At 37.1% G+C, this 263,195-nt stretch overlaps 12 protein-coding genes and 1 pseudogene across 17 annotated transcripts; 7 read left to right on the top strand and 6 right to left on the bottom strand.

The window, feature by feature from the left end:
- The first annotated feature begins 9,018 nt into the window (after positions 1 to 9,018).
- On the top strand, positions 9,019 to 19,460 carry LOC145765061 (quinone reductase-like). The gene is made up of 5 exons (XM_082576800.1): positions 9,019 to 9,235; positions 10,520 to 10,617; positions 11,232 to 11,370; positions 16,450 to 16,592; positions 17,075 to 19,460. The coding sequence occupies exons 1-5, from the start codon at positions 9,100 to 9,102 to the stop codon at positions 17,168 to 17,170; spliced, it is 612 nt and encodes a 203-aa protein (XP_082432926.1). The 5' UTR covers positions 9,019 to 9,099; the 3' UTR covers positions 17,171 to 19,460.
- Positions 11,933 to 15,621, bottom strand: LOC145765642 (zinc finger MYM-type protein 1-like; annotated as a pseudogene).
- Positions 19,461 to 24,658: 5,198 nt separating the features above from the next.
- Positions 24,659 to 33,994, bottom strand: LOC145765008 (carboxypeptidase B-like). Its single transcript, XM_082576740.1, has 12 exons — positions 33,936 to 33,994; positions 33,476 to 33,554; positions 32,965 to 33,035; positions 31,387 to 31,441; positions 31,116 to 31,229; positions 30,610 to 30,810; positions 30,039 to 30,149; positions 29,437 to 29,640; positions 28,708 to 28,794; positions 27,320 to 27,404; positions 26,488 to 26,600; positions 24,659 to 24,767 (listed from the first exon to the last, which is right to left on the bottom strand). The coding sequence occupies exons 1-12, from the start codon at positions 33,992 to 33,994 to the stop codon at positions 24,696 to 24,698; spliced, it is 1,251 nt and encodes a 416-aa protein (XP_082432866.1). The 3' UTR covers positions 24,659 to 24,695.
- A 2,023-nt stretch (positions 33,995 to 36,017) lies between these two features.
- Positions 36,018 to 37,658, top strand: LOC145788303 (kelch-like protein 25). The gene has a single exon (XM_082600084.1). It carries the CDS (start codon positions 36,018 to 36,020, stop codon positions 37,656 to 37,658), a length of 1,641 nt encoding a protein of 546 aa, XP_082456210.1.
- Positions 37,659 to 44,709: 7,051 nt separating this feature from the next.
- LOC145765467 (furin-like) lies at positions 44,710 to 71,179 on the top strand. The gene is made up of 15 exons (XM_082577292.1): positions 44,710 to 45,093; positions 45,706 to 45,810; positions 53,112 to 53,219; positions 56,280 to 56,408; positions 56,910 to 57,075; positions 59,199 to 59,371; positions 61,152 to 61,364; positions 61,827 to 61,927; positions 63,690 to 63,793; positions 64,432 to 64,598; positions 65,358 to 65,503; positions 66,290 to 66,459; positions 67,472 to 67,660; positions 68,349 to 68,396; positions 70,827 to 71,179. The coding sequence occupies exons 1-15, from the start codon at positions 44,836 to 44,838 to the stop codon at positions 70,967 to 70,969; spliced, it is 2,220 nt and encodes a 739-aa protein (XP_082433418.1). The 5' UTR covers positions 44,710 to 44,835; the 3' UTR covers positions 70,970 to 71,179.
- Positions 71,180 to 84,567: 13,388 nt separating this feature from the next.
- On the top strand, positions 84,568 to 98,637 carry LOC145788265 (eukaryotic elongation factor 2 kinase-like). 2 transcript variants are annotated; one of them, XM_082600047.1, is made up of 17 exons: positions 84,568 to 84,799; positions 85,870 to 85,978; positions 86,674 to 86,706; positions 87,048 to 87,242; positions 87,368 to 87,405; positions 87,684 to 87,855; positions 89,370 to 89,519; positions 90,122 to 90,225; positions 90,893 to 91,049; positions 91,784 to 91,904; positions 92,391 to 92,584; positions 93,439 to 93,477; positions 94,171 to 94,380; positions 95,087 to 95,260; positions 95,611 to 95,735; positions 96,234 to 96,418; positions 97,111 to 98,637. In XM_082600047.1, the coding sequence occupies exons 1-17, from the start codon at positions 84,636 to 84,638 to the stop codon at positions 97,218 to 97,220; spliced, it is 2,280 nt and encodes a 759-aa protein (XP_082456173.1). In that variant the 5' UTR covers positions 84,568 to 84,635; the 3' UTR covers positions 97,221 to 98,637. The 2 variants fall into 2 exon arrangements, with proteins under 2 accessions (XP_082456173.1, XP_082456174.1); XM_082600048.1 differs by lacking the exon at positions 93,439 to 93,477.
- A 7,409-nt stretch (positions 98,638 to 106,046) lies between these two features.
- LOC145764900 (uncharacterized) lies at positions 106,047 to 125,184 on the top strand. Its single transcript, XM_082576595.1, has 11 exons — positions 106,047 to 106,385; positions 109,681 to 109,754; positions 110,005 to 110,069; positions 110,627 to 110,726; positions 114,665 to 114,807; positions 116,666 to 116,808; positions 117,325 to 117,412; positions 118,013 to 118,136; positions 118,250 to 118,401; positions 121,046 to 121,200; positions 122,007 to 125,184. The coding sequence occupies exons 1-11, from the start codon at positions 106,090 to 106,092 to the stop codon at positions 123,577 to 123,579; spliced, it is 2,913 nt and encodes a 970-aa protein (XP_082432721.1). The 5' UTR covers positions 106,047 to 106,089; the 3' UTR covers positions 123,580 to 125,184.
- A 10,817-nt stretch (positions 125,185 to 136,001) lies between these two features.
- LOC145764903 (quinone reductase-like) lies at positions 136,002 to 149,923 on the bottom strand. The gene is made up of 6 exons (XM_082576599.1): positions 149,714 to 149,923; positions 147,704 to 147,870; positions 145,043 to 145,140; positions 142,584 to 142,722; positions 139,541 to 139,683; positions 136,002 to 137,152 (listed from the first exon to the last, which is right to left on the bottom strand). Exons 2-6 carry the CDS (start codon positions 147,834 to 147,836, stop codon positions 137,048 to 137,050), a joined length of 618 nt encoding a protein of 205 aa, XP_082432725.1. The 5' UTR covers positions 147,837 to 147,870; positions 149,714 to 149,923; the 3' UTR covers positions 136,002 to 137,047.
- A 6,751-nt stretch (positions 149,924 to 156,674) lies between these two features.
- On the bottom strand, positions 156,675 to 165,177 carry LOC145764902 (FMN-dependent NADPH-azoreductase-like). Its single transcript, XM_082576598.1, has 6 exons — positions 165,060 to 165,177; positions 163,548 to 163,717; positions 159,441 to 159,538; positions 158,455 to 158,593; positions 157,315 to 157,457; positions 156,675 to 156,996 (listed from the first exon to the last, which is right to left on the bottom strand). Exons 1-6 carry the CDS (start codon positions 165,065 to 165,067, stop codon positions 156,895 to 156,897), a joined length of 660 nt encoding a protein of 219 aa, XP_082432724.1. The 5' UTR covers positions 165,068 to 165,177; the 3' UTR covers positions 156,675 to 156,894.
- Positions 165,178 to 170,280: 5,103 nt separating this feature from the next.
- Positions 170,281 to 174,116, bottom strand: LOC145764901 (baculoviral IAP repeat-containing protein 8-like). Of its 2 annotated transcripts, XM_082576597.1 has the most exons (6): positions 173,975 to 174,116; positions 173,612 to 173,671; positions 173,172 to 173,426; positions 172,617 to 172,946; positions 172,105 to 172,456; positions 170,281 to 170,399 (listed from the first exon to the last, which is right to left on the bottom strand). In XM_082576597.1, the coding sequence occupies exons 1-6, from the start codon at positions 174,016 to 174,018 to the stop codon at positions 170,394 to 170,396; spliced, it is 1,047 nt and encodes a 348-aa protein (XP_082432723.1). In that variant the 5' UTR covers positions 174,019 to 174,116; the 3' UTR covers positions 170,281 to 170,393. The 2 variants fall into 2 exon arrangements, with proteins under 2 accessions (XP_082432723.1, XP_082432722.1); XM_082576596.1 differs by lacking the exon at positions 170,281 to 170,399 and having other exon boundaries at positions 170,993 to 172,456.
- Positions 174,117 to 187,563: 13,447 nt separating this feature from the next.
- Positions 187,564 to 241,529, top strand: LOC145786550 (complement C3-like). The gene is made up of 46 exons (XM_082598228.1): positions 187,564 to 187,670; positions 188,978 to 189,187; positions 189,857 to 189,965; positions 190,873 to 190,965; positions 192,070 to 192,227; positions 192,909 to 192,996; positions 193,927 to 194,058; positions 194,247 to 194,292; positions 194,491 to 194,584; positions 195,013 to 195,127; positions 196,284 to 196,416; positions 196,979 to 197,103; positions 197,792 to 197,852; positions 201,505 to 201,593; positions 202,355 to 202,459; positions 203,906 to 204,001; positions 204,305 to 204,493; positions 205,444 to 205,507; positions 206,157 to 206,317; positions 207,092 to 207,176; positions 208,336 to 208,522; positions 209,338 to 209,454; positions 211,298 to 211,339; positions 211,759 to 212,037; positions 213,128 to 213,219; positions 213,952 to 214,097; positions 215,490 to 215,541; positions 216,609 to 216,784; positions 218,508 to 218,646; positions 219,196 to 219,268; positions 225,841 to 225,977; positions 226,498 to 226,582; positions 227,788 to 227,947; positions 228,602 to 228,843; positions 229,322 to 229,509; positions 230,574 to 230,719; positions 231,160 to 231,331; positions 232,303 to 232,445; positions 232,910 to 233,039; positions 233,616 to 233,770; positions 234,472 to 234,593; positions 235,732 to 235,845; positions 236,775 to 236,875; positions 237,759 to 237,865; positions 238,465 to 238,553; positions 241,298 to 241,529. Exons 1-46 carry the CDS (start codon positions 187,618 to 187,620, stop codon positions 241,515 to 241,517), a joined length of 5,820 nt encoding a protein of 1,939 aa, XP_082454354.1. The 5' UTR covers positions 187,564 to 187,617; the 3' UTR covers positions 241,518 to 241,529.
- Positions 223,458 to 225,112, top strand: LOC145786582 (uncharacterized). Of its 2 annotated transcripts, XM_082598275.1 has the most exons (4): positions 223,458 to 223,577; positions 223,837 to 223,898; positions 224,043 to 224,208; positions 224,648 to 225,112. In XM_082598275.1, exons 3-4 carry the CDS (start codon positions 224,099 to 224,101, stop codon positions 224,757 to 224,759), a joined length of 222 nt encoding a protein of 73 aa, XP_082454401.1. In that variant the 5' UTR covers positions 223,458 to 223,577; positions 223,837 to 223,898; positions 224,043 to 224,098; the 3' UTR covers positions 224,760 to 225,112. The 2 variants fall into 2 exon arrangements, with proteins under 2 accessions (XP_082454401.1, XP_082454394.1); XM_082598268.1 differs by lacking the exon at positions 223,458 to 223,577 and having other exon boundaries at positions 223,709 to 223,898; positions 224,124 to 224,208.
- LOC145786560 (bcl-2-related ovarian killer protein homolog A-like) lies at positions 237,993 to 251,593 on the bottom strand. Of its 3 annotated transcripts, XM_082598256.1 has the most exons (8): positions 249,353 to 249,403; positions 248,390 to 248,503; positions 246,160 to 246,274; positions 245,433 to 245,519; positions 244,843 to 244,966; positions 244,328 to 244,539; positions 243,757 to 243,942; positions 237,993 to 238,074 (listed from the first exon to the last, which is right to left on the bottom strand). In XM_082598256.1, exons 1-8 carry the CDS (start codon positions 249,385 to 249,387, stop codon positions 238,033 to 238,035), a joined length of 915 nt encoding a protein of 304 aa, XP_082454382.1. In that variant the 5' UTR covers positions 249,388 to 249,403; the 3' UTR covers positions 237,993 to 238,032. The 3 variants fall into 3 exon arrangements, with proteins under 3 accessions (XP_082454382.1, XP_082454374.1, XP_082454366.1); XM_082598248.1 differs by lacking the exons at positions 237,993 to 238,074; positions 249,353 to 249,403 and adding an exon at positions 251,503 to 251,593 and having other exon boundaries at positions 241,675 to 243,942; XM_082598240.1 differs by lacking the exon at positions 237,993 to 238,074 and having other exon boundaries at positions 241,675 to 243,942.
- Between the last annotated feature and the right edge of the window lie 11,602 nt (positions 251,594 to 263,195).

Raw genomic sequence — 263,195 nt, 5'->3', positions numbered from 1 at the left:
TTTGGTATTTCTTAAGGTTTCAGTCTACTTTTTTAGGCTTTAAGTTACAGTTTAGATATGTGCCCCCCCTATGTAATGCTAATTTTCAATGGAAATTGTTAACTTCTTAGCAAAAATTTTGGATTTATCACAAAATTGCCCACTTTTTTTGGATTTTTCACGTTTTTACTTCTGTAATTCCCTTGTGATTTTTCACAGGCAAATACTGCAGTGCTAAACTGACTTTTATTTAACACTGTGCAGCTTTAGCTACATTTTAATGTTGAAATGACACTGGCTTTACAATTTTGGCCTTGTATTTTTCTCAATTTTACAAATCTGCAATTTTGGCTCCACTATGTTGTAGTCTCCAGAACGACCCATGGTACTACTCTACCAATGCCTACTCTGTGCTCCTGTTTGGGTGTAAAATGATGCAAATTTATATATAAACAAACCTACAAAACAAGAAAACAGATTTACTAAAAAGTGTGATAATAGTTCACTCTTCTATGGAAGCTATTTAGCCTGGCTCCAAAATTGTGTAGTCTCCAGAACAAACTTTAACAAAAAATGTATGCTTCCCTGTTTAAAATGGCAAACATTCTTCCAGTATGTGATGGACTAGTATGCTCACTTAGCAGGATTTCATAGAGAGGACTCGGAATAAATAAAAGATTAGGAATTTCTTTCTTATTGAATTTGTCTGTAGTCTCCAGAACACTGTAGTCTCCAGAACTTTTTTTTTTTCTTTTTTTTTGTAAAACCAGTAAGCACTCCTTTGTACAGTTATTTTTACATGTAATGTTACTATAAAAGTTGCTCATAGGAAATGATACCTGTTGAAGCATTCTGTAACCTATTTTTGATCTTAGAGAACATAGATACAGTTAAAGTTGTTAAATTTTAATTTAGCTGTGATTGTGAGGTGCTTTTTACGCATATTTGATTGGCAATGGCTCCATATGAAAAAAGTATTGCTATTACTATTGCTGGCATATGATTTATTACCACCTTGAGGTCAAACAATACATGACTTTGGCTGAAGTATCAGAATATTTAGGTACATTATCGCACAACTGCAGTAAACCTGCTAGAAACTGATAAAATAGGTATATATACTCACACTGATATTTAATTTTCAGTATAAAAACATGATATTTTTTGGGGGCAGTCTTTTGATTTAGTTGGTAGAGAAGTATCTCAAGACTTTTAAATCAAAATTTTATGGCACCAAGCATTCTGAATTTTTTCTCCGTTCTGGAAACTACAGGTACAAAATTGATGCATCTGACCCATATCCATTAACAATACAAAACTCAATGTTCAAACATAAATAAAACAAAAAAGGGGTGTGGAGGGCTTGCCCTTCGAAAAATTTTGACAAATGTAATCTTGTTTTATGGTCACTGTTTAGACATTTTTAGAAGCAATATTTTTTTATCAATCTGCACATTTTGTAGCCTATGTAACCAAATTCATTAAATTGATTGATTGATTGAATCAATCAATTTGATTGGGTAAAAGTTTTTTTTTTAATTTAAGTTAGCCTACCAGTATTGAAAAAAAAATTATTCACAATCACAGAAGGATTTCAATAATTTATTTCTTGAAATTTTGTATAGTGATTTTCCTAACCATGAATATTTAGTAAAATAACCCAAAACACGAATTTCAAAATTAATTGGCTAAGGTTTGTTTCAACTCAAAAACTGAAATGGCACAGGTAAGAAGATTGCTATCCCTATTTCTGCTCTAAAAATTAGACCGCTTTTCAGATTGCAGCAAACAGCAAATGTTTGACCTAGGGCAGGGGTTCCCAAACTTTCTGTTCATCGGTGCCGTACCCTTTGGTCAATTACTCAATTTATAGATTCGCTCGTGTACCCCCAAACTTTTGTCATATTTTTGGCTTTAGAAAGTTTAGATATTGCAACAAATTAACAGTAGAGCTGCATTAGAAGACTGCATACATGATATTTGTACCAATCAAAGCACACAAAGTTATTCATAACAATGTAATCCAAGGTTAAACAAACACTGCAATCAATCAAACAATATATCGGCTGAATAAGCCCAGCAATCCCAGCTAATGTGATGGATGAGCCTGCTTTTTAGCAACAAGCTCAATAATAGGAGGTGAAACATTAGCAACAGCAGTCTAGTACTAGGCCCAAAAACAGCAGCAGCAAAAAAAAAACAGCAGCAACAACATTAGCAGTCTAGTCCTAGGCCCAAAAAGCTTTCCCAAATCACATTGAAAACTTTCTGACCGTCTGCACTAACTTTGCTGTAAATTTTCTTCTGGTGAGCCTAGAATGACCAATGAAACATCAATGGAATCGGGAAGTAATACTCTAGCGCCATGAGACAAAGAAAAGTTTAAAATAGCAACCGCTAGATAGAGATAGTAAGTTTTGCGATTAGGGAAGTTTTAAGATTGCGCAAGTCGCAAGACAACAATGCCTTTGGCATATCGGGTTTGATCTGGTCATGGAAAAGGTGAGGAAGTGTAATCAATATCAAACAAGAGAATACATATCAAAGAAGTTCCTGAAAACCACACAAGGTGTTGCGACCGTGTCATTTTTTTAACTGATTGTCCTGTTTAGGTATCATGTAGGGCGTAGGCTATGTTATAACGTCCGCATTTTGCCGCTTCTACCTTTTTCTAGACTTCTGCTATTAGTCAGGTTCACTATGTCAAAAAAAAGAGTTTCGTTTAAATTTTTTGGAGATTAGCAAACCTATACATTTTCGGAAAGCTTAGATCATGAGGAATCCGAAAAACGTTGATTACATTTGCAGAGATGTCTGCTTGGCCGCCATTTTGAACTTTCAAAATGGCCGCCGCAAAATATATATTTTGATATATCTCGGCTCCTAATAAACTTAGAAACTTTATCAAACATGCTAATTCTATGTTTTAAGGGTCAAGAAATCCATTAGAAGCATACCTAGATACCAAGCGTTAACCACTTTGCCATTATCCGTCATATTGGTTTTCAAAATGGCCGCAGAAATTATATTTCGTTGCATTACTAATTACTAGTTGAGATATAAACTACATTCAACAATAACATGCTAGTACTAAGTTATGTTGACTAAGAAAATCATTAGAAGCAAGCCTGCACGCCACTGTCATATTTTGGACAAACATTTTCCAACAGCTGCTGTCCTGAGTCTTATTTCCAGCATTACAGTCAACGTCATTTTCGCAGTCTATCCCGCACAGGCACAAGTCGGTGGAGGTCAAGTTGTTCCTTCGACACGAACATCTCTGGGTTGAGCAGTTGGTTTTGCATTGGCATCGGTCTAGCTGAATAATGGCTTGTGGTGCAGGTAGAATCTTTGTGGTGATAGGTGAAATCCCACTTCCATGCTGATGGTAGCCATGCCGAAGTGGATGAAGGAGCTGTTGCCACATGACAGTTAGTGTGGCACCAGACACGACTCTGAACTCGCACGCATTCAATGTGCTCCTCTAATGCACCAATTGTTGGAGGAAAGTTTTGATTTGCCTCCAAGTTCTTGCAAAACAGGTGCCACCTCAGTTATGGATTGTTGTTTATGTGGACACCCTTCAGGCAGCATATCGTGCAGACAAAGCTGCCAGCATTTCTTTAACATTCGGAGATAGTGTGCTGTCCTCAGGTAAGTGTATTAGTGCACTGATTGTTTCCATTCCTGCCTTCAAGTAGCCTACTGTTGGAACCACTTGGTTTTATCCAATCCTGAGAATCTGCCAACATTATCAGCTCCACTGAAAGTATGGAATACGGGTAATGCTTTTGCCTTCTCTTGTCCTACAGCTCTCCATATTGGTGCGATCACCAGTGTACCTGATAGCATGGAAATGGACGAGTGTTTGCAGAGTTGGTCGTAGTTTGCAACAGCAAGGACAAGAACGTCTGTGTCCAGACTGAAGAATATTAACTGCGCACCAAGACTCCGCTGTGATGCTGGGGGGCAGATCATCAAGGTGTCAGCTTCGTGATTGTTCACTTCAAACGTGATGTTTGAAGATTGCTTCTGGTGTGGCCTGACGCTGAAGTATCACCAGCTTTGGAGAATGCTTGTTGTATCCGATTACTTCTTCAGCAAGATACTATGTCAAATCTGCTTTCGTTTGGTCATGGGACAGGAACCTACTCAGTGGTATATGTGCTTGGTTCTGGTGTCATCCATGATTTGGTATTAGACGGGATCTTTGTCTTTTCGTCGTCTTGCTCTAGTTATCTTCTGGACGACCACCATGCTATTGACAATGGCAATTTTCTGACTCATGTGCGATGCCGATGGTAACAGTTCTGCATTAGCAGTGTGAACTCTCTGTCCACCCGATGCTGGTTCATGCGCATCATGCTCTGTTCCATCAGTTTCAACCAGATGCTGCAGGCAATGGATGAGCTTTGATTTATCAGTGCACGGTAGAACTGATCCATCTGGAGCGAATAGTGCTCTCGGTGTGAGGGTGAACTCATAGTTACTGATAGCATTCTTCTGGTCAATGTCCCGGCTTGATCTGGATAGGACCATGAAGCGCCCGTAGGGATCTTTTGTTTCTTTCAGATCGACCGACTGGTCACGAACCTTGACTGTTTCCTACTTGTTTTTTGACATGTACATGGGGTTGTTCTGCTTCTTAACTGGTGCCCATAAGCTGACATCGCCATTAATGCGTTCTGCAGCATACTCTTTGTAGAGCTGTTGTCCCTGCTCATCGACGGTCAGGATCTGTTTGACATTTTCTTGTGGAACACATGCGTGTGTGATGAAGTTATACAACTCATCACCTTCAACTGCGAATGGATTTCCGTGACTCAGTATGGTAGCTTTTATCTTGTCAACAGCTTCATGCTCCTTCCTGACAATGGCTGGTTGTACTTCAGGGTGACTTTTTTTTGGAAGAAGTGTCTCCAAACTGCTCTTTGAACTTTTCTCAGAGGCGCGACATCTTTGGTGCAGCCAGGAAAACGTTGCCGGGCATTCGTGTTTAGGGTCGGTAGATTACGGGACGCGCAACTCCGTTGTTCCGCCAACATTAGAAGGGTCAATTGCCAATTTGACATTTTTTTCACGCTTTGTTGCTCGCTTGTTTTTAACTAAAAACCTTAAATTACTTTAAAACCAACTTCATTTTTCTTATATAACCTATAAAATGTACATTATTTTGTAAATCAGAAAAAATCGTAACCCTTCTAGTGTTGCGGATAAGCCAAAAGCGGATGTAGTTGCGCTTTCCGATATTCTACTGTCCCTAATTCGTGTTGTTAGAATGCCAATTAGTCCAGAGCGGACTTTCATCATCTTGTTGAACTTCTCTCATGCACGATCTGCACCAATGGACACAAATGGAATCTCACCCTTGGTAACAGACACATTGCCTTCTTGAAGTTCACACCAAGTCTCTGGGTGGTTGATTTTCAGGTCATGCATATCTGCAATATACCGTGGCCAAAGGCGCTTGTACTTTATCCGATCTAGGGCTTATTCAGTTCTTCACCAACTTGCAAATGGAGATTGAGATCTGCATTCCGGGACGCCTCGACAAATAATAAGATTGTTTCCTCACAGTGAACATAGTTCATCATTGACTTGAACATCGCATTAGAGGACTTTTCCGTTTTCCATGCTTTCGATTGCTGCATCACATCTTCATCTATGAGGATTCGTTCCAGATGGTCATGAGCGGTCGAGATGGATTCAAGAGTAATGTTTCTGTTATCAGATAACGATGTACATGCCTTCTGGACGTTATCTGCTGATTTTGAGCAGATAATCTTCAGATGTGGCTTCTCTGTGAAAAACTGATCCAAGGCCAGTTTTACAAAGCTATTTAAGTGTGGATGTGTGCACGAAGAGTTCTCTTGTAGTGCGCACACTTGAGAATTTGTCTTGTGATCGCAGATCTATACACATCGGCTTCGATCCAGGCATCATCAACCCCAGAGTTCTCTATGGAAGTTCCAAGAGCTCTTAGTGCAGCCATCACAGCATGCAGCTCACCCAATCTGGAAACAATTTCTCTTTTCAGGTCGACCCTTGCGTCTAGCAACTATACTGCCTTTTCGTAGAGGGCCATGTCGAAGGTTATCACAGTTGAGTACCCCTGACCAACGACTAACGTCTTCTGCTGGGATAGTCTACTTGTAGAATCACAGTCAGCATAGTAGGCCACTCGTGGCAACTTCAGGTAGCAGTGGCAGTGCACCAACGTGAGTGAGTGGTTGGCAAGATGAGATGAGTGACTTGTATTCTGCCCATCCGGGAATCTTGCTCTGTTTATCATTTTCTCTTGCTCTGGACAAAGTACATGCTGTGACCCACCCTAACTGGGTCAGTTCATTTGACTGAGCAACGCCTGTTGTGTTGGCCTCAAACCTCCGTGCTCTGTTGTCAAGTTCTGGTTTTGGCTTGGCACATGGCTTAATGTGCACATGATATGGAAGGATTGATAAGTTCTTACCTGCAGTAAGTTCGAGCTTTGGTGCGACTAGTTATCCTGGAACATTTGCTTTCTGATACACTACAGTGATTGTTCCATTGTGTGGTGCCTTTCCAGTACGCGGACAACAAATACGAATAAATACTTTTTCATTTCATTATTTTCATTTTTTATACTTAATTACGGACAGACACGACGTAACACTGTATATAAGTAGTAATGTAACGAAATATAATTTCTGCGGCCATTTTGAAAACCAATATGGCGGATAATTGCAAAGCACTTAACGCTTGGTATCTAGGTATGCTTCTAATGGATTTCTTGACCCTTAAAATATAGAATTAGCATGTTTGATAAAGTTTCTAAGTTTATTAGGAGCCGAGATATATCAAAATATATATTCTGCGGCGGCCATTTTGAAAATTCAAAATGGCGGCCATGGGGACATTTCTGCAAATGTAATCAACGTTTTTCGGATTCCTCATGGTCTAAGCTTTCCGAAAATGTATAGGTTTGCTAATCTCCAAAAAATTTGAACGAAATTACATAACGAACCTGACTATATGTTGCTATGTATTTTGTTCAGAGATGTACATATACGCCGCAAATTCTACGCTGCATACTTGCAACGTAGACTTTTTGTTTACGCTAACGCTTGCGGCCCCATTTGTTTCGAGTGGTTTATACTTGTTTGTTTCGAGTGGTTTATACCGTGTAAATGTTTGGCACCTAGCAAACAAAATCAGTTTACTCTAGTGTATGCGCTGACGCCGCCAACTTTTTTTACAAGTTGCGTTGACGCATACGGCGTATAGTTTTTCGAACGTTTGCGTGAACGCTGACGGCGTCAATATTTTTTGTATGCGCGTACATCACTGATTATGTTGCTACTTCTGCTATGTATTGTTTCTTGTTGTGAGGGTCAGAAATATAAACAAATTGAACTGATAGTAGGCTCAACAGTCAGGGTTTGAATGTTTGTGACATTTGTGGCTTTCTTTTCCATTTCAGTGACGTTAAAATAAATATACAACGTAAATGCTCAAACATTTAGTTGTTTCTTTGTACTGAAGTATGTTGCTTTATTTGAGGCTTCGACAAATGATTGCAAAAGGAGCGAATGAAAGAATTCTATGTTGAAAGAAACTTGGTTAACATCTGGCAACATTGAACAGTACCTTTTTTGATTTTTTTCATTGTTGTTGTCTTGGTTGGTTTTGAATCCTACGAGATCGGCTGAGTGAAGTGAAGGTGAATGGCCGGTTGAGTTAACCACCGGTTACCGAAATTGACCAAGTGAAGTTTTCCGATTTGTTGAAATGTTGTTGCCTGGGAATTATTCCATTTACTAGGTGCCGCTGAATAGAGAGTAATCCTAAAACGCGTTGCTCAAGCGCACACCCCGAGAGCCGAATCAGCGTCCCGTGATCTTGAGCCCGGCGGCGCATAACCACTGAGCTAATGGGACGGAGTTGATTTTATGAGTATGACTTGCTGCCTTCTGTTTTTGTGATGGAACTTGACAACTATTTACTGCTGGTTGTTTTGTACCTTGAATTCTTTTCACTTGATTCCATGACTGGATAATTAATGGATAATAATTGGATATGTCTATTTTTTTGAGGTATAATATGCTTCACATGAACTTGTAAGTGTAGAAAAAGTAGCACAGGAAAACCACTAGATTTGGAATAAGTTGACAAAAAGTTTATTGTCCAATGTCCATGTTGTTCATTCTCACTCTTCTTCATGACAAGCTAGAATTGTGTTTTGCACATTGATTATCATCAATACGTGTAATAACACAGCATAACTGATCAACAGACAGTTGTACATTTTCAAAATAACCTAGTTTTGTAACATTTATTTTCCCTTCAATTTTTTCTTTCATTTTAAAGTGTTGCGCAAAAAAATAAAATAAAAAAAAATTTAAGTGTTGTAACCATGCTAAATATACCTACCGGTACTACTGGTAGTTGTAATTATAGTTTCATATTGGTCTTGTGCAAGTTTTAAGCATTTGTATTAATTTTGTTGCTTCTACTTTTTTAGATGGAAGTGGGCCGTAGCTATTTTTCCACACCTAATGCCATGGTTACAATCAGGTGTTGCCAGAGTTAGGATTAAAGTCAGGAAGGGTTAAGGTAAGGGTTAGAGTAAGAAATAAGGTTAGGGTTTTGATCTTCTCCAGGACTAAAAAAAGTTCCAAAATAGAAGTTTTTATTTTCAACAGCTTTAAACTTTTCTCATATTAGGGCAGAATTCCATATCTGGCAACACTATTGAGCCTATTATTACACTATATAGTGTAAATATAGCCACAGCCTTTTCAGATCTGCTTTGTTATTGAAAGCATTGTTTTTGTTTTGATGTTTAGAACTATAATCAACCTATCTTACCTGAATGCAACTTTTTGCTTTCAAAACCATTGTAATTACAATCTATAAAGCATCAGTCAAGACAACTTGGCATGCATAATGATGATTGTTAGGTCAGGTTACTTTTTGCTATCAAGCAGTGGTCTACAGAACAGGTGCTGTCGGAGTCAAGATAATGATTGAATGTGATTTGCTTTACAGAAAACTATACACACATAATTTGCCTGTTGGTTAAGAACCGGTACGGTACCGTGTTAAATTTGCTGTATTGCAATCCTAAAATTTGATTTAAAAATGTCCCAGTCTAAAACCTTATGGAGCAAAGTAGTTGTGTTTTTGGGATCAACGAGAGAAAATCGTCTAGGAGATCGTGTTGCTAAATTTGTTGTTTCAAAACTCAAGCAGAAAAATGTTGAAGTTGTATTGATCGGTAAGTGATAATACATTTTGGGAGCCTACACATTAGTATTGTTGCAGGCTATTGAATTGTTTATATTAAATTAACGTATCTAATATTTATATTTTTAATCATACCTTGAGATTATCTTACACACCAAATAATATAGCCCAGGTGTATAGGCTATATAAAGTCTAATTTGCTAATTGTTACAATAACCTGTTAAGACTGTTTTTAAACAAAGTCAAAAGTACTCAAAACTAGATGATTTTATGTAGTCTGTCAAAATAAGTTTTGGTTTAATTTTTTTAAGTTTGTTGTGTAATGTGTAAGGGGTGTTATTCGGTTTAATCATCTATTTTCACTACAAAAGCATAATATACGAACTTTCATTGTTGTAACTTTTATGTCGTATTCAGGTTTAAGCCTAGTGGTTGCAAATTTACATTAAGATAGTCGATCTTAATGTAAATTTGCAACCACTAGGCTTAAACCATTAAGATAGTCGATAGGAAGGCAAGGAAGCCAATCTTTGTGTCCACCTTCAGGCATGCCTTTGAGTGTCTTACCAAAGACACGGTCACATGCTCTTGAACACTGTTGAACCGGCACCCTTTGGAGTGTCAAGCCAGGGTTCTCACCACTCGGCCATGTAGCCGGTAACATTACTGGCTACATTGTTGTTAATATTAGTAATTATGGTTGATATATTGTTAAAGATGACAAAAGATCATTAAGTTTGATTTTAATTGCTTATAAAAGACAATTATAAAGTGGCAAACATTGTTAAGACAAATAGCAGGAAAGAGAAGTGTTAAATGTACAATTGTTAAAGAACTTTTACCAGAAAGATTTTGTTGTTTGGGCTGCAATGCTTCAACTATCAAAAAGTGGTGGCATTTTTCTAGTCTGAAACTTACCAATGCTAAAATGTTTTCTGGTGTTGGAGTGATGCAAAATGGAAACTTTGTAACCTAAGACAATGTTCTCTGCCAAACAATGACTCGGCTATTTTTGCCAAACGATATGTAACACCAGAAAGGTGATTGTCATACTTACTGTATTGCTGAGTCATGCTTAGTCCACAATTTTCAAACAATTTGTTTTATTTGCTTTCTCACGCTGATTGTTGATATGGGAGTTTCAAATGTTATGGCACTTCAAATCAGTCTCTCTTGTTTTGCTTCTTAATAAGCACTTAATTTATATATCTGCCACATTGCAATCATTGCATGTATAATCTTATCATTTATGAAGGGCATATAAAGATAATGCAGGTGTGTATACTTCATTAATGAAACTGTTGTTGTATTACAGACCCTCTTGAATTTACTTTGCCTATTCTGACAAAACCTGCACACTTTTATCGAGCTTCTGAGAAAGCTCCACAAAACCTATTAGATGTAAACGCTCAGGTATGTCTTGGTTTTTTTCTTGATGTTACAAGAGAACATAATTTCTTGGATTGCAAAACGAAAAATACCAGGATCAAAGAAACAAGATAAAATTCTCTTGTAAAAACCTGTCTAAGATTATTCATTGACAAAGCAACAACAATTATTATATGCGGTAATATGTATTTCATACAAACAAAGCCTGGAATAAATATGTATTTTAGACTGTAGATGTCTGGTTTAGGCAAAGCAATCGAAAAAGAAAATCAACAATTTGTGAAATCAGTATTTTTTCATTTTACAGGTGTAAATATAAAATTCAAAAATAATAGAAAATTCTATTGCACATTGTGACTTTTAATTATATACAGACCAAGTAAACTTTTAAAATTGTACCATATATACCGGTTTAAACATTTAGCTGACCTAGAAATTAATAATCATAAAAAATTGTGCTGTTACACCACTTGTTACAACATGTTAAGTGAAATATTTTGTAACGCAGTGTAGTTTGTACGAATGTACGTGCCAATACAGATTACTGTTTTGTTATATTAAATTAAGTCCAGTTCTCTGCACTCAAACCACAGTTCTTTTCTGTTCTAAAAAATTGATTAAGAATTAATGTTTGGCAGATTGATGAAGCAGACGCCATCGTGGTCGTGTCAGCCGAGTACAATCATTCCATGCCTCCAGGTCTCATTAACACCATGGATTATTTTGGACCCAAATCGTATTCGTACAAACCGTCAGGAATTGTCACGTACTCTCCAAGTAAATTGATGTGGAATATCAATTTTATATTAATACTGTATACATAGGCGCCGACTTTTATTTTTGCACGGGGTGGCGGATAGCACAATATGGCAACCTAAAAACTTTCAAACTGCATGTTTTTGTTTGATTTTTATTAAGCGTGTTTGGTAGATGCAATTGTCTTTTCACACCTGATTTTTAGCTCGATAATTTACAAAGCAACTTTAAAACAAAGTCTAAACTATCTCGGACGAACTCTCATAAACAAACGGATAGCTTTATTTGAATCTCAACATGCACTCAGATTTCAACATAAACTAGCAAGGTAAACGTCCACATAGCTGCGGCACTAAACGTTTGAACTTATTGTTGGAACTCGAGTTTTGAAGTGACGCAACGCTATCAGGAAAGCGTATTTAACAGCAGCCAATCAATAGATCATGGAAAACGCATAAGGCAAAATGCGAAACACAAGGTACAAACTTAAAAGGCAAGTTCTCAAAAGAATTAAAAGTTTAAAGACACGTTTCCAATGTTACAGTATGTCGTGAATTTTATTGTTACGTTGCTGCTCTGACACTTAACATTTGGCAAAAGTATTTTTGCGCACAGCAGCTCTGTCAATCCAACTGTTAATCAACTGGTCAAGTTGTAACTGTGAAGCTTCAGCTTGATAAACATTTAAAATTAGGACGTGGTTCAATCGCTGTTGCGTCATGGTAGATCGCAAGTAGGTTTTTATGCGCCTGAGTGCACTAAACGATCGCTCCGCCTCGCAGGTGGTGGAAGGCAACGATAAATATATTTTCACAATGCAGACCACGTTTGGAAGCATTAATGAAATTGTTTCATTGCTTGCAAATAGATCAAGCAGTTGCGACATAGTTGAAACAAAAATCTGTTTTTGCTGTTGAAAACTTTCCAGCTGTTGCAATTCCAGACGCAGAAGCGTTGGGTTTATGTCATCTTTATATGTGGCAGTGACATTTTCAAAAGCAGCTCTGTTCTCTTCCGATGCTTGATCCTTGGCAAGCAGAACTGTTTCCATGTCATTGATCGTTTTCATGTCCTGCTGTGAATAACGTGACAAAAGTGAAGAGGAACATTGTTTAAATACGTCTAAATAAATGCTTTGGTAGTAAGCATCTACGGTAGAAAAAACCGGTTGCTGTTGCTGGTCATCGAAAGATCTTGCAGTACGTCTACCACGGCCACGCGGCAAAGATGGCAACTGCAAACCCATATCAACAGCTGATTTTTTACATGCGTCGAACAACGCAGATGCCTCACTTTCTGTTGCTGCATTCCAAGAAACTGTTGATGATACGGCTTCCAATAATTCACGTACCTTTCCGACATTGATCCCGCGTTTCTGAACAGCGATATGTACAGGGCTTAAGATAAGCAAAAGCTTTTGCAAGACACGCAAGGAAAAGTAAACGTCAAAATTCTCCATGGATAAAACATGGCTAATGGCATTGTTTCGAGTGACAGCATCCATGCCATCTTCTTTCGATGCTGTGTCAAGCCAATCTAGTATGACCTCATACTGACCAAGAAAAGCATTTACGGCTGGGAGCTGCATTACCCAGCGTGTGGTACAGAGAGGGCGCAATGAAGGCGAGGAAGAAGATTCATTTATCTTCATGAAATCATTAAATTTCGCCAGTCTTTTCGGAGATGCTTTTATAAAATTAACAACAGCACCTAACACTGATATTGCATGCAGTCCTTGTTTAGTGGATTTGAAGCAATCTTGTGCGATCAGATTTACTTGATGACCTGCGCAATGCAAATAAAGCATAGTTGGGCGAGTTTCTAGCGAGCTTGCACACCTGAAAGTCTTCCTGCCATGGCAGCAGCTCCATCATACCCTTGACCTCGACAGAGGGAAAGGTCAAGGCCAAGAGAAGTCAATCCATCAGATATTAGCTTATGAAGAGTCGCCGCATCAGTGCACGGACACTCGATTAAACCGAGAAGTGATTCATGAACTTTCCATTTTTCATCTGTATACCGAACACATAAACAAAGTTGTTCTTTAGTAGTAACATCTGTTGTTTCATCGGCCATGATACAATAATACTTTGCTTGTTTGACATTAGCAGTTTCATTACGAAGCACGTTGTGAGCAAGCATTTCCAAAATTTCGTTGCATATTTCATGGCTTAACCATTTGTACCGTTGACGGTTGAGCCACTCCGCTACGTTTGAATTGTATTCTCCCAGGAGTTTCATTAATTCGCAAAAATTTGAGCGATCGTCAGTGTGACCACGAACAGCAATGCCTTGCCGACCAAGAAACAAAAGACAATTGAATACTGCTTTGATAGCATCACGATTTTGTTGCATTTTTTTACATGTCTTTTCGGATAAAGCAATTGTAGCTTGGAGACCTTGCTCAGAGACTAATTTCGCTTGTGTGCTATCCTTGTGAATACCACTATCCCCATGTTTTTTGATACCTTGTTTTCCTTTCTTCCAGTTACCATACCCAGTTTCTGTCCAAACTTTTACAGAGTTCTGAATTAATGGAGTTAACGACGCCACATTTACTTTGTTGTGCGAAATTGCCCATTTGCAAATCGGACAGAATGCTCTATCTTTGCATCTATCGTATTCTAGCCACGGGAATTCGCTCTCCCACGATTTTTGATAGCTTCTCCCTTCAACAGCGATTATCCTGCTCGTGCTCGGTTCTTCTACCTCCCTGATCGTGCTAACGCCTTCTGGCAGTGGCACACTTTCGTTTCGTTCAGGCGTTTGGTCACTTTCATGCTGGCTGAAATCCTGACTAGACGCAACAAAAAATGACTCAATGGAGGGCTGCAATTTTGAACGCTTTTTCGGTGGCATCTTTAAGCTGAATAAAACTGGAATGTCGGCGAAAACTTTTACAGGACGACTTTTCGTAATTTTTTCTATGATGTAACAAGCAACTCCTATGTTAGGCCAATAAATTCCCGCATCAGACTTTTACAAGACGACTTTTTCGTAATTTTTTCTATGATGTAACAAGCAACTCCTATGTCAGGCCAATAAACTCCCGCATCAGACTTTTACAAGACGAGTTTTCGTAATTTTTTCTATGATGTAACAAGCAACTCCTATGTCAGACCAATAAATTCCCGCCTCACAGTTTGTCACGTATTGACACGCAATATTACTGCATTAAGTAGATAACAAAGTAGAAATTAAAGCATGAAGTAGATGACAGTACACTCCAATTGAAATCGGAAAATAATTCAAAATCTTGAGTATATAATTGAAAAAGGTTGCTTTCATTATTGGAAATTGGCAGGGGGTGTAGCTTTCCTCGAATAGAATTATGTAAATGTCTAAATTTGCAGAACGTTAAAACTGCTACTTTACTAAGTGCACTTTTCAAACAAAACGCAAAAAGTTTCGAAAATTGCATTTTTTTAATGAAACTTGAAAATAGACATTCATTTACGAGGTGGAGCTATCAATCATCGAGATAATTTTATTTCCAAGTATTTTATAGCTGTCATAATTTATAGCGATATTATGAGCAGTTTAAAATTTTTCAAAAAAATTTTTGAGGGAGGCAATGGAAAGATCGTATGTTATTGATTAATAAATCCCATTGTAAACCTAACAAATGTAACAATGACTAATGACAAGTAACAAATAAAACAATCGCAACAACAACAAGGAAAAAACTCGTAGCCACGTGTTGCGTAATCTTCACGTAGCTTGCTTGATGTTACGCGAGTATCATGCTTGTGACAAAAACAATCATTTTCTTCCCAATACTGTATTGGTTCACCTCTTGCTTTACGTTGACTTGAAGCGAAAACCAATGATCAAAAAAAACGTCCGTTCAAATTACATTTATTTGCAGTAAGTAATGTAATCTAAACGGGGTGGCTGCCACCCCGCCACAACGGTTACGGGGTGGCGTGGCCACCCCGTAACCCCGTAAGTCGGCGCCAGTGACTGTATATATATATTTTTTTTTAATACCATCATTTTTTGTATTGATTGGGTGTGGAAATTTTTATCCTCAGATTGAAAAAGGCTCTTCAGAAACTTTATCCTGACAGTTACGCATTCGTGTACTGTAGACTGTAGAGGCTTTAAATCGTTGTCGCAGGCTCAGTCACCGAAATTGACGGAATGTAGTTTGTGTTTTGTCTTAAAATTACGAGCCTTTAGAATAGGTACCGCTGAATAGAGCGATATTCTTGAAGTGCTTTGCTCAAACGCATACCTCTTCACTAGTGCCAGAGTTTTTGCATACGCCATGACATCTGAACTATATGATAAGGATGGAATTAAAATCTTTCAAGCTAAAGTTTAATGCAAATTGTTATAGCTCTGGTTTTGGATGTGTGAAGCCTTTTTTTCTCAAAGGCAGTGCAAAGCTTTGATGCGACAATGATTAAAACTAAATCAAGGTTGCGATTAATTCCCTTCTCCGAAAAAAAGGTTTGAAAACTTAAGTTGATGGTCACCTTCTCATTGTACGTTTTTTTAAGTCTTTAGTTGTTTGTGCAAAGTATGCTAATTATAAATATTTCTTGCTATCATATAGTTTGTTATCCAAGTGGAAATTCTGCCAAAAATAGGCTTCAAACAGTTTTGCCTCGATAAAGTTTGCGATAAAAATTAAACGTTTGCAGAAAACGTGTAATCATTGGTGTAAAGCAATTACGCATGAGGTCACAAAGTGTTTTATAATTTGCAAGACAATGTGCCTGTCTTTGCAGTTTCCATGGACATATCACACAGACGACAGAACTTATCAAAACGAATGACAGCTTTTGAAGTGTTTTGATTTGATATCATGTGGTATTTTTTGTTGAGCTTTTACATCTTAGATTCTTCGCATTTTATTCGTCAATTCAGGACTTTATATCACGTTTGGTTGCGCATTGCTGACATGCTGCAGTTTACCGAATTGTTTCATATATTTCACTCTATGACTCACTTTGCAGTGCTGCAATTGTAACTGGGATTTCTCGGTTGTGGAAACTGCGTTTTGATGGCTTGTGCCACCACTCACCAGTATAGTCCTAGTTTGTACACTTAGATCGTAACAAACACCAATTTCTGTTGAATTTCATTACAAAGGTCTTGTTGGTGGTGCACGTGCTGGTGTTCAGTTGCGATCATTTTTGGGCGAGTTAGGCTGCATAAGTGTTTCCAACATGTTCGCTATTCCCCGTGTTCATAAAGCACTGGACGAAAATGGAATTCCGCAGGAAACTGAAGAGGTGTGTTTTCTGAACGTTTTCTTGTTTACCTGCAACGAAGCATTTGTTGCTTTAGGCTTAAACTGTGGTTTAACTTTAATCTCTTTTTGATGTCGAAAATGTAGCAATAAAAGTTTGAAATTTTTTTTTAAAAGTCTTCATGAGCATAGAAAGCTTCACCAACAAGAAAAACATGCTATGTTTTTTTTAAACTTTATTTTCTCCACAACTTTTGTTGACATAATACTCACCGCAAAGCTCCCTATTCAATACTGTAATTACCTTTTTTGGACAAAGGTTTGAAGAAAATGTGGCAGCTCAATATTTTCGTTAAAGGGTGTGATGTACACCCTCTTTTTGCAAACTTACGAGTATTGTAGAGCGTAGGCTACTCTATAATGTCTTGTGTTTTGGCACGAATTGCTTGATCTGACCCCAATAAGTTTGCTTTTTCATAAAAGGCTAGTATTTTATGTGTTTTCATGTTTAATATTGTACTTCAGGGTTCACACATGGACAGTGGATGTGATAAGCTTCTGACCCAGCTAGAATGGTGGGCTAATGCGGCTAAAGTCAAAAGGAATGATTCCAAGAGTTGAAAGATTTCAAAGATTAACGTGTGTTCAGTTCTGGATATAACTTGCCTTTAAGTACCGTAGTAGACTATTGCACCGTTTAACTCAGCTTAACCGTTTGTTTTCACTTCTTTCTTAGATGATATACATAATTGTTCACTACTACATACGTTTTAAAGAGGAGTTCCATAAGCTATGCAACTTCACAAAAATATCACCTATTACTCAAGAGAGGATTTTATTTTTTTTAGATGTGTGTCTGTTACCATTGCTGTATTACAAACAATTTGATCATGTTTGCTGCTGTACTACCTATCAGAACCCCCAGTTATTTGTACATTTTATGTGCCTATGGATTTCTTTTTCATATCAATTTGTTGCCGACGTTTAGCTCTATACCTAGATACTTGATATTTCTTTCCAGCTAGTTAAATTGCCGTTTCTACATCGCTGAAACGTTACTAGATGTTGAAGTGATATGAAAAGGCAACTTTATAAACTGGAGCTATATCCGGTTGCAAACAATGATTCAGCAAATTTTGCAAAAATATGTTGTGACGTCAAAAAGGTGATATTATTTCTTCGACATTGCTGAGTCGTAACTTGATACATTTTCAGACATTTTTGCTTGGTCATGCTTACATGGCAATTTATGTTTTATTTTGTCATGTTATTTGAATTTAAACGATGGATCGCTTTTTGCAAAGTTGTTTGATGACAATTCTACAACAACAACAAAAAACGGTAGCAAGAGGGCAAGAAGCCATTAATTTTACGAGGCAATAATATTTAGCAAAGCAACTATATTTTTACATGACGCAGAACTATTTCTCTATACCGCTACAAGTTATTATTATCAACAGCCAGATTTCACAGCGGCCCGCGAATACGGTCCGGAGAGAGACAAACTGCTTCTTCGTTTATCGAGTCTTCTAAATTTGGTTGATACACTACAGTCAGACACACCACTGACTATATTATTTTCGAGTGCCTGATTGTTACGGTGGGGATACATTGCATAGCAGCACTGGACGAACTTTCACTGTACTTTGAAAGTCTGTCTCATGTAAAAGAAAAAGTTCACTCCACAATATAGCATATTAGAGCGAAGGACTGAAGGTACAACCAACTTATTCACACTCTTAAAACTATCTTATGGACACAATTTCATATGAGAACAGGGATATATTCGCTATTGTCATTCTATGAACAGATGTGGTAAGCAATCTCAGACAGTAAATCAGTTCTTTTTTTTCGTTGATTCAATGTCTACAGTGTTCTATAGCAGTTCAAACATCAGCTTTAATTTTATCAACCTTTCATGGGCTTTTTACACTTTTCACGGGCTTTATGAACCGGTTACATCATGTTATTCAGCCATGTTGGCTGCATAGCCGAGTGGTGAGAGCCTTGGAACGGCAATCGAAAGTGCGCTGGTTCGACACCGCTCAAGAGCATGCGGCTGTGTTTTTGGCAGGACACTTAAATGCATGCCTGAAGGTGGACATGAAGCAGGGTTGTTGGTATTTTACCCGACCCAAAAAAACCCGGGTGGGTTTTTTTAATAAAACCCACTTAAAAAAAACCCAAAAAACCCATAAAAAAACCCAGAGCATCATATTTGTCCAGTTTTTATTGGAAAATTAAAAAAATTTACAAAAACACTACAAGGCACTTACAACAAACTTTAAATTAGGACTTAAGGATGTGATTGTGAAGTAATTTCCAAGAATAAACTGAAAACGCAGTGGATATTGCACAGTACACAAAAATCAAGTAATGTCACTTTGTGTATACTACACTAAAACTCATTTATGCAAGAAGGCCTTATAGTTAAATTGGTGAAAGTACTACTCTACTGTAGTCTGTATATATGATGTGAAATGCAATTTAGGAGGCTATTTACCAATTACAGACTCTGGATTCTAACGCATGGCTGTTTCAGAGCATTTGCCTAATTGGCCACGCAATCGCTCAATTGCTCATCCATTACTATATATAATATATATATAAATGATAAAAAATATTTAAACATGATGGCATAAATGCTCCTTGCCTTCAAATCTAAACAAATGATGCAATAATGTGATTTCTACCACAGTAGCATCAACTTGGTATAGAAATCAGTGGATGATGCAACATCCAACTTGATCTTGAAACTAATGGATGATGCAACATTCAAGCAACAACAGCCCTAGTGCATTATTTTATTGAGTTATGCAAGCGTGTACTGTGAGTGAAAGGCACTTCACTCGTAAAAAGTAGTTTTGAGGTGAAATAAGCATGAATCTACCTTTTTTTGCATCTTTTTTAAAAAAACCCAATAAAACCCAAAAAAACCCGGGTTTTTTTAAAAAAAACTCGGGCGGGTTGGGCTTTTTTAAAAAAACCCGGGTTTTTCTCAACCCTGACATGAAGACTGACTTCCTTGCCTTCCCGTCCACTTAATCTAAATCTTCACCCACCAGGTGTAAGCCTGGATACGCCAAACAAACATTCATCCAGCATTATCACACGGAATGGCCCGATTCGGTGAGTCCGATTCGGTGAGTCCGATTCGGTGAGTCCGATCCCTTAACGGGGATTTTTTCAATTTTTTTTTTTAATTATCGGGTACCGTGGCCTAATTATCATTGCCGTTTTAGGGTTAGGGTTTAGAGGTTAGGAACTCACCGAATCAGACTCACCGAATCGGACTCACCGAATAGTAGCAGACCCATTATCACAATGTGTCGATATATATGATACTTCTTATTTGAAGAAGCAATTTTACCAACATGCAGTTTTCAAATTGAATCACTTGTAAATAGTTGTTTCTGTGCGAAGATGTCGATTTGTGGCAACAAATTAAGGCCTTATCACTTTTGTGACGCTGTGGATATCTTGTCAAGTATGAGCAAATATTATCATCGATGAAGGAAAATATCCCAGTGTGTTAATCACTTTTTGAAGCAAGTTTCTTTCACATCACTTTCATGTAAGTTAACACTATAAAAATTGCTGAGCAAGCCGTCAGAAAATACATACCGTCGTTTGCCTGGTGTGGCTTCTTGGTCACAAAGGAATGTTTTGGCTTTGCAAACATAAAGCAAGCTTGACTATTTACTCATATTTCCAGCGACAAAAAAACTTTTGTTGCAGTAGATGCCATTTAAAGCTAGATAGTACATTTGAATTACATTAAAAATTGAATTACAACTTTCAAGACCCACTGGCGTTATTTATTAAAAAAGGGTTTTTATGTGAAATAGTTTCATACCTGTAGTTTTTTACAGTCGCACTGACCAGTGATGACTTTTTGTAATTATATACTTTGTATTTCAAACACGTTTTTAGTGTACAAAAGCTGATGTATGTATAACTGTGTAATGTATATAGCATGTTAATATCTTTAACAACATCAAGTGTACATTTTAGTTAAGTCCAAGCTACATTTTGATTGCACTATTTTGTGGTATGGCATGCACTGGCCTTGTTCATTTTTGATGCTTGTGGGGTGTTCTTGTCGATATAAGAACCAAATTGGAGTGCGCGTTTTGTTAAAAGAATTAGTTATTTTTGCGTTTCTTCAACGTAAATACTAGTGGTAGTAGTCTGCCAATTTGTCAAATTTTGATTGCTTGGTATAGCAGCATTAGACGAATCTACCTTAATCTGTCTTGGTGTAACAGAAAAACAACTTTACAATATGCTCCACTACAATGATACATTTCTGCAACCAACACATTTGTTTTCTTATTGACTGGAGATCGTAACATGATTTTAATTAGTTATTATTGTCATGCAATGAAAAGATGAGGCTATTCAGCATTTTAAGTACTAATTTTGATACTTTTAGGTAATCTTAACATATACTATTTGGCCAATTAACCCGCCTCACACCCTGACATACATTTATGTAGCACCATCAGTCCATCACAATACGTAGCACCGAGATGAAGTTTCAAATAGAATTCTTTTAAATACTGTTTCAGCCATGGCTTAGTAAGCCTTGGTTTCAGCAAATTTTGGTTTTTTACTTTTGGAGTGGTGTTTAAGACGGCAACATGAGCAAATGTCATGGCAGAACGGAAATATACATTTTTTTAAATTTGTTTTGTGCCATTGTCACGTGTTTGAGCAAATTTCCTCTTCATAAATTTCGTGTGAACTAACATCAAAAAGTCGCTAAACTAACTATCAGAAAAATCGATAGCGTCGTACATCGGGCGTGGTTCGCTGATCACAAAGAAACGTGACAGAGGCATAGCTGTATTAAAATCTGCATTAACTGACAGAAAATCGTATTTTCGACAACAAATTTTTGCCACGATAGATGTCAGCTAGCATTGGATTGTACAGTGAAAAAATGAAATCACTTTATTGAAGCTTCACCGGCGTCAATTGAACAGATTGTTTAATTTATCAAGAATTTTCGTGTGAGACATTTTATGAATATGTTTTCTTACAGTCACACAGATTGGTGAAGCTTTTTTGCAAAATCATGTACATTTGAAAATATGTTTTTTTGTGTAAATACTAAATAGACTGATGTGTGTATAACTGTACATAGCATGTTGGTAACTTCAACAGCATAGCAACTATAATGTATTTTAGTATGCCCAAGCTACAGTTTGATTGCACTATTTTGTGGTATGGCATGCACTGACCTTGTGTATTTTTGGTGCTTGTGTTCTTGTTGATCGGACTGCACGTTTTGCCAAAAGATTTAGTTATTTTTACGTTTCTTTAACGCGTTGGTCAGGTAATAGTAATCTGCCAATTTTGTCTGATCAATGCTGTTATTATTATTTGGTAGCTTCAGGCGTACTTAATCTAACTAAGCCTTCTTAAAAGTACGAGTCGCCCATCTTGAAATAGCATGTTGGTAGAGATTCTTAAGTTTTATTCCCGGGGATTTGAATGATAAAACGTTTTGAACACCACACGTTTTCCGTTCTGGCGAATGCGCGTTGAACAGTAAATATGAGTTCGACTAAGCATTTAAAGAAACTCTAAAAATTTCAACTTTTTCAGACTATTGATTCAAATAGTTTTCTCTTTTCCGTTGTCGAGTTATCTCTTGCTTTGACAATAAAGTTAACTATTTAGGATTTGAAGAAAACGACACAAGAGAAAGAGCGTTTTTATGTATATATTTTGTATATCGTGTAAAAACCTTGTGAAGTAACTCGTTATCAGTCAGGATTGCGAAATCCTGATCAACTCTTCAAAAAAAGTTCAGTTTTGCAGGTAGATTGTGGTGTTTTGTGCGTTGTTGTGTTTTCATGATCATCTGTATATTGACATCAGGTAGGATTGTCCCACATTTCACAGATTAATTCAGCTTATTTTGTAAAGAGTTTGTTTGCCTTGTTTATATATTGCTATTATTGTTGTACATTGATGGTTGGATGAACTAACAGCCGAATATTCACGGATGAAGCAAATCGGCCGATTAAGAAGTTCAATTCGCGGGCGTTTTGTTCCTTTCAACCAATCGCAATCCGATAATTAGAATCGCCGATTATAGTTTTTCCAATAAAATTTGCACAAACTGATTCTCGATTAACTAATCAGAGAGTTAGCTTATTCCGCCGCCTAAATTCTCTGTGGGTGCATCCAACTCTAAGTGCCCTGTTTCGTCAAATTCAAGCCTCTTCTGAATCTGTTTTTGAAGATCGTTTAGTTTTAAACGACGCCGGGACTAAAAATAAACTACGTATTTCGCTTTTTAAGAAGTTTTTAATAACTGCGGTTACGTAATGCATAATAATATTATGCATTACGTAACGTCATATTATGACGTCATGGTTAGGCTCAAGCACAATTGTTGGTTAGCTGTATTAACCTCTATTCCAAGATTTGTGAGCGTTTTGTTCCTGGTTTAGTAATAATTTGATAGATTTATCATCAGAGCAGAAAATTGAATGCTTGAGTTTATGATGAAATTTTCTGAGAAGTATTCCAGTTCCAACTCGTTTTTCCCAATCTTTAAAGGTTTCTTTATGACATGCGGAAGCTTTTGTTGATGACAAGATGCAAATATAATCTTACAAAGAAACGCCGAATGCCTTTTCACTTGACCCCATTTTATGTTCCATTGCCTCCAATGTATTTTCTATTAGCCTTGTTTTCGAAAAAAAAGAAACATCGACTTAGTTTAACTGCTTTTAATTGTTTTGTGTATAATGTAGTTTGCTTTGGTGAAGAGGACAATTTGATTTGAAAAGCTTTTTTGTCGAACTTGATTTCTTGAACCTCAACCACGAGTTGCTTTAGAATAAAAATGTAAGCTATGTTTGAATACTGTATTGACTGGTTACTTTTTTCTGCTTTCTACGGTTGAGGTTTGTGCATTATCCTTTGAAACTGGACACTCCAACTCACCTTTAGCATTTCAGTTCGTTCCGATAGCTCAGTTTATCAAGCGCCTGACTTTACGAAAGAAGACCGTGAACCCCGTTAGCTCAGATCACGCGGCGCTGGTTCGGCTCTCGGGGTGTGCGCTTGAGCAACGCATTTCAGGACTGCTCTCCATCCAGCGGCACCTAGTGAATGGAATAATTTCCCGGCAACAACACTTCAACATCGGAAAAACTTCACTCTGCCAATCTCGGTAACCAGCCCTGTGTCAAGAGCCTTTACAAGTATGCGAAACTACCACGAATAACCTATCTGAGGCTTTGTCAGTCCGAGGATAAAGATTCAAAATCAAGCGGGGCTGGTTCGACTTTCGGAGTGTGCCCTTGAGCAACCTACTTCATGAGCAGCTCACCATTCAACGACACCTAATGAATGAAATAATTCACAGACAACGACTCTTCAGCGATCGGAAACTCCCTTCTGTTCTGAGAAATCGGTGACCTGACCTGCGTCAGCTGTTCAAAACCTCTACGAGTATGCGAAACTACCAGGATTAAGCTCTGTTAGCTTTCTCAGTCCGAAGATATCCCCACAATCAAACATTATTAAATACAAACCAAGTGGTTTTATTACCTTATTAGAGATTACATTGACATGAAAAAAAATTTAGGTTGCGATCACATGAAAACAAACCGCTTGTGTATTGTAGACGTGATGAGGTTGTGGTAACCTACTTTAATAAATAGTATTTTAAGTGAAACTGTTGTAACCTACAAAAACAGTTGTTAATCAATGGAAACAACAGTTCTGTCCTCAGCCTGAATCAGCGATTTTAGGTAATTGGTGATGCTCAAAGCCGTTGATATTTAGACTATAACTTGAACCCGGTAGTAGCCTACCAATGAGATTTTAAGGCCTCAAATCAAGACAATTTTAAAGAAAAAAGCACTATATTATTCAAAGCCTACTTAGTGTTCTTTTCTAGTCTAATTCTGTTCCTTTGTGAAAGTTGCCGGCCTCTAAATTCATGTAGGGTCCAAAAGTGCCCCCTGACAACCCTAGGCTGTGCTACAGGTAGGTCAAGTAAAGCCACCTAATAAAAATTTAAAAAGACTTTCTACTTCTCAAAACAAACAAATTGATCATGGAATAAACAGGAATTAGTTTTGTTGGTTTATTTGTCGTTTTTAACACGCTTCTCACATCACGTGTTAGTGATTGCTTCTTCGGTCAGCACAATCATTGCTTGGAACATCTCTTGGAATGTTCCATCAATCTGAAAAAATAATAGTTATCCTCAATGAAAAAATTACTGCATGCAACATAACAAAACAACTGTCCTGTTAATCTCACTGTAGACTAGCCACCACGGTAGCCTATAGCTTGTGTTTGGTGTTCCGAATCATGTTGTTTGAATTCGCCCACTAGTATTTGGGCACAATCAGAATAGCACGAAACACATATTTGTTGCAACCTAATTTTGTGTAACACTCCAAACTCTTATAGTAGGCTATGGTAGCCTACGAACTTTGGGCAAAAAAATTAGCCGGTTATTGCTGTAAAGAAAATTAGTTAAAACAGTGTGGGATACATTTTGCTGCAACCTAGTTTTTTGTATGATAAGTTGATAGGCTAACCCTCGAACGTCATATAGTATAAACTTTTGGCAAAAAAATGTAAGCCGAAATTGGTGTTGAAAAGATAGCCTGTAACCATCCTAGTCTATAAACTATAATTATGGAAATTCTGCATATATTTGAGCTTCAAATACTAATTTCTGGTAGTAGAATAGAGTAAGACTGTGTAGGTTACCACAGCAAGATAAATAGATCCAGGATTGAAGCTGTAGCCTAACAAAGAAGTCACTGGTTTGATGTTTTTGTATGTGAGTTTGTTACTGGGTTTCAATTAAAAACTGAGATATGAAATAAGTGGGCTTTCTCTCTTTTTATTCTGGATTGTTGCTTATAGTCCTGCCAAACATTGTGACTTTCTTAGGTCACATCCTGGTGTTTAATCCCCTTTATTTTTCAGAATCAACAGTCAAGATCAATTGTACAATAGGCTACGTGCAAAAAAAAATGGTGACATGTTTTGAGGTGGAGGATATTTTATTGCAAATTCTTTTTTTGGCAGAATTTTTTTCGCAACCCCAAAAATAACCTTCTCCTACACCCCTATGCCTTAAAGGGACAGTGCCGGTCTTAGGGTATTTCGGGCCCTGTGCGGAAAATGCTTTGCGGGCCCCAATGACAATAATCCAATTCAGTAGCGTAGCTAGGTACTTTGAAAGGGGAGGGGCGGTGGTGGCGGCGTGATCGCCGAAGACGACAACCAGCGACGGGGAGTCTGGGGAGCCTCCCCCACAAAATTTTGAAAAATTACTTTGAATTTGGGGCATTCTGAGAGCATGTTCAACAAAAATTTAGGTATGAATATTACTGTAAAATGGTGCTGTCAGGTGGCATAGCAAAAGGATAAGATCATGCTTTCTTTGGCATTTTTCGGAAATAAAGCTATGTTTTTATGTTGAGTCTGGATGCAACCTATTTCGTCCCCTGAAAAATTCGTACCCTGAAATCGTGTAACAAAATTAAATTTCGACCTATTTCGTCCCCTGAAAAGATCGAGAAATTTTGAAATGTTTGCGGCAACTCTGATCAGCAACTTCGGCTATGTCGTTTTTTTTCTCGATCTTTCCAGGGTACGAAATGTTCAGGTGACGAAATAGGTTGAATTCGTTGAGTCTCTATGTTTTCTTGTTGCTAATTTTCCTTTGTTGAATTCACTTGTTGAATTTTTCCATTGAAAATGACAAAATTACTGCATTTTCTGAGTAAATTACGGGCCCCCTAATTTGCGGGCCCTGTGCGATCGCACGGTTTGCACATCCCAAAGACCGGCACTGAAAGGGACCACCTTTACGTGTAGCTTCAGTATAAAATTAATTTAGACTTGAACTACAAAATTTCTAAATCAACAACATATCTCTTTACCTGCGATTCTGGTAGGAGAAAGCCATATCTTCCAGTATCTCTTAGCTCGATGGTCCAAGACAAAGGAATGCCGGCATCCAAAGCCATGTCTTTCGACCCTCCCGATACCAAGTCTAAACGCGCAATAAAAGCCTTGTTTCAAACCTTGCTTCACCATTTCGTTCAAATATAGGCTGTCTACATTTGTTTGACAGCAATAACAAAACACAAAAAGAAACACTTAACATTTTTAATTAGCCTACCACTTTATTAGGTTTATGGTTCATTGGGCGTAGTGTAGGCTAGTTTATTTTTGTAAGGAAGCATATTGGTTTGGTTGGTTTTGAATCTTTATCCTCGGACTGACAAAGCCTTGGTTGGTTATTCCTGGTAGTTTCGCATACTAGTAGAGGCTCTTGACACAGGGCTGGTTACCGAGATTGGCAGAGTGAAGTTTTCCGATTCTTGAAGTGTTGTTGGCAAGGAATTATTCCATTCACTAGGTGCCACTGAATGGAGACTAGAAATCCATCCTGAAATGCGTTGCTCAAGCGCACACCCGAGAGTCGAACTTGCGCCGCGTGATTATGAGCCGGGCGCGTAACCACTGAGCTAACGGAGCATACAGGAAGAAGAGTGAAGATTTTTGTGTGAAAAAGGGGCGTTCTTCCTGGCTATCAGCACAAGGCTTAAGTAGCCTACTCACTAGTAGGCTACAGCGAGCAATTGGGATTCGCTAACCACAACAGTGTAGCTTCTTGTTAGACCTGTATAGAGACATTATATTTAAAATGAAACAAAGTAGGCTAATAATAAACAATAGCCTAAGCAGGCGTCTGTCTACTATATTTACATAGCGAGGAGTAGCCCGGTCCAAAGGTGTAATCCATTCCTGTAGTGCTTTTGATTGCATCGACGGCCCGTGATGACACGTCATACTAAACAACAATTTCAGAATTCAAACATTTTTTACTAGTGCAGAAATTCCCAAAGCGTGTCTCACGAAACCATAGAAACTGTTGTGAAGGTGCGATCTTCCTGGCGTCAGCATTACCTGACTACCGGTAGGCTACTCACTATGGAACAGCGAGCATTGTGTTTCGCTAACCACACCGGTGTTGCCTCCACACTAGCCATCACGACTTTTCTCAAAAACATGTGTTTCTCGGCAGTCGAGTGTAGCATGAATTCTGAATTTATGCTACACTGTCAGGTTCACAGTCGCCTAAGTTTATTGCTAGCTTGAGTCTTCACTGCTGGGGTACCAACATTTGTGTTCACGACCTGTACGATAGCCTACAGTAAGAAACTATAGTGCAATAGCCTATCACCTTCCCACCCCCCGTTAGATATTCTTTCCACTCCTGGAAAGCTTGTGGATAAAAACTTCAGCTGCATGGAAACATGGGCCCAAGAATGGAATGAGCTGCCACATATCCCTCCCCAGTTTTCAGTTATGCCAGCACTCTCCATCCCTCCTGGAGCAGACCTCTCAAGAAAGGCATGGGTCACATTGAACAGGATCAGATGTGACGTTGGCTGTACTGGAGCTAATTTGTTTAGGTGGGGGTTGCATAATTCGCCGATATGTGTCTGCGGAGCGGTAGAACAAACAATGCAACACATACTTCACGAATGCCCCATCTTACGACCCCCAAGTGGAATCACTGGTATTCGACAACTGGACCCAACTACCGTATCTTGGCTGCACGAGGAGGCATTGCCAATCTAAGCTACTACAAGTCAAACGAGAGAAGAAGAAGAAGAGAAGAAGAAGTCCACTCCTGGAGGCGCGCCATCCGGTTTAAGAGCCCCTGTTCTGAGGTGTCTGTGAACTCTTGGAAGAAGCCGTATTTTGTTTGAGATTTTATGAATACCGGTAATTGTTACTGCCGGCTTAACTCTTCTTACAATTACAACTGTAGGGTAAGTGTAAATATGTGAAAGGCTAAAAGTACTACGCTGTTCTCCTTCATGTAACAGTGCGCTTAATTTTAAGTAATAGATATGTTTTCACAAAGTAAGCTACTTATCGTGCCACCACCACAGTAAATACAATCTCTGCGTCATTTCATTGCGGCATAAAAAAATGGGCTAGAAGCGACAAAGAGCCAGTCCGATAAAAATCACTGAAAGATCTATTTAATAACCACTACCGGTACGCAAAATACTATGGTGACAGTTGACAACAACTTTAAATAGCAAGATAACCCAAAAAATCACGCAAACTCTTGAACATACCAATTGATCAGCGTTGCTTGCATCTTTGTAGTCATACGAATAAGGGTAAACGAAGATCTGGCTGTAGCTGTGAAAGGCAATATAACCCTGGGAAACAAAGCATATGGTAAACTGTATTTGTCGTTGCCTACGTTTGCTACATCAAAAACAACAAAGTTAGCAAATACAAACCCTTCTCCGCAGCGTTAATTTGAAATTAGTAGGCTACATTTGACTTTAAAGACTTCTTGAAAATGCGATATCTTACTCAAGATATAAGCCTAGGTAAAATATCTACTGCAGGAATTTCTAACCAAGTCTGGTAGGCTATCCTTGATTTACTGTTAAAGAAAGTTCAAAAAAGTTTTTTGTGCTTTTATTGCAAAATGCACTGATAGTTTTTTTTTTATTTTTTATCTAGCTTAAAAACATTGACAAAATATTTTTAAGTCACTTAGCCTACTAAAGCAGTGCTTTATTTTTTTATTATCAATAATGTGATGTATCAATTGATAATAGATGAAGTGATGATGATGATGATTGATAACGTATCTGATGTTGATGATCAGACTCTGTCAAACTATATTTCTACATGTAGGAAGTGATTGTATTTTGTAATAGACCTAGAGTTTCATAAAACGAAATAGCTAAGTCCCGTTTATCATAATGATGCTGTATATTCTGGTTCTGACTGAACTTTTGTTCTAATTAACTTAGATATTCGATATACTGTAGGCTACAACAATTTACCTTGATTTTACCCTGGTTGTTTCTAATGGTATCGGACAATGCTTTGACAATCGGCTCCGACTCGATCGACGGGCCGCAGTAGGTGCTACTGCAAGGATTAGTAGACGCTCCTTCTCCACTCCAGTTAATGTCAAAGTTCCTATTTGCGTCTACTCCTGTGCAAGCAGTTCCGTAGTTCGAACGTGTCTTGCGCCACATCCGATCCTGGCTTGTCATATCAAATGCGTATCAGTTTCTATTTTATGTTAAGATTTTCCTTAGTTCGATGTTTACGGTAAATTTTGAAGCAGTTGGAATTTCAGGATGACATCATTTTCTATGTAATTTTACAACTTCATTTGCTTTATTTGTTTCAGGAAAGCTAACAAAAGTAATGTTGTATATAGCCTACTTACTTACCGTACCCCACGTTACCCAAGAAGATGCTGTTGCCAACATAATGCTAACCAAAAGTTAAAGTTTTATTTTTTTATTTTTTACAAAAGACTTATTATGTGTAACTTAGTAGCCTACAATGAGAACCTTATGTCTTCTCATACCCGACACTTGAGTCAAGTATGGGACCACCTTTACCTTTTTTATGACAATGATAAATGACTTACATTAGTCCATGTGTAATCATAACCATCAACATTCAAGACAGGTATGATTAGCCAAGTCATTTCGTCCATCATCCGAGTCACTTCTTGATCGGATCCATATTGAGTCAGCATCTGGTAATGAATATAATTTAGAAAAAAGCAAACCTAATTACCAGGATGTCAATACAAACAAGAACCGTCTGCATTGTATGTTAACTAATATTAAAATAAAAACGAAATAGTCTGCTATTGAATTCGTTATGAGCGAAAATATTTATTTTGTGTTTGTGCATCTCTAACAATTCTCGTAACTTTGACAAAATAATTATTTGGCCTATATTGTATCGCATTTTTCGTGTCAACCGTTATGAATTTATTAACTTTTTTTGTGAGCGAAACGCAGCCTCGTACTTTTACTGGGTGTCGAACTGACGTCCTTTCAATTGTTACACAGACACAGTCACCAAGTGGCCAAACCACAACAACAGTCAAGAAAATATGGCATGACAATATAAAAAATTGATCAGGATGTTATAATATGAATATTGAATAGCCTATAAAGTTTCTTTTAACTTTGTTATATTTTACTGACCCTGTTGATGAAGAGTTGGCAGAAGGCTGGAGAAATCCATTCTCTTGCATGTACTCCGCAATCGATCAGGAAGATTGGTTTCTCTGTAGAAGATCCAATTGTTAACATATTTACTTCTCGGCCTTCGGTGGATGTTGTAAATAAGCTCTTCCTGGCCAATTCCGGATACGCCATTTCCGTATCAGTGATCCATTGTTGAATCTGTTGAAAGTAAAATAAAATTACAAAATTAAACTTGCTTACAAAGAACGATCAACTGGTGTAAGCACAAAGGTGATTACTCACTGTAGAACAGCAAGCATTAGGTGTTGAATCTGCACAGTTGCAATGCATTTGTTATTGCAATTCTATTGTGATTATAAGATGGTTTACAAGAGAAATTGACAATTGTTGGCTTACAATTAGCTTATAAGACAGCTCAACCTCAAAAAGCCTACAACAGTCTGTTAGCTGTTTTACCTTTATTGGGTTCTAATTACGAATTTCTACAAGTAAATTCTTGTTACCTCATCATAGGTGTGATATACGTTGTAATCATACTCTTGGTAATTCTTCGCATTTGTTGTCTTTCGAACGTCAAATTGCCCGAAAATGAATTCTTGAACGTTGTTCATTTTTATCTAGAAAGTAACAAAATATTTTTATGCATATAGCCTACGTACGTAAATCAGCAGTTTATGCGTGGGTATCTTTATGATTGGTCAAACGTAGCCTACAATAGTTGCAGGTTATTGCAATTTTCTTTCATTATTGAAAAAACATTATGTGTTGACTTACCTCATATTCCATTTTGGCTTCGACTAGTTTTGACTTCACCACTTTCAAATATGATCTGTGAAGTGTTGCAATATTGTAACAAAATTATCTCTGCGTGAACTGTTAGTGTAGTATTAGTTACATCCCAAGTTTGTCCGCCCCGTAAGCTCAATGGTTACACGTCAGGCTCAAGATCACGCGGCGCAAGTTCGACTCTCGGGGTGTGCGCTTGAGCAACGCATTTCAGGACTGCTCTCCATTCAGCGGCACCTAGTGAATGGAATAGTTCCCCTGCAACAACACTTCAACAATCGGAAAACTTCACTCTGCCAATCTCGGTAACCGCCATGCGTCAAAAGCCTCTACATTCTACGAGTATGCGAAACTACCAGGAATAACCAATCAAGGCTTTGTCAGTCCGAGGATAAATATTCAAAAACCAAACCAAACCTTACAGACCGTACGTTTGAAGTTCTGTATTAGATGCAAACCTTAAGCGATAAGCAAAAGGATATTTAGTCCCACAAAGGTTTGACAAGGAGGTCAGGAGGTACTTTTTCACCTTCTCAAGAAGCCATAGAACTTAAAAATATCACCGCATATGCTTTCGATTTTGTGCGTTTCTATCCAATCTATTTGTTTTTTAAAACGGCAGTTTTTTAAAAAATCTACTAAAGCCATCTCTTTCTTAGATGGTTGCACCAAATACTGTAGTTTCCTTTTGGTTTTTCTTTTTTGAGTAGAAACTTTTTTTTTACAAACTTCCTGGTCGTGAGGCCCAAGGGTCTCATTTGTAGCGGGCCCAAACTTTTCTCCTCAGAGTCTTGTACAACCCTTCTGATTCAAATTACGACTTACAGAAAAAAATAAACTAGGACTTAATTATGACAAATAACAAACATCTCATTACGATAAGGTATTCTTTGAGAGTTAGTTCATCCAATGATAATTATAGAGCTTCGGTAGAGAGTTTGTCTTGTTGAACCATAGGCATACGAAGCCGAGCAACGTGATCAAGTTTAACATCTTTAAGTTTATTACATTTACATAAACATAAAACTACGTAACAAATTAAGTATCGAACGTTTTCGACATCACAAGATGTCCTCTTCAGGAATAATATACATACAAATTAACTACATCTGAAAAAAATACAATGGTTAACTAAATCTATAAACAGAAAAAGACAAAAACTGCACAGTACTTCTGACTAGCTCAAACTCAACGATATAGGCTCCACGAAAATCAAAGGTAACTGCATCAAAAGGTTTTAAACAGATCACATGATATGGTAGAAAGGCAAGGTGCGAAAAAACTAATTTTAAAATACAGAGAGCAAGAAAGACGAGCCGCAAGCATACAATTGTCTGTTCACTTTTGAACCATTGTATTTTTTTCAGATGTAGTTAATTTGTATGTATATTATTCCTGAAGAGGACATCTTGTGATGTCGAAAACGTTCGATACTTAATTTGTTACGTAGTTTTATGTTTATGTAAATGTAATAAACTTAAAGATGTTAAACTTGATCACGTTGCTCGGCTTCGTATGCCTATGGTTCAACAATGATAATTAATTTAAGCCTCTAATTGTTCTTGCCTTGGAAATCGAATGTCAACTTTTGCTCCGATTCGAAGGCCTGCTGCGCTGTCGGGACTCCAAAAATCAGCCTTAAAATAAGTTGGTTACACAACATCTGGTAAGTAACTTAGTTGTGACGAATATTGAAGACAGTTACATGTCAAATTTCAGAAACATAAAGAATCTATAAGACTTAGACCTAATTTTATTTATGTCACTATATTGCGCATTTGTGTTGGTGTTGCAGAGTATAAGCTTACAAACAAAGATGTAGAAAAATTAATTGAAGCAAGAAGCGGGAAAGAGTTAACATAGATTGTTTAATGTTTGTTTTTAATAGCTATTGCTGTTTTGATGGAATCATTTGGTAAGAGGTGTCGACCTTCGATCAATTTTTGACGTAGGTTATGATGATTTTTGGTGCTGAAGCGAATGTATTGAAACAGCCAAACACCTCCACAGTCCACATTCTTCTATTTACTCATTAACAAATTAAGTACGATTCTGTACATAGAAAGTATTTGCTTACAACATCAGTATTTTCTTCAAATTCTTTGATCAAACGCAGGTGATGAGGAGTTTTTGGAAATAGGGTCAATACTTGATCCCTGGAACATTAATAACTTGATAAAAAATTATCAAAATTTATTTATTAAATAAAAAGATAAAAAATCGTCATTTAGTAACAATATTTTGTATCATTAAATTGTCATTTAACCAAATGTGAATAAATGAAATAGGTAAAGTAGCCTATTTAAAAAAGTGGAAACATCAAACACCTGGCGATCAGTTCTCAACATGAGCTCTGTGCGTTTTTGGATAGCTTTTCATTGAATGGAACAGTCTACAATTAAAAGTCTAAGAAAAAATTTAACTGGGCTTAAAGCGGTGATTCAAAGCCTTTGGAAATATGCAAATTGCTTGGAATAAACTTCGTAAAAATTTTACTGGTCCAACGAATACATATTCAATTAATCAAATAATCTTACCCATCAAATCGCTTGGCAAGAGTAAGACCAGCAAAAAGCAAAAATATTAAGCACTTCATCTTGTATCCGTTAGTAGCAGAAAGTGATAAAACGGTTTATTTGAGAATTCTTATAACTAGTCGTTATTATTGTAAATAAACTAACTCTATCGTGGGAAAAAAGCCAGACATCAAAGTGGTGTTTGCAAAAGACTTGCAGATGCAGCTTACTTGCAAATGTGAATTGCTGTTGACGTTTGCTTAATGCTTAATGACGATTTGGACGAACTTTATAATTACAGTGTAGGTCTATTGCAGACGCAAGGCTGCAGGAAAACAATGAAACCAAGAGAAAGAATTTTGCATTGAAGAAATCGAACACTTTCTATCTCGTTTGGAAAAAAATTTAGAATAAAATCATCTAAATTTAATTATCCTTAGCTGTAGTTGTAATGTTAGCATTGGTTATATTCAAGTTTATTTTAAGGATGAAGAGTAATGTGAAGAAGAAGCGTTCTAGAAGAAGAAGAGTAATGTTAGCGTATTAGCAAAATGTTTCTTATTTGCTGTCCCATCTCGAAAACTGACCAATCAAAAGCCGAGTCGATTTACCCCAGGAACGATGACGCAAGATTGCTTGGACATGGACACCCTCGTTTTGTGACGTTTTTGTGACGTTTTGTGACATTGATTGTTTTGTGACATTGATTGTTTTGTGACGTTGATTGTTTTGTGACATTGATTGTTTTGTGACATTGATTGTTTTGTGACATTGATTGTTTTGTGACATTGATTGTTTTGTGACATTGATTGTTTTGTGATATTGATTGTTTTGTGACATTGATTGTTTTGTGACATTGATTGTTTTGTAACATTGATTGTTTTGTGACATTGATTGTTTTGTGACATTGATTGTTTTGTGACATCACTACTACATAGAATAATAGTTTTTACTCCCAGCCGTAGCTCCCTTGACCTTGAAAAAGTATTATTGTTTGAAGAAATGACTTGCAAAAAGTGAATAATTTATTTCGAAACACAATAAACGAATATAACTATCTCGTTCAATCTGCTGACTTAATTAAAAAGTTTTGTGCTACCATAAAGTGTTGCTAGGTTTTCGAGTTTTGCGTTATCTCTGAGTTTTAGCGTTAATGAGGTAGAGAAAAAAACGTCTTTTGTCGTTGAAAAGCTCTTTTACAAGTTTAATGATGTGGTAAAATCATTTTTTTTAACTTGAGACTTTATTGTGCACACAGAAATACGCCCATTGAGCTTGATAAAAGATTTTTTTTATTGCTCCTCAATCATTGTGACTTTCTTATATGCGTAGTTGTCTATTTTTTATCAGCCCAACTTGCAGTCACTATAGCTCAAAAATTATCTGTGACTAAATAAAAAACTGTAAATTGAGTAGCTGGTATCAAAATTGCTAAATTATTTGCCCGCTTTTAAAGTATGGTTTTGTTGTTTATAAGTTATAAGTTTAGCAGTAGCCTAATTAGTCAGTCTGTTAAAACAAAAACTAAGCTAGGTTGCTATAGACACAAGCAAATCACCCGCTTGAATAACCGATCAGTTTTTACTGTAACTGATGCCTTGCATCATTTGTAGTAGGTCACAGTTTCTACCGTTGGTTAGCGGCCAGTTAGCTTTAATTCTGACATGACCAAGTTTAATTTTAAAAGGCTCTTGTTCAAACAGAATCAAATAAAATTCTGTTCTAAAATAAAGTCAGAATAGAATTCTATTTGAATAAGAACATTTTGATGATCCCAATAAGGATGAAACAACCCGTTAAGGATTTTAATGAAAAGCTAATGACTGTATTTGATGTAACTAAATATCTATACATATGTTACAAAAACTAAACAATGAATACTATTATTACTACAAAAAGTGCTCAATGCCAAGCAAAAAAACAAGCAGAGCGAGTTATCGGCTCTTTTCAGGTATTGCCGATTTATTGTCTTTGCATATTTTTCAGGACCTTCTGATGACCCCCCTTTTAGGGTTACAGAGACTATGTGTATACTTGTATAGCCTATAACCAAGCACGATACTTTCTACGAAAGCATAGTTTAACTCCATTGAATTAGTTACAATGAAGTATAAAAGCTACAAAAGCAATCATGCTTTAGAAGTTTTGACAATGTTAAACAATGACAGAATCAAGATGAAAAGTTATTGTGATATCACTTTAACTGCTGGGTCTAATGAGTTTACTGGACACAAATGCATCCTTGGTGTGTTCTCGACATATTTCTCCAAAATGTTTTCTGTTTCAATGAAGGAAATGTATGAAAATATAGGACATATCCAAGGAATGACAGAAGAGACACTTGAAGCTGTGTTAAACTTTATTTACACTTGTGACATCACAATCACAAGTGAAAATGTATACAATTTGATAGAAGCAGCTAATTACATGGCTATTCCTTATTTGAAAGAATTTTGTGTAGAGTTTTTATTTGAGGAAATGGATGTGACAAACTGTCTACATGCTCGATTGTTTTCAAAGTTGTATAACCTTGAAACAATCGTAAAACAAGCAAATCATGTAATCTCAAACAACTTTAAAATGTTGACCAAGCAAAAAAAGTTCAATGAATTGCAATTCGAAGACATTACAGAAATAGTTAAAATTCAAAATAAAAATACGTCGGAAGAAATTGTATTCCAGGGAATCATTCAATGGATCAAGCATGACATCGACCCACGAAAGCAATACTTACCTGAGCTTTTCCGTTTATTGAAACTAGACAATTTGTCTAGGGATTTCTTGCAAGACGTTGTTTGTCAAGAAAAGATGGTTATTAATGCCAATGAATGTCTCCAAATGTGTCTCCAATCAACATTTTCTCGATTTCGTTTTCAACAAAACAATGAAGCTGTTGTTCAACAACAAAAAGAAACTCAATTTGTAGCTTTTGTAAAAAATCAGTTTTGGAAATATGACATCACGAAGAAAGATATATCTGCTTTGCCGGACACAAAGTTTTGCCACAACAAAGGATCAATTGTAAGTCACGAAAGAAAAGTTTATGTTTTAAGTGAAGGGAATAGTAATGCAATGGAAAGATTAGACATGGACAACCAGAAGGCAGGTTGGATACAATTGGCTTCGGCAAATGATCGAAGGCAAGGTGGTGCTTCTGCAGTTTTCGATGATTGCATTTATAGTTGTGGTGGATGGAGAGGTCTTCAATCTAATGTCTCTGCACAATGCTACAACATTAAACTGAACAAATGGACCGGAATTGATGACATGGGGATAGAGCGTTGCGAGTTTTCCTTGGTTTCCAACGGCAAAAGATTATATGCAATTGGGGGTTTGCCTGTATCGTTACTTAGACAAAGGTTTATGTTTATAACCTACTTAAATTCTATTGAATATTACGATCCTCTCCAAGGTAGCTGGAATATTGCTCCTTCAATGAAAATTCCTAGAAAAGGTTTAGTTGGTGTTGTTCTTAGTGATCAACTTTACGCAATCGGAGGGGAAAATCGTGACGGGAAATTAAAATCTGTTGAATCGTTTAATTCGCAGAACCAAACCTGGCGCAACGTTGCGGAGATGAATTGTGCAAGATCTTATTTTGGAGCTTGTGTTTTGAATGGGAAGATATACGTAGCTGGAGGAGGATCGAATGTAGTAGAGGCTTATGATCCAAAGAGGAATTCGTGGACAATCGAATCAAGTATTCCTGAGTTTGCGAACGCTCAGATGATTGTTTCTCTTTAATCCTCGTTTGTTGTATTGTTTCTGATTTTATGCAAAATTACTAGAAATTACCCTAATAAAAAATGGTGTTGAGATGGCACCCCCATCCAAGATCAAGCACATAAAACATAAATTTAACTTCAGTTCTTTTTTGCTGCCATGAGGTAGAAATGTTTTGATAGAAATAAATAACCTCATTGGTCAGCTTACGCTAGGCCTACTATTTTTTTTTAAATGGACACAATTTTAAAACACTGACAGTAGGCTACTGTAATCTTACTGAAATCACCTTTTTAAACGGTTTGGTGTAATTTTATGTGCGCCATATCCGATTCATTCGCTATTTATCCCAACCATGGCTACCTAAAGATACGGCCTGATTTGTCACATTTTGCAAAAATTTCCAGATTATGCTAACTTTGGGCGGCTGTTTAAAAGATTTTTTCGCCCTCTTTACTGTTTTCCCCAGACGACACAATTGGTTTCAACGTCATCAGATGTTGAAAAACAAGGACAATTTGATTGCAAAGATTTCAGTCAGACTGTTTATTTTTACAGTCTGATTAAGCGTTTTTCAACTTATTTTTTCTCATTTGCTACTGCTTCCCCAAGCCAACAAAAAGCTTTTGTATCATTAAGAGACAGCAAAAAAAAATGACCATTTCAGAAAATGCCAGTCAGACATTAGCAGTAGCGGTAATCAAAATCTGAAAAATTTGGCAAACCAGGTCGCATCTCCTGGTGGTCATGTCCCAACAATAGACCGACAAGATTTAATATTGATAAGATTTGACCGTCACACGTTATTGTGTTGCGCCTCGTCTTCTGTTTAATTTTACACTGCGCTTTTTTCAAATTTAATTGCTGTAGCCTACCTGTATGCTATAGTGTATAGATAGTTGGCTGGTACTTTTGGTAGCTTGGCTTGCTCTAGTTGCTTCGACACTAGTGGACTACTTTTAAAGGGTCCAACTTACCGAGCAATGGGGCAAGATAAAAGCTGTTTACACATTTTGTATTGTTATTTTTTCGTACTATATCTTCACATAATTGTCGTTATATCCTATAAGTAGCCTATTTTTTATCATTTTGAATAATACAGTATAAATAAATTAATTTTCACGCCAGTCAGTTCAATATAATGCTTGCCGTCGTCGCCGTATGAGCATGTGGGGCCGAGGGTCTATCCTTTTACCACCCCAGATTCAGGATGTTCCTGGACTACACTGGAAGGCTGCTAGAGAGCAATCAGTCCTTGGTTTTATCATCCAAGACGTGCAGACCTTCCACTCCATTAAATATAATGCTGTTAAATCGATTGTCTAAATGAAACATATAATTATTGTAAATAATAAGTTATAGGCTATTGTTTTGAAATCGACTTTTAGCTGTAGGCTACCAAATTGAACTGACGTGCTTGAAAAGAGATTCATTAGTATTACAAGACAGGTAACCGAGTCGTATATGACACTTGAGCTCGGAGTGGAAGAAGAACTCCTCAAGACTCCAAAGTTTCATCTCCGACACAGGCCTCCATCCAACCGGAATGCTTTAGCCAAGGAAGGTTTTGGTGCTGCTCAACCGCCTGCGCACTGGCGTCAGACTATTCCGCTCCAACATGCACAAATGGAAGATGGCTCCATCCGCGATCTGTGAGTGTGGCAAGGAGGAACAAATCGCAGACCACACCATCTGCAACTGCGCCATTTGCCATGCGCTAAAAGATGTGCATGAACTGGATGACGAATCTATTCAGTGGCTGCGCGACACCTGCTCAAACATCTAGAGTCTCTAGGGCTAGACCAAGTCGCCGCCACTGCCCAACAGCCCAAGGGTGGTAAAGGCAGAGCCCCTCGACCCCTGGAGTGGCGAAGAAAGTTCACACGAAGAAGAAGATAGAAGCTATTTTTTTTGCTTTTTTTGATTGTTTTGAATGATGTTCAGTGTTGCGTCAATGTTGCATGCTGCATGGCAGAAAAGCAAGAGCGCTAGCACGACATTCGAAAAGACGTTGTTGGACTCCTACCAGGAGCACTACCAGTGGCTTGGCAAGACGCATCATGGCTACGGTTGTTATATTGTTCTGGCAATATGCTAGAAGCAAGGTTTTCTAAATGTTCTATTGCCGTTAAAATATGTTATTGCGTTTCTATTGTATGCCTTTATATGCTTATTGTCAACTATGGTGCAACTATGTTTTATCTAGCAGTAATCGCCTACGTGATGGATACAATAATTGTTACAGAATGTTGTTTCATCTGCTGAGACGATGCAGCATCTCCTCTGCTTTCGGTAATAACAATACCACAACTTTTCAAGTTCTAATTCATAAAAAAATTATATCAGTTTACAACATGTTGTCAGTTATCTTCCAATGAATTTATGAACTAATGCGAACGGACTGTTAGCTGTTACTATTTATCTTTGTAGCCTATATGGTAGGCTACATCATGACTCAGCTCTACGGAGTTAAGTATTTGCTTCGTTTTTATTTTTTATGTGTGATTGTAATATGGACCAACTTGAGTCTAGTTTAAATAGAAATAAATAAATAAAAAAATAAAAATCTTCACCCACCCAGCATTAAGTTGAGTATACGACAAACGGTCGATCCGGGACTGGTCGATGAAACACTTTGGTTTTAAAAAAGTATTGTTTAAATTTTTTTTTAAATGTTTAGTAATTAATTAACTTTATTTAGCTTTTTTTATAACTTATCCACTAGTGTAATAACGCACTTTATTATGATTGTTCTATTATTCTACTAAATAAACACTAACTCAAAACTGCCTTGGAAGTTGAACCATCGTTTCGTCATCTTGCTCCTCACAACCGGTCGCTTAACGTAATAAGCCATCCGCTATCATATAGCCATAAAGAATTACAGTTGTATGGAGAGTAATCAGAACGATAAAAATAATGAGAGACTTTATTAAATTGGAGAGCAATATCGAGACAGACGAGTTGCCGTTTCTAAGAAGGATAGGGGAAGGCGAGGAAAACCGGACATTTGTTTTTTTGAAAAAACTACAAACACAAATAGCCTAACAGCTTTTTTCCTCGATCTTCTAAGATTACTTAAATGAATATTCCACACAAAAAAAATTGAAGCTTTCGTGCGACACTCGATGACAAAGATAATAGGTCGAAATAGCTTTCTCAGAACTTTGTTATAAAAAATTGTTTGCTAAAATGTGATGATTAGGGCCCAAAAAAGTCAATAAAATCAAAATTTTTTAAGGACCTCGTCTGTCCCTGAATCAAAGAATAAAGTTGTTTTCAGCACCTCGGGGGCTGTTTCTAAGAAGTTTATACCGGTAGGTCAAAATAAAGTCAAAATTGACAATAAAGTCAAACATCACTTGCAACACAGCAGTCTAAAAGAATTAGTAGCCTAGTTTGTTGGCTTGAAAATTATTTTCAAACAGATAGCTAGTTTGTTTTGGAGATCTGAAGCGGCAAGGATGCATTTGTCAAGCAGTTAGTTTCATTCTATTTGAATAAGACTATTGAAGAAGTTGGCTTTATTGCGGCAAAAGCTTTTTTTAAATAACTTTATTGGTCATCAAGCCTGACTGTTTTTATTCATAGATTCATTCTAACAAGTTTACAAAAAAATCGCTTGATCTTGACAAAAATTAACAAAATAAACTTCCAGCCAAAGCTGTCAGCCTATACTAACTTACGTCCGTTTTACCCTCTGCCCGAGGAAAAACGAACACTCAGAATAAAATTCATTTTTGAAAATAAACTAAACTTCAAAAAACGCAATAGGTCCAGGATATCTGATTTGTTTGCTTAAATAGAGCACTTTGAAGTTAACATGTTCGTTTTGCCCCACCTTCTCCTACTCAAAGGTTTTGCGCTCAGAAGGATTGGAATGTCCGCAGAATTTCTGCGAGACGTTCGAAAGTGTTCGTGACATATGGTACACGTTGCAATCAGTGTTGTACGTTGACGCCGTCAATTTGACGGCGTCATTTGACGGCGTCAACTTTTTGTTGACGCTGAGGCTAGCGCCGTCAATTTATTTTTCAGTTGACGGAAGTGATAGCGCCGTCAACTATTTTGCCGATTTTAAGCGTCAAGCGCTAAGCGTCATTTTTTGTTTTCATGGAAGATCTCGTTTCACAATAAGAGTTTCACAATGTATTCTGGCCAGCGCGACTCATCCGAATTACCAGTTTTTGCGTTGGTTGGAATGGCTCTCTGGAATACACGCGGAAGAAGTTCGCCAAATGGTGATCACCCATGTATTGAGAACGAGGGATCAGAGACTGAAAGCAAAAAATCCATAAATGGCATCGCGGACGTTGAATATACTTCATTTCAAGAGCTCTATGCCCCTGAAAAGAGCGATGTTGGTGCAGTGGACCTCGTTAAAAGATTTATACATGCTAAACTATCACAGCACGCTTGGAACAGTGATACCTTTCCGACTAAACGTTTTCAACTTGTTTTTGAAATACAACACACCAATACCAACCAGCGCTGCTGTGGAACGCATGTTTTCACTTGGAAAGGACAATATGCGCAGGGGCGCCGGAAGCGGGGGGGGAGCAGGGAGAGCGGATGCCCCCCTGCCCTCAAATTTCTGTGGATGGGGAGGGAAGAGGGGGCAATGGTGCCAGTTTAAGGTCATGTAAGCTACTGCACACTTTGCAATATAACAATTTATGCTATTCGCTTTTAGCCTAATTATAATGTTCTATTTTTGCCTCAAAATAATATTCACGACACAAAATTCTCCATCACAGTAAGTTATATTACATCATTATAAAATAGCATGATGCCCTTCCGTGCCATTGTTCTTTGTATAGCGGACGCTTGTATCATTACTCGATAATGAGCTGATAGATGAGCATTATCGCTATATCTTATCTTAAAACTTAAAAAAATTGGCCTTTCAGCAACAAAAGTGCCCTTTTTTCATACTCCTGTCCCTCCAGTCAAAAATCTCTCCGGCGCCCCTGAATATGCGTCCCAAACGCAGCAGATTGTCAGACAAACGTTTTGAAATGCTTGTTTTTTTGCAAGGAAATAACTAATTATAGCCTATAGGCTGAGCAGCTAATTATAATAGGCCTACAGTCTCAAAGCATAATACCTGCTCTTTATTTATAGCTATTGTTAGCCTGAACTTGGTTGAAATATTTCCGTTTTATGAGACGCTGGCAAAAAATAGCGCTAGAAATTAGCGCTGACGCTGACGCCGTCAATTTCTTTAAGAGCTTACGCAGTCCTTTACGCCGTAAAGTTTTTAGGCAATTCGCGCTGACGCTGACGCCGTCAAATTATTTCAATGACGCGTACAACACTGGTTGCAATGTAGGCTACATCCACTAATTCTGGCAAGTTAATTTGGCCAGCAGTGGCCGAGTGGTTAGCGCGTTGGGCTCGCAGTCGAGAGCCTGCATGTTCGACTCCAGCCCACCCGCACTTGCTGTTGTTTCTCTGGGCAAAAAACTTTACGATAATTGCCTCTACCCAGTGATCGATTTCGAGTAATGGGTAGTACCAAATTTAAGTCATAAGTAAAGTAGACAACCGGAAACAGACATTGTCGTCGGCTGTAGCGTGGGTCAGGTGTACGTCGGAAGGCGTACACCGATGCATAGCGCTCAAGTCCGCTTTCCCGCAATGCAGGATAAAGATAATAAAACAAAACAAGTTGAGTTTTTATCGCGATATAGAACAGAAGAATTTTAAAGGTTTCAAAGGAAGAATTTCAAAGGTCCTGGCTTAACAGCCACTACCAATCATTTTCTGTTTCTGTTTAAATTAACATGTACTCTAAAAGGTCGTCGTTAATATTACAGTGTTCACATTTTTCTCTAATTTAAGTTGAATGCGTTTCGTGGTTAACACATAGTGCATATTTGCCGCATGGTTTGGTTTGGAGTAGCCATTGGTTGGTGTTTCTGTATTCAGGACAACTTATCTGTATTTACTAAGTAAATTTCCCAGCATGTCTGCATCTGTCATATAAAGTTATCAGTTTGGGAGGTTATGATTTCTCTGAAAGTAAGTTCCAAGTCTTGATTTTGAACTGCTGTAATTAAGCTGTGTTTTACCAACGCAATGAGCACAAAAAAAAAACGACTAGCATCTCCATTCTCCAGTCACAAATCATGTGGTCATAGATTAATTGTCAGAATATTCTGGCAACTCTAATGTGGTGCAACTCTGAACTCGGTTTGAGATTCTATTTCTTGAATTGATTTGACAAGTCTGTTAGTGTTTTCTGTGCGGTGGTGCTCGGTTCGGCAGTTTGATGCATAGGCGCATTTGGAATTGGCCGTTGAAAGATTTAAAGTGGAGACTAGTGTTGACTAGCGTACATTGATTTGGCTGCCTGGATATCTTATTGTTTGGCACCAGCTTAGTGGTTTTGCCTTTGGCTCTAGTGCTGGTAGATCTGAGATCGATTCCAGGTCGGCTGATACCGTACTAAATTATAGAGGGAAAAAGTTACTGATACTAAATTCTACAAATTGAATGTATTTAATTTTCATCACTCCAAGCGCTACTAGGTTAGTCTACACCTATATCAGTTGAGTAAAACAATAAACGTCGGTACTATTAAAAACTACAAAAAGTGCTCAATGCCAAGCAAATAGCCAATTAGAGCAATTAATTGACTACGGTGAAATATAATAAAAAAATTATTATAATCATAAACAAGAAACAATGACAATGTTTGCATTTTTTTCTTTTAGCAGACAACTGAATTTGAACACAAACAGTCTGATACAACTATGCTAAGTAGGCTACTTGTAATGTAACAATGCTACTTCAGTACAGCTAAGTGAAATCATAATTACTGTTTTACTAAATTATTATGGTTAATTGTCAATTTGGAACAACAAAGGGTCACTAGAATATCTACTTGTCCAGTGAGGCTTTATGTGTGGACTGTTGATTGTGAGAGTCTTCATCTTAAAACTTAAGAAAGCCTCACTTGAAGTTTTATCCTGGCAGTTTCACAAATCAATTTATTATAATAATAATAATGAATTATATCCAAGTACAGTACTTACGATTTTTTATGTTTTTTTTTCAGCAAAGTTTTTTGTGTTGTGTTGTGATACTCATGTAGTTGTTATCTACTGTTGTTATTTTGATGTCATTTCACCAATGCAACTAATTTCTGAATTTGAAATTAGTCAACCCTGACCTACCATTTGATGTTTGCATCATGAAGATATTTTTCATGGACAAGTCGTCATTGTGGAAGTGTAAAAGTGCCAACGCATTATTTTTTTCAACAAACGCAAGAACATGTAATGTTTGTCTGAAGTTATTGGTTTTAATAGCATGGATGTTTAACTTTGTTCAAATGCAAGAAACGAACTCTCTAGGACATTATTCCAACACATGGGTAGTTGAGATCCCAGGAGGTGAAAGCGTGGCTCGCCAATTAGCACTTAATCATAAATATTTATATCATCGAAGAGTAAGTTTACTTGAATATTTTGCAAACATTTTTTGTTTAAACTTTAATATATATGTAGTTGCATTTTTGAACAGTAAGCTTTCGGCTAGGCTATGCATGTTGCTAAGTGTTGAAAAACCAGCACCAATCTAAGGAGTTTATTTTTGCCAATTGCATATTAAGTTTTGTGTGTATGATAAAATAGATTCTTGCCTTGCCAGGCAAAACTGTTAACCTCTGTCTTAAACTGCAATCAGTGATCTATTGAACTAAGCTACCAGTATTGTACCTGTTACACTTGAAGATCAACTCTACAATACAACAATTAGTGTTTCTGTTCAATTTCAACTTTTAAATCAATTCAATTAAGTTTTTTTTATCTATTTGTCTATTCTAACATATTTTTAATTTCTGACTTCAGATTATTTTGAAAATAGATTGTTGAATAAGCTACTTGAAACATTGACAATAAATTTTGGTTATTTTACTTTTATAATGTGGCTTGCATTAACAAAACAAGCTCAGCTGCATTGGCTTCATAGCCAAATAACACGGTCAGCCAATCATGGTATAAATTTGTTTTAGAAGGTAAATTTAATTTACTTTCTATTGACAACTAATTTTGTTTTGCAGATTTTTACCAATGAAGACTTTTATGAAATTTCTATTCCAACAATAAGTAAAAGATCAATTCGTTGTAATGATGAACATCATGAAAACCTTTTAAGTCATTCTGAGGTATGTACAACAGTATGATACAACATAAAAACTTGTTTTAAGACAGGTTGAAATCTACTGCTGCTAATTATAGATCACATAATTTTAGAGATTAGAGTGTTTGTGTCTCTTGTTGAAATAAGCTAAGATGCTGTCAAGTACTCTATCACAACCCTTTTGAAAGAGGAATAACTTACATTGTTTCTGTTTTATCTATTTTTTTCTTTAATGGCTAGGTATTGTATCAGATTTATAACATTTAGAACATTTCATTAACGTTGACATTGTTGCTTTTCATTTTGTGCAGTGTTTAATTGCTCATTGTTTAAATAGAATATTTGTCACTATTGTGAGCTTTGCTGCAAGGTTCAAAGTTAAAGATGTACCTTAAAGATGTGCTGCCTGGTGTTGTCATCCAGACAGCAAAATACGTTATTTTTGCATTGATTTAATGTCTGTAGAGGTTGAATCAATGTAAAAATGACGGATTTGGTTGAGTGGGATAGTTATGTTCAATTGTTCAATGTTCATCCCTACCGCATTGGTGAGGCCTTAAGGTCAAAATGGTGTGGCTGTGCCACTGTCTGCAGTTGTTTAAATGTTTGTGTATAAATTGCAGTCGTAATTGCAGAATGGTTGTGATGAGAAATATTTGTTACTGCGCTGTGTTAATATTTACTGGTGTTAAAGTTCGCATGTGTCAATATAATTCAGAGATGTATTGATAAAACTGTCTGTCTTGTTATGCGCTATAGAGCAACACAATAGATACAGAGCTATTTTTGAACAAATATTACTAGACCTATTATTTTAACCATTATATGTAATGTTTTTAAAGTTGACACTACAAAAAAGTACTCAGTGCTCACTGCTCAGTAAAAAGCCAAGCACAGTGAATTGTGAAAAAGTTTTTAAGAAATTAGTATCTATACTCTATAGCCTGTTTGATATAGCTAACTGCTCTTGGCTGCTGCTGAGTCGGAGTCTGCCTCGCTTTCTGACCTAGTCTTGTTTTGAAACGACCCCTGTTCCATATCTAGAAAGCTAAAACCTCTATTGCTAAGGTAACAGGGATCAGTAGTCAGTAGATGTAACAGAAAATATATTTTGCACTATGTTGGTGCATCGTCAGTTCTGATAAGGGGTAATAGGGGTAAGATAATTTTATATTGTAATAGCCCTTATCAGAACTGACGATGCACCAACATAGTGCAAAATATATTTTTATTTAGTGCAAAATATAAAGCCTCACCTAAATACCGATTTATGCGACAATCCGACTATTTTGTGTGAAAATCGACCCACCCTAATGTACAGTATGTAAGCATGTGAGTCTGCTACTATTCGGTGAGTCCGATTCGGTGAGTTCCTAACCCTAAAACGGCAATGATAATTAGGCTACGGTACCCGATAATTTAAAAAAAAAAATTGAAAAAATCCCACGTTATGGGATCGGACTGACCGAATCAGACTCACCGAATCAGACTCACCGAATCGGACTCACCGAAACGGGCCATTCCGAAGCATGTAGGTGAGATGTGAGTCATTGACATTATACATATCTGATTTCCTATTGTTTTTCCTTAATATTTTCATGCAAATTGCCCTTTGATGATAGCCATCATTGTTTGGGGAAATGTCATCTAGGAAACCATTTGATGTTTTGATTCTTATCGCTGGATGTTGTCATTAATTTTAATGTAACAAATAAAACTAGAATAAAGGATGTCAATTGCCATCTTTGACAGCATGTGTTATGTAAGTGACGTCATTATATTCCTGTGATTTTCACCGTAAAAACGCTTTCTGTTGTAAGTGTTGTTACTTACGGTACCCTATTAGGCACAGACTTTTATTTTTTTTTATATTGTAATAGCAGTATAATATGTTACAAAAGAGAGAGAATTTTCTTTACTTTCCTAATTTGTTCTTTTCTAATGTTTGACTACCACAATACAAAATTAATAATACGCTTCACATATAGTAAATAGAGCTTTGTGCAATTTCTTGCTCCGGAGCTCTTCACCGTTCAGTAATGAAACAGTAGACTTTCCGGAGAAAACAACAAGAAAATGTGGTTTAAAACCATGGCTAGTTGAGCGTGAAACAAACTGTGCCTATCAATGTTAGGAAACTAAGAGTTTTTAGTTTAACATAAAAATGTCAGAGACATTAATAATACATTGCTTCTAAGTTTATACAATATTATTACTTCTTGACCGCATGTAATGTTCTGTAGAGAAAACACATTCAAACTAGTCATGCTTGACTAAAAGCGTGCTCACAAACTGGTGTTTGGTCGCTTTGGTTTGCAACCGAATTTCCCTACTCTACGATCTGTTAATTAGTTAAACTGATTACAGAGAAAGCCTGCAAGCGCCCACAAGGTATGCGTCGTAATCACCTGTTTTATGAGGTAATAATAAGTCGTTGTGTGGCTACTCTTGTTGAACCACGATGGAGATCTCGGTTTTCGAATTTCTCAACGAAGCAGGGGAAAACTTTGTCAGCTTGTTTTTAAATGCTTCATTGGATATTCATGTTATCTACTAAGGATGCCATATCTTTTAGTGTATTTGTACCAGTAATATGCTTGTTCTTCTTTGCCAACAATCCAACATGCACTTGAAAGCTGCAAGCTCACAAAGCACAGGAGTATTCATTGTAAATTTACGGTTTAATTAATAAAACAATTGTTTTTTGGGTGTTAAAAAGATGGAAGAATTTTAAGTTTGTGTCCCAGAGGTAATCACCATAATATTTTTAGAAGACCTCCTTTACCTTAACCTTAACCTTTATTGAACCCAAGCTCCTTAACCTTTCATGAACCCAGGCTAAGGTAAATGAGAGATTGGAAGATTAATATTTGTTTAAGAGATTAAAATTGTTTCGTTTGGCGTTCAGCAATGGAGCTTGATGTTAAGTTTGTGTTTCGGACGTTTATGAGAGCAAATAGTTTTATTGATTTCTTTGCTTCAATTTCATTATTTCTGAGCGAAGCATTTCTACCAAGCAACCCGAGATAGCAAATTAACGGTTTTTTACATTGATCCAACGTATGCAGACAACGTAAAAATGTTGATTTGCTGTCTGGAACTTCTTCCTATCCAATTTTTGTTGTTTACCAAGAGCGAGATTAGAAACATATTGTTTGTCAATTCATCTGTCAAGTTTCAAAAGCAATTTGTTAATCATCATATTTCCTGTTACAGTTTCGTTTCCTTCATGATCCACTAAAAAAATTCATTTCAGTTTTTTCAACATTTCTCAACTTTGAAAACGTTTCGTTTGAAATTTCTTCTTATATCAAAAACTTCCATTGCAAAACGTTTCTTTTTTAAAACGATTTTTTTTTCATTTCAAAAGGTTTGTTCTACTCAGCAAACTGACATTTGAGTTACATTCCAAATGTGATAAACCAAGATTGGCAAAGAGACTGTTTATTTGCCTTTCAATGTTAGAAGTCAAATACATGCAAACTTATATATAGGCAAGAATCACTAACGAACCTTGCGGTTTTTTAGCACAAGGGTATTGTTTGCTTCAGAATGGGTCCACGTCTTTTAGGCGCTGACAGTTAGGCGCTGGTCTAATAGGCGCGCACACTGTGGCGTCTGGATATTTAGGTGCGGAGCACTGTGGCGCCCGTTCATTTAGGTGCTATTCCTAGTAAAGTCTGTAGATTGTATCAGCTTGGCAGGTAGGGGCGTAGGGCAATGCTTTTCACACAAAATATTATATTGAACAGGAAAATATATTGTTTTGTTAATGCGTGTGCGTTGTTGGTCATGGCTTCAGTGAGTGAAGTTGCCTAAACTGGCAATGCTTTTTCACGCAAAATGTTATATTACACAGAAAAATATATGGGTGAAGCTGCTTGAACCGGAAATGCTTTTCACACAAAATGTTATATTGAACAGAAAAATATGTTATGGCTTCCGTAAGCGAAGCTGCTTAAACCGGCAATGATTTTCACATAAAATGTTATATTGAACAGAAAAATATGTTGTTTTTTTTAATGCGCGTGTTCAGCATTTATTTGTAGTTAGTCCAGGTTTGCGCCGGCGAAAGCTTTATCAATAAATTATTCAAGTTTCCGAAAATGTATGAGATTGAGTTCACTTTTAGTTAAGTCAAATAATAACTAAACATCAGTAAAAAATGTACCGTAGGCTGTACTCAAGCGGGCGGTAGGCTTGAGTGAAGAGTAACTTAGTTTTCCGTCAAAACCCGGACTAGGTTTAATAACGAGCGAAGTCTCACCATTATGCTTGCAACTTGTAGCCAAGGTGTAGCCTATATGCCCTGTAGAAATGTATTCATGTAAACAGTAGTAGAGCGTCTTACGCGTTCTCGTCACATGGCCAATCCATCCCGAACAGAAGTAATTTATATTTAATCTAAATTACCAGACATTTTTCACACAAAACTGTTGTATTTACGCGGTAAAAACATGTCATGTGATCGACGTAGACGCACAATCTTGACATCAAATGAAAGCACACATCTTCAGCTATCCGAAGATGCAAAGCTTTGCAACAAAATTTAAAACATTCTATGTACAACTAGCAACTCCAAACGGTATTTTTTCTAATTTCTAAAAAAATTAAAAATTGGCAGAAAAGTGTACTTCATTATAATTTAACTGCACCGCCAAAACTGCACCGCCATAAACTGCAAACCCATAACTGCCAAAACTGCAAAGCCAAAACTGCACCGCCATAATTGCACCGCCAAAATATTTTTTTTAATTAGCCAAAAAAGGACAGGCAAAGACTATGGATCTGCCATCATTTACATTATTTTTTTGCTTGAAATAGGCTACCTTTTAACCTTGGACGTAGGGATACTTCCTTGGTCATCATGGCAAAAATCCCAAGACGTGTGTATACGTCCGTGGTCGCGAAAGAGTTAACTAAAAATGAACTCAATAATGTTCGGAAGCTTCAATAATTTATTGATAAAGCTTTCACCAACGCAAACCTGGACTAACAACAAATAAAACAATAATAAATCAATAAAACAACAATATATTTTTCTGTTCAATGTAACATTTTGTGTGAAAAGCATTGCCGGTTTTAGCAGCTTCACTCACTGAAGCGATGATATAATTTTCTGGCAAGCTGCCAAGCTGATACAATCTACAGACTTTACTAGGAATAGCACCTAAATGAACGGGCGCCACAGTGCTTCGCACCTAAATATCCAGACGCCACAGTGTGCGCGCCTATTAGACCAGCGCCTAAAAGACTTGCTCCCTTCAGAATTCCCGTTTCCTTTTTCGAAAGTTTATTTGCTCTTTCCAGTCGAGGTAACGTCGGAAGAAATGCGAATTATCACCTGAAACAATTTGTAATTGAAAACACTTTAGAGAAACACTTTAGCTTAGTTTGCACCAGAGGAGCATGTTATTATAGAACTAAACACCTGATTCTAAACAACCTCATTTAAATTTTAGCTTCAATACATTATGCTAGATATCCTCGCCACTTAGCAACGTTGATGAAGTATTCATTTTTATTGGATAAACTAAAAGTCTACACACTACATCACCTTACTGGCGTAGTTGAGTGATGCGTTTGTGAGTGCAGTGTCAGTGATTTTTTGAAAGGTTGGTCGTAGGACTCGCTTTGTCCGTGATGTGTCTTACCTGTATCAGGTTCAGATCGTTTTCTAGAAAAGGTTAACGTGTTACGTTTCAAAGCGAAAAGCGGTATTTAAAGAGCACTCATAGGCAGTATGAATACTCATAGGCAGTATGACAGTATATAAGTGCATTTTGTTAAAAATTTTATCAAATATTAATAGGTATTTTGAGTGACCTTCCTTAGTCTGTTGATAGTATTTCTTGCAAAACAGCCCCTTAATTTGTCAATCAAAATACATAATCACGGCACACGAAGTTAGTAAAATCTCTCTGTATGGAAATTTAAAAAGCAAACCTATTCCAGTCAGCAAAAAATAATTGGTTCCTTTTTTGCATTGGTTTATTAGATTACATTAGGAGAACACTGATTTTCTGGAAATGTTCTTTGAGCTTTACTGTATTTAAGCTTTATGTAAGTTGTAAACTTTATGTACGGTACATTCTTGGTGATGGACAATTGTGTACATCCATGCCGGAGATAAAATGATAAACGATCTGATCACAAGAGAATTGCTTGCACTCTCTTGTGTAGGTGTGCCGATTTGAGCTGGTTTTGATATGTAATTTTTGCTGATATTTATTCAGATCGAAGGAACATGGCGATCTGCATCATATTTTTACCCTGTTGCAGACGCGGCGGTGCCATTTAGTTCAGGATGTTACGTCACCTGTTAGTTTGTAAGAACAATCCATGCGTTCCAACGTTGTTTCGATATTCAATCACGTAAATTTAGGTCAATAATCAGTTTTATTTCGAAGAATCATTCGATTATATGACTTATAGCATCTCAAAAAGCGTTAAAATATATTCTGTTTGTCTATTTGCGCTCATTGCATAAAACATGGTTTTGCAACAGATGCTTTGACTGAATTTAGTTAGGCACTTTGTCATACTGTATATATATAAAACTTGGAAACATAAAATGTTAGTTGTAACAATTCTTAGCTCTGCCTGAATTAGTGATTTTTTTTCCTTTTTTCATGACGCTTTGCCGATATCTGTCAATGGTGTCAAAATTCAATGGTAAAATTGTTTTAATTCTGCAAGCGATGCTCTTAATGTGAGAGAATGATAAATATTAATATTTGATGTCAAATCAAGCATAAAACATAGCTGTTAAATTTTCACTGTTTCTCCCGCCTTGACTTTTATGTCTTGTGAAAAATCGTTATGTTTCAGCCCGATCTAATATACATTTACACATAACTCACTGCCAACATAAGACAAGCAACACAGCAGATGAAAAGCAGAAAAAATACTTCAATAGTTATCGAGTTAATTGATCTTGACAGTGAATTGGAAAAGCAGGTGAAACGAATCCAATTTATATGTCCACTTTGAAGCATGATATGGTTTTGTTTTGCCATAGTGCAGTAATACGCTGTGGACGGGAATCGAACTGTTAACCATCAGATGACTTCACCACTCGCTCGTACTTCAGTTTGTGTCAACACTTGTGTAAATACTAGTGTTGTGTGTTTTATATAGCGCTGTGTCCATCCCAGGCATGCGTTATTCTCGGCCCTTTACAAAGCATTGTTTCGCGGAATTTATCAGCACCGTCAGCCTCCATGTTGTTGTTCATTGTTCCGCTTTCGTCTTCAAATTGTACTTAACTTGTCTCACCAAGTTATTTCATTACTGCACATCAGCTTTGCGAAATTTGATTGACAGGTAAAGTGGGCGGAGCAACAAATCGTAAAAAGGAGAGTGAAAAGAGATTTGACCTATGACCCTACGAACTCACCGAATGACATACGCTGGAGTGAGATGTGGTACCTGGTGAGTGTGCACTGTGTAGTGATAGTGGGGATCCTGGTCAAGCTTTACAGGTTGATTTGGCATTTATTTGCGTAATGCTTTAGCCTGCAAATCAACCTTTTTGCATCGGTTTAGCGCCGTTTTTTTTTCGCTGAGACTTCGGTCATTTGTCCGAAATGATTTTTAAAAAATTCGGTCATTTTTAATTTAATTCGGACTAGAGATGTACCGATATATCGGTATCGGTGATATCGGCCATTTTTTGAGTATCGGTATCGGCAAAATTTGGCCGATACTGTGGCCGATACTAAACACGTAAAAAAAGGCGTTTGCTGCGGATTTTCTACAGGAGCAAAGATATAATTTTTTTAAAGTAGTAACTAACGTCACATTGATGTAGAAAAATAACAACCTGTTCAAATTTTTGCTACGTCACACTCCCATGACTTCTTGCGCGCAAGTTTTAACATTGGTTGCTTAGAGTGATTCTTTCACTTAAACAAAACATTTTGTTTCAGCGGTTTTGCGTTGTTCGATTCTTAAGTTGTGTAAGGAGACTCAATTTCTCCATATTTATCATTTGTGTTTCTTTTTTACTCTCAGCAGAGTATAAAACTTGTAAAAGTTTTTCATCCATACAACGTCATGAATTAAATTATTATATCTCAAATCGGCATAATAACGTGACATCATCTAAACGTAACAGAAATAGCGAAGAGCAAGTATCACTATAAAAAAAAACACAAAAATGCAACGCAAATAGGCAACATCAAAAGACATAGATGTTCTTTGACTTGTCAGCAGCAAGTGGTGATAAGTGTGGCTGTGGGTGTGGGAGTTTGTTGCGCAGCCTACTTAGCCTACTCTGACATTGTTTAAGCTTGATGAGTTTATTACAACGAAAGGTGGAAATTAAATCACAAACTGATAGAACCAGCTTACTAAAAACAACCAAGTTACATGTTTTTTTTAAACGTTTAGCAACGTAAAAACGATGCAAAGTTATACATTTTTGCTACCTTAGTAGTCTTGGCCTGGCAAAAGCTTCTCAACCAAACGACAAGCGCCCTTAGGGGTAGAACCTTGGACATACTGATATCCAATTGAACGAACCCGAACCATCAGATGTTTGGTTGTCCGTCCAATTGTGGCCATTTCAGCATTCAGCCAGAGAGTTGATTATTACTTTAAACTTTTTTTGGTAATTACACAACAAACAAGAGCAATAGCAGTGGTGGGAAGTTGCATTTTTTCTTTGTTCCGAGAAACGCAACCTTGATGACGTCATGAACAGCGTAGCTTCTGATTGGTAAATGGTTCGTGGTTCAATGGGATATCAGTATGTTAAAGTGCCTACCGCCCTTAGGTTGCATATTACTTGTCGAATAGTTTTTGTACGACTACACAAATGACTTGGTTTACATTTTACATCTTATTATCAATTATGATTGCCTATTTGGAGAGTTTACGCAAACCCTGTATTAATTTTTCAGAAACCCCAATTATGATATCATGTTTCTTTCCTTATACCCCAGTTCTCAATCACGGTGGCCTTTCATTACTAAAACCTACTATTACGACACAACATTGAGTTGGGATTGGATTCTTGAATCTTCAAGTGCCAAGGACTTCCAAATCCGTTCATTGTCACTCATAATGACGTAATAATGCCCCCTTTGGCACCTAATGTTGCCCATTTGAAGTTCCCCTTGCTGCTCTATAAATTTCCAAATTTGGTTGGTTTTGTGGCGTATTTTGGAATTTATTTATTGTAAGCGCCAAACTTGAACACAACTAATTTTGAATTTAGGGGATTTTTTGGTTTTAGACTAATTTGTCACTGTGTCAGTCGCGGTGGTGCGACGGCTTGTGTTTTAGCACAAGATCTTGTGGGTTTTACTTTTGATCTTGTGCTTTAAGTTTTACCTTATTTGCATAAAACAGTAAATGTAAATAAACATGTAAATTAGGTAAAACTTAACATTTGATATAATTACTTGCAAATACCAAAATTGCTTCTTTTTGTAACATTAAAGTATCGGCCAAAATATCGGTATCGGCCTAAAAAAGTGATATCGGTATCGGCCAAAATATTGGTATCGGTACATCTCTAATTCGGGCATTTTTTGTGATGAAATCGAAAAGATTTTCTTTTTGCGCTAGTTTTGTATTTGCATGTAGCCTATCCCACGCAGTAAGCGTAAGACATTAAATCAACGTTTGAACACTGTTTACATCTTGTATTTTCGATTGACAAAAAAAGTGTTTCTTTGGTATAATAATTATTAAAATCGGCACGTATACATTTTTTTCTTGACACTTTGACCAAGTTCACTTCAATTTTTTACGACATTCTGCTAAAAATGTTGCCAATGACCAAAAAAAACTGGGTTCAGTGCCTGCAGACGATGAATCAATGTAAAAAATGACTGGTTTGCTCTCTAAGAGTTGGCAGCTTAACTTTTATCTTTAGTTTGGTCCCTACCGCATTTTGACCACCATACAACCAGCTTTACCATCTATCAGCTGTATTTCATATGTACACCGTCAATTTCCGGGAAGCAAACGTCTCAGACAACAAATCAGTCGTTTTTTACGTTGATTCAACGTCTGCAGATATTGAATCAATGTAGAAAAACGACTGGTTTGCTGTCTGGGGTTAGCTGTGCACTGAAATCGCTTACAAAATAGAATACAATAAAGTTTCGATACATGCGTTTTCTATTCATCAGTTGGCAACGGAAGTTTTCTCATTTTCATTGTTTTTTCATTTGCGAGATGTTAACGAAGTGAAAATTTCAGCTGTGGTTGAGTTGTTTAGTTCCGCATTTCTAGTGTTCAAATTTGTTCCCCGGACAGCAAATCAGTCGTTTTTTACATTGTTTCAACATCTGCAGGCGTTGATTTGCTAAACAGTCTGATAATAAAACGTCTGATTTTCTATCTGAGTTGATGATGGACCCATCTTTTTTACCACTGGAACTGCAGATTTTTTATCACTATCTTAAGCGCTTTGTATTTTGTTCCACGAACGTCAGATAGACGTGGTATTGTGCAATGTCAACTTATTTAACCGCTTAGCTTCCAAAAACTACACCAAGCATGAACGTCCAAAAGGCTTGGCAGGCCGGCTACACCGGGAAGAATATATCGGTTACGATTCTTGATGACGGAATCGAACGCACACATCCAGATTTACTTCAAAATTACGTAAGTTTTAAGTAGCTGCGATTTATTTTGATTATTATATGTGATTTTTTTATTTTGGCCTTTTTTTCACATGAAAGCTCTTTTCTTATCCTTTTTTATTTCGAAGTCATGATGCATCGTTGGCTTTGAAGGAAAAGAGATTTTATTTTAAATCTAACCAGCAAATCTTGTTTACAATGGTTCAATGTCTAAGTTTTCAGTCGGCTGCATTGCCAAGTGGTGAGAGCCCTGGTGGCTGTTGTTTCTTTTTGCTTGACATTGGCAAGTTGTGTTAACAGATGAACTGCTGCGATATGCCATTTTGCAGTTACAGGCCTCGCTACATGCCGAGTCTGTTTTTGTTCTCATTTAAAATATTTTTTATATTACATAGAGATCCGGTCTTACAATGCTGTTTGTATTTCAAGCTGCTGTTAATTTGAAAAAAAACACTTGCACTGAAAAATCATCACTCGGAACAAGTGATTCCATATTTTTTTTTAGCAATTAATTCTTTCACAGGACCCCCTTGCTTCCGGGGACATAAACGGCCATGACAACGACCCATCACCTCGTCTGAACCCAAGCAACGAAAACAGGCACGGCACCCGCTGCGCAGGAGAGGTCGCAGCTGTGGCTAATAACAACATCTGCGCTATAGGAATTGCTTATAACAGTAAAATTGGAGGTTTGTAGCCGCTCTAGCCAGCTAACTTACTCTTTTTTTTTTTACTTAGATTCAAGGTCTGCAGACTGAATTATCTGGCTGGGCTACTTTGGGTGGTTAGGTTACAATAAAGTTATTGTCTAAACATTTAGCCAACAGAATTTTTTTTACAAAGGTTGCTAATTCAGAAGGTCCATGACTTGTTAGTAAATGTATTACGGTGTATCCAGACAGCAAATCAGTCGTTTTCTACATTGATTCAACGTCTGCAGACGTTGAATAGGTCAATGCACTGGGTATGCACTTACGCTCGTACGTTTCGGCGCGAGTCAATTTGAATGCGGACTTTGTTGCGTTCACAAAGCCTGTTCATTTTTTTGAAGTCATTGTTGTGGTACCAGCGTTGTTCACAATCACATCATTCTGTTCCAAGAAAAACGTTGAAAAGGCGTTTCTAATTCCCTGGGGCGTTTGCGTCATCTTATTCCACAGAACAACGTTTTTTTACGTTGTTCTTCTTAAACCTTAACGTGTTTGGATTGATTTCATCAAGCGAAAACCATAATAAAATGCAGTACATATGCGTATACCGTTTTAACGGATTCCAGTTTTGGTTTTTGTTTTATCTTTTGGAACTAGATGTTATTTTCATTTTGTTTATCTTGTGATGTTGCAGTGTAACACTCATTAATCTGCTACATCACAACATCAGCCTATTTTAGCTGTTTCAAAACTGTCACGGAGGAATAACATAAAAAGCCACGATATTACTGACACAAACGCCCATCCAGTCCGAAAATCCGTCGACTTTACGTCTGCAGACGTTAAATCAATATAAAAGCGATCGATTTTGCTTTCTTGCCTGTTTAACAAGTTACGTTTTTTTACCCATGATCAGAATCATTGGTGTAACAAGGATTACAGAACTTGCATATTAAAACCGGTTTGATTCTGCCTTAAATGAAGACTTTGTACAACGTCGTCTTCTCTAATAGTCGTTCAGTGATACCAATGGAGTTTGTTTTGTAATTAAAGCAAGACTTTAATCGTTGAATTTTGAAACACTTCCATAATGTTCATAAATATTTGAGTTATAATTAGGCTCATAACAAGATGATCTTAACTTGTCCTTATGATCTCGATAATCAGAGCTGATATATAACCTCGCCGATACGTATAAACATTCGTTGACTAAACCATGTAGTTATTAGGTGTTATGTTAGCGCTGTATATTATTTAAACAGCATGCCTCGCATTAAATGAAATTTAGAGCCAAAAAGCCCATCAATTGGTAATCAATTGTGTAACATTTATACATAATAATTTATACTTAAATATAATAAATAACATAATAATTTATTATAACATTTATACATGTAACTTTTAAACATAAAACTACGTGATGAAATTGATATTTTTCACTTTTATGTTTGTAATTTGACGTTAAATCAATGGGAGAGATATATTTTGTTACCTGGGGAATATTATTGAACTGTTTTCAAACATTGAGGTTTGAGAGTCGCTTTTGGACAAAGCAAAGTGACAAACGACTGTATTGGCCGCGTCATTTCCATCTCATGGTGCCCTTCGTCACTTACCTTAATGGCATGCCTTGAAGTGGACACGACGGTCGATGTCTTTGCTCTCCCATTCACTTAATTAAAATTTGCTTTCATGTAATCTCAATTTTGGCCACCCTGCATTAGGCTGGACCCTGCAGGCCTGCATACGAAAAACACCCCTGGAATTGAGCAATCAAGCTTTTTGTACGTTTAACATGCAGTTATACTGGTTAATTAAACCAGTTAATTGGTAATATCTGTAGACCGCATTCTTCATAATTTGCAATATCGGTAGCTTGTACTCTGTAGTTTTTACAAAATGGACTACGAGGTTACACGCTACGCCGATGTCGTCGTGTGAGCCTCTGGGGCCGAGAGTCTATCCTTTTACCACCCCAGATTCACGATGTTCCCGGACTACACTGGAAGGCTACTAGAGAGCAGCCAGTAGCAGCTACGCCAATAATCGTGTATAATAAATATTTTGACTCTGAGGCTATTTCATTGTGTGGTGGGGTTTATAACACCACATCCTCCAACAACACTTTCTCCTCCAAATAACTTTTTCCTCCAACAACATAGGAGTTCGGATGTTGGATGGACAAGTTACGGATGCTGTAGAAGCAGCATCCATTGGATTCCATCCAGAGCATGTAGACATTTACAGCGCATCTTGGGGCCCTGATGACGACGGTAGGACAGTGGACGGCCCAGCTAAAATGGCACGGAAGGCGTTTCATAAAGGGATTACTGAGGTACGTTTCATGTGCACTGAACTGCTGTGGTTGGTTTTCTTGCATTTGCTAATTTTTAAAAGATATCAATAAAAGTAAAACAGTACGTTTTTATCAGTACGTTTTTGTGTTGTGCCATCGTTGCTGAACAGGTTGTGTTAACCTGTTTTAGCCACCTTGATAAAGTCAGTCGTGCTGACTGACGAAACGTCGGAAATACAAAAGCTAGTTATCATCTTTAACATCAGGAGGTAACCTAGTAAATAGTCACCAGAAGAACGCAAATTACTTTTATTAGATATCAATAACTTAGCAAATTGCTAAATATTGCTAAATTGTTTCGACTTTGAAGTTGCTGTAAACATTAGAAACACTTTTTTTCTTGCATTAGCTGCTAAAATTCAGTGTTGTATGATCTGACACATTACTGAAGTGCAATTATTGCGGTTTAGGAGAAAAAAAGTTACAAAAAATGTGTAAAAAAACAAAGTATTGATATTGCCAGCGTTTTACTTTCAAGACATTACTTTCTGTTTTCATTCAAAATTTCATTCAATTTTCAAAACTTTCTGTTTTCATTCCGATTCCACTCATGGTTTTACTTGTCATCCCAGATTTTTATAATTTATTTTATGTTTTTGTATGTTTGAACACTCTTTGCTCGTTGCGAGAAGGGGCTCTGATTTTACCACTTTTGAGCCACTGTGAGTGGTCCAGGTTAAATTTCAAAGCCGATATCAGGCAGCCAGTCTGTAAGTTTGTTCATCCAAGACACGCAGGCTAAGTTTGAAATTATAGTGTTCAATTAACGTTATATTTTTGATAGCTCGGGTCGTATTACTAATTCGCATTCACGCTCAACAACTTGTTTTTTCGCAATGCGCATGTAATTATGGAAATTTTCTATTTCGATCACTTTAATCTAGCAGAAGCAGCTGTTACTTGTAAGATTACAGGTTTAATTGAAGCTCTCGTCACTAGGTTATTATCTAAGGTTTGCATAATGAATGCTCCTTTTTCAATGAATTATTGATTTCTGGTAATTTCCAAACTTGAAAAACATTGGTTCAAGTTCTCCAACTTTTGTATCGCTAACCAAGCAAAAGAAACTGTTGTTTGTTACTTTTATACTTTCAAACACTGTAATTAAAACAACGTGTCAAGTGGAAAAACATATGACGATCTGTCAAAGTTATTGACAGTGATCTTCCATGTGTGGGTGTAAGTTTCACAGCACACCTCATTCGAAGGTAGTTCAACTTGACATCTGAGGGTTATAGGCTTGATAGACCCACTTTTCCATGAATTTTTAAACAATGACACCAAGTACCAGATCATGACAAGTATCACGTTTCTCATGTCACGTAATGAACAAAATGCATTTGAGCTTTCACTTTCCGTGAACAATTTATACAAACGCAAGCAGTAAAATTTGAAACAACAGCAATCAACCTTAGTAGACCCGGCGCAAGAATATGAAAATAAAGCGTTTGTGAGAGGTGGGCATTGGAAGATCTTTGACAAATTGCGATTCAATTGTTTTTCATTTTAATGCATAAAATAAACAAACGTTTCATAAAATAAACAAACTATGGATCTTGAAGTAGCAAAACAAAAAAGGAAGAGTTTGATTTCACATCTGCACTCTGCAGACTTTGGAAAAAGGAAAAATTCCTGTTTAACAGTGCCCTAGCTAATATGTTTTACCGGAATTAAGCAGTTTATGACTTTCGTTTCAAACCTTCTCATACATTTTAAACTTTGCCAATACCAATTCAACAAATCCCGTTCAATTGTTCAGGGTCGCAACGGTAAGGGTTCAATATTCGTGTGGGCATCTGGCAACGGGGGCCGCAGGCAGGACAATTGCAATTGTGACGGGTACACTGACAGCATCTACACCCTCTCGATCAGCAGCACGACCCAACGAGGTACCAGACCATGGTATTCTGAGTCGTGTTCCTCTACTCTCGCCGCGACTTACAGCAGTGGTTCCCAAATGGACAAGCAAATTGTAAGTTTTAAAAGTGTTCAGCTTAATTTGCATCAGTAGGGCGCATCATGTTATTTAATTTGAAAGTGCTTGTTGCTGTTTGGGATGATTGCCATCTTAACAACTTATCGTACGCAACATACTTCTTTACTTATACAACATCAACAACAACATAACATCAACCTGAGAAAACTACGATGCTTCGGACTCATTGCAAGAAGCAACTCATTGGAAAATTTACTGTTAGCTGAGAAGGTACAAGGCAAACGAATAAAAGGACGACATGTTATGAAATATTTTGACAATAGCAAGCAAATTACATGAGTGAAAAGCATGTCTCATGTGAAATCGATTACATTTCGTTGGCTAGGTTACTTCTTTTGTAAATAGTATTTAACAAAAATTAAGGGAGTGTCTGTTGCAAATTCAGCTTTCCTTTTTTGCTTGTTCGTTACCACAAAGGAAATGATTATGATGTCACAGGTGACTACCGATCTGCGTCATGGATGCACGGTCAAGCACACTGGAACATCAGCGTCTGCACCACTGGCTGCTGCCATATGCGCGTTGGCCCTGGAAGCGAAGTAAGTGATGCATGTATGTTTTTACAGTGTACTTTATTGGAACGGAAAAAATAGCCTGGAATTCCAGCTGATGCACTTATACGCGTTTTTTCAGCCAGAAAGCCGATTATGTGTTACATTGAATTATCGTCTGCAGACGTTAATTCAATATCAAAAAGACTGAATGCTGACTGAGTTGACATGCTTCTCTCATTGGTTTTAACGCATTGAGTTACTTGACAGCTTAAGCCGCTTTTGGATAAGGACAGTTCAAAGTTTATGCCAGAGCTTTTCGAACAGGACCAACAGGAGTCGTGGCTAGTGTGAAATCTGTTTCACAGCTTAAAATGTTTTAAAATCCTAACAAAGTCTATCTAGATATAATTAAAGCCATTATTTTTCGTACCCTCATTGTCTGAAAATTTTCTTGTAAATTTACAACCGATACAATGCTAATTTGTTATTGTTACATGTCATTTTACAACATTTTTTTTGGCATTCATCGAGACATCTAGGAAGATACTAAAGTTGGAGGCTCTCCACCGCTCGTAACAAATCTTAAAAATTCTATGCTTAAGTTTGATCATGAATCTTAAACTCTTGATGTTTGTCATTGCTTGAGTCGATTGGAATACTCGCATTTACTCAACGCCGCAATAGATCAATGTATATTAAAAGTTTTGAATACCTTTGGTGAAATATCCTCAAGAGGTTTTCATCAAAGCCATTCTACTGACATGGAAGTGATTTGTTGTAAAAAAAAAACATTCGGAAAATCAGTATTATACCACTACAACAGTCTATCATGGGCTTCAAAGTCGTGTCCCAAGACGACCGTTCACGTAGTAAAGTCTTTATTTAAGGTCACGTCCTTATTGGATCTGTCTTTTTAACTTAAAGCGCTGTTATGCCGTGAACGGATAATGATTAATTTAATCATAAGGGGTCTGCGAATGGAATTTCTTTGAAAAACATGTAGCATTATTGCCAGATACTCACCAGTGACCTTTAGTACCCCTTCAAATTCTGCAGAATTTTTCTAACTTTAACTGCACCAAAATGTGCTTTCGACCTTTATCTGTTTTACTTTTTTTTGCTGAGAAAAAAGCTTCCAAATTTTTCCCAATTGCAATTTCGTTTCCTCAACAACCTTCAAATTATGGAATAATTTTCCCATCTGGCAACAGTGCTCTTAGTTTCTTTTGCTGTTACAGTCTATGCAATAAACTGTAGTGCGACAAATCATCTTTGTTCTACAATTTGCAAACTGGCTGCTGTAAGGGCTGTGATAACAATCGTCATTTAACATTTTTATGTCATAAATTAGGACTGTAGTGTAGGGTCGGAAGGATTTGGAGTCGTTAAAAAAATCCTGATCAAAAAAAAAGATCCTGAGTCGGAGTCGTTAAAAAAAAGCTCACTCCGGTTTCATACAAAACGATAAACAGTAAAATTTTGTTAGCAGTCTTCTTTCAAAGTATTATTTTTTTTCCATATTGAGCTCTTTAAATTCGCCAGGAAATAGAAGTGTTTGTTCTTGTTAGTTTTTACAAAAGTCGCCATTTCAATTTAACGTAAAAGTAAATTTTAAAAAAGGAAAAAAATTAAAAAAAAATCTGGCAACACTGATTCGAGTCGGTCAGTTGTAAACCGACAAGTCGGAATCGTATAGACTCCACAGCTCTGTTATTAACTGTAGTTCGATGAAGTGTCGTAGTATAGCGTTAAACGAATTTTGCATGTAATTCTTCAATAAGTAACTTCTCCACATAACTCATCACAGTCCCAACTTGACATGGCGAGACATGCAGCACTTGGTTGTACAAACTGCCAAATCAGATGGTTTGGATGCTGGAGACTGGATTACAAACGGGGCGGGCAGAAAAGGTGAATTTCAAGACCTCACTACGGTTTTGTTATGTTTCTGTTGAATAAAAAATGTAAATAATGAACTTGATTTTTCATTTTTATATTGCTTACGTGATCTAAGAAGCATGGCTGTAGAAATGAGTTAATCTTTTTAGTTTTTGATCATTTTATATGATAGTGAGTTTTGTATGCAAGTTGACACATTTTTGTATGATTTATTAATATGATTATGATTATTTTTTCTGGTTCATACGTCATAGATAGGTGCACGTTATACTGCCATACTGATGTAATAATACAAATCATATAGTACTGAAGAATTTTTGTTGATTTTACAAGAAACCAATTAAAATAATTTTGTACCATGCAATATATTATAAATTTGAAAGTATTCAAGACGCTGTCAATTGTGATCCATCTAAATGAAAATGTGATTTCCTAAGGTAGCCTTATAACTTAGACCCTAAATAGAGCAGGAAGTTAAATTTTATGAAGAGATTAAATTGTCAAAGGCAAACGAGCCTATACAACATCATGTGTCAACACATGTCTCCAATGACCTGTTATTAAAATTTCATCTCTTTTTTATCGTTTTTTCTTTTTTGCCTTTTTCTTTAAAAAAAAGAGAACTATTTTTTTCATTTTTTCTCTTTTAGTCAGCCACGCTTTTGGTTACGGATTGATGGATGCCTACGGCATGGTGACGAACGCTCGCAACTGGACTACTGTTCCATCACAACGTCGGTGCACAAAGTCGGTTATATCGGATGGACAGACCCCAAGGGTCCTTTCTTCAACATCTCCTATTGTTGTCCCTGTCCAAGTAAGAACAAATGACTAAATCAAGGGGTATGGTTTGTAAGGCGATTGACTTCACACATAACAAAAATCAACTTCAAATAAATCTGCCTTCACGCATAGAATATGGAAGATGGCATGAATTGCTCTCATTTGCACATGGTGGTCTTATTTGATAATGAAATACTTATACCATTTATTAAAATATTGTAAGTCTGTTCGAAATTATTTTTATCTGCCCTTTTTTATTTGAAACTGCCTGTTCTTTAAATGAGAAACTGGAGATTATTTGTGTCATGGTTTATTTCAAATGGTATGATGGTAAAATGATTACATGTACAGTGGAGTTGGACCTACTTGAACAATAAACGTACGTCAAACTAAATAGCTACTGTAAGTTATTTTGTATATCGACCTCATATGCTAAAACGTTTACCGTTGGTTTTGTGAGGAAAAAGAAATAATGTTAAATTTTATAAGTTGATAACCGTTAGACTTGCACAAATGTACAACCCATAATTCCGTTCACTTTCACTTCTTTACTTTTATACCTTGGTGGTGTTACGGGAACAAACCAAAGGTCCGCTTTTGTTCAGTAGCACTCCAGTGCTATTGAACAAACAGCGGATAAACACCTGGATATCTGGATAAACACCAACAAGGGTTGTAAAAGCACACAAAGACGACGGCGATTTTAAGTTTGTATAATCCTTAGAAGAATAAGAAATTTCAAGAGCCATGAATGACGACATGCATATCAAATGATGCATTCCTCCTCTTCCAGGTCGCGTCCTGCGATAATAATGAGGGCATGGTGGAGAGGTTGGAGCATGTCCAAGCGGAGCTGACTATACGCAACGAGCGAAGAGGAGACTTGGTCATTCACTTGACCTCCCCTGCTGGTACCAAATCCGAACTGCTTGGCCAGAGGTTATAGCTTCCAATCTATTTAGAGCTTAAAAATAATGGCATCATAGATTACGTCTATAGTAACGTATGACCTGCCATCTTTGAATAGTCACAAATAAAAGTATTGCGATTTAGTGTACAAAGAAAAATGTAGTTTGAAGATGAAGCAGCATAATCTGCCGATTTACTAATCGTTGCATGATACATTGTTGGCTCATGTAATCCTATGATACCGTTAGAGGTTGATGCGAAGATTGTTGCTTGCCTTTGCGTCCACTTCATCATATTCTTCAACTGCATGAGCCTAAGTGCGATAAAAAAAAGTAAATATGCCCCAAGATAATCGTGCAATAACCACAAGTTAATCATAACAGATTTGTTTATTTATATCGATAACATAATGTTAATATAAATGATATTACGGGGTATTAATGTATTGGTGTAATTAGTGGTTTAATTAAAATACTTTAATTAAAACAAAAATAGTCAAAAACCAGGCACGAAAACGTGACTCTTGTATTGACAGAATGCACCCATTGGTCACCTCTTTCATAAAACTTCGCATTAAAACAACGTACGCTATATTCATACCAATGACGTTGAATATTATAGCACCTATGCTTTCTTTGCGAGCAGTTTTACATTCGTCATTTTTTGCATCATGGATTTTATAGTAGGATTCGCCAGTACAAACACCTGAAGAGTCCTTCGAAAAAGTGTCGCTTTTAGCCGAATTCTATAGTATTCTTTTTTTCATTATTTTTTTTGCTGTATTTTCATCTTCACCTTTTATTTTACTTCCTCCAGGAGACAAGATCTTACTTCCCAGGGATTCACAAAGTGGGCTTTCATGTCGACTCACTTTTGGGATGAAGACCCACGAGGAAGATGGTCTCTAGAGATACGTGATTTGAATCAAAGATCTGTGTCTGGTGGGTATCATGGCATATATAGACCTGGTATGGAGCCTGTGAAAAGTACGTAGCAGTCTTGAAACACCGGTGAGAAGGTTTCAGTTTCGTGGATTTTCTGGAGTGTTAATCGAACTTCAAATCGCTGGATTCTAATTTTAAAAGTAATATTGTGGATTGAAAAGCTTAGTGGATTTTCTAAAATTTTAATCGAGCGTCAAATTACGGATTCTAATTTTAAAACAAACTCGGTGGTTTGATAAGTAATTTATGTTTTCCTTTGCTTTTTATTTGTTTTTTTGAGATAAAGAAACTTTTACTAATGCATGATTTTTCTTAATCACAGTGTTCGATCAGATATTAAGTTTTACGTCTGTTTTAGGAAAAATACATTCATGTATTTATCATACAATACATATCTGTGTATAAGTCGAATCATTCCTTTTGTGTTGGCATAGCGTATAAATTTTAGTCCCAACCGGAAAAAACATCTGTTCTTTCTCGGTATAAATTCGCCTTCCATGCTTCATGCTGGAAAACAAACTACTCGCCACAATGATGTACTTGGTCACCTTCGCTGCTCTCAATAAAATCCGATCGTCTTCCTTTGAGTTGAAGATTCTATCTTTTTACCACCCCAATAATTGACTTTGTTTTCTTTGACTGCACAGTTGCGCGACAGGAGAACGTGTATAGTTTCAGCGCAGGCCGGTTCCATTTGTTAGAAGGGGGATGCTGTAGTCTTTGATAATGTAGTCTGCTACTTAAGACTATACTCGCAGCCGCAGGAAGACGCCAATTCCTGGTAGACCTATCAAATTTAACCTATCCGAAAAAACATAATGATGATGAGTGGCGGTATAAGTATCGATAGAAGCCATAAGACGCAACACGTCCTTTCCGCTTCTGTTTCACCCAGAAGACAAAAGTTAAAATTTTGTACATGTATTTGTATCTAAGACATGTAGATGCACATTGAAGTTGCTTTTGAATATTCTACGCTTTAATACTTAGGATTTCATGCCGCATCACTGAATTTCACTAAAGATCACTGCTTAATTTATTTTGTACACTGCAGGCACTTTGTCCCTCTACAACCTCGTATTGTACGGGACGAAACACACAGACTGGCCGGAGAAGGCCAGCTTAACAAAGCAAACGACGAAAACTAAAGGGCCACCTAAACTGCAAACTCCAAAACCACTTAAACCCATCACGAACAAACCGCCATTCAAATCTACGACCAAGAAGACAACAGCGATAAAAAGTATGACTTTAATTTTAGTTTATACAAGCTACGTTTGAGGTTGTTGTTGAATCAATTACCTGACACTGGATAATCTTATTTGATTTTTACTTGAAAAATTTATATTGTTTTCTAAAAACACCGAAATTCTGCCTGTAATGTCACGTGATAATTAAAATAGCACCAAAAGGTAGATTGAGAAATATGACAAATTTAGCAATCTCGAGATTTGCTTCGAAGAGTCTTATTTTCTGCAACTGTTGGAGAACATTAAAAAGAACAACCGCACAGTTACTCTTAACAAACACTTCTAATCTCTTCTGTGAAGATGCTTGGATTATACTACTCCTTGGACATTCTTCCTTTTGCTTTTTGCATTTTCCAGCATCAATTTTTGGTTCCTCTTCCTCTGCTGCGTTAATCTTCCTCATCTCTTCGGATTCTCTTGTTCCGCTTCTCAATTTTTCCGATCCCATTTCTGAAATCTTTCTTCATAGTTTTTGAATATTCCTTTCCCGTATCTCAAACCATCTAGGATTTATTTCCAGACCCTCTTCTTTGACCCTTCTGACCTTCTTGGATCATCTTACTCTGGTTGCTCTCCTGTCGTAAAACGTTGATAATTCTGTCCCATTTCATAAACTCTCTTGCATTTCAGACCTTTTTGCTAGCTTCGAATGTAATATTCAAATCTTAATGCTTCTTGCAGGTGCTGATCCAAACTGTCAAAGACCTGCTGACGCTAAAAGCTGCTTGGGTAAGCAATTTTATATTTAGTTGTGAGAGCACAACATTCTACTTTCTGCATCTTTAACATGTAAAAAAAATGGTCAAGCAATGTGCAAGTTATGGGTTTTTAATGCTTAAAAAGTTAAACTGTCGCAATCTTTGTTTGTCATTGCATCCATCGATACATGTCGTTTGCATAGCGCTTCCTTGTATAATGTATGGCCACTAACCTCAGATATCATAAAACCACGAAAATTTTTTTTTATTTTAAACTGCCATAAACTTTATAAGCCTGTAAAGTTTATTAAACAGCATTCTTTATTGATGTCAGAGATACTGTGAAGTGATACACAGATTTCTTAAATCTTCGCATTGTTTTATAATATATAACATTTTACATCAGTTCCGATGACTGTCTTTGTAAAGCTTTATGTGCTCCTACAGTGTTTCATTGACTTTTACTGCAGTGGAACTTCATAAATTTATATCGCTGTGTACGTAATTGTATCCCGTTTAATGATAGTTCTTCTCCAATAATGAAACTCCTGGATAGCGATATTTCTACAGTAGGCCATATGCTGGATTTCTAATGTGAAGCCATAACTTTTAACCACAACATACATTTGGTTTACAGTTTAATAAGCTCCAAGAATGTAATCATAGGCTGCTGTTTAACTAACGTTTTAATGATTCAAAAAATACTAAGATATTTAATACTAAGATTTAACAATACCATATCTTCTAGTTATACTTGGCCAAAACTTTCATGTTTTGAAGAAATTTTGGTAATGCTGTTGTTGTTGTGCCACCACACGTCATCGGATAGCGAAATGATGTCATCATTGCGTCATCGAAAGCAAGGGTCGCATAGAAACTGGTTAAGCCATTTCCACATCGTTTTGCATGACAGCAGGATTTGCTAATGAGTGATTTCACTTTGGGTGGTGATTTTGAAAGTCATAGCCAGAAGCTTTTTCCGTTTCCTCAGAATCAACAAAAAGCTCTTTTGATTTGTTTCGGTGATAAACTTGCGTTATTTATAAACCTAATGAAAACGATAACAATTCTGCAATTTTTTTCAATGCCTGTTCGGGCATAAGTGGCATCGTATGCCTGATACTCTCAAAGCTAATAGGCACCTCACAGTTTTCATCCTTATTAAATTTGCACGCACCTATTTCAATAGCAGCACGATTCTTGCATGAGCCTGTTCACTAACACGCACTTTCACTTGCATGGAGTTAGTTGTCCGCAAACCTATCAAACTTAGTTCTTGACTTAACTTTCGTTGATGACTTTTCAAAAGAATCATATTTGCTGTGCCCAGACAACAAAATTCGTCATTTTTACATTGATTCAACATCTTTGGCATACGTCAAACAATGTCAGACAATGTTGAAGTCATGTGAAAACGCAACTTTTTCCGTCTGGATTGCATAACTTTATGGTAATATACAGTAACAATATGTTTTGATGTAGATCTGTTTGCGTTGCTCTCAACGCTTTACAAAGCAGACAGTGTTAGTGTAGCCATATAGAGGCACAACCCAGACAGCAAATCCGTCATTTTTACATTGATTCAACGTCTGCAGACGCCAGATTTGCTGCCTGGGAACGAAGTACATTATTATCCTGAATCCATTCGTTTGCTTAGTTCAAAGCAAGAATTATACTCAGTTCCACTTTAAAAGTCTTTGGTATGACCGGACAGGATATCGAACCCATGTATACCGATTCAGAAGTGGACACTCACTCAGCTTTTCTCAACAATCATTCTTTATATCTGATACATTAAATACTCTTCTACCAGCACAAAAATCCACTGGGCGAAAGACTTATTGCAGTAAGGTGGCTAGCTTCTTTCCATTTTGCCTACATATGTATTTTTTTTTGGAAAAAAGGATTTCCCTGAACAACGTAGGAACCGAACTTAAGTTTGAAGCTTAGAAAGAGGGGGTGGTGTTAACCACTACGCACTTTATTCAAACTATTTGAGATTATCACTTCACATTTAAACAGCGACGTTAAAATACACGATTACGTAGATTTAACGAACCTTTATAAAACAAAGTCAAATTATTTCTTTTACGGATTGCTGTGCTTTTGGTGCTTCGGTGCTTTTGGTGCTGCGGTGCTTTTGGTGCTGCTGTGCTTGCAGGTTCTTAAAACTTATATTAATTTCATTTGTTTTGGTGTTTAGGCAACTTAAGGTCAACTTTTTTTCTTGAGCCTTTTTTTGTGAAGCGGCATGTTCTAATACACTTTTTCCTGGTCAATTAAAATTATATCATTTTATTTTAAAATTTAGATAATCTGGTGTAATTTAATTGCGATTCTGCACTAATCACTGAATGCGGCCAAACCAGGTTTCAGAGCAATAAATATTTCGTCATTTTATGTCAATTCCACGTCTTGTAGATGAAGAATTGGTTTTGAAATGGTGAAATTTTTACTGTAGGACGTTCAAATATCATCGACGATGACAGTGGTGGCTCAAAAGCAACGCAGTCCAATACCCTTCAAGTAATCTGTTTGTTTTTCCTTTTTCTTCTGCTATGGATGGAATCTATCGACTTGGACAACTTCGTTCTGCCGTGCTGACCTTCTCAATTCCCCGTCGAATGAAATTTGTTCTCGATGCCAAATTGTCGTCCATGTTGCCGTTTTCATTGTACATCAATCGCAATCTATTGTATGGTGCAATGGTTGGTATTAAATATACCTTGCTGCTGTTTTTAACGTTATTTACTCGTGGCTTCGGTTATGTCACTGTGCTGGTTCTATTTTATGGCTACTTTTTGCATTTTTTAACGCTGCAAAATTGATGTCAATACATTCAATTACTTTCTATTGTTGCTTAAAAATAGTGTGCCGCTTACCGTTCATTTTGGACCCTGTAACTGGCCATTGCGTCGGGTCTTGCGGCCCTGGCCGTTACCAGGCTTATGAACGAGTGAACGATGCTGGAGAAAGGAAAAGAACGGAATCGTCTCCCTTTGAGGAGGAATCGCAGTTTGAGATCACGGAAGAAGAAGTTTACGAAGATCGGGAGCGTTTTTATAAAGGGTTCGTGTGTCGGGATTGCCCGCTTTATTGTCACAGCTGTTCAGGTCCACTCAACACTGACTGTGTACAGTGTGTCACCGGTGCTACATTCCGCAAAAGCGACTCTTTCTGTGTCCCGGTTAACCCCGACATCCTCCCCGGGCCCAGCGGGAAACAAGACACTCATAAATTCTTCTTGCTCGCTTTGATTGTTCTTGCATTGGCAACTGCTCTATTCGCGATGCTTTTCTACTTCTGTCATACCAGAAAAACACAATCGTCATGCTACGGTTCTTCCAAGATCTCGTACAGGTATCTTCCCACTGGTGATGGAGCTTTAACCCGTTTGTATCCAGAGGATGACGGTTTGGAGTATCACGACGAGCCCACAATGTCAGACCTTGCCAGGGAAAAGGTTGAAACCGATCAAATGCAAAATGGATTTGTGCGGAAAAACGGATCGATATCTAACGGAAATAATATTGTCCGGGTATCAACAATGCACGACAAACCGTGTGATGATCCTGCTGCCACTTTATTAGTGTCGACAGACGGCTAGGAGAAGTTAAAATTCAAAGCTATCTGCCTGTTTTCTAGTTTTCTTGTGTCTTTTTTTAACAATCACAAAATAGTAACATGACAATGATAAAGAACTCAAGCCTTTTTCAGTTTGAGGGAGTATACTTTATGTTTTAGTTCAAGAATTTGGCGTTAAATATTTTGCTGAAGTTCGATATCACACCCTACACATTACAGAAATAACCTTTGTTTACGTTAAAAAATACACAATTCAATCTTTAATTTAACAAATGCAAATGAAGCACTTCTGACTTCCATTGAACCTCTTTCAGCAATTAAAACACTAAATCCAAGTCGCAATATTGATTTATTGATTGCAGTTTTGACAATCATGAGTTGGTGCGTTTACTTGCTTAAAGGTGGCACAGAGTCGTAGGCTTTCCATCCTATTTTTCCGAAATCACCTTATTTGTGTTTTTTTTATTTTTTATTATTGTGTATGAATTTGTAGGCAAACGTTTTGTCTATTTGCTTTCAAAGTACTGCAAGATCCGACCGTGCTCGGCGTTGTCGGACTGGAAAGTTTGGGTTAAGTTAATAAAAATTTATGTCCTAATTTAAACTCTTTAAAATTCTGTTTATCCGGTAGCCTGTCTTTTTCGTTTTGATTTGTTTCAAAACTTTTAAAATTTCAATATCTTTTTTGTTTTTGGCACCGCTGGAAACAAGTTGAACTGTGGCTCGTTACTGCATAAACCCAACATCTATAACTCGTATTTAGGGGTTAGAGGGGGTCGAATAATCGTCTAAAAACGTGGAATTTGCACAATAGTGTTTATTAGGTGGTTTCGCCTAATAGTTGAATTTTTTGGTCACAAAACTTTCTCACTGTTTTTTGGTGCAGTGTGCAAGAAAGTTTGGATTTGTGGATGGGCTTTTGTGAGTTCTTTCTGTGCTTTAGAATGAAAGATTGATTGTTTACTTTAAAGGCAGAGGAATGCAAGGATAACATGACGACGTGCACTTGCAGTGGTCCCCAATTGCCTTCAATTGCTATGTTCTGCATTAAAGCAGCCGCAGAGCAAGTTGTGGGATAGGAAACTCATAAACAATGCGTTGTACCATGGCTGCACTTGGAAATAAGTCGCACACCACGTTTTATACAAACATCAACAATAAAACTAATGGAATTAAAAGCTTGAGTTGCTCTCCATCACTTGTTGAGCTTGTTTCGTGTCGTTTTTCGTGCAATAGTTTGATTTATTTTGAATCAATCGCATTGCAATCCAGTGTTCTTTTTGATGTGAATGTTGGTATCACATTTTAAAGTAGCATTTTGTCTCTTTCTTTTCTCTTAAGTTTCAATTGACGTTTCACAGTTTCCTCAATATTGCTTGCTGAAAAAACTTGGAAGTAACTTTCGCAAAGGAACAGTTTGCTATTATCTGTGAGTCTGAAAGTTTTTCAACGCAAATCTTGTATTCGACTGAAGTTGTTTATATCGGTTGGTTTTTCTAGCAACAAGTAGTGCAAGCGTGGCTATTTCAGGATAGGAAACGATTTCTGCGGGTAATTTCATTAAGTAAATTATGTCTTCTACTTTTTGCGGCTTAATGAAAAATTGTTTCTTTGATTACTTTTTTCGCAAACAAACATGTCGCCAATATTTGAAGTCAAAAGCTTTGAAGCTGCATTAAACGTAGCTAAAGTATTATAAAATACGAAGAAGTGTTATGCTATTAATGTGAACGTCTATAGTTAATCTCACGCTACAGATGAATAGCCTACTGTATCTTTTGACTTGTTGAACCTTAAAAATAGAAAGGGCTTTGCGAGCTAGGATTTAATCACAAAGCCACATCTACTTGTCAAAATATTGTCAAGATGTTTCCCTTTATTGAGTGGAGTGGTATGGAGTGAACAATGATACCCGTTGGGTAATGTCGTCTTATTTTAGCGATACTTCATTTCAGCGGGTAGATAGTGTTCTGTTATGGATTTATGAAGGTTACAGTATTAATGGCTCTCGTGTACGTTAAAATGAATATTTTTATCTTGTTGGTATAATATAATTGTGTTTTACTAATTACAACCTTTAGTCGTTTAAAAATGTCTCATGCAACTTCGAATTTCAAAACTTTTGCCTGTTATCGAGTTTTCCCCGATACTTGGCACTCTGTGTTTTCAAATATAACTGCGCTAGCGCTCATTAGCTTTTAGTTAAGTTATACAGACAGCTGCTTTCATCTTAAGCAGTCTTTCTACCTTCCTGCTTCTGACGTTGACTTAACTTTCTGACGTTGGACCCCCGAGTGTTTACGTATTGTTTGCGATCTGTACATTAACCATGCGTTGAGTTTTTGCTAAAGTTACTCTCTCAGTAACTGCTAATTGAATCCTTGGGTGTGAAGTAACACTCATTGAAGGTGCAAAGTTGGCAACGGTTGAGGAACATGAATTTCTTCGTTGAGCTTTCCCTGTGCCGTAAGGCCTAAATTACAAACTATAAAGATTATGCGCCTTTGCCCATCTAGAACAGTGGTTCCTAATCTGGGGTCTACAAACTCCTTGGAGTCCGTGAAAAGTCGATACATGCATTTAAGAACACTTTGCAAACTTTTACTCCGAATCAGGCTTGGTAGTCATTTGAAAGAGCTCCGTGACTAGAAAAAGATTACTGATCACTGATCTAAGCTAAGCTTTTGATCTTTTATAAGTTCTTTGTGCTGAAGCCAATGTACCATGCTTTGGTGTATTATTGCGTCCATTAACTATATATTTTCCCAGTTATTTATATGGACTTTCCGTGATCATTTTTTATATTTATTTACAAAATACGCTTTGTCTTTGTTGGGGCACGACCCCTGAAACTGCTTACATGTCATAAAATTTTTCCGACTTTCTTTAGAGCGTGGGTATCTCTGTAAATTTACCACTTTTGGTAAGTTTTTTACGTTTTCCCACGCTTAAACAGTGGCCATGTATCCCAACCAGTAAACCGATCTTGTTAACGTTGATTCAACGTGTGTAGTGATTCAACTTCGCATTGCAATTCAATATTTCCTTACTTTGATACAGTATCACATTTTAACATAACATTTTGTCTCGATCGACAGACGTTGAATCAATGAAGAATATGACTTATTTGCTGGCTGGATAACGAACTAATTTTGTGTTGGTTTAATACATGTTAACTTGACATTGAGTCGACGTATTTTGTTTTGATAAGTGACAAACAAGCTGGCAGTTCTCATGTCAAGCTTTACACATTAATTATAATCTGCTTAATGTGGTCTGCTGTAAAAACGCATTATGCAGTAGATTACATTTGTGCTTGCAGAACCTCAATTGCATTTTCAATTGCGATGGCAATTTTTAGTGAAAATTGTGTATTGTGTAAATGTGTGTATTGCTTTACAGAAAGGATATTTTATACTTGTGATGTATTTCTACTAACAAAACTTTGCTGACTGTGTGAAATTTGACCAGTCCCGCCACAAACCAGCCTACTTTTTCACGTTTGCTCCTGGATCATTTTGCGCGCTTCATACTTTGAGGTGCTGCAGATGTATGCAATTATGTAGCGGACAGTATATAATTTAGCATTAAACAATCATCTGCAACTGCGTGGCCGCCAATTTAACACTAGGATAAGATATCACAAGTAGGTCTTTGCGCCGTAGATATAGATACAATAAATCTTTAACCTCCATATTGTGCAATGGCGTTGAAGGGGTTCCAAGGGGGTAGGCTACTTTAGGACCCGACATGATTTTAGGGGGTTCTGGAACTTGAAGAAATCACCGCGTATTCTTTGGAAAAGTACGCTTTTCTGTGTCTTGATTTGGGGACCGTGGATTTCATTGGTACCGGGCCCAAATTATCCTCAACGGCCCTGGTATTGTGGTTGTGACAGCGTGACTAACATGAGGCTTATCTTTCTTACGAAGTTAAATGTAAATACTATCTTTGCCTGAAACTAGCATAAAAATGACCATTTTAACTGTCTTGGCACCTGGTACAAATTTCTCTTTATGCCTTTAAGTTTGAGACCTCAGAATTTTTTATTTTAGTTAATATTAACAGACATAACTGAACACAACATTTTACATTATAAAAACAAAATAGCAAACACTTTTCGTCTTTCAATACTTTTCTGTTTATTGTTAAAAAAAGTAACCTCTCTGCTCAAATTGTATTATGTTGATATAGTATGGTGCATTGGAGATACGGTGGAGTGTTCTGCATAAGTTTTAGGTTCAGCCAAAAACGCGCCAGTCACTTTCGGACTATGGGGCTACGCATTTTATGGCTTCTATCACTGCAAAAACAATACATTATATTTTTAAGATTTTAATTACAAGAAGTTATTACCGCTACTGAGTTTGTTTTTTAATTTAATTATTTGTTCTAATTGTGTAAATGCTGTTAAAAGTTATCAGAAAGTGAGTTGTAACTTATTCACAACAGCCACCCCCACAATCAGCCAAACATTTTCACGATTAAAAGAAGTAGGCTACCGTAGCCTACAGTACTTGAAATGTTTTGGAGTAGAGATTGTCACAATTCTGTCTGATTGTGGGCCGCGGTAGATCAGTTATGGGTCTGTTCATCATAAAGCCTTTCACTCGTTAATGTTTAGCCGAATCATCACATGGGTTACATACCCGAGAATGGGCTGCATAGCCGGGTTTTGAGAGCCCTGGTGCGGTACTGGAAAGGGCGTCGATGGAGAGCATGCCAGCTGTGTATTTGGCAAACACTTAAAGGCATGCCTGAATGTAGACACGAAGATTGGCTTCCTTGCCTTCCCGTCCATTTAACCTAACTCTGCAACAACCGGGCGTAAGCTTGGATGCGACAAAACATCACATTGGTTTGTGTGAGAAACAGGGGCTCTATCCACTTTTAGAATTAGGGATGGGGGGGCGGTGATTTTTGGACAGTGGGCTAAAATCGTCATAGTCATTTCAACAACAACTTTCAAATCGTCTTAGTCATTCCAACCACTCCAATGAGTGTGGGGGGGAGGTGATAACACCCTTGGATAGAGCCTATGGTGAGAAACCACTTTTGAAAGTGGTTATAGCCTAGTGACACTTATAGCCTAAGCAAATTTTTGTAAGCACCGTAACGGAATTGATTGTTCCAAGCCACGCGCTCTCGCATACAGTTAGTCGCTATCAAATGAGATTTACTTTTTGCAAAAAAACCTGGTTAAATAAGTTACTTTATGATGCCTTTGGGTGATTCATAACTATTATGTTGCGTAATAGCTTATGCAGTAGGGTGGAGTGAAAAAAAACTTTTTATAAAATTTGTATTAGCTTGGGGTTAGAAAACTTGCCAATTACTACTAGCCTACAGTAAAACTAATCGTGCAAAATTAGAATGTAATCTGACGAGAGCTTGATCTGCCACCAGCCACTTGAAAATTTACCATTGGGCCATTCCGTGTCAATTCACACAGTCAAGAAATTCAACCTCTTAAATTTTACACACCTTTTCATTATCTTATCCCAGCCAGCTAGCATACTATTTTAATGGGCTTGTGGGTTTTTGTGTTTTTGCCATAGGCTATGTGCCCAATATGGGCTTTCTTGCAGAAAGTGTTCGCTAAATGACAAGATGGAATATAAAACGTCCAATCTTCAAATGCGTGATCATATAAATGCATTTTAATAAATTTAACCACATAAAATTATTGATCGTGGGCTAAGCATGAATGGCCCAATGGTAAATTTTCAAGTGGCTGGTGGCAGATCAAGCTCTCGTCAGATTACATTCTAATTTTGCACAACTAGTTTTAGTAGTAGGCTAATTGGCAAGTTTTCCAACCCCAAGCTAATAAAAATTTTATAAAAAGTTTTTTTCACTCCACCCTATTATGCAGGTTGACAACAATTTAAGCGTACGTCAAATTTCGCGTCATATGATGTTTGGACAGCTGTAGGCTATAGCAATTATATTTTTTGCTTGTAGGAAATTAAGTTACCGTACTCATTTTTTCGTGTTTTCGAAGATATGCACTTGTGCTAATGAACGGGTGACAAATCATTTGTTTTGTTGTCCTGCTTTTGTTGAAAGTTGTGACCACTCATCTGTTGTTTATGATTGTTTTAAATGCTTTTTTTCGCGTTATGAAAGCACAATACAACGTTGAATTTCATGTTTCGCCTCTTTCTATAAGATAATTTTGCTAGCGAATGAGGACACACATTCCCTATTGAGCTTGCAGCCCATGTTCATATAGGCTACTAACTACTAAACATCTTGCTTTTAGAAAATACGTAATGTCGCCTACACAGAATTTGATGACGATTGCTAAGCCAAATAGATGTCTTAAACAATACTTCGAATTTGGCAAGGTGTTGATTCAACACTGCGTTGTCTGGTCTCGTGCGCTGTAATGTGGCTGAGTGGGAAAGAATGTGTAGGACTGTATACGCCTACATTTTTCTGAAGCGTGTCTGCCAGCTTTCAGCACACATGACTTAATGTACTGTCAGTTTAGGGAACGATTAATTTTGATCTGTGGAAAATGACGTAGCCGTCTCACATTCACGTTAGCGCCACCCAACGGCAGGGTGAAACATGCCTATCATATCATCAAATGCGATTGAAGAAACCAAAATAAGCTAGGCAGCGTACTTGCTAATTGAAGTAAACTTTATTATTCAATCGATCGGTTCAACCGGGTACGTTGCAAGCTTCAATAGCCTTCGTTTCAAAGAAACGGTGCTTATTTTAGCCCATGACTAGTAGCAGGCTACAGCATATCGACGCGAATAAAAAAGGAATCCTGAAAAACAGGTCATTAAAAAGACAACGAGGCTACCTCAAAGGAAGGAAAATTACTGGTAAGTTAGTCGGAGGACGAAGATTTCCACAATTAACTGAGAAAACTCGTTAGAAAGCGTAGCCCAATCTTGACAGAGCAAAAAAGAAAGTCATAAAATTTTTCCGACTTTCTTTAGAGCGTGGGTATCTGTAAATTTACCACTTTTGGTAAATTTTTTAAGTTTTCCCACGCTTAAACAGTGGCCATGTATCCCAACCAGTAAACCGATCTTTTTAACGTTGATTCAACGTGTGTAGTGATTCAAATTCAACTTACACCAATCGCATTGCAATCCAATGCTCTCTTACTTTGATACAGTATCACATTTTAACATAACATTTTGTCTCGATCGACAGACGTTGAATCAATGAAAATCATGACTGATTTGCTGGCTGGATAACGAACTAATGTTGTGTTGGTTTAATACATGTTAACTTGACATTGAGTCGTATTGTGTTTTGATAAGTGACAACAAGCATGTCAAGCTTTACACAATAATTATAAACTGCTTAATGTGGTCTGCTGTAAAAACGCATTATGCAGTAGATTACATTTGTGCTTGCAGAACCTCACTTGCATTTTCAATTGCGATGGCAATTTTTAGTGAATTGTGTGTATTGCTTTACACAAAGGATATTTTATACTTGTGATGTTTATTTACTAACAAAACTTTGCTGACTGTGAAATTTGACCAGTCCCGCCACAAACCAGCCTACTTTTTCACGTTTGCTCCTGGATATATTTGCCGCGCTTCATACTTTGAGGTGCTGCAGACGTATGCAATTATGTAGCGGACAGTATATAATTTAGCATTAAACAATCATCTGCAACTGCGTGGCCGCCAATTTAACATTAGGATAAGATGTCACAAGTAGGTCTTTGTGTCGTAGATATGGATAACTTACGATAAATCTTTAACCTCCGTATTGTGCAATGGCGTTGAAGGGGTTCCAAGGGGCAGAGGTGTACGTATACGCCGCAAATTCTACGCCGCATACTTGCGGCAGTGCCGGTCTTTGAGATGTGCAAACCGTGCGATCGCACAGGGCCCGCAAATTAGGGGGCCCGCAATTTACTCAGAAAATGCAGTAATTTTGTCATTTTCAAAGGAAAAATTCAACAAAGGAATTCGCAACAAGAAAACATAGAGACTCAACGAATTCAACCTATTTCGTCGCCTGAATATTTCGTACCCTGAAAAGATCAAGAAAAAAAAACGACATGGCCGAAATCGCTGATCGGAATTGCCGCAAACATTTCAAAATTTCTCGATCTTTTCAGGGGACGAAATAAGTCGAAATTTAATTTTGTTACACGATTTCAGGGGACGAAATAGGTTGCATCCAGACTCAACATACTGTAGAGACATAGCTTTATTTCCGAAAAATGCCAAAGAAAGCATGATCTTATCCTTTTGCTATGCCACCGGACAGCACCATTTCACAGTAATATTCATACTTAAATTTTTGTTGAACATGCTCTCAGAATGTCCCAAATTCAAAGTAATTTTTCAAAATTTTCTGGGGGAGGTCCCCCAGACCCCCCGCCGCTGGTTGTCGTCTTTGGCGATCACGCCGCCGCCCCTCCCCTTTCAAAGTACCTAGCTACGCCACTGAATTGGATTATTGTCATTAGGGCCCGCAAAAGCATATTCCGCACAGGGCCCGAAAAACCCTAAGACCGGCACTGCTTGCGGCGTAGACTTTTTGTTTGCGCTAACGCTTGTGGCCACATTTTTTTGGATAGTTTGCGCTTGAGGCTACGCCGTAAACTTTTCGCGTTTTTTTGGCGCATAGCGTCAACGCATACTTTTTAATGTCTTTTTTTCTCTACAACATGCCAATACCTTCCAGCGCTGCAGTTGAAAGAATGTTTTCAATGGGCAAAGGCATATTGGAACCAAAACACAGCAAAATGTCAGATGAACACTTTCAGATGCTTGTGTTTCTTCGTAGAAATTCAAAATAATACTTGTTTGTTTCGAGTGGTTTATACCGTGTAAATGTTTGGCACCTAGCAAACAAAATTAGTTTACGCTAGTGTATGCGCTGACGTTGACGCCGCCAACTTTTTTTACAAGTTGCGTTGACGCATACGGCGTATGTTTTTTCGAACGTTTGCGTTTACGCTGACGGCGTCAATATTTTTTGTATGCGCGTACATCACTGCCAAGGGGGTAGGCTACTTTAGGACCCGACATGATTTTAGGGGGTTCTGGAACTTGAAGAAACGAAGTAGCCTAAGTGATAGCTTAAAACAACGAAATAGCCTATTTCAGATATTTCCAGCTCGAACAATTACAATTCTCTTTCTATTTACGAGAACGCGGATGAGGCCAAACGTCAATTACTCAACGTCGTTACGTCACTAATTCCGGCCGATATATTTCGATCAACAACTGCTGAAGTTTGAAAGTGCGGTGTACGTCATTCGCTTTATGGTATTCGGTATGTAATTGCTTTCGTTGTTGTTTAGACCTATTGTCAGTAGCACTGAAAGAGGGGTCCAGGGGTGCATAACCGTAATAGATGGAGCAGGTAGAGCGCGGTCGCTCTCCGCTGAAAAAAAACATCACGAATTTTGGCAAAAATGTCCAGTTATTTGGGCAAATCAATCTTGTTATCTTACCATGATGTTTCGACATCTTACCAGTTTACAAACGTTAGCCTATGTTGTAATTTATGAGACACATTGATAGCCTATTTTCCAATGAATGTAAAAAGTGTTATCATCGATTTTGAAAACTATTTGCATCTGGTACTGCAATTAGGACAGAATGATAAGTTTCGATTCTACATTTGCAAAAAAGCAGCCTAAGTGCAAACGAGTACATTGGCAAGCAGAGGTAAGCTTATTCACTAGCATGTACAGTAGGCTACATTTCTTTGCCGGTAGGATTCAATTATGAGGTTTTTTTTTGCTTTTTTCTCTATGTCCTATACTTGACAACATAAGCAGGCTAGGTAGAAGAGCCTTAGTTGTTTTTTCAACTAGTGTAGGCCTATAGTCTGTTCATTAGAAACGATAACTTACAAGTCACGGAAAACGTAGCTTATGATGGGTTGAGGTTTCAGTGGCTGTGGCAAAGTTTTGTCATGTTAAAGGGGCTACCTTCTTGAGTAGCCCTGTGGTTAAACATTTCTGACAGAGTGATAAAAGTAGGCTATTGCGATTTGCGAGTAACCAATCGGCAATGATCTTTTGTGATCAAAAGTCCAATTTCATAGCCTAATACAGAGTGACAATCATGTATTTTTCCAACGCGATCACAGGCTACGTGACAGATCACACGCAACGCCGATGACGTCAAGTCAAGAGACAGATCAGCGGTCTGCTTAGCGGCCCCAAAGAAATGTTAATGTTACCTACCAAACAAAAGCTTTTTTTAGAACTAATTGTTGTGTGAATATCGGCCTCGTGCAAAAAATGCTGAAAATGTAACTTTTTGTTTGTTTAAAAATATAAATTTTTTAGATTAAAGTCATAACGGAATAGGCTAAATGAAAACTGTGTGAGTAATCCAGGGATATCTAAAAAGGGGGTTACGAAGGCTCACAGCGATTGCCTTATTCTCATGACACTAGAATTGGACGGTAGTTGGTACCGCGTTAAACATGCGGATCTTTTTAAAATTGCAGAAAGTTTTGTAATGCAGCTGGTACAGTCAGCTACACAAGATAGTTAACAAATTTTATGTAGAGCATATTTAAAAAATACTTGAAAGACAGTTGAAAGGTTACTAGTAAGCTGTTTTTCTTTACAATTCTTTTGTAGTAGGTTAGGTGTAAAGCAAGTATACGAGTGGTGGAATTAACAAGTAACAATGAACATTCAGTGAATATCCATGCCTGATGGTAATAGCACAGTGCCGGTTATCATAGTCAAGTCTAGTCAAGTCAATTTATTTTGTTTTAACAGCGCCATATATTAACAAATAATCAGAGTAAAATATAATTGTCAAAACAATGCATTGTACAACTGTTGGTTAGATTATGGCGCAATCAGGATGGTAGCGAAAGACCATAAGCAGTCATCTAGTCAGCCACCACCCCATCACAGTAAATCTAACTACACATTCATACACACTAGTGTGCAGAGGCAGGCACACTACTTCATTGAATAAAAAGGGTTCGCCACTGAGATTGAAAAACAACTACTGTTGGTTTGAATCTGCATTCTCAGACTGAGTAAGAAGATTTATATTCAAGATTTATATTGTAAGAAGATTCATAACAAGATTTATAAAATTACTATTCGTGCCAAGTGTCATTTTGCAATAAACAAAGCTTTTTTATTGTCAGACGTAATAAAAGCGTTTGTACCCCCTTTTTTAGATATCCCTGGAGTAATCGAGCCCAAAGCAAGACAAGAAATTTTTCATCGAAATTAAATATTTTTGCATAACTTTTTAACAAGTAATCAGCGACAGCATTGCTTGCCCTGTCTGTTGCAAAAAACACACGTCAATAAACATCGTTAGTGCAGTAGCAAGCTACTGTAGCCTACTAATTTCCAAAACAACCTGTATGTTGTGCTTTAGAGTTCATAGGATTAACCTAGTTGAGGCAGGTAAATAAACCGCTCAACTTAAACAGCGAATCAATCATTTTTTTACACATTGATTAAACGTCTCCTGGACGTTGAATCAATGTAAAAACGACTGATTTACTATCTGGGAACTTGTGTATTTTTCGCTCTGGACAATAGCGAGAGAAGAGCAAAAAAGGTTTGCTCCAAAACAAGCTCGTTGGCAAATGGCAATGTTTGCTCGGAAAGATGGAAAGGCAGGCTGAGGATCAGGTAAAAAAAGAAACACGAAGAGCAAAATACTCTCTGAGGTACAAGAAGAAGGTATTGACTGAAGTGACAAGGCTGGAGCCACAAAATGAGAATAACAAAGCGACCAATATTCTGCATCGACCATGCGCAGCAGTGAGGACTGACTGAGGCAATGTCTGAGTTTTGGGTTTGAGGGCTATTTGTTATGTTGTTTTGCATATGTTTCATTTCTTAAAAATTTTGGTCAGTGCAGGCTACGCAACTGTTCCAATAGCCAAAGCTTACAAGGCAGGGCACTAGACAGACTTATCAGTGCAAACGTTTAGAACTCTCCATTTTCATAGGTATCAGCTGTTGCACCTTTTGAGTATCCAGGTTAATGCGGTCGTCGGACCAGAACCATTCAGCATGCGACAACTCAGCAAGTACATTTCAGCCACTGCCAAGTCAGCAAATGAGATTTACATGCTCAGTTGAACTTGCTTGGTCATCACTTGCTAAGCTGAATTTGCCCACTTGTGACATGTCAAGCTTCCCCTTGCTCAGTTATTACCTTCTCAGCTTCATCATTCACCAACTTCAGCTACTTGCTCAAATGTTGCTAGCTCAGTTCACAACTGCTGACTTCTAGGAGACTTGGTTAATGCGCAATAGGAAGGTTAATTTATTGTGCATATTTATTGTTTTATACTTCTTATGGTCAGTGTTTTTTAACCAAGAGTACTGGAATCGACCAGTGGGTGCCGTAAAGTGCTAACATGGAAATTTTGCTAAATGCCCACCATGAATTAACTTCATTAAAATGCAGGCATGAACTGTAGTAGTGGCCTGCATGTTAACAACAGTGAGGGGGTGCTGGGTTGTCTAATTCTAGACCGATTTAAAGGGGTGCTAGGGTCAGAAAAGTTTGAGCCCTACTTGTATAGCCTATTGTTTTATGGTACCGTAGTTTTTGTTGAGCTCTTTAAGCATGTTTTTATGTATTCAAAGAAGCAATGTTTGTTTATTTATTAGTGTGGGGGTGCTGTGGATGTAGCTTTGGTAGCTTTATTTAAATTTAAGTAAGCAAACCGGTGCTACATAATGTCAGCAGTTGTTGCATCAGCTCCGGAACCGTTTTCAGATTCAGAGTCTGATGATGATATGAGCATGGGAGAAGATGGAGAAGATATTTGTCTGTTTGATTATGGTGATGACAATGATGATGGAATTGAATGTGGAAGTTCTTCAGAAGATGATAAATCGAGGTATTGGGTCTAAGTTATTGTTGTGATATTGCTACTGAGATCAATTTATTCACAAGATGTTCAATTGTTCATCCTCAATATTTACTTTCAGCTGATGCTTTTTGAGTTTGTAACAGGCTGGGCTACTGACACATACTTGGTTGCTGATGTTAATAGGTATAATCTTCTAATTATATCATAATTCATAACTGATGTCTTTTTATTCGAAAAATTAAATGCATTTTTCAAAGTGCTCATCCAAGTTAGTTGTGTGTTTTTCAATTGCTAATTTTCAGGCAAGGATGTCCATTAATGGAGATTATTATTTATATATGTAAAATGGAATCTTTACAAACAAAATCGTTTATTATGATTCTGTATACAGCTGAACTAGTCTGCTCTCAAGGCTGTTATGAGAAATGCTTTTTTACATTGTTTTTATGTAATTAGTTAATGTAGTTGTTGCCTCTACTTTAGTACTTTAAATGTAGCATTAAAATCAATACTTTTAAAGCTCAAGTGCTTTTGTCTACGTGTTTTGTAAGGATTTCATTTTCAAGCTCTTTGTAGTTACCACAATAGCTGTGGCATACAGCTCTGTGATTATCGTTTAAATCTAGCACTTGTCTTTAATTTTAGCATTGAATGTTAAAAACAAAAGGTAAAGTCGTTTATATAACTTAAACACTGGCCAGCTCATGCATCTAGTTAAGGCAGAGATGATGTGTTGCTTTTGAAGTTGACTTTGTTGATAATATTATATCCTATGGTAGGCTACTGTTGCAGAGATCAACTAGTTTTCTGTTACCACCAAGGTTTTAAACTTTAGTTGTTGTTGTTTTGTAGGATGCTTTTTTGTTACACGTCCAAGCAGTTTTTATTTAGCCTCCAAGACTTAGTAAAATAACTAATGTTCAAAGGTTTATGTTTCCATGACACAGTTTTTTGGAGAGGATTGTGCTGAGAGTTCAAAACACCTCTTCATGCTCCAATAGACATTAGACATTTAGCGGTCCGAAACTGTGGCATGTAAAGCATAGGATTAAATATTATACCCACCTATATCCATTTGTTTTATTTTTATGAACAAGAGTGTTACAAATCAGCGCTGTGGAGATTGTGGAGAAAAACGAATTTGATGACTGCGACAAGCACAGTGAAGACCCTCATCATTTAAAATTTCATCATATCTCAAATCAGGTACAAAGATGTTGTAAAAATGTAAAAATATGATCAATGAAATATTTATAGAGCTTCACTGCAAAGTTAATTATTTTGATCACTTTTTTTGTAAGAATGTTATATAGGATTGTAGAGTGTACACTGTACACGGTACAGTCGTATGTGAAAATAAAAAATGGCCATGTGGCAGTGCATTGAAATCTTTTAAAAGGGGTTCTTTGATGGGCGAAAGCTTTTATTGGTTGTTGAGGAACTACTGTAGAGGAAACTTTAGTTATTTTCTGATTTTACTTTTTTTTGTGTTAGTGTAGTGTCATGACAATTAATAATGTCATTTCTATATTAATGGGTACTGGACTGGTGCTACAGTATTATTTTTTACTTGTTACAGAAAATGTCACAAAAAAAAACTAAGTGAACATCATGAATTTCACGTTTTCGTTTATTTTAATTGCGCTGTGATTCAATTTATTTTTTTGTAAATATGTTTTCAAAATATATTTTCTTGTGTCATCTCTTTAAAACTTCTGTGGACTTACCACTGAATATCATGAGGTAGTATGGTCTAATGTAGAGTCATAATGCTGAAAAATTTAAGATTTTGATACCTTTGATTTAATGTTTAATTGCATTATTTTGACATCAAATATAAATTTATGGTACTGCGAGTAACATCTTTAACACACAGCTTGTTTTTATTTTACCTTTCGCAGACTCGCCTGGATCACGAAAGAGAATTAAACGAGGTATCTTAATTAATGCTGCTTTGGTTTTTAAATTTCATAGTTTTTTTTATTATTTTGTAATTCAAACTTTCCAATTGCTAAACGGAAAATCCATGATTGCCTTTGAGGATTACTTTATATTAAAGTAGGCCATATACTTAGTGTCACGAATATCGATTTTTTGTTGATTGTGTTTTGAAAAGATCAAAAAACCTTGATGCTGTTGAAGTTGTACGAATCTTAGGCTGTATTAACTCCAATGCAAAGTTGTTATGTTTTTGGTTATTTTGACATAAAATTAAGTAAATATTAACATCAAAACATTGTAGCTACCAATCAGTTTAAATTTCGAGTCTTTCTAGATTCGCAGAATAGCGGACAAATCCCTAAGACCGAGGAGAATGTGGAAGCTGTCTGCTTCTCGCATACGCGCCTCAAAGCATGACTGTTGGAGTGTCGTTAATGACCGACCTACAGAGCGTGCCAAGAGATACAGATACAGCCCTAGAAAAGGCACATGGACAGAGGACGAAATCCAGATTAAAGTCGAGAAAAAGGTTTAGAAATGAATACTCGTATTCAATAACGATAAATGTTCAATAAAGAAGATTTCCATAACTTTTACTTGAAGTTTATTTTGACCAACCGTCTGAGGTTTACATGACTTTCCTTTATATTTCAGCCCTTTAACAAAGGCGCCATGCGAGAATGCTTCCGTGCGTAAGTGGAAATTTGATTATAATAGTATGCTAAAGTATTTTAATGAAGTTTATTTTTGAGTAAGTCTGTTTGAGTCTAAATTCTGCGTCTAAATAGACTTACGGTACTACTACGTCACCTTAAATTCATCCACAAACTGAGAAAACAATGATAAGTGTATTGAATGCCCAAACTTGTAAAGCTTATGAATTCTGGTTAACATTAACTCAATTCTTATTTGATGAGGTACGTTCCATGCTATCACTTGTGCGTGCATAACATGCCTATTTTTATGGCAGTAAAAAACTTTCGAATTTTGGAAATTGCCACGACTGGACAGCAGCTACCAATTGTGTTGCAAAGCGATACATGGATTCCGTACCAAACAAAACATTGTATGAAGATGTCAGATTACAGATGGACGCCAAGCTCTGGGGCGAAGAATACAACAAGCACCACCCACCTAAAAAGGTAGCCACCAATACACAACAACGTGCATGTTTTATCTTTAGGACTGAAAGATTTTTCAAGCTATATATAGGTTAGCTACTCGTAGTGTACCCTGGACCCTGGTACGTTATGGCACAGCTTTTTTGAGTTTTTCTTAATGAGCAAGTTTGTAAAGTTTGGATATTACAACATGACAGGTCATAAAAGTTTGATCATAAGTGCACACTGAAAATGGTCAGTTTTTAATCCGACCAATTTTTTAAACTTCATTACAACTAGAAACGTTACAATATTTCGATTTCCTAAATTCTCCAGTCAGACATGGACTATGAAGAGCACATTTGACAACTCAGTCAAAACATAACTTTTCTAATGTGCCGAATTAGTCAAAAGCGGATCCTGGTTGGATCCTGTACAGTTCAGTTTACAGCCTGGGTTTTTTTTTTCGGTCATTTATCGGTCATTGACCGATTTTTTAGCAAAATATCCGAAAAAAAATATAGTCAATTCGGTCAAAATGTCCAAAAAAAAAACAACGTTTCTCAGCGGAACTTAATGTTGTAGCTGGTCAAGAAGTGCAAATTTTGGTTTGTATCAGCTACTTGAAAGGAAATATTTTCATCAGAAAAAAATGACCGAATTTTTTCAAGTCATTTCGGACAAATGACCGAAAAGTCTCAGCGAAAAAAAAACCAGGTTTACAGTGTTGCACAGCACACCTGATCAAAAACGCTCTAGATCCACACAAGGTACAATCGGTACAACTTGTATTGAAATAGAACGTTCGAAAAAGTTCTAGATATTTAAATTGCTTTGTGATGAAGTGGCCGTCTTTTCTGGCGCGTTGTTTACCATGTGCTGGTGTAGATCATGTTGCAAACTTTTGAATTTTGTTTGCCGATGATATAGATGATGTTTGCTCAGTGGTCACTGCTCACTTGTAGCTTGCCTCCACACTGTTGCTAACTGGAAGCCTTAAGTTTCTACGTTTTCAGAATCACATTGTTATTTATTGTTTTTATGCCAGGCCACAGTTGGGTAAAGCATTTAAAACACATACGTCGTACACTTGCTTCGCAACATTTTACATGCGTCCATTTCTGGTTTTACCAGAGAGATGTGGTTGAACAAGTTTGAAAATTGTTTTGTATTGTTATCGGTCACTTTATACGTTGATTTAACGTCTAGAAAAAGACAGCAGTGCCTTGTGGTTACAACGCAGTGCACCAATGCGGAAATCCTTTCAGAAAGAGCATAAAAATCACGGGCTAAGCCGCTAAACGCATGAAACTGCCATATGAAACTACCACTAGCCTAAACGCAATAACTCAAAGAGCAAAATCCGTCATTTTTACATTGATTCAACGTCTGCAGACGTTGTTTAAATGTAAAAATGACAGATTTTAATGTCAGGGAAAAAGTCGTCATGTAGTGGTGATATTTTTTTGTTTCTGTTTGTGCAACCTCTGAAGGATATTTGTTTAATGCTATGTCCGTTGCTGCTCTTGATTGATGCGTTAACTTTATCACGCAAGGTTGACATCATGCAAATGTGCGTCATCGAAATGCTGGACAGGCCGGGGAAGCCCCATTTTCATCTTGAAAATTTCATTGAAGGAGATTACGTCAAATACAATTCTAACTCTGGGTACGTTCTGGACGACGACGCAAGGTGCACTCCGCAGGTAATGTTTTCTGTCTTTGCGTAACGTCTCATTACGTTAAGCCAACGCTAATTTGAAAACATAATCATTGGCTGTACTATAATTTTACTTTTGATATCAGCTTGATTGCGAGAATCTTTATCCTCGGACTGATAAAGCCTCTGATAGATTATCCCTGGCAGGTTTGCATGCTTGCAGAGGCTTTGAACAACTGACCCACTCCCGGTCATCGAGATTGCCAGAGCGAAGTTTTAGCTTGTTATTGAAGTGTTGTCTGTAAACTATTCCATCACTGGCAGTCGGGGAATGGAGAGCAGTCCATGAAATGTGTTGGTCAAGCGCACACCCCGAGAGTCGAACCAGCGCTGCTTGATCTTGGGATTTTTTCGTTTACAAAGTCAGGCTCTTAACAAACTGAGCTATTGGGGCGGTAGAAATTTTCCTTATGCTTCTCAGCCAGCAAATCAATCTTTTTAATTTAACCTACCACAGCGTAGGTTAAATTGCTGTCTGAGATGTAGCAGGTATTGGGATTGCCAAGATAATTTAGCGGTTAAGGTACTTTGATTAAATCATATAAAAAATGTCGGGTTTAATCAATAAATAGATGTATTTCTTTTTAGGCTTTTAGCCATTTTACTTTCGAATCATCACAACACAGACTGATCGTTGTCGACATACAAGGTGTTGGTGATCTATGGACCGATCCGCAAATACACACATACAAGTACGTCCCTAGTTAATATCCTCCTAGGTCAAGGTCGTTCTCTAAGAAGAACTTTTTGTGATCCGAATTTCTATTTCTATTGTATTCCGGTTTCCATCATAGCAATTCTGTCGGCATCCATCGGATTTGTCTTCACTGATGGTCAGCCGCGGTTTTTTATGGTTTTATGTTTATTGGATTCGTTTATCATTTATTTAGCATGTAGCAAACTTTCATGTTACTGAATTCTTTACGGTGGTTCATGAGTGTACTCGAGCTTAGACAGGGGGGCGCGAAACTGAGCTCTTTATTTTGCCAATCTTTTAATCTACATCTTACCCGGGTAGGACAAAAAATTATGTTTTTTATGCTTTAACGCTTTTGGCAATATTGGTTTTACTATGATTGTAAGTTTTGTGTTAATGTTGTGCCCTGAAAGTTGTCACTTATTAGTCAGCTAGCAAAATTGGTCGTTTTTACAATGTCGTCGTCATCAATAATTAAAAAAAGAGCGAAGTTAAAAAAAAACAAGACCAAGCAGAATGTGAAAACCATTTCTTCTAGCTGGGTAAGATTAGTAATCGTGTGTTTTAATCAAACTTTGACCGTGCATATGATCAATTTATTCTGTCGTTACATTGCCTTGCTTTAATAATAACAGGCCGTCACTAATTGAACTCTTCAACAGGGGTACCGAATATGGGGACGGCAACTTGGGGACGAGAGGGATGGCGCTGTTCTTTGTCTCCCATACATGCAACAAAATCTGCCAAAGTTTGAACCTGTCGGCGTTCGACTTATCCCACCATGAGATGTCAACATCCAGACGGTCCTCCACGTTTTCCGTAAGCTCAATTTTGAAAATGTTTATTTTAGGAAGTTGTCGTATTGTGTGTGTTACGAGAAGTGAAGTTATCACCTATCCATGTGTTTAAGACAGTTGTCGGACCACTCGGAATACTACAACTCAGCAAGTACATTTCAGCTACTGCCAAGTCGGTAAATGGGATTTACGTGCTCACGTCGGACTTGCTTGGTTACTGCTTGCCAAATTAAATTTACTGACTTGTAACATGTCAAGTTTCGGCTTGCTCAGTTGTCACTTGCTGAGTTTCATCATTTACCAACTTCAGCCTCTTGTTCAAATGTTGCTGGCTCAGTTGTCACTTGCTCAGTTTACAACTGCTGAGTTTTAGGAGATTCGTTTATGACATAGTAATATCCTTGGACACCCATTGCATAACCTTTTATAAAACATACTTTAAAACATGGCGACCTCTTGGTGGGTATTGTGTTGCATACATTTATGTCGTAGATGTATGAGCGGATATTCTCTACGAAGATGTCTTTCTAATATCAGAAAAAGAAGATATAACATGATGTTAGTGAACTTTTTTAAGCCCTTCAAAACTATCAATCTCTTTACTTAAGTCTTAGTTTCTTTAAAATACCGATATAATCAACGCAAGATGCACTCCTCTTGTAATTTTTCTGTCATTGCGTAACGTCTCATTACGTTGAATCAACGCAATTTTGCAAACATAATCACAGGTTGTAAATTTCATATCAAATACTTCAGAGACGCGGTACTCTTCCTACCGGGTACGAAGAACCTCTTTCACCAATGATCAAAGACTCCTCGGATTTATTTAAAATCTTGGAAGAGTCCTCAGGTTATCTCCCTCCAAGATATAGCGAAGGTGAGGGGCAATGGTTGTTTTGTATTTTTACAGACAAATGGAATGAAACTAAGCAATACTGATATCAGGACTGTCTGTCAACAAACAAACAGCAGTAGACGAACTGTAAGTTTACATCCATCAAGATTCGACTTAATGCACTGTACTAAACTCATTGTTTTGTTTAACTATTAAGTATTCAATGAAAAAAGAGCTGTGGTGGTCGTATTAATTCCTTTGCCATATCTATTTTGCATTTCATATTTCGTGTTCAGATTAAGGATTAACATCATGTGTAGTCGAAAACGTTTGGAATATGTCGCACAAGACAATGATAGTGATGTACGTAGCTTGACGTCAAATTTGCGAACATTAACGTAAATTTATATAACTTTCAGCTCAACGACCATTAGTCAAACTGTACTCTTAAAAAGTTCGGTTTCACTCATTATTTTGCGTTATTTCAATGTCATAAGATGTTAAATTGTTGCTGAAACCGTTCCTCAGGAAACGACGATCTTTACATTTTGCAAGAAGAAGAGGAAGAGAGTCGAGCGAGCTCCGTCTTTGAGAGCAACAACAGCGCATCCCGGAAGAGACTCTCCAGCAAGCTCACCTCCGAGGACGACTATGACGGCGCATCCAGCGGTTATGGATCTGTCAGACGGGCCAGAACGATCAGCGAGCTGTCTGACCATGCTGTAAGTTGAGTTAAACATTTCGCCGTTTTTGCGTTATTTTGATGTCTGGTTATACAAAACCTACCAGAATTCTAAAAAAAAAATAGTCGAGATTTTCTGCTTTTTTGATACAAGGTTTCAACGTCTTTTTTTGCTTATTTATTCTAATATTTGGGTAATCGTGCTAAACCGATTTGGTCGAATTGACCAGTTTTAACTGTAGTTGGAAATATCACTTCGAATCCACCAAGTCATGCAATCCGTTGAAATTGTTCGTTGCTTGTGGTTTTAGTAAACAATTTTTGAGCAGGGAGAAGACTTGTTTTTGACTTGTGTTTGAAAGCATTCCTATGTTGCTTGTAATGTTCATCTGCAACAGGACGTGCATCTTTGTGTTTCAACTTAACCCAATAGTTACCAGTTAGTGCATACCAAACTAATTGCTTGTTTTTGTGATGTGACGAATGTGTTTTTGGTTCTGCTACATGAGAGGTGATGTCGATCGTGAAGGAATGTAGCAAAGGTTAAATTGCTTTCGGAATGGTCAACCGATGGGTTCAAAGTGGTTTCCTCGTTTTGACTGTTTCTTGTTTGGTTCGTGCTTCATCTGGTGGCCATATACATTTTAATTTTTAAATTGAAATCAATCCATATAATTACACCATTTCGTCATCTGGGACAGCGTCGTTCTTAGAAACTGAGTGTAAATCTGTTGCTGAATTCTGTACACCCTTTGACGCAATGCTTATCCCAGTCAGAAAAACATTACCTTATCAACTATTTTCATTCTAATTTACACAGTAAGTTGTTATGAATTACTTCACGCCTTTGCATGGCATTACAGCATTCTCTTACGAAAAAGATGCTTATCACAGGTTTTTCCATCTATATCTTCGTTTCCATCAGACACTGGGGTAAGCTTGTTTGGTTGTCATCGAAAGCCATTGAATGACCGAGAAAACATTTCTTTTATATAGCATGCCCAATGCCCATTCCTGCGTGCCTTAACTTGATCGACCGGTTGCCATATCTTCAGCACCCTTTTTGTTTTTCTTGTTTTCTGACATCCAAAATGACGTTATTTGTCATGTTGCAGCTTTGATGGAGAATTTGCTTCATTGCACCAAGTGACTGTGTTTCTTGCAGCTGTTTTTTTTTTTGCTACTACTTGAACCGGCTTGACAAAGGTTCACACCGTTGTTTTATTTTTTATTTGTCGTATCCAGGCTTACACCGGTGGTTGAAGATTTAGATTAAGTGGGCGGGAAGGCAAGGAAGCCAATCTTCGTGTCTACCTTCAAGCATACCTTATATTGTTTTATTGTTTTATTTTACTCCGTTTTATTGATTTTAAATCATTAATTACTGGCGATACCCTCTCGTCACCATGGAATATTTTCTGTACCACGCCTTTGTGCATGATTTGAAAGTCCACTTTAACACATGGCAACCAGCCGCAATTATCGAGCATGGTAGACCAACATGTCTGTTTTATGATGACGTTTGCTGTTGCCTAAAACAAAAAATCGACGTGAAATTAGGTATTTTTTAAGTTCAGAATAAAAGTTTTTCTGTCGCAGAATAAAATTGTATGCTAATCTTTACAGGAATACCGCGAGGTGATAGAAGCACTAAATGGAGGTTGCAACCATCTCCTCTCTTCCGGTACTCCTCAATCAACTCCTCCTGAAGTCCTTTCCAACTTGATGAGCAACTTCCAATTGATTCGAAGAGCTTCATGTGTCTCTTGTGAAGTGTCACGCATGATGTGTCAAGTCTCCAAGAAGATCACTGTTGGAAAATCGATCCTTGGAAAGGTGGAGGAATTTTGACAATAAATCCATTTAGTAAAACCCGTCGTTTTTACATTCATTCAACGTTTGCAGACTCAATTTTGTAACAAAACGGCGTGAAGACGAAATTAAACTGTTTAATGTTTATGCTCAAGTGCCTCTTTACTCATCTCTACAAAATTTCGTGCAATCTGATTAACATTGCTAATGAATAGATTGAGAAAATGAAGTTAGTACAGTATCTGTTGTTCATGTGTTTCTGGTTAGGCTTATGATGGTACTATTCTATACGATACTCTTTCGTACCATTTTTCTTTTGTTTCGCCTTTGATTGTTAATTTTTTACATCAATTCTTTAACGCAGCTAGACTAAAACGTTTTTTCATTCCTTTGCACTTTCATCGTTTGATTTTTGTGCTGTTTGCTTTCAGCTTAACTGAAGATGATCTAGCTTCTAGCTGATCGAAATCGATTTTTAACTATTTATGATTGAACTGACTCGTGTGAGAATAAATTCCTTTGCATTGAATAGATTGAGTTTCGCTTTTAGCAGCATAATTGTTGCTTACTTCACAATGTAGATATTAACGATCTGTTTTAGCCTGATGCTGCGAGTTCGGTTAAAACAGTTTGTTAGTATCTACATTGCAAAGTTGCTAATAAAATAGGTATTCTTTTATTTTTTTCTCAGTCATACTGCGATGTCTTTCTGAAGTACTTTCCTGTGTAGATCCATTACGCGATAGCGGTGTACTATGATCTCGGGAGGCTCCCATATGATGAGGATTCCGTTCTCTTTCATCTGGAGATTGCGAGCGAATGTGGCTCTCTGGAAGCGATATTGCTGATGGCCCACATCTACTTGGGGATGCCCCATGACGTTCTCCCAGATCTGACGTTAGAAGTAAGATTGTAACTTTGGAACCTAGGCGCTCACCATTGAAAGAATGGGTTTCTGGCGATGATATGGGCTACTTTATTGAGTCACCATACAGCTGCGCTTAAAATGTCTGTATTGCAAAATGCTGAGACCAATTTGTATGCAATGCTATCCCAGCTAGCAAAAATGGGAGGTCTGCCGACATTCAATCAGTGTAAAAAGAGACAATTTTGCTAGCTGAGATATAAAAGCACATTTTCTTATTAGTTTACTTCATATTTGTTTTCTTCTCTCGATATAGCTGGGCGGTTGATTTAACATTCTGTGATGTCGAATTACATGTACAATCTGTATTGATCACGCAATGTTTTCAGCAAAACGAAGAAAATACCACGAAAGGGTTTGAACTTCTAGAACTTGCTGCCGACGCCGGTGACAAAAACTCGATGTTTGTCATAGCAAAAGCTTACCACAATGGAGTGGGCCTACCAACCAACAAGTAAGCTTTACCAGTCGATGGCTCATGGTATTGGCCAAAATTACTTGAGGCTGTGTTTTCTGAGACTATTTCAACCCAGAGAGCAAATCGTCGTTTTAACGTTGAATCAACGTAAAAAACGACTGATTTGTTGATTCAGCGTTTAGCACTCATTTAAAATTTATCTTGCAAACTAGTTTTGACTGGACGCTATGGAATTTTGCAAGATTCTTGACTAAGAAAGCCTAATTTTCAGATACCGTCTGCCTGAAAATTATGAGCTTATGACGTTTGTCATTCAATTTAACTGTCACTCATCGCTTAATTTTTTGTGCTGGCCTCTGTTTGCAGGAAAAACTGACCTATGAACGGTTTAGTTTTTCAGTTTATGATTTGCTTAACTTAAAGTATGAATATAAGTATTTTCAATTTTCAGTGTTTCATTGTTTACAAATTATTAATCATTCTTTAAACAAACTGTTCAGTTGCATTGAAAACCTTCACAGTCTTTTCTTGCAGAAAAATTGACTTTAGAAAGTCGTTGGATTGGTTCAATAAGTTGCTTAACGACGACAATAACGATGCAGAGGGTGGGTATGATTCTGTGCTTTCCCGTCTTGCTCCTGCTTACGAGGTCCTGGCGCAACAAGCGGAAATCTACATGGAGGGTGGAGAGAGCGTGGAAAAAGACATCAATAAAGCAGGTGAGAATAAAGAGTTTTTTCTCGTATCCAGGCTAACTCCCGGTGGTAGAAGATGCAGATTAATTAGACGTAAAGAAGTCAATTTTTGAGTCCACTTTTAGGCGTGCCATGCTTGTGTCTTGCCAAGACACAAGCACAGCCTCATCCTCTTAAGCGGTGTCGCTTAAGCTTTCACTACTCGGTTATGTAGCCGACAAGTGCAGTCTATTTTCTAGCTTTAGTTTGTTAAAGCAAGGATGAAAAACGTAAATATTGTGTTGTGTCAACTCTCGGTTTTGGCATTATGCTATTTAACTAAAAAAATTACTTTATTTTTTAAAGTATTACTGTTTAAAAATGTGTGTACCGCCGAAAGTCTGTACCATTTCTCCAGAAACGCAGTCTTCGTGCCGTGTGTACGTAGGCCACTTACCACTTTGTAAGAATCGTTCTTGACTAAGCGCGATTTTAAGCATATTGAAAACATAAAGTAAAATGCGCCAGCATCATTTGTTTGACATTGCGAAGACATGCAAGGCAGTGGTAGCATGGATCACAACTCTAGGCTAGTTATTTGTCGAAAGCTATCCCGATTTCTCACAGACAGCAAAGCAACCTTTTTACATTGATTCTATGTCAGCAGACGTTGAATCAATGTAAAAAAATGGTCGATTTGTTGTTTAGGTCCCTCGTAATCCCATTGTTGTTCGCAGGAGAATTGTACAATGAAGCCGCAGAAGCAGCTACGGTTGCCATGAAAGGACGCTTAGCAAGCAAATATTTTGCTTTAGCCGAGGAGGCCTGGGCACTTGTGGAAGAATGATCCCTCTTCTCTTGTTAAGTTATTTTCACTTTTCCGCGTGACTTTAGACGCCGACATGCATGCAGACTTCCATTGGTGATGTGCTGCAATCTAGGGTCGATTTAAAGCTGTTCAATGCGTGCTTCAGATTGCAGATTTGTTCATAGGTTAGTGTTGTGTTAGATGAATGTAGCCTAAATGGAGAAAAACAAATTCTTGTAAACTTTGAACTCGGGCAATATTTTCTTGGGCTTATCTTTTATTTTGTGCCAGCAAACGCACCATCCTTCATTGGCTAATCTTTGAGTTTACTCCGTGGGTGTGGTTGATTTCAGTAGTTTCAAGTTTTGTAAAATGGTTCTTTCTATCAATAAAGGCTGCTAATTTTATCACTGTTGTACAATAATGGGCTTTGTAGTATTATGTCGGCAACTGTTCTTTTCTATATCCTGGATCCTTTTGTGTCAATAACAAAAGTTTTTATTTTGCAAGTTCGTCTACTCAACTGTGTTTTCGTGTGAGCAATGCACAGGGCAAAAGATAAAAACCAGCAAAACTCGTAAGCGTGTGTTGTACAGTAGTTATTCTAAGTGACATTAATCAACAAGTGAAAGAGCTCTAGTTGCATGAGAAAATTGGACGTGTCTGACTGACGAAGTGTAAACATTTTAATTCCATTCATTTTCTTCACAATGCGATGCTCCGGTTGGCCCACAGTTGTAGCCTATATTAGATTTTGAGAAACATTGTTGTAATGCCGAAAGGCCTATTGTATGGGGATTTTGTGGTTTCGTACCTCTACGTTCGTGTCGACATATCCTGCGTCTCAAAGCGACGAGAATGCTTCAAATTTGTAAAAAGTAATCTTTGGGCCTGATTTCTTCACTTGTTTGGTTGCATAAACCCATTGCTTTTGCTTTAATAAAGCGCATGAAGACGGCGAGTTGTATAGCTGCTATATCACGAAAACTTAAAAAAATGTCAGCGATTATGCATTTGCATGCTTAAATAATATTGGATGCTGGCGTATTGTCGCATCCTTATTTTACTGCACTCTTGTTTTGCGTAGTGAAATACCCTTGCTGGAAACAACTTTTTCCTGCTGAAAGTTGTTTCTGAATTTTTTCCAATGATTGAACTTTTTGTTCATTCCGAGCCAGCAAATTGTTTTTTTTTTCTACATTGATTCAACGTCTGCACATCTTGAATCAATATGAAAAAGAGCTGATTTGCTGACTGTTTCAATGAATCTTTCATCTATTCGTCGTTTATTTGATGCATTTTCAGGGGGTTTCTTCAATTCGTAAATATCTTTTGTCTCGATGGTGAGCAGGACTGTTAAAAGTTTTATTATTCAGTGCCTTGTCTGACGTACGTATTTCTTCGTCAAATGTCGCTTGTATCAATGACGAAAAGAATACAATTATTGTTCTTGAAACCAGCGCTCACAACAGCAGATACCACAGATGATGACGTCGTCAAAATCGATCTTTAATTTTGTGTTCACATAATGTTAAGGCAGTCATCAGGCTGAAAGAGACTTAATTTTTTGCGCTGGTGTCTGTTTACTTTACGCTATGCGTACGGTAGAAGTTTGAAAACAGGTTTTTACTGCTTTCATCGGCATAGCCCCGTTTGGTTGACTGTGGATTAGGGAGGGCCGTCAATGCACTTTTTTTGTCAAATCACTTAGCAACTCGGCTCAGATAGGAGGCTTAGGTCACAAACAAATAATCTGTAAATATTTTTTAGATCGGGGCGTGGGAAGACGCCGCACAAAAAAGTCAATATTACCCAAAAAAGTAAAAAAAACATTTTTTTTCCAAAAAAAAATTAAATAATTACAAAATAGAAAAAACGAAAAACGACGAAAACAATCACAGAACGTAATCTTTTTTTGACTCAAAACGTGAACGATGTGAGCGAGCAGCAGTTCGCGTCAGCAAGTTCATGTCTGTTGTCATGGCCGATGGCTTCATTGCTTACTTCGGTGACGAGTTTGATTTCGCGCTCAACTGCTTGTGTGCCGGACGGAAAACTGTCAATCATCGATGTAGGAACATCGGTCTCGACGAAAAGCTTTGTGAGCTGTTCCATGCTGAAATCGTGTAGAATTAGTGGCTCAATGAGTTTCCGCTCGTTCCACCGGAGCAACGAGTTTGTTGTCAAATCTGTGTACTCAAAGTTTAGTTTAGGAATTTCGTAGCGACGTATTCCACCTGTGTACTCGTTCCTTGCTTTCTGGATCCGATTTAGGCTACGCATTGGTTTAGAATCGTCATGCAGAAGGGCCAACGCTACATTCTCCGAATGCGCAGCGAAGGCGTTTGATTGTAGGCCACTGTCGACGACTTTTTTAATTGGCCTGTCTGATAGCGAGTCAGCTTAACCAACCGAAGGAAGGACCGAGCAGCGAAGTGACCTTCTTGTTTTGCTTGGTAGTAAACCACATCGGAGCGTAAACTTTAACGATGTACGTCGTCATTTCTATCAGCGCCTCTGTTGGTTCTGGCTCCGAGATATAAAGTCGGCATATCCTTGAAGCGAGATTAAGCCATCGTGCATGACCATGTTTTCCTGGATCACGGAATCAAATGCTTTCTGGAGGCAGACTTCCTTCGATGACCAACACATCGAGCAGATACTTTTGATTGCCACTAATTCCATCACATCGACTTCCGTCAGATTGGATTTTATTTTCTCGAACTCGACGACTGCAAATTCTCCCATTTTGCACTTATCATTAACGACGACACGATTGATAAATCCTATGAAGGTTTGCGGTCCTGATGATTTCCCTTCCAGCTCGCCGAAGAGATGCCGAAGCAGGAGTTCATTGAGGTGAAACTGGCAAATCGATCATTGCACCGTACTTCCAATATGTTGCTCAATGGTGGTGATGGCTCCTGTGTGCATACCTGCATTGAGGGCAGTTCCGTCGCATCCAACGACCCGAATGCCTTTCACGTTAGTCCCTTGACGCAGCCAAGAGCAGCCAACATCGTTTTGGCAATGGTCTTCCCAGTTGAACACCCTTGAATGGAAACGTGGTCGATATATTCAGATCCTGGGTATTTCAGCATCTCGTTGCCTAGTGGGCTTCGATTTATTTTTGACGATAGCTAGTTATGCCATTCAGTTGAAGGGTTTTATCCTTTCTGTCCTCAAAGTAAAGGCTTTCAACTATTGTGTCGAGCGAACTGGAAGCGAAGTGACTCGTCTCAAAACGGAGCAGTTTTCATGCACGAACGAGCTTGTTTTTGTCGACTATCATCGTCGGATTGAAATCATCTTTTGTGTCCAGTAATGTTGCGGTTGCGAGGGCAGCTGCTGCTCGACTTAGAATTTCATACCTTTCCACCTCACGCGCAACTGTACGAAGATCGAAAGTACATCACTCTTGCTCTTCTTCGAGTTCTTCTCTGCCGATCGAGCACTCTAAAAGGGAAGCGCCTTCTGGGAGTTTCTTCTGTATTGTAGTCATCCGAGTCGTGAGTGCATTCTTCGCGTTCTTTCACACGTTTTCTCGCAAAAGCAGTTGCTCCTTCCCTCGTCCCTCTTCTTTTCATATTTTGCGCCTCCCAATCGACGTTTCTAATGAAACCAATGCGTGCTCCATGTTGGTCGATAACGAAATCAACTTCGGGTGATTACAGCAATTTGTCGTCAACGACGTCGAAAAGCGTGTGGAGGCAAAGACTGGCATTCAATGAAGTTTTCCATTCAGCCTTCTTTCTCGCCGTGGGGATTTTTTTCTTCATCTTAACCATGGCCCATTCCTTCAAGATCTTCTTGATCACTCCCTCATACGTAACAATCGCCTCTGTGGCGAAATCGTAGATACTTTTTTAGTCAACACTGCTTCGCCAATTCGTGCAGCTCCATTTCCTTCTCCGGTGTCCTTATTCTTCATGATTTTATTTTATTTCACTAGGGCGCTTTTGCGGAGAACGTCACCACTGGTTGGGGGTAATATCCATGAAATGGGGTGATTTACTGATTATTTGGACCGTGTTCTACACAAGCCCGGATTTAAGGGGGGCAGAGGGTGCATTTGCCCTGGGACAACCTTTTGAAGGGCCTCTCGACGTGGAAAATGTGATTTTGTGTTATTATCATTATTTTCTCTCAGCCTTTGAAGTTTCTGCAAAATGCCTTCTTTTTCAAGGTTAATTTTAGTCACAGGGTGGCGACTGAGCTTGGCGTAAAGGCATTAGCAACCGTGTGGGTGACTTTCAAGTTATTTTGTAAAGTTTTTCGCGCCCTAGGCGCAAAAAATTTTTTGCACGGACCTCCGGTCTAAGGGTGTCCCGAGCCCCTATCAGCTAAACTCGCCCCTGGTTGTGCGCCGTCTTCCTGGCGTTCAATTAAAAAATTGTTTTCGATTTCGCCATTTACTCGACGAACCTCCTAAGAAACTCGAGTTGCTAAGCAATCTGTTTCCGACGGCCCTCCCTACTGTGGATATCTTTGTTTTCAGATTGAAAAGGCCTTAATCTTGGCAGTTTCACGTGGGCACTTGTAGAAGCTTTGAACTATTTACGCAGGACAGGTTACCGAGATCAACAAGCAAGAAGTTTCCACTTGTTCAAATGTTGTTGCATGTAACTTTTCCAGTGAGTGCCGCTGAATGGAGAGCTGGCTTTGAGGTGCGTTTTTCAAGCGCATTCCCAGGAGGTAGACCAATCGTGGGTATATTTTGCCGCTTTCCGCACGTAAAGTCAGTCGCTGAACCAACTGAGCTTACTCAAAATACAAGTAGAGCTGATGCGTAGACGATCATCATCGTGTTTTTTTTATTTCCGACCACCAAAGCAAAAAAAACATCACATAGCAGGACAGTAAAGCGCGCTCGAGAAAGAAATTATTCACTAAATAGACTAACAGTCAGACTAAATACAAGGATTTTGTCAAGGTCGCAATACCTTGAAAAGTGGAAGAAACAAAATTGAAGATATATGAAACAAAATCATAAATTGGAGTCTATTATGTCTGAAAAACAAAACTTGATAAACATGTTGTGACGTTGGTCGGCCGTGGTTCGTTATCAGGCACAGTGGTAGATTTGTGATGCTGCTCAATACGTCACGATTGGCATACAAACTTGACGTGGAAAATGTCCAAGAAAATTACCTTGAATGCGTGTAGATTGCTGCCAAAGCAGAGCAGAAACGTTAATTAAGTCTAACTTTAGCACAAGGTACTCGAAGCTTATGTTTCCTTTCTAACCATAACGACAGAAAATAAGCAAAATTGCTCTCGTCCATGTAACTTACTTTGATTTCAGGAAAGGGTTGTCAACCGCGAATAAAAACGAGATCACAAAATAGGCTTTACTATGGGCAGTCCTTAGAATGCATTGCTCAAGCGCACACTCCGAGAGGCGAACCAGCGCAGCTTGATCTTGAAGCTTCCTCGTTCACGAAACCACGCACTCACCAACTAAAGCAGGGTTATGCCTACTCAACTAATGTTAACAAAGGTCCGGTTTGACAAATTGAATATTTTTAGCGGTCCAGTAAATAAGTTATTTCACACGCAACCACAAAAGTTAAATTATCTGTACCAAACCACTTTTTTAGGTAAAATGTAACTCGATTTGGATTTTGAGAAAGTGTTTGGGAGCCCGGGGGTCGAAGGTCGAAGCCCCCCAGCAACTAGGATAATCACAATAAAAATTGCTTCCTCCCAGTAGAAATCTGTTTAAAGAAGCCCTGAAACGTGGCAATGAGGTTATTCTTCCAAAAGCTCAAGGTCCACCATCAACACCCAGAAGGTCCGAATTCGGACCGCGGTCCGCCAGTTGAGCAGCTCTGAAGTATCAATCAATCAATGGTTAATTTGTCAGGAACATAGTAGGCTACATGTTTGAAATATGCAAGTAATATACACAATTCAAAGGTTACACAAGTTCCCATTCCGACAGGGAGACAACAAGACGACCATACGGTCTACTAGTCAATTGCCACCAAATTTCAGACTCCATATCCGGTAGGCACTTTAACAAGCAGATTTCAAATAATCCACGAACGTATCCAATCCAACCACGAACCAATGAGATGCTACGTTATCTGTACGTTATCTACGTTATCTGTTATTGTGACCATTCCAGCATTCAGCCAGAGAATTAATTATTACTTTGAACTTTGTTTGGTAATTACAGAAGAAAATAGAGTTATAGCAGAGGTGGGAATCAAACCCACGTCAATGTAATGACTACTACCGCCCTAACCCAATGCGCCAAGTCAACCGATGGCATAGCGATGATTTAATTTAACTAGAATTTGCGTTTTTCCTTTATTCTTCATTTGTTAAATTAGACGACATACATCAACATGATACAAGACATAAGGCTAAAACCAGATTTTTTCTTCCCAGGTTTGAAACAAATTTTGGCAAAAAAACACTCCATTTCTTGTGTGTGCAAGTGTGGAGTGAAATTTCACACGATATAAAAGATTTACCGTTCCATTGCTTTAAAAAAAATCTCAAAAACCAACTGTTACATGAATATACATGCGTACCTTAAGTGCTCAATACAAAGGATAACTTACCTTTACAGTAGGCCTATATCATCATATCGTACTTATTAATATTTGTTCTCTACAGTTATTAGTATCAAATTGCCCTGTTTTTGTATGCTTCACATAAAAATTGTTGCAATTCGGTGGTGGTATCCACGTTTTTCCTCGTTATTTCAAGAAAACTTTCGCAAGTGCTGTAGCCTATTATAGCACACAATCACTAATTATTGGTTGTTGGTCAATTCTTGGTCGTTGGTTTGAATCTTCATCCTCGGCTTACTCAGTCTGAGAATGCAGATTCAAACCAACAGTAGTTGTTTTTCAATCTCAGTGGCGAACCCTTTTTATTTAATGAAGTAGTGTGCCTGCCTCTGCACACTAGTGTGTATGAATGTGTAGTTAGATTTACTGTGATGGGGTGATGGCTGACTAGATGACTGCTTATGGTCTTTCGCTACCATCCTGATTGCGCCATAATCTAACCAACAGTTGTACAATGCATTGTTTTGACAATTACATTTTACTCTGATTATATGTTAATATATGGCGCTGTTAAAACAAAATAAATTGACTTGACTTGACTCTTCCCAAACGCAATCTTGATGACGTCATGAACAGCGTAGCTTCTGATTGGTTCGTGCTGGATTGGATATCTGCATGTTAAATTGCCTACCTCCATATCCACTTTGAATCCGGCCAAGACTCCGGCTCCAAAATACTTCAAAACTCCGGCTCCTGTTCACCTCTGGTGTCGATGAAACAGACCGCAGATCACATCATCAATGACTGTACCATCTTCAAGCCACCTAATGAAGTGGGAGGTCTGCGCATCTTGGATGATGAGACCAAAAACTGGCTTAGTGGCATTCAAGCGTAGTATGGGAACATTGTGAATAGTGGGTGGTAACTGGTAAAAGATAGACTCTCGGCTCTTGAGGTCCACACGACGAAGAAGAAGACTATTAACTGGCAACTCTGTATTTTGCCAACAAACCAGCCAAGCGTAAAAATATTGTCTACTTCAGTGGTGCCATAGAAAACGTTTGTCACAAATTAGAATAGAATTTCAACTACATGTGTTTCTCGGCAGTCGAGTGTAGCAAGAATTGACAGCAATGGACAACTGCTTTGCCCATGAGGCTTTGTTTTGTTTGTTTTTCATATCTTTATCCTGCATTGCGGGAAAGCGGACTTGAGCGCTATGCATCGGTGTACGCCTTCCGACGTGCACCTGACCCACGCTGCAGCCAACGGCAATGTTTGTTTCCGGTTATCTACTCTATTTATGACTTAAATTTGGTACTACCCATTACTCGCAATCGATCACTGGGTAGAGGCAATTATCGTAAAGTTCCTTGCCCAGAGAAACAACAGCAAGTGCGGGTGGCTGGAGTCGAACATGCAGGCTCTCGACTGCGAGCCCAACGCGCTAACCACTCGGCCACTGCATTACCATCGCACCACTAATTCATGCCACATAAGTTCTCAACCGCTGCTTTTGTCAGTCAATTGAATCCTTGTCTTTGTGGAAAGAAATCAACTAAACCAACTGTCGCCAAGGATATGCACTGTTGAGAGTGTTAAGGGGCGTAATGCTGGCGCAAGGAAGATTGCTCCTTCTCAACAATTTCAAGAAAGTTGGAGAAAAAATTGAATATTGTACGGAAAAATGGAATAGGCTTCGAGAGCTACAATTTGAAGTAGACAAAGCTTTGAGAATCGTGAAGCTCTGTTCTTCTCTTTTGGGAGAACCGAAAATTGGTTGAAAATTGTTGGTGACAAGATGTTGCGTTTTGAAAGTTTTGCTATACTGTAAGGAAATTATTTTGTTGGGATCTGGCAACACTAACACATTTTTCTTGGAAAGAAGATTCTCTGAACAGACACATTATAATACAGATTATATTAAAGAAATAGAGTGATTCAAGTTCAACCCTATAGCAGTGATGTAGTTTTCTGTTCTTTTCAGCTTGTTTTTATTTCTGACCATCACAGCAAAAAAACAGATTATGCCATCATAGCAATGATAAAAGGTTGAGGTGACAAAACGCGAACATCAATACGGGCTTGAGACAAAAACAGCCTCATCAATTTCAAGTTTAGAACTGTTCTGTCACACTGTCACAGCACTTTAGAACATTTTAATATGTATGGTGCAACAATAAAATGTGGAGAAATGATATGCTTATTTGGGATATTGCTATTTTAGGCTAATAGTGATTTCCATTTGTGGTGAATAAACCGTAGCAGAAGATGACAATTAGTATAAATTAAAAAGTTTAAGAAGCACTGCATTAGTCAATTAAAATCTTTATTAAAGGACGTTGTGTGGTTAATTAATGTAAAAAAAAATTATATGTACTGTTATGGACGACGAAGTGGTTTGTTCAGCTAGCAGCAAGCTTACTAAAAATGAAAAAGTTGTCAATGGAAATAATCTTCTGAAGAAAAAATCTCACACATTTACCTCAAGTGTTGGACCTAGTTCAGAGGTGTTGAAGATGCCAGTACCGGATTCATCACCAGTTTCTGATAATTTGATGGTCAACCAGCTTGCAAGACCTCAGTCTGGAGGAGATGTTTTAATGAACGGAATCGACTCCTTTGGTATTCCTACTCCTCGTCATCATCGTCGTAGAAGCTCCCAATCTAATATTTCGATGTACGTATCAATTTCTACTGATTAAAGCCAGTGCTTTAGCTGAGGTTTTCAAATTTTATCTGTTCCTGTCCTGTGTTGGGTACCCTTTTGCAAATTTTAGCAACTATTTGCTTTGGCTTGAAATCAAGTAGAGTAATACTGATAAAACTGGTAAGCTTCTATTTACAAGCTAACTTTTATATTGGTACAATGCAAACTACTGAGCTATTGAGTCTTACTGTGGCTAATGCTGCAAAACTTGTGTAATATAGCCTTTTTCGATGATAGAAGCAACTTATATTAGGTATTCAAAATTTAAAGCTCTGGAGTCAAATCGATTAGATGAATATAGTCAGGGTTGAGTAAAACCCGTTTTTTTTAAAAAAAAGCCCAACCCGCATGTTTTTTTTTAAAAAAACTCAGGTTTTTTGGGTTTTACTGGGTTTTATTTAAAAAAGATGCAAAAAAGGTAGATTCATGCTTATTTCACCTCAAATACTACTTTTTACCAATGAAGTGCTTCTCACTCCCAGTACATGCTGGCATAACTCAATAAAATAAGGCAGTGGCTATTTGACCGGCGCCGGTCTTTGAATCTGAAACACTATTTGACCGGTCATGACGTCACTATACACTCACTTTTTTCTTTTTCTCTTTCAAAGCAAAAGACGAGAAGCGCATATAACTTCTAAATCCAACCATCTCACTCAACTCGTAACGTGGCGCATGCGATACGTCGCCGCCTCCGACTCCAGAGGGACTGAGTTCGATACTACCCGGAAGCGTTCTTTTTTTTTATTTATTTTTTTTAACTAAATTTTGACACGAAGTGCATTTTTTAGTCAGTTTTTAATTATTTTTTATGTCTTTTCAAATGTGAGTAATAAAGTTAGAGTTTTTTTAATTTGCTGGAATTTGAGAATTTTTCTGGGTAATTTTCCGATTGTGGCCGTGCTAACTACTGATACGGTATATACTTAGCCTACATAATTTTTCAATTCAGGCACGATTTAAACTTTTCAAGATTTTGCCACGTCTTCCTGTTCATTAACGTGCTGGGAGGTCTGTATGTATCGATTTTTGTAGTTAGTATCTTTTTCGTCCCGGACGCGTTAATGACGAAAAATAAAATGATTGATTGATGTGACCGTGTTTGCCGAACGAAGCAATACATTTTTGCTCTCAACAAAATGCACTTTGGGTTAAAATTTAGTTAAAAAAAAAGAACGCTTCTGGGTAGTATCGAACTCAGTCCCTCTAGAATAGGAAGCGGCGACGTATCGCATGCGCCACATAACGAGTTGAATAAAATGGTTGGATTCAGAACTTATATGCGCGCTTCTCATCTTTTGCTTTGAAAGAGAAAAAGAAAAAAAGTGACTGGGCAATGACGTAATGACGGTCAAATAGTGTTTCAGATTCAAAGACCGGCGCCGGTCAAATAGCCACTGCCATAAAATAATGCACTAGGGCTGTTTAACGGATGCAACCTAGTTCGTACCATGAACAGTTCGTACCGTCAGTTTGTACCTTGAAAAGATCGAGAAAAAAACAAAAAAAGCCGAAGTCGCTGATCGCAGTTTTCGCAATCGCTTTAAAATTTTCCCCCTGAAAAGATCGAGAGAAAAAATAGCTCAAAACCGAAGTCCGCTGATCGCAGTTTCCGCAAACATTTTTCCGCAGTTTCCGCTAACCCTAACCATAGAGTAATCTATGCTCTAACCCTAACCCTCGCTGATCGCAGTTTCCACAAATTTTTTTCCGCAGTTTCCGTTACCCCTTACCCTAATTCTAATTTCTAACCATAGAGTAATCTATGCTCTAACCCTAACCCTCGCTGATCGCAGTTTCCACAAACATTTTTTCGCAGTTTCCGCTTTTACCCTAACCATAGAGTAATCTTTGCTCTAACCCTCGCTGATCGCAGTTTCCGCAAACATTTTTCCGCAGTTTCCGCTAACCGCAGTTTCCGCTTACCCTAACTCTAACCATAGAGTAATCTATGCTCTAACCCTAACCCTCGCTGATTGCAGTTTCCGCAAACATTTTTTCGCAGTTTCCGCTTACCCTAACTCTAATCATAGAGTAATCTATGCTCTAACCCTAACCCTCGCTGATCGCAGTTTCCACAAACATTTTCCCGCAGTTTTGCAATTTCCGCTAACCACAGTTTCCGCTAACCCTCGAGTTTGTTTCAAATTGTTTGGGGAAACTCCGATCAGCGACTTCGGCTTTGTGCTATTAAACTGCGGTCAGCGACTTCGGCTTTTTTTAATTTTTTCTCTCGATCTTTTCAGGGTACGAACTGACTGTACGAATGGTTCAAGGTACGAACTAGGTTGCACCCCTGTTTAACTATGAGGCCTTCTTGCATAAATGAGTTTTAGTGTAGTGCAAAGTGGCAGTACTTGATTTTTGTGTACAGAAATATCCACTGTGTTTTCAATTTATCCTTGGAAATTTACTTCACAATCACATCCTTAAGTCCTAATTTGAACTTTGTTTTAAGTAGGCTACCTTGTAGTACATTGGTTCATTTTTTCAATTTTCTTATAAAAATTGGACAAATATGATGCTCTGGTTTTTTTTTGGTTTTTTTAAGTGGGGTTTGTAAAAAAAAAAACACCTTGTTTTTTTTTGGGTTAGGTAAAATACCGACAACCCTGTAAATAGTTGATGGCTCTGCTTTACAGTAGCTTTCTAGCTCTGGTTTTTAACATTCTGGGACAATGGCGCTATTTATACCTCTTGATGACAATGTGTAAGATTTTACTGCTTATTTTAAATTCTGAAAACAATCTCTGACATTGTATACAGAAACAAGTGGCCCATCTTGACCCTTAGATGTGTCACTGATCACAAAATAACTTGAACTTAGTGTTAACGTTTAATGGTTTTAAATTGCAAATGTAGATTGTAGAATTTACATGGATAAGTTTGTTGATAATTGTGTTTTTATAAATACAGATGAAATCAGTTAGTATGAGCCTTTTGTAAGATGTTTTGATTTAAACAGCATTTTGTGAAACTAAACTTTGTTTTTGTCGTAGCTTTTGTTGAATTACAAATTACTGTGTTTCTGAATTTTTCATCAATTTTAAATTATTTTCTTTTGACGGTGGTTACCAATTTTATTTGTTTGTGAAACTGCAAAGTTTTTCATTCCCAGAGATATATGAACAGATGTATTCAATTGTGTAAATGTTATTAAACTTTTATACATACACGTCTGTTAAAATGGTGAGCTAACAGTATTTGTGGTAGCCTAACTAAAGGCAATAATGTTTGAACTTCTTTATTTTTTGTTTATCTTTAGTCAAGAGACTCCTGATGTCACAGATTCTGTACCAACAAGGATAGGAAAAACAAAATCTTTGTTTGATACAAGTAGTAAGTACTATTATACTAAAACTAACTGTAAATATTGTATGTTTTATGCAAGTTAGGCTTAGTTGAATTGAGTTAAACTTCCAATTATTGCCTACGACCTACGTATTGTGAATTCTTGTAAAACGCTGTAAATTGTTATGTGTTGTACAATGTATAATACAGTAACTTTTTGTAGAACTGGAGATAAGCTAACATTTTTTCACTTTTCACAGTAGCCTATAGTATGGTGACAAACATTGTGTTTTTTTAGTTACAAGCATCCCAGATGCAGTTTCACTTGCAAGTGAATGCCCATCTGGAAATGGTCATAAAAAGGTAACTAACGCAACTATCAAAATTGGCTCTTTTTCCATTAATTTCCATATCCACAAATGTTGAATCAATACAAAAGGCCAATTTTGCTAGGTTCTGGGAACATTATAACTTTTCAAGAGTACAGTAGTCCCTGCTTAGTGCTTATTAAGCCCACTTCAGGACAAGACGGTTTTTGGCGTATTAAGTGGGGGACTATTCTCTGCCACTCCTGTACATTCAGTGATTCCGGATCGGACCAATTTGGGCTTAATAAGCGGGGACTACTGTACTACGGTATTACATATAATATATACTTGTCAAGTTGTGTAAATAAAAAATTAAAACGGTTTTAAGTTTGGATTAATATGCATTAATCAAGGACAACTGGATTTGAAAAATGTATATACCTGTTTAGTTATCAAAAAACTTTCCATGAAGTAAACAAATTTGTTGTATTTTTTCTGAATAGATAGCATTTTAGATACTAATATTACAAAAATACGTGAGTTCTTGTATGCATTTTGAAAGGTTAGTAAATTTGTATCTTCAATCAGTTTCTAACATTTATTTTATTTCAGAAACATCCTCCTGTATCATGCTGCGCTATTTTCTGTGCGTTATTTAAACCGAAATATTTTTTTTCTCGTTACACAATCTTGGATCTTTCCTTGAACCTAGGTAAGTTATGCAGCTCATACACTATGCAGGCCAGTACTGTGTTCTTTCAATGGCACTGAGTTAGACAAGACATTGTTTGAAATGCCTTTATTGAGTTTATGATAATTTTTATCACACCACCTAGTTGTGTACACATAGTATACTGTACGGTACGGTACTGTTTTAGTTTTATGTTTAAAATTGATATTGTTTTCGAAGACAAATGATAATAACTTTTAATAAGCATTACCATAACGTCGTTGTTGCAAAAGGAAAGAGGTTATTTTGCTGTAAGAGCTTCCTTTCAAATCAGTTTTTTCTTGTTTTGTGTTTCATTCGACAACTCGCACAATTTTTTTGCTGCAAGTTGTTACTGTAACTTTTAGCAAAAGGTTTATTATGTTAGATTAAAAAAATACATTTTTGAAATACTTTTTTGTGTTACACACCTTTTACTTGCTTCATGTTACTCTCAGTTTTTCTTTTCTCTCATAATCCTTTTTTACATTGTTTTTGTTTTGTTTAGTAGAATGTATCAATATAACAACAATGACTAACTGAAGGTTGTAAACAAACAAAGAAGCTTCTTAAATGTTAAATGGGTGTTGGTATGATGTCTGCCATGTTTTTTGTGTGCCTCTTAATGTTTCACGATATGATTATGCCTTTGAAAATGCAGTTGTGTAATGTTGTAGTAAATGCACGTGGTTTCCGTTTGTTGTTGAAACTTCGTGTGAAAGCACGATACAACTTAATCAAAATTCAATCACATATTATGTAACATCGTTTGTGGAAGCATTTTCACAAGCTATATTAGCAAACGTGTCATCTTTGATGAATGAAAAAATCTAATCTATTAAAAAATCACTTTGGCTCATGTTTTTATCTGCGTATATCTGGGTTGCGGTATCGCTCTGATTGATACTTGCATAATATTATTGCATGTGCAGTAAATTAAGTTAGTTAGATATAATAGTTAATATAAGTTTCAAGTTAGTTGCAGTGAGTTAAAATTAAGTTGGGTATCAGGGAGAACACTGATAGCAGCTTGATAGCAGCTCGCTTACAGCAGCTTGAACTTTCAAGAAGGCGTAATTCTACACACCGTCCCTGACAACAAATCAGTCGTTTTTTGTTTGTCTGCAGACGTTAAATCAAGGTAAAAAAAACAAGATCACTAACCGCACGGGTTGGTTTCCGGACAATGTTCGGGTCATCAACTTAAAAATTTAACAACAGATCTATCAGACACCAAAAACCAAAACGGCAATATCATGTGGAAGAAAAATTATCGAAAACATTTTTTGAAAAGTTGCGTTTAAAGGTTCAGATACATGACTGCTGAGTGCTGACTGGGTCCAGCTGCATAAATAAATAAACATGTTCGTTTGGTATTTTAGCATATATTAGTGAATCACGAGAATATATCTCTATGCGTGAATAGAACACAAACAATGCATATATATTTGTATCATTGATATGCAATGCAGTAAATGGAACCAGCAACTCAAGGCTAGCTAAGAAGAACAAAAGTGTTGTAAGACAAATTAGAAATATCATAAAGTGGTACAATATTTCAAACGTGTCCCATCACAAGACCGCGCTGGTTAAAAAAGGCTTTGTCATTATTCGGCTTCTATTATTATCTGCGTCTATTGTTCACAATATAGACATGGCTTAAAAAATACTAAACGAACATTGTCCTCTTTGCAACCACATGATTAAAGCGTGAAGGCTGACGCATGATTTTCATTATTTTTGCCGAGTTGTTGACCACGTGTACACAGGAAACCACGTTTCAATGTACATCCATTGTATCAACACCATTTATTGAATTGATTTCGCCTAATAGCATCTTGTTTGTCATGCAATCATTGATGGAAACGGGTAGATTACGTCAATCTTAAACCCATAATCGACCGTTTACTCCCGGAAATTATGCCTCATTTCTATTAAGATCTGTAACAACTGGTTCAATAACAAACTAATATTTTTGGTTTAAATTTGTCTTGGTACTTATGATATACGTACACATACTTTAATGATATCAATAATGCATCATTAAATATATTACTTTGGAAAGCATCATCAAGTAATACTTGGAATGTTTGTAATCTTGACGCAACCTGTTAATGAATTGTGTCATATGTCATTAAGTAACTGAAATACCGTAGTATTACAAATTTGTATATACTTATTGCACTTATTACTTACTTATTACTTAGTATTACTTTGGAAAGCATCATCAAGTAATACTTGGAATGTTTGTAATCTTGACGCAACCTGTTAATGAATTGTGTCATATGTCATTAAATAACTGAAATAGTATTGCAAATTTGTATATACTTATTGCACTTATTACTTACTTATTACTTAGTATTACTTTGGAAAGCATCATCAAGTAATACTTGGAATGTTTGTAATCTTGACGCAACCTGTTAATGAATTGTGTCATATGTCATTAAGTAACTGAAATAGTATTGCAAATTTGTAAAAAAAAATGTTTTCTATTTTCTTTTGGCTGAATACCATTTTCCCTGTGAAATGTGTGCTACCTTACTGTCGCTCTATGGTGCAATGAAATAGTTTTAGTATTTTCCAAACCTTTGTTATCTTTTTCATCCGTTTGTCGGTCGATTTCGACTCTCGGCTACTCCATAAAACATCCCTCACTGTGGCTCTCGGTCTGATATAAACTCCTTCAACTCGTCCTTGCTCATCTCGTCGTTTTCGGACTGCTTCTTCCTCCGCTAACCAAACTAAATATCAAATCTTCTTTCGTGGTTTGCTTTTCATTATGTGGCCAAACTATGAACGCTTCTGTGGCTTTTTAGTCCGTTTATCCCATTCTTAGGTTGCATACTCAACATAGCCTTGTCACTTTCCTAATCCTTCAATACCTTGTGATACCCAGCCTGATGATTTCGCTATTTTGTTGGTAGAATTGTCGATGATACAAAACGTACCGGTGCTTCAATAGTTTTGTAGCACTCAATTGAACTTTGGTTAATCCAATTTTTGAATGAGGTTCAGCACGACTTTTCAACGTAACCAGACATTGAAACGACAAAAACGGACAGGAGCTAACTGGCAATTTGATTATATGTACTGTATAAAACTTTAAAGAACCCGAAGCGTGCCTGATGAATGTATTATTATCAAATATCAACACAAGCGGCAATAATAATTATTTTCACTCAGTTAGCAAAGTCCATCATTTTGAAATTGATGAAACATAGCAAGCCAAGCAACTAGCAAATCACTCATTTATTGCATTGATTCAACGTCTGATTTTCTGGCTGGGTACATTGTGGGGTTGTTTGATTCCTTTACATTAGTTCATATCACTCTCAGTTACTATTTTCGTTCAGTATTTCTGATTAAAGCGGCATTGATCTACTCTTTCAAGATATTCTGTTAAAGAATTATGCGGTAGTTTTCATGAAAAATGTTTTGTTTTTAATCGAAAAATCGTTCAGGCAGAAAACCATGCCAATTTATGGATAGCTATAATTATGTTGTAAGTTATAGAAAGTTGACTTCAAATTTCGTTATGTTGAATCATAAACAGACAATTGCCGTAACCTTAGTATTATCAACACTGTATCGATTCTTTTCTTGCTAAAAACGAGAAATTTCATAAACCAACGCTGCACTTGTGATGCAAAATTGGTATTAATGCGAAGTTTGCCTGTCTTGCGGTTGCAACCCACATTTTGGATTGTAGTTGATTTTTGAGCCATTTTTGAATAGAGCGTCAGAACTGCTTGGTGATTTCAAAGTGACTGCCAATAAAAAAGAGCTTAGAACCACTGGATTAAAGCAATTCGCCTTATTTTGTTCCAGACGTATATAAGCTTCAGCTGGCTCAGTGCATACGCTGCTTAATTGGCAGTAGCTGCTTCCGTTTATTTTTCTGTTTAATGACTTCACAATGTTAAAAGTCTATGTCATTTCAGGTTCGATCGGCTTGTACGTCTTTGACTTTGTGACGGATTGGCTAAACGCATTTTATTATTACTTCCGCGAAGAAGGAAGTGACAATCTGTTTTATTTTTGGTTAACCGTGATTTTTATTGCCGTTCCCTCTGTAGTCATGCACGTAAGTTTTATAAGCCATTTTCTAATCAAGTATATAACTTTAGTTTAACGTCGAAACTATGTGTTTATTACGTAACATGCTGTTGATCAGAAACCGATGACATGATCTTTCAAGAGCTACATCTTTAGTATTCTGTGAAGTCCCAAAGCTGCATAAATAATTAATGCACCTTAAATACTGTTTCCATGCAACATGGTATCAGTTTCTGTGATCATCTCAACTCGGTTCTGTGTAAGAAACTTGCTTTCCACAAAGCGCACCCTTAATCCATTATTTTGTCAATACCACTTCATTAACTGATTTTGACTACAGTACAGGGTTACTACAAGGTCAGCGTTGTCCTGTAGAGTTGGTTGCATTGGGCAAAGTTAAATATTTAGTAAATCTTTATTTCTAGCTTGTAAATCTGCTTTTTTACACTGATTCAACATATGCAGAAATTAATTCACTGACTGGATGTAAATGTATCCACACTGTATCACCGCTATCTTTGCGGCCAAGTTATGAGAGCTCTAGTACGGTGTTCGAAAGGTCACCGGTTCGACACCGCACAAGAGCACGTTGCTGTGTCTTGGCAGGTCACATAATGACTTGCTTGCTTTCAGTCCACTTAGTTCAAATGATCAACCACAGGCCATAAGCCTGGATGCGATAAAAAAACGTCATTCAACGTTAGTACTTCGCTTTGAGGGAGGGTTGCCATAGTGTTGTATGTACATTGACCTTCATATTTTGTAGCATACGAGTACATTATTTTATGAATGTTACGGCATGCCCTTAGGCAGGACTCTGAAATTATGGGTCTGCTACTATTCGGTGAGTCCGATTCGGTGAGTCCGATTCGGTGAGTCTGATTCGGTGAGTTCCTAACCTCTAACCCCTAACTCCTAACCCCTAACCCTAAAACGGCAATGATAATTAGGCCACGGTACCCAATAATTAAAAAGAAAAATTGAAAAAATCCCCCGTTAAGGGATCGGACTCACCGAATCGGACTCACCGAATCGGGCCATTCCGGAAATTATTTATCAGTTTGTAAGTTCATGCAAAGAAAAACAAAAGGAAATAAAAATCTTTAAGTAACGTGGTTGTAGCTATCTCTTTTGCCTTATGAGTTTTGCGTAAAAACAGTTTTTTATTGTACTGTTGTACGTAATGCGACAATTAACAGAGCTAATCAATGTTGCTTATCATGTCATTTCTTTCCCTTGCTCGTTTATAGGCTCAGAATGGCTATCACATCGTCAGTGTCGGCACCCTTGTGCTACCATTTCATCTAGGAGGTTCTTCATAAATAATTCAAGACATTCATCTCCGCATTTCAAGGCTTTTTAAGTCCATTTTATAACCAATGCAACCACTTTAACGCCGACCTGTTTAATTTCTTCAAAAGCGTTACGGTTGTCGAATGCATGATTATCAAAGAATTGATTTTGAATACTGTAAATACGAAGATAAACGTTAAAGTTTCAATCAGCTTGGTTTATATTTGATCATCCAGATGTCAAGTGTTTTTAAAACCAGTTGCATTCCATCACGAGAAAAAGATTATTGCTATGCTGTAGTGAAATTTATGTGTGACCACTTTCCACTTGCTCTCAGTTAATGCAGCTGTTTTGTTCATTGCCAACAACAACCAGAGAAATCACTGTTAGCAGATGGCCTTCATAAATTCTTTCTCGCCACTGGACGTTTCGATATAATCAAGTCCCAGTTAAGATCGCCTAAAAGGAATTTAGCATTCCATTAAGATAAAGTAGATTAATGGAGATGGTATTTTGTCTCGTAATTGTGTTGCGATTCCATTTGTGAATTTGTAGACTACGTTTTCGCTCATGTAATCGTGCAATGGTCGCAGGCGTTCTCTATTTGGTGGGAGGTGGAAGACAACCAACACATCAGACGAGAGAGGAAGAAAAGAAACTTGAAGTTAAAATCTAACTTTTGTTATCACATTTGCGTCACACTATTCCATGTATTCCAAATTGCTCCCATTTACAGGTAAGCGCAGTTGTTACTACCCACCCACAAACATGTTTATTTTTGCATCGTTTCAACGTCGCTGGACTGTGTCTGGAGATTAACAGAGTGTATTTAATGGTAAGGAGGTCTAAAGAAGACTCCGCAAAAACGCATACGTTAAAAATTTCATCGTCCTTATTTCAACAATAAAACCAACAATTTTTTGATAGAATTAGTTTACAATCGTTTCTTATAAAAGACTATTGTACTGCTAATTTACCATCATTGAATATTGGCGTTTGTACAGCAATATGATCTCTTATCATTATTTATCAAACAATTTCACTGTCCAGTGTTTCGACCTGCAGAACATGTGGATCTCATAGACCCTGATATGAAGACATTACTCTGGTTGCAACAATTGGGAGATGTTGCCTGAATTGCTGCCTCATAAGCAAGAAGAAGAAGATCAAACAATTGATTTTATCATGGTAGCTGCATTTTCACCTTATTGAAATACAAGACGTATAATACTTTCTCATTCGCTTATCGCAGATATCTTCGCACGATTTATTATGGTCTGAAGTCTCGGAAGATGGACGTTGTTGGTGACAAAGTGAAATGGAGATTTTATGACAGCAAGGTATGATTTTCCATTCCTCGTAACAGCTTTATTTTTACACTTACCCAAGCAAACTCCAATAGTTGGAGCGTTCCAACTAACAAAAGCTGCCAAATTCACGTTTGTAAACGCTCCGCTTGATCTCATGAAGTGGTTATTTATCCAGCAGTTGCCGAGCTGAAGCCATTGAAATCTTTAACTAGTTAATTAAACGTTGGCAGCACGGTGAAATAATGTAGCATCGGTCAAGAGTCAACCTTCGAAATTTTCTAACTTAGGCACACAATACAACGTGGTTAGAATCAACCTAAGCTTTGCTAGCAAAACCTGTTTTTGCATTGCTTTCACACTCGTTAAATAAATGTAAAAATACGAACTTTTCTAGATGGGAGATAACTAATTTAACTATTAACCCTGTGTTAAATATTTAATCAAAGAAATTTTACTGAGATGCAGTCTGACGAAGTCTTGGCCTGATTTTAGCATGCTTCAATTCAGCACCGCTTCACGATGTTGGAAAATTACGAATAAGCTTTAAAGAGTTACATTGACAGTATTATATAAGCATTTGACAAAGCTAGCATCTCGAAACCGTGCAACCCATATCAACAATGCTTGCAGGCTAAAGGCGAATTAAGCGATGTTAACTTCATTCGTCTCATGGAGTCCTTTTTGGAATCAGCTCCCCAGTTAGTTTTGCAAATCTTGATCATGATTCGCACTGCCTTAGTTCCAACAATTACAGGTAAGCCCCTGTTTGCTGCTGCTGGATAACTTTTAAGAGGACTGGTTTTGTGTGAATGGTTTTACAATCCTGTATCCACTGATTCCACATTGACCTTATGGATCAATTTTCAGCGATATCCGTATGTGTCTCTTTATTTGGAATGTCAATCTCATTTGTGGCTTATCAGCGGGCATTAAGAAGCACATTGGACGACAAGCAGCAACTGTCCCTCCCAGCGAGCATCGTCTTATTCCTCTATCGTTCTTTCACCAATCTTTCTAGGGTGAGTGTTGCCAATTTTTGGCCTGATCTTCTGTGATATTGTTTCTGTACAACTCCACAACCACAATTGATCTGAAAGAGTAAAATGTTATTTGTTTTTTCTTTAATTTTTTTGTTTTGTTTGCCATAAACACGACTGAATTTAAAGTGTTTAGAATTAGATTAGACATTCCAGCAACGAGAAATTCGTTGCATTTTTGTATCGATAACGATGTTTGTGGCTTAATAACTAAGTATACAGGGTGGTCCACAAAAATGTGACATATTTTGTTTATCTGTCATTTCCATAAAAATTAATTCTACCTCTTGATTTTCAGGTTAGTTATAGAGTACAGCTATAAGTTTTATGTGTAGCAGTATGGAGCCGGGATATCAATTTTCAGTGCCTGAGCGGACAAAAATCATTGAACTTTACTTTTCGACAAAATCTGTAATCTTGACCCAGAGACATTTTTGTCATGACTTTCCTGGAAGGAAAACATCGTCTCGGAATACTATCAAACGCTTGTTGGGGAAGTTCAGAGACACTGGCAGTGTGACTAACAACAATAAGAACCATAGTGGTCCACCTTCCACCGCAAGAACCCCCGAAAAAGTTCACGATGTTCTAACTCGTGTGGAGAAGTCTCCACGGAAATCCACCAGAAGACTTTCTCAGGAAGTGGGGATTTCAAGATCTTCTGTCAATAGAATTATTCATGCTGACTTGCAACTTTTCCCATACAAAATTCAGCTTCTTCAGACTCAAAGTCAAGCCAACAAGGATGAACGATTTGAATTTGGTCAGCAAATCAGTGAACGGATTGAGAACAATCCCGGTCTTTTGGATGTGCTTCTCTTTAGCGACTAGGCCAACTTCCATTTGAGTGGCCATGTGAACAAACAAAATATGAGATTTTGGGCAGAAGCACAGCCTCATGCGCATGTGCAAGCACCCTTGAGTGTAACAAAAGTCACAGTTTGGTGTGCAATAGGATGTAATGGCATTTTTGGTCCCTACTTTTTTGAGGAGGACTACGAGGGATGCCAGGTGACTGTTAACACTGAACGTTACATCAAATTGCTCAGACGACAATTCATTCCTGCAGTAAGGAGGAGAAGGAGGACCGACTTGAATACAGCTGTATTCCAGCAAGACGGTGCCCCACCGCATTGTTCCAATCGTACCCTTGAGTATCTGCATCAGTACTTTCCTGGGATCGATTGATTTCAAGGAGGATCAACAACCCCTGGCCGCCATATTCACCTGATCTTAACCCTCCTGACTACTTCCTCTGGGGATATCTGAAGGATAGAGTCTACCAAGACAATCCTGGTACCATTGACAGACTGAAGGAAAACATTAGAAGAAAAATTAGAAGAATTCCAAGGGACATGTTAGGGAGAGTAATGGACAATTTCAATGTGAGAGTGGCAGCGATGATTCAGCAGCGAGGAGCATGGATCGAACATATTATCAAATATTGAAATAACTCAGAAACCGGTTCGTTTTTTCAAAAGTGCTTTTGAGGGCAAAAACTTATAGCTATGACCCATCTCCGGCTGAAAGGATTTTGAAAAATCTTCAGATTTGTAGAAATTATGAACAAACGAAATGTGTCACATTTTTGTGGACCACCCTGTATTTTGAACATTTGTGTTTTCATCTTGTTTTCTCTTCGAAATCTACAAAAAGTTGGATGATTTCAGGTGGCTAAAGTTTGTCTTTTTGCTTGGAATACCATGTATTCCAACTGTTAGGTTGAAGTCTTACCGTAGTCTTAAAAAGTACGGCTGGTGATTTCTTCATATTTTTTTTGAATTTTTTCCTGCTTAATGATGTCATCTGAATCCATAAAGACAAACTTTTGTGGGTCATAGCAAAAAATATTTCAACATTGATTTGGTAAAAAAAATTACTTTCCGTTAAAATGTGCCACATTGTGTCACGGTATGCATTAAAACTATTACCTTTTAATAAATACTGGCATTGCCACCAAGGTTTTGTATCATATTTTATTTTGTCTAGAGTTTCAATGCTTGAATATTGATTTTAATATTTTTTTACTTCATTTCTATTTCTTAAAACTCGAATCCTTCTAGCGTTGCAGAGGCTTTTTGCATAACACCAACTTCCTGTTTATCAAGTTAGCTACTGCTTTGTTTCATTGTATTTCAATGCACAACCGCAGTCATCCGAAGTTTATTGTAATTTTTGAAGCGTTGTGCATGGTGTTGAGGCGTTGGGTTAATTTAATGAATTATTTATAGCAATTCTGTCAAAACTATTTTACTTATGCAATTGTTGGCAAACTTCTTGTGTGATCATTCGTCGTTCACTTATTCATTGTGACTTGTTCCACATTAACAACATGCCATGACTTGCGTTTTGTTTACCGCCAAAGTTATTTCATTGACATAGAAACGACGCAAACAGTTTAAATGGATGCTTGTCTGTTTGTTTTGTACATCTCTTGAGGCCTGTGATGAAAGCTGTCGTTTTTACAACTCTTGCTTTGTGCGGGCATGCCATACAGTACAGTCATATGTATTATCACATCCTTCTAAAGAATTTTGTATGTAACGCAATAGGCGTGTACAACTGTACATACGTTTTTACATCAACATCACCATCTCCCTTCCTATCACTGATATATCTTTTTCAGGTTCTTGCGCTGGCTTTGCTCCTTAATACGAACGTGTGGGCTTGGATAGGGTTCTTTCTTGTTCATTGGTCCATTATGACGTTTGCTATCGCAGTGCAAAAGACCGAATTTTGTCCCTCAAGACCCAAAGAATACATCTACGACGTTGTTATTGGGTAAGTGGTTGTCATATTGTTGGTTTGTTAATATTTTACTTATTTCCGTTTTTTTGTTTTGCTTCTTCACTTTCCAGAATGGTGATAATATCAATGCAGGGAAATAAATTTGTCTAACATGCTTGTTGCCATTTTGTATTGTTAATTGTTACAATTTTATTCCATTGTCGCCCAGTCGCCATTGATTTTCTGTCTTCTCCACGTACGTTACACGGCTTTCCCAAATAATTAATCGATGACATCTGTCTGCATAATTGATTCCGCAATTCAATTCAGGCCTCATTATCCTTTAAACTTTCCAAACAGGATGACTTTACTAGCTGCCAGATTAGAGTTGGTTCCTCTAAAAAACCCTCGCGGTACTTGTTCCTGGGGTGCTGTCGCGATCTTCATTATTCGTAGCACGAAGGCATCTAACTAATCAGCAGCATACCCAAGACGTTTCACTTTTTCAGTTGCATAGCCGAGTGGTAAGAGACCAAGAACGACACTGGAAAGGTCGCTGTTTCGACATCGCTTAAGAGCATGCCGCTATGTCTTTGGCAAGACACTTTAAAGGCATGCCTTAATAAGGTGGACACCAAAATTGGCTTCCTTGCCTTCCCATCCACTTAATCTAAATTTTCCACCACTGGGTATAAAAATGTAAGAAAAAGGGGGTTGTACGTACAAATGTACCAACAGCCTGAAAGGTTGCTAATCTTTTTGTTTTATCTGGGTGTAACCGTACATATTACAACAACAACAATAAAAAAATTTGGTAATGTCCATGTTCAATGGTTTAATCTTCATTATGTCAATTGCAGGTTTTGCTACAACTTTGCTTATATCAACGTGCATTTCGATTCGAACAACAAATACAGGATGGCTTTCTATTACGGTCTTACATTCCTTACCAATATTGCCATCGCTATCTGCTGGTTTTATTTACGAAGAGGTGGGGGAAGCTTAATAAATGCCCTCTTTGGCTATTCGGACTTCATGTCAGGCTTAACGCAAGAGACTGTTCTTTCCACTGAAGTAGCACTTGCTCTCGTGTTGGTCGTTGTCTGTTGCTTTCTTTTGGGCATGTTTTTCTTTTTGATTTATTACATAGCTTTGCACCCGATGTCTACAGGGACCGTTTGCTGCCCCATCGACACCAGCAATGCCAACAGTTCTTACCTGAACAATCATTTACCCGAAGACACAGGTCGGCCGTCTGCAGAAGTCCTGCACTGTGGAGACAATTACCGGATCAATCGCGGAGCTCCCAGATTTCGGTCCTGGCACAGCGCTAGCTTGCAGTATGCCCCCGGTGATGACAACTCAAGTCAAAAGCGAAAACGACCTGTGTCTGATGTGGTTAAGCCATCACCTTCTATGTTGAACGAAAAATCTCCGCAGAGGTATAGAGACACATCCCCTGTAGACTCAGAGACCAATAACAATATTCAATTCAACAAAGCTACTAAAAATAACATCACTGGATATAACACAATGGCCAGCACCTCTCGCGGCCATGGCTCTCTTACCAAGGAACAACACGCTGTTGCAAAATCAAGCCCAAGTTGCACTATAGTTGATGCATCACCACGAAGAGAAAATGTGAATGCCCTGAAAGAAGCCGAAAGAAAAAGGCTACAAGTGACGCGGCTTATTGAAGAAAAGCAGAAAAGAAAGCAACAGTTAGAACACCAGCAAGCTCTGCTGCGTTTGGATTTAGAAAAAGCACAACAGATGGCGTCATCTTCAGTTAAAAAATCTTCTCAGCAAGACAAAGATTGTCTTCTAGGATTCGAAATACACGATTTCTTTGACCGGAAGCAACGCGCGAGGCATCTTTACGCGAAAAGCCGATCATTTTCAGCTCAAACATTTGTATTATCACAACCAACTAACACAGCCACGCAACATCATTTATCAATGAGGAACACGTCTCTTCTCATCCCTAATGTGGTTGTGGAAAAACCTACAGTGTTAATGGAAATACTGTCGCCAAACACCCCGGCGCCTGCACTAACGAGCAATCAACCTTGTCCCCAGGAGCACAACTTCACGCATCCAGCTGTCCCACTACGTAAAAGACTCTACAGTGCTGAAGAAGAAAAAGAATCAAGTCGGACCCTTGTCGTCCGTAACGGAACGTTTCCGCGCTGTGCAAGGTCAGGGTATCGCCTCTCCCAACAGCCAATCCTACTTCGAAACCCAGCCAACCTCAAACCTATAACTGAAAACAAGCTACTCTCCCACGCGGCTTCAACCAGGGAACATAGTGCGTCCTTGATGGATCTTGCTTTATCTCAACATCGCTCTTCCACGTCAAGAACTGTTCCACGCGCCATGAGCTTCACAATATCGAAAAATGAAGTGGTAGAAAGCATGGAAAGCTCACTGTGACGTTGCGATCACGCCATTAATTCGTCATCAATAATTAAATCGTCGTAACGTCATCAACGGTTGAGTTTTATGAGAGAAGAACTCTAATTCTTCAGTAATCTTAGAAATATTTCGTAGTGTTTCTCTTAGTCTTTGTGTTCTTAGTTATTTTCTCCCATAATTATTGCTACCAGTAGTGTTACATGCCGATGTCTGCCAATTTGTTATTATCGTACCTACTGATGCTAAACGTTTGTGGAAAATTACTTGTGCAATTAGATTTCCGCTTACCAGTTTATTACTAAACAAAGAGATTTTATTAATTGAAGGGGGTGCACAAATTTGTTCACCATCAATATATGTTGTTCACAAAGCACCAAACATTGCAACTCAGCAATTTGGTCGCGCAGCACAACCGTGTTATTGGCACCTCTGGAGTAGTGTGAGATTTCAATGTCTTTGTGTTTAAGTAGCCTACGTCTCTCTTAAGGTGTTTGTTATTGCAGTGAGGTTGAATTTGTTAACACTTTATATTATTTCAAGTCATTTGTGCAGGTAGGATTAAGTTTGCTTACTCACATTACAACTTTAACAAACCTAACTACTGTTCTCGCCAGAGTTGCTATTTGACTTTGTAAAATATAAAAGGGCCTGGTGTAAAGATTCCTGATCCATTCCCTGCTGGAAATTTGGCTGATGGTTTTCACGACAACCGTACAGTTCAACCCTTTCTGTCACACTCGTTTGTTTGTTTAACTTTTGAATCAACATGCCGGAAAGCGGTTCTTCATTTTCATTTTACATCCTTAGAAGCATTCCATTTTATCGATATTTTTGGAAACAAGCAATATTATCCTGTCAAAATGTTACGAGAACGTCGCTTCATTCCGCTTTTCTACACTCATTTTGAGACAAAATCTGTATTTGCCGTTAGGTTATTATTTTTTCTATTTTTACTTTTCTTGTCACATGATTTGTAATATCAATTGAATTGAAGCCAGTCATCGATCCGTACTTTGCCGTGAACAAACTTAACTTTATGTTTTGTAGTGCAGTTATTCACTGTATTGCTGCTTTTCAATCAGTGTGCGTAATACCGTTGATTTCATAGGTAGTTTGGCGCAAGAAGCTTTTCAAACATCATATGACGCTGCTTTCTTTACGCCCTCATGCAACGCCACGTCTGACGCTCTCCGTCAGCGGTACTGTACGTGGTGGCAGTCCTAACAATCACACTCCCAGCTCCGGCGATATCATAAGATATTTGAACAGCTTCTAAACATGTTTTGTGTCATGTGGTTGGTTTTTGTTTTCTTTATCACTGACAAAAGGTACATTGCAAGTTTGCAACACACCATTTCACTATTATTGGACGCCATTCACCACTTCAATTTTCAATGCCTGTGTTTATTTTTCAAAATCTAATTTTTAAACATTATTTTTAAGAATCAACGATGCAGTGGCATCTTTATTTTTTCTTACGGATATAAATCATTGATTTCATACAGAAACTGCGTGTCTTTGTTTTTCTGATCGGGTAGCACACAACACAGTGCAAAGTTCAAGTTGCAGCTGACCAAGGCAGAATACTTCGGAGAAATATGTAGCTGCTCCCTTGTTACAATCTTTTTTAAATTATATTGAAAAAAGCAGATAACCTAATTGTTAGTTCAGTGACATTCTATAAAACACGTCGATTTCATAAACTCAAAATATACTATCAAAACGAATTAACAATAATTGAAAGAATGTTTATATCTTGGCGGCAAAGAGCCCCTCTTCACGGTAAGTGTCAAACCGGTCTTTCCACTCGGCTGGGCAGAGAGACTCGTAACATTTCTTGAACCACTGACAGGGATAAGTGTCTTTGCCTTTCTCTGTCATCACCTTCTCACAACGATGGAAGTCGAGATAATCCTGAAAGCAATGGCGAGCTTGATTGCATTGAGGAAACCGTGGGTCGAACGGGGTAGTCCGAAAGTACTTGATTCTCTCTTCCATTGAAGCCATGCTTGATTTAGAAATTGATTTAAAAGCAAATGTGTTAGCTGAAAAAACATAGAAACGACATTATAAAAATGGAAACTAGAAATAGTTAGCTTACCTCAAGATACACTAAGAATTTCCCAACTCATCAAAACCATGTACGGTGCTATGAAGAGTTTGTGGCTCTTGGAAGTGCAAGTTGCAATTTTTTTAACATAATGTGCTTCAAAGAATTGGTATGTTAGCTAAAAGCAAACCTGGCAAGTTGTTGGAAATTGATTAAATCCTTGTCTATAGATCAGCAAGCTGCTTCGAAAAGTCACCCTGGCAGATAGGCAATAAGTTTTAGTTGGTGCTTAATATACTGCTCATTATTTAACATAAAGTACCGTACTTTAAAAATGTTAAAACAAGTATCCGAAAGCAGTGAATATGCACTATAGTGTATTATGGGTGTTATTTTACTCAAAATCGACAAGGGATAAAATGTCTCTTGAATTTTTGCTCCAGACTTCGTAAAAAGTGATGACTTGAAAAACAAGTCACTAAGGAAATATCTTGGCAAAAGTTGCAAATTTAGGGAGCAAGTCTTTTAGGCGCCGGTCAAATAGGCGCGCACACTGTGGCGCCCGTTCACATAGGTGCTATTCCTAGTAAAGTCTGCAGATTGTATCAGCTTGGCAGGTAGGGCAATGCTTTTCACACAAAATGTTATATTGAACAGAAAAACATGTTTTGTCAATGCGCGACTACGCTAGTCCAGTCGCTGAACTTAAAAAAATGGTCAAACCCGGAAAAAAATAATAGGCTACCAAGCTGAAACTTTGCCAGGTGGTTCTATTGATGATGTGGAGTCACCAAAAAAATCCCCATAATTCCCCCTTGGGAATAGTGAGTTTTGACCATTTTCTATAATGGCCGCAGCCCCCATAGGCCAAAAATTCGAAATCGTCTAAAATTGATGTTTTATACCTCATTTGAAAGATAATTTCATACTGAATCACTTTCACAAAAGAACTATGGTCAAAAAACACACACATTTGAAGTTATTAGCCATTAAATGCGGACTATAAGGCAGAATCCACCATTAGGCTTTAGCCTGGTGCTTTCCGCACTAGATATAAAGTCAAAAGAACAGCACATAGATATGGGCGACTCCAGACGCAAGCGCGACTATGATGATTATGTAATATTTAGAGATTGGCTTGAACAACGCAATTCGTTCACTTTTTGACATCCCGCTGGGTTTCTATATCTGGAGAAGGTTTGGTTAATTGTGAGAGAGGAGATAGGAGCAATCATTCAAAAAACATTGGATGGTCAAAATTTAGCAACTGCAACTATTCAACGCAAAACCTGCATTAAACCACTTGAGGTACTTGGAAATTTTGTAAAGATAGACAAGGAACACATAAATGTCAATCCAATCATTCTTTTTACAAGACTGACCGCTATTGCAGAACGTGAAGACGATGTTGAGAAGTACTTTTCATTCGAAATGACACCATATCCTCCTTCACTGTTCAAGGATGGACTTATGAGGAAAGCTGCTTTGAGAACAGCACTAATGAATGATACAGAAGCTGTTGGTAAGAACCAGATTGATAAAAATTCATTGTATGTTGTTGATGGAGGTGCCCTTCTTCACAGAGTTAGATGGTTGAAAGACCAACATTGGCTCAACTCTATGTATCTTATGTTAGAAGACACTATGGTTCTGCTCATGTTATCTTTGATGGATATAAATACGCTTCTACAAAGTCAAATGAGCATATTCGACGAACTGCTAGTAAAAAGTGCCCAAATGTTAAAGTGGCGTCTATCAATTCTGTACCAGCTACACAAGATCGTTTTCTTTTGAATGAACACAACAAAGCTCAATTTACTGATCTGATTTCTGAGAGTTTAAAGTAAGATGGACAGCAAGTAACTACGGTAACTGTGATGGTGATGCTGACACTGAAATTGTGGAAACATCAATCAATCTTTCTGCAAACAGACGAAATCCTATTGTTGTTGTAGCCGACGACAGAGACATTATTGTTATGTTACTTTATCATTGGAAAGAAGATTTTCAAGATGTTGTATTTTTCCAAGAAAGGGCTCAGAAGGGATGGAGCATGAAAACTGTTTCACCACCACTGGAGACAATCAGAGAACATGTTCTGTTTATTCATGCATGGTCCGGCTGTGATACTGTTTCGGTTCCATTTGGAAAAGGCAAAGTAAGCTTTCTCAAGCTTGTGAATAAAATCAGACGAATTGAAAGATTTATCCATAAAAATGAGCGATGTTTGGGAAGACCAAGCTCAAACTGCATTGTTAGCAGAACCAATAGGGGAGGAAGACAAGCACCTTCACGTGGTCCCCCCCGTCAGTAACATACGAAATTATACAAATACGTATGCGAAACGAAGCTTGTCAAACAAGAGCTAATGAGACTGTTCAGCGCAGGGTGGGTAGGGAAATGCCCTTTTCAGGGCACGGCAGTGCTCGTACTGTCGAAAAGTACCGACGACCCACCGTACTGCAGCTGAACACCGAGGGCATCACGGCCAGCAAGCTCAACATCATCGAGCACCTGGCCACCAAGCATCAAGCCCTCATCATCCTCCTCCAGGAGACTCACTGTACGTCTGTGGAAAAGTTGGTAATAACCAACTTCACACTCGCAGGCGCAACCTGCAGCAGGAAACACGGCCTCGCCACGTTTGTCCATGACCGGCTGAGCTGGTCCTTGGTTGACCAATCCCAAGCTCAATCGGAGATCGAGTGGCTTTGTGTAGATGTAGCAGGCTACAACATCGTCAATGTCTACAAGCCCCCACCTTCGCGGATAACATCAACAGCCATCCCAGTATTCCCCCACCCCAGCCTCTACGCTGGCGATTTTAACTGCCACCACACTGACTGGGGCTACAACTCCATCCACAACGACGGAGAAAGTCTGGCCGCTTGGGCAACCAACAACAACCTCGCCCTCTTATACGATCCTAAGGGCGCACCGAGCTTCCACTCCGGTCGTTGGAACACTGGCACGAACCCAGACCTTGCTTTCGCAAGCGATGACCCCGATGATCGCCAGCCGGACAGACGTGTGCTAGAGAAGTTCCCAAGGTCTCAACACCGACCCTCGCTAATCACGGCCCCCTTGCTTGCCACACCTATTCCGAGCAAGCCTGTCAAGCGATGGAACTTCAGAAAGGCCGATTGGGAATACTACAGCTTCCTCACAAACGAAGCTACGCAGTACCTCCCATCCCCACACACCATCAAAGTGGATGAAGCCTACCAGGACTTCTGTGATGCAATCATATCTGCGGCAAAAGACTCCATCCCGCGAGGTCGACGGAAAAACTACATACCTTGCTGGGATGTGGAGTGCGACAGCCTCTACCGCGACTTCCTCCGTTCCCCCCAGGGCACCGCCACCACCAACTCAGCAACAGCCCTGCTGGCAAGATTGGATTCAAAGAGGAAGAAGCGCTGGACAGAAGCCATAGACTCAATCGACTTCACGCACTCCAGCCGCACAGCATGGAGTACACTCAACAACCTCACTGGCAGATCACGTGCCTCTCGTCGCCAATGCCCCATTTCGGCAAATGCAATCGCCTCACAACTTGTGAAAAATGGAGTGCACAGAACGAGAGACCGTGAATCAGACAAGTCCGTCCTCAAGGAAATGACGGACCTCTGGAAGGTCCCAACACCTGTCGAGGGCAACATCTCTGGTGTGTTTACCCCAGAAGAATTTGCCTCCGCCCTCCAGCACCTAAAGCCAGGCAAATCCCCGGGCCTTGACCACCTATGCCCGGAACTAATACTCCATGCTGCCCCCTCTATGAGGTCCTGGTTAAAAGACTTCCTTTCCTGCTGCCTGCGTCACCTGCGCATCCCAAGAATCTGGAGAAGAGCCCTAGTGGTTGCAGTCCCAAAGCCGAAGAAGCCCCCAGGGGATCCGAAGAGCTACCGTCCCATCTCTCTGCTCTGTATCCCCTTCAAGATACTCGAGAGACTTATCTACGCCCGTGTCGAACCGATAATAGACCCTCAGCTCCCTCGGGAACAAGCCGGCTTTCGCCACGGAAGATCAACCGTAGACCAGGTCACTCTGATGACCCAAGACATCGAGGACAGCTTCTCGGCAAAAAAGAAGGCTGGCGCCGTGTTTGTCGATCTCACGGCTGCCTACGACACTGTATGGCACAGCGGCCTTACCTGCAAACTACTTCGTCTCCTTCCTGACAGGCACATGGTCCATATGATTATGGAACTTGTGCAAAACCGCAGCTTTACCCTTTCCACCGGTAGCGGCCGACGAAGTAGACTACGTCGACTCAGGAACGGCGTCCCACAGGGCTCTGTCCTGGCTCCCCTCCTCTTTAACACTTACATCTATGACCTGCCTGACACCATCTCCAGGAAGTATGCTTACGCAGACGATCTGGCTCTCCTGCATCCAGCCGGAGATTGGCAGTCAATGGAGAGGAACCTAAGCCAGGACATGTCAACTATATCAACATATCTCCAGAAATGGAAGCTACAGCTCAGCAAGGCAAAGACAGTGTCGGCGGCCTTCCATCTAAACAACAAGGAAGCAAAACGTGAGATCAACATTACCACCGATGACGAACCCCTCCCCTACTGCGCCGAACCCACCTACCTCGGCGTAACCCTGGACAGGTCACTCACGTACCGACGACACCTAGAGTCACTGCGCAAAAAACTATCTGCGCGCGTTGCACTTTTGAGGCGGCTGGCGGGTTCCGGCTGGGGAGCTGATGCGAAAACCCTTCGCACAGCTACCTTGGCCCTCGTTCATTCTACCGCTGAGTACTGCGCACCAGTGTGGTGCCGCAGCTCTCACACCCGCCACATTGACACCGCCATCAATGACGCACTACGCACTGTGACTGGATGCCTGCGTCCCACTCCAACGGACTGCCTTCCCATCCTTGCAGGCATCCAACCTGCTGAGCTTCGCCGTAAAGGAGCCATAATTTCTCTTGCACGTCGCGCACTGGACCCCGACCACCTCCTCCACAGTACACTCCAGCGCCTACCTGGAGGACAGCAGCGACTGAAATCAAGACGCCCATTTGTGCCCGCCGCACGACAGCTTCTGAACAACGTTGAAGATCTTGGAATAAGTGCGGCACACTGGACGAACTACACATGGAACATGGAGTGGCAAAACAACACCTCCCGACTCCGTGATTTCCTACCCGACGTCGATCCCCACCCTCCGGGAATGTCCCTCGCAAGACTCGCGTGGGTCCGGCTTAACCGCCTACGAACCGGCGTCGGTCGCTTTCGTTCAGACATGTGCAGATGGGGCCTGGCTCCCTCACCGGGATGCGAGTGTGGCGCCACAGACCAGACAGTAGATCATGTCGTCCATGACTGCCCAATCCATCAACCACCACATGGAACGCTTGGACTGAAGGCCCTGGATGACGAGACTGTGGAGTGGCTGATGACATCATGCCCAAACATATAGTCCGAAGAACAGCTCATACGACGAAGAAGAAGCAGAACCAATCTTAGTAGCAATGTATGGTGGAAAGAAATTTGAAACCTTAACGAAACTCAGGTTAGTTTTAAAAATATTGGCTAAGTCAGAGTGTAGGCTATACATGTGTCTTTCTTACTGAAGATCACTTTATATTACCCTAGTAGGCTACAGAAAATTAACGAACCACATAACAAATCAGCATGGTTCCAAGTAACCATATGAAAATTGTTAAGCAATAGAGAAATAGAGTCAAAGGAAGAGGAGTGGGACTGGAAACTTGAAAACAACTATTCTCTAATAATCACAGACAATGAAATTGCTCCAGCGTGTGTCCTGCAGGTTATAAGATGCAAATGCCAATCAACGAAGAATCAGTGTGGTACAAAAGATTTTCATGTAAGAAGCATGGCCTCATTTGGGTAACAGCATGCAGTGGTTGTCATGGTGAAGGATGTGAAAATAAAGAGGTTAACAGTTCTTCAGTTCAATGTTTTCTAATTTTTTGGACAATCAAGCTTTTAGTCAATTAAGATGAAAATAAGTATATAACGTCATAATTCATTAGCGTACAACAGAAGCAAGTCATGTGACCATCATTTTAGCTGTATGGAGTAACTTTAACTATTTATATGTCAGGTGACATGCAGTCAGATCAGATATTTCATATCTAAAGATCGATGTTATTAATTTTAGATAGGCCACTCGAAGTTTACGAATCAAGTGATGATGATAACGACGATGACAATGGACAGAATATCTTTGATTTATTGTAATATAAAATATGGAAATGCCAGTGGCAGTAGGCTACTTGAACATTGGTTACAAGATTTTTGAAAAATTTATGAACTGAAATTTGTTATAAGTAAAAAGTGATCCTTTACTATTTAGGTCGGTGTTTTTTTTCGTAGTGTCCCAAAATGTAAAATCTTGAATTTCACATTTTTGACGTAATTTCTACAATATGGCTATTTATGTCATTAGGGGAATAAACATTTTAAATCTCAATAAAAAACGAGAACCCCTGCACCTTCCTTGTCAAAACAAACATAAAAGCAATTTATCCCAAAATTTACACAACATCAATAAGAACATTTTAAACTATCAAAATTTGCTAAATTTTGAATCATTAAAGCAATAATACTCAAGAATTAAGAAAACTTTCATAAAATCACCACGCTGAAGTACCGTACTTATATATGCTACTGTAGTAATAAGGCGTTCAAGTCTGCCATTTGTTTACTGCACTGATGAGATCTTAAGGTCGAAACAGTGCGTCTTGTCTGCAGTTATATACTGTCAGTGTTGTACGCATCAATGAAATAAATTGACGGCGTCAGCGTCAGCGCAAATTGCCTAAAAACTTCACGGCGTAAAGTACTGCGTAAGCTCTTAAAGAAATTGACGGCGTCAGCGCTAATTTCTAGCGCTATTTTAGCCAGTGCCTCACAAAACGGAAGTATTTCAACCAAGTTTAGGCTAACAATAGCTATAAATAAAGAGCAGGTAGGCTACTATGTTTTGAAACTGTATATATATAGGCTACATACAGGGTTGGAAGCCGTTAGTCAAAAAGCAATGACTATTTCGCTATTCGATAGTGCCCAAAAAAGCAATGACTTTCCGCTATCGATACTTAAAAAAAGCAATGAATAGCAATTACTAAAAATTGACTGACCAAAAAACAAGTCCAAAAACAAGCAATCCGCAAACTAAAAAACATACGAAAACTCGAAAAAAACAGAACTGTGTTGCCGCAAAATATTTTTTAATCCTTTAAAGTTTGAAAACCGGAAGGGGACTAGGTCAAATAGTTATCCAAAAACTAAATCTCGTGAATTTGTTTTGACGACGAGGTAAGTGAACAACAAAAATGATTCAGCAGTTCTCCTAAAATATGGATTAGTGAATAACGAATAGTGATTTCGTTGCTTACATAAAAAAGCAGTGAATAACGCGCATTCGATATTTATTTTTATTTATTTGGATTTTGTTTCAGACACAAGTAGAATTGGTCCATAGGATCATCATCAACAGTATCATAGCCGATGCGGCCTTTGATGAACTAGATGCTCAGTTCGTAAATTTTTCCAGTGTTCTCTTTGTCGCGCAGTGTCCCAAAGTGTTCTTGGTTGGCTGATTGATGTATTGAAATTGGATATAAATGTTGTTCGTTGTCTGCCACGAGCACGTTTCCCGAGAAGGCGGCCGCTTAGACAGAGATTTTTGAAATCTTCTTTTCTGATAATGTGACCGAGAAATTTGAGTTGCCTTTGAGTTATGTTGTTGAATAGTTCCTTGTCTTGATGTACCTGGTTTAAAACTTCTGCATTTGTGATGTGATCAGTATATGAAATCCTGAGCATTCTCCTGTAAAACCACATTTCAGCTGCTTCAATGTTACGCCTAGTTTCTGTGTTGAAGGTCCATGTTTCACAACCATACTGGAGAACAGACCACACTAACACTTTGAGAAGTCGCACCTTCAGAAGAATAGAAAGCTTGCGATCCAAAAAAGCGTCTTTATCTAGGCCTATTCTTCTTCGTATCTCTCTCTTACATCGTGCGTCCGCTGTCAAGAGAGAACCAAGATAGTTGAAAGAAGACACTTGTTCAATTGTGTTGCCTCCTTGGTGAAGTACAAAGTGGGGTTCAGGACTTTGTTTGGAGATAGTCATGCATTTTGTTTTTTTGTCATTAATTTCAATTCCATATTTTGCACTGATGTCTGAAGTTTTGTTAATTAGTGTTTGTAAACCGTGTTTCTTTTAATTTGTTGCATCATAGTTAACTAGGCCGAATACTGAGGTGGGTGGCCTATGTATCCTTCCCCCCTATTGTATCCTAGGTCCATAGGATACAAACACACAAAGGAATGGGTGTAAGCATTCGATATTCAGAAAGCAACGAATAACGCTATCGAATAGTGACAACTTGTCGTTACTTCCAACCCTGTATACATATTGTAAGTAGCTGCTTAGCCTATTAGTTATTTCCTTGTAGAAACACAAGCATTTTAAAACGTTTGTCTGACAATCTGCTGCGTTTGGGACGCATAATATCCTTTCCAAGTGAAAACATGCGTTCCACAGTCGCGCTGGATGGTATTGGTAGGCTATGTTGTATTTCAAAAATAAGCTTTGAAAACATTTACTCGGAAAGGTATCACTGTTCTAAGCGTGCTGTGATGGTTTAGCATATATAAATCTTTTAGCGAGGTCCACTGCACCAACATCGCTCTTTTCAGGGGCATAGAGCTCTTGAAATAAAGTAGCCTATCTTCAACCTCCGCGATGACCTTCATTGATTTTTCGCTTTCTCTCTCTGATCCCTCGTTCTCGATACTGCTCAGTGCTCACGATATGAGTAATCACCATTTGACGAACTTCTTCCGCTTGTATTCCAGGTAGCCATTCCAACCAATGCGAAAACCGGTAATTCGGATGTCGCTCTGGCCAGAATACATTGTGAAACGAAATTTTCCATGAAAACAAAAAATGACGCATAGCGCTTGACGCTTAAAATCGGCAAAGTAATTGACGGCACTATCACTTCCGTAAACTAAAAAATAAACTGACGGCGTTAGCCTCAGCGTCAACAAAAAGTTGACGCCGTCAACTTGGACGGTTCTCACTGGCAGCATTTAGGTTCTCCACGGTCCCATACTTCTCGAAGTGGTCCACCCAGTTCTGAATTCTGCTTTTGGATGGAACCTTTTCACATTCGAACTGATGCATGAAACTGTGCTGGGTTTTCACGAGCTTGTCTTGTAGTAAAATTTAACACAGTGTATTCTTTGTCCCAGCTCCCATTGGAGTCTTAGTGTAGCCTACTCACGGTCGTTGATTCTGACATGTCCTATAAAATAAGGGCAATCGGCGAATAAATAAAGGAGATATGACATGAAGTGTACGCAGGGCCCGTTTTTTTTGGGGGGTCACCCTTTTAATATCACATCGTCCTTGGTGATTTCATCAAGCACAATTTGCAAAATGCGTCGGCTTCAAGTTACTCTGATGCAGTGTTGTACGTTGACGCTGAGGCTAGCGCCGTCAGTTTATTTTTTAGTTGAGGGAAGTGGTAGCGCCGTCAACTATTTTGCCGATTTTAAGCGTCATTTTTCGTTTTCATGGAAAATCTCGTTTCACTATGAGAGTTAAATTTTGTTTGACGTTTTGACTTTCAGACTGATAGCAATGAACAATCTTTTTTGTGGCAGCTGTTCGTCTATCCAATTATGCAATTTCAAATTTGTTTATCGTGTCCTGGGCTAATCTGAAAAACCAAACTCGTTAGAAGTCGAATTCTTCCGTTTTGTGAGACCCTGGCTAAAATAGTGCTACAAATTAGCGCTGACGCCGTCAATTTCTTTAAGAGCTTACGCAGTAGCCTACTTTACGCCGTAAAGTTTTTAGGTAATTCGCGCTGACGCCGTCAATTTATTTCATTGACGCGTAGGCTACAACACTGCTCTGATGTAACAACTAGTTAGTTTATCGCATGACTAAAATGTTCCAATGATTTCTTCATAGCTGATATTGCTAAATTGCTGATTGTTGTTAGAAGTTAAAAATTTTAAAATAGGCTACGTGAATATCTGCCTTTCTTCTAATATGGAAGTGCTTAATTGAAGAGGCCACTTTCACACAAACAAGTTTTAAGCATTCTCATTATTATTTTTGCATTCTCAGGTTCATGTAAACAAACAAACTCAAAATCTTTGAGACACATTTGCTACCTCTGCGCTCTGCATCAACAAAGGAATGCAGCTACGCCCAGCAGTGGTTCTGCTGCCACTAAGGTCAAACCTCGAAACCCCGCGCTAGCCTAATGTAGAGAGCAGAGATGTACGTATACGGCGCAAATTATAGGCCGTATACTTGCGGCGTAGACTTTTTGTTTACGCTAACGCTTACGGCCACATTTTTTTGGATAGTTGTCGCTTGAGGCTACGCCGTAAAGTTTTCACAGTTTTTTAGCGCATAGCGTTAGCGCATACTTTTTAATGTCTTTCTTTCGCTACAACACGCCAATATCTTCCAGCGCTGCAGATGAAAGAATGTTTTCAATGGGCAAATACATATTGAAACCAAAACGCAGCAAAATGTCAGATGAACACTTTCAGATGCTTGTGTTTCTTCGTAGAAATTCAGAATAAAACTTGTTTGTTTCGAGTGGTTTATACCTTGTGAATGTTTGGCACCTAGCAAACCAAATGAGTTCACGCTAGTGTATGCGCTGACGCTGACGCCGCCAACTTTTTTTACAAGTTACGTTGACGCATACGGCGTATGGTTTTTTGAACGTTTGCGTTTACGCTGACGGCGTCAATATTTTTTGTATGCTCGTACGCGGCGTACATCACTGGTAGAGAGCAACTGGTCTTTGGTTTCATAATTCAAGACATGCATACCTTCCGTTTAGTTGGGTGGGTTGAAGATGGTGCAATCGTTGACGATGTGGTCTGCGGTCTGTTTACTGTTTTCCAACAACACATTTTCAAGATGAGGAAAATGCCATTCCTCAATCCTCATTAATGCATGGCTGAATGGAAAAGCCCGACTCCCGTGCAAAGACGGTTTACAGTATAAGAAATCGACTAAGCATTCTAAGCAAAGATTTTTCATTTGGTGAGTTATAGCCTACTGCTTGATATCATTTCGGTCTTCTTTTTAGACGTTATTGTAGTGAAAACGAAAGTCACGCCTAGCCTACAGTAGGCTATGCTAGTAAAGCGATAGCATAAAACAACAGGCCAAATTGCCAATGAATGGGGAAGAAGTGACAAAACCTTCAAATTGGTATCATTATGTTGATCCTTTGATCACCAAAACCAGTAGCCTAAATCTACGTTATTTTATTTAAGTTTAGGAATATTGTCTCAATGTCTTAGACCAAAGCAGTAAAATATTTCCGATACAATCCAAACATATATTTTTCAATAAATGCAGTCCTCGGGAGATTCGAAGACTAAATTCCCACAACGGCTCAAAAACTTGTTGCATGTGATAAGTTTCGTTGATGTTTTGCTGCGTTGGCCCACCACTCCAATCCACCGATTAACTTTTCACACGAACTGTCCAAATGTGAACCCTACAAGATAGAAAATATGCATAAGTTTTTGTTGTTCCAGCCTACCCACAACAAACCTGTAATGAAATTGGAAATGAAATGCTGCAATTACTACTCTACAGCAATTTAAATTTGTCTGAAGTTTTGCAAAATTTGTTATTTTTTAAAAAAGAAACGTTAAAGAAACTTATTAAAACAATCAACAGAATTGTGTTCAACGGATATGTCCGCCACGTTAGCTCAGTGATTAAGCGCCTCCATTCAAGATCACGCGGCACTGGTTCGGCTCTGGGAGTGTGCGCTTGATCAATGCATTTTAGGACTGCTCTCTAAGTAGTGATACCTAGTGGATAGTATAATTTCCCGATGGTTTAACTCCATTCTGTCAATCTCGTTTACCAGCCCTCAGTCAAAAACCTCTACAAGTATGCGAAAATACCAAGAATAACCTATCAAAGTCATTGTCATTCCAAAGATAAAGATTCGAAACCAAACCAATTTAATAATGTCATGGCAGGACTAAAGGGGAAGCGAAGGCTCACAGCGATTGCCTTATTGTCAAGACTCCAGAAAGACGGTAGTTGGTTTCGCGTTAAACATGCGGTTCTTTCTAAAATCGCAGAAAGCTTTGTGATGCAGCTGGTGCAGTCAGCTACAGAAGACAGTTAACAAATGTTATGTAGAGTGTAGCGCTTGCGGCTTTTCTTACAATACGTTTCCTTGTGTCTTGATGCCGTTGTGAAATCTGTGTTTGTTAGGAGTTTGAAAAGCTGGCTAGCATTTGGGCGTTTCCTTAGAATTTGCAACACTTATTAGGGTTTGATATACGTTATAGCCTAGCCTACGTAGTTTTAGCGTTGTGCATCTGCCGCATGCACCAGCTCAGTGGCCGATTGGTTTCGCCTTCGGCTCTGGTGCTGGTAGATCTGAGATCGATTCCAGGTCGGGTCAAACCGAAGACTTTAAAAACGGTACCGATTGTGTTCTATCCTGCATAGCGCAGTGAGAATGAGTCGGGTGATAATGTGATAATGTGATAACATCGTAAACCTGATACAAATTAAAAATGAGCCCTGTCGCTAAAAGACCTTAGCTGTTGTAGAGCGACAATAAATAAAACCATAACATTATTATTATTATCTGCCGCATGCTGCATTGCTTGGAGCATTATAATCACACTGAGCCTCCCTTAAAATCAACCTCTTGGTGTTAAAACAAAAAAGTTAGTATCAGTATGGTTTTTGTCATTCAATTGGGTGGTGCGTTATTTTAGTAGTTCACCACGGAGTTTTTTTTTTTGGAAGTCACGGTACCAGTTTAGTAATGGTAATAGTTTAGTTTTTATGTTCTGAATCAGTTCAATTAGTTCTATTTGTAATCAAGACATTATTTGGCTGCAACGTTTTCGACCTGGAAGCTCATTCTTTTCCTTGCACTAAAATCATACTCGCAGAAAAACAAGCCATCATTCTGATCATTCCCACTACCAAACTGGTACGGGAATCGGGATGTTGCTGTAGCATTTACAGCTAGATATAGGCGGATGTTCAGACAATTCAACGTCCGCTACATAGAGCATATTTAAAAAATACTTGTTTAGAAAGACAGTTGAAAAGTTACCAATAAGCTGCCTTTGTTCACAAAGCCTTTGCAGTAAGCTAGGTGTAAAGCAAGTATACAGGTAGTTGAATTAACAAGTAATTCTGAGCAATGAGCATGCAGTGAATATCCACGTCTGGTGCTAATAGCGCAACACAGGTTATCTTAACAAAGTTTATTAAACTACAGGTAGGCCTACTGTCGATGCCAATTGTAATTTTACGATAAACAGAGATTAGGCTATTTACGATAAACAAAAGCCTTTCTATTGCCAGACGTAATAAAAGCCTTCGTATCCCCTTCTTTAGATTTCCCTTTGTCATTGGTTTCCAATGTAAGTTAAACCTAAAATAGACTGTCTAGTCCAGTGGTTCTCAACCTTTTTTCTTTCGTGGCCCATTTTTGTTTGCATAAAAGTTCTGTGGCCCATTCAATTTTCATTTAAGAAAAAAATTACAAAAAGGTTTATAAACAAAAAGCAGCAGGAAATTGCTGAAAAACAAAAAAAACAGCAGCATCATTCATTGTAACTGAACAAACACATAAGTGTAAAATTGACGATAATGACAAAAATGAAACGAAATGTGGCCCACCTCAAATGCCTCTATGGCCCACCAGTGAGCCATGGCCCACTGGTTGAGAACCGCTGGTCTAGTCAAAGATAATATGTAGGCTACTGCTGAGTTACCAATCTGCATGAAATCTCTGCTAAAGAACTATGAGGCAGAAATGTATAAAAAAAGTATTTATGTAGCCTATAAAACACAATTTAACTTCATATCTATCTTTATTCTTTTTTAGATTACCTACCTCTTCTGTTTTCTGAGGATTTCCATCAACATCTAAAGATGTGTGTGCCTTTCCAACAGTCATTACGTGAGGAACGGGAACGCAACCAAGAACTGATAAGAAACAACACAATTGCATGGAAGCCCTTGCCCCTCCGACCACGCCTGTAACAATTTAAGTCTCTGTGTATCAAATACTGTACAGCTACTACTATTTTGCATTCATCAAATGCTGGCATTTGCACAACAATCTAACCTCTTAGTGTTATTTATTAAATAAGAATCGATTTCGCTATAGTAATAGCATCTTCAGCTAGCACATGTAAAAAAGAAAATTTGAAAATACGTAAAACGAACAAATAAAGCAAACTCCGATATTATTAACGCGCATAAAATTCTATTTTAAATAGATGGTTACATAAAATTAAAATCAAAACCTGCAAGCCTAAATCTTAAACTGGTGTTCTTTCTGCCACGATTTTCAACACTATCTACAAAATTCAAAAACACATGAACATTATCATCCATCAAGTAAATTACAATCGTTCAACAAGACGAATACAAAGAAAAACGCAATTTAGATTACAGTCCACTGCCATTAGTTTACATTGATATAACGCCAAAAAGAATAAAGTGTGAATGTGCATGGTTGAATAATCTACACTACAGGGGTCGGAGGTTGCTGATGACATGGGAGTAACAAAACAGACTTAAGTGGTTGGTCGAATCAATTTTTGTATGTTAATGGTGGCTTTAATTTTATGTAGCCAGCTACTATTCATTAAAAGCTTTGACAGGCTGTTTCACCCTTATTGGGATCATCAGAAGGTTCTTATTCAAACAGAGTTTGTTTAATGTTCTTATTCAAATAAAATAAATTCTATTAGAAAAATAACCTTCTGATAATCCCAAAAAGGGTTAAGCAACCTGTTACGGTTTTTAGTGCATAGTAGCTGTATTTGATAAAATTCGCTCTTCAAAGTTTTTTTGCTTGGCATTGATCGCTTTTTTGTAGTATTAATATTATTATTGCTTAAATCTCTATATAAGCTAGATAGTTCTTTAGAAATTATTCATGATATGAAGATGAAATAGCGGACTCAAGAAGACACTTAGTTTTGTAGGCCTACCTCTATCGCTAAAACCGAAAAATATCTTGGTTTTGGCGAAATGTGTTGCTCGCTCAACCACATTTTGTTAACGTAACTGGAGACGTAGTTCAACATTGGACACAAGAAGTAAAATTATTTTCATATGCCTTAACTTAAAAACTTCGAAAATAGTACAATGTTCCAAAGTAGGTTACACAATGCTAAATTAACTAGTTAACAATTGGGTTGATCTATTCCACTGCTGATCAAGGTAGGCTACGTTGTGAAATGTGCCTTAATTGTAGCCCATTCCATAAGTAAAGGTGGGGACACCCTAAGAGGGCCTAGACCAGGGGTTCTTAAACTTTTTTAACGCGAACCCCTTAGAAACAATTTTGGTTTGAGTGGACCCCCTTTGTGGCCTAGTCCGAAACTTTTTTGATCAGCATGAATTGGACATATCGCAATAAAATTAAAATGAATTGGTAAAAAAATTTATGCGAGCCATGGCTCTCTTTACCAAAAGAGGATATGCTTGCGTCAAGGAACTCCAATAATCGCCAATACTTTTCGAATTGAAGGACATTCTTAATGATTCCATTGCCCTTAGTTCAATGAACTCATCTTTTGCAAGGTCCTCATCACTGATAGATTCCAGTTCTACGAGGAAAGGGTAACATATCCATGCTGTATTTTTAATATCCTTTGCGGCTCAGCAGTAACCTCTGAAAGAGTTTTACAATGCTTTCAAATGTCTGCACATGTCTGTGTGCAGAGTAGATGGTAGAGCATTACAAACTGCAATTCCATTTTAAAGCATCAATTCTTACAACGTTGAGATATTAGAATAGTTGTTAGTCTCCAATCTCCTTTTCCACAGAGATAACTTGTCCTGAAAAGCTTTAAGTTTTTCAGAAGCGTCCTTACTTGTAACGGCAGGGCCTTGAATAGAACGATGTACCGGTACCTCATTCATATGAGTAAAAACATCCGCCAAGTAGGCTAAGCTAACCCTTGAATAAACCTTGAATATACTCTTCACTGTTAAACTGCTTTGAGAGTTCAATATTTTTGTCTCTTAGAAAAAAAGAAAAAGCGCTTCAAAACTTTGTCCCCTTGACAGCCAGCGAACTTCTGTACCAGTGTTATAGAAGAGAACTTTATGTTCCGCTCTAACTTCTTGACATAACCTCTTGAATATTCGATGGTTCAAAGCACAAGCTCTGATAAAATGAACGACTTTCACATTACCAGACAAAATTTGTTGGGAGAGTTTTCAATGTTAATGCATGGCGATGTAAAAAGCAATGAGTAACGATGACCTGAGAAAAATCATCAGCGTTGTTTGAACTTGAATCTCTTTTATTTTGAAAAATTTATTCCATTTTTGGAATTATACACTAAGATTTCCATTGGGCCTTCATGGACCCCCTAAAACTAGTCCGTGGACCCCTTGGGGGTCCACAGACCCCAGTTTAAGAACTCCTGGCCTATATGGACTTTCAAACGTTCACTGAAAAATTATGCAAACTATTTTCAGCAAAGCTACTTTGGCAGCACTATACAAAATTTCGGCAAAAAATAAATTGTTGAAATCTTTCTGTAGTCATGTAAAATGATTAGTAAATTAAATTTCCAACCAAGTCTTGTAACTCCCAATTTTATACAAATGAAGTTTTAATTTGATAGATATAGACAAATGCAATGCGTGCGTCATACACACAAAAATATACAGTACCGGTACATATAAAACTTACAAAAGACGCAAAAAACATCAAAAAAAGTAAAATTTGTCCGGAGACTTTTCGATCGAAGCGTCACATAGGCTAAAACATAACCTACTACTTTTTTGTCTGATTAATTCTCTTAATTTCCTCAACGCAATCACACGATTTCACATAAATTTTCATTATTATCATCCAATAAATGATGTGACAGACTGGTTTAAACTATTATGATCTCTTGTCGGCTTACTCATAGAATATGTTACAATTCCAGAAGGCTTCTTGGCAAAAGAAGATGGAGGGAAGTAATCCATGGTATTAGATAGAGCAGGAGGAATCGAATAATTATACTCCGCAGAAACAACCACTATCGCATCAGCTTCCTTGATCTGGCAACACAGTTTTAATAACTTTTATTATGAGGACGAGGTGATGCAATTATATTGTGTTTGGCTGCAGCCTAAGTAGGAAGCTATAGTTATGAAGATGGCCATTAGATTGAAAAAGCTAAGGACTAACCCAAAAAGCATTGTAGCCATGGATTGTAGCCTTTACTGTATTCGTAAGACCGTACCTGGTCTGCATCAATGCAATACAACTTATGTCTCACGAAAACTCTTTTAAATCACCAAGAAAATAGTAGCCTATTTAACTTTATTCAATTAGACCAGTGATTCTCAAACTGCGTGCCGCGGCACACTAGTGTGCCGCCACAGATTCTCAAGTGTGCCGCGAATCTTTTTGAAATTTTGGAAAAGAACTGTATAAATATTTAAAATAAGCCATTCAGACCAGCATGCGGCTGAAAAGCGCTTTAACTCCTTCAATAGATGATAAATAAGCACATGTGGCGATGAAACCAATTATGGCATTGCCGATACAGCAGGGTAATTGCCATGTCACTATTGGGCTGCTTTGTTAGCTATTCCTAACATTACTTCCCACCATTTGGAAGCAATGAATCAAGCAATCTTTCTGCAGAAGAAGAACAGCTCATTGATTTACAAAACGACCCATTTTTTCAAACGCTGTTTCCACAAAAAAACTTGGATGAGTTTTGGCTGTCTGCTTCCAAATTCTATTTCATGATCCGTGCAAAAGCAATCAAAATTATATTGCCATCTTCATGGCTAGGCCTATGTGAACATTGCTTTTCTGTTTTGACTGAAATTAAAAGCTGTAAACGAGAGAGACTGCTTGGAATTGAAGATGAAATTCGGGTACATGTTTGTCAACAATGTAACCTCGTTTCAGTCGAAGCTTATATTGGTATAAACAAGCACATCCATCGCATTGACATGTGAAAATAATTTTTTTAAAGCAACTTTTCTTTTTTTGTAAGTGTGCCGCGTGCGTTTTATATTTTTTCTAATGTGCCACAAGCTGAAAAAGTTTGAGAACCACTGAATTAGACTAATACTGCATAGTCTTCCTAAACGGTAATTGGTAAAAATCTTTTCGGAAAATATTCTCACAAAAAAATCCACTGAAAAACACCTTCCCGAAATAGTCCACTTTGAAAAATATCTCTCCGAAAAAAACCCACTCTGGCTATGTCCATTCGAAGAAATTTGATCGGAAAGATATATTTACTAGGGTTGATTTTTTTCTGGAGATATTTGCTGTAGTCTACTTGGGTGGATTTTTTCAAGAGGATAAGGTGTTGCAACGTCTACATTAGTGGGAAAAAGCTAATTTAACTGGCTGGGAAGGGGATCTGCTGTTTATTTCAACTCTGCAAATTTCACGCACAAGCGTAATTTCGTAGCCTAATTCAAAGTAGGCTATCTTACAAAATAATTCTAAAAAAAAGGTTTTAGTTTCAACAATAAGCCTACCGGTACTTAACTAATTAATTATTTTACACCTTCATTACACTCATAGCCATAAGAAAATAAAACATTTTACAGGTGCGAACAAAATTTTATCAAATTTTGTTTTCGAAAATATAGGCCTAGGCAGGGTTGGAAGTCGTTAGTCAAAAAGCAATGACTATTTCACTATTCGATAGTGCCCAAAAAAGCAACGACTTTCCGCTATCGATAGGCTACTTAAAAAAAGCAATGAATAGCAATTACTAAAAATAATTAAAAAAAATAACGAGCAGCCCGCAAACTTGAAAAAAAAACAAGCCCAGACTTGCGAGAAAACCGCAAGGTTGGCAACACTGTTAACCACTCTCACTGGCATGGTTTTTCTGAACTGTGTTGCCGCAAAATTTTCCTTAATCCTTTAAAGTTCGTAAACTGGAAGGGGGCTAGGTCGAATAGTAATCCGAAAACTAAATCTCGTAAATTCGTTTTGACGACGAAGTTAGTGAACAACAAAAAATGATTCAGCAGTTCTCCTAAATATCGATTAGTGAATAACGAATAATGATTTCGTTGCTTGCATAAAAAAGCAGTGAATAACGCGCATTCGATATTTATTTTTAAAAGGAATGGGTATAAGCATTCGATGTTCAGAAAGCAACGAATAACGCTATCGAATAGTGACAACTAGTCGTTACTTCCAACCCTGGGCTTAGGCTACTTCAAAACGCATTAATTTACAATTTGCCGAAATAAGTGGACATTTTTATAGCGGGTTGTGACTGCCCCCTTGCATCACCATCTCTTACGGCTATGATACGCTATGTCAATTTGTAACATTCTTTAAAACATTACAAATTAAATCTTAGAAAAAAAATCAACATAAACCAGTCCTTGCCTTCTCGTTCATATCTAAAAGTTTTTGTGGAGGTCGATTAGGTGGTTTGTAAAAATGAATTGGCTGAGTCAGGAGAGGCAAATCAAACTTCAGCGGATCTGGAAATAATAAATGCTTGTTTTTGCTTGACTTTTCTTCAACAAGTGCACAATTTGCTTACAGTGAATATATGTTGACACAAAAAATGTATCGGCCCATACGACTATAGACCAAGACCAACGCTATAGGCCCTAGGAGAAGGTCGGGTTATAGTTGAGCCACTGGGTTAGTTGATCCACTAGTTCTAATTCTAAAATTCGGTGAGGTAACTTTAAAGGCTACAATTCTTTATCACGTGATCTAAAAGTTTCGCATGACATAGTCTCGCTTCTAGTTTAAGTTGACAATTGATATCACGTGTGGTGCTGAAGTTTTAAAAAACTGTGTTTTGACCTTGCGAGATAATTTTTGGAAAAAGAGACAAATCCAGTTATGTTTTTTTTTTTTTTATACTTGGTCACTAATATTTTACCAAATAAGCTACATTTTGAATAAATAGCGACAGTTTGTGTCATGAAGTTTTGACAAAGTTTTAACATTTTCATAGTGGTATGGCTGAGGTGTTAGTTGAGCCACTGCCTCTGGCCCAACTAACCCTTTCATTCATGTATTATAATAGAAATCCAGGCCGAGGGTCTAGGCCTATAAACGTATAACGAATCATAGAAACACTCCATTGAATATTTTAGAGCGTGCTGCTGTTGTTGTAGCCTACATAGGAGAGTAGCTTTCCGGTCTCTGTTAAAGCCTTTTTAACTGCGACAGGAAGGCTCTCAAAATAAACAGTAGGCTATTATACAGACATGCCAAAAAATGCACGAAATTTTATGGCTATGTAGGCTATCTGTTTTAACCTGTTAAATGCGTATGACGACAATTGTCGTCCGAGACAGTCGCTCTTGCTGTGTGTAAGACGACAATTGTCATTTTCGTGATCGCAGCTATTCATGGCACTTTTAATTTCGCTTTCCTCTATTCGCTTTGTCTGGAATGCGCAATTATGACGTGTGAAGAAACATAGATGCATTGTTTACACCAGGGTGTGCAACCTTTATTACAGGAGGGCCAGATATAAATAACTGGGTGAAACCGCGGGCCGCACGTTTCTTTAACATATGATTTCTAGTAGTTGCAAGCACAAAAAGTAGTTTTTTTGTTATTCGTGTTATTCTTGTGGCATTATTAGAGGTTATCTCCTTGCAGAAATAATAAGTTAAGACGCATAAATTTCTGAAGAAAACTGCTATTCAAATTTATTGTCACGCCGTCTTTAAACGAGTTCAGTGAGAAGTTTGCAGCTGGCTTTTTTTCCCGACAGCTTTTTCCAAATTTACTTTAATGGAAGTGCTCGCAATGCGAAATCCATTTTCCAAGTGTTTGTCTGTCGGAACCGATCGATAGGGAGATTTCATGACGCCCAATTTAGAAAAAAAATTGTTTGGACAAATACGTTGAGCCAAAAAGAGCCATTTTTGAAGCAATGGATTTTTTCAAATGTGGAAAGTCATCTTGGTTGAGATGTTTTCGGTAAAAATCGCCAAGATGCACTTCTAAATAAGACTTTGCTTTCAAATCCGTTTTCTCTTGAAGATCAATCAGTTCAAGTTGGATATCAGCTGGTGCTTTGTCAATATCTGTATCGAATGGCGAAGAGAATATACCAAACAAATGTTCATGAGATTTGAAGTCTTTGAAACGAGACAAACTTCATAAAACAATTTTTCAAATTTAGTTTTCTTCTCAGGATGCATTCCATAGTCTCTCAAAGTTGGAAAGTAGAAAAGATTTCCTGTCTGTACGTGAGCTTTCCGAAGTCGTAATTTGTTCATAATGCCTTTTATGTGACCATTACATTTTACGTTCCAAATAATTAAACACAATGAATTAGCAGTGGCCAGTGGGAGATTTCTAAAATGGTTAATAGAAGATGTGAAATCTACAATAATCCATTCTACAATGAATTGTTCACACGTACCAGGCTAAACTAAATTATAAACAGGTTTCGAGGGCCGCAGACAATTCAAAATTGGAACATCTTTGCGGGCCGCACAATTTTTCTTCGCGGGCCGCATTTGGCCCGTGGGCCGCACGTTGCACACCCCTGGTTTACACTACAATAACGATTGCAGCCTGACGGAAATCATTAATCCCTAAATCACTCTATTACAATATTAGGTAGCTTCTGCACTCACCTACAATATAATCACAATTGCAAGAATAAAAAGATTTCATCCTAAATGTGGTTTTTTTCTTTTGAAATGGCTTCCTTCCGGTGTATAAAATTCGAAGCACATCATGCGCGATCAGTCAGTGTGAAGTCGTTTTGATGTAATGTTGCAAGCAGTTTCAGAAATATTTTGTTGTGTTCGAAAACATATTTTGTAACATATAGTCAACAAAACAGAGGGTTTTGTGTTGCTGCTAACCTTCCCTTAGAAATAACTTGTTATTAAAATAAGCTTATTTACCGGACCTGGAAAAGTCATTTTAATTTGGAACCATATTTTATATCGTTTGAAATAACAATTTAAGCTACTTGCATCAACTGATTTTTTTAACTTAATAACATGTGGTAAAAAATAATAATCAAAGGAATGTGGGCCCCAAACCCACTAGACTTACCAACCAGAAGAACTTCTTTGTTCTTTTCTTCTAACTTTTTAACGACAAACTTAGCCACTCTTTCCCCAAGACGGTTTTCCCTTGTTGATCCTAGAAAGACCACAACTTTCGACCAGGTTTCCGCGGCTGCCATTTTTCGTGATTTTTAAGTTTCTATAGCCTACAACCTGTTAGAAAACAAAAAAGTTGCCAGGGTTTAAGAACAACAATATTAGCCAACCGATAACTTCTGCAGTGGTCTAGGGAGATATTTGTATGCCAAACATCGGTCATTTTTTGTGTTCTCAGGTCAGTTCGCCATAGCCCTAAGCAAGACCGTAGGCATTACTCTCCAGAGCAGCTTTTTTCGCTAAGTTGGTTAGCACGTGACTTCGTGAACGAAGAAGCGTCAAGATCAAGCGGAGCTGGTTCGACTCTCGGGGTGTGCGCTTGAGAAACGCACGTTAAGTACTGCTCTCCATACAGCGTAATCTATAATGGGTGGAATAATTCCTCAGCAACAAGTCACTATTTCATAAACAGATGACTCCAATGACAAGAGAAGCCAGATGAGTGGTTAACCGTTGGCGTGACTGCATATTGCACATTCTACTTTCCAACTCATACGCAGTCGTCTTTGTTTAAGTCGCTAATGCTGATGTTCTACCTTTCTATCTCCTTAAACTGTGGAGGTTTACCAGAACTTCTCTAAGGAGCTATAAAGAACAATGAGTCTTTGACGTCGTCATGTGGGCTCCTCATACTGTTTGCTTCATTTGAAGGGTGACATGAGGTTGAAGCTATTGCTTTTCTTTCTCAGCGCAATACTTACGCAAATAAAAAGATGCCACTCGCAGTTGGTGCTTGATTGAGCTAAAAACTCGGTTGTAAACGATTGATGACCTACTAACTCGCCCTGGCTTGACTCAGCGTCGTCCCATGCAGGGCTGTATATTTCAACTTAGTCGTTTTATTTGCTAAATTTATTTACTCAAAATACTGCATGTGACCCCCGAAGCAATCGACCGAAATCAATTTTAACAACTGAAGGAATTTCCTAAGAGAATAAAATCAATTGACTGACCAAAACTAACTTGGTTGCGATGGACAGCGACAGCCTTCTTTGAGAAATTTCAACGCTTTTGTTGTGGCAGAAACGCACACAGATTTGTCACACAGCAGCGGAAATGTGGCTACACAGCAGCGGAAATGTGGTTTTACAAAAAAATGCTTCAGATTTTATACGCAGACCTTTACAAATTCAGAAGTTTTAAATTAGCCTACATAGCCTACAACATGACAAGAAACTAATGAACAGCATAACCTATCTAAAAGGCGACTCAAACTTCTTGAACATATATTTAGGAAAAAAGAAAATGAAGATCTTTGTATATTATTGATTTTTGTGTATCAGTTACTTTCTTAGGAGGTGTGTTGTTGGCCGACAGCCAGAGCCGTTGAGGGGATAATTTGGGTCCTGTACTAATGAGTTAATCGGGCCCCAAATCGAGACTTTTCTGAAAAAAGCACTACGGTATAGGCTATATCCAAAAATACTTGGTGGTTTCTTTAAATACCCTGGCTCCTTGGAAAAGCTACGGGCATCTAGAATCATCCCGTTATTCAGTTTTATTTTAACATATTTCAGTTCACAACTAAAGTAGGTAGCCTACACTCATAGCCGTAGGAGAGTAAAACATTTTGGGGGGGCGAACAAAATTTGCCCAAATTTTTCAAAGTTTGCCCAAATTTTATCTTTGCGTATGTATTTCAAAAGCACAAAATTACTCACAATCTCTGAGGTATTATAGTGCATTTAATAACTCTACAGGCATCAACTTGGCCGTGTACGAAAACACAGGCAACATAACATAGGCTACAACAGCAAAACAAGGCTAACTTAACTTTAACGTGCATTCATAGACTTGTCTGTGTCCCAATTAAATAAACGATCAAATTGAAGCACTCTTATGTGGCACACAAATATATATTAAGCCTAGCTGGATTCTACAACAATTTAAACTGACTTACAGCAATAACCGGGTAACAATTGATGAATATCCTTGTCGTCAGATTATTTGAAAATCTCCAGCCTAACTTCACTAAAAGGCCAGACAAAAAGTAGCTCAATCTCTTCAATATAAAGATAGTCCAAAGACTCAGTATTTGTAAATTTGCATTGAAAAAAATCTAGAATGACAACCTATTTACTTATCAAACCAGTAACATTCCTTAATCCATGCTACTTCAAACACTATAGCTTAAAAAGAATTTGACAGTTTATGATGCTATGCACAATTGCACATCAAACTTGCACCTTTGAACAAAACTACTTTTAATAACACATTACACAAATATTGATATCATATTACAGTGAAATCATACTCAATGGTCTTACAGAACATCATTAGAATGATATTCTGATATTCTTACTTCATAATGAAGCAGCTACTCAAATTGCAAGCACTGAAGAAAAGCAACTCCCAGGTAGTAACTTCAAACTTAATCCTTGCCACAAAATATTACAGACCTCATTACCAACAGCACTATTTACATTGCCTGATGCACCAACTGCATGAATTGGATGACAAAACATGAACAACATAACATGTGTTTATATATTTGATTGTTGTTGCTCTAATACTGATCATAGATAGTAGGCTAAATAGCTGAGCGTATCAACCCCAGGACTAGCAAAGACAAACAGCAGTTTAAACAAAAAAGTTCTTTACACAATAGAAAACAGGTAAACCGTAGCCAACAAATTACATGAAACTAAATGCTGGAAAATTTACAAATTATATTCATTTAATATACTTTTTCACTTTGTGCAGGCCTATGCGGTAGTTAGTTGCCGAGATCAAATGCCCACAAAAGTGGTGTATACTGTATATGTGGCCTCACAACTGTTGATTTTTAGAGTTTATAACAAATGCTTAACTTGTTTCGCCATATCTAAAAATGATGAGCTATCTTTGTAGTATTTAAGTTAAGTTTTGTGAGCATAGCATAACTCATGATAAGATTAATTTATCCAATAACTAGATAATTTTGCTCATACAACTACATTAGTACAAGAATCCAGTAGGGTTTCAAAATTCTACCAATGAAGAAATGTAAGCTAGTGTGTATACAATATACATACTGTATATATCCTAATGAATATCTGTAATAAGCTTACCTCGGCTCGCCAAATGCATTATTTTACATTTACTTTCTTTAGATAGTGAATCGAAAGTTACATTCTGCCCAAATTTCTATACCATATACAAAAGTTTTCAAAATTGTCGATGCTACATTTACATTCAAAGAAAAATGTTAATGTATTTCATACAAAATGATACACTATAAAGTTACTAAACTGGTAAAATGTTGAAAACTCATGGTAAGAATTAACGAAGTGGCTATTTTTACACACTTGTTGCCATGCTTGCTTGTGAAAGGTGTTGCCAGAGTTAGGATTAACTTTTCTCAAATTAGGGCAGAATTCCTTATCTGGCAATGCTATTACGGCTATATTTACACTATTATAGTGTAAATATAACCACAGCCATGAATTAATTGATTCAATTAACTAGATATTTTTTCCCAAATGATTTTTACAAACAACTACATCACAGTAGTAGAATATTAAGGAAAAAACCCAAAAAACTCTCAAAAAGTTACCAGTACCCAGCAAGCCTTTAAATCTTATATATCTAATGCAGCCTATGTTTTAGTGAAAATCAGTGATAAACTTACATTTGTTTGCCAACTGTGCTCTTTTACAGTTACTTTTTGTAGTTTTAGAATCGAAACTTATCATTTAAATGCCGAGATTGCAATTGTTTCCAAAATTGATGATAATGCATTTTACATTCATTGAAAAATATCAATGCATCTCATAAATTATAATAATTATATAAGGCTGTGGCTATATTTACACTATATAGTGTAATAATAGCCTCAATAGTGTTGCCAGGTAAGGAATTCTGCCCTAATTGGAGAAAGGTTTAAAGCTGTTGAAAACAAAAACTTGTATTTTGGAATTTTTTTTTAGTCCTGGAAAGGTCAAAACCCTAATCTTATTCCTAACTCTAAACCTCACCTCAACCCTTCCTAACTTTAATCCTAACTGGCAACATCTGATTGTGGAAAAATAGCCACTTCCATTATATAAAGTCTATAAACTGGTGAGACTTCGAAACATCATGGTAAGATTGATTTGCCCAAAAAACTTGACATTTTTGCCCAAATTCGCGACATTTTTTTTTTCAACGGGGGAGCGACCGCCCCCCCTGCCCCCCCATCTCCTACGGCTATGCCTACACTTGTTATTTAATCTTCACTTATAATCTTTTCGTGCTGCATTTTTGTTTATTACTTGATGTTTTGTCCTAGCTTGTCCTTGCTTTACAGAATTAAACAGCATTTGTATTTTTTGCAATTGTTACTTTCTGTCGAAATAAGAACAATCACATCACAAGTTTGCAACACACACTTTCATTTTAAGTTTGACTACAGCCCAGCCTCAGGTGGAACCACTCAATACCATATTTTTTGGTTAAGCTACTACAATTTAATTAATTTATCAGCCTAATAACTGTTGTCCAAAATTTCAGTAAACTTTTAACATTATAAAACTTTTAACTACAATATAATAGTAATGTGGGGGCTGCATGGTTGAGTGGTCAGAACGTTTACGCGACGTTCGTAAAGGACGTCTGTTCTACATCGCTCCACAGTTTGCGGCTGTGTCTCGGCAAAGACACTTAATGGTATGCTAAAAAAGGGTAGCAGCTGACTAGAAGACTATAGACTATACATCTCTTCGCTGCTTCTTGTGTTGCATTTGTGATCGCATTGCAGTGTAGACTACATAGTAGGCCTACGTGGGCTACTCTACACGTTGTCGCAATGGGAGCAAAAAAACATTATTAGGCTAGCCTATTACTGGACCTCCATGCAGGCCCGAAGATTTGGAAGGGCCCCCCGACGTGGAAAAATGTGATTTTGTGTTGTTGTTATTAATTTCTCTCAGCCTTTAAACTTTCTGCAAGATGCCTCCTTTTTCTCTCAAGGTTAATGTTAATTTTTAGTCACAAGTGGCGACTGAGGTTGGTGTAAAGGCATTAGCAACGGTGTGAGTGACTTTCAAGTTACCTTGTAAAGTTTTTCGCGTTCTTGGCGCAAAAATTTTTTTTCATGGGGGGCCCCCTGATTTAAAAGTGCCCCGGGCCCCCATCAGTTAAACTCGCCCCTGCCTCCATGTCAACGTTACTGGGGAGCCGATACAACAAAAGCAAAAAATGACCTTGCGTACGCCACTGTGACACCAAGCTATTTTTTCTATGCATAGCCTACTTTTTTATTCTTTTCTTTTTACTTTCCAACAACAAACTTTGCCACTCGCTCCCCAAGACTGTTTTGTCTTGTTGATCTCTAGAAAAACCACAGCTTTTGACCATGTTTCTGCCGTTGCCAGGCAAAATGCTTACTGAATTGTCGCTCAGATAACTCAAGTGTAAGGTAGGCTATTTGCTGCAAGGTTGTGCAACCAATGCTGAATCGCGTTGTTTAAATGTTAATAGTTTGCAACTAATTGCCTATTTCTCCTGCTAAAGAGATCTATCTGGTGCAAATTGAGGTCATTTTCAGAGTTTAGTAACACTTTCACTTTACTACGCTGAAGAGATCGGAAGATCGAAACACTGGCCTTTGTCCGTAGTTACTTTTCGTAATGTCTTTTTAGACATTCTTTTTGAGTCAATAATACTTTTAAAGAAATAAAAAAGAGTCAAAAGGCATGTAAATTTCACTCTGTGTGGAGCTACATGTACTTGAGAGGTTAACTGTTATTTTTTTATTCATTTAGTAACACAGTTTTAAACATTTTGTATTATTGCTTCATCAACTGCTGAGCGTATGTCGTGAACGTCGATCGACTAACCTAAACGAAGGCAAAGTTTACAGATTCAAACCGATTCAATTTTAAGTTAATGATTAATATGCTGCGCACTGCTCATAATGATCTAAAACATTTTTGGTAGTTGAATTTCATCTTTTGCTTGTGAGAAGAATTCAGATTTTGAAGCAGTAAAAGAATGGTTTTTGAAACGTTTGCATGTAACTAACCGAAGCTCTGTCAACAACCCTTGGTTGACTCTCTACAAGTACAGTATGGTCATGGATGATGTTGGATACGGAATTCTAAATTGTTTAACTGGAATTGTTTGTTTTGTAATCAAAATCCGATAATACGCCACATCAACGATTGACTAACATTCCGAAAGATATATTAAAATAAGTTTCTTCCCTGGTTTCTCCGCATCCTCCTTGAAAATTTAATTCCCAGCAACCATATCGATCTTTTTTTATTGATTAGATTTTTATGCGTTTGGTTTCATTAATCAATCCAAGTGCAGTATATTTTATAACTTGTAACATTCCGAACACCGATAAACCGAAGCAGACATTACAGCCTAAGTACATTACTTGTATTTCTGCATGTTGACATATACCTTCAGAGTTTAGAAAGTAATGTTGCAACTTGTAAGTTAGTTTTAGTCTTCGATAGATAATACTTTTTACACCACACATCTTTCAATCACTTGATGCCATCCGTGTAAATATTTGTTTTAATTGCTGAATGACACAGCAAAAATACAGCAAATCTTTAAATCAGGGGTACCCAACCGTTTTTACACCGTGGCCTCCTTTGAAAATTTTGAAAAATCAATGCCCCCCTTATTATTTTTTTCAACCTTTTGAAAAAATTAGGAAACGTCATTTTAATTAAAAAACTTGTTGATACAGTAACGGGTAAAGACCATTTCATGATGATTTTGGCAAAATGTACTAGTATTTTTATTAAATTTTAATTTATTTCTTTTGTTGTATAGTGTTGGAGTAGACTTAGAGATGACAAATTAAACAAATTATTATTTTTCAAATGTTTCCATGGCCCCCTTGAAAAAGTCTCATGGCCCACTAGGGGCCATGGCCCCCAGGAAACCAAACCCCTGCTTTAAATTATAGTATTTTGAATTCACTAATAAGACAATGAAGTGAGAATTAATTTTAAAATTTTGTAGCGGCAAAAGTTTAAATTGACAATGACACCAGGCAGCAGAATTGGACAACTAGAATTTTTGCAGTCTTTCGAAATTAGATTAGAATTATAATTACAGTAATTTAAGCTTTTACAAATTAAACTAGGATTAGAATTAGAGCTAGCCAAGATTTCACAAATCAGAGTACAATTTAAACTAGATTAGAATTAGTTGGACACAGTTGTCACATATCTTTTTTGTTGGATAAAAACGCCAATGTGGCAACTCGGGATCAAAGTGTCATTCCACTACAGCGCCAAAACCACTTGTAAACGTCTTAATATACTGTACCCAGAGATGGGCAAGATCACCAGTATTGGTGATCTTGAAGATCAAGATCAAGATCACCAAGAATAGGTGATCTTGAAGATCAAGATCAAGATCACCAAACTATGTGATCTTGAAGATCAAGATCGTGATCTTGAAGATCAAGATCACTTTCAAGATCACTTTTTGTGTACTTGAAAAAAAATGAAGTTTTTGATCAATGATGTTGCAAAAAATAATTGCTATAGGCTACCTGGGTAAAGGCATATAGTTGGTATTGCTAACTTTTACTTTTAACTACTCGATCGCTGGCCTAAGAATTGTAATAAGTTAGTGACTGTTGCTATTGGGCCTATCAATTGTTGACGTAGTTTGCGTAGAATCGCAACGTCACACCCAAGGCCGAGGTTAATTACAGTAGTTCTGAAAATGTCGCAAAATTTGCAATTAGTTTTATACTTTTTATTTATAAGCAAATCAAGCAGCAAATCAACCAGACCAAATTAAGTCTTGGTCTGGTTGATTTGCTGCAATAAACCACTTTACATGACCAAAGTCGGCTAGAGTCCAGATTTTTTAACACTGCCATTCTAGACTTTTGAAGCATCTAAAATTGGGTCAAAGAAAGCAAACATTTCTTTAAAATTCACACATGGAAATTGTGAACAGAGTTAAATAATTTTTTATTATACGTCAACATAAAGTACACGGAAGTTGACTTCTTTATTATGACCAACACAGAAAACTTTTTCAATTTTGAAATGGGAACACTGACTAGATTAGATGGAGACTTTAAATCGTCTTTTGTTGGACACATATCATACTAACAGTGGCTTAATGTTAGTAGTTGCCACTAACTACTTTGTACAGTACGAGTTCTAAAAAAATGTCTCTATCTAGGAAGTAAAATTCAATTTTAAGGTGATCTTGATCTTATTGTTCTTCAAGATCAAGATCACACAAAAAAAAGTGATCTTAGATCAAGATCAAGATCACCAAAAAAAAAGTGATCTTGAAGATCAAGATCAAGATCACGATCTTGATCTTCAAGATCACTTGTGATCTTCAAGATCAAGATCATGCCCATCTCTGACTGTACCTTGTAACGTTAGTGAATTGATGAATTAATCGATTTTTTCATGACTTTGTTGCTCAAGGGATGGAATGACCCTTTGATCTTGATTGCTTTATTGCATTTTCTTTGTATAACGTTGAGAAGAGCGCAGTAGGCTATCCTTTCATTTGCTAAAAATACTGTTGGACAAACTAAAATTTTTAGAAAAACTGGAGATTGGATAAGAACTAGAATTAGAGCAAACAAGTTTTTACCGAATTAGATTAGAATTACCGACATTTCGCTCAAATTTATCGAATTAAACAACTAGAATTATCTAGTTGTCCAAGTCTGCCAGGCAGCCGGTGACTGGCTGGATGTGTAGCGACAATTAGTTGGGGATCCATGGAGGTCGTTTGGGATGATTCGCCCTCGCCCAAAAGTTACTTGTTGGATCCGCTTCATGCGACAATACAGGAGAAGTTCAAGTAATATACTGGCATTTTTTAAGCTTTGTGAAATGACCTAATTTGTTTTTAAAGATAAACAACTGTAGCAGCCACAGGTTCTTCCAAAGTATATTTAATTATGGAACTTATTTAATTAGCTTATTAAAGGTTTTTACCTTTAATAAACTAAACTGAAAACCACGTCGAAGATAAAGCAGTTCTTTCGCTGTACTTTTTACGCTGTACTTGCATCGGTTCAGAGGTTATTTATTTTGGCTTTTTTGTGATAAAATTTTTTTGAAAAACTTTGTCAAAAGAAGTGCGTCGGCTTGACTCCATAAAGGAGTCTATTCAGAGTTTTATGCCACATTTTTTTCTTTGTACTTTGGCGGCGTTTGCCCACCATTGAAGTTCTTCAAGAAGGTTTTCGCAGCCGGTTTCAACTCTGGACCCCTAAGTAAAAAAATATAAAATACTGACTGTGGTATTAACACTAATAAATTTACAGTTAGCAAACAGTAACTTTAATGCTTTTCTGTGCTTATAACGTGATGAACACGTGTAAAGATAGTGCGTAAAAAAAAACTTTGATTCATTCAAACTTGAAAAACCTCTAAAGAGGTATAGAGCTTCTCTCTTGCCCAGTGTCCGCCAAATAAACAGAAAACTTTTATTCGGTTACAATTCTTGGTGACATTTTGCCTACTCACAATTTACAAATGCGAAATTTATTAACTTATTTACAGTGTAGGCTAAGTCTAGCACTGTTACCTGTTCATTCTTTGCTGGAATTCCATCCTCGTTTAGAGCTAGATGAGCTGTGGGGATGCTGAACATTTCGGAAACACTGATGCAGCCTAAAGCACCGAGAAACGCTCTCAATTGCACTCCCGCTCTTGTGCCTCCAAACACGCCTGATTGTTGATAATAATACATTAGATTGTTGATAATAATACATTAGATTGTTGATAATAATACATTAGAGCAGTGTTTCTCCATAGTATATAGTTTATACTGTAATGTATAATGGCATCCGCCCCGATAACTCAGTTGGTTAGCGCGTGACTTAGTAAACGATGAAGTTTCAAGATCAAGTAACACTGGTTCGACTCTCGGCGTGTGCTCTTCAGCAACACATTCTAAGGACTGCTCTTCATTCAGCGCCACCTAACGGATGGAATAATTCTTCGGTAACGACACTTCAACAATTAGAAATATCATTCTGTCAATCTCGGTAACCGACCCTGCGTCAAGAGCCTCTACAAGTATGCGAAACTACCAGGAATAACCTATCAAGGCTTTGTCAGTCCTAGGATAAAGATTTAAAACCAACCAAGCAAACCAGTAGTTATACAGTAATGGATATAGTAGGCTACATATCTTATAATAGTACTGTATTATACAGTGTAACTTTTGTTTACAACTTGGCGACTGTGGATAAATATTTCCAAGATAAATAATTGTTTTGTATCTATTAGGGCTGTTCGAATCAGAAATATTTCGAAAACGTTTCAAAGTTTCAAAATATTTCGTTTTGTTTTGAAGCGAAATTACCTGTCTTAGTTTAATATCTGCTTGCGCAGTGTATGTACTGTCGAAGTTTGTGCGAAACAAAACTTTATCATTATTTTTTTTGCATAATTTCCACCGTTTGAACTTTTACTCGATGGGGTATAAATATAATCGATTGGGTCCATCCAACACGTTTTGTATTGTGAACTCAAAATGCAAGTCAAAAACTTGACATGTTTTTCTTTTAAGCTTACGAAGAGGTTTGCTCTCTTTGGAGGTCGGCTACTCTTCAGCTTATTGAACGCATGTGGTTAGATCTCCATTACGGTAACTACAAATTCAAATTTTACTCCAATTGGATTACTTGATCGCTTTATTTCCATAAATAACTTAACTTACTCGGGGAATATGTAACAATCGCAGAGGGTTTATATGAAAACGCTTCTGGACTAAAGTATTCCATTGTGTTTGTGAGAGCGGGAGGTATAGAGTGATTGTATTCCGAAGACACGACTACTACCGCGTCAGCTTCTTTGATCTAAATTAAAACAGGTTTTCAGTTTTCAATGTCTTTACACAAAAAATAAGAATTAAGACTAAGAGAAATAATTGCTGTTTTCGGCACTCACTATCTGCTTTATTTCACTTACTACAAATATTTGACTTTTTACATATAGTGCTTCTTTCATCAAATACAGTTGGTATTTAATGAAAAACTAATAAAAAAATAAATGGCCCAAAATGTAAATACTAAACTGATGTTCATCAAACGTTTTGCGTTTATAGCATTGAAGATGAAGACAGTATAGTTTTCGAAACGTATTCTGAACATAAATTTAGCATCTATATTTTGGGTTTATTATTTTTTGATTAGATTAATCAGACGTTTTAACCATTTTGCTCATAACAGGCTGTTTTACCCTTATTTAGATCATTAGAAAATTCATATTCAAGTAGATTCTATTTGGATGAAACAACCCTTTAAGATTTTAGTATTTAATGTTTAGTATTTCATGTAATTTGCTCTGCTTGTTTTTTGCTTGGCATTAAGCTCTCTTTGAAGTACCGTATTAATAGTATTAATATAATTAACATTAACAAGTACAACCAGTAATATACAGTTAGTATTGTTAATACAATGGCAATTAGTAACCTACAACACTGTGTTTGTATTTAGCACACATATTGTATAGCTTTCATTGTATTTGTACTAAATATCCCACTAAAGTGAACAACTTCGATTATCAAAATTCAAAATACGACTGAAGAACAAACGAAACTATGGTCTTCGTTAATATCACAGTCACAAGGGCCTTTGTTATCATATACGACTTGCTATGTAAAAAGTAGCTTTTTGCTTTTTTCAGTTACGTCCATTTCTGTACCTGAGTGTTCATGTCAACGAGCCTTTGTGGTGGTTTGTCTGGAAGGCGGTAAAAATGCACTGGTTTGGTGAGAAGTGGCAAGTTAAACTGTAACGGATCTAAAAAAAAGTTACGGTAGGCTATATCTTTAACAAATTTACATACACATTAGCCTATCACTTTGCAAAGCATTAAGTTTTTGTTCTAATAGATACTTTTATACTACTCGTTTTAGGTATGATAATTATGTAATTATCAATTCTGAACTAATAGTCTACTTAACAGAACTGGTAGCCTATAGTCCTAAAATTGTGGTGTTTGGTGAAAACAGAACAAAAAACAATTTCCTTCTTATCTTAAAAATGATCAAAGACAATGTTCTTATTAAAAAAGAAATGTATGTATAGGTTATACTAGGGTTATGACTTAAAAAAAAAATCAAAATTTTGTGTGTCCTGTATTCACAAATGATGAACTTTTATGTCCTGATTTGAAAACTCACAAAAGGTAAGACTGTTTAAACAAAAATCTCCCGCACCAAATTTTTTCAGTTTTCAATGTATGAAGGATGGGCTTTCTTTTGTAGATATAGAGTTATAGACTATATAATACATATATCGACTAATTTGAATTTGCATGACACAATTTCAATTGCGAAGATTTGGAATTTTATTTTGGTAAATTGTGATTGCACAGATTAAATTATTCATATCATGGCTTACCACAAGTCAAGTGAAATTGTTGAGAAGAATGTGGTATCCTGGACGAAAAATCTTGCTGTAAAGTCAACGAGAAGAAGAAACATGCCAATGATTGAAACCCTGAGTAATTAGGCTATGTTCGCATTTTCAAAAAGAAAGACATTATCGGGCGATACCACTCACTTTTGGACCAAGCTAAGGACAAGACTACGAGAACGATTCTAATAGCTGATGAATTAATTATTCTCTGGGCAAAATTGAACTTTCCAGCGGTGACAAAGCAAACAATAATCTCAAAGCTACTGAAATTGATGGAGAAACAGAAAAAAAATAGAAAAACAAAAATGAATTCATTTGAAGATGAAACAGAAAACCTGTTTGACATTACCAAGATAAAAGGAGAGTGGCTGTGCCAAGAAGACAAAAAAACTATATAACCTACAAATTGAATCTAAAGGAAAAATTGGCTATACAACCAACAAAACTGCTCCAAAATCGTCAATCCACCCTTCCAAGAGAGTGCGAACATCAAGTGCTTCACATACCAGTGCCAATGTGGCTTCACATCATGTCACACCAAATGAAGAAGATGAGACGACATTAAGTGATGTCGAGAGTTGTACAAGTGATGCAGACAGTGGGCCTACTATGGCAGAATACAGTGACAATATTACCCAGTCAAAACCAGTGTTGCATTTTTCTACATCACATGCATCAAAATTGGTTATAGTACGCAATTCTCTTTCAACCACCAAAACAGCAGTTGTCTGTGCTAGCCTGGTTGATGATGGAATCAGTGTTCTCACACCATCACAATTTGGTGTTTGGAGAGCAGTTATAAGAGATGGCAACAATGCAAAGCTAAAACTAAAATCAATTATGAAAGAGGAGAATAATTTCTGTTTACCCTTTGATAGAAAAAAGATTGGCAAATATGAATATCAAGTAGTATGCTTAAAAAGTCCATCAAGAGAAATCAAACTGGTGTTCTAAAATGCGAAAATGGAACAGCTCTAGATATTTTCAGCAGTCTAGAAAACCTATTAAATAAATATGATGCATGGAAAAATTTGAAAATGATTATATGTGACACAACATCTGTTAATACTTAATAATTACAACATCTTGTAACATCCTGGCTTGATTATTCAAATTCATTGTTAAATAACATTCCACATTGTACTATTTGCCGCTCAGCTAATTACTTTAACACGTAAACATGATCATATCACTCCTATACTAAAATCCCTGCATTGGCTTCCAGTATTGCATCGTATTCGCTTCAAAATATGTCTATTAATTCATAAAGTTTTCCATGGTTTTGCTCTGAACTATCTGGACACTTTGCTTGTTCATTATAAACCTGCCAGAAGTTTGCATTCTCAGCATCAATTGCTCTTGTGCAACCCTTCATGTAAGACACAACAATGGAAATCGCACCTTCCCAGTTGTTGCTGCCAGTTGTTGGAATTATTTGCCAATTTGTGTGAAAGAAGCTGAAAATTTAAATGAATTCAAAGCTCGCTTGAAAACGTTCTATTTCACTGAACATTATGACTGAAAGTACCGTATTAATTATCACCATTGTCATGTAGGCTATAGCGCCCAGGAGCATAGTTTGACTGTGGATGTGGCGCTATATAAATATTGTTATTATTTATTATTATTAATACTGGACGGCTGAATGGCGTTGTTGTGAACCTGCAAATGCAATGATCAGCAAGGGTTTTGATAAACCACAGTATATTGGTTGCCAACATCATATTCTTGATAGAGTCTTAAAGCATGTATTAGAGCTCTTCAATCCAACGTCTTCAACAAAACCAACTCTCAACTACAAATTTGTAGATGATGTGGTGAAACACTACGAAAGCTTGCAGCAATTTTACAAGCCAGAAATTGAGATGGAAATAGTTGAAAACCCAGGATGGAGGGATGATTTAAGTTTCTCTTTGAGTTGTGCAGAGCATTTCGCTTCTTCAAAGAAATGGTAGATTTTCACTAATCAAGTGGCATAAACTTTCATCTCTACAAAATTCTAGATGAAATTCAAGAGACATTTATGCTATGATTGCCTACTTCCTCATCCCTAGATGGAGAGTAACTCTGAAGATATCATGTTCATTCATCGCAAATGCGTGACAGGAAGCCTGGTTTTCAAACCAAAGGTTTAAAGATGGAATATACCAAAGATTATTTGATGCTATCTTTGAGCTCGAATGTCCTGGAGCCTTAAAGTGCCTTAAAACCCATTGGAATTTGGATAAGTCCGTTGTAGATGTCCCACGCACTAACATAATTGCAGAAAGGGGAGTCAAATTGATGGAAGAACTTTACCAGAAGTGCAAAAGGAAAAATATTTGAACATTAAGTTTGTAGCAAAGGATAAGTTTTGAATTGTAAAGTTTTTTTTACAATTGGATCAATGTCAACAATCAAAGCCAGTTTGTGCGGGACATTTTTTACGATTTGAACAAAATAATTATAATTTTCCAAATTTATACTAAAATGTTCATTGATTCCTGCTACAGGCAAAAAAAAATTTCCTAGTCATAACCCTAATGTATACCAGTATCGTTTTTATTATGCTGTTGTTGTTAAAACAAACATTTACGCTAATATTGCCAGACACACCAACGCATGAGTAGGCTATCTTCTGATAGGCCACATTCTTTCGAAATATTGTAACGAATATTTGTATCCGCTAGTTGGCAGCCAAGATTTGATAGCATGAAGGCAAAGTGCAGTTCAGACTTCGAATAGAAGGAAGGAAAAGAAGAAAATTACAGTATACAACAAACATATGTGACAATTTTGTCTGTAAAGTTACAATAAATATATCCATGTAAAGTGGAAGTAGGTTAAAAGATTTTTCGTCACAACTGTGCAACAGCAACGCTAGTTCGACTCTCGGGGTGAGCGCATGAGCAACGCATTTGAGGAGCGCTCTCCATTCAGCGGCAAAATGAATGGAATAATTCAACAGCAAGCGGGAACTTTACTATCTCAATCTCGGTGACTGAGATTGCGTGAGTGGTTTAAATCTTTACAAGTATGCAAAACTTCCAGGATTAAACGCTCAAAGAAGCTTTCTCCAAGTCCAAAGATAGAAATTTCCACAATCAAACAATCATTGCTTAATCCAAAGTAAACGTTTTTATTCCCAAGATCATATTCACATAAAAAAATCTTATTCAGCCGGCTCTGATAGCTGTTGCGCTGAATCAGCGCTTGGCTGTAAAACAACAAAATGACAACAAGAAACCCTGGTTCGATTCTCGAGGTGTACACTTGAGCAATGACTATCAGGAGAAGCAATTTATCGGTTTGGTAAAGCAATTTTTGAATAGATTTTCTGCTTTTTTATTTTTTTATTTTTTGTAAGTTTTCATTGACATGAATTCACTAGTTTAGTGTAATTGCTTACCTACTAATACCACTTCCACAGCCTTTTGTTCCAACTTTCTGATCACAAACTTTGCGACTCGCTCTCCTAAGCGAACATCTCTGGTGGTGCCCAGAAAGACAATTACCTTCTTCCATATCCTGGCTACAGCATCTCCAATCACCTGTTCTACTACCTTTTCGTTTAAATTGCTGAAATTGTAAAGTAATGATTTTTATGACTTTAAATAATAATTTATGTTGTGGTTACAAGGATCGATTTTGGCCTATAGTTTTTTGACACAAATAGAAATAAAACAGCTCTTATTTCTACATTTTGTAAATCAAAAAGGCAACTTCTGGCTACACTAGCTTACTCAACACAGGCTATTTAAAAAATATTAACTTGGCTATCAGCATGAGGTTATTGCAAGAACTGAGGTTTGAGCCTATTCTTTAGGATTTTTTAAAAAAAACTGATTATTTTTAATACCGTACTAAAAAAAATTAACTTCTAAAAACAGTGTAAAAACATTTTAAAACGTAGCATTGTTTTTTTTTTTTGAAATTTTGTGTCAAGTACAGTATAAGGTAAATGCTAAAATCCTCTGTGTGCAGCAACAATGCAAAAACAGGTGATTTTTAAAGATTGTCGCGAGAAGTAGCAATTTGTTAAACATTAAATCAAAAGCTATTTCTAACACTTAAAAATTAAAAAAATTCAGAATCGTTTTGTACGCTTAACTACACGGCTATTGAGCAGATAATTTGGGCCCAGTCAGGCCCGGATTTAGGGGGGGCAGAGGGTGCAGGTTCCCCGGACCCCCCCCCCCGACTTTTGAGGGGCTCCTTACGTGAGAAAAATGTGATTTTGCGTTATTTTTTTCTTTCAGCCTTTGAAGTTTCTGCAAAATACTGTGCAGTGCTGGATTAATGCTACTGTAGACGTAGAGAAGGTTTTTTGCGCCGTATTTGCGAAAAATTTTTTTGCACGGGCGCCTTCGATCTAAAAGTGCCCCGGGCCCCCATCAGCTAAATCCGGCCCTGGGCTCAGTATCAATGAGGTATCCGCGCTACTAAAATCAGACACCTCTATAAAATAACATGACATCTCTTCAGAAAAGTTTAAACTTAGCTCAGGAAGGAAAATGTTGGTAAAATTATCGTGGACAAAAGTAATATTTACTTAAAATGTAAGAGATGCATTCAAAACAAAAAGGACTAGATGCAAATAATGCAGTATAAAAAAAGTATATGCAATGTTGGATTCAAGATTCTGGATGTCCAAAATCACCCGGAGTCCAAACTTATTCTTTTGACTTTTTTTGTCTACGCTTTGGCACAAGCATTTTGATTTAAAGCAAAACTTTATTATAAGAAAACTAAGTTACTTCTTTCCAGTTTGAAGGCCGAGTCACTTTTGCAAACTTCTAGATGTTTATGCTGTTGCATTTGAAGAAAATTAATTATCACATGTGTAATGTTTGCAGAAAAGGTCACCATGCCGATGCATCTCTTGTTACCTTATGAATGAAATAAGCAAACGTCTACTTACCTAGTCATTATGCTTTCATTTCTTTATAACATTACGAATAGTTTTTCTTCTTTTTTTTATTAATATTTTAGTTATATTTTGTCCTACTTGGTAAACAAGCTTAATTATTTAGTTCCGCAGAACATTTGCCATAAAGTTACAGCCTTACTTTGTTTTAATGATATGACGTCACAATGCATCTAATGATTTGCTCACAATACAAATTATTGCTTTTGAAATGATATTATGTATAAAGAACATCAGTAACAGAGTTCTTGTGATGTCTCACCTTCGTTCTGGCTTCTGAATGTTAGAATCGCAGATCATAAAATTTAATAGAATGCATGTATAATGATGCAACCAAACGAATAAAATAAGTAAATAAGACAAGCAGATTTGGCATCTAAAAAATAATTATTTGTAGAGCTTTCGCCGCCGTGAAGGCGGCGTCATCACGCTAAAAAAGCACAAATAAAAAGCCTTAAAAAGAATTTAGAAAGTTATTACAACACAAGGTATTACGGTACATCAAAAAGGCAAAATTAGAACTATATAATTCATAATCTAAATTAAATGTAAACATGATATGTTAAACATTTTATCAATCATTTATGGTTCTAATTTTGCCATTTTAATGTGATACTCTGTGGTAGTCTATAATCAATGCCGGATTTACCACTAGACAGGTAAGGTTGAAGCCTAGGGAATCACAATTAAATGGCCTCAAAATTTAAGATGTACCACCTATGTTTAAAATGTTCAAACGTACATTTGTAAAAACGTTCACCTGGTAATAATGTGAACTTTTGTAGCTACCAGTTCAAACAAAACATGTATTCAAAAATAGGTCGCAATGCAAATGAAATTTCTGGCATGTTTATTTTTTACGGACCGGAAATAAGCTACAACACAGCTTGAAAGTTACATTTTAACTGTTAATTTGCGAATGACTTAACTATAATAGTGATTTCGAAAATTGTCTGCTAATTTTCAGCAAACTGTTATTTTCGCACACTTTTAGTCCTATGCAAGTTGTGGAAAAATCGCGCGTTGTAGGTTACATGAGAAAAACTATTGGCCTAGCCACAGAAGAGCACGCTTTGTTTCATAGGCTGCCGACCTTTATCAAGTTAGGTATAAACAAGAAATACAACTCAGACGGCCTTTTCAAATGTAAAATCAATCATATGGCTATTTCTTATAGCTTAATGGTTATCAGCTGCCCAGGAAAGAGGTCTTTTTCAAGATTTGAAAAATTAAAAATGGATTAAATTCCACTTATTTTATCAGCTCTGGCAAAAGCAATGTCGGAGAGGAAGCTTTGAAATCTTGTGGAATCCACAATGTCTCAAGATAGGTTATCTGCTCTAAGTAGTCTGTGTATCAAAGTGATTAACTGAGGCAAATAAATTGTGATGAGATTTTGCTACGAGGAAGGCTAGAAAAAAACCTCTTAGTTAATCTACATCAGAATTAGTTACTAGTTTACTAAAAACCTTAACAACCTGTTTCACCTTCAATGGGATCAGCAGAAGGAACTAAAAAAATAGAAAATAAAAGTCGGTGATACTTGAAAAGGTATATAACATTATAACGTTAAAGCTGTCTGCATAAAAACCCTCAGAGTCAGAATTATTAAAGGTTGCCACCAGCGGATGCTGCATAAGCCTCAACTAACACGTCTTCCAAAAAAAAAACTAAATAAACTATATTTATGACGTCATAGAGAAGCAAATGCACATCACTGAAGGATCCAATCAAATATAGTTATTACTCTCTATCCAGGGCTTCCCGATTCGTTTATCATCCCACACTCTATGGGATTGATGAAGCCAATCTCGCACTCTCTGTTTTGAAGCGGAGTGGTTCTGAGAAAAAAATTCAAAATACGTACAAAAACAACGCAGAAAAGCAGCTCACCGGCCTTTATATGGCTAACGAATAGGAAAAAGGGCAGCCTTCAACAACGCAATCGCACAAAATGCAAAAGCGAATAAATAAAGAAATAACACAAACTGAGAACATAATGGCGTTAATCAAGATCTTTGACTTTTCGCCTGCCTCTTCTTTGCAATTATATGTTCGAAACGTGGAACCTTGTGGGACAATGCAATGCGCAGATCATTTTTGGGGCCCAGGGCGTTGCGGTAATTATTCTTCATGTAAAGTAGAGATGAAAATCCCGATTCACACAGCCAAGTGGTAGCAAATGGAACCGAAACTTGCAATGCTTTCTTAGCCAGAGTTGGATACCCAGTTTAAACGCTGCACCAGAAAGTTTCGAGTGAGCTAGACTCATAAAGCAGCTCTGTCGATTGGCATACTTGCATATCTATCAGATGTCCCTTACTCTCATCCTCATCTCCCATCTTCTCTAATTTGAAGGCAAAGGGGTTGATGATCGAGTTTCCGGTTCTTCTAGATTTCCTGGGGAGAAGTATCCGTCTAATGACTCTCTCAGGTTTTCCAAGTGCTGACTGATTTCTGCCTTGACATATTATCGCACTATCCCACCACCAATCACGTGACGTTCGGACCACAGCCTTTTTGTTATCAGCAACTTGTCGGATGGTATTTTCTTGTTGTTGTTGTTGTGCATTGTGCTGTATAGGCCAACATGAAATACTCTGAGAGACAGTCACCACCTCCCTCGTTAAACAAAATCCATCTCTATATTCGGTATAGCTCTTCTTCCTCGGTGGATTCTCGCACCCCCAGAGGGTGCGAGCACCCCCAATCGGAAAGCCCTGCTCTAAACCCTTGACAGCCTGTTTCACCTAAAAGGAGGGTCATCAGAAGGTCCTTATTCAAATAGAATCACTAAAGGATCCTGTTTTTTAATAATTTATTGTTTACGTGTTTTACAGCAGACTATTTGGTGAGAACATGTATGGTAGAATCAAATGTAGTTACTATATTCTCTACACCTCTACTACAGCCTCTTTCACCCTAAACCGGGGATCATCAGAAGGTCCTTATTCAAACAGAATTTTAGAAATTTTAGAAATAGAATAAATCACAATTTTAAATATATACTTTCTACATTGGAGTATACATAAGCTTATACTGTCTTGCAGGTGATTAAATTTTTGGTACACAGCATAAGCAAGCTCTTGGATTGAATGGCAAGCGACTGCAAATATTAATAGAACAAGTTTCATCGTTTGAAATGTTAGGCTATATTCAGAATTAAACAAATAAATGTTCTATTAAATTGAATTCATCTCGAAGCCGAAAATTCTTTTCTGATTTAAAAATGTTATTTGCAAAATTTACAACAATATGGTCCAACTTAACATTTATTGCACCTAAAATAATTTTTTGTTGCACAGTGTGATCTGTTTAAATTTTCAGGGAATTATCTGATTGGTTATTCCCCCAAAAAAAGGTTTTTTCCCCTATGAAACTTTGGTGCTTTTGATTGCGAGTGGTGGTTTTTTAAGGCTATTTTTCACCTGTTCCTTGTATTCTCTTTTTAGCTCAATTGAAGGGTAACTTTTCTCACGAACTTTTTAACATTGAATAGTTCCCTATTTAGTAACACATAGTATGCCTATTATAGTTTCTGCAGCATTGATTCATAAAACAATTACCAACTTTCCTGGCTGTCGCCGCCTTTGAATAACCGGGATGGGACTACTACTCAATGGAATAATACTCAAATTTGAAACTGAGTTTTAACATATAATATTATAAGAATTAGCTAAAGATGCTATTGTTATGACAAAATCAATTCTTTAATAAATTACATTAAGAGATTAGGTTGTTGTGCAAATGACAGCATTTAATGAATGCAAATCAGCAGCAGCTTTATGTGTTATAAAATATAAACAATAAAAACTGTATTTTTATTATTTACAGTGATAGGAATTCTAAACTTTACTTTGGCGCTAAGTGACCTTTCATACCTAAAAAGCAGCAGTAGTAGCCTACTAGCCTATACCGGCGCACAAAGTAACATAAACCTATAGGTTTAGCTGCACCTTCGGCAGGTTAACTCATGGCAAAAGCGTGAAACGTTTTATAAAGGTAGGATATAGACAAAAAGTCTGTAGTCTACAGTTAAATTTTCAACAATGAAAAGTTAACATGATCAACATTACCACACGGCAAAGGCTGCGTAAGATCTTGACCAAATCTAACCAAACTAAAACAGTATTTTACTGTTGTGCGTTTAAAACTCAGTGTAAGTTTACAAACCTGTTGTCGGGGTTAACTTTTTGTCACATATTCTTCAAAGTTTTTTGGAGTTTTTATACCTGACTTGAGCATGGAAACAATTTAGCACACCAAGAAGCATCACTTTTCTTTGCTTGAGCCAAACCTGAAATACAGTATAGATTATATCTTAACAAATGCATAACACTTAAACGTACTTAATACGTTCAAATGTACTTAAACGTTCAAACAAATATTTTTGTAACAGCTTTAGATTATAGAGAAATAAAACAAAGTAACTTCAGCGGGTTTAACATGATGTATTACATACACAAATATGACATAATTAAAAATAAACTCTCAACGTTTTCGACACGTGTATGTAATATGTAATACATCATGTTAAACCCGCTGAAGTTACTTTGTTTTATTTCTCTATGGTTCAACAAAGCAAACTCTTTATCAAAGGTTTAGATTAAGTGGATATTTTGGATGTGACTATAAGTAGCCTACTGTAGGCCTACTACTATGGGCGAAGTCAACCCAGAGCCAATAACTTAACTCCCTAACCCCAGAATTTTCTCACCTTTGCCACTCTGATTTCACAGCTTTCAGAACTTTACTTTATCACTGAAGTCGGCCTATAATGTAAATAAAAAAAACAAACTTGTTTTAGTTTTAAAGCAAAACCCACGCAAATAAATATTAATATCAATTGAACAATTGTATCTGGGCATTAAGGTGTCAATGGTAATGTTAAGAGCAAGATTAACGGTAAGGCGAAGGGCCTAATGAATTCGAAATGGACTCTTTACTTTTGGTTTTAGCAAAAAATAGGTTGATGCTTCATGTTTCCTGCAGCTTTGTCACAACGCTAGAGCTAACCGAAATTTCAAACGTCTAAATAACTGCAATTACAGTAAGTAAACGCAATCTTAATTTACATTTGTTTCACCTTTGTACAGCGCCAAGCAAGGTCATTCAGACACAGAGATAAATGTAAACAAAGAAAGGAAGCTGACTCAGCAAGCGCCACTCACGCGAATGAACGATCTATGTTTGAACAGTCATTCACCGGGTGATTCCCCGCAGGGAAACGAACGCTTGATTTGGCATGGTGCTTTTTGTAAAGATTTCTTCAGGGAAAGAAATTAGTCGGACTTTCGTACCAGAAATACCCATTCAGGGTCACGCAGTTTACGCCTGATTAAAACATAGCGTGTGAATCATCAGAAACTTTCCTAACTCCCACTGTATGTTTTCTTTTTTTGGTTTATTTCGACATTTAGGCTATCTTTACCATAGAACAAGTCAATTGTTAAAAATTATGTTACGCGAACAATAAAATTGGTTCTTTTTTCGGTTCATTTTTTAAAATTACGGGAAAACCTTTATTCTTGCCTTGATTTTGCGTTTTGACTTGGAAAGCAACTATACATCTTCAGAGACTTCAGTGCACGTGATATTCCACGTGTTGTCACGCGCGAATGATTTTCCGTATAGAATTAAGTGGAAGACCTCTTACAAACGCAAAAATGCCCAAATATGATTGCATTGACCTTTCAAATGAAGTGATAAAACAATTTGGATTTAGTTTAAGAGCCAAATATAGTTTATAAGTCAATTTGGTCCAGTTATTCAAAGAAAAAGAAACTGATTTGACGTAACAATAAACGATCGCTACAAGACTACGTTGTAATGGACAAAGTTTAAGAGATTACGGCAATTAATTCATTGACTGACTATGTCCTCGACTTACCTAGAAGTAAAAATTTTGGAAAAGAGTCGTTTAAAAGTATTATAAAAAAAGAAAAAACAATTTTATTCAGCTTTCTAATGTGAATACATCAAAGAAGTACTGCAGTTTAAAGCGTTTCCTGAGTTTTTCAATACCTTACGTATGTGATTATAGTATAAATACACGATAAAAACCACTATAACGTATCTTATGAGTTCAAATTGACCACCACAAATTAAAAAAAGATATATAAAGGAAAGATTTCTCCCTTTTTGTTGGTTGTTTGAAGTTTATTGTGATGTCATAACCGGTGTCAACAAAAAGTAGGAAGATTTAATTTAAAACGTTTCAAACATATGTTTAAACATTTTTTTACATTTTAAACATAAAGTTTTTACGTTTTGTTTACACCTGTTTTGTCGGTTGGTTAGATGTTGTGATAGCAAAACTATTTTTTCACTCAACAGTACGTTCTATAGTGGTTTTAAAAATCAAAGAAAAACACAGTGATTTGGATGATACACTTGACAATCAAAATCAAACTATTTGTTCTACGCAAAAAGAAAAATTTTCCTAACACGTATCAAAATACGTAAATTGAACAGACGATATGTGTATGATTGAAAACAAAATCAATAACCTGAGAAGCGAAGCTATCCACACAAAGTGGTATCGACATTGCCTAAATAATGAAAAAATGAAATAATAAAATTCTAAAACAATACAAACATTGCATTCAAAATTTCAGTCACGTTGTGAACAAATTTCAGCCCACTGAAATTTGCAAATCCAAATCTTCAAAAGTTCTTTTTATCAGTGTGTTGGGAGTTTGAGCTTCTAGAAGAACTTCAAATTAATTTAGTTTTTTTTTTCAATTTTTATGACTTGAAAAAGAATTTGGGAATACTATATGGGCTATCAGTTTTGAGCTTTTAATGAATTATCTATATGTAAACGTGCGATATGTTCTATTCAATTCTACGTAAATAATTTCGTTATAAAAAATTATTGTCTATAAATCTTAACTATCTTATTAAGCCCAGAACGGCAAATTGGACACTTATTGATTGCAGCAGCGCAATCCACACAGCAACACATGTGATTGCATGGGCTAAGAAGGCAATCAATTTCTCTATCTAAACATATTTTACAAGTTCTTTCTTTCATTACATTTAGTATTCTTTGGTCCACTTCTTCTGGGTTGACGCGTATGGCCGAACTTGATACACTAGAAGAGTGAGGTGTGTTCATCAGAACTTCTGTTTTTGATGAGTCTTCCAGGGAAATGGAATCCATTTTTGAACTTAGTGTAGCAATATTTTTTGGCTTTGTGTGAAAGCTAAGAGTGCTGCCAAAGGAACAATTTGTTTCTGTGAATCCAGTTTCCATGGGAGTTACTTCCTCTACTGAGGACATTAAACTTTCTTCTTCTTCTTTTTCCTCTTCATCTTTTTCTTCTTTTATTAAATCGTCAATCAAACTTCCAACAGTTTCATATTCCGCCTTGCAATTTTTTAATTTTCTGTAAAAGAATTTTTTATTAGAACATGTGTTAAAGCATCACTTTTGTATAAACTGTTAATACGTTTTGATATGCTCTACTAGTTTACCAACTCTGAGAGTTTGAATTTTATACAAAGTGTGAAAACAGTGAGGTAAGTCAACGGCAAATTGCTTTTTACCTTTCCACGACTTTTTGAATCAGATTTTCCTTAAAACCGAACATCATTGCTTCTTTAACGACTTCTTTGGCCATTGCTTCTTTCAGGAGTGCTTTTTCATCTAAAGCTAGTTGTAATCTTTGGGAAGAACTGTACTTCCAATCTGATGTCACTGTCGGGAGTGAGTTGACTGGAAAAGAGTTTAAAGATGAGGAAGAAGTACTTGGTCCGGGATTGTAAGATCTGTTGTTGGAAGGAATATCTTCAATCATTGGACGCTGTAAATTTGGGAAAAGGCTTGCTACTTCTTGAACGTATTCCATGCCTTGGCACTTCAGCAAGTATTCACAGCTGCAAAGAATAATTAAATATAATTTACAAATTTGAAAGTTGAAACAAGAAAAATCATTCTTTCTCCATATTGCACCAGTCGCTTAAAACAAATAAACCTTTTTTTATCATCCAGTCATACATTAATGTTTTCATGAGAAAGGGTTGAACCTTTAGTATACAATTTTGCTTTTAAGAATTATTACGCCATGGGTAGCCTAAAAATCATCATGAAATAGTACATACTTGGGGTACCACTTGGCGTGTTCGAACCAGGGTTGTTCCTCGTACTTCCAATTCTGTAACCCTCCGTTGCAGTAAAAACATTTCACTTTATCAGATTGATTTAAATAAATAAAACCAGCTTGAGCCATTTCTGTTGTGGTCGCTTTAATGTGATGGGGCCAATTTTGGTATGTCTGGAAACGGTCGTTGAATTTGCACATCTGTGGAATTCTTGGGTTGCGACATGGGAAAGTTTCTAAACGGGAGGCTTGTGTCCTGAAAGATAAAATAAATCAGTTAACCTTCTATTGGTTCCGCTGCTTATCTCCAGCCGAAGAAAAGTCCAAAGTTCTAAGTTCCAATATCATAATTTGAATGCTTCGTTTTAGTCAGCTTTACAACCCGATGACGTATTATCGTTTGAGCCAAGTAGGTTGAAATTCCATTGTCCACATACTTACATCTTGGAAAGTGGATAGCGCCTGCAGAGGTTGACGTCCATTTTGGGATCTTGGTTGTTTCTGTAATAACAAAAATATTATGATACATGTTCACTAACTACCGAAAAGCTTATCACAGTGAGTTAGTTTTCAGCATTGACTGCAAAGTTTACCATGTTAATTGAACATAATACATTTCAAAGGCTTTTTGTGTAAAACAACGACACGCTATGTTTTTTAGACGTTGAATGCATATTAATTATTACTTTTCGCTTCGTAAGTATTTGGTTAGCCAATCAATAGGTCTCACACACTAATGTATGTGTGAGAAATGCTGGCGAGAAACAACATAATGCAATGAGGTATCGATGGATGCTTGCTTACCTAATACCAGAGGGGTATTGTTCAAGAGCGTTCATTTTTCTCATAGTTTTGTTAGTTGCCCAAATTATCAACTTTTGCAGGCGCTATAGCACTTTACTTTGCTATTTTATTAAACCGTTTTAGCAAACACTCTTTTTAAAGTTTGTTCTTCATGTGAAGTAAAGTCTGCACAGCAGCTGCGCTTTTTATATTTAAGAAAACGGGAAATCCCCCTGCGGTGTTTTTATGCAGCAAAAAGACTGAGCTGGTAAATGTAGATGACGTGGCGCTTTATTTATTCTGATAACTTTTTTCTTTTTTTTATTCAATCAATCATTCACTCATTTTATTTTCTGCAACGCGTCCGATACGAAAAAGATACTAACTACAAAAATCGATATAGACCTACCAGCACGTTAATAAACGGGAAAAGGTGGCAAAACCTTGTAATTGCAAATGTTGCGTATTTTGGCACATGGCTATAAAGATTTTTTTTTTTGAAATCAAACCTCGGGGGTTCAACACTGCTAATGCCTGGTTTCTTAATCAAAACTGCTTCAGGCAGCTACAGACAAAACTTCTTTCCCTAGTTTTTTGAAAGTTTACTGGTTACCAAAAAATAGTCATTAAAAGTGCAAGCTGAGCTTTGAAACTAAGAAATAAACTAGGAAAGCGAAAGCATTTCAAAATAATTGTTTTCAAAGGAAAAGTTTTGTGTTGGGTTAATTTTGAAAAATCATTTCGTTTTGTCGTGAAGTCGGAATGAAACTGTTTTCCAATTATTCAACCTCGTTAGCGTAGTTTGCAGCACAACAACGCTTTAAAAATTCAGTTTAGCCTATTTCACTACCCCAATTTCACTTCATACAAAAGCTTTTTTCATATGTGTCTTTTCGAATTAAATTTTGTGTGAAGAATTTTTTGCTACAAAAAAACTATTTTGAAAAACTCTAAGACAAAATTGCCATAGCATCTACCATACAGTGACGTAGGCAGAGTTCCCAGTGATTGGGAAACAAGCAAGTTTTGCACCTCTTGAAGACAATATGTGATCCACTGAGGCATAACGTTTTATAGAAAAAATTAACTTTTTTCATTTTTGTTTTTGCGTGTGGTGACAGATGTCTGCAGTAGCTCTCTCTAGCTAAGTCCCTGCTGCCACTAAATGATTTTGTCTTGTATGATACAAGCAAGTGGTAGTCAGGCTTGGGTGTGAAACTAATCAATGCGAAAGGAATGGTGGTAAGTAGACAAGAGGCAAAATATGTCACTTCATGCAGAAATGGTGCAAATGATAATAAATGAATGTAGCCTCCTCTAGCCCAGGGATGGAGGAACCACGTGGGCCTCGTTTGGGTGGCAGCTGACTTTGGTGACCTTTTGGTCTTTCGCTGCCATCCTTGTTGTGCGAATTATTTGTGTTTATTGTGTTTTTGTATATTTTTGTTTTTTTCTTTCTTTTTCACCAACAAAACAAAAATAAACTGAACTGAACTCGTGGACCTGGGCCCACCTACTTTATTTTCTGGGTGGGCCTGGCCCACTTACTTTTGACATTCAAATTTCTTTGAAAAGGTAGCGAAAACGGCAAATCAGAGAGGGAGTTTCAAAAAAAGGTTTTCACTCATTGATACACAGTAGTTTGATTATCTTTGATAGCTCAGTGATGAAATCCAATCTTCAAACTTTTCTGTTGAGTCCATTATTGATGTGCAGCACGTGTATGTGTGGTTGCGTGTGATTGGTGGAGCAATCTATCAATCAATATAATTATTCTCTATGCTCTCTATGGTTCGAACAGTGATATCATTACATATGCACGTACTGTATAATGCTGCATATTATTACTCCCAGGTGGTATTATAACTGCGTGTGTATTGTTGCCTTTTCTATTTGTGTGTACATCGCAACATTTTGTACTGCGCTATAGAGCAATTCAACAATATTGTAACGACCAAATCCGGCCCAAAAATGGAAAATTTTGCCTGTTGGCACGAAAGGCAATCATGAAAACGCAATGTGTAACTGTAAACGATTTCAAGTATTAGGAATGCAAGAATGTCATGGGGGGCTTGGGAAGCGAAGCCCCCCAGAAGTTGGATTGACTTTGACTGCTGCGCCTCTGGGCCCACCTACTTTTAAAATAGTTGCTCCATCCCTGCTCTAGCCTACAGTTTAATCTGAGAATATTGCAAGAAAGTTGCTTATGTCCGAGTTTCTTAAAACAGACGCAATATATTTTGCAACCTACGCATATTGACAAAGCAAAGTTGTAATAAGTTTTTTAATCCATAAATCACTCTGATGTAATACGAACCAGCTTCCTCATTGTCACAAGATCTGTACAACAACCCAACAGTATAACTTTCACATTCCAATACCATGTGCTGTTATGTGAGGTGCAATCAAGCAAAGGAAACAACCAAACAACATAACTTTTGGTCTTATGTTGTTCGTCAATCAAGTTTCTAGTACTTTTCATTTTATTGCACTGTGCAGTAAGCTACTTCTCAATATTTCAAATGCTTAATGAAGAATAGGTATATCAGGTGTATTGTTTTTAACTTGATAAAATTTGGAACAGTTATTATTAATAATAAATATTGTTCTTTCCCGACACAACATTGGACCGATAGTGATGCATCATGTGCTATGAACCACCAAGGACTTGAACCAGCAAGCGGCTCATGGCTTCCCTCTATTTGACATTTCTACGCAATTTCAAACTCAATTTTTGTCGTTTCCAGGCTTACTCGCAGTGGTTAAAGATTAAGATCAAACAGATGGGAAAGCAAAGGATCAAATCTTCTTGTTCATGCTGTTTCATATGAAAAGAAGGTTGAAAGGAAGTTCACCAGAACATATTTGGATGAAGTGACCATTTTTATTGCAATCAATAAGCTACCGACAAGAATTTCACCACCTCGTCTACTCTAGAAACAGAAACCCGATGTTTTAATTACATAAGGGAGTTTTATTTCTTTGCAAAGTAGAAAGAGGTTTTTTTAGGTATCTTCCCTTTTTTAAAAACGAAATTCCGTTTTTCAGAAATTTATAAATAACATTTTCGGTTTTGTTTATGTACTTTTGCTTTTCTGCGTTGTCCTTTTTTAAAAGTTTAAAGTTTTTAATTTTATTTTTGACTTATAACAATAAAATAGAACGTGAAAACAACATTGTGTTAAAACGACTTTTGCATTGCTTCTTCTTCAGTCAAATTCCTTAATAAATTCCTTAAAATTCCTGTATTTTGTTTTAAGTTACGATTCTTGATAAAGGACTTCATTTCACACAAAAAAAAACTTTATTCCAAAAAACTGTAGTGGGCAAAAAAAATTCTGAAAAAATTTAAATATTTCGACAAACAGTAAAATCTAGACAAATAAATTTGTGTCAAAACAAATTCATTATTTCGAAACGTTTTTATGCTAAGCAGAATTGGACCAATTACATAATTTTCCGTTCAATGACATTACAATTCACCATCGAAATTCTTAATTACATTACGATTATAATTGCATTGTTCTGAAATTTTTAAATAATAATTACAGTTACTTCCAAATGTAATTAAGTACACGTTTCAACCACAAAATTTAAATCTTTCAATAATTATGATCCATAATTTTATTAAAAACAATAGAATTACATTTGATAAAAATTAGGTGAAAATTATCTGAGGATTAACAAGCCTGAATAAATTAATTGACCAATCTTTAATTTTGTTGTGTTTTTACAGAAAATAAAACGTTTGTTTATCGAAAGCTAACAAAATAAAGGCTAAGATTTGAATAAAAACTAAACGCAAACAAAACTTCGATTTTTGAGCAACTCTTTCCCATTCAGCAAATCAGTTCTTTTAACATTGATCAAACGTCTGGAAACGTTTAAACGATGCACAAAAGAACTGATTTGCTGAATGGCACATGGCAATGATAATGATACAATTTTGAGCATGCCACAAAATTTCCTTAAATCAATAAAACGATTTTGTAAACACAATTTATAAAACGGTTAATTGCACTGCGTTTCACTGACGTCATTCAAAATATTGATTCCAATCTATAATGTGATGATATCATTTTTCTCACTGTCGTACTGTACATCATTTACCATTACGTAGAAACTATAAGTTTGGGAATCCCGGGGGAATAACTTAGATTAAATTAACTATCAAACAATTGATATGTCCATTTCTGTTGACGGCTTTGAAAGGTTTTCATTCATCAGAAAGGGTTTCCCCTAAAGGTAGTTACTCAAAAGAGATTGGTGGAGTTTCATTTCTACGACGCGTTCACCATTGTTACCTTTTAGAATTAGATCAACACAAAAAAGAATTGTTTGGTTTGGTGAAAATAAATGTTAAAGCAAACGTGAATGAGTGGAGCAAGAAAAGTCAGCATTTCACTTTTTCAAGTAGTGATCGCGATTCAAATGTCATTCTAAAGAGCACTGTTCTATTCTACTGTGTTTATTCAAATCACATTTTCTAATTTCTAAGTTTGAATTTAATTTTAATCAAATCCTAAATATTTTTTTATTAAACGTTGCAACTAAATTTTCAAATTTGGAATTTCATAGCACTATGTTGTAATGCGCAGTTTTTAATACGTAGATATGATGCAAAATAAATGTTAATTTTAAGAAACGTTACCAACGATCACACGGTAACACAATATGGCTTCTAGCCCGAATAAGATTTTTTATTTTTCGTTTTTAAACACTGTTTCAAATACATTAAATTTACAACTTATTATGTTAATCTGTTACTAATGTTTTACCATGATTCATTGTTTCTCTGTGATTCAACAAAGCAAAGTCTCTATCAAAGCTTTACTAATGTTTTGTTTATTATTACCGTGGCTATTATCAACATTGCAATTTTTATTATTATTTTGATCGTTGTTCTTTCACTTTTATTTAAGTCGGAAAATGACAATTTAAAACGTCAATTAAATTAAGGTTGCCAGATGTACAACAGAGATAACCTTTATTTATGTTTTACAATCCAAAACAGAACAAATTAGAATCGCTATCTTTTTAATTAGCTTGCTATTGTTTGTGAAAACTTGAATGACGTGTGTGATGTCATAATTTTTTTATAATACCATGCATGTACCATGATTACTATGATAATATGGATATATAATTATATATACCATGATAATAATATTTTATAATTACCATGCACACCGTGTAACCTACATGATTTGAGAATGTGCTGTCTTTTAAATTTATTTAAACTAAAATGTTTTTGTTTCAGATCATCAGTTTATAGTTTTTTATATTAAAATTTGGCAAAGACAACATTTCAGTTTATTAGTTAACAAGTTCCAACACTTTATAGTCTATACTTTATATAGTTAATTCTATTGATAAAAGTTGAATAAAAAGTTTTTTCAGTCACAAAACATACAAGTTTTGCAAAAATGTTTGCGCAATCGCTTGAACGTGTGCTGGCAACAGAAGAACATATAATTAGGTTTCTGACTTATTATTTTATTTATATTTTACATGTCAAAAACTGATATGAAGTGAGTACATTGCCTTTGACTAGGATTTCATGGAGTACTGTTTGGCTCTGACCGAAAATGATTTTAGAAACCCGGAAACTGGAAAAAACGCGTATTATTTAGAGCCTTATTGAGATACAATACATTTGCATCCAATCTTGATTCTTTCATTCTTTTTTAGAGACAACTTTTTTGGGGGAAAAACTATCTTTTTCTTTGATAAACTGACCAGACTAGTAATTTTCCTTTCATTGAGATATTTGCTTGGAGGATTATTGTTTGAAGGGCCCGGACCTCTCATTGGTATCGGACACATATTGTCCAGTCAATGGTCCTAGTTGTTTAATTGGGGAAAGGCAATGTGGTCTAAAATAGATTACAATCGTGTTTATTTTTAAGTAAAACTTTAACATTGTTAGGCTAAAAAGCAAAATTGGATGAAGTTAACCAGGGGGCTGTTTAGGGAACATTTTGCTACAAGGCACCGACAAGTAATTCAACGCAGGATCTATTGTGAGAACAGAAACCAAACGTTCTGTTTGCACAAGTGTAGTTTCGTTTCAATGAAAAGAAGTTTGCTGAGTTCAAGCTTTTCCTCAAAAAGAGGAATTGCGTGTTTTCAATCAATCTAAGCAGCATTGTCGTTTGTCTGTAGTCTATACTTTGTTAGTTTGCACCATTTGTAACAAAACAGAGTCGTATTGTCTTTCAGTTCTCCATTCACTTGCAACAGTATAACACAATTATTCCACTGTGAAACACTTGGCTATGGGATTTTTTTGTATGAATTATCACTGTCATTATACAGTATGTATTCTCTTACTTCTTCTTCTTTTATTGTCGCACTTGATTCCAAGCATTGACTGCCTCTTGTATGAAACGTTTCCAAGATTCTCTGTTGTTTGCTGTGTGTATTAGGTGTATGTTGGTGTTGGTCGGTTTGTTGGTTTAAGTAGGTTAATCTTTGTCTGCCTTGGGCACGCTTCCCTTCAATTTTGCCTGTGAGAGAGAGATGTTCTAACTTTCCTTTTCGCAGCACGTGTCCTAAAAATTGAAGTTGTTTTTCTTTGATATTTTTTAGTAGATTGTTTGTTTGTTTGACTTGATTTAAAACAGTTTGGTTGCTTTTTCTGTCAGTCCAGGAAATCCTCTGCATTTTTTGGAATGCCCACATTTCAAACCCATTTATTCTTTTATTAATTGATTTGGTAATTGTCAAGGTTTCTGAATTATATTTAAAAATTGGATAAATGTAACACTTCAATACTAAGTGACTCAAGCATTTTAAACATTAAATCAACTGCACACTGGCGACGTTAGCCACGTAATATCAGTTGCAAGGTCGACTAATGAACACACTTAAAAGTATGCATAGTAAATTTAATGTGATGATATTAATAATAACATGATAAATATTAATCTTCCAGTCAATGTCTTTTTCGTTTGATTGCTGGTGGAACGAACATCAGTTCGATATTTACCGGAGCGGGTAGTTGAGTAGTCTTTGTCCGCCCCACGAGCTGTACGCCCCATTAGCTGTCTTCCCGGTTAGCTCAGTGGTTAAGCGCCCGACTCAAGATCAAGCGCCGCTGGTTTGCACTTGAGTAACGCATTTCAGGAATGCTCTTTATACAATGGCATCTAATGGATGGATGAATTCCCAGACAACTCTTCATCAACAATCGGAAACTTCGCTCTGTCCATTTGGCAACCGGCCCTTCACCAATGGTTTAAAACCTCCTGAAATATGCGAAACTGCCAGGAATAACGTATCAGAGGCTTTGTCTGTTGGAGGATAAAGGTTAAAAACCAGCTTGAAAATTGAAGACGAAAATTGTCTTTTTCGTCTTTTCAATCACCTCATTAAGCTTTAAATCTTAGGCTACTCTCGAACTGGTGCAAGCCTGGACTCCACAGAAATAGCAAGATTTAGAGTTCAAGTAGGTAAAATATTCTTTATTGTAACTTCAGATTTTGTTTTTCGACGTCTAAAGACCATTTTGCACTACACAGCGCAATTCTCATAACGAGGCTTAGGTGCTCCTCAGCCGCCTTCACACAAGCGCCGACTGTTCGGCTCAAGCATGCACCAATAGGGAGGTGGCATCCCTTTCCTGTGTAAGTATTGTGGTGAATAGGTCATCAACAACTGTAACCACTTGCCATCATATAAGCCAGAAGGTCTACGTGTCTTAAAATGCCGATGCCATAACTTGGATGCTCTCAGTGCGTCATGAAAAACATTCCCAACATAAAGAGAATTAAAAAAATGAATATTGACCCAAAGGTTGGTGATACGACGATGACACAATTAGATCAACTAATATTGGGACAAATAAAAAGTGTTTTATAACTGAAGCTGCACTACAGCACGTAGCCTGCGCATAAACGTATTGCGCAATGTTTATGTTAATTTGCGCAACAAGAATTTGAGAAACGTTTTTCGATAAATCTTATTCAGCATGTGATGTAAGTTTGGTGTTTGAAAAGCTGATGTAATACAATCGTAACATTTCCTGAAAAAGCAATCAATAAAAACATGATTCATTGACATTTAGCAGAACTTTTTGCAACACCGCGTGATATCAATACGTAGGCGATTTGTAGCCTACTCAGTTACAAAACCACCGATTCAAATTTCTGTGCAAAAACAGCCAAACAAAAGACACAAGGGGATTTCACAAAAAAATCTTGAAGCACTCAGGCGCTCTTAAAGAAAGGTGTGATTGCGACTTAGCCTAACAATTTATTCAAGGACAACGCCCTAGCGATTCGAGCGATATACCTGATATTAATACGTAGTCTGTGAATTGCTTTACAACATATCATGGACGTTATGATTCAAATATATGCGCAAATAAAGTCATTCAAAAACTGTTAAGTATGAAATGAATAACTGCGGTGCCTTTGAAAAGTTACAAGGGCACATATCAGCGTTACTTGACCTTTGCCCTTGTTTGTTCGAAGCCACGGCGTTTCAGTTGGACAAAAAAAATCTCAGTAATTCTGGTGGCAGTGTGTATTCTATTTGACCTTGATTACAAATTCCTACTAACAAATTGTTTACTTTTAAACTCATTTGTTGACAGATAAACCCATCTCGCTAGTATTTCAGATATTTTTCCACGCTATTTCCACAACATCAAATGCAGTAATGATTTGTTGTGACAGCAAACAAACACCGCAAAGTGGTTTTGTCCAGACTAGTTCCAACATGGGTCAATTTGTTGTAATTTATCAAAAATAAACCTCTTGCCATATCGTTCAAAGGTTCACTTGTAAATCAAACATAGTTTGGATCTGCTTTTTTTATTACAATGCTATCAACTTGGTGGGTTGTTGGCTTGCTTATGAGTTTTATTTCTATCGTTATTATTACATTGTTTGATGTTTTATTTACATCTTCATTAATTGAGTGATTAAGGGAGTTGATTTATTCGGGCTGAAAAATTCTTTTGAAAAGTTTTGTCCTGTCAGGGGTAGTGAAAGGATAGACTCTCGGCTTTAGAGGTTCATACGAAGAATCGTGGTGTTTTGTCCAAATCCTTGGTGATCTGCCCCTGTTTCGGTTTCCATTAATTTGTCATTGTAGTAGTTGTCTTTAAATAGAATTATTGCAAATCATTTAGCCAAAATATTTCAATTCTCTGTCATAATTATTTGTAGAATTTTCGTGTTGGCTTGCATTTGTATATTACATCTTTGTTTGTGATTTCAGCCTTCCATGAAATTTTAAGCATTTTTCTATAAATCCACATTTCAAATGCCTCGTCGTTTTAAGGTTAATGCCCCCTAAGTCCCAAAATTAATGGAAGCGTTTTGATCAGACTACACTGTTATATATCTCTATTTTATTACTAAAATTGTAATAATAGGAATCGTAATGTCACCCCGATAGCTGTTGGATACGCCATAGACTGTGCAAAAATAAAAAAAAAGACAATCAGATGACAGTCAAATATTAATTTAGTTTTTCTGTTTTGATGTTTCGTTTCTTCTGAGCCTTTTTTTCCTGTCTTTTTTTCGTAAAGTTTCATGTCATCTTTAGTTCTCTTCCTCCTGATTGACCTGTTACTGGCAAGTTTTCCCACGATCCCAGATCTACTGTATATGTTAGCTTGGTTTAAAGAGAGAATCTTAGGTGATCTTTATATCATATTTTTGATCTTCCAGGGGGTCTTTTCCCTGTTTCCGTTGATCATCATTCGAGAAAGCCTTGTTAAGCCCATCCGCACGACTTTTCCTGTCCAGCGGAGACGTTGTTGCAGTCTTGTGGCTTCTAGGGTTGATAGCTCTTTATTGACACCCAGTGGATGACATAACGCACATACCAGAACCCTTTCAACAACAAACGGAAACTTTACTCTGTCATACGGTTATTCTCACTCAAAGCTTCGTGAAACACTAGAATTCCATACAAATTTTAAAGGCCTACAAGAAAATACTAGCAATGGTAGGCAACAATTTGTTCATTGTCGCCGAACGAGAAGTATCTTCTATTGACAGTAATTTTCTGTTTGTATCATCGTTAAGATGTGAATATGTTAATATTTGACTTACGTTTACTGCTTTTAACAAGAAAGAACACAATCGGTATCGCTTTTAACGTCTTTAGTATAACCCGACCTGGAATCGAACCCAGAATTACCAACACTAGAACCAAATGAGCAATAACTCGGCTACTGGGCTAGTTGACGTATTCTTGCATGTTGGTTTTTTGGAGAGAATATTTTAAAATTGTTGTTTGCGCCTTTGGCAAAATAATTTTTCTGCTTAACAGTAACGCAAATTTTTGAGGTTCATTTTGTCGTTTTCTCATTTTCTTCATAGTTGTGCATCAACTTTCCAACAAAACTAATTAAACTTTTTATAGAACGAACGTGATAACTTTCCTGTTTACCGTGGAATGTTGCTTTAAAGATGCTTTTTTAAAGAGAACGCCGGGTTTACGTTTTTAAAAATGAGTTTCTGCTAAACTACCGTTCTAAATCACAATCTAAATTTTACAACTTACACATTTCTCATACATCATAGTACTCTAAAATTATTACAACACACTAAAACAAGATTGAAATTAAAATCAAAATGTAAAATTGAACATAGATTATTACACAATCAATTGCCTGACTAAAATAGCTTTGAAATCGTGTAGAAAATTGCGCATTGACTTAATTTATTTTTCTTTAATGAGTCAACTAATCTAACTCGGAAAGAAAGCACGCTCTGCTAATTATTATGAGTTCGATATTTACGTTAGTTTAACCTTCAAAGATGGTAACTTTGCCAGCATAATAGCAAAAGCAATTTGAAGCAGTTTTACGTCTTTTTTACGTTGATAAAACATTTCATGTGCTTTGCAACAAATTAGATGCAATAAGTGGCTTTTTCGTGCAGTGGTATAACAAACTATTAAGAATCATGAAATAACTCTTTAAAACGACAAAACAAAAGCACACGTAGCAAAACTTTGTAAAGCGGATATCCTGATGTGACTCCACAATTAAAACTGTAGTTATATTGTGACCCCACAGTCGTGATATTAATCATTCACCCAGAATATCAACGTTGTGTGAGATACATAGAGTTTGATAAGATAAAATTTGCTGCACTAGCTCAGAAGGTACGTGCAATTATTTACCTAGATCTGTTTTTAAAAATGGTTAAGTCAAAACCAATGCTGCATCCTGCTTAGTGATTCAAATTCGAAAGGTGTTTATTACACAGATAGAGGCTTGGACAAAAAGAACAATAAATATTATTGTAAATTATTACTTACCGTACATCACATCGGATTTGCAAAAAAATTTTCATATGCACACGTATTTTGTGAACAATAAAGATTCATGTGGTTTATGACGTAAAGTTGACATTTGAATAATGGAAAGTTATAAAAAGTTTTCTTGTCAAAAGCCATCAACATTGTGCGTCACAGCATTACTCAATGAAATAGTGATGTAATATTACCATAATTTTACATTGCTGCACCTTTAACCACTTTTTAACAGCACGTAGTTTTTTGACCAAACAATATGAAAATTAATACCGATGTGTTATTACTGGCGCTTGAGATATTTGTCAGAAATTGTTCAAAAAGTTTGTGTCACAAACCTCTATTTTTTCGGGTTTTTCCACAAAAAATCCTGCGGTGCAAAAAAAACGTTTTAAATCAAAGAAATTCTTTTTCGTGACCTCAATCAAGCCTGCCTTGCAGCTATGCCAGCTGACTGATTACTGCCAGCTAATGATTGCGAAAAATGTCAACCACTTAATTCGGAAAGTAAAGTGATCAAGTTTTCGTTTTACAGCTGAAAATTTATGACAGCAGATACAAAAACTTATGCAACAGCTATGAAAGTTACGATTTGGACGATATTTTGTTTTTCATGATTAGGTTGAACAGATTAAACATACGTCACACGTCACATTGACAGGATATTCAGGTTTGACTAAAAAGTTGGTATACTGTAGTTCGTTAAAAAGCAGGTTTGTTGCAAAAAAGAGTCGATTGATTGAAAACATCTTTTTTCTCGGACTGAGATAATATTTTTGAAAGCTTAATCCTGGCAGTTTTGCATTCTAGCTAAGACTTTAAACCAGTTAAAATGATTACGTAGCTCCATTTCTCGGCTTAATATATTATTAGCGCCTAGAAATTGACTGCGAATAAAATAGTTTTTAATCAATCTGACGCAAAAACGACCAAGACTGAGGGCGTATTTGTAACCTGCAGGTCGCTGCAGCAGATGAGATTTATTAACCAATCAAAAGGCAAGATCTAGATTAGCTGATTGCAGTTACTCATGCACAATAGAAAGTAAATAAGTGAACGTTTCGCCATCGCCAGCGTGGCCTAGGAGGCTAGGGCCAGGGAATAGAAATTTCGATGATGTGGATTCGATTCTCACCCCTGTCATTAGAGCACACCTTTTGTTATATAAATACCAAACAAAGTTCAAAGCAAGAATCACTTTTCTGGTTGAGTGCTAGAAGGCTCACTATGCTACAGTCAGCTGGTTCAGAGAGAAAATTGTCATCGACTAACAAATTACAATACGCAGACCGGAGTTATTGCAAGAAATACATAAAGGCTGCTCTATTATAAAGAGAAAAAATGCTAAAAACCACTTGCCTTTGCAAAGCTGGCAGTAACTTATTTTCAGATTCGAATAAGAGTTTTGATGCAAATTTTACTCACATTTCTATAGCCTATGTATAATTCCCATTATACAGTAGATAGTCAGTGCATCAGAGCTTTATTACTAATTAAGAGTACTTCAAACATGCTAGATTTGGAACCCATTTTAATCTCATTTTATCAAGCACTCAAGCATACTATTAAAACACCAATGGCAAAACTGGCTCAATGGCTCTCGGTGTCGGGGAAAGCCCGATCCTCTTCAAGTTAAAACTAAATGCGTTTGCCTTACGAGGAAGACCATTTCAAACCTTCAAACCTTCTGCAGTTAATCGCTAGTCGTGAGAAAGAGCCCATATTGCTAACAATATGGTCGGCAGCAGTGGCAGCAGTGGCAGCAGTGGTCGGCAGCAGTGGCCGAGTGGTTAGCGCGTTGGGCTCGCAGTCGAAAGCCTGCATGTTCGACTCCAGCCACCCGCACTTGCTGTTGTTTCTCTGGCAAGAAACTTTACGATAATTGCCTCTACCCAGTGATCGATTTCGAGTAATGGGTAATACCAAATTTAAGTCATAAGTAGAGTAGACAACCGGAAACAGACATTGCCGTCGGCTGCAGCGTGGGTCAGGTGTATGTCAGAAGGCGTACACCGATGCATACCACTCAAGTCCGCTTTCCCGCAATGCAGGATAAAGATAAACAAACAAACAAACAAGACTTGTGACAAATTCAGGCCAAATCTCCGGTCAAAAAACTAGATCGAGCCTTAGTTTGTCTCGATTTTTTCGACTACTTAAACTATGATGAAATTAGGTCACTGAAAAGTTAAACTATCAAACACTCACCCCCATGAGAAGCATGGTCTAGTTGAGTTTTTAGCAAAATTACTGTTTGGAACTACACTCTTGTTATGCATCAAATAAATAAAACTTTCAAAATCAGGTCTTAAACGTTATATTTACTTTTAGGCTAGGATACTGTTAGCCGAAAGTAGGCTACTTGTTTAAGTCTTGCAAATAAAATGATTGCTAAAGAATGCGTTTTTCTTCTGGCTGCTATACCATATGTGTACGGGTAAGAATTTATGTTGTTGAAAAAAAAAATGTTTAGTTTGGGTTTGAGAAAGCAGTGTAGAGGTTTGACAGTGGCAATTTTGCATAGGGAAAGTGGAGCACAATTGGACAAAAATTAGATAAGAAACCCCGTCTTTGTTAAACAAAGTCCAACTTTTGCACAACCACAACGCATCACACTGTTAACAAAATGAGGCAGTTAAACAACACTGAGGTGACGCATACAAAATAACACAGTTAATCGAAAAAGTGTTGTTTGTGTCCAACTGTGCCTCAAAAATTTTGTCAATGCTTTCGAAACAACTATTTAAACCAACACGCAAGTCATCAAGGAAAAGAGAATGACTTTAATAAATACTATAAATCTTATGTTGTTTCTTCAAAAAACTCGTTTTTTGATGAATTACATTACAACATTTAAATGACATTGTATTACACGTTGAATGACATTTCATAAGACTACCATGCAATATTAAAAGAACCATTCATCATTACCAAGTGTGTTACTGTCCAACTGTAGCCAATTCAAAAGACTGTGTTCAATTGTGCCCAACACACCTACATCGACTCAAAGTTGGACACTGTCCAATGGACAGTGACAGCCTCCTCTAAAAGCCAGATCAAATTAAAGGTAATGAAGACGCTTCACTGCATATGGCTTGAACAGAAAGAAAAATAAACTAAAATTCTTAGTTCATAAAAAAAAACAAAAAAAAACAACAATTGAAACAAAAACCACAAAAAATACTTTATAGTTGCTAAATGACTTCCCACCGCCCACACAACTGACGCAAACACTTAGAACTTTTATATTACAAGGACTGATGTGTGACTATTTTTTGTCAAGACAAGGATTTCCAGAGTTTTTTTTTTTCTATAAAATGCGATGTCCAATTTACCCCGTGTACAATTGTGCCCCACTCTCTCTACATGTAATCGTGTAAAATCTTTACATCACGGACGCACACTCAGTCACAGAGGTAAATTAGTTTGTATAAATTCAGGCGACAGTATACCTATAGACCGATAAAACCAAGCAACCACACGGTATTTAACATCATACATTAGAGTGAACATAAACTATAATAGAAATAAAAACTACCAAAATTGTAATGTACTTATAGACAGCAAAAACCGAAAACAAGAACGTCTGCAGAGGTTGGATCAATGCAAAAATGGCGGATTTTGTTCTTCGCGTATTTTCTCATATCCAATCGACGTATGAAGTCAGAACCGCTAAACAAAACTCTTTGTTTGAAAAAAGTTAAATTGCTGAACTATTCCTTTTTAGCGTTTTTTCTTTTACAGATTGAGCATAGCTGCGCCACAGTTTTTTCGAGAGATTGATCCCGATATCCGTATTCCTTTTCCAACCTTTCGTCCACCTCCCCGATTTACTATTCATCCACCTCCTCGATTTACAATTCCACGACTACCACCACCGCGAAGAATCACATTGCCACGACGTCCAAGTCCAAGGCCTAGGCCTAGCCGAAGACCTACTTCCCCGCCGATCAGGTTACGTATATGTAGTGTTCACTTTGGAAAGACCTTGCATTTGTTTACCTTCTTTAATGGATAATATTTGCAAGAGGATAAATCGTTATCATTCATCCTTAATATTTATGCAGTAAATTATCTCTTTCCAATTGTCTCGTTATGTTACCATAGTCAATATTATCTATATATTATTATCTATATTATCTGTATAATAATTATCTATAATATTATATTATATATAATATTCTATACTATCTATATAATATAATATTAATAATAATATATATTGTTATCATAGTCAAGTTATAATTTATACACTATACTTTTATTCAACTATTATACTACGTAACAATTCTATTTCTATTTTTTTTTTGCAATTTTGAGACAGAAAACTTCTCCAAAACTTTCACCAAGTGCATTTGTTCTTCAGAGTTGGAGTATTTTTGTATGTCACATCAAAGTGCTGATAGGAGATCTAGCTACTTTTGGACTTAGGCTCGGAACCTTTCAAAGGCCTGAAATTTTTTAAGGGGCCCAAGATCTACTGAAACGTTGCTTTCTTGCTTTTTTTTTGACATTCTAACGTAAAGATCTTTAACCCTCATAGTTATCTCACCCCAAGCAGCCAGCTACACTCTAACTACAATACAGTAGCATTTGTCAACATTTTGAGTCATGTTTTTGAAGGTACGAACACAACGTCATTGTACCTAAGTCTTTCCGTGTCGGTGCGGTTGAAACTGTGATTCTGAACTTGTATTTGTATCCTACTGCAAGAGTAACAGCATATTTAAGAGTAAGTTGGTACATTGTTACTGATTTCTTACAAGAGACCTTTTCTTTAAATAGATTTTAACTATTGCATAGCACAACAGATTTCGTAAGTGTTGCATCTTTATGGTGATAAATCAATTGTTTATAAAGCAATCTAAAAACTTTAAAAATTAGTCTAAACTTTTTCATCCGTTAGTGTGGAGAAATGCAGCAGCCACGACGCTGCCCTTAGCCTATTATACTGAAAAAGGGAGCCAGAGTTTTTGTGGAAAATAATATACTCTATGGAGATTGGAGACACATATATGCCAATGCATAAATTTCAAATTTGACTGGAGGCCGATCTGCTGCGCTTCATAACAACTAGAATCGTCGCTACCACTATAAGTTAATGGTCTGAATAGCAGTTAAAAAATGTAGTCCTTGCGTACACTTTGAGCTACACTTTTGTGCTATTATCACCATCCAAATAATCCATCCAAATAATGACTAGATTTTAGCGTGCATGCTGAAAATCGAAAAATATCTGGAAATACTTGTATCACGAAAAAATTGTATTTTTTTTAACCTGAAACAAGAAGTTTTTGCAGTGATTTGATATTTAGTGATTATACTTTTGCAATTTGGATTCTCAAACTATCATTCCAAAGACATATATATAGTAGGCTACCTTTAGTCTATCTAGAGTTTAAAACCAAAATTCTATCAACCTCCAGTCATTATTATAGGTTTGCATATTGGCAGGTATATGTATACTATAGGTCTTCATTGTATAAATATTTAGTTGTAGTTAGCCTTTTGCTGATTAAAAAAATACATTTTTCCAAGATCTATTATTTCTTTGTTGTCAGCAAACGTTACAAGGCCCTCCACAGTATTGTTTAAAACACCGAGTTAATAGAAAAGTTTTTAGTGCCATACCTTTACAGGAACTGCCCAGACGAGATAGTCTCTTCAATCAGATTCCTGCAAAAGCTTTAAACGGTGCTTCAGTTAACCAACCAGTCAAGCTGGAGTTTGTTGTAAGTTGATGCTTTTTTATATGAACATTGTTATGCAATTAACTACTTTTTGTCATATCCAGGCTTACGCGTCTGGTTGAAAATATTAAGTGGACGGGGAAGCAAGACAGCCAATTTTCGTGTCTTCCTTCGTTTCCTTGACTGGTGCCGAACTGATGTCCTTTGGAGTGTCGTAGCCTACTGTAGGGACTTCAGGACCGGTCTGCTCAGAAGCCGAAATAGCATAATTTATTACATATCATATATTACTTACAAGCACAGTATACAGATTCAGTGCGTCACAGACATGCAGAACCCAAATTTGAGGACTTGATTATTTACTCAGCTTGTTATGTTTACTTTTCAAAACTACAGCGACAAATCAACCAGGTTTTTATTTTATCTGACTCTCATGAAAGTGCAGTAAGTCTAAAATGTTAAGAAAATTACACGAAGATGCTTAACAAGATGTAACTTGGAAGAAATGACGCCGCTCGGAATTTCTTACCTGAGCATTGAGCAATAATCATGCGCATCCTTGTTCAAAAGGTCGTCGGAGCACTCAGGATTTGACAACTCAGCAAGTGCTTCAACTTAGCAATTACAGTAAATTTCAGCTACTGCCAAGTCACAAATAAAATTTGCGTGCTCACGTCGGACTTGCTTGGTCATCGTTTGCTAAACTGAATTTGCTGACTTGTGACATGCCAAGTTATGACTTGCTCAGTTGTTACTTACTCAGTTGCATTATTTACCAACTTCAGTCACTTGCTGAAATGATCTTGCTAGCTCAGTTGTCGCTTGCTCAGTTCACAACTGCTCACTTGTAGGAGACTCTGATCAAATAGAATCTGCACGACTTATTCAAATAAAACCTACATTCTTCATTCAAATTGAATCCACATTTCATATTCAAATAGAACCCACATTGCTTATTTAAATAGATGCTCACTTCTTATTCGAATAGAATCTATGTTCCTTATTTAAATAAATTTTACAATGCTTATTTAAATAAAATCTAAAAGCAACTCTCCTAAATACTCAAACTAAGAAAATATAACAGAGATAGTAGCCTCCATATGTGAACAAAGATAAATTTTTTAGCATCTTATTTCATTTTTACAGGTGAACGAAAATGATATTCCAGATTTTAGGAAGAATCAAAGAGTGGAGATGGTTATTGAAGTTCGGAATAGTCCAGCGGATTTCACCGAAACAATCACAGTTGACGTCAACAAAGAAAGTGGCTACCTGTTCATACAAACAGATAGACCAATATACAGGTCTATACGGTTTATTGGCCTTTGTTGTCGTGTTTTAATACATAACCAGTGACGGATCCAACTGAAGGGAGAATTTGATGTAATCGCCCCTCCTAAAACATAAAAAAGTAAATTTATTTGCGGTGTATTTGCAAGGTCCGATTAATCTGGACTTAAACACTTGTGTGTTGTTGAAATCACACACCCTAAGGCTATTTGTTGGATCCGCTTGTGTAACTGACATTATCAGTAGAGTAGCAAATAGGGCAGTTTAGGGGCATAACACTTTTTGAGAGATACGCAACATTAAGATAACAGAAACTAGTGTCCGAAAACAACAATTTAAGTTAAGCTGAACGACTGTCGTCATATCTGGGCTGCACTGACAAACATTTACAATAATTTTACTGCTTTTAATATTAGGCCTTATTATAATTATCCTGGCGTGAGGAAGGTGTTTTAACGTACACGTCTTGGACGTATTCCTGTGGCATTAAATGACAATTCAATGAAGACCGAGCTATAGTAGCTTCGAGAAGATTTTTGAAGAGTAGTTTATGTCTGTTGTGCCGGTTGTGGACTTGATTATAAGCATTAAGGAACATAAATACCATGTCTACATCTTCGAAATATAAAGTTACTTTCAAGACTGATGGTATCAGTTCTTTTGACTATTTTTCATTCTTTTTTCCTTAATTTTAGGCCAAGCGAATATGTGGAAATACGAGTTTTTCCTTTGGAACAAGACATGTCACCAGAAAGAGATAATTTGGTTGAAATTACTGTGAAGGTAAAAGAAAACTACAAAATACGAGAGTAATTAAACAATAAAGGAAAAGTAGTGTAATTTGGACCCTCTAAGTAAGAGAAAAACGGCCATAACTTCACATGGTTAATGTTTTTTCTGTCTTTAATGTAGGTATCACATACGGCACTACATACAGTATTTACTAAGTGTCGTATAAAAATTATCAACAACCAATGAAGTAGTTTCGAACATGCACCAATAAACTCTCAACTTAGCAGACAATCTTCCATTAGCTTAACAAATAAAGCAATTATTCTCCATAAACCTCGCGACTTAAATCAAGACATCTCTTCTACAAAACCGACGCATTCCCTGGTAATATTACAAATGAGTGGCAGAACTTCTGAAATAACAAAATCCTTCCAGGTGGAGAATTACTCCCAAACCCAACAGAAGCTTTTCCAGGCTTGACGCGGTAACCAGAAAATTATGGTCGACTGCAAACCGCATAAAAACAAAACAAACTAAAACAAATGACATCCTTTACCGATGGGAGATGACAACTCAACCAAACTGCCCAAAATGCAACGCCCCAAATCAGTCCACAGATCATCTCGTATTGGAGTGCCCAGTAACCAACCTTCAAGGAGGATACCTCACAGGCTATGAGGTATCCTCCCACCAATGCAACAGTCACAGCCCACCAATGCAACAACGTCCTCATGGATTGGCTAAATGAAAACTGCGTGGGCTGATAGCGTCATACAAAACAACAACCACAATTATAAAGAACATAAAACCAAACAATAAAATAAATCCGTTACTATAACAGGGTATAATTAATTTATTAACTACAACAAAGTACTTAACCACCTTTTATTAATATGATTTGTGTTTTAGTTAATTATGTTGATTAGTTACGTATTCGGTTCAAATAAATTTTAAGCCGATTTAATGAGAAAATGCTTTCAGACTCCAGATGGGATTGGAGCTTACAGAGAAATACAAAGACTACCTCCCTTTGGATTTGTGGAAACCATATTTAACGTCGCTGAATATCCTATGTTTGGGACTTGGTCAGTTGAAGCGAAGTTTGTTTCAGAGGTATCAGCTTCATTCCATTGTTCTTGGTCAAACATCATGCTTGTTAGCCTTACATAAAAATACTTCTACGAGTTTTTAATGCGTGAAAACTTTTATTTTTTGGTTTAGTTTTTAATTTAAACTATTTAAAATCTTTTTGAATGTTAGCTTTACATGTCATTTTTCAAAATTCTTATAACAAATTTCAGGCATATGAAACAACCACCGAAGCAGAATTTGTCATCAGAAGATATGGTAAACATTGTTTATTAAAAATATACTGTAGTATTTGAGGTATTCTAGTTCATCCCGTATTATACCTTGGTTATTTTACGATAAATTTATTTAACAATAAAAAGTTAACCGTGTAAGTACGGTACATAGACTAATATAAAAGCAAATAAACCCCACAGCATGTCAATAATGACCTTAAACTGCAAATGTTTTTCTCAGTGTTGCCAACATTCAACGTAAAAATTGATATGGATAAAAACTTTTTCTTGGTTACTGACAATGCCATCTCGGGATACATTCGCTCCAATTACAGGTATTGTGTCACTAATGATATATTGTTACATTGTGCAGTAGCATTCGGCTACCGTGTTTTGGCTATACTGCTATAGTGATAAGAGTGACACTTTTTCAAAGGTCCCTTCTGGTGTTATCGCTTAGTTTCACTATTAAATGTTGTTATTATTATTTTGTGGTATTTTGAAATCTGTATCAGTAACTACAGCAAGTCTTAATACAGAGATTTACTTTTTTGTATGCAGGAGTATAGGCTATTGAGAGTCGTTCGATACTTCATACAAATGAGACAATATATAGGCTTACCAATTGCCACAACCCTAAGAATACTTCTTGAAATCTTCTTGAAATTTATGCTTTACACATAAAGCAAAATTTTAAAATTTACCCATCTAATAAGTACAAAGACTAGCAGAAAAGCAGATTAAAATCAATATTATTTTATAGCTACGGCGAGCCAGTAAATGGCAACTATTTTCTAACCATGAAGCTGAAGAAAACTCCAACAAGTGAACCTATCGTATTTTTCAAGATGCCTAGTGCTGGTTCATATTTGTTCAAGGTTAGCAACATTTTTCTTTTATCTTTAATGTAGAAAAGTAATCTATTTGTTTATGTTTAATATAGACAAAAGTATGCATTTAAACCGGGGTGTTCAAAGTCCGGCCGCTGGCCAAATCCGACGCGCGATAGCCTACTTTTTTGTACAATGTGTCATTTTTGGCCAGCAGACACGCAGAAATCAAACCAATTCAACATGTATTTTTTTTAAATTATTAATGAAGACAACATTTTCTCGCAGAAAAAGCCTGGCGAGAAAAGTTTAGAATCATTGTTGCGTTATAATTGCAGAATCAACAATTATTGCCAGCAGAGAATACAGTCGAGCATTCATTCATTTTCTTGCTAGCACATTCAACTACCACTTTCGAGATTTTGCCGCAACTGTAAAAGATTATTGCTATTCGCTTCTTTTTGTTTGAAGCTCACTTGCAACAAATTGAGCTTCTCCTCGAAGACGACAGTAACATCTTTTTGTCGTGCCTTTTTCCAGCAGCTGGATAAAAACAAATTTCCAGAAATGAGAAAGTTTGAAAAAAAGATGTTGAGCTTGTTGGGTTCAAAATATTTGCGTGATCAGACGTGATCGGTTGTGCACTTGAACAAGAACCGCTTGAGATCAAAGCTGAGCGACTCTCACGTGTTATCTTACGCTTGTCTGTCACTAACCTGAGTATAGCAATCAAGACGTCAGTTTCATCCTTTACATTAACGCAACTATGATTTAAAGTTAGACTATGATTTCCAATCAACAAGTTCTACGCACATCAATAATTCAAAATAAATACTTGCTGCAGTTCAAAACTGCCTTGCTGCAGTTCAAAATTAGCTAACTGGTTGCCTTCCAAAGAAACCCGTGAATACGATTCATTCTACGTTTGTGAAATTAACTTACAGCAGGGGTGTGCAACCTTTATTACAGGAGAGCCAGAATCTAGAGATTCTAGATTCTAGAAGACTGACTTTAGCTGGCAGTAAAGAACTTATTTAATCAATCTTGGCTGTCAAAGCATGAAATTCATGTAAACTTCTTATGGTTTACAGTACCGTAGGCTAGAAGGCCCTTTGTAAAAAACATGGTGTAGGCTGCATTATAAGCTTGTAAGCGATCTTTAGCTTAATAGTGAACAGAAAAACCTTCTTTTTATTATATGCAGGCTGACTTTGAAAATGGGGAACATCCGTTTTCCATTCCTTTGGCGGACGTTCTTGATAAATTGGGTCCTGGAGAAAATTTAGAAACATTAGCAGACAACTCAGGTTCAATATCAGTTGAAGCCACAGTTAACGGTGAATATTGATAGTTATACTGTGTTGTAATGATATGCTGAAATTTTGCAGCAACTGGATTAGACACATTTTCTACACGTGTAACTTTACGTTTTACTTGCTTTTTCTTTACCATGGTAATTTTGATGAAAAAATGGCAAGAAATGACAAATATATTAATGATCACACGATTCCTTTTCACAATTTTTCACTTTTCAGAAACAAACATGCCAAAACGTGTTTCCCTATCCTATGTTAGTTTTATATTTGTCATCAGTGGCGGATCAAGGGAGGACAAATGGGCGGTCACCCCTTTTCTCCTAAAACACAAAACAGTAACTTTATTCATGGTGTATTTATAAGATTGGATTAATGTAGACCTTCACATCATTGTTTTTTGTTGAAATCGACTCCCTCCCAAGGCTAGTTGCTGATCAGCCCTGTTTATCATATCCGTTAGGTTTAATGAGATAAACTTGAATCCTTAGCTAGTAACGCAATTGTTTTTGTAAGCATACGTTGTGCCCACACATCACCAATCATAAGTGTAGTTGTCAAAATTGACGCTTTTTTTGTATTGCAGCCAGAGCAGATGGCGTCATGGAATCTGATATCACTCCAGATTTGCCATTTTTAAAAACTCCCTACCTCATAGATACATCACGGACAGTAAAGTTTTTCATTCCAGGATTGACATACCATTTGGAGGTAGATTGCTGTTTCTGACAAATAAACCAATGGCTGATTGATTGATTGATTGGGTAATTGATTAGTTAATAGATTGATTGATTTTTGAATTAGACTTAAATCAATAATAAAACATATTGGATAAAAATATATCACCGACAAATGTAAAAATTATTTGATGTTATTGTCAGCTCGTTTAGTTGAATAAAAAAGCAAAAAGAAAATTAAAAGTGGAGGGTCTAGGCCCTACAAAAAAAGAAAGTAAACTTTTTAGACCAAGCTTGGGCAGTAAGCATGTATTCAAATATTGTAGCATGATTTATATGCCGGATATACCTGTTAGGGGGCAGCTAACGCTTGAAGTTTAAATAGAGGTTTTTGTTGAACCACTTTATTTTGAAAAGTAAACGTGATCCAAGTATATGCAACCAGTTTATTTTGGGTTGATAATACGTAAATATACATTATATTTTGCGCTTGTATTGAAGGTTTAGAACATGAACAATAGAATTGATTTCCCTGATAACAGTTTTCTGATTTTCTTTCTTATTTTTAGTTACTTTACACTTATGGTTGGGAAAGAAATAGCAAAATCAATTATTAATTAAAAATAAAAATAAAAACTCTAACCTGTAGTGTTATAGCCAGCCTTATTAAACTTACTAACTAATCCCTCACATTATCACTTTATTAAGTCATTGCTGTTAAGGCTGATGTTCGAGATGTGGCCACTGGAGAAACAGCGTCCGGAATCCCAATTAAAGTTCAAGGTAGGAATTTAAAAAAAGCTTTAGCATTCTCGAAGCTGTAACACCTAAAGCAGCGTTTAAGCGATCATCTATTTACCGTTTCTTTTATACGTTGTACTAAAATGTTAACTTTAAACAATTTTGAAGTAGTTTAAAATAACTGCAATTAAATATTTGGGCATTGATGCTGCGTTGATTTTAACCACTGTGGATTTTTAAATAAAACTTACAAAACACTTTGAGAAAAAAATGCTTTGATTGATGGAAGAGAACATTCTTTGAAGTGAATCTTAAAAACTTGGACTCTCGGCCCTAGCTTGCCAAGGTTTGCATAGATTGAGTAGACTATAAGTTTGCTTGAAAATTTAACAATTGACAGCTGGTGCAGACATACATTCAAGTTTATAGTTTGAAGTTTTAGATCTTATAGCTGAAATGTTGCTTACATTAACTATTCTATATTCTATCCATCTTGTTTACCGAAAGTTTCACCTGGAGTATTTTTGCCAAGTTTTATTTGACATTTAAAGAAAATGAAGGGGTGTACCAGCTAACATCTATAGGATTGGCCCATGATACTAGAGAAGGATCCACAGAGGATACAAACTGATATGAATGAATCAACAAGTGAATAAAAAAATAACAGTTAACCTCTCAAGTACATGTAGCTCCACACAAAGTGAAATTTCCATGCCTTTTAACTCTTTTTTATTTCTTTAAAAGTAATGTCTAAAAAGACATTATTGATCCAAAAAGAATGTCTAAAAAGACATTATGAAAAGTAACTACGGACAAAGGCTATAGTGTTTCGATCTTTCGATCTCTTCAGCGTAGTAAATTGAAAGTGGAAAGTTGTCTTGAAGGTGTTGGTTGAGATGATGATTTGAAACTTGAGTGATTGTTGTGAGACAATGGGACTGGATTTAATTTTTAATTTCGGACTTAAAAATTCCGAAAGAAGTCCGAAATTAAAAATTAAATCCAGTCTCATTGTCTCACAACAATCACTCAAGTTTCAAATCATCATCTCAACCAACACCTTTAAGACAACTTTCCACTTTCAATTTACTACGCTGAAGAGATCGAAAGATCGAAACACTATAGCCTTTGTCCGTAGTTACTTTTCATAATGTCTTTTTAGACATTCTTTTTGGATCAATAATGTCTTTTTAGACATTACTTTTAAAGAAATAAAAAAGAGTTAAAAGGCATGGAAATTTCACTTTGTGTGGAGCTACGTGTACTTGAGAGGTTAACTGTTATTTTTTTATTCACTTTTTTATTTGACAGTTGTACAATACTTTCAGTCAAAATTGCATTAACATGTATAGCTGTCCTTGGCACTGAAGTGATAACAGCTGTGATTAACACCAGATTATTATACTAAGTCTAACAGTCTTTAACGTCTTACATTTTAGTCCACCCCAATAGCTCAGTTGCGCGCTTGACTTTCCAAAAAAAGAAACTTTTGCAAGATCAGTGACGCTGGTTCGACTCTCCGGGTGTGCGCTTGACAACGCATTTCAGGACTGTTCTCCATTCAGGGTCATCTAGCGCAGGGCTTCCCAAACTTTTTTGCTCGCGACCCCTTTTAATCTCCTAAAATTTTCCGCGACCCTCCGCGGTTCAAATAATGAACAGTGCGAAATATAAATTACATTTGTGATATACGGTACTCAAAGACTGCTACAGTACTCAAAGACTGCTACTTTACAGTTGACACGTAGCCTACTGGAAACAAAACAAAGAACCAAACACATTTATTCAGATGGATGTGAATGTGATGAATGCGACCGCTTTTTGCTACAGAGCAAGTCTTACAGAGCCAGCCGTGGCTTAATGTTGATTTCAAGGCGGTTTCAAAGTTGCTTAGTTTTGATGGTGTCGGTTCATCAACGTTGAAAAAGCTGACTCGCACAAATTGTCGTCGTAGGCTCCAGCTCGTGTCCGAGCATTGGTTTTATTTTCCAGTCGGATGTGACTTTGGAGGCCTAGTCTATTATAGTGGAAAAAACGTGGGCAGAAATCACATTGTACGGAGAGATGGGAATGTGGTTGTATTAGCTTTTTTTCTAATGTTTTATTTTTTCTGAGTCTTTTGTATCCTGTTTTTTTTTTTTTTTAAAGTTTTGTGCCTTCCCTCGTTCTCTTCCTCCAGATTGACCTATCACTGGCAAGTTGTTCCCACGATTTTAGATCAATGTTTGCTGGGTTGAGGAAAACTTTAACTGACATTTGAATTGCGTCGTTGGTGAAACGATCCTTTCAACAAGTACCCAGTATTTCCCTCAGTTTCCTCTGCTAGAAATTTTCAAGACAAATACGTCAAAACAAACGACAGGAGTGCGGTTAGGCCTACTTCTGAATCACGTAATGGTATATATTCCGCTTTAATGTTAAGCCAAAGAGTGTGAAGGCTGCTTTGTTTTTGCGTTATAGTCCAATTCTTGAAGAAAATACTTCTGGAACTGTTTCAACAGATTCGGGTTGGGCTCGCAGTCGAGAGCCTGCATGTTCGACTCCAGCTACCCGCACTTGCTGTTGTTTCTCTGGGCAAGAAACTTTACGATAATTGCCTCTACCTAGTGATCGATTTCGAGTAATAGGTAGTACCAAATTTAAGTCATAAGTAGAGTAGACAACCGGAAACAGTCATTGCCGTCGGCTGCAGCGTGGGTCAGGTGTACGTCGGAAGGCGTACACCGATGCATAGCGCTCAAGTCCGCTTTCCCGCAATGCAGGATAAAGATAAACAAACAAACAAACAAACAAAGGCTTAATAACATTTGATTTCACATCTTTGTTAACCAAAAACTTTTCAGTAGCCTAAAGGAGAACATTTCAAATGAATCATTTTCAACTTTTTGTTTCCAGACGTTTAATTTGTAGATGAACGCTTTAATTTTAGACTTCAATAAAAACAAAAATGTTTTCTCTATGGAGGGACAACTTAAGCTCGTTCAGTTTTTTAAGCAAATCTGATAAATAGTATAATTTCAAGAACCAGATGTCATTGCAAAAATGATGGGCAAAGTCTGGATTTTTTTCGTTAGAAAAATCACGACTTCAGTTTTCAACACTAATAATCTTTTTAGCTTCAGCTTTTTAAAGCCATCTTACTTCACATTGCAATAAATGGGTTTTAAATTCCCATTCCGTTTTACCACATCAATTTGCAAAAATAGGCGTACTGAATGTTCGACTCTCAATACAGTTAATAACTTGCACAGAAGTGTTAATATTCAGTACTTTGAGTAAAATTGGTACACTCTTTGCGACCCATGAAGCTCTATACGCGACCCCTTGCGGGGTCGCGACCCCCAGTTTGGGAAGCCCTGATCTAGCGCATACAATGATTTAAAAATAAAACACTTCAACAATCGGAAACTTCACTCTGTCAAACTCGGTAACCTGCCCTACGTCAAGGGTTCAAAAACTCTACAGGTATGTGAAACTGCCAGGATTAAGCTCTCAAAAAAGCTTTGTCAGTCCAAGGATACAGATTCAATCAAATCAATCAATCAACTTTTTCCAAAGCATGAGACATGTGAGCTCACGCCTGCTTCAGCTGAAGTCAAGTTTTAATAAGAGTTTTTCGTATTATGTATTTTCTTTATTTTTTCTACTCTGCTTTTGGAAACTTTGACTTTACTTTAGAGATTTTTTCGTTTAGTTGGCTCAAGCAATGCAGCAACTCGCTTAGCAACTAACGACAAAGGTGAAATATCGACAAGACTTGATTTTGTTGGGGGAAATGCTCAGGTGACAAACCTTGAATTGCTTTTAGTTCAATTTACGTTTTCAACTTTATGCAATTGTTATTACAGTTGATATTGTATGCAATCAGCTGACATATTGGCTTTTAACATTTTTATTTCATGAACTAAAATTGTTCGAAATCTAGTGATACTAATGTTATGTATTTAGTTTTGTCCCTTTACAATAGCTAAGATTTTACAGCGACTGTGCTATACATTGTTCAATCACATTATCGTATTTGTCGTGTACTGTAGACGCATAATTATTCTATTAGTCTTATTATTCTTGTTATTGTTTTTACGCATTACTGTATTATTCCAAACTTACTTACTTTGACAAAGAAAGAACATAACCATCACAATTAATAAAACAGCTTGTGAAACCTAACCTCAGTCACATCAAGGCATAATAACACGTATGAAAAAAATCAATAATACATTTGTTTTGTATGAAATCGACAAGTAACTTATTCATTGCAGTAGACTAAATGCTGCTGCTAACCAGCGACGTACTGTAGTTAGAAAGTTCTTTTTTGATTTTGAGGGGGCAAGACAAAATTTTGAGGGTTAATTACTCCTCCAAGTGGCTACGCTCTTGCTGCTGACTTGTAGGACATGTAGAAAATAGCACTAGGCTAAAATGGCTATACAGCCAAGCAAAAGTGATGCACCTGAGCAGAAGTGTTGTTGTAGCTACTTAAAACTAAAAAAACTCGCAAGGAACAATTGTGGAACCAGAGATGAAAATTTTGTTTGTCCAATCAGGTCATCACCATCTCTACCGCTCTTGACAACGTAGCTGACGTCGACCAATCACGCGTCACTATCAATCTTCTTCCTTATTCGTCACCTAGCAACAGCTTCCTGCAGGTACAACACGTGTCTCAGACAACTAGTTTATATTATTGTCGTAGTTAAAGCGATTTATTTTAATTAATTTCTTTGCCACTATACAGTATGTAGAAACTACGCAGAACTAGCAACTTTTCCATGCGGCCTTCAAGAGAAATGTTTTAATTTATTACAAAACTCATTTGGAGTTTCTGCTAGCTTCCAGAATTCCTGAAACACACGAGAAATTGGATGGGTTTTCAAGAATTATTACAATACCTTCCGGGCATGCTGGTATCATTTAGGTAGCTCTTGATCCTTTTAAACAATTTGTTTTGTCATCATTTAGGTGTCCGGTATTGAAATAAAACTACTCTATTACAATACGTGATCAGTCTAATTTTTAAATTGGCTCTACGTAACTAGTTATGCCATGTTAGACTGTCATAACTAGGGGTCGCTATGTTACGGACAATTTTCATTTCAAACGTCATATAAAAACCGTTATGGTCTACTTAACCTAGCTGGCATCTTACGTCATGGAAGTTGCTAGAAAATGAGCCAAAATTGCACCATCGTTCGTAAGACTTGTGTCAAACCTGTTTAAACATGAAACATTGGATCACCAGCTTTGAACATTTGTTTGAATTGCGTGACAATGTCTTTCATTATTGCGTCACAGTATTGCGTACGTGAGTTTGAGATATTGCTATTTATTCTGGTCATTCGTGAAATGGTTGCTTGAGAGTTAGTCGCACATTTAACTGTTGGCTTAGTGCTTGCTAGCTGGACAAAAATTCCGTCTTTATCTAAGTAGTTTGTATTGTAGTGACAGTTTTTAGAGGCGTACGGTGTTGCGTTTCATTTTCGATAACCGCGGGCTAATTTCACAGGAATACACTTTTTGAAAAGACGTTTCAAAAGAGTGTTTGTTTTTCGGTCATTACTGTACATACAGACGAACGGATTCGGGAATCTTACGTTACAATTTTCCCACGAAGAGATTATGGTTTACCGCTGTGACCAGTAACCAGACATTGAATCAATGCAAAAATACTGATTGATTGACTGCGATACTATCACGCAGAAAAATGGAAAATGTGGTAAGAGATCCAAACATGCGCGAATGTTTGGTTAGGTGGATCTAATAAGGTACATTTCTGAACCTAGCACGTAACGAAACCCCATTTATGACCCAGTGTTTTTTGCTTGCAGGATTTTTCTTTGGTGAGCTTTGCTTTTGATAGTTGGGTGTGTATTGTATTTGTAGAGATTTTAGAAAATCACCGATTTTTTTCATCCTTGCTTTTTGTTTCTGATCAGCAACACAAAAAAAACAATATCACTTGCCATAAAATAGCAAGGGTTTGGAAAAGGTAAAAACGACAAAACCGATTGTTTACGTCACAAAAAGAACAAATTTGGATGATGACAGCAAATTTACAATCCAATTTTACTTTACAATAATCATTTGTGACTTTTCAGATTAATATTCCAAATGACCCAGCACGCGTTGGACAAGGAAACTACTTCTTAACGTTCCAATATCTCCCCAACACTCCTTCTCAAATTCGCTATATGGTAATTAGCCTGTATACTGTATACTTAATAGCCTACTTGTACTTTAATTTATTATAAACTTAACCTTCTCAGGTCTTTTTAAGCAAAGTGTTTTATGTAGTTTTGTTTCTTTAGTAACTTTACACCCTTAAAAAGTGAAATTTACTTTTAGAGGGTAAGTTTACCTCTTTTCAAAACTTTTGTTCTCAGTGGCGGTTTCAGTTAGTTAAAGGCTCTTCTAAGCAAGGCCACTAGAGCTCCAAAATCACCTATAGTAGTTAAAACAAGTATTTAATTCCTGTTTTAAATAATATACATTTGCAGGTGCTCGCCAGGGGCGTGGTTGTGGCGACTGGCAGTAACCAACCTAACTCTGGGACTAGAGAAAGCACACAGCGACTTACCATTTTACAGTCTATGGTTCCGGCAGCAAGAGTGGTCGCTTATTACCACTCGGGCAGTGAGCTTGTATCTTCATCTGTTTGGCTTGATGTTGTCGATCAATGCAAACACGTAAGATAAACCTACCAACGAACACGAAAGATATTGTAACCTAATTACTTTATTTAAATTAATAATTTATTTCCAACCCACTCGTTAGAAGCAGTATCAGAGACAGAGAGGTCTAGAGGGTATTTTTTGACCCGGGCCAGGGATGATATTAGGGGCCGGTCACCTTTTTAAGGGGGTCGGGAACTTGAAAAAACCACCATGTATTTTTTGGATACAGTGCGTTTTTCTTACAAGTGTCTTGATTTTAGGAATGAGGATCTCCTTGGTAGCGGGCCCAAAGTATCCTCTCAACGCCCCTGACTAAAAGCATGGCAACAAGCAACTGGCATTTTAGCCAGTGAATAAGCGCATTTAGATTTCACGAAGAGATCATTCACTGCGATTGGACAGAACAGCTACAGATAGAAACCGAAGATTTTATTGATTAGTGTTTTTGGCTTCAGGAAAAAATGTTTGAATTCAAGAGAATTTGTCTGTTATCATGGCAAGAAAGCGACCAATAATAATAAATGATGGCGGACGCTGTGTGACTAGAAATGGCCCAGACATGTCGGGACCTAAATCGAAAGGCTCAAATGCCTGACATTTTCATAATCCACTCTCAGTGCTATATAACTTCAATGGTTAAATTCAAGCAAAAGCAAGAATCAAACTGAATAGCAAAGAGCTAACTTATAGTTTAATCAATCCATCAAGTAGTAGGCTATATAGAATTTCAATTTGTCAACACACTGTCTTTTGTATACAAGCAGAGATACCTGGCGTCAGCACAAGGTTGAATACTTACTATTAGAACATCGATAACTCTGTGCCACGAATTAGTGGTGCGATACGGATGACTCCAACCTCATGGGCGAAACACATGTCTAACACTGTCAATTGTTGCTACACTCGACTGTCGAGAAACACACATTTTCATGTCAGAAAATTAACTTTAAAATGCATTTCAGGAAATAACTGTTGAGGCACCGAATGAAGTTCTGCCCGGGGCAAGTGTTCCATTTACCATTCGAGGTAATTTTAAGTGTTCCATTTACCATCCGGAGTAAATTTAAGTGTCCCATTTACCATTCGAGGTATTTTTCATGAAAGAAAGCTTGATGTAACCTACAATCATAAAAGTAGCAGAGAAAACACTTTGTTTTGGATTTTTCGGAAAAAATTTTCTTTTATGGGTTTTTAAAACTGTTTAAATTAGCTTGCCCATTTTTCTTGTTTCAAAGTTTGGGCGCGATAATTTTTTGTCTAGAAGTTGAATTTTTATTTTGCATGTTTAGTTGATTTCAGCAACATGGTCCTGTGTTTTGTCATGCTAGACAGGTAGTCAGCACTACCTGGTCTAGCCCCCTGAAGAAGTCAGTCGTGTTTGATTGATGAAACGTCGGAATAAAAACAGATTGTCACTTTATACATCTTGTGATAGTTCAGCTTAATTTACACCAGTGGAACGCGTTATGTTATTTAACTAAATGCCTGGTGAACAGCCTCATTTAATTTCAACGTTAAATAAAGTCTTTTCTACTAAAATTTAAACGTTTTTTTTTAAATTGTTGGACTGATTTCGTGCTCATGAGTCATGATAACCAAATTATAAAAATCCTTAACGATTTTTATAAAGTAAAGAAAGCTGTAAATCCTCTTAAATTCAAATCTTCTTTTTTAGGGCAGCCATCATCCATGATCGGACTGTCAGGTGTTGATAAAGCTGCTTACTTTCTTCATCAACAAACTCGACTCACCAGAAGCACGATGTTCAACAAAATGGGAGACTATGACAGAGGGTGCACTCGTGGAGGTGGAAGCAATGCTCACGATGTATTCACGGTAGGAATCGTCTTTTACAGTTTCTCGGTGTCTTATGGCTAATAGCTCCATCAACTTCCACAAGCAATGTTCAGCCGCAATGTTGTGGATTTTTCCCCAATCTTTATAGCATAGTTCATGGACTTCTAAATAGTAGCATCTGGACTGGAAACGCAGTGACCAACAGAAGGCCAAACAGTTGGTACAACAGTTGATACAACAGTTGGCCAACAGTGGGCCAACAGCCAAGTAACTAACCCTGTTGGCCCACTGTTGGCCAACTGTTGTACCAACTGTTTGGCCTTCTGTTGGTCACTGCGTTTCCAGTCCAGATGCTACTATTTAGAAGTCCATGCATAGTTTCTAGAATTAGTGCAACGTTCCTCTGATGAAAGTAAAAAGCAAAAACATGAGCGTGATTGAAATACAAGTTTCTAAAGCTTGCAATGAGTTGTTGCAGGTGACCTATTTCTCAACTTAGCAAATCGTGCAGTATCCACTTTACAAAGCCGTTGCATAAAACATTTGTAAAGAAGTTAGCCTAGCTGTTTAGCATTTAATAAAGTCTACTTTCCTACACATAACCAACAAGAGTGTAACAAATGGAAAAAGTTTAGCTCCTTTAATCACATAAATTGGACAGAAATTTTGAAGAATACTTATCACCAACTAGTTTGATTAGTCAATCACAAAATTTTGTAACATAAACTTTTTCTTTCAAAATGTTAAATAAAATATAACCAAAGCTTTATTAAAAGAATCTATTTTTTTGTGAAATAAGACTACTTTATTTAGGGAGCTGGCCTGAGTATTTACGGAATGTCACTTCCAAATCCAAGATCTTCATCTTGCTCCGGTTCTTCCTCTCGAAAGAAAAGAAGTAAAATTTATATCTAATGCTAAGCAAAAGAATAAGTAATAATATTATTAGTAGATATTACATTATAACGTATTATAGTTATCATAATGGCATTTTAGATGAAATAGCTTTATACCTTTATCTTTTCATTTGAAGGGTTTGAAGTAGCCAAAATAAGACTGTTAGTCTAGATCTAGACCACAATACAAGCAAGAATTCAATCTATAAAGTTTGATGTTATAAATATCATTCCTCTTCCTGGAGTGTAAAGAATTGGTTGAACTCAGCTGTTCGGGAATAAAAAAATTAGTGCACTTACTTCTGTTAATTCTGTAACACTATCTTCTCTAGGCATTTTAAAGTATGCTTTCCATCTTTTTTTTGACCGTGGAACCAGGCATAGAGTTAATATCAGTAATTTGTAATTGCGATTGATTATTGAAGAAGCTTTAGTTTAAAAAAAAGAAGCTGGCAAGGCAAAAGACCCAGTTTCAAAAATCAAATTTCTTTCCTGAGTTCTGTCGTAGATTTGGTCAGTTTAAAAGTCTTATTTGTTAGTTCGAAGAAAATGCTCAAAAGAAATGAAAACATGAGTTGCAGAACTATACGGTACTTAAAGTCACATTTTATAGAAATTGAGTTTTCACCAAAATATGTTGTGTAATGGTTATTGGTTAATACCTGTCCCTGCAAAATGTAATTTAAAAAACGACTTAATTTCGTTATTACACACGCTGGTAGCCTAACCTTTTTCGGCTTACGGCACCCTGCAAACAACCAAATAATTTGGCGGCACCCACAGACAAACCAAAAAGTTTCTGCATTATATAAAAATTATTTTGAAAAGAGTTTTCGCAAAAACAAAACTAACCACAGCTCCGTATCATATCACGTACAATTTAATGAAGTTCATTTCAAATAAAGTCAGTGCGAAATTTACGCTGAGTTTTAGCGCAAATCCTTTCAATGTCTGGGCGCATATTTGATAATGCTACTCTAATAACTTGCGGCACCCTTGCGAAACGTAAATGACACCCCGGTTGAGAACCACTGTTATAGCCTAACCGTTTGTATCTCAAAAGTCGTAGTTTGGACTTTAGTAGGCTAGATCTTCAACTCAGGTCTTCAATTTCAGTTAAAACAATAAATTTTCAAAATGCCTATCTGCTTTGTTTTTCAGGTATACTTGAAGACCCTCAGGTTCAAGCTAACAAGCTTGCTCAATGTGCCCGCGACGGGGGCAGAGAAAGCCTCGCCGACGAAGATTGCGAAGCACGCAGCGCTCGATGTAGAGACAATTATGAAGACCAGTATCCCGGATGTTGGAAAGCATTCAGGGACGCTTGCTACAAAGCAGCGTTTGAAAGGTTTACTCACTTTCAAACCACGTCATTTCATCACAGAAACCAATTACATAAAAACTCAGGACAGAATTCATTATAAACTAGCCTAAGCCTGAATTTAACCGAAAGAAGTTTTCTGGTGAATTTAGCGCATTTCATGAAACCAAAATTTCAAAAACAACGGTGGCATTTTTTTGTAAAACTATTTCAAGAATTGAAAAGTTCACTCTGGTTCAAAGCTTCCTAACTAACAAGTAGGCTATGCGAAACTGCAAGGATTAAGCTCTCTAAGAAGCTTTTTCAGTTTGAGGATAAAGAACCAGCCTCACAGCATAAATGTTGTTTTCTAGCAAAATTCAATATGTCAATAAGATGCGATTAGCTTAAAACATCCAGAATATCAGCAACACTTGCGATACCTGCTAGCAGCAGTAGCGTTGACAGGAGGATCTAAGGGGTAAATTTTGACCCGGGCCCAGAAAAGGGCCAGGAAACTTGAAGAAACCATCGCGTATTCTTTGAATGTAGTGTGTTGTTGTTATAAGTATCTTGAATGGAAGCTCGACGATTTTATTGGCACCGGGACTAAATTATTCTCTCAATGGCTCTGGCCAGAAGTACTATATCGTTTAAAACCAGTGGCGTATGCAAAAGAAATCATGAAATGAAATTGATTTTTAACAAGAAACTACGTATAAGTAATAAGTATATAGGCCAACAATGGTACCGTAACCTATTTATTCCTTTCTGGCATTTCTATTGAAGTTTAATTAGTCAGTTACTCACTTTGAGAGAGTTTTTCCGTTAGGCTATCTATGACAAGATTTTGTTGTACTTAGACGGCTGAAGGAATTTCAAGGATTAAGCGGAACAGGAAATGAAGCGGAAGCGGAAGCAAGTGTGGAGGAAAGGCGAGCTGCTTACCAGGACAACTCTTCTCCTTGGACTGTTACTACGTAAATATTGATTTCCTTAATCATTTGTAGAATATTTACTTTTGTAAAACTCCTAATTCTCTTTTCTGATTGGCTGTGTTTAATTGATCTTTCGTGCCCTGCGCACAGTCGACGTGTTGGCTTCTGGCGTGATTCGCGAAGCTCTTGTTCACATTTCTCTTTGTCCACTTTTCAGTTGTGTTGTGAGGATTGTAAAAAAGAATTTAGGTACTTACTTTATGTTCAGCTATGTTTTAGAAAGCCTTTGTTACGGCAACCTTATTAAGTAAATAAAATATGTCACTTACTTTTTCAAAGTTGCTGGTTGATCTGTCATAAAACACAAACCTGTATCTATAGGCAAAATGCCAACAGCATTTTCCGTAAATGGTCTATGCCAGGGGTTTTCAACCTAGGGGTCGCCAGCCGTTTTTCCGGAAGTTGTGAGACACCAGAAAATCTAATGCATTTTTTGTATGAATTTTTGCAAGAAAAGAGTAAAAACTGTTATTGCCGTGCAAAAAGAATAGAATATGTATGCAATCTGGATTTACTGTCTCTTTCAGACAACACGGTGCAACGTGAGATGAGTGGCTTGATAGCAACGTCAATTCGCAGATTAGTAATTATCAATTAGGACTTTCCCGACACAACAAAAGACGATGTGGCTTTTGTCAGAAACTTGTATTCATTCGCAGAAAAAAAGGTTATTGATGTGTTTGATGGCGATCATGTCACCCAAGACGAGATCATACCCCTCAGAAATCACTTAACAAAGGAAAATGCATTCGAAAAAAAAGCTATCTGAGTTTTGGTCAGCAATGGCTTTTTCGTATTCCGACGATGCAAGCACAGCCACCGCTTCCGATGCCTTCTAGTAGGCTACATCGACAGATCGACTTACTTGTAGTGTACCTGCGAGTGGTTGGTTTCTCTTCTTTTCTGAAAGTAAGGCTAAGGCCAGGAACAGACTAGCAGTGGAACTAGGTGTGAGGGGAACTCTTACAAAACAGTTCCATGCATTGACAAGCTTTTCAAAAAGATACAGCACCAACCATCTCGCAAATACTGATTTCAACAAATCCACAAATTCACGAAAGATTTTGTTTGTGTCATTAAAAATAAATTTGCGATTTTTTAACAGGCATTTGTACGCAAGTCAGTCAACCAGTAAAAGTGCAAAGTGCAGCTTTCAATCAATAATTTGTGTCCTATAATCTAGCCAAGCTTGATAAAAAATGAAAATAATCATAGGAAATGTAGCTTTGCGGTGATAACATGGCGATAAGATGCTTTTGATTTCCCAAGTTTACATTAGAACAGCTAAGCTAAAACCTCAATTGCTAAGGTAACAGGGATCAGTTGTCAGTAGATGTTACAGAAAATATATTTCGCACTTATTCAGTGCATCTTCAGTTTTGATCTATCAATCTTTATCTATCTTTTTAGAACAACTAAGCGAGACATAGACTGGACGTCGGCATGACTCAATTGAGGTTGAATTTTACATTAAATTTGCCTTTATTTAATATTTTTATAGGGGATCACGGGACTACATTGATTACTCTAAGGGAGTCAGGGTGCAAAAAAGGTTGAAAACCACTGGTCTATTCTTGATACATGTTACTAGTGGTGGAATTTAGAAGGTTTGCCCGAGCCACTTCCTAAAATATTCAAGTTCGGAGAATCCATTCCCGGCAAACTTTTTTGAATGGACCTAATATAATCACCGTACGCAGGATTGCCAAATGTGGCTAAATTTAGTCAAAGTGAACTGGTTGCTAAATAGATTGAATCCCACCACTGCATGTAACCAGCTATGTGTGCTATGAGAATAATGATATTCAATGAACTTTTGTTACAGAGTGGAAGTCACGAACCAGTTCGAAATAGACAGCAGCAGCAGGTACTTATGTTACTTTACATTATTTACATCGGATACTTTCGTACCCTTTTTTTGGTATGCACGATAAACATACCGAACGATGGCAACATTGAGAACTCACTATTTAGTTTATCAAAGACCGCATCCGCTATGATACACATATACCGTATACTAGTACTACGACTATGAACATTTCTTAAATTTGGTTTGTGATGTTCCAACTAGCAACCCTCATTCTATTGAAACAACAAGATTTAGTCTAACTTTCAAAAGATTATTTAAACTTCTAAAGTGTATTAATGGACTGTATTAAAAAGTGGATTCAGCTTTTTTTTTAAACTTTGCTGTGTTAGTCCAAAATAATCATTATTGTGTCATGCATTGTTATATCACAAAATGCTATGACTGAGCTAATAATAATGCATGTATTGTTCATTTAGCAATCAAGCACGAAGACCCCCACCTCCAGTTGCTCCAAAACCTGCACCAACTTTTCGACCAGTTCTTCGACCAGCAGGTGTTCGGCCTGATTTTTTTCGTCCAGAATTCAACATTCATCATGGCATAGATTCTCTAAAGCCATCTGGCGGTAAGCGCAAACCCTCAACTACTTCCACCAGAGCTACCACCACGACCACCACCACACCAGCTCCTACCAAAGTCACCGGGTTAAGGAGATCAGACTTCAGCGAAAGACTCTCTTGGCCAACTCTTCAAATGTAATGTTTTTTATTTTGGATGGATTTAGTTTATCTTATAATGGCTATTCTAAAGAATATAGACAAACTACAGGCTAATAATTGCTTGTAAAAGCAGAAAAGATTTTTAGTCGCTGTCCTCATGATATAGGCTACCGCGACAAGTTAGCTTTAAAAGTAAGGCTTCTCTTATATGAATTTTAAAGCTTCCCAAGTAGGCCTATCATCATCAGCCAGTCATGCCACTGCTGGCAGACCTCCACATGTGTTTCTACATCATTTTGTCTTTCGCTCTTCTCGTCCAGGTGATGCCAATCTTTTCTTCAATGTCATTTTGCCATCTTCTATCGGTCTCCCTCGTTCTTTTTGCCTGTCTTAGTGTCCATTCTGTGGTTATTTTGGCTCGTCTGCTGTCTGTCATTCTTGCTATATGTCCTGCCCATTGCCACTTCAGATTTGTTGCTATTTCAATTCAATGACATCTTCCATATGTGTCTTGTTTCTGATAACTTTATTTCTAATCTTGTCTTTTTTATTTATGTTTAATAGTATGCTTTCTTTGCACTGCTGCCAGAACTATCAGCCAAAATCATTTTGAAACTGGTAAGACAAGGATTAGTAAGGTCGAAAGGTTTAAATCTGCTAAAACTTTAGTTTTGTAATAAGGTTAGAATCTCTATTACGCTCCATAAATAAACTCACAAATCTTCCATCACAATTCTGCTTTCAATGCAACGTAATAATACGAAGTAAAAAAAGTTATCAAAGGCTACAAATCGGATTTGATTCAACTCAAAGTAAATAAAAATCTGGCGTTTAATTTAGTAGCGCGGCTTTATTTAAGATAACTCTAAAGAAACGTAGGTTACCCATTTTAAAACAACTTTCTAAAAAAAAGATGCAGTACATTGAATTTCTAGACACCCTGTAATATGTTCTAGTACAGTAGGTCTACTTTAAAATTCCTATTCAGTAAACGGTTAAACAAATAGATTACGAATATGGAAAGAATTAAATAGCCAAGTTTGTTGTATTGCCAATTTGAAAGTCATTTTTTACGAAAAGGTATGGTAGCAGATTCAGTATATATTTTTTCACTTTTATTTAACAGAAAATCAAATGGAGAACGAAGTTTCCTCAAACGGGCAAGAGACAGCATCACAACATTTGTCATTGACGCAATTGGCATGCATGATTCTCCAGGTACAAACCAGTGACGTAACTAGAAAGAAAGTTTTAGGCTGACAAAAGTAACTGTTGGGAGAGCAAATGTCATTCAACATGAATCATAATGACAAAAACATAATAATTTTAAAACATGTTTTTTTTTTTGGAAAGGGCAAAATTAAATTTGAAGGAGCGATTTTTCCCCAACCCTCCTTCACCTGTTGGTTACGACCCTGGTAGCCTACAAACAAACTGCAGACTAGTTGTTAAAAAATATGACCGTGTTTCAAATAAAAAGCGTTCAATTTTGTCAACTCCGATGACGGGTGTTACTTTTGGATAGTAGAAGATGTATCTCCAGCTTCTATTTCTGTTGAATAGCATTAAAGATTGTATTTAGCCTATTGATTCTTTTTAGTTAATTTCTTACCAAAAAAGTCTCCGTACAAGAGTTAAATCTCCGAAATGGATCTATGAAAAAATGTAATCTTTATTTTATTTGAAAAAGGTTGATTGAAAACCAAGCTGATTACGTAATTAATTCAATACAGTTGGCCTGGCTTTGGAGAAAATTCTAATCTGTATTTCATTTTCTATCATTTTTTTTTTCAAAGTTATTAGGCCTACAACTATTATAATCTACAAGAGTAGTTTAAAGCCCACACAAACAATAATAATAATAGTAATAGCAGTGTTGTGTCAGTTTTTAGAAAAATGAAAATCAGACAGAATGTTTCTAAGAGTTTAAAATTATAAAATTTTCTGCAGATGGTTTTTGTGTTGCTGAACCAACTGAACTAAGGGTTTTCAAAGATGTTTTTGTTCAACTGAACACTCCCTACTCGTTAAAAAAACGAGAACAAGCTGATTTGAGGATTGTCATCTTCAATTATAACCAAGACAACGCTCAAGACGTAAGGAGTCTCAAGTTTGTCGATTTTTTTAAGTTTACTTGTTTTTTTATAAACTGAATGATGTGTTGAAAATACTAGCTTTGACTGGAGGATCTAATAAGTATCATTGGATGCGGGCCTTGGAACTGACAAATCATCACATTCTTTTGAATTTGATTGTTTTTTTAAACGTTTCTAGTAAAGGAGAACCAAACCACTTGTTGGTATCGGGCCTAGACTGTTCTCCCAAGGGCATGGTTGTAGAATAAAACTAGATTAAAAGGCGCAGGCGCTAACAGTAAATAATCCACACAAATCATAATATTGTTATAACTAGTTGTGCCAAGGTTTTGAGCTCTGTTCCCGGAGTTTTAGTGTTTGCATCGACTTTTTGCTGTGTTGATGTTTATACAGTACTCCACAGACCACAAAATGTAAAAAATTAACGAAAAGCTTATCTAAATAGCTTCTGTTAGGCCTACTGGCTTAGTAGGTTGGTTTTTGAATCTTTATTCTCAAACTGACAAAACCTTTGGTTGGTTATTCCTGGTAGGTTCGCATACTTTTAGATGTTTTTGACTCCGAGCTGGTTACCGAGATTGGCAAAGTGAAGTTTTCGATTGTTGAAATGTTGTTGCCTGGGAATTATTCCATTCACTAAATGCCGCTGAAAGGAAAACAGTCCTGAAATGCGTTGCTCAAGCGCACACCCCGAGAACCGAACCAGAGCTATGATCTTGAGTCGGGCGCTTAACTACTGAACTGACGGGGCTGGCCTCATACCATGGGGTTGCTTAGGCGGAAAATCACAACTTTCATGAGTTTAGAACAACAAAAAATTGAAACTGTACGTGCAGCGTGCTAAAATACTGTAGTCTACCAAAGTTGTAGGCCATTATAAAACTTGTAGGCCATTATAAAACTTGTAGGCCATTATAAAACTTGTAGGCCATTATAAAACTTGTAGGCCATTATAAAACTTGTAGGCCATTATAAAACTTGTAGACCATTATAAAACTTGTAGGCCATTATAAAACTTGTAGGCCATTATAAAACTTGTAGGCCATTATAAAACTTGTAGGCCATTATAAAACTTGTAGGCCATTATAAAACTTGTAGGCCATTATAAAACTTGTAGGCCATTATAAAACTTGTAGGCCATTATAAAACTTGTAGGCCATTATAAAACTTGTAGGCCATTATAAAACTTGTAGGCCATTACAAAACTTGTAGGCCATTATAAAACTTGTAGGCCATTATAAAACTTGTAGGCCATTATAAAACATGTAGGCCATTATAAAACTTGTAGGCCATTATAAAACTTGTAGGCCATTATAAAACTTGTAGGCCATTATAAAACTTGTAGGCCTAGCACTTTTGTGTTTTCCTTATTTTGTTTCATGTACTTTTCAGCTTATTGTTCGGGTTAAGATGGAAAGGATATATTGTTCTCAATTCCAACCTGGTAAGTAAGATAATATTGCAAATCACAATTTCGTGGGATCAAATCTATTACTTTGAACGCAACACAGTATTTTACAATCATTAATATCTATGCAATTGATTGAGTTTCGCTTTTAGCAGCATGATCGTTGCTTACTTCACAGTGTAGATTCTAACGATCTGTTTTAGCCTGATGCTGCGAGTACGTTGTGGCAATATCGAATTACACTAGCTTTCGGAACACAGTTCCCTAGTCATGTGCTATGACAAATGGTTCTCTATCTTGAAGACATAAAATTGTTGTTTTTTTAAATACTCGTCTTTGCTTTCGGCAACAACTCACTAATTTGACTAAAACGTTTCTATGATCTTTACAAAACTCTGTTAGACTAGTTATTTCCAACCTTTTCATAGTAGCAAATCCTTTTCAAAGAAATAGGCCTACGACGCGTACAGACCCTCATACTTGTAATAGTAATGTTAAGTGAAACTCTTGTTAATATTCTCAATTGTAGGCCTACAAAATTTCTTACTATTAGTTTATTCACGGGATTTCCTTAATTTGCTACGAAGTCCCAAAGGTCCTAGTATTTTCTTGGGAACTATTGTGTTGGACGTCTAAATGAGCAATTCAGTGACAGAGTGGTTAGTGACTGCCTCTGGCTTTGATTAGTCAGCCTTAGTTCTTGGCCTTGAAAACGTTGCCGATTGAACTCTTGCTTGCGTTGGACAGTTAGGGAATTCGAAAAAATAACATGGTCACGTTATATGAACGATATGAAAATAAATTTAGACATTCGCAGTTGAAGAGCTGATTACCAAAAGTAATTAAGACATTTGAATAAAATAAATCCCTAGCACTGTAAGCATTTGTGCAATTAACACTAAACACATTGTCAAGATATCTGCATCTGGAAATGGTACCTAAGTGTACAAAGATAGTTTTTCTGGCGTTAATTAGTTGGCTACTATTCATACGTCAATCAATTTTTATGTTTACCAATTTTTACTTTTCTTCGATTGCTAATACACCGTTGTTGTTTTGTTACTGTGTAAAAAGTCAAAATTATTATTACTATTATCATTTAGATGTTTGGTCGGAGTTAATTCGGCTACAAGTTAAGGCGGGAGGATCTTCTTCTGCTTCTCTGGCAGTTTTGCCTCTGAGTGTCCCGGATGGTGAAGGAAGAGCTGAGATTGAAGTCGAAATCCGAGACGAAAGAAACTATTTGATAGATGCTGTCAAAAAGTCCATTTTAATCGAAGTAAAAAATAAATTGCATGTAGCCTATATTATAACAATGAAAACTATTAATACTACAAAAAGTACTCAATGCCAAGCAAAAAAGCAAAGCAGAGCGAATTAAATCAAATATAGTTATTAATATCTGAAACCATGGCCACCTGGAGATGCGCCTGATTTGTCACATTTTGCAGGTTTTGATTGCAGCTACTGGTAGTGCTTGACTGACATTTTTCGAGATGTTTTTACTTTTTGCGGTTTCCTAATGACATAAAACTTTTTTGTTGCCTTGGGGAAGCAATAGCAAATGAGAAAAAGTAAGTTGAAAAACGCAAAATCAGACTGTTATTGAAAATTAACAGCCTGACTAAAATCTTCGAAATCAAATTTTCTTTGTTTTTCAACATGTGAGAATGTTAAAATCTATTGTGTCATCTGGGGAAAGCAGTAAAGAAAGCGTAAAAATCTACTTTTTAGAAAAATTTATTTAAACGTTCGCCCAAAGTTAGAAAAACCTGGAAATTTCTGCAAAATGTGACAAATCAGGCCGTATTTTTAAGTGGCCATGCTGAAACCTTAACAGCCTGTTTCACCTAAATAAGGATCATCAGAAAGGACCTTGTTCAAATAGAAATATTTGAGTAAGGTCCTACTGATGATCATTATTTAGGTGAAACAGGCTGTTAAGGTTTCAGATATTAATAACTATATTTGATTTAGCCTGTATTATATATATATACTGACACAGATAACAATAAATACTATTAATACTACAAAAAGTGCTCAAAGCCAAGCAGAGCGAATTACATCAAAATTAGTTCCTAGTTCACTAAAAATCTTACCAGTCCGTTTCACCTCAACAGGATCATCAAAAGGAACTTATTCAAATAGAATCTATATTACATTTGAATAAGTTTTTTCTGATGATCCTATTGAAGTGAAACAGGTTGTTAAGGCATTTAGTAAAGTAGCAACTAATTTGGATATACTACAGTAGTGTACTTGACTGTAATTGCTTCAGCTGTGCTTGCTAAGCTGAACAATTTGGTTACAATTGCTACAAATTTTCCCTGCATTACATATGGCTTATGTATTATATTACCAAAAAAAAAATCGTTTCAAGCATCCTTAATGCTTGATCGACCCGCTTGAGGTGAAACAGGCTGTTTAAGTTTTTAGTAAACTAGTAACTAACTTTGATGTAATTCGTTTGTTGTTATTCTACATAAAAATAAAATTTTAAAGGTCTCAGAAATAAAACAAAGATTAATTGGATGCACGATTGCACGTATTTGCCATTTTTGGCTTAGCTCCAACATTGTGGCAAAACGTTGATAGCCTACTTATTACGCAGTTTGTCTGAGATTTAAATAAAGCTCTTTCAAATACCTTTTCTTACTTTTTTTCCAAACAGAAGAATAAAAATTCAAGTGTCATAAAACTGAGTTTCGGCATGATAGATAACTAGCACGTGCAGTTCAAAAACTTTTACAAGAAGATGTTGGTGTCCTGTATAGTGTATATCCTTACATAGGCCTATATAATATAACTTTATAGCCTAGGTTACGAAAGACTAGTTTTTTTTTCAGTTTTAGCACAAATCAGCACCTTCAAAAGTCACTTTCGTACAATTTTTTGTTGGTTAAGGAACCTATTTTGTTACCGCATACAAACTTCTAAGTAGATCTTTGTCAGTGAGTTTATTTCTGCCCTTAAACTGAGAATCTCTACTACTACTATTTCAGCCTGAAGGTGATGTAAAAGACGTGTATGAAACATTTCCGCTCGATCTGACTGCGCAAAACCACGACTCATTTGATATCAACTTTGCCTTTCCAGAGAATTTCGTACCAGGCACAAGGGTATGCTGGATTTATGGATACAGTGAGTGGGTTGTGTTTCTTAAAAGTTTTAGATTACTAAAGCAATAATTACACAAGGAATAACTTACAGCACAAAAACCTTATTAGATGCACTTACCGTACATAAAAATTGTTGATAATCAAAGTTTTGAAAAAGTTATTTTTAAAACATTTCCGCATCTTTTCTTTTGTCAAAGCCTTTTTGTACGATATGTATGAAACTACAAAAGTTAAAGAGAACGATTTGGATTTAGAAATTAAACAAAACGTTGTTAATTAAATCCTGAATTCGAGAAATAGGCTGAAGGATGGCAAGTTAAAATAATATGCTTAGATATTTGAAATAATTTATTGCGTCACAATAACGTCACTAGACGAAAAACAGAATAGCTTACAAGTTATAGTAAAAAATATGTCATCAAACCAACAAAAAGCAGGCTAACTGCATGGAATTTTAAACGGCTTATAACTATATTAATTTCTTAATAAGTTACATAGGTTCCATATTTATTTCCATAACGGCTAAAACACTCCTGCACATTTCTTAGTATTTTGAACTTCCGTTTTTCAGCTAATTTCATGGGTCCTTCAATAGAAGTGGACGAAGTGACGAAGGAACCACGGGATATTAAATCATTTTTCCGGTAGCTGAAACTGTTGGCTATTTATATCATTAAGTGCATCTTTTATTAATTAGTTTATACATAGAAATTTCTGTAAAAAATATTCAAAGCTTTGCACTTGTTTTACGGTTTTAATTTCTACGCTGATGACGTAGTAATGACGTAATCTACTTAAAATCGTATCTTATTTTTAAACAAAAATTTACGATTAGCCATGAAATTATATCTCATTTACCCAGGTCAAAGACAAACATAACACATCTCTCTATTCAAGGCTGTCTAGTGTCTAGTTAATGCAAACACTGTTAAAAATTTTCGTAATTTTACTGTCAAAAGAGCAGTAGAATATTACTATCTTGTTACAGTACTTGAAATTACTGGCCGTTTTGTGGTATATTTACTATACAAAGACGTTTTTTTACTCCAAATATAGTAGAATCACTGATTGAGCAGTTTTAAATTTTACTTCTTTTCGTAGTAGATGATTTCACTTCTTTTTTGGAAGTGAATTTACTGGTCTGTGAAAGTGTTTTGCAATTTTACTGACAAAAATAGTAAAATTTTACTGACTTTTTATAGTTTTTTTTTTAACTTGCATTGGCAGTAATTGTACTATAGGTACGGTAGGCTACATGGGCAGTAACATTTTATTAACACCGTTATTTTAGTCCGATTAGGCTACTATACTCCTGTGCAGCAATATATTTAGCACTTCTACGAAACGTCAACCTTTTTTCCGGTCAACATATTTACGGTCACACCAGCACATTCTCGAAACAGTGGGATGCTACGTTATGTCATGCCTTTCTGTTTTGATATCTGTGATATAGGCTATCTTGGCCAGCAATATAGAGTTCGTGGGTTAATTGAAACAATCATGACTGGAAGGAAAGTTTGCTAGAGATCCGAACTCACGGGCTTCCAACAAAAATGTTTTAATTGTTTGTAATATTGGTTCCTTAAAAATGCACTGAAAGTACTAGAGAGTCGAACCGAACCCGAACCCGAGTTTTATAGTCAAACAGTTCGACTCTCTGACTAAAACCCGAGAATTATTATCACTTATCAGTCGTCAGCCAATGGGCTGGCGAATGTTATCCTGGTCCGCGCTCAATCAGGGTTGCCAACCTGTCTTCACCAAAAAAAGCCAGACCTAGTCACAAAAAAAGCCTAAAAAAAGCCAGAAGAAAATAGCTGAAAAAGCCAGTATAAAATAGCTGAAACAGCCAAGAAAAAGCCAATTAGTATTCATTAAACATACACATATAAAAATTGCACAACCAAATAGTGTTCCACCGAACTTTGACTTCAGCGACAACGCAGAAATATAGTTAATGAAAAGACAAGCAACTAGAAAATTTTCTCGTTTCGGCTTCAAAACGACATTCGGTCGGACACTACAACCAAATATAAGTTAGAAATTACTGCTCCGATTGACGCTGACTGAATTTTTTTTCTAAAAAAAACGGGAAAGATAAAATTAAGCCAAAAAAAGCCAAAATTATGTTGGCTTTTTATTAAGTTGACAAAAAATCGATGAAACATGAAAAAAAGCCAGAAAAAGCCTAATTTTTCTGGCTTTTTTTATTTAAAAAAAATAAGCCAAGGGAGTTGAAAAACAGCCAGATTCTCAAAATCTGGCTTCAAAAAAGCCAAATTGGTCACCCTGCGCTCAATTTCCCGCCTTCCGCTCAGAATTTGCAGAGTCTGATTAGCGTTGCCAGATGGGGAAATAGGATAACAAATTTAAAAAAATTCTGGTGAAATTCAATTTTAGAGGCCTTTGATGCCAAAGTTTTTGACTTTGGGACCAGAAAACTTTTTGGTGAAATCTAGTGAAATTTTCCCCCAATCTATTTTTTTCAAGAAAGTTTTTTTTAACTTTTAAGCGAAAAATCCCCGCTCGTATAGAAAACGTTTTGCAAGAGGTTTGGGCATGCGTGACGGCAGTGTCTTATGTCTTAAAAAGCATTTGTATTTTTAGGCGAAATTGTTTTATTTAGGATGTTTTACATATCTGGTGAAGTTGTATGCAATCTGGTGAAATTTTATTTACTTTTTGGTGCTAAGCATCTGGCAACACTGAGTCTGACAACTGAGCATGTGCAAGGATGCAAGCATCAAGCTCAAGCATGGTTGCAGGAATAGTGCAGTAACTTAGTTACAGCTGGTTTTGTTGCAGTCATAAGTTTCAGATAGACAGAGGAAGCGTGTCAATAGCAAAAGTAGCATCGTTAAACCTATATCACTGAACAGGTAACAAGTTTAATCCTACAAATGGTATCTTTGCTGATTTTTTTTATGTTTACCATGGACAAATGAGAACAATAGCGTACCATTGAAATTAATTTATTTCGATGCTTTTAGTAAGTTAACTGCATTAAACTGCTACGAAATTACATAGTTAAGCAATATGCACTGAACAACAATGACTTAGATCAGGCAGGTCGGTCTGTAAGTCAATGCAGTGAGGCTCTGCCCCCTCCCTACAATTTTCTAACCTCTGCACCCCTGAGTCAATGTGAAGAACTACCTAACACATCTTCCCGGTATACCAGTATTGTAGCCTACTGAACACACAATGTTAAAGTAGTCGAACTCTGTTGTAGTAGCTTCTAGCATTCGGACTCTGGATTGGAAGATCCAGTGTTGGAATCGTACTATAAAAAGATTAGGCAGTGGCTATTTGACCGGCGCCGGTCTTTGAATCTGAAACACTATTTGACCGGTCATGACATCACTATACAGGCACCTTTTTCTCTTTCAAAGCAAAAGACGAGAAGCGCGTATATAAGTTCTAAATTCGACAAGTTTATTCAACTCGATACGTGGCGCGTGCGATACTTCGCCGGCTTCTATTCTAGAGGGAATGAGTTTGATACTACCCGGAAGCGTTCTTTTTTCTTTAACTAAATTTTGACCCGAAGTGCATTTTTGTAGTCAATTTTTAATTTCAGTTGCCTACAGCCCAATTTCTTATGTCTTTTCAAATGTGAGTAATAAAGTTAGAGTTTTTTTAGTTTGCTGGAATTTGAGAATTTCTCTGGGTAATTTTCCGTTTGTGACCGTGCTAACTACTGATATATAGCCTACTACATAATTTTTCATTCAGGCACGTTTTAAACCTTTCAAGGTTTTGCCACCTTTTCCCGTTCATTAACGTGCTGGTAGGTCTATATTGATTTTTGTAGTTAGTATCTTTTTCGTCCCGGACGCGTTAATGACAAAAATAAAATGATTGATTGATGTGACCGTGTGTGCCGAATGAAGCATTACACTTTTGCTCTCAACAAGTTAGTTATATACAATGCTTCTTTTAAAAAAATGGTAATGGTATGTAAACGTAATGCAACTCAAATTAAAAATTGACTACAAAATGCACTTTGGGTCAAAATTTAGTTAAAAAAAAAAAGAATGCTTCCGGGTAGTATCGAACTCATTCCCTCTAGAATAGGAGTCGGTGAAGTATCGCACGCGCCACGGATCAAGTTGAATGAAATTGTCGAATTTAGAACTTATATACGCGCTTTTCGTCTTTTGCTTTGTAAGAGAAAAAGGTGCCTGTATAGTGATGTCATGACCGGTCAAATAGTGTTTCAGATTCAAAGACCGGCGCCGGTCAAATAGCCACTGCCAAAAGATCACTAGGCATGGCTGCTGCAACTGTCTTCAAAATGAGAAAATATTAGGTAGCCTACACAGTTTTAAAAAAACAAGCTGTGACCCTAGCTAGAGAGTATATCTGCCATATCTGGTGCTACGCCTTGCCCATGAGTAGCCAGGGAGTAACGACATTTGAGATGCAACTCCATTTTACCTCAGAGTGAAACCTCTGCTGTCAGTTGCAGTTTATAGGCCTAGTCAATGCCCAGGACTGTTAAAAAGTGAGAACTAAATAATTGAGTGGTTTATCCAGCTGTGGTGATAAAACTTTTGGTAGGCTGATCTTTCGTGTGTGACCAGCATGAATAATTTGAGCAGCAGGTCCAGGGTGGTAAACGATAGACCCTCAGCCCTGGCCAAAGATCAAGAAGGAAAAATCCCCATTAGGCTACAGGAAGAGGACCATTACTTATTACCGATATTATTCGTGACAACGTCTCATAATATATACATGTTTTAAACCAATTTAGGTTTTTTCATGCTTTTCTGAGCATGTGTTGTATTTCATTTCATTGAATAACTATACTTGGATATTATCCTTGTGCATTTATGATGTGCCGGGAGACAACTGGCGGCTGGGAGACAACTTGCCATCTCAGTGGGATTAGTGGAACTGATTACAACATATTTTAAAGAAGATTGCTCAGCGATTTATCAATGCTTTGAGGTGACGTACATCTATTATTATTTACTTGCAAACACAGATTTTTTAATACCCAACCTTCCCATTCCCGGAAGAACATCTGACACATACTTTGCAAATTTATGTATAGCTTATATATAACTTGTGTGATATGAACACCATGCTACTACTGCTAATAAATTCTATTTCATTGCCTTCTTAGCGATAAGAGTGCGGCTATATGAGTGTTTGACAATGTTTGTATTATTTTCAATATCTTAAAAATGTTAAATTCAATTTGTAGGATTCAGCTATCTCCCAGTTTGAAGAAACTCGTGTACCAGCATCCAATAATTGTGTGTTTTGGTAAGTTGTGAATGAGCGTTTGTACAATTTTGACTGATGTACAAGTGAACTTTTGAATTGCTCACCTAAATATGAAGTTGGTAAATGTAAATATGCACTAATTTCAGTCTTCGTAGTTTCATTTGTGCCTCATTGCATCTGCAGGGCCCACTCTTGCCAGTGCAGTGAAATTTCTCATATTCATCGAAGGCAACCTTGCAATGGAAACCAAGTCGTTTTTTGTAGCGCTGGCTTACTTCTTCTGCTCATATTACGTCTTTGCAATGTCATATCCAGATAGTGCAGCTGCAAGTCTGGAGTTTATACAGAGGTATGTAAACCTGTAATAAGTTTAATTGTTTATGTATGAGCTAAGGAATAACAATAATGGAACTCCCTCCTTCACAAAGTCATTCATACCAGTGACAAGCTGGTCTGGAGTGGGATTCAAATCCACGAAGTTCTTGACAGTGTCTCTACTGCAGCTAGTAAGAACTGCACCCATTACCAGAGGGATTGCGTCTTAGACCACTCGGCCATCCAGACTGATTATTAGAGGTGTTAAACTGTTAATACTAGTTATGTACGCAAGTTCCAAGCCACAACTCCAGAGGATGACGATTATTCTAAGGTTTGTGGAAGTGACAACGCATTCTGATCAATTTGAAGGTTTCACTACATGATGGTATTGTGGTGTAGTTACAAACATTGCTAAATATCATGGTCAAATTTGAAAAGATCCACTGATATAACTTGTGTTGTTTCCTCAGATACTTTGCTCGCATTGGGGTCATCCGTCATGACAAGAAAAAGTGGGATGTGCACCCTAAAGTACTCCGACTGTGCAACGAGGTCATGCTTCGGCAGGGATGTTTGTTATGAAGATTGAAGCAAGTCAAGAAATTCACTGTTCAGTCGCTGCTGCTTCATGCTTCGCCGAAATATAGCCTCGGCTGAACTCTGCAGTTAAAAAAGCGAATTCACGTGTTCGTGAAACATCAAACAAATAGCTATACTTGTAACATCTTGAGAAATATATTGTGAAACATTGTCGCCAGTGAGGTCTGCTGTACACAATAAATTTGTATCTGCAAATGCACGTGTGTAATATTTACTTGTAGAGAAAGTCATTTTACTCTCATAATGCCGTTTGTCACAAAAACTATTCGGGAAGTTATTTTGCTGCCTGTCCAGAGCAGTAATTTTACTGATCAGAAACATTTAAAAAATGACTATCCGGAGCAGTAATCCTACTGATCAGAAACATTTAAAAAATGACTATCCAGACCAGTAATTTTACTGATCAGAAACATTTAAAAAATGACTATCCAGAGCAGTAATTTTACTGATCAGAAACATTTAAAAAATGACTATCCAGAGCAGTATTTTTACTGGTCAGAAACATTAAAAATATGACTGTCAACGGAAGTAAAAATACTTCCATTACAGTAAATAAAATTACTACTTAGGAAGTTATTTTGCTGCCTGTCCAAAGGACAGTAAAATTTTTTAACAGTGAACGCAATTACATCAGGAAGAGAAAACATTTTGCCTGAGCGCACTTTTTTCACCTGCCTCACTCGCTTTAAAACACCGTGGGTAAAAGTTGTCGGTGTTTCTCAACTCCTACCTAAACCGCGTTAAGCACAACCATCATATTATGGGCCTACAAAAACAAAGCCACGTATTTTCGTAGGCCACGTATGATTACAATCTCCTACAGTACAAACAACACTTTAACTGCATATCATAACCTTAAATTATCAAGCTTGGTGAACGTGTTTGCGACCTTAGTTCGAAGCTTCTGTCTGTATGTTTTCCTTTCGCTGCTTTGAAAAAAAAACTTTCCGAATTTTAAGTATTATGATATAAATTTTCAAATAATAACTAATTGCAAGTACTTTCAAACGACCACAAACGTTTTGTTTGTTAATTTATAGTTGTTTAAATATTTTGTTTGCAGAATGCCATATGGCTGCGGCGAGCAAAACATGCTAGTAACCGGACCTAATGTATATGCACACATGTACCTCACTGCGACCAACAAACTTGTTCCTGGAACTCCACAATACCAACAATCAATCAAGCGAATGCAAGACGGTAAGATATGTTTTCACCTTTTTTAATTTTTACTTCATAAAAAAAATTCTCTTCTCAACAATTACAAATAAATACGATTTTTTGTTTAGAAATCGTTTTTATCTTTTTCAATTATTGAAATTATATTCAGCCTTCAGTAATCAATCAGTCGAACTTCACTAGTATAAGGTAGCCTACTGTAATCTTACAAAAATCAAAATACTGTAGCTTCCTGCCATGATTTATTTGTGGTTGTTTTTACTTCTGACTGTCACAGCGAAAATAATACATGCCAAACATAGCAGAAATTTGAAACGAGTAAAAGCGATAAAAGTGAACAAAGTTTTAAGACGTGCAACGTGCAAACCAAAACAACAAATTATTTGGAAAGCTGGAACTGTTGTATCTTGTGACTGATTTAAATCTATTACAAAAAGACTGAAAGAATAAGACTAATATCGCGATCAACTATAGTAGGCCTACAATAAATTACATTAATGTCATTATTGTAATATCTATAAACACTTTTGTTTAATACCAGGTTTCAACAGAGAGTTGAAATACAGATCTGAGGTCGTCAACTTTAGAGCATGGGCTGTGTTCAAGCATTATCTCCCAAGCACTTGGTAAGTAGGCTATAGTTAGGTGGCTTATATCAAATGTCAGTAGTTTTATTAACGGCTGGTGCTATTGACCAAATATTAATTTAATAACTTCATCTACGAAGATTCAGCGAAAGGCTGTATGCAGAAACAAGTTTGTACTATCTAACTACTTTACATGCAAAAACTTGACCACAGATATCTTATTGATTTTGTTATTTGATACAAAACCAGGGACGTGTAAAAACTCCAGATGCGAAAGTACTTTCTCAGACTAGAGCAGAGTGTGTTAAACAAAAATGTTGCCAGGTGCTTTTCATGCCAAAAATATTACTTTTGACAACTCAAAAGCAAATAATGCTTGTTTGGTAAATCTATCTCGAAGATTGCAGATTACCTCAACTTTACTTTATCAATTCATATATTTATCACTGTTTTGAAATCTATTTCGAGAAATTTAGCTACAGCTTGAAAAACTGCAAATTTATCAAACAAGTTGCTGTTGCCTAAAACGATCTGTTTATCTCAGGGCAAGCATTACTGCAAACCAGTCAAGTTCTTAGGGCAATATGTATTGAATTTGCAAATTTGTTTCCAGTTATAGTTGATAAGGTCAAGTGGCCGAGATTTATTTCATTCTAAATGCAAAATGAAAGCAAAGCACCAATAATCTTAGAACGAAGAAAGCACGATGCAATTTAAATAGTGTTTCGAAAACGTCTACCATCGTTGAAACAACGTAAAAAGAGCAATTTTTGGTTAGAGAGTAGCCCAATACTCAAGATTCTATTGTTTAAAAGGCACTAATGATGCTCTAAAGTAGTAGAGCGAAATGCATATGCCATAAATAGGGATATGCTGATTCTCCATGCATTTTTAATAATAATAAAATACTACATTGATAACCAAGGTAGGTAGACCAAGAATGATTTGGACATCAAACATCACTAAATGGACAAAATTAAGTTACGAAAATGCAGTACGAACAGCTCATGGTCGAGAACAATGGCGCATTGTATCCAACCCTCAATACGAGGAAGGAACGTAATGATGATGATGATGATGAAATTGATAATTGATGGAGAATCGCTGGCCTGCTGCTTCTTGGTCAGGAAATCCTCTATCCTTAATGTAACTCAATAAATGCAATGACACAAGGCAATAGCAAGTGAATTGGTGCATACAGTGTCGCTTGTTACAAACTTAAAAATCTTTTTTATAACTTTCAGGTTGAATGCTTTTGTTGATCGCGTGTTTATTAAAGCTAAGCTCTACTACACTGACCTTGACGAAATGGCAATCTGCAACTCTTTGGATTGGATGCTAGGAGAACAGGATGACGAAGGATTCTTCCACGAACGTCGGCCACCTGTTCACAGAGAAATGCATGTACGTCGGGAAAATAGCCGACGCAAAATGAATTCATTACGTTATTACATTCTTATTATTACGTTATAATTATTCATTATTACATTTGCAAGATCAAATTCAACTGACTTAAAACTATCAAAGATGAAAGACACGAGCATTTAAAATTGAAAAACGTATTTTTAAAATGCTCAAATTATTATTTAAAATGTAGCTTTTTTTTGTTACCAATATCCATTAGCGTTTAAAAGAAATATTGACGTTTAGCCTAATTGAGTTAAAACTACCTGATGAATGGATTATGTAGGAATGGGAGCTTATCAGTCATCATATTCTCGAATCCCAACAAAAATGCTTCTTTTTTGTTATTTCCTTCGTACACCTCCCTATTCTCTTTTTCTGTTCAGAAGCAGCACAAATCAGAAAGCAGACTATATACCCACCTTTCTTTTAAATTTAAAGTGTAATGCGCTGCCAAAATTAATTGCTTAGCTTTTGCTAGGCTAGATAATGTTATTATCACGTGATACGTTTCTAATCCTATGCACTTTTCTCTCCACAATGAATGATATAATTAATTATATTCATCAATAACTAATAAATAATTGTTTAGAAACAGAGAGAGATTGTTTAAGAACTGTTTAAAAACAGAGAAATAATTATTTGTCATTCCAGGGGGCTGTTGGTGGAAGACTCTCCCTCACCACATACGTTCTGATAACTCTTATTGATTCTGAAGGGGTGTGTTCTTCGGGAATCACAAGCCGCGTTTTGACAGCGAGAAATAAGGCTGTCGCCTTTTTAGAGGTTAACAAAAATAGCGCTGCCTTTCAAAGACCTTACGCACTTGCTTTGCTCTCATATGCTTTGTCTCTGCATAATCCAGGGTCTAACTTTGCAAGAGAAATTAACACAAGGTACAGTAAATAATTGTTTTGTTTATTTTGTTCCGCTTAACATGAATAAGCTACTGCTTTTTTAATAGTTGGAATGATCATCTACATAGCCTATGGGTTTTGAATACATGAATTAAACGCTACATCTTTGTGGTCAAATACAAGGATAGAAACTTGAAAAAGACGTTTTATACATATTTACTGTATGTGCATTTTGCTATCGAAACCTGACACACTTGTAGACTACATAGCTGTTTCTATTTTTCAACTTTTCCTTGCTCTGTCAATAGCAAAAAATCGCTTTGTCTAATAATGAGAACTATCGTATGCCTTTCCACGTACTTTTTTTTTAACGAAAATGCACAAAGAAAACCACCATCATAACCGTAGCTTATGCAGACAGCTGTTGTGTCTAAGTGATCAGAAACATCGGTTTTTGTAACTGACTAGCTTTATCTTACTTAATTAACACGTTTTATTCTTATTTTTTTCTTTTAAGGCTGTTAGCATTGAAGAGCTACACAGCCAACATGAGACACGTCTTCTGGCGAGGGAGACCTGTTAGTGACATTGAAGGCACGGATGCACACGCGTACTGGTACAAGAGACGACCCCAGGCTATAGACGTGGAAGCAACTGCATATGCGCTGCTCGCACAAGTAGAATTTGCAAAGGCCAAACCTCAAGGTATGTAGCTGGATTTATAACCAAACTTCCACCAAAGGATAGGTAAAATGTGAGTTTTACAACTTTCGAAAATTTTTGAAGAACTGAAAATAGTGTTATTTTAAACCCTTTGGTATGAGCCAGTGCTCAACTCCGAGGTCTCATGCAGTTTCTTGCTGAGCGTTCGCCCAATGTAGCGTAATTTGGTCACATTTGAACAGCTGGATTTACAATCTTGGTGATCAAAAAGCGCAACCAATTAAATAATTATCTGACTTAAAGGGTGCTGAAAGAATGTCAACGCTAGTAATAACTACCGTAGCGGAACAAAATCTATAATATTTAATCATAAAATCAAATATTATTGTGACACCGCTGGTAGCCGAAATCCTACCAAAAGCATTGGCCAAAACCTAACCAGATACCCTTTGCTATGCATTTGCTACTTCTGTTGATTTATTTTCGATCATTGTCTGAATATCAGGACTACGTGAGGAAAAGTCAACAGCATCGTTTTGACAATTTTTGTCTACATTTACGTATTAGTAGAAAATTACGTAACTACTGGTACAGCAATTACCACGTTTCATTTCTGGTGTGAATGCAGCTTTCACGCTATTCGCCACAAACTTTTTATAGTAATGCCATCATTGTAAGATAGTACAATTATTGTGAATAACAGTTCACTGGTAAAAATATGTTTCCCTTTGGCCACGCCAAAGTGTTTGTAATCATTTTCCGCCCAGTTAGCTCAGTGGTTACGCTCCCGGCTCAAGATCACGAGGCGCTGGTTCGACTCTCGGGTTGTGCGCTTGAGCAACGCATTTCAGGACTGCTCTCCATTCAGCGGCACCGAGTGAATGGAATAATTCCCCGGCAACAACACTTCAACAATCGGAAAACTTCACTCTGCCAATCTCGGTAACCGGCCCTGCGTAAAGAGCCTCTACAAGTATGCGAAACCACCAGGAATAACCTATCAAGGCGTTGTCAGTCCGAGGATAAAGATTCAAAAACCAAACCAACCAACCATTTTAAATTATGTTAGTGAAAACGATTTGACTTTCAAATCTATTGTTCTACAGTTGTTCAAGATGACTTGGATTTAACTCGGAAAATAGTACTTTGGCTCATCAGCCAAAGAAATGATGGGGGCGCTTTCATATCAACCCAAGATACAGTTGTCGGATTACAAGCTTTGGCGACATACCAAATATGGGTTTCTCAAGTCGTGAGTGATTTGGCAAAGACATAAAACACTACCTCAACATTTTTATTCCTGTAGTTGTATAAAGTTTATTCTGTATGAAGTGCGAAGTTTATTCTGTAGCATGTCATTTTTTTGTTTGAGAGAAATATTTGCCAACTTCACAAATTACACGATAAGCTACTTTTTATTGGCGTTTGAAAACAAATTATTATGAGCGTGTCCTATTACAAATCATTTTTAAAGGCTACTTTTTGCATCCATCACTGGTAGCAAAACCAGACAGTTAACTTTTTATACAGCTGAAAGCTTTTCCCATTTCTGGTTTAGCGTTTTTATTTCACTCCAGTTAGCAAAGTGGATTATTTTGCATTGATTAAATGTGTGCAAGTGTTGATATGGAGAGAAATAAACTGATTTTTTTAGCAGGAAAACGTTATTTATTTTATAAAAATTTAATTCAGAATCCTCCACCAGCGGTTGTCTCAATGGATGTAACCTTTGAGAGTGCGGGGGACACTACATGGAGCGACGGACATACAGTGAGATTGGATGAACGAAACGAGGGATTGAAGATGGAAATAGACGTGCCAACTGACGTCATGCAAGCAAGAGAATTGACTGTCAACGCGAGAGGTCTGTTCCAAACACAACAATTTTGGCCAAGAGCTTGAGACATAGTTGTAAACTTGAAATACGCCAATTAAACTGTTTTTTCTAAATTTCTCGGTGATTCACCTACTGCCCGTGTTTTTGTTCACGCAAGTTTTATGACTGGGCGTTTCATAAACTTCTCGTTTTCACATTTCTCTGAATGTGAGAAGGTTTGCTTCAGTTGTGCATGCGCGTTGGTGAGCTCATGATCGGGAAAACATAAACTGTAAAAATAACGCTGTGCGCATACGCGTGCTTTTACGTAACGCCTTGCTCCTCGCATATGACCGCACTTTTGCCTGTGTACTTTTACAAATTTGTGGCATTTTAAAAATAGTGTGCACTGCACCTCTCCACTGGCTCTGGCTACAGTTACACGTTGCAGTTATACAGTAGCTTGCAGATAAATGTTTTAGAAACAGGTATCAAGTTAATAATCATTGCAATTGCAGCTCATAAACTATGTTTATTGTTTACACTAGGATGATACTTTATTGGTTATGGAGAACATCATTAAGTTGGCTTTTACTTATATTACTACATTAACGCCTTGCAAGTACGTTTCTCGGCAGCCGATTGACAGGGCTCATCATTTTGTATCGCACTACTAATTCATGCCACAGACTATCGACCAACGCCTTTACCAGACAAAATCAGTGGTGCGATACTGATGAGCCCTTCCAAATGAGCGAAACACGTGTCTACTGTCTATCTCTGTCGATTCTTGCTACAATCGGCGGCCGAGAAACATATACAGTAGTTGTTGACTGGAAAGTCTTAAAATGGCTAGAGTAGAGAGGACACCGTTATGATCAGCGGATCGCAATTGCTTGCTGTTCCAATGAATACTCAGCCTTGTGCTAACTACCAAGAAGATCGCTTTTTTCTACACACCTTGCAAGTATGTTAGTGGAGTATAGATTTTATCACAATGTAATCTGTTTTCAATCTAGGAACTGGTGAGGGCGTTCTCTCCTACAGATGCATTTATAGGACTGTGATTGATGAAGACCCTTGTCATTTCGAGATCACTCAAAATGTTGTCGTTTTATCAGAGGGTGAAGTTGGTGGTACTCCTAAAACTGTCAAACTGACGGTAGGTTAAGTCACAATGCTATATTGTGAAATAACAGGTTTCAGGTGTGACGTTTTTGTTTTTGATTTAGTTTCACAAGCAAAGCAATTTCGTTTCGTTGTGAACTTGAAACCGAAAAACGAAATTAATCCGTTCATTTTTCAAGCACGAGAATATTTTTCAACTGAATCGTGCAATTACTGTAGTTCAAAATAGGTTGATTGCGCATTTACCCTACTCCTGTTTTAAGAAATAACACAGTGTCGGTATAGGCTACAGTATAGCTCAGGTAGAAACTTCAATCTGTGATATGGCTTTGCCACTGTCAAAAACTTCAAACTTTGAAAACCGGACGGCTTAACATTTTTGCTGTAATATTTGTAGCTTATTTTCAAAAAGTGTTTTTGACAAGGCTCACGTAGTCACGTCTTATAAGATACGAATAGCTTTTCACTTGTCACAAAAGTTTTCTCAAAATGTTCCAGATTTCTGTATCCAAGCCTGTCGGCGCTCAAGCCGAGGCTTCTATCATCGAAGTGGGATTGTTGTCTGGCTATACCGCTGTGGCAAAGTCAGTGGAAAAATTAGCCATAGAATCTGTTGTTGACGGAACAGGTTGGTATTTAGAAAATCAGTAAAATGAGCTCAAAAATTTCTCTAAAAAAGATTTAGGCTTGTTATTGGTAGATGTAGTATCTGGACGTATCTTTTGGTATCTAGCCTATGACTTTGGCAGTTGACTGACTTTTCGCTGCTATCCTCGTTGTGTAGCCTAATGTGTATACTGTTGGCCACTTGCGTTTGCAAGCTACAATTTTTTCTCGCCAACAAAAATAAGTAAACAGAACTGAAATTAAACTTTATGGAAAAACAAGATCAGGTTTGCGTTTCTTCCAAGGTTATCAAAAACGTAGTTTGTCGGCTGCATAGCCTAGTGGTAAGAACGTCTGCGCGACGTTCGAAAGGACGTGGGTTCGACACCGCTCCAGAGCTGTGTCTCAATAAAGACACTTAATGGCAAGCCAAAATAAGGGGAGCAGCTGACTCGAAGACTATATGTCACTTCGCTGCTTCCTGTCGTCTGTTGTATCGCATCTGTGATCGCAGTGTATAACTGTATGTTATCGCAATTGGCGCAAATAAAAACACGATTATTATTATCATGCCAGTCACATTAGACTTAATTTCCAGTTGAACGCTACGAGATTACCAGTCAGAGCTTGATTCTTTATATGAATCGGATTGGAACGGACGTTATTTCGTTCGCCTTCTCACTAGAACAACACACGGTGGTGGACAATCCTCAACCGGCTAAAATCAACGTATACGACTACTACGAACCTTCGGTCAGTGTAGGCCTACTAAAATTGAAGTAGTTAATTTTTAATCAAAAAATAAAATAGGCTACAAACTATGCTATAACTGTCAATAAAATAACATATCTTCTGGCCACGTCAAACCCACAACAATGCTTGATATGAACGACTCGGTTACATGTCTTATAATACAAAGAAATTTATTTTCACACGAGTCAGTTCAATCATAAACAGCTAAAAATTGATCTCGATCAGCTAGCAGCTAGATCATCTTCAGTTGAGCTTATTCAAATAGATATTGATTATCCTACATTCACACTGAGTGAAGCTAAAGGATAAAAAAACGGTGATCGTTTTTTAAACTGGTAGGCTAAGTTTTAAAATTGAACAAATCTCATCTTTGCTATTTTGATGATAGACTGACAGTGGAAATATCATGCTTTCTTATTTTCTGACACTTTCAATGTTTAGTGTGAAACTCAACGCAAAACCATTTAAACCTTGCCCTATTCCTACGTTGCCAAGACAATCCTTCATTATCATAATGCAAAACTGGAAATGGCTACCTTGAAAAGCATTAGCCTACATGTAGGCTGCTAACGTAAACGAAATTTATTTAATTTTTAGAATAGTCTACAAAATCTCTCAACATAAATAAAACACATAGAATTACTTTTGTCTGATTTTTGTTTGCAACTAGCATTACTTTCATTTCATTATGTTATCAATAGATAAGATGTGGGATCTTTTATTCACTCCCTAACGAAATATCCGAACTTCGCACAGCGAACTGTGCCGCTGGAGACGATGATTCGATCTGCAAATGTGCTGAGGGTGCCTGCCCAGTATGTAGGTGAGCAAGGAAAAAAATTGTTCAAACTCGTCGGTGGATACTTTTAAAGGGGAGATCGCCCCATTTACCTCTTTTGGATCCACCACTACCCATCTGTGGATGCTTCTGACTGCATTTGAGTTTTTTTTAATTTGGAACAATTTCATGTCATTTTATCGCTATCTTGCAGTGGCCGATCCAAAGGGGCGATTGCCTACCCTAAAACATCTAAAAGTAACTTTATTTACGGTGTATTTGCAAGGTCGGATTAATGCAAACATACACATCATTGCGTTTTGTTGAAATTTTCCCCAATTTAGACTGCTCGCTGGATACGCTCCTGCTATGTTGTTTACCAAAATAAGTTCTTTTGATTTAATTGGTGCTGTAGGTCAGTTTGTAATTTAGGTACACCCTCCATCATTTATGATTATAAGACTTCACACGCACAGGATTAGAGTGGCAACTGAAATGTAGAATAAATCATCATGATAGCTCAATTGGTTAGCGCGTCACTTCTGGAATGAAGAAGTTTCAAGATTAAGCGGCGCTGGTTCGACTCTCGGGGTGTGCGCTTGAGCAACGCACGTTAAGGACTGCTCTCCATTCAGCGGCATCTAATGGATGGAATAGTTCCCCAGCAACAAGACTTCAGCAATCGGAAACTTCACTTTGTCAATCTCGGTGACCGGGCCTGCGTCAGTGATTCACAGCCTCTACAAGTATGCAAAACTGCCAGGATTAAGCTTTACAAGAAGCTTTCCCAGTCCGAGGATAAAGATTCAATCAATCAATCAAGTATATGCGATCTCCAATTCAGAGGTTGACTGTCAATAGGTTTCACATATTTTGATTTTCTGCTTTTTTCTCCACTTCTCAATATTCGAAAAGTCACCCCATTGATTTTCATCATCTCTGTTCTTGTTCGTCTTCCCTTTGCATATTTTTTTCGCCATGCTATCAAAAACCAATTGATGAAGCTTGCTCACCGATCCTCTTAAAATATGCTTCAAATAAAACCACAAAAATGGTAGCCTACATCGCAAACTATACGTACTGGCACCTGGCAATTTTTTTGCTTTTTGTGCTATTTTAGTTTGGCAAAGAATAACTGTCTTTCACTTTGCGTGAACATAAACTTGTATTTTGTCTTTTACAGAACAAGAGACCAACAAATCTCTAACACAACTTGCCTTACATTCGAAGGAGCTGATTGCGATATATGCGACAGTCCGGGATATTGTGAGAATATGTTTGAAAAAGCCTGCCGAAGGTAAGCCTGCTTTTGGGCGCCGCCGCAACTTTTGACGAACATATTAGGTTGTTAGAAAGTTTTTGCAGTAATGTGTGATGAAAGGTTATTCGATGGGTAATTGGCAAAGTTAAGTAGCCTGCTTCAAAACTAAAATGTATAACCATGTACTTAAGAAATTCGAAAATATGGAGAACAAAAACTACTAGAAATACATGTTACAAATCTCATCAAATTCAGCTACCATTATCTAACAACCTTTATAGCCGGTTTTGGGGATCGTCAGAAGGTCCTTATTTAAATTGAATCTGTTGACTTTACCGATTTAATTAAGGTTAACGATTACGATATTACAATTGCACGACGAGAACATTGGTCATCCGAGTTTGATGGAACACAACATCTTGTGACGACGATGACGTAAAAAACGTAGCATTACATACAATGCTCTTATCTGGCTCCGACACTGGCGTGACAAGCTATGAATAAATTAACTTAATCTATTTATACAGAATATACATAATACCTTAAGTTGATTTTTTTTGCTATCTGCTTTATCTGGGTGTAGGTTATATGTAGGCTTGCTATTGCTGTTTGTTAGTTTTTTGAGCAACTTGGGCTCCTTCCCAGGACTGACGTTGAGGACGACATGAATCGTAATAAAATGCAGGGTTTTTGACAAATTTCTTTGCGTTTTCTGAACCCAATTCGTTCTACCCACAGGGGAGAGGGCATATCCCCTGACACCGAGAGCAGAGTGCTCAGCGATTGCGAACAACGTCAAAAAGTATGTTAGTGACATAAACCCATTCCTCTGCTGAGTGCCAAGCAAGAGTGAAGTTTAGTACCATTTTCAAAAGGTTTTTGGTACGACAGTAGGCTATTTTATCCTTTACAGAAAATCACTGCACAATCCAGAGAATGAAACTAATAAAATTTATTTATTTTAGCAATTACGTGTACATTGTACAAGTAACTCAGACTGACGAAGTCACAGCGAGTACAGTTTTTGCCACTTTCAAAGCAAACATAGTGGAAATCTATAAATACGGTAAGTATGACGTTAATCATGACCACTCCAGACAAAAAATTTATCATTTTCACATTGATATGTCTGTAGACGTTGAATCAATGTAAAAATGACAGATTTTGCTGTGTGGGACTTGATAAAATTTATCAGGTCTTCGAATGTGTTTATTAGAGTTACTATCTTTATCCTTTTTTGTATCAGGGAAAATTAAAGCTTTTAAAGTTGGTTCTAGCCAATTGCAGTGCAGTAGAATTCGATTATTGACTTCGCCTTTATAATAACAACATTTCTCTGTAGCGACACGTTTTTGAAGGTCTCTTCCGGTGTCAGGATAGCCCAATGAAACTTCAAACACTCGCTTTTCACATGACAACATACATCATCATTATAAACAATGTTACGAGAGTATCTGTGTAGTAGGCTACCCATTAATTAAGCTCTAAACTTCTAAGCAGAGCTTTATTATCTTGATATTTTTTTCACCATATGGACTATTGGGTGCAACTCAGAGTATCCATAACCTTGGTAATCAAAGCTATTGCATACATGTTATAGGATGGCGCAGCGCTTAAGGCGCTCGCTTTCCAATCATGCAACCCTGGTTCGACTCCAGGCTTAAGCTTGTTGTTGAAAAATACCGCTCACCTCTACCCAAGGTCTAATAAATTGGGTAGGGGTAGTCGCTGAAGGAAAGGCGGCCGAGAGAAGGAAACTTCGTTAGTGCCGAAAGCTTAGTATAATAAGAACCTTGTCTTCTCATCCCGGGATGCTTGGAGGGACTCACCTTTACCTTATTGCATACGGACACTGTTTGAAGTCTTACTGGGCAATGTCCCATTGATCATACTCCAATGGGACTTAACGTCTTTTAGCAATGCAATTCAACCAATAATAATGTATTCAGGAACTGAAGTTGTAGACCGGAACGAAGAGCGTACTTTTATGACCAGGAATGATTGTCATGCTTTGTGTAAGGATCCAAGTCTTGCTGGTCCATCCAACAACGAGGACGTATGTAATTAATTTCTCTAAGCAAACTTTTTAAATTACTACACATTTTAGATTTTTGTTTCCAAAAACAAGTAACGCGAGTTTAATACTTTTTTTGTTTTAAGTAAATTTACATAATATTTAGTCTGTGGTTTTCCATGTCATGTCTTCAAATAAAATAATCTGTTTTACTTCTGTGTGGGTGCACGTTCCCTTTTTGTTGAAGAAGTCTGTGACAAAAAAGTGAAATACAAACTAATCATTACCTTATTAAAAGTTTTCTTTTTCTTAATCTCATAGTGTAGCCTACTTATTGATATCTGAGCGTTCCAGAAGCACGACAGTCTTTGTAGCGGCCAACGTAGGTTCGAAACCTGTTCGAGTTAATATCAAACAACCTAAAATGCGGCATTCCGCACTCCCCTAGCATTCACAACGAAGGTGTGGGTATTAGACAATACCATCTTCTTCTGCGTTTGAAGCAATTGTGAAGTCACAGAAGAACGATTTTTGGCGTCATTCAACGCCCTTGACGCGCGGGACAAGTTAGCGCTTTTTTCGGTACATGCAACATGACTGTCTTAATTTGCTTTCGAATAACGTTCTTCTTTTGATTACAGGATGCAAAATATCTTCGTCCAGGAATTGCGGTTATGATAATGGGGACAGCCCCTCTACCACCTTCCCTGGACAAAAATGGAAATCTGGCGTAAGTTTGATCAAAGAAAATCGTTATTATCAAACAGACAATTAAAAATAGCAAGAAAGGGAACTTAAAGACTTCTGGCACTCGGTCAGCAAAACCGAGTTTTTACATTGATTCAATCTCCTCAGACGTTCTAAGTGTTGTCATTTATTCATCTGAAGTTAGACACAGACATGGAAGGCTACAATACACTAGGCTACTGATATTCAAGGTTAGGTGCACCACAGTGCCGGATTAACCAAGTGCGGGGCCTGTAGCAGATTGATTTGATGTACAGATAATACCCGGAAAGTAATTGAATATTTTATAAATTTGATATTTTTTTATTAACTTATAGTGTAGCCGCTCTTGCCCCATCGTGTTTCGCAGATAGTCTAGCTTTTAATCAACTTCAATTTTGAAAATGATCTCTCTCCAGTAGGCTACAATCAGTTACCATCATACATAGATAAATGCGTAACAAATTGTCAATGTTAGGAAACATGGTGTCAATATTGTTTTCTTTAATCGAAGTGAAATAGTTGAGTTCTGTCTGGAGAGGAGCAATCAATAGCAATTTGCTTTACGAATTGGTGTATGCTTTGCGACGTTGCTCCAGCACAGATTGTAGGCTGTCCAATACTGCAAGGAAAACTTCCACCGGGAATTTGTCTTTAGTTGATATCCATTGCATCTGAAACTGAACGGCCACTGCCTACATTCTCATCGTGCGTTCGATTTTGGACAATTCTTCTTGTGCTTGTTGGTTGGTAATCCGGCACTTGAGTCAGCTTCTGCGCCTCTTACTCAAACTTAGCGAATTGTTCTCTAAAAGCCGGTCTAAAAGTCTGTAGGGATCCTGCCAAAGAGGCACACAACGTTGAAGCAATGTTGAGATTTTGCCGCTTTGTTTGAAGATAGGCTTGACTTGCCTGGAAGCGATCGGGTAAGCTATTTTAAAAAACCACTAAGATTCCTATTTCGAGCAACTCCATTTTCTCGAGGAGTCCATTTGCCTGCTGTTGACATTCTGCCTTTTGCACTTGGTCATTTGCAAGTTTCTTCAGTGCCTCCTTTTTAAAACGAAAACGTTCTTTAATTGCCTTAACATGGCATCAGCTCTTCCGGACCATCATGTTTCAGAGAGCTTCTTTAGCACTCCACCACCTGAACACTCCAGAACGGACGACCGGTGTGTTGAAGCAGCAAAGAATAGCCTACATAGATATTTTCAACGAAGTCAAAGAACTGAACTGTTTCTGGACACGATTGTGCAGCGCATACACCAACTAAATTCAACGAATGAGCATAGCATGGAACATATTCTGCAACAGCACCATTTTTTTTGACGAGTGCCTGTCGGCCTATCCGTTATGTTTCCCGCTCATGTTGGACGCGTTGTAATAACTCTGTCCAAGGCAATCGGCAAGATTGATACTCTTCTCACTGGAAAATAATCTTTCAAACAACTAGTATCGTGGGCTCGTGGCACTCGATCAAGCAGTTGTCTCCAGCGGAAATCACCGGTTTTTAAAGTTTACAATAATCAGGAAGGCATAAGACGTTGGGACTACGTAATTTAATCCTACAACTATAATATTATCCCATGCCATTCCAGTTTGCAAGCCAAAAATTACTTACCAACTATGTTCGACAGTTTTTTTTTCCAAAAAAAATGTTTTGCTCACAAAGCGCGGGGCCTTGTGAAGCGCGGGGCCCGTAGCAGCTGCTACATCTGCTACTATAGTTAATCCGGCACTGGTGCACCAACAGATCCACCGATGAAGAAAATCGGCTGAATTAACCATTCAAATCTGCAAATGTTTTTTGAACCAACCAAAATTGGCGGTTGCATTGCCGAGTGGTGAGAGAAGTGGAACGCCGTTCGAAAGGGCGCCGGTTCGACACCGCTCAAGAGCATGCGACTGTGTCTTTGCCAAGACACTTAAAGGCATGCCTGAAAGTGGTCACGATGATTGGCTTCTCTACCTTCCCGTTCACTTAATCTAAATCTTCAATCGCCTAGCGTAAGCCTGGATACGACAAACAAAAAAAAAACGACTACTGGTCTATGCATAAACTTATACAAATGATCCATGATTAGCTTAATCGGCTGCTCAAAAGATTTGCTGTTAGTGCATCCAACCCTCAGCACATTCCTCAAAACTGTTATAGTAGGTTGTTAATTATATTTGTATACCGGAACATTTCGGTAACCAAAAACCCGCTTTTCCACCTATTCTAGATAGGTTTGTCCGCCCCATTAGCTCAGTCCTGGCTCAACATCACGAGGCGCAAGTTCGACTCTCGAGGTGTGCGCTTAAGCATTGCACGTTAAGGACTGCTCTCCATTCAGCGGCACCTAGTGAATGAAATAATTCCCCAACAACAACACTTCAACAATCGGAAAACCTCACTCTGCCAATCTCGGTAACCGGCCCTGCGTCAAGAGCCTCTACATTCTACAAGTATGCGAAACTACCAGGAATAACCAATCAAGGCTTTGTCAGTCTGAGGATAAAGATTCAAAACCAACCAAACCAAACTTCACTCTACTCGTATACAGCCTTGTAAAAGAAACTGATCTGTCTAGTATGGCGGATAAGACAAAAGTAAAAGTAGTTTTTTGCAGCTAGTCCAATAACTTAATAACTAACTATAACCCTAATAACTTCTACCATGACAAACTTCAAACAAAAACCAAAGTAAAAATTGACAGTAGGCTAATAAAAGATCGATAACAAATCAAAAATGGATTGTTTTTTTAGATCCATGTATTTGCTGGCTAAAGGTACCACCATGGAACGAGTGATAACTGAAGACAAATGTGTCAGACATAACGAACGATATGTAAAGCTGCGTTGTGGTGACCCGAATCATCCCAAAAGTCCAAGACAGCAAATCCGATGCATTCGCCACAAGAAATTCAAAGAATCTTGTGAGAATCAGAGACGCCTAAAAGAATATTTGAAAGAAGGATGCGATTAAAAGAACTTTAAACTTCAAGACTCAGTAAAAGAAATGTCTGCATGCATGATATCAAATGGCTCAAGTTATGATACAATTTACAATTCACATGAAGAAGCATTTGGTAACTTTTGTATTAAGTTTCCTATTGTTTGTTGTCTCAATTTTCACGGTGGCAAGCCCATGCATGAATAATTAACTAGAGAAAGAACATTTTACCCTGAGCGCAGTAACAGAAGACGTTAAATATATCGCTTCCACATTTCCGGGAAAGCGTTATGTTTTATTGCCCACACTTGTCAACAGCGGACGCTAATCTTGTCCGTGTGTCCGGTGACGTAGCTACTGTAGAGACATTTTTAGGGAGGCAAAAGCAACTGTTTGGGAGGGGGAAAACGTCATTCAACATGAATTATAATGGCATTAAAATGTTATAACGGTACTAAAACATATTTTTTGGGGGTTGAGATACAAATTTTGGGGAGGTGTTCGCTCCGCAAGCCCACCTGTGGCTGCGTCCCTGCATTATCCCCGGGAACTGCATACTCTAGCTACGCTATTGAACCCACAAGGGTGTTAAAATTTAATTCAATTGGTCTTTTTAAGTGTAAATAAAGTTGTATGGGCAATCATGGCAACTTGATTTCAGACTTTTCCAACGTGGTGTCAGCCGAGCGTTTATTTTGGTTGGTTTGGAATTTTTATCCTCGGACTGACAAAGCCTTGATTTATTCCTGGTAGCTTTGCATACTTGTAGAGGCTTTTGACACAGGTCTGGTTACCGAGATTGCCAAAGTGAAGATTTCCGATTCTTGAAGTGTTGTTGCCGAGGAATTATTCCATCCATTAGCTGCCGCTGAATGGAGAGCAGTCCTGAAATGCGTTGCTCAAGCGCACACCCCAAGAGTCGAACCAGCGCCGCGTGATGTTGAGCCAGGCGCGTAATCACTGAGCTAACGGGACGAACTCGACCTTGTTACAGCTTTTAAAAGTTGCACTGCTGTGGGTTTCGATAATAAGTTCTTTCTAACGTTAACAAAACTGATCAATTTATAAAATTTTAATGCAATAATTTTCTTTCCAATTCTACAACCAAGCACGCACAATATATATACTGTACAGCAGACTGTCAATAGAAACGACTTACAGCTTTGCAAGCAATAAAAACATGTAACCCTTGCTCCCTTGGTAATTTTACGAAACGACTTTCAACAGGCAGGATAGTGTCTGCATATCGCTTCATAAGCTTCTAGTTAGATTTTTAGACACGGTGACATTAATTTCATTAAAAAGAAGGTGATAACAAGTACAGTAGGTTACGCAGCAATGCAAACAAAATAGTCAACTATAAAACCAACGATCTAAGAAAAAACAGTCAAAATAAGTGTCAATGTAAGTGGTAATCAAACATTAAAAGCTAAAAACTTAAACCATTTCTCTTTGTCCGGTGGCCGGTGATTTAAGTGAAGTTTAAAGCTCAATATCGCTTTCAGTTTTAAAAGCTTTTAAGAAAACGTAGCCTGCGTGCCCAGGACAGTGTCAAGCCAGCCAGCTTTAGTTCAGGAATTCACAAACAGAACAAGATTGATTAATTTGTATTTTTGCATCGATGATAGTATTTGAACTGATAGAAAATTGTTACTCTAGAGTCTAGACCAGGGTTACTCAACTAATTTTAACAAAGGTCCAGTTTGACAAGTTGAATATTTTAGCGGTCCGGTGAATAAGTTATTTCACACGCAACCACGAAAGTTAAACCATCTGTACCAAACCACTTTTTTAAGTAAAATGTAACTCGAATTGGATTTCTGAGAAAGTGTTGGGGAGTCGAAGCCTTCCAGCAACTAGGATAATCACAGTAAAAATTGCTTCCTCCCAGTAGAAATCTGTTTTAAGAAGCCCTGAAACGTGGCAATGAGGTTATTCTTGCAAAAGCTCAAGGTCCACCATCAGCACCCAGAAGGTCCGGACTCGAACCACGGTCCTCCAGTTGAGTAGCCCTGCTCTAGACTTCTAATAACTGAAAAGCTTTAAAAAGTATACAAAAACCTTAGTTTCGTAAAGGAGGCCGTAGGTTTTGTTTCCCACTGTTTGATTGATTTATATCAGCTTCTACAAATTAGCCTATTGTTAGTAGACGGATGTGGGAAAGTGTGGGCGTATTTTTCTGAACGCAAGTTATTTCAAAGCTTTGTATAAATCTCGTGTGTGAGTTAAGTTTCATATACCAAAGTTCAGTTACACTATTAGCTTTTGTGACCTTTATATTAAGCCTGTGCAGATCTGTTCGGCTTAATGGTAGGAAGGATATCCAGTCCGATGATAAATGGCATGCTAATACCCATGTCATTGTCTTGTTTTTCTTCAGGCAACCTTCAGTACAAAGCTGTTGAGAGAAGTTGGGCCCGGTATGGATGAGACCCCCAGAGATCCCACCAAGAGACCTCTAAAAAAACAATAGAACTCCAAAGAACACGCGGTGTTTTTTCGTTTTTAGGCCTCCCGGAAAACTCCCGGTCTCCTAAAACGAACTCCGGCCCGGTCCAAAAGTATCTTTTGGACACTCCTACAAACGCTATTGCTATCACATTTCTTGCCAATCTACATAATAATATAATATGTTGATTCTGACACTGTTAAAGGACAACAAAATATTTAAACAGCCCCAATTGATAGTGAATGCTTAAAATGAAAACTTTCACTTAAAATAACTTTTAATAAATCAACGTCACATAATAACTAATCTGGTTAAAAAATCAACTTTCTTCGCCTCTAACTAGGCTTATGATTATCACAGCTAATGCGGTACCTAAAGTAAATAGAATAAACACCTTTGCTACAGTTGTAAGTTCGATAAAGTAACACGGATCTGGTGTCGTTGAGTTTTCGGGTCCTTCAAAAGTGAACTTTTTTAAAACCTCCCAGCCTCCTTGGCTGGTTATCCAAGGCAATATGCCTTCCACTCTCGAAAAATCTCCGATATACTCAATCAAGTAGTTAACGAAGTCGGCATGGCCTTGCTGCACGCATTCTACTGCCAGTCCTGAAACAAAGCATAACTAATGTCAACTTTTTTCTGGAGCACAAAATAAAATCAAAAAACATTTCATATTCGTTACACAGTTCTCAGTTCAGTAGGCCATATTTCTGGCCAACATACTGTTCATAATTATGCAAGACAACGAGAGCTTCCGTAGAAGGGGCGCCACTCCAAACTGTAATCTGTATGCATGCTTCAATTTGCATTATTAGTCACTTCAATTTTACACATGCAAAAAACAGACATTCGTATAATTTACAGAACACGTCGTAGAAACCAAACTCAATACATTTTACTTAATTTTACCTCCAGCCACTCCAAGCAATGCAAAAATCCTCCCCCATGTAATTTCAACTTGCACAGCCACGGATGATGAGAGAGGTGGTCGAAGATAGTTTCTTTTGGATTTGCTGCTCCATCCAGAAGGTTTCTGATGAAGATAATAAAAAAGATGAGACCAAAGTCTGGTTTGGGGCTGCTTTTAAGTAGCCTCTCTCTATGTCTTAAAGTTGCATCGACCTGAGATGGTAAAGGGTTATTTTGGCCCCTTAGACTCACTGACTCAAAATTCAAGACGCCATTTGTAAAATTAATGAATGGACTCAGATGGGCTTCTTTATAAAAATACATTTCCATATTTCGCTGATGTTTTGTATCACCCAATCGCTTGGCAGCACTGAAGCTTTGAAGATTTTAAATTATACTAGAGTTATGTTTGTAGTTAGCTTAACAAATTCTAACGGCACCATTTGCATCCAACATGATATAATCAAAATAATGGAGCGTGACATTTGAAACTCTGTAGACAACAACAGACAATACTTTCAAATGAGCTAAATTATTCACAAACACGCTTTAAAATTTCTTTATTTTCTATTATCTTTTCAATCACTCACAGACTTCTTGTCTGTTGTAATTATTTCTCCAGATAATTCAAAAAAGACTTTTCTCAAAACATCTTCAGATCTCAAAGTGATTCCAATCTGAAATATTGATTCAGGTCGGTAAGTAAGTCAAAGAAAAGTCGCAAACTTTGTCTTGTGAAAACACAATGACAACACAATGACATTCAGAAATTAGATAAGGCTATTAGACAAAAAGGTTGTTAAATCCAAATTAGGAAAATAGATTTGGGCTTAATTTTATGTGAACTGTGCTGGTTTGATCATTAAACATTTCGATAAAGTAAAACTACAAATGTTGAACCACACAAAAGTTTGAAAATGAGTCAGATTTTTTAAGAGGAACCATTACAAACAAGTATGCTATACTATCCAATGGAACCTCAGAATGGCGTACTAAAACAATGCATTTTGAAATGAATTTTGTAAACTACAATCGATAGAATTCAAACTTTTCAAACAACAAAAAGAATTCCAAAAGAAAACATCGTTCCTAAACTTTTCATCAAACTTTCCTATAATTCAACTGATGATCCACTGGGATGCACGATGTGACAAAACATTTTAAATAAAGTAAACAATATCACACCAAATCAGAAGAATCGGTTTATTTTAAATTCTTTATTTTAAATAAACCGATTCTTCTTTTTAGATTTGTTTATTTAGAATCGGTCTAACAAAAAGAATGTTGGTTTCATATTGTTTACTGATCCACTTGTACCTGCTTTGAAATGTCACAAAAGTTGCTTTGATATAAATGTTCAAGCTCCTTTTCTATGAATAGAATTTCATGGATGAGCCACCTTTCTTTTGATTGCTCTCTTTTCAAGATCACTCTGAAGTAATAGCGTAATAGTCACGTGAAAACAACATTTTATAACGTTAAAAAATTATACAAAAGTAGCTACAACTTTTAAGTGACTTCACCCTTCCGTTCTAGTTGATAACAAAGATGAACTATTAGCGCTTATAGTAGGGGGGAGGGGGGTAATTTTGTGAATTTTTTTCCAAAGATCTTATAAGGTAGCTACTTTAACAAGTCGAAATTCTGCCACTGCGAATGACTACAATGCAACCTTCAACCAATCAGAACATGCTATAAGAGGCTACTGTCCAATTGTGACCCTTCTAGCATTCATTCGGAGAGTTAATGCTTGTTTTGAACTTTATTTGGTAATTAGAGAAGAAAAAGAGCAATAGCAGTGGTGGGAATCGAACACGCGTCAATGAAATGACTATTTTCTATCCCTAACCCTAAGCCAACCAGCTAACAAAAAATCCATCACTTAATTTGCTTTCTATCATCTTCTTTTCGCCATTTTTTACGTCACTTAAACCGTAGCTTATGATTGGTTGGCGGTTTCATTCTAGTCAAGTTTAGTGGCAGAATTTCGACTTGTTAAAGTGGCTACCATCTTATAATGTCCCGTTGCATTTTAAAAACCAGGGCTCAAGTTGGATTTGAAAAAAAAGATGATTAAACCCCCCTTCCACTACTTATAGCGTTGCACAAAACGCTTTAATCCATATCCTCGTGGCGTCAGTTTAAACTGAAGAAGATCACATCATCCATATGCAGGGTTGGAAGTAACGACTAGTTGTCACTATTCGATAGCGTTGTTCGTTGCTTTCTAAATATCGAATGCTTATACCTATTCCTTTTAAAAATAAATATCGAATGTGCGTTATTCACTGCTTTTTTATGCAAGCAACGAAATCATTATTCGTTTTTCGCTAATCGATGTTTAGGAGAACTGCTGCATCATTTTTTGTTGTTCACTTACTTCGTCGTCAAAACGAATTTACGAGATTAAGTTTTCGGATTACCTATCCGACCTAGGCCCCTTCCGGTTTTCGAACTTTAAAGGATTAAGAAAAATTTTGCGGCAACACAGTTCAGAAAAACCATGCCAGTGAGAGTTGTTAACAGTGTTGCCAACCTTGTGGTTTTCCCGCAAGTTTGGGCTTGTTTTTTTTCGAGTTTGCGTATTTTTTTAAGTTTGTGGGTTACTTGTTATTTTTTAATTATTTTTAGTAATTGCTATTCATTGCTTTTTTAAGTATCGATAGCGGAAAGTCATTGCTTTTTTGAGCACTATCGAATAGTGAAGTACGGTAGTCATTGCTTTTTGACTAACGACTTCCAACCTTGTCCTTATGTCACAAAAAAAAACTCAACTTCTAGTGAAAAAATGATTAACCTTAAAAAGAAGCCAACCTGTTTAGTTTGCATTGTATATAAAGGCAAAAACTAAGAAACTTTGAAGTTATCTCAGAAAAAGCAGTAGACCTAGCCTTTAAGCAGGTTTTAAAAAGTAAATAAAACTCCTTACTTCTCTCTAAAATGCTATTTCAAAACGTATTGGCTAACGAAAACAAAGTTAATGGAATTCATAAGCTACATAACTTCTTAGAGAGCGTTTAAAGCTGACAATTTTTTTTGCCTTCACATTTTAGCTAAACCCGGTATTTTAAGCGACCTTCCAGCATACTATTGCCCGCTCTGATAGCTCAGAGTTGGTTGGCGCTTACCTTCTGAAGCAAAAAATCTTCAAGATCAAGCGGCGTTGGTTCGACTCTTGGGGTGTGCGCTTGAGCAACGCACGTTAAGGACTGCTCTCCATTCAGCAGCACATAATGGATGGCATATTTCCCTGGCAACAAAACTTCAACAATCGGAAACTTCACTCGGTCAATCTCGGTGGCCGGGCCTGCGTCAGTGATTCAAAGCCTCTACATTACAAGTAGCTATGCGAAGCTGCCAGAATTAAGCTCTGCAAGAAACTTTCCCAGTCCGAGAATAAAGATTCAATCAATCATTTGAATATTTGGTATAGTGATGAAATTCCTACGTTATACTTAAAACATTATACTTATTTCTATACTGTGGCTAGCTGCTGGAGATAAACTAAAATGCGAACATGTTTGTTTAATGATAGTAGCCTGCCTACCTGTGGATCAAGTTTTTTCTTTTCAAGCGGTACAAAATGTAATCGCGGCAAATATCTTTTATTCGTTCCAAAGCTCGTTTTTCACTTTCTCCGAGACTGGAATACGCTGTTCGTCTGGATACAAGTCAATAGAAAGATTGTTAGATTTGGCCGTGTCTCGGCTACGCATGCTCATCCAGAGCTCACGGCTGTGTCTCGGCAAAGACACTTAATGGTAAGCTGACAAGGGGAGCAGCTGACTCGAAGACTATATGTCACTTTGCTACTTCTTGTCGTCTGTTGTAACGCATCTGTGATCGCAGTGTTTATTATTATTTGTATGTTATCGTAATGGGCGCAAATAAAAGCAGGATTATTATTATTATTGCAAAAGTGAGAAAAACTAACTGGTAAAGGTGATCAGGTACTATGACACTTCCTCAAATGGGCGATCAACCTAACGCAGAAAGCAATCATTAAGAAAATAAATCAATAGTTTTTTTTTCAAGTCTAAACCTTAAACTATTTGACCAGGTTAACACTCACAATAGTATTTCAAAATTTTTTTTAATATAATATAATTTATGTTGTGGAACCGGTTTTCTTCCTATAGGATTCATCAGTACAACTGGATCGAAACGAAAAAATTACAGAAGATTACTATTAGCACAACTAGCCCAAAAAAAACGCAAATTTACATGCTAAATAAATAAAAAAATAAAAGTCACTGAATGTCCAAAACCTTCATATCCTTGCTTTATTCTTTTTCATTTCTTTTTTTTCTTCATAGTATTGCTAAATATACCAAATACAGAAAATATTGCAACAATTTGATACGGTAACTTACTAAAACTGTCCGTACAAGCAGCAGTAAAAAGTAGAATAATTGAGATGAATTTTACAAGTATGATTAAGTATGATTAATTTTACAAGTATGATAATTTTAATAGTACCTGATCACCTTTACCAGTTAGTTTTTCTCACTTTTGATCATAGATTGGTTTTTCTAGTTTTTCCATCCCTTGTCACCTATTTCTGCCGCATTGATTGCTAACCTTTTGCATCTTGCAAGTTTAGCATGATGATGTAATAGAAGCGTTTGTTCCATATTGCACCGTCATAAGCATTTCTTAATCATACTTGTAAAATTCATCTCAATTATTCTACTTTTTACTGCTGCTTGTACGGACAGTTTTAGTAAGTTACCGTATCAAATTGTTGCAATATTTTCTGTATTTGGTATATTTAGCAATACTATGAAGAAAAAAAAGAAATGAAAAAGAATAAAGCAAGGATATGAAGGTTTTGGACATTCAGTGACTTTTATTTTTTTATTTATTTAACATGTAAATTTGCGTTTTTTTTGGGCTAGTTGTGCTAATAGTAATCTTCTGTAATTTTTTCGTTTCGATCCAGTTGTGCTGATGAATCCTATAGGAAGAAAACCGGTTCCACAACATAAATTATATTATATTAAAAAAAATTTTGAAATACTATTGTGAGTGTTAACCTGGTCAAATGGTTTAAGGTTTAGACTTGAAAAAAAAAACTATTGATTTATTTTCTTAATGATTGCTTTCTGCGTTAGGTTGATCGCCCATTTGAGGAAGTGTCATAGTACCTGATCACCTTTACTAGTTAGTTTTTCTCACTTTTGATCATAGATTGGTTTTTCTAGTTTTTCCATCCCTTGTCACCTATTTCTGCCGCATTGATTGCTAACCTTTTGCATCTTGCAAGTTTAACATGATGATGTAATAGAAGCGTTTGTTCCATATTGCATCGTCATAAGCATTTCTTAATCATACTTGTAAAATTCATCTCAATTATTCTACTTTTTACTGCTGCTTGTACGGACAGTTTTAGTAAGTTACCGTATCAAATTGTTGCAATATTTTCTGTATTTGGTATATTTAGCAATACTATGAAGAAAAAAAAGAAATGAAAAAGAATAAAGCAAGGATATGAAGGTTTTGGACATTCAGTGACTTTTATTTTTTTATTTATTTAACATGAAAATTTGCGTTTTTTTTGGGCTAGTTGTGCTAATAGTAATCTTCTGTAATTTTTTCGTTTCGATCCAGTTGTGCTGATGAATCCTATAGGAAGAAAACCGGTTCCACAACATAAATTATATTATATTAAAAAAAATTTTGAAATACCATTGTGAGTGTTAACCTGGTCAAATGGTTTAAGGTTTAGACTTGAAAAAAAAAACTATTGATTTATTATATTATTATTGCATCTTGGGTTAAGCAAGATAAGTGCCAAAAACTGTTAACTTTGAACACTGTATAAATTTAAGAGTAAGAATAAACAATAAATACTATGAATTTAAGCATCATGATTATATACTATATAAACATATACTATATAAATATATACTATACGATACAAATAGAATTCTATTTGAATAAGGACCTCCTGATGATCCTCCTTTTAGGTGACACAGGTTGTCATGGGTTTAGAGAATAACAACTATATTTGATTTAATTCGCTCTGCTTGGCTTTTTGCTTGGCATTGAGCACTTTTTGTAGTATTAATAGTTTTCAATGTTACTATACAATACATATACACTATGAATATACTATGAATTTAAGTACTTAAACAATAAATGCTATTAATACCACAAAAAGTGCTCAATGCTAAGCAAAAAAGCCAAGCAGAGCAAATTACATCAAATATAGTTACATCAAATCAAAATTACATCAAATATAGTTACTTTCTAAAACCTCTATAGCCTGTTTCACCCCCAATATTTCAAGTAAGAATAAATAAATTAAATGGAAAATTTTTAAAATCAATTTTCTAAAACCATGATTATCAATCAGTTTGCATTTAATCCAATGTACACATGTGCACACTAATTCATTCAAATCTTGTGATGTAAGCGGTCAGTACATTTAGAGTGGTAGCCAATTGTCTACAACAAAAAGACAAAGAAAAGCGGTAATACGAGCCGTAAAAAAAAGATTGAGAGTTTAACAAACAGTAATAAATTTTCAATTTCATAAAATCTTCCTAAAAATGCATTCTCAACAGATCGGATAACATACTGTTAAAATAACGCCCAAAGACGTTAGAAACTGAAAGCCGTCCTACACGCGCCACTATAGACTACAGTAATTATCACCTGCTATAATCCATTGCTTGAAAATTCATGACCGAAGGTTTCCCTGAAGATGAGTAATCTACAGTTGCTCTTCGATGAATCAGCCGAGACGTTTGGTAATTGAGGAGTACCTGATTTTCAGCTAAATGTTTTACTGTAGTGTCTTCAGCTAATTTGTCACCAAGCTTACTTTCTTGAAAGTTTAAACGTGTACCATCTGAAACCACACTCATGCCGTCCAACATTGTGCCAACTTTGCGGTGTTCTTTATTGTTTTGTGCAGGTTGCATCAGCCTGTCATCGGTTGTGCTGTTTTCTTCAATTACCTCATCTAATTGTTCCACTTTGCGTAGTTCATCAGTGTACTCTTTTCCAAACAGTTTGTTGTTGTTTTCTTCTTTCTTGTTTTTCTAACAAACAATCATTATGCATTAGCACTGCATTATGCATTAGCACTGCATTATATGCACTTATTAGCACTGCATTATATGCATTAGCACTGCATTATTAGGCATTATGCATTAGCACTAGAAAAACACTGAAGGTTTCCTATGTCCTGAGTCATTGAAAGTGCAATTTGGGCTCGGTACCAATGACTAACTCGGGCCTCAAATCAAGAGACTCAAATCGGGCCGGCCTCTAACCTCAAATAAATGACTACCTCGGGCCTCAAATCAAATCAAGACAAGAACACCGCACTGTGTCCAAAGAATACCCGGTGTTTTCGTCAGTTCCCGGGCCTCCATCATAAAAAATTATCCCGATCCAGTGTCCAAAAGTACCCTTAAGACCCCTTGTCAACGCTACTGCTTGCGTCTGTGCAAAGGTTAAGTGGTTACCATAAATTCTAAATTATTTATTACTTTCGTGAGAGCTCAGTTCATTAAGCACCAGGTTTCGTAAACGACAAAATAACGAGATGAAACTGTCCTGGTTCAAGTCTCAAGATCTGCGCTTGAGCAACGCATTTCAAGGACAATCAATCAAAAAGTCACCTTTACAAGCACCAAAAGACCAGCTTACTTATTTGTAGCCTACCCACTGCACTGAGGAAACCTGAAGGCCGAAACAGTGTACCACTGTCTGCGGTTTTAATATATATTTGTTATTATCATTAAGTATAATATATATATTCTTTAGAGAGCAGCAAAGTTCGCCACTTGTTCAAGAATACCATTATGGTTTGGTGTAACAATACCAATCCCTTCAAGAAATTAACTTTTGTACGAAAAATGTATTGACTATTAAATAGTACACGTACAAGAAAAGCTCAAGATGTCAAAACTTTAACTTCAGTTGTTCTCAAGATTGGATCTTGATTACTCTAATAGTCTTTGATGTTGTAGATCAGCAATAAAATAATATTATTATGCAATAATTAAAATTAAACATTTTTTTCACACCATGCACTGCACATTGAACACGCTATCGAAGTTGGGAAGAGTCACTCGATACATACTTTATCACTAACTTTTGCAAATTGATTGACAGAATCTGGCGCTAAGGATACTTGCTGAATCAAGTCAGTTTTCGAACCGTTTGCTCTCTCTGACCTGTGGATAAATTTCGAGTTCCACAAGGGTGAACTTGTCTCAATATTCCTGCGTTGACAAAGTTTTCCTGTTTCATGTGCGCTAATCGTTTCAGCACTGGTTTCACCATCACTGTCAAAAGATTTACAAAACCAGGAATGTCTTCGTGTTTGCTTTAACTTTGGACGCGATGTATTCATTGGCAGGAATTTGTAGTTCTTCCCAAACTGGTAGGTACGGTACTTTGTCGCTTCCACTACACACAATTTGAATAAGTAGACGTCTAGACTACGCTGCAGAATTAAACAACAAATTCAGAAGCAACATAGCAGTGACGTAGCTTTTTGCTTCTTTTTCACAGGCTTCAAACAACTTTGTGCTTCAGGGTCTTTATTCTGCAGTTTACTATTTATTGTTATATCAATAACCTTAAATAATGAGGAAAACACTTTTGGGTTTCTTCTGTGTCTAAAATAAAAATTCAAACTTAAATTGAGCTTAAAAACACAGTCACTAATGTCTTTACATAGCTGAAGAAAAAACAAAGTTACAAACTATAAGAGAGGCTTTTCAATGCAACTCAGCTTGCTTGCTTGTTGGGTTTCACATAAAATAGTTTTAACTTAACCTTGCGATTTTATTTATTCTTTTGCTTCAAATATGCACGTATGTCACACATCCACATGGAGTAACATGAGAGAAAGAAAAAAATACACGCAGGCTACAAGGGGAAAACCACAAACATCTCAATCTTCCATGTACAACAGTTTACAAGCAACATTATAACATTTCTATTTTAGGTAAACGTCAGTAGGCTATTTAACAGGGTAGGAATTAGGTTTGTTTTCAGAGCCTGAGCAACGTAAAAAATATAGCCCACACATTTTTTCTCAACAGAGCATCGATAGTTAGAACATCACAATGAACTTGGTGAGTGCTCTCACTTTCATATTATCTATGGCAGGGGTCACCAAACTACGGCCCGCGAACTGATTTCATTCGGCCCGCCACGTGCTGCAGAAATAACAGCTGTACTACAACTGTTAAGGAAAAAAAGTTACCAAACTTTTTGTAAAGGACTGACGTTGCTGTTTATCATTAGGCCACCAAAAATGGGGACAGCCTTGGCCAAATTTGGAAAAAATGTAACGTTTTTTTCAAGAGCACGATGCCTTGTAGTGTACCACAGAGGGGATAACTTTTTCAGCAACCTTTCGATTTTCATCACAACTTTGCTATTCCACCGCTGACTTTGTTATTAATTGTGCTCAATTCAAGTCAATGGAGATTCTAAATAGTTGTATATCTTTTCGCAATTTGCATCCGGCCGCAGCTGTTAATCTCGCAGCAATCTGGCTCTCAGAGAAAAAAGTTTGGTGACCCCTGATCTATGGCATGCAATAGAATAGACCAAACACACGACAATATGCCTTTATAGGCAACTTTTAAACTTATTTTTCCATTTGGCAGAGACATTGGTCCACAGGCGTGACTAATAAAGAGGCATGCAATAAGCTCGAAACCGAGCTCGATGTATGTCCACAATACAATGTTTGACACACGAAGGCAAGTTAGTAGCAGCACAACACAAAGTTCTGGTTTGTTTTTTGTTTTTTTATATCACTACATCAACGACTACCAAAAGCCCACAGCATTACCAACGAAGCTAACTAACTTGGCTCTGTGTTATCAATCGTTAATCTCTTGATCGAAATGTAGCTTGTAAACCTTTTCAAGGCCTTATCTTTATTTTAACTGTGAACATAAGCTGTGTTATTTATAGCTTACCTGTTTTTTTATATCTTATTGACCTTGAAAGAAAAATAAATCAGTTCGTCCTAATATCGCAGAAGAACGAAAAACTGTTGTCATTAAATTCAAAGAAACTGCAAGCCTTTATTTAGGGTTGTCGGAGCTCAGAAATCTTGTGAAACTGAACTTACTGTGACTGATCTGAATCTGCAAGGAAGCTGAAAATAAACCAAAGGCTGAATATGCCTTTTTTAGTCTTGGATCAAAATAGCATTTTACGTTGACTCAAACGTAAAAAACGTTTTCTTTGCGCAAAATATAGTCTGTGGTATTGACCTTTTAAAATTTTAGCCAAAAGCAATTTTCACCGGCGCCTACTGTCGCAATGCGGAAAACAATCCAACATTTGTTCTCAAGAAACAACCAAAGCCAAAATGAAAAATGGCTTGACAATAATCGAAAATAAAGTTGCTCTTTTAATTATATCTTCCCAGTCTGCAAATCAGTTGGTCTTTTATACATCGATTTAACTTCTGTAAGCTGATTTTCAGGCTAGATCATTGACTGACAAACTTAGGCTATGTCTTTTTTTTTCTTTGCTTCTGGCAGCTCTGGATTCAGTTAGGCTATAGGTGGGATTGTTTCTATAATTGGCAAAAAAATATTATCTCTCAAAAAAATCTCGAAAACAGAAAATGCTGTCTATCGCCATCACCAAATATATTTCTTCCGAATCATTTAATCGTGCATTCGATGCTGCTATAACGTGAGGTCTACCCCAACATAGCGTCTCTCGTTCCATTATCTATCCTTCAGAAAGAGTAGCCTGAAAGTAAGTTATAAAGGTAAAGGTGGTCCCATTCTTGATTCAAGTATGGGGTATGAGAAGATAAGGTTCTCATTGTACTAAGTCTTCGGCACTAAGGAGAGTAGGGTAGCCATTTCCTTTCTCTCAGCCGCCTTTCCTGTAGCAATCATGCCCACCCAATTTACTACACCCTAGGTAGAGGTGAGCGGTGTTTTCAACTACCGGGAATCGAACCAGGTTTGCATAATTGGGAAGCCAATGCCTTATCCGTTGCGCTATCCCACCACCAAAGTAAGTAAACATATTATCAAACCTTAACCACGTAGCCTAGTCACTAACCCAAACCCTTTATTTGCTTCCTTTTATATGGGGAGGTGTGGCGGTAGACCCGGAGTCATAGTTGCACCAAATGTTTTACTGCTTTTGTTAACGGAATGATTTTATCTAAAAAGGCGCATTATACGTAGTCTCCTGCTCCAGAAATAGGCCTACCACATCTAAGCTACCAAAGGTGCTGGTTTGTTATATCTTTGTTATTGGACTGTGAAGCAACAAACAATACAGTAGATCTAAGCTTTACCAAACTTAAACGACTTCGTGCTGTTGTTCACTGTGACAAAAACTAAAAGCTTTACTCAGCCTTTTTGCTTTTACCGGATATTATAAATATCGTGACGTTCATGTCTGCTGCCTTACCAGAGCTCCTGCACTAGCTGTTATTCAGCGTGATGAAAAAACATGAACAAGCTTAGGTTGTAAAGTGTTGCAATCGTGCCAAATTTTAAACTGATTATCCTGCTTCGGTGTCAATCACGTCATAACGTTCGTGTTTTGTCGCTTCTACCTTTTTCTACACTTCTGCTGTGCTTGACTAGCCTATACGGAGTATATAGGCTATTGCTTAAACCTAACCTAAAAACTTCACCATTTTCATTTCTTGGGCTGTGCTTTCTTGATCCCACAACTTTCCCGGAGACGTTTTTAAAACGTTAGGCTTAAGGTAGTCTAGGGTGGAGTGAAAAAAGTTTTTTGTTTAAATCGAAAAAAACGGGGTTCTTAAATCCCGACAAATGACCTAAAACTTCATTAAAAATTGACTTTAGGGGGTTGCCCCCATTTTCCAGCCGGCAACCCCCCAATTTATGCGCTCGAGGGGGTAAAATTGCCTATCTCGGTAACCACTGGTCGTAGAGTCATGATATCAGTGGCGTATATTCAGGGTGTTCAAGGTGTGCACTGAACACCCCAAGAAATCCAGAAAAAAAGAAAACTTCCATCGGTTGTCGATGTTCTTTACTTTCATGATATTCTAACATCTTGCTGCATGCTGATTGCTTTCTTTTCAATTGCAAAACTCGTCTCCTTCTAATTTTAATACTCCAACGTTTGAAGTCATTGCCTTTAATTTTTTTTCGGTCATTACCTTTAAGCTGGGTGTGCACTGACAGCTTGGCGAGTGCTATTTAAAATTGACAATTAAGAAAAATGACGTCACAAGGCAGTGAAAACAGCAATGGTTTTAGGTCAGCCAGGCTGTGCACTATGCAGTGTGCACTCGCTGATCTGCACACCTTGGCGCGTCATTGGGGAAATCCCAGGCAATAGCAAGTTTTAGCTTGTTGGATTAGAGTTTGAGGTGGTCAGAGTTGGAAACAAGATAAGATGAAATGTTTTTTATGCACCAAATGCCAGTAAATTAGGACTAGCTTGTCTGAATCTGCAACAAAGCTTATGGCAACAGCCAATATCATTGATGCACCATTCTAAAACAACACATCTAATCGTTTTGTAATTAGAGTTTTTGTATGCTACTGGTATTGTACCTTATTGCTGAAACACCTTAATTATGTAGCAGGTGCCAGCTGACTCAAAGTCGCTTTCTGTGTCTCCTGGTTTGTCTCACATTAATTATTGCCTATGTTTGTTTCGTCTTGGGTGTACCACCGGTACGGTATATAATATAGCTTATATATTAAAATGTGAAGCCAATGAACAAAATGATACCGGTACTGATAATAAAAAAATTGGCTAGTGGCTAAAGCTGCGTTTAGACTACATCCGTTTTTACTACATGTTTGTTTTTAATTCGCTTGTACCTTTCTCAAGGTGTTGCGACTGTGCCTAATCCTTGCATGGAGTAAATCATTTCCATCTCGAGCACGCTTTAACTTTCGCGTTTTTTCAGACTCCTGCTGTGTTATGGCAAGTAATATTGTTCGTTTTGATGGTCGGAAATAAAAACTGAACTGAAGTATGTGACTTTAGAAATGCAACTTAATGTTTGATATTGTTAAGTCTTTCATTCAATAGGCGCTGTCAAATAAATATCTATTTTGTATTCTTCTCCATTCCGACAACATTATTTTTGTCATTTCTGTTTATGTTCAGAATTTGTGCTGAAAATGCTCTCAGAACGCACCAAATTCAATGTTAATTTTAAAATATTTCTGTGGGAGGCCCCCCAGACCCCCCGCTGTTGCTTTGCCGTCACTGAACACCCTGGCAAAGGGGTCACGGTACGCCACTGCATGATATATAGCTCAAAAGCTGCCAAACACATCATGTTTCTGTGTGTCCTAAGAAGAAAGTTTGCTCTATTTACGATACAAAACGAGTTATAGCCAAAAAACCAAAATATACACACATTTTTGTTAAAATTCAGCATTTTTTCTGACAAATTGTGATCTGTCATAAGTTTTTTGAAAAAAAAAATTGATATGTTGCACAAGATATAGTAACACACTGATAATACCGAATGTGAAAGATGCAGGGAGGAACTACGGCAAGAAGAGCAACAAAATTTCAGTATAGTGAATGGTCTATACTTTGATGGACGTAAAGATACAACACAAACGGTTGTGCAAGGTCCAAACGAAAAGCACTACAGATCTGTTCAATTGGAAGAACACTATACTGCAGTTGGCGAGCCGGGGAGTTATTACCTCACCCACTTTTTTCCTGAAGATGGCAAGGGCAGAACCATAGCTCAACATCTATTCAATTCATTACAAGGTACAGAATCGCAAAATAAACTGGCAGTTGTTGGTACTGATGGCACTGTATCAATGACAGGAAAACACAACAGATGCATTCGAGGCCTGGAAGAGTTGCTGAATAAGCCACTTCAATGGATAGTATGTCTGCTACATAGGCTACTAATGAATTTTGGGACATGTGTTTGCAGGTCTCGATGGTGCTACAAGTGGCCCAGACACATTTGCAGGTCCAATTGGAAAAAACTACATGGAACTGTATCCTGTTGGCCAGTTACTCAATTCAAAGAGCTCTCGCCACCACTTTTGGCCTTTCCAAAGCTCCCATCCAAAGTTGTGAATGACTTAAGTACGGACCAGTTCTATGCTTATAAAATGTGCTGGGCAATTATTAAAGGAAACGTTGATCATGATCTGGCTTATTTGGAGGTTGGACCAGTTATGCATTCAAGATGGCTAACTTTGGGATGCAGAATTTTACGTTATTATGTGACAGTGGATGAACCGCCTTTGAACCTGGAGATTCTGGTTCGTTTTTGCCTTGAAGTATATTTTCCGACTTGGTTTGAAATCAAGCTAAACAACCATATAACAAATGGATCCATAAACTTTTTCAACTTGATTCAACGAGTTTTGCATTTTTCTGACCAAAACGTTCGGAAAATTGCTTGAATGTGGTGACAAGAAACGGTTATTTCGCACACCCCGAAAATATTCTGATTGCAATGCTGGGGGATGATAATGAAGACATACGAAATAAGGGTGTGACCAAGGTGCTTGCAATTCGCAAACATGCCGCTGAAACAAATTCACTTATGGATATTGAAAGTCAGCAGTTCCAACCCATTGAACTGCAGTCCAATTCGTTTGTTCTGTGTTCCAAAGTTGAACTTGGAAGCAAAGGCATACCACGAGTTAGTTGATATTGAACCTTATCAACAACTTTCTCCAGCAATTGAACACTTAACCGATGCATAGTTGGAAGAATGCCGCGAGAAGCCTCTGATTTTGTTTTATCCATGCCACAATCAAACAGTGGAACGACATGTGAAGCTCGTAACAGAAGCATCAGCACAAGTTTCAGGATTTGAAAGACGAGATGGACTCATTCGCCAAAAAGTTAAGTCTCGTAAACTGATGAAAAAATTTGACACAAAAATGCATTTTAAATAAGTCGTTTTAATTCAATTGACATACCTATTTAATTTTTTTTTGTGATTATCGTGCCATCAGAAGGCCTGAATCGTCATTTTAAAAACAGAGCCTTTTAGGATTAGCAAAGCTCACACTTGAAATATTTCAACTGAGGAATTACAAATCAACGAAATTATGAAAAAACGTTAAGTTTGGGGGCGACTGGGATATGAGTTTACCACTCTTCGAGTCTCCAGCCACCCAAATATATGTCAAACACAATCTGCCTCCAGCCGTAATCAAACTCGTGCTTTGCCGCTGCAGTATTGAAAACCACGAGCAGTTCCGCTCGGCCATGTCGCTAACATGTCACACCAGGCAAAGCAACTTGTTTTTGCAAAATGAGTATGAGTTCTTTGAAGTTCATCACCAAACACTTGTGATATTTTTGCACTGCTGCAATTGCTTAATGTGAGTGCTTCAATATGATGTTTTGAACTGATGTTAAAAGGACTGTGTTATGAATATTTTTGGATGATGGGCCCAATCTTCGGTATTATCAGTGTGTTACTATATCTTGTGCAACATATCAGATTTTTTTTTCAAAAAACATATGACAGATCACAATTTGTCAGAAAAAATGCTGAATTTTAACAAAAATATGTGTATATTTTGGTTTTTTGGCTATAACTCGTTTTGTATCGTAAATAGAGCAAACTTTCTTCTTAATTATTAAGGTAGGCTATCTTTAGCACTGCTAGCGGTCATTTTGCTTGGACCTATATAATAAGCTAGGTCAGAGAGAAACTTAGACTTGGATTTAAATCCTCCCGGATGTAGAATGATTCAAGAACCGGAATTGGATCACTGCTACTTTGAATATTAGGATACTTTGATGTTTTCCTGTAAAGTATCAAACAACGGTTGTTCTTCATTTGGTGGTGATATTAAAACCATGTAGCCTAGCTTGTCGTAATCTATAAGACGACTCTGTAAAGTTTGTTTAAATTAAATTGCAATTGATTGAGATAGCTGATCCTAAACCGGAGTTCAAAACAGTGACTTTGAGATCATTGATTTTGGAGATTCGTGCTGAAATGGACATTGTCGCTGAAGATTTGCAATCTTTATTAATCTTCATTAAGATAGGCTATTCGGCCGACTTGGGTCAAGCTCAACAGAATCCGAACCGGAGTCGGTCGCTTCCATTCCAACATGCACAAGTGGGGTTTGGCTCCCTCACCGGCCTGCGAATGCGGCGCGGAGGAACAAACTGCTGACCATGTCGTTCTCGAATGTCCGATCTATAAGGCACCAAATGGAACGCATGGTATAGCAACGCTGGACGAAGCTACACTCACCTGGCTCTCCATCACCTGCCCTGAAATTTGATTTGATCTAGTCTCAAACGAAAGAAAAAAGAAGATAGGCTATGCAATCTTTATTTTAATTTCAGTGGCTATGTTCGTCGTAGCATGGGATTTTGAACTCGACGATCTCTAAATTTGCCCAAGTTAAAAAAAATAGTTTTAAATCATTCAGTTCAAAGACCAGTCAGCTGCTGTCCCAATTGTTTTCTAAGGAGCTTTTGTTTACAAGGCACCTTTTTCTCGACCTTTGCTATGTTGACGTGTACTTTATTGTTTTTGCTGTGATGGTCAGAAATATAAACAGCTGAGCTGAAGGCAAGCCACTGTAAAGATCTTATTTTTAGACTTATAATGTTAGTTTTTTGTCGGATATGAATTCTACAATGCTTAGGCTATAATCTGGATTCAAGTTAAAATCTGGGAGCGGATTTTAGATTTTAAAATCTGTAGGCTACATCTCTGACGTAGGTAAAAAACTTGTCGATTTGTTTTACAATATCCGTTCAATAAATAATTTATGACTGTAACAAACATTTAACTAAAAAATACACTGTAAGTCGAAAACGAAGATATAGCTATCCGGGAATTGGAGATGTGGGACCTATCGGACACGGAGACCAATCGGACAGCTGCATATTTCTGATACCACGTGACCGTCACGCTCTCTTTTTCTTCTATGGATCCGAGATTTCATTCTTTATCAGACCACATGTTTTTGTAAACATTAAGCAAGAGGTGTAAATTTGTAAAGAGAAAAGTGATTTTCATGCTTCAAAGTAAAAATAGTGAACCAGATACTTTTAGAGTTTTGAGACATGTTTTAAATATTCTTGTAACTTTATTTATGCTGTTTGGTTAAGTTTGTTTAATGGTCACAGAAGGAATAGAGTTTAGATAAAAACGCCTTTCTCACTTCAGAAAATTTTGTAAGTTTGGTCAAAATGGAGGTCAGGGGACCTTTCGGACAGGATAAAGACACTGTCCGAAAGGTCCCCACTGTTCCAAACGTTCCAATAAAAATAGATGCAAGAATGCAATAATTACAGATACTCCAGAAAAAGAAATCGTTTTTTCACGTCGCAACAAGCTGCCGACGAAACACCCAAAAAGAGCTGTTTCTTCCAGCAGCGAAAGTGATAGGCTATATTTGTACACTTATCATCGGACACTGTAAGTGACGATGATTCTATCTTAAGTGGAATAAGTGAAATCTCAGGTCACGTCAGGTGGTCCAACTTCTATGGAACACAAGGTGGAAGTTGGAGATTTTGCTGTCATTAAAGATTTTTCATCAGAGGGAAAACATAAAAATTTTATCGGAAAAATCTGTGCCGGGCCTGATGAAGATGGTGGCTTCGAGGTAAATTTTGTGAAGCGATCACAGAAGATCAAAGACGCCTTTCACTTTCCTGAAGAAGTAGATGCAGCATCAGTTACGTTGAATAACATTGTTTAAGTGTTTCCCAAACCATCCCAGTTGTCACTACGAAACGACTACGTGAAGTTTTTAGGTTTGGGACTGATCTGGCTTTGTATGGGTTGTAAACAAAATTGTGTTCTGAAGACGATTTTTATATAGCCAATCTTCACAGTATTTGTAACATCGGTAATTGTTAAAGCTGTAAAAATATTATTTCATGATATTTTACTTCATTTTTTTATGTCCGGAAGGTCCCCACCCTGTGTCCGAAAGATCCCCACCGGTGGGGACCCTTCGGACACTTGAGTCTTCTTTTGCATATGTAAATAAAATTACTGTTATTATTGGGAACCGCTGTCTATGGGTCAGTATGAGTTCGTTATAAATGTAAGTAAACAAAAACACATAAGAACATTCAACACCGCTTTGAAAATTAGAAATAATAGAAGTTAGGTCAATTTTGTCCGATAGGTCCCACATCACATCTCCCCTAGGTAATAAACTTGTCGATTTGTTTTACAATATCTGTTCAATAAATAATTTATGACTGGAACAAACATTTAACTAAAAAATACACTGTAGGCCTAAGTCGAAAACGAAGATATAGCTATCCGGGAATTGCCATGCACAATATTTGTTTATCCTTTATTATCGTAGCAATTGGTTTCTGTGAGAATGACGCAATATCTTTTTTATAATTTACTG

Source organism: Aplidium turbinatum, chromosome 2 (assembly GCF_918807975.1).
Source record: "Aplidium turbinatum chromosome 2, kaAplTurb1.1, whole genome shotgun sequence".
NCBI lineage: Eukaryota > Metazoa > Chordata > Ascidiacea > Aplousobranchia > Polyclinidae > Aplidium > Aplidium turbinatum.
Note: the sequence above shows the minus strand (reverse complement) of the source record. Positions and strands in the feature narration are given on the sequence as shown.

Bases quoted from the DNA above. Each gene is read 5' to 3' on its own strand.
- LOC145765061 (XM_082576800.1), top strand. From the start codon at position 9,100: ATGTCCCAGTCTAAAACCTTATGGAGCAAAGTAGTTGTGTTTTTGGGA. The intron at 9,236-10,519 runs GTAAGTGATAAT...GTTGTATTACAG, and splicing joins TGTTGAAGTTGTATTGATCG to ACCCTCTTGAATTTACTTTG. The intron at 10,618-11,231 runs GTATGTCTTGGT...AATGTTTGGCAG, and splicing joins TATTAGATGTAAACGCTCAG to ATTGATGAAGCAGACGCCAT.
- LOC145765008 (XM_082576740.1), bottom strand. From the start codon at position 33,994: ATGAAGTGCTTAATATTTTTGCTTTTTGCTGGTCTTACTCTTGCCAAG. The intron at 33,555-33,935 runs GTAAGATTATTT...TTAATGTTCCAG, and splicing joins CTTGCCAAGCGATTTGATGG to GGATCAAGTATTGACCCTAT. The intron at 30,150-30,609 runs GTCAGTAAAATA...ATTCATTACCAG, and splicing joins GCCAACTCTTCATCAACAGG to ATGCTGACTCAATATGGATC.
- LOC145788303 (XM_082600084.1), top strand. From the start codon at position 36,018: ATGAAGTATAAAAGCTACAAAAGCAATCATGCTTTAGAAGTTTTGACA.
- LOC145765467 (XM_082577292.1), top strand. From the start codon at position 44,836: ATGAAGATATTTTTCATGGACAAGTCGTCATTGTGGAAGTGTAAAAGT. The intron at 61,365-61,826 runs GTAAGTTTTAAA...ATGATGTCACAG, and splicing joins CCCAAATGGACAAGCAAATT to GTGACTACCGATCTGCGTCA. The intron at 61,928-63,689 runs GTAAGTGATGCA...AACTCATCACAG, and splicing joins GCGTTGGCCCTGGAAGCGAA to TCCCAACTTGACATGGCGAG.
- LOC145788265 (XM_082600047.1), top strand. From the start codon at position 84,636: ATGTCAGCAGTTGTTGCATCAGCTCCGGAACCGTTTTCAGATTCAGAG. The intron at 94,381-95,086 runs GTGGAGGAATTT...TTTCCTGTGTAG, and splicing joins GAAAATCGATCCTTGGAAAG to ATCCATTACGCGATAGCGGT. The intron at 95,261-95,610 runs GTAAGATTGTAA...CAATGTTTTCAG, and splicing joins TCCCAGATCTGACGTTAGAA to CAAAACGAAGAAAATACCAC.
- LOC145764900 (XM_082576595.1), top strand. From the start codon at position 106,090: ATGGACGACGAAGTGGTTTGTTCAGCTAGCAGCAAGCTTACTAAAAAT. The intron at 110,070-110,626 runs GTAACTAACGCA...ATTTTATTTCAG, and splicing joins CTGGAAATGGTCATAAAAAG to AAACATCCTCCTGTATCATG. The intron at 118,137-118,249 runs GTAAGCCCCTGT...ATCAATTTTCAG, and splicing joins CTTAGTTCCAACAATTACAG to CGATATCCGTATGTGTCTCT.
- LOC145764903 (XM_082576599.1), bottom strand. From the start codon at position 147,836: ATGGCAGCCGCGGAAACCTGGTCGAAAGTTGTGGTCTTTCTAGGATCA. The intron at 145,141-147,703 runs GTAAGTCTAGTG...TATTATTTCCAG, and splicing joins CAAAGAAGTTCTTCTGGTTG to ATCCGCTGAAGTTTGATTTG. The intron at 142,723-145,042 runs GCAAGGACTGGT...CTGTGTTGCCAG, and splicing joins TTTTAGATATGAACGAGAAG to ATCAAGGAAGCTGATGCGAT.
- LOC145764902 (XM_082576598.1), bottom strand. The intron at 158,594-159,440 runs GTACAGAAATGG...GTTTTAATTTAG, and splicing joins TCGTTGACATGAACACTCAG to ATCAAAGAAGCTGACGCGGT. The intron at 156,997-157,314 runs GTAACAGTGCTA...TTTTTTACTTAG, and splicing joins TTCCAGCAAAGAATGAACAG to GGGTCCAGAGTTGAAACCGG.
- LOC145764901 (XM_082576596.1), bottom strand. From the start codon at position 174,018: ATGAGAAAAATGAACGCTCTTGAACAATACCCCTCTGGTATTAG. The intron at 173,672-173,974 runs GTAAGCAAGCAT...TTGTTATTACAG, and splicing joins CAATACCCCTCTGGTATTAG to AAACAACCAAGATCCCAAAA. The intron at 172,947-173,171 runs GTATGTACTATT...TATTCTTTGCAG, and splicing joins CACGCCAAGTGGTACCCCAA to CTGTGAATACTTGCTGAAGT.
- LOC145786550 (XM_082598228.1), top strand. From the start codon at position 187,618: ATGATTGCTAAAGAATGCGTTTTTCTTCTGGCTGCTATACCATATGTG. The intron at 189,966-190,872 runs GTAAGTTGGTAC...ATACCTTTACAG, and splicing joins GAGTAACAGCATATTTAAGA to GAACTGCCCAGACGAGATAG. The intron at 204,494-205,443 runs GTAAGATAAACC...AATGCATTTCAG, and splicing joins TTGTCGATCAATGCAAACAC to GAAATAACTGTTGAGGCACC.
- LOC145786582 (XM_082598268.1), top strand. From the start codon at position 223,817: ATGTTAAATTCAATTTGTAGGATTCAGCTATCTCCCAGTTTGAAGAAA. The intron at 223,899-224,123 runs GTAAGTTGTGAA...CGTTTTTTGTAG, and splicing joins TCCAATAATTGTGTGTTTTG to CGCTGGCTTACTTCTTCTGC. The intron at 224,209-224,647 runs GTATGTAAACCT...TTGTTTCCTCAG, and splicing joins AGTCTGGAGTTTATACAGAG to ATACTTTGCTCGCATTGGGG.
- LOC145786560 (XM_082598240.1), bottom strand. From the start codon at position 249,387: ATGGAAAAACTAGAAAAACCAATCTATGATCAAAA. The intron at 248,504-249,352 runs GTGAGAAAAACT...ACTTGTATCCAG, and splicing joins AAACCAATCTATGATCAAAA to ACGAACAGCGTATTCCAGTC. The intron at 243,943-244,327 runs GTGTTTATTCTA...TTGTTTTTTTAG, and splicing joins AACTTACAACTGTAGCAAAG to AGGTCTCTTGGTGGGATCTC.